The following is a 254,822-nucleotide window of genomic DNA, read 5'->3' as shown; positions in this document are numbered from 1 at the left end:
TGGCTTTATGGAGTAAAGACACTGATACAGGAGTCACAGCACATTTGCAAGTGCATAATTTGAGAAGGGAAGGATGCAGTTAAATCTGGTACTGATACCAGCAAGGCATCACACACTTCAACTAATTGCTTAATCAGATGTTTTCTATCTCCAGTGTCTTGTTTTCTTTTTTGTGAAATGAAACAAGAACATGTCCAGAAGATATCAGAGTCCTTGGAAGAAGCCTTCAAGGACATCATTGGTCATTTCTGTCACTGTCAGGATGTGAGAGCTGGCTATGGGCAAGAGGCCTCTTGTTTGTCACAGCTGAGAAAAAGCACCCAGACTCTGTTGCTCCCCTCATGAAGTACGGTTTTACCCAGGCAAACCAGTACTGGTGGCAGTCCTGGAAACACTTCTGAGCATAACAATTTCTGCAGAGGTTCACAAAAAACAAATAAGAGAAAGACAATGAGAAGATTAAGCTCAACTTCGATTTCTTGATCAAGTAATTTTTCATATTCCTAGGATGTGAGTATGAATGGGACTTGGATCATGATCTCAGTTTTGCTTTCTCTGTAATGATGTGTTTCTTGGACAAGTGGCACTTCGTGAGGGCCACTTCTGGCTGCCACCCTGCCTTGGGGCAGGTGACAATGTCAAAGCAGCAGCAAAGCTACTATCTTCCTTCCTGACCTGACTGTTGAAAGCTTCCCAGAATTGTTCCACAAGTTTAAATCTTTATTGTACTGATTTTACCTGGCTTGACCCAAAATGGTGAGAGTTTGAAAAATGCGTGTTCCTCGGTGGCTGATGCTTACAGCTGTGCAGGAGGTGAGAGCTTTGGAAAGCAAGGCCTGCTGGTGCCAAGCAGGGGAGGCAGCGGTTTGGGCTTCAGATGTCTAGAAAAAACAAAATCCAGCATTAAGCCACCTACTTCTTAGAGCTGTGGCTGTTTCCTGAGGGAGAGTTCTTACACTTTAACATAAATACTTTGATGGCTGGTTCTTCCAAACACAACCAGGCTGTTGGTTTCTCTTAGAACTCAAGGATGAGTGTCCTCCCCAGTACAAGGGGAGTTGGGTTTAGTAGCATCTGCTTCCTTTATCTATTGATTTATTTACTTAAATAATTGTTCCTAGTTCACAGTCATGGTGTAGGGAAGTGTTCAAAGCATTAGTGGGTTGTATCATGCACAATGTGCTTACATACTTTTAAGTCTTCTATTTTTTCACTAAAATTCTGGTTCATAAAACACGAAACCTCTGTGTCCTTTCTGGGAAATGAGCAGGAACATCCTTGTCATTGTGTAAATTAAACTGCTGACATTTCATTTGTGTCAAACCACTAAAAGTGCTTTACTGGTTTAAAATATGAAATATTATTTCCTAGTATGTTTGCTGAATATGCAGTATGCTTTCTCCGGTCATGAAGATGATGTTTGCTTTCATGCATTATGCAAGGCAATGTAAGTCTAGTATTTGCACTTCTAGCCTTTAATATTTTTTTTTTTAGATTCCCTACTTGAAAGTGAAAAGGAAGTGTTCCAGCTCAGGAAAAAGCTGTGCCGCTAAGGCAAAGGAAGGAGCCCACCCCCAAAATCATCAGCTCAGTACCTCTGGGAAAATAAAATAATCCCAGAAGTCTCCCCCTTTATTACATAAAAAAAAAAAAAACTTTTTTTTTTTTTTCCCTCTAGCCCCAGGTATGGCATCCACACTGGTACGCAACGACCCTGTGGTGGTAATCAAATAAGTAGATAGCAAAATACTTAAAAGTCTGATTTCCATTAACTTAAGAAATAAAACTTTATTTCAGTTTTTCTCTGCTGGGTTCTGGCTGTATCAGTGACCTTATCAGGATTACAGGTGAAAGTTTAAAAAAAATGATTAAAAAAGGCAAGTTTTGAAACAGAACAGGAAGAAGAACAGCCCCTTCAGATGGGCTTAATGTCAGCTGAGGGAACTGGGAAGAAGTAATTTAGATTCTCTACCAGTGTGTCCGTTCAGTTCAGGCTGGTTGGAGAACAGCAGCCCAGGTGTCTTCAGTGAACAGGTTTGTTCGTGTTCTTGTATTTTGGACAGCTCCTGCAGCCAGCATACTAGAAGTCATATACTTCAAGGAATTACCTGTAGATTGCACCATATGTTTATATATGTAATGCTGTTCATCCAGAGATTTGACCACATGACTGAAGCAGTTATCGCTGCTGTATTCTTACAATAAAATCCCACCTCAACCCCAGAGGCGATGTCCAGCGTGTATTTTTACGTTTTAAAAGTGTGCTCACCGTTGAGGAAGGACATTTTTGTCTGCAGTGTTGGTGTCTTAACATGAAATCATGTGATTTCTCCTCCATCTTCAACCGGAGAATCCCACAAAGGAGGAGAGGAGATTCAGAGCAGCAAGTAACTCCTCACAACAACTGAATCCCCAGAACCACAGGCAATAGCTTACGTGTGTTAAGTTTCAGTATGTTGCCAGAATAAGAGAGAATCCCATAGAATTCCTTGGTAGCTCTGCAGTCAGTTTAACAAGGGATCAGCTTTTCTGCTGCAATTACTGAACTTCCTAGGGATCAGAGCCTAGCAAAGATGTGAAAAGGAGTTTCTGGAAGAAGGACTGAATGATTCGGGCTGTTAAAGCTCAGTAGGGAGGAAGTGAATAACAAGGGATGTTACTACAAACTGTCAAGTGAAGGAATTCAAAATTAACAAGAAAAGAGCAATGGTCCCTTCCTCACTGTGTGTTGTGCTCTGCAGAAAACCTGCATACTTCTAAATATCCCAGGCCCTCCTACTCCTCCAGCAGCATCCTGGGACGGAGTCCTGCAGTGTGGGGAGAAACAGGTGAGCAAAAGGGCCTCAGAGAAAGTCGTTCTGTGCTCTGCCTTCCCAGTGCACAGCCATTCCAGGCGCAGCAAAGGAGGTTCCTGAGTCAACGGGGGAGCTGTCTTATGCTGCTGTCTTCTGAGACGAGGGTTACCAGGAGGAAAAAGATGTCTTCACGCCATTGGCACCCTCACTGCCCCCGGGGCCTAGAGGTGCACCCAGTGGGGCTGCATTTAGTCTCGGGGGGGGGCTGAGGCACTGTGCTGCTGGCAGTGTTGGAGGTGCCTGGCCTGGGCCATGCCTCTCCTGCCCGGTCCTGTGTTTGGCTGCTCCTGTCCACTAGTGGCTTCTCACTGAGTAATTCCCATGTCCTACCGGAAAAGGTTCCTGCTTGCAAGGAATGAAGCAGTGGCAGCTACACCCTGGTGCTGCAGGGTGACCACTGTATCCTCCCTGCAGCATTCCTGTGGTGGAAGCAGTCACCAGGAGACCCACCTCATCACAGGTCGCGCAGGGCTTGTGCTGGGATCACATGAGCCTGCAGGGCTGGAATGGTGAATGGTGCGAGACCTTCCAAAATCCCACTGGACTGTCAGTAGTCCAGATTCATGTCAAGGTGCCCCAGATGTTAATGGGATCACTCAGGTTGGGAGCTGAAGACAGCGAGCTATAGCATTGCTCTCCCGTATGTACTGCGGCAGAAGGTGATGTGCCTTAACTTTGCAGTGCTGGGACATGCTGGCCCTGGCAGACAGTTTATGACCTCATTTTGCCGAGGTGAGCAGCTCCAGAGGGGACGCCTTCAACACCGGAGCGAGGGGAAACGCCGCGTCCTGCAGCCCCAGATCTCAGGGCGGGAGTCACCGGGAGTGCCCGAAGCCCTCGCAAGGCCCTGCCCAGGAGCCGGCAGCTCCGCTGGGGCGCGCAGGGACCCGCAGGGGGCGGAGCCAGGAGGGGCGGCCCCGCCCTGGGCGGGGAAAAATCCGCCCCAGGGAGCGCGAGGGACCGGGATCGCGGCGAACAGGGCGGGCAGTGGGGGCGTGGCGGGGCAGTTGGCGCCGGCAGCGCGAGCGAGGCGGTGAGCGCTCGCCTCATGGGCAGGGCCCGCTCTGGGAGCTCTGCGCTGGCTGCCCCGGCGGTGGCAGCGTCGGCACCAGGCAGAGCCGATGAGAGGGGAGGCTGCAGCGCGGAGCTCGGGGGCAGAGAGTGCCTGCGCTGGGCTCGTGAGGGGAGGGTGCGCAACGGGCAGGGCTGCGCCCGGTGCTCCCTGGTGGAGGCCCTCCTGCAGCAGGGGCTGAGCTGCGGGACGCTGTCAATGGGCTGCAAGGAGTCAGGGAAGCGGAGAGGAAGCAGCGCTGCCTGCTCCAGGCCCGAACTGTGCAGGGGCCTCAAGCGTCCATCGTAGCTCATGCAGGAAAGCGGGGCATTAACACAGGAAGCTGGGAGCTAGTAACAGAAAAAAAAAGTTACGGTTGCAAAGGACCTTAAGATCATCTGCCATGGGCAGGGACACCTCACACTAAACCATGTCACCCAAGGCTCTGTCCAACCTGGCCTCGAACACCACCAGCGATGGAGAATTCACAACTTCCTTGGGCAACCCATTCCAGTGCCTCACCACCCTCACAGTAAAGAACTTCTTCCTTATATCCAATCTAAACTTCCCCTGTTTAAGTTTTAACCCGTTACCCCTTGTCCTGTCACTACAGTCCCTGACAAAGAGTCCCTCCCCAGCATCCCTATAGGCCCCCTTCAGATACTGGAAGGCTGCTATGAGGTCTCCATGCAGCCTTCTCTTCTCCAGGCTGAACAGCCCCAACTTCCTCAGCCTGTCTTCATACGGGAGGTGCTCCAGTCCCCTGATCATCCTCGTGGCCCTCCTCTGGACTTGTTCCAGCAGTTCCGTGTCCTTTTTATGTTGAGGACACCAGAACTGCACACAATACTCCAGGTGAGGTCTCACAAGAGCAGAGTAGAGGGGCAGGATCACCTCCTTCGACCTGCTGATCACGCTCCTTTTGATGCAGCCCAGGATACGGTTGGCTTTCTGGGCTGCGAGCGCACACTGAAGCCGGCTCATGTTCACTTTCTCATCGACCAACACCCCCAAGTCCTTCTCCACAGGGCTGCTCTGAATCTCTTCTCTGCCCAACCTGTAGCTGTGCCTGGGATTGTTCTGACCCAGGTGTAGGACCTTGCACTTGTCATGGTTGAACTTCATAAGGTTGGCATCAGCCCACCTTACAAGCGTGTCAAGGTCCCTCTGGATGGCATCCCTTCCCTCCAGCGTATCAACCGGACCACACAGCTTGGTGTCATCGGCAAACTTGCTGAGGGCGCACTCAATCCCACTGTCCATGTCACTGACAAAGATGTTGAACAAGACCGGTCCCAACACCGATCCCTGAGGGACACCACTCGTTACTGGTGTCCAGCTGGACATTGAGCCATTGACCGCAAATCTTTGTGTGTGGCCATCCAGCCAGTTCTTTATCCACTGAGTGGGCCATCCCTCTAAGGCTATATCCCATGGAACCTTACTAAGCAGGTTCCTGAAGAGGCCAAAGTCTGCTCTCTTGAAGTCCAGGGCAGGGGGGCCCAAGGCTGTTGGTTGATATTCAAGGATCACCTGCTACAAGCTCAGGAGTGTTGCATCCTGACTAGAAGGAAGGGCAGCAGGAGGGCCAGGAAACCTCTATGGATGGATAAGGAGCTGCTGAGGGAAAAAGAGGCTTATAAAAGGTGGAAGCAAGGACAGGCGGCCTGCGAAAAGTACAGAGATATTGTCTGGGAAGCTAGGGACCAGGTCAATAAAGATAAGGCCCAGTTAGAATTAAACATGGCTAGGGATGTGAAAGATAATAGGAAGGGATTCTATGGTTAAGTTGTGAATAAAAGACAGACTAGGGGCAACGTGGGCCCTTTCCAGAAGCTCTCAGGAGAACTGGCTACCCTGGACTTGGAGAAGGCTGAGGTTCTCAATGACTTCTTTGCCTCAGTCTTCACTGGCAAATGCTCTGACCACATCACCCAAGTCTTGGAAGGCAGATGCAGGACTGTGAGAATGAAGACCTTGGGCCCACTGTAGGAGAGGATTTGGTTCGAGACCATCTTAAGAACCTGAATGTACACAAGTCCGTGGGACCCTATGAAATCCATCTGCAGGTCCCGAAGGAGCTGGCGAATGAAGTTGCTAAGCCACTGGCCATCATATTTGAAAAATCATGGCAACCAGTTGAAGTTCCCGACGACTGGGAAAAGGGAAATATAACCCCCATTTTCAAGAAGGGGAAAATGGAAGACCCAGGGAACTACAGACCAGGCAGTCTCACCTCTGTGCCTGGCAAAATCTTGGAGCAGATTCTCCTGGAAGGCATGCTAAGGCACATGGAAAACAATGAAGCGGCTGGTGACAGCCAACATGGCTTCACTAAGGGGAAATCCTGCCTGACCAATTTGGTGGCCTTCTATGATGGGGCTGCGGAAATGATGGACAGGGGTAGAACAGTTGATGTCATCTACCTGGACTTGTGCAAAGTGTTTGACACTGTCCCACATGACATCCTTGTCTCTAAATTGAAGAGACATCAATTTGAGGGATGGACCACTCGGTGGATAAAGAACTGGCTGGATGGCTGCATGCAAAGAGTTGCGGTCAATGGCTCAATGTCCAGCTGGATGGCAGTAACAAGTGGTGTCCCTCAGGGATTGGTGTTGGGACCGGTCTTGTTCAACATCTTTGTTGGTGACATGGACAGTGGGATTGAGTGCGCCCTCAGCAAGTTTGCTGATGACACCAAGCTGTGTGGTTTGATTGATACGCTGGAGGGAAGGGATGCCATCCAGAGGGACCTTGACACGCTTGTGAGGTGGGCTGATGCCAGCCTCATGAAGTTCAGCCAAGCCAAGTGCAAGGTCCTACATCTTGGTCAGGGCAATCCCAGGCACTGCTACAGGTGGGGCAGAGAAGAGATTCAGAGCAGCCCTGCAAAGAAGGACTTTGGGGTGCCTGTTGATGAGAAAGTGAACATGAGCCGGCTTCAGTGTGCGCTCGCAGCCCAGAAAGCCAACCGTATCCTGGGCTGCATCAAAAGGAGCATGACCAGCAGGTCGAAGGGGGCGATCCTGCTTCTACTCTGCTCTTGTGAGACCTCACCTGGAGTATTGTGTGCAGTTCTGGTGTCCTCAACATAAAAAGGACATGGAACTGTTGGAACTTGGAATTGTTGGAACAAGTCCAGAGGAGGGCCATCAGGGCGCTGGAGCTCTTCCTGTCTGAAACCAGGCTAAGAAAGTTCGGGCTGTTCAGCCTGGGGAAGAGGAGCCTTCCTGGAGACCTCATAGCAAACTTTCAGTTTCTGTGGGGTGCCTACAAGGATGCTAGGGAGGGATTCTTCACTGGGGGCTACTGTTAGGACTAGTGATAGGACAAGGGGTAATGGGTTAAAACTTAAACAGGGGAAGTTTGGTTAAATATAGGAAGAAGTTCTTTACTGTGAGGGTGGTGAGGCACTGGAATGGGTTGCCCAAGGAAGTTGTGAATGCTCCATCCCTGGCAGTGTTCGAGGCCAGGTTGGACAGAATCTTGGGTGACCTGGTTTAGTGTGAGGTGTCCCTGCCCATGGCAGGGGGCTGGAACTAGATGATCTTAAGGTCCTTTCCAACCATAACTGTTCTATGTTTCTGTGATTCTATAAAATCAGTTCCTTAAGTAATACCTGATGCTGTTGGCACCAAAATACTGTATTAATTGCATTAAAAGGCATATGATTCATCAGAGCTACCTACTAAAATAGATGCTCTTGCAACATAAGACAATTGTTTGAAATCTTTTTTGTTCTTTTTTCAACAAATTTGGTGTTGCTGACGAGAGCCTTTTTATGCCATTGTGTGAGGTGTCTGAGATGGTCACGTGGACGCACATGCAGCCAGTGCCTAACAAAGCCCACAGCGCACAACTTGCACCACATACAATGGAAGCTTGATGTAGCCACATTTTTGCTAACTCTGTGAAAACTCAGGAACACAAACAATGCAAATCTCGGAGAGTTTCATCTTAAAGAGAAATGAGATACATGCATTACGTAGTACTGCCAAAAAGCAAGGGGTTTTAAAAATAATAAATTTTGTTTAAGAATGAAGGGGAAGCAGTAATCTAATTTCCACTCCCTTCTTTTCCTGGACTTCTCTTTCAGTGCCGCTAATTTCCTGACAGTGTTACAATAAAGGAAGACAAGACAGAGCCAATGTTAGCCAGGCAAAGTCAAAGTTACATGATTTTTACGTGAATTTTGCACTACACATTTTTCTTTCCTATTTGACAGAACAGAGAGAAGTGAAGCGAGGCAGCACAGTACTGCAGGAGACCTGCAGCCACCCCTAGCCGTGGGGTGATGATTTGGCATCTGACTCCCTCAGCGTGGAAGGAAAGGTGTTGGGATATAACACCGAGTCCTGGTGGCCTGGGGGTGGCGGCTGGGTCTGACACAGGAAAGGTTGTGACCTAACAGTAGTGCTTTGCCACCTCATGTGAAAGTTACTGCAAACTTTAAGACTGGTTAGGAGTTAAATGAGTAATGATGAATAATGATAACTCAGTGTAAGTAATAGAGAAATGCCCAGGGTAAACCTCAGGCTGGGCTCTTTTTTGAGCCTGGGCTTCCTCACTGCATTTCCACCTGGAAGCTGTTCCGGCAAAACACAAAACATACTGTGGCACAAGCATGTGGATTGCTGGAGCCCTGTGGGCTGGAGGCGAAGCCCTCCTTCCCTTGCCCACAGCAGGGCTGTCAGCTCTCCTCCCGTCCCACAAAATCCCAACACCAGCAGCAGCATCCATGTCCCTCCACTGGCTTAAGAGTCCGTGGCACAGTCCTGCAAGTGGTTCAGCTCTAGCAAAACTTGTTTCACTCAGCTTCAGACAGCACCTCACTACCTTTTGTTTTCACATTGTTTGATACACAGATCTGTTAAAAGAAAGAGAGGAAAAAAGAAAGAACTAAACCAAGAAAGATCTGGTTTGTTGTTTGTGTTACTCAATAGAGACATGAAAACTGTTTTAGTGATTTTATCGGGATACTGTTTGTAACAAAGTTGAAACTTGGAGGTGAGCTTTTGCTTTATTATAGCTTCATTTCTTTCCTAATCAATATGTCAGTGCTGCATTACCTGTTACAAGCCTACACAGAAAGATCTGATCAGTAGCCTTCAACCTTTTGACATTTATCCTCATCATATATTACCAGAAAGGAAAAGGAAATTACAAGAAAGAAATCATATATTACAAGAAAGGAAAATAAATGCCACTGAACAGTGATAGTGCCTGAAGTACGAAGCTGATACTCTATTAAATCAGGTTGTCTTGAGTGGTGTCCTGTGTTTCTGTGAAAGAAGATACTTGCTCACTGGTTTAGTTGTTCAGTTTGTTTTAAACACATCAGGACATTTTTGTTGGAAGATGGAGATTTCTATGGAGTGGTGTTGGCCAGACTCCAGATTTCTTCTATTCATCTAGAGCTGTAACGGTACTAAACACATAGCTGTGAGTGTGAAAGCAATGGTCACCCCTGCATTTTTGCTTCTGTTCAGTCCTCTTGTCCTTTTAGACAGCATAATAGAAGTGCTGCCGTAAGCAGGGTCAAGTAGGATATGCCAGTGAGAAATGAGACTATAGGCTGCGATTATGGGCTCTAATGTGCGATTAATCCTTTTTAATCACATGCTATGAACTAATGTCACCATTTATTATAAAACAACAAAGTGTTCAGCTACAGGAGGAATAGAATGGATGACAACTGCATTTTTAAATGTTTAAGCAAGTACTGTGTGATCTCTTAGGTAACTAGGAAAAACTGAAGTTAAAATAAGTGCAAGTATTTCCAGCTGGTTTTGATTAGAACAAGTGTCTTTTCAGGGCATGAGGATGCATCAGTCAGTATCCACCTCCATGTCTAAGTTCAAGAGAAAATTAAACCTGGTTATTATGCTAAAAAAATTGCAGCATTTTAAACAGTGAATTCACAATGTATTATTAAAAATGTAAATATATAAAGTTCATCTCCAGTTCTGCTCTAAAATTATTCCCAGTGGTCATTTAGTTATAATTTTCTTAAGTTATAGACTTTGTTTTATGCCCAAATATAGAAGGAAAAGTCTGAAAATACTACTCTCAATTTTGACACATCTTCAACTCTCTGTCCAATCTTCTAGTTACATATATCACAAAATTCTTCTAGTGTTCAAGAAAGCCAAAAAGTATTGTACCTGAAGGGAAGGCATGCGGTGAGACATTCCAGTGCCTTATCATTCAGAAGTCTTGGTTAGAACACTGTCACCATTCTGAGGCCAGTCTGCCTACCATTTGTTTTCCAGTTCCTTTAGCTGACCTATTGAGTATATTCTGCCTTACATGACTAATTTAGTTCATTTCTTATCTAGTTTAATTCACGGAACTAGGAAAGGGCCGTAACTTCTGGCAGGGGGAAATCAGAATATCAGTGTGGAGCACTCACTTAACTCAAATTGCCAGCAGACAGGTAAACTTGTTCAATGATAAAACTGTGGACACAGTCTCTCTGGGTGGCCTGCCATGTCTGGGTGATACTAGCCAACCTGTCAAGACAAAACAGGACAAAAAGCTTTAATTCTACGTGTTTCCAAACAACAAGCAATGAAAGAGAGCAAATGACTCAGACCAGATCAGACAGGAATTCTGCAGCAAAGCTGGAGCCTAAACCTGTGTCTTAGTCTTACTCTAGTTCTTCAACCATATAATCATTCTTGCACTCTTTATTTATGGAAAATCTCCCCAAAGTTCTTGATGCAGGGTATCTATCTCCTATGCTGACTACAATCAAATTCTTTTAAGTAAATATTTACAAAGTTTGCATCTCATTAACATTCACATGCATGCCAAAATTCATAGAGGAAATCATCACACTGAGTTAGCATATGAAGTCTCTGAAGTCCAAGGCACTGTCTTCTCTGTAGACAGGGAAATGCTGATATCCGTGGTGAAACAGGAGTTACTGGAGAAGATGGACACAGACCTGACTACACAGCAGAAAATCATTTTCTGTAGTCCTGACAGCCAGGCAACTGCAGCCAGGAAATATGATTCACATGTCAGCTATGTATCACTTGGCTTTTTTATACAGGCTTTTTCTTGATGTGAACCCCTTTCTACCATTATTTCAGTCTCTGAATAGCTGGCAAGAGCATGACACAATGTTCAAATTCAAATGGAGGAACAAGACTGCAGAATGTAGGTGAAATGAAGAATGCAGCTCCTGGTTGCTGTGCCCACAATACTTTCTCTGCTTGATCGATTTTTGTCTCCCTTATAGTGACGGCAGCAACAGGAGTTCAAAATGTGTCCTTTGGATCAGAAACATCTTCACACAGCTTTACTAAAAGGAAAGGGAAATTAAGGTCAACAAAAGAGGAATACTACTGTGTGTTACCAGAAACCATGTCCATGGTTTCTGATATCTTGGAGCTGCATGATTTACTGCTGAACTAAAGACAGTACTGCAAGGACATTGCAATACAGTATCCCATCCAAATTATCAACACGGAAATCTATTATGTTTAAAAGGATGAAGTTGAAAAGGACTAAAGAAACTAAAGGGAAGATCAGTGAAAGAAAAGCATGCTGGAAAGACTGAGACTGCAGCACAGTATTAGAAGGACCAATCATCAGCAACAGAAAAAAATTCCCAAGCAACTCACATTCATTCAGAGTACAACAACAGTTTGTTCTTCATTGGGCAATTAGCATATGACAGCATCTTCCTTCAAAACTCCCAGGAGAATTACTGTTCAAGGCAAGGTGTTGCCCTTGAAGCTGGAGGAAGAGAAATGTCAGAGGACACCTGGTTATTTAGCCTTGTTACCTCTGCAAGAGCAAGAATTATGTTTTTCATGGGAGTAGAAGTTTATGAACCCAGATACTCCCTAGGAAACCAGAAAGGCCTTGTTCATTCAGCATTGGAATCTTCTTTGAATCAGCCGTCTTCTCAGAGAAAAACCTCTCATTGCTCTGTAGGTAACTTCACAAGTATGTCTATACAGCATTCATGGCCTCCCCATCCAGCTGGTCTGCCCTTGGCAGCTCTACTCAGCTGATGCTGGGTGTGGACAATATGTGATATCAGTGTCTTTTCAACCTCTGACCTTCATGAAATGGCACTTAACAAAAGCCGTATGAACAGCTTAAATGGCAGGAAGTATGCCTGTGAAGCTGCATCTAAAGCAAAGCACTAGAACTGTGGTCATTGTATGACAATAAGCAAACAAGTACATCAGAAAAGTGAATTATTTGTTATATAAATATACCCTTAGGAAAGGACTGCTCAGAAAAGTGTTTTATTGCTCCTAATGGATACTGAGGTCCCATTCCTTTGTGTGGGAGCGGGATGGGTTTCCTGCCCATGGCTCACCAGTCCTGACACCTTGGCCCTGGGTTAGGAAAGCACTTGGCAGAGGAAACTTGGGAGAAATGGTTTGTCATGCACTGGGAAATCAGAGGACTGAGGAGTAAAATGGCTGCCTGGAAATACCACTGTCCCCCATTGCCTGCTGGATGACCCTGCTTGAATGGGATGGACCAGCTGAGCAGCACTTGGGCAACCAGTGCTAGATGAGATGTGTTCTGCCCTTCACATGGGAAAATGGGGGGTGGGAGCAAGAAATGTGACATGAGGACTAAACTTTCATATGTTTTTGCTCTAAGATAGGTTGTCTATCTGTAGCTAAGCCTTTAGAATGCTAATTGCCATTCCACCATCCAGGCATCCTCTGCTTGATGAACTGCTCTGGGCTTTACCATCAACTGCCCTTGTGCTTCTGAGTGAGCCTTTTAAAAGTAATAGCAAAGATTATCAGCTCTGTAGGGAGGGAGGAGTAGAGCACAGAGAACTTCCAGGAAAAGGGCTGTTGTTCTTCCTTGTTCTTCCTTTTTCCGAGAAAAGTAGGAGCCTTGGTAGCCTATATTTCTGAGGTGTGAAAAGATGAACACAGACTTCTGCTTTGTGCACATGGAAAATCCAGGTAGAATCAAAACTAGACAGAATTAACTCTCCCAGCAGAAGAAACCTTGTTCAGGTCTCCAGCAGGTATGGCCCTTTTGAAATTCAGAATCATTCTTTATTTTACTGGCAATATGAATAAATGTAAAAAGCATCAGAAAAGATATAATGGAAGTAGAAATCAGAGTGTGGAAAATGCATCTTTTGACTGTACTTTAAAAGCAGTTTAATTCTTTTGGATACAAGTTTTCAGTTTGTTTCCAGGGGCTCAGAAATGTAGAAACATGAGGAAGCCTTCAAGTCTTCTGGATCAAACCCATATACTAGAAAGTTATTTTCCATCTTAAAGATAATTCACCAATGGCTGCCAACCCAGCTGTTCAACATGCACTACTGGGACAGTGTTCACCACATATTCCTTCCTCATGGTTATATCCCATTTCGAAACTTCCTATAAGGGAGCATCCTATGTGGGGGTACCATCTTAGCAAGACCACGCAGACACCTGGATTTTCAAACACATGGTTCTTACTCAGACAATCTATGAAAGGAGAAGCAGGAGCAGGAACTTTGCATCACACCAATTTTTGCAATGTTGAATCATTTCACACTGAATGAATGCTTCCTGAAGTTACCTGGCCCTGTTGGTTCTGTAAAATATTGACAGATTTATGCAAATTAAAAATCTAACAAATTTAATACAAGCCCAAATACTAGCAAATGATTTTTTTCTCTAGTTTTTCTATTCCTGGCAAAGCAGATCAGTGGTAGCAGCAGTATAATCTCTTTTAGGATTGATCAGTAAGATTGCAAAATCTACAGAGATGATTAAATTGAAAAAAGCTAGCAATAACTTGTTCCATCTTAGAGTATGTTCCTGGAAGCAAGTATCTTGTGTAAGGTCTTTGGACAAAAAAAAGATAGTGGTGTTGATATTTAAGTAAATCAGTTTAAAGTGCCCGGGCAGCCTGAGCTCATTGCCCTGATGACGTTGTCTGCTTTGCCTCTACCATATTTAGACATTTATTTTACGGCCCACATGAGGCTAATGCCAGTAAACACAGTAATGCTAAATGAGATTCAGTCATGTAAATTATAAAATGCTACAACATCATACTTTTTATGTCACTCAATTTTTCACTTTCTCTCAAAACAGAGCTGAAACCAACAGGTTTTTTTCTGGACAGTAGCCACAAAATAATCTCCAGATCTCATGTGCTGGCATCCAACTTGTCATTGGTTCTGTCTTTACATCTCACATCACTGCATCTCTCAGTATCTTTGTATCTCTCAGTCTTTGCATCATTCAGCCTTGCACCCCTCAGCACCTCCTGGTACTCTAGTATCTTATCTTTAACACTGGGCTCTATCTGCAGTACACCAATGTCATATCTGTGCAGCATCTACTGCTAGTTTATTCTAGAAGAAACAATCTCTGATCCTCTCTGTGTGGCACAACATCAAAGGAAATATGATATTTTACCAATGCCAAATTAATTTCCTAAAAAGATGCTAAAAGCATTTAATCTCTCTGTTTGTGTTAACCATTTTCCCTCAAGTTTTCTGTTCAAAGCTGAAAGTTACTGTCTATGGGAAACAGCAATTTGATGATGCTGAAGTCCTCTTCAACAGATCAGATGAAGCACCTTCTTTCCATTCACACTAGTGCAGAATACTCCCAGCTGGAATCTCAAGTGCTGTCATAACAGAAGAGTAAGAGCGAAGAACTGGGTGAGTGTTGGAGCACTTTCAGTGCTTGACCTCATTTCTATCACTGTCAGCAAGTTGTCTCCTGTGACAGTTGCTTTCAGTGTGCCAACGTCTGCATGGGAGCAGGGAGACAAACAGCTAGGCACCATTCCTGTTGCTGCAGGCTGGATGGAGTCACATTCACTGCTGAATCTCCTCCCAGTCCCAGTGAAGGTCTGGTTCATGTTCAAGCCTACTCTAAAGCATTTTGTCTCCACTTCCTGAGATCCTCCAAAGAACAAACTGCCATCTATAATTGCTAATTGCCTTCTGAAACTAACCATAGGTAATTATTTTCCATTGAAAGGTTCTGGGGCAGAGTTAGTAGGATGTAAGTGACAACCCAGGAATGCGGTGGCTGAAAGTATCTCTGTACAACACAAGGCTTCTCATCTGGAGATGTGAAAGCACTTCTTAAAGCAGATGAAAAGTCATGGCCACCTTTTGCAAATGGGGAAAAGAAGGCATTGAGCAGTGGCAGGACTTTCTCAAGGTTAATGCAAAGGCATTGCTAACAGAAGTGAGATTTAATAGCTGTGGGATTAACACTGACCATAAAGAGAATGTACTAAAATCCTGGGGGATCATTTTGGAGAAGAGTCAGTATTAAGGTAAGCTACTACATTTAGTTCATAAGAAGGGCAGTGAGTGCCAAAGGTTACCCACGGTGTCAATCCAGTCTTGTCAGGCAGTCATTTTTAGAAAAAGATATTCCAGCCAGCTAGACCTCCTCAGAAATGCCAGGCTGACATACGCAGTTTCAATCCCTCCCCTTTCTGACATGAACTCAAAGACACTGAAAAATATTCAGTTAAGTCAACAGGTCAGTTGGATTTTTGACACTCAGAATGTGTTTTTCTGGCTTGGTGTCCAGTACTTTGCAGTTACTCTTCTAAACAGACCAGCTGAGCTTGCAGGACTAAAGCATATGAAGCTGATTATGCTTCCCAGGCCCACTTCACTGTGTCATTCACGCCTATCTCTGCACAGCCTTGTATACAGAAGGGAAAATACTTGCTTGGTGACTACTCTACATTTTAGATTTAACCCTTTAGCTCTGTTCCTCAGGGTTATCCATGTTCGGTGCATATGTAAGGACAACAAATTGTGGCTTTGAGACTGATTGATAGACAGAATTTTATCTTAGTTTCTTACATGTGAAAATTAGGCATCATAGACTGAAAAACAGGGTTTGAAAAATTCAATTGACCACTGCTTGCCAAAAGACCAGCCAGCTAACCAAGTGCTGATGATGATGCACAACAAAGGGCTCTGTCTGCAACACAGAGGAACACTGCACATGAGGACTCTGGCTGGGACTTCTTTCAGACAGAAGTATTGGCCAGTAGCTGGAAACGGTTAAACACAAGCAGGTTCCCTTTGCATATCACAGATATTCATTTGTTATTTATCTAGTACAAAATGTTTATAATTCAAGCGTGGATGTATTCTGTGAGCATGTCCTTTCTGGTTCAGGGAGGCAGTGAGATACCCACTCACCTGCTCCACAGTCAGCTGCTCTGGGGGAAAATGCAGAAAGACCCATCATACATTTAGCAGAAAATCTGGCCAGAGAAACTGCTGCACAGGGTCTCAGTGTGACTGGGCTCATGCCAAAGGCAGATAAACATCCTGAAGTGAGCAGATTCCAGTGTGTGGGGCTGTGTCAACATTATCACTGCAGCAGAGTGCAGAGATGCCTGACAGCATGAAATGAAATAATTTGGTGACCGGTGCCAGAGCAAGAGTCAAATCAAGGACTCAGTGCTGGATGAAACATTTAATTCAAGGAAAAAAATATTCCTGAGCCATGAAGGAGGCAAAGCATACTTTCAGCCTGCCATGTCCATGTCTGGCGACACTGGCCACCCTATCAAAAAATAATTTTTACAGGCAGAGATCTCTGTTCTTAGAAGCTGTCCCAGAACCAAGCAGGTTTCTATGTCTGGATCTCTTTATGATGTGTGCTTATCTGTATATGTATATGTACATGTGTATGTATACAAATGTATATGTATACATATACATGTATATGTATATAAATATGTATTGGACTGCTTCATTTTTCATGACTGACTTTAGAGTGTAACCTGAGCACTTTTCAAGTTTGCATCTTTTAAGACTATTATCTTTTAGGCTATGTTTTAAGTTTGTCTCAAGAAATCACCTATGAAATTCTGCTTAAAATTAGTCTAAAGGAATGTTCACAGCAGAGTTAAGCTAAAACAATTTATAGGCATATTTACATGAGGGTTAGGTTTAGAAAAAAGATAAGTAGCACTAAGTGAAACTGAACTCTCAATTTTGCATGTAACTCATATTTAGGTGTTGATGAGCAGATTTAAAAACAGGGATTTTGAGAAGCTGGAGATGATTTGGAAGTAGCTACAATGAATGTGGTTCTTTTGGAGATCATTGTGTGCTCACACTCCACCAGAGGAACACCTGGGCTGCGTGTTTTAGGCAACCACCGTCTGTCAGAGTTGCATAAATGCCTTTTGCTTCTTCGTGGTTTTGTGTAATGAGAGGAGATAAAACATACCATGGAGTCAGAGAAATTCTGGTTGAAGGGGACCTCTGGAGATCTCTAATTCAGCCTCCCACTTAAAGTGGGACCATCCCAAACACTAGATCTAGACTAGATCAGCCAAGTTTCTGTCTAGCCAAGTCTTCAATAGTTCCAAGGATTCCAAGAGCACTATCCCATCCCACCCACTATCTGAATGTCCATTCTGAATGTCCCAAGCCAAGCCTCTGGCTGTTGCTTTTTCTTACACTATCATCTGCCATGACAAAGAAGAGTTTGTTTTTATTGTGTTTGTAACTCCCTCGTAAGTAGTTTTAGACTCCTGTTACATCCTCCCTTAGCCTTCACTACACCTGACTAAGCCCATCTCCTACAACCTCTTTTTGGGGCTTCAGTCCCCTGACCATCTTGACTGACCATTGCTGGGCCCTAACTCCTGTCTAAACTCCAGGCTGTCACAGCAGCCATAAAGGAGAAAGTCTGCTAAGCCGCAGCCATGGCAGAAGCTGGCTGCAGGTCAGTTCAAATGTGTCAGTTCAGTAAGGCCATTAACCTTACTGCAGGCATGGTTAAAAATTGCCAAGACAATATTGCCTGACATTGCAAAGAGGAGATTAGGCAAGATTGTCTTGGGGGGGGTTAAAAGGACCTGAAAGTTAATTGTATTTAAAAAAAAAGGGGTGTGAGCAAGTTGCCCAGGCAGCTCTGCTGAGCCACAGACACTGGCTGGAGCTCTAATCAAAGGAAAAGCATCACAAGCATCAGCTTTTTAAACTCTGAGAAAGGTTAGACTTCCTTTTTCTCTGCTATTAAAAGCTGCCCCAAGATCCCTACTTATTTGCAAACCATGTTGCTGTAGGAAACCCTATAAATATTCAAAGTGATAAGTGTGACCTTACTTTTCATAGAGTGGCCAACTAAGAAAAATGGAAATTGCCCTTGGCCTGCTGAAACCTCTTCAGTTACCTCCTCTGTCCCCACCCCATCAAGCCAAAAGCAGAATTGCCAGATCTGGACTTCACCTTACATCATTATAGCCAGTTTTTCAGACTGACTTGAATCTCTGTGTTTGATGAGGTGACAACACACACAGTCAATAAACCCAAGCAGAAGACGAAAGGCATTTGCTAGACAATGCAGGAAAATAGACAATGCACAACACAGAAGATTATATTCTTCTTAGTGCAAGGATTCTTACTAGGAACAGCCCTAACATGTTTAAATCTGGCTTAATTTTACTCAGCATCAGTGAGGCCACACCTGGAGTACCATGTCTAGTTTCAAGGCCCTCAGTTCAAGAGGGATGTGAAGAAACTGGAGAGGATCCAGCAATGGTCAGTCAAGATGGTCAGGGAACTGAAGCCCCAAAGAATTCCGGGTGTTCCTCTGGTGGAGTCTGAACAGACATTCATCTCCAGAAGAACCACATTCGCTGTAGGCTGAGGGGCTCAACGGGTGTAGCAATGGCTGGTGTCACTTGTAACATTTATAACTGAAAACTGTACAGAAATCAAGCCTGAAAACAGAGAAAAACTAATGTTACATTAACTTATCTAAAGCTGAGTTAATTCTTTCTGGGTCAGATTTGATTTAATCTTCACACCCTTGGACTCCTGTTACTCACGGGGTTTCCTCTGTAAGAGCATTTCAATCCCTTTTTAATTAAAGGGGTAACTCAAAGAGTTAAGCTCAAATATTTCAGAATTGGTGAAACAAACCTGTGAAACTATTTCTCTCTATTTGGTTATCATTTTCTTTCCAACTACACAAGAGTTAAGGCATACACATCCTAGAATAAAAATCCTGTCTGGCAGCTACAAAATCACTTTGTAGCTAAAGAGAACATTTCTGCTGTCACTAAAATACCGCGGATGTAGCCAATTGAACAAAAATGGTACTGTCTAAACAAACTCGGCACACAATGGCTAGTTCCTAGCTTCAGAGGTTCAGCGGACCAACTGTGCTGCAGACAATGCTGAGTTTGTTTAAAGCGTAATACATTTAGTTGTGCATGCTTATATATGAGTTATTTTAAAGTTGCTTCAGGCTAAATTCATTCCTGTTGCAACACCACTGAAATGAGTGTATAGTGGAGATTAATTTGGCTTATTATGTACTGAACTTGCAGATCTTTCTTGAAAAAAGAACTGTTCGTAATTGATCTTGTTCACTGCAGTCATTTAAACACAAAGAAAGTCTTATCTGTGTTACACCAGTGTGGTGGAGTTATACTGGATTTACATTGTTGCAACTGAGAGAATTCTTTCAGCTGAAAATAAAAGACCACTGCCCACATTACATGCAGATCACTGCACTTCTCCTATACACCAAAAAACTTGTAGTGCACATTTCAATGTCATGCATGACTTGATATAGCAACTGTAGGGAAAAGGAATTCAGAGTGATACACAAAACTGTTAGAAAGTTAGGTCATGGCTTTAGCTGTAACAGATTTCAACATCTAAGCAAATACATTTAAGCTTTTCCATTATGCATGGAAAGCAGTCCATGCTCTCCTCAGCTTACAAGTCAGCAATAGGATTATTTTCATATTTGAATTATCAAAGAGGTGGCATTTCAGCATTCCAGGTATGAAAGCTTTCAACCCAAGGATGAAGGAATAAGATTCAAATTAACAACTAGGTGTCTAAAACAACTATACATACAATTTAGGTGCCTAAAAGGAAGAGCTCAGAAATCACCTCATCATCACCATCTCCACTTTGTTTGGCTTGGTGCCTCATGAGGTGCAGCTGCCCCATGCACATCATTTATATTATTTTTAAATAACATAAAGTAGAAAAAGAACTGAATTCCAGAATTACACATTGCTTCCAAAATTTTCTTGAAGTTTTTCTAATACAAAATGTTTGAGAGAAAATTTCTCAGGCTTGGTTTCATGAAGAATCCGTGAATGTATATTGCATTCTGATTTGAAATCTCAGGATCCCTTGGGAAATGGAAATTCTGAATGTCAGCTGAACTATCATTTTGTGGTGATGAGCTCTTATTTCACAGACCAGGCCAACAGGAGCAGGGACAATCCTCTTCCTGAAAGCATTTTTCTAGGGCCTATGATCTTTCCGTAAGAGAAAGAAACTTTTAAAAAGTAATGGGTGGCAGAACAAAGCCAGGTGATGGAAACTGGTCATTAGCAAGGAGGCTACAGGTTCCTCACTAACAGTTCACTCCCTGTGGAGGATAGTGGTGAAAATTCAATGATTAGTGATCTTTTTACATCCAAGATTTTTATTCTAAAGGCAAAAAAAAAAGAAGAACATAAAAAATAGCCATTTACTGTGTTCATCTCTAGTTCTGTAGCCCTAGTTTGCACACTGCACACAACTCCATGAGTTCTCTTTCATCTGGGGATGAAGGTTCTGGATTAAGTGAAAGGAGGCAAGCTCATGACAAAACTGGTTGCAAGAAGGCAGCTGGAGTCAAAGGCTCTTCCAGGTTCAAAATGCAGTTGTCCAAGCAAACTATTTCTACAGGAATTGACATATTGGTACATAATTTTTTACAGGCTTGGAAAGATTTGCTTGCTATTTCAGTTTTTCTATAAACACATGAATGGGGATATGAAAGCCGCCTCTGTTTTAGAGACCTGTTACAGTTCTGTATTAAACATTTGTTTCCAGTTCTCATTGGAACTGAAAAGGAATGTAACTACTCTTAACTCGATGTCTCTGCCTTTTCTCATCTTCCACTGCTCGTAACGAAGATACTTTCCCCTCAGAGTATCCATAATCCAAACATGAATTAGTTGGCTTAAGCAAACCATCTTCAGCTGCTTACTTCTGCATTTTGTGCAGAATTTACATAGCAAACCCCACTACATGAGCCAGCAAAGCAAACATTAGGTTCCTCTGTGTGGCTGGATAGTTTAACCATGATTATCCCTTAGTCTCTGCTCAGAAGACCACAACATTCCTTAAAGCCAAAATCTTTAGAAAGTTTAATCTTCTCCAACTGGGCAGTGAGACATATGATAGCTGATAACTTTGTGCCCTTTCGGTTCAGTTTTCATTTAATCGAGAGGTATAGAAATACAAGCTCACATGGAAAGTAAGGTTTTATTTCACTTTAGTCCATCTGTTGACTGACTTTGGTGAATCTGGTGCGAACACAGGAAAAATGTATTCCACAGAAAAGTGTATTCTCCTTTTGAGAGTTTGAACTTCTTAAGCCCTTGATATTTCCAAACATATACTCTAGGTAGCACAGGCACTCTTTAAAAAGCCATGTCTCACACTACTTAGAAACTGAAAGACTTAGACATTTTAATACATTTTATCATACTTTCATGGGACAAATAAATAATGAGGATGAAGAACTGCAGGTATTCATTTGATTGTTTTTTTTTCTCCAGAGACAATCTCAAAAATTACAGAGATCTGGCTGAGAAAAGGCACCCACCACACACAGGTTAGAGTTGGCTATGTCAGTGATGCAGACAAACTTAGTAAGTCCACACTGATCTCTGTGACCTTGGTGTTAGCCTGCTTACTCCTGCTTGCAATGGCACCTGGCGCTTTAGCCACATCTGTAGCCACTGTCACAAGTGCAGAGGGTCACCCTTAAAAACAAGGTACAGTGAAAGCCCACATATTGAAGATTCTCCTCTAGATACTAAAAATAGTTCTGATAGACCCTGTACTACTGCTAGTGACACAAAAATACACAGATCACCTATCACAAGAAAAAGAAAAGGAGGTAACTACCCATGAAGGACAACATTTTGTTGCTATATGCCACTAATTTATTTCTAAAAATTAAAAAACCCAAACAATTTACACAATGAAGAACAGCTGGTGCAATCCAACTGTTCTACTAATGCAGTAACAGTACTTAAAGTTACCTGTAATCTGGCATAATATCTAATGTCACATACCTGTAAGTGCTAAAATGTGTATTTCCTCAAACACCCTGTTTTCTTGGACTATGACACTCCAGGAATAACACATTCTTCCTAGGCCGTCTTTATGGGAAGACTCTCTCTTCAATTTTATGATATTGGATAAGCATCTGTTTACTCTATTGTCAGCTGAAAATAGACACAAAGATGGTTAGACCTGATGCACATCCAGTTGCCAAAAATGATGAAAATGTCATCCCTACTAAGACCTGACTATCTGACATCTGTTTCCTTGGGAGACAATATATATTCCTATTCCTGCTGGGATAAGGAGTGGGAAAGCACTGATGAGCTTAGTTAAATCCCATTCTTAGCGCAGTCACAGTGAAAATGCTTGCTAAAGCCCAGCTGATTGTTCATGTGCCAGTGCCCTGGGGACAATAGCAGCAGTACAAGGGTGTGGGGGATGCTCTCATTTGGCTATCAGCACAACTGTCCTGACATTTACTGGAGGAGGTTAGAGAGCTCCCCCAGTACACCTCTTCTCACTACCATTAGGCTCTGTGCTGTACCCTGACACAGCTGTGGATGACACCTGAAAGGGGCACACCTTTTACCTCTCCTCCATCAAGCTGCTTTGCTCAATGTGGCAGCAAAGTACCCACACCACCACAAAAACCTGCAGAGATAAAGAGTAGAACATCCATATTTCATACTCCAGTCAGAAATTGTTTAGGAGACAGTGGCTGTGAGGTGATGACGGTGTGGCTGTGTCCCGAGGGAGGGAGAGCCCAGCGCACAGCTGCATCTGCACCAGCTGATGCTGTCAGCTGTCTTTGGAGTACTTTGGCTGTTCAGGTGACAAAACTGTGGCACTTTGCAATAAATCTTTCATCAAAACAGAAAATATGCAACATATTCTGGCCACACACATTGTAGTAAAAACTGCTCTTGGTCAGAAGCAAGTGAGTTCTCTTTAGCAATACAGCTGCACTACTTAAAAAAGCCCAGTGACAGAAATGCATTACCATTTTAAAAAACCATCTATACAACCATGAAAATTTAATCTAAAAGAGACAATGCCATGGTACAAAAAGTTTATTTAGTCACAATTTTGTAAACATATGAGGTAAATTAACATTTACATCAACTTGTTTCTTACAGAATTTAATACACACGGCACTTCTTTGAAGACAGTACTTCTGTTTGCTGTTGCTTTTGTTACAAGTTCCTGACAGCCCAGAAAACTTGTGTTTGTTCTCAGATTCTGTCATGTAAAAGACAAACACCTGATAAGCACAAGAAAGCTCTCAGTAAGCTTTCTTATGCTTTACAACCCTTTAACTGTGAGAAACGGTGTCAATGGGAATTAGGAATATATTCTCCATGTTAAAATATGTTCACATATCTTGCATAACTCTTCAAGGACTGAAACTTCTAGAATTTGATCAGCATCTTACAACAAACTTAAAATGCAAATCTACAATTTCTTTTTCCCATCAGTGTGTTTTTTGCTTATGCAAATAGTCCCATTACCTTTCGTGGTCTTATTTGCAAAAGAAAAATTAACTTGCATAAAATTGTATTTGCAGGCTCAGAACCATGGTTTTGGCTAGAAAGCAAAACACTGGTCTTTTGAAAAGTCTTCTACAGTGTAACAGTGCAATGTTTCTCCACAACTTATTTTGTTTGGAATTTTAAACCAGGCTGTAAATTTAGCGCTCGAAGGATATATGTCACAGCTACTCTTTGTCGTTGAACCTCTAAACACACAAGAAAGCACGTCAATAATAATGAACCTTAGTTTATTTGGTGATAATTGAGTTCATGATGAAAAGTTATCTTTTTCTATCATGTGCTCCCTATATATCCTGCTCCCATATTTTAAATACACAGAGAAAACTGATCAATGATCAGGTTAAACCATCTTTAATGGGACTGCCTTATGTCTGAAGAGTTCCTGTGTTACAGTAAGACAAGTCTCTCTTAGGTTTAATATATTGGCAGAGTCATTCTTTCACTTCTTATACAACTGTAAGCTTAGAAAAATGTTTATTTTATCCAAATGTGCAATCTGAAATCAAAAACTGAATGTAAACTTCAGAAAATCAAAATTACAAGAGCACACATTTCACAAGTAAAACATTTGGAATAAAATAATAATAAAAAACCCCAGCCTGTTCAAAACCATGGTGTTAGTGTCTGTATTAAACAAAAAGACCTGGGGGCTCAACGCTCTGCTGCAGACTGTTGACACCCACGTGAGCTCAGTGGAGCACAACAGTTTGTAGCAGCTGAGGAGATGGTCCCATGACTATCCAAAACAGGGCCTAAGTACTGATGTGATTTTTAAAGCTTGCCTTATTTTACTGATCCTATACTTACATATTCACACCAGAAAATAATCTCGAGAGCTGCAAAATGTCAGACATTTAATTCGCTCTAAGTGCCTTGATAGACAAATATACTCAGGAAAAGCATTCCCTGGTACCACTTTGCACACAACTTACACCAGAAAAATGCACAGTCCACCATCTTTTTCAGTGCACACTACCTATTTTCAAGAAGTTATGATTTTTCAATGCCAGCATGGACCAACAAATTCAAGGAGCACTTTTTTATCTATGAAAACCCAAGAAATTGATTTTCATGTTCCACTTTAGTAAAGGGAAGGTTCTAGCAGGCTGTCTTCATTTAATCAAAATACAAAGGGAATAAATGTTGGGGTTTAAACTGTTAAACTGTTTTCTTTTGTGTTATCTGACAGCTGCACTAATTAATAAAGCCCAGTGACAGAAAACTAGATCAACTACATCCATGGCCAAGAACTTCTGTATTTGTGTATTTTTTTACTGTAATCTTGTAGCTTTGTAAATTTACTGTATCTTTGTGAAACTATAATGAAAAATGTACTAATGAAATCAGTGATTTGGAAAATATGTTTCATATAATCATGGTGGTTGGAAGGGACCTCTGGAAGTCATGTAGTCCAACTCCCCATGCTCCAACCAGGGTCAACTAGTGCCAGTAAGCTGACTTACTCCCAAAGGAGTAGCACATCATATGCATGGTAACTTGTTCAAAGAGTATCTTTTTTCAGTTTTCTCCTTTTCTTTTCCACAGCTTACCTTAGCCTTTTTTTTTTAACTTCCAGTAAGAGGAGAGTAAAATATGAGTATTTGGGGTTTTTTTCATTTTGCTTAATACCTGGAATAATTCTGTTCTCACTTCCACTTTTGCAGTAACTTACCTATTGGTCTCATGTACATGTATAGGATCTTTCAGGATTGTGGCTTGAACAGCCATATGCCTAGGCTAAATCACATATAATTTCCCTCTTTGGAATTAATTCATGCGAAAGAGTAAACAGCTTGGAAATTAGCAGATTATATTTGCCAATAGATTCTGTTCAGCAAGTTATTTGGTGTTTGTAGGTATTTTCTAGAACTATGGAAGTCTTCATAGTTATGGTTTACTCATAGCATGTAGAATTCAGTAATGATTCATATATAAAGTACTCAAAATCAGCCACACCAATAGGATTTTTTTTCCCATCAAACCTGATTCCAGATGTGATGCAGCAGCTAAAAGTGATAAGTAAGCACTAGGGGTCAGTTCTGCCAAGAGTTACCTGGGCTTAAGTGAAAAAACAATTATTGGACTCCAAATGAAATTGTAGGTAATGAAAAGGCTTGACACTGTATAGTTACATGATGGAACTTAAGCTGATTTAAAAAGCACAACCTGTGAGTTGTAGCTTTGCTTTTTTAGACCAGTACTGCTTGGATGCAGAGGCTGCTCTGTCAGATCTCTCTTAGGGGTTTTAAGTAGAGTTACATTTCTCCCCCCAAGCTGCACCTAACAGGAAAAATTAACAGCTTTCCAGTAGTTACTCTGCCTGAAAATACCATATATACCACAAAAGCACCTGAACTTGCTGCAGGTCTAACCACACATAAATTTGAAAAGGGTAGACTAGGTATCAGTTGATCCTAAGTTAAACCTATCTTTGTTATTATTTTATATATATCATACAGATGCAATCCTACAGGAGACACTCTGCAAGGACTGTTCTAAAGTTAAGGACTGCAATATTCAGAGCTCCATCAAACAAGAAGTCAGTTTTGCTCTCAGGCGTTGATACAAAAAACCCACATATTCCAGGTGGTCTGGTTTCTATAAATACACTCCGGAGAGACTTTGACTTTATTCTTTAGAAGCATAAAAGAAAGGAAAATATAGCCCATGAATTTTGATATACTAAAATACAGAGATGCATACTGCCTTATCTCAGCAATACTAAGTTCTTGGCATTTAGCAAAACTTACACAACTGCTAGCATAGATGCTAGTAAATTTTTGAGTGTTAAAATGCCTTTGTTTACATCTAAGCAATTTTATCAACTTTAGTCTAAGTTCAGCATAGTTGCATGGATACAATATAAAGTAGAATTTAGCTTGTATCTTTCTTGCAGAAAGGGTTTTTATGGCTTATAACATAGAAAATTCATGAGAGCATGCCTGAAGCTGAACACCTAATAGAAAATACCTTTATTGTACTACTGTACATTGATTTTTAATGCAGTGTCTGCCCCCAAGGTCAGTGGCAGCAGAAAGACTTCTCCTCACCTGGTTCATCACAGGCAAGTCAAGGAAGTAATGAGACATCATGGCCAAGAGTTGCAGAACAGTGCTTCTGATCATGAGAAACTACACAGTGTTTACTTGTGTCTACTCAGAAAGCAGTAAAAATACAGGTTTAATCTTGAGTGCTGGGAATATATTTTAACACTTGAATAAATTGAACACATTCAGGAAAACATTTAACAGCAGAGGTAACTGGCAATTGTAACTACTTGCCAGAGGGTGACCATGACTTGCTTGAGTAAGGACTCCTCTGCCAGGCCAAACACTTTGAAGATGCAAAGGGTTAGCCCAGTGTGTTTCACTGCGCTTCTCCAATTACAGTACTTTTGATTTACAGCAGCAATAGGACTGACTCCGAGCTTCAGTTCTTTTGGATTTTAATTAGAACGGAAGTTGGGCCTAATCCTGCATTCCTTTTGTACGCAAACTCTCCTGAGCCAGGCATTCAAAATTCTGACTAATGTCTGTGAGAGTACTTGTTACAAAGGAATACAGAACAGAGCCAGCTGTAAGGAAAGCTGCACTTTAGAAAAAAATACCAGCAGTTTCCTCCACCCATTTTTCAAGGGAAACATAATTTTCAAAAGCAGGATTTTAATGTCTTTATCTAAGGCCCCAAATCTACATTCTTTCTGGCTCCCAAGACTCCATGTGAATGTTAGTTTTGCTTGAAAAAGGCCTGCAAGATCCATCCCCAAATCTTGCTCCTTGTTAAATTGAATGGAAATTCTGCAAGTGACTTCAGTTTGATCAGAACAGACCCATCAGCCACTAGCATGTGGTACAGATATTTTAGCCACCTTTTCTGCAATACAGTATTGTCTAAATCTTTTTTCACTGACCTGTAAGACACAACAGATTGTAGTTAAAGGAAAGGGTAGAACACAACAGGAAATAACGTTGCTTTGGGAATTTTGCCATTAATAAGTGTCTTTCCCCTTACATTTTCTTGTGAGATCAAACTAAAATGATTAATTACACAGTCTAGTAATTTTAAACCTACAGATCAAAATTAATTCTCAAAATATTCAAATACTTAAAAATATGCACTCAAGTTTACTTCTAAAAAGCATTTTCCCAACAAACTTAAGCCAATACCTAATACTCTAAAATGCAGAGCTGTACTTTATCTTATTGTCTGTCCATGGGCAATGTGTAGGGCCACAACGTATTGAAATCATAATCCTTGCTTTCTGAAGAGAAATTGTTCTGTGTAATAATTTCTGAGGCGTGGTTTAAATTCCTGTCCTCCTCTAAGCAATTTCAGAAGTCATCTAAAATTATAATCAAACATGCTCAAACATATTTGTAGGCTTAAAAACATGGCGTGATCATGGTCGGCAAACACTGACTAGAAGGTCAAACTGAACACTTCCTAACAGGTCAAGAGTAAAAAAAAATATAGAAAGATGAACCTCAAAAATCTATTACAGGGGTTACCTAAACTCTGCCTGGCCAAGGACCACACTGGCGATTTGCCATGAGCACAAAGGCTTCGTTAAGTCATGTTATATGGGAGAGACTGAGTCACCTTTAATATGGCAAGTTGGTCCTTTAAGGTGACAGGTGCCAATAGGCAATATGCCACCCTGATGTTTGCCACAGGGCTATGCAAGATTTAAGGGGAAGAAAGTAAGTCATTGCATCTGCTCGTGTAGAGCTTACCTGAAGAAGGGTGGAAATGAAGTCAAGGGCAAGAGGGAGATGACAGGCAGCCACGTGGGCACTGGGGATATTAACATTTTTCTCAGATGAAATTCAGCCTCTGGACACATGACCAGCAACCATCACCAGCTCTTATCTGCGCAGGCCTCCCCTGCAGTTGCCTTTGGGAGATCTGCCATCGACATGTGAAGGGAAGCGGGATCGGTCCCTGGCCCATGGGGCTGTGCTTCGGTCACCCCTGACCTATTAGAAAATGTTGATATTTTTTCCCACTACAACTCACAGAGTGCAAAAACAGCAAGCATCAAAATTTGAAGCCCAGGCCATCCCACCACGCGAGGCCTGGCTGCCCCAAGCAGCTCCCCTGCCCTCTCTGCCTTCCACCACCCGCTCCTCGGAGCAGAGGCGACCACACTACACGGCCAGGTCGTCTGACCTGGCTCTGCAGCTGCTCGACTTACTGGCCCTGCTCAAGCGCCGCGTGTCTACGAGCAGCGGTGGCTCATGCATCTCCACAGTGGTGCAGGCAGGCGAGACAGGCTGTTCTTCTGACAGCTCCTCCTCACCTTCCACATCCCACTTGCTGCCACTTGCCCCGCTCAGGCTGGTGCTGCTGCCACTGTTGGCTGCAGCAATGGGCGGCCCCATTGGGGGTGGGAGTAGCTGCTCCAGTGGCTCCTCCTGCTCGGGAAGAGGATGCCGGACACTGCTGGGGGTAGAGGATCCTGCAGAGCTGGAGGGTGCCTTCCCCTGCTGCTCAGCTGCCATGTTGATCCAATTCTGCTCAGCCACCAGGGCATGGCTGTTGCTGTTGAAGTAGTTGATGACGGCTGGTGTCGGTGTGGGGATGGGAGTCGGGATGGTGACGGGAGTGGAGATGGGTGTGGGGGTCACAGCACGGTGCCTCTCCTCAGGAACTGGTGGAGCAACAGGGTAGCTGGCCACAGAGGCCATATTGGAAGGGGGCCGTGGTCTTGGAGCAGCTGCAGCGTAGTATGGTGCCATGGTCACTGGGGCCAGCAACGGTGTAACAGCGCGGGTGTCAGGCAGAACAGGCGTGGGCACGACAGTCGTTACCACCACTGGTGGTGCTGGGGGTGGCAGGGCAACAGGTTTGGACTCCCCTGTTACCATGACTGGTGTCATTGTTGCAACAGGCATCTCAAGGCTGTACCGGCTTGTCATGCCCTGCTTAAGCTTCTTCCACCCCAAGTGATATATCTCAAGCATGTTCAGCAGCAGGGAGACAGAGGCCACCACTAACATGAAGATGATGAAGATGGTCTTCTCAGTGGGTCTTGAGATGAAGCAGTCCACAGTGTGTGGGCAAGGTGAGCGGCTGCACTGATAAACTGGCTTTAGCTCAAAGCCATATAGGAAGTACTGACCCACAATGAATCCCACCTCAAACAGTGTCTTGAAAACAATGTTGAAGACATAGGTACGGAGCAGGGCGCCCCCCATACGGATTCTACCACGTTCATCACGGATCGGGAGCTTCTCTTTTCCCCGTTTACCAAGAGGATCCTTGAAGCTATTGCTGCCTCCTCCACCACCACTGCCAGACACTGCTGCTCCTGGGTAGCTGCTGTCTTTGACGCTTCCCTTCTTTTTCAGCTCTTCTTTCTCTTTCCTCTTCTCCTCCATTCGTACAATGTGCAGCACATGGCCCAGGTAGATGAGGGTTGGAGTGGACACAAAAATGATCTGCAGCACCCAGAAGCGGATGTGAGAAATGGGGAAGGCTTTGTCATAGCAAACGTTTTCACAACCAGGTTGCTGAGTGTTGCATGTAAAGTCCGACTGCTCGTCTCCCCAGACCTCCTCAGCAGCAGCCCCCAGCACCAGTATCCTGAAGATAAACAGTACCGTCAGCCAAACCTTGCCAATAACTGTGGAGTGCTCCTGGGCATTCTCTAACAGCCTCCCCAGAAAGCTCCAGTCACCCATTGTTTCAGATTTATAACCTACAATAAGAACATTAGAGCAATTAGAGCAATGTTCAAAAAAATCTTACAATTGCACAATGCTGGGGCACATCAGATTGATTCTTGACAAATGACAATTCTTAAGCGCACTTCCTTGTAGACTATGGCACACTTATGGTAAGAACAACAAAGCCCTGTGACCATGCAGCCATGGGTTTTGGTGAGCACAGAAGTGGGATGTTTAGTGCTTACACCTGGCTCATACATGTGGTATATATACATACATACATATATATATATAAAAAAATAATATACACCAAGCAAGAAAGATGTGTAACTAAAATTTCTACAAGATTTAAATATTTTTAAACATTGTTTCTGTTTTCTTCACCTGACATGCCTTTAATTTGCCTGTTTTTAGAATAGAACAGGTGGAAATCAATTCACTTTAACTGAATATTCCAATCATTAATCTTCAATTAGTATAACTGCACTTGTGTCAGAGTGTGATACAAAGTTTGCCTAACTCTAAACATGCCATTGTTATCAGGACTTACTTACTCCAGCATTCAGGAAGTTAGTAATGTCCAAGTCTCTGCTATTTTCACACTGTACAAACACAGAAAAATAATTACTCAAAGCCTATGGAATTTACAGTTTAATTCTGAAATGTGTACACCATCACCAAGCATATTCTCAAAGCCTAGTCAAGTTTGAGTTTGTTGATTTCTAAAAAGAATGAATTATTTGAGTAACCTGAAGTATTGGGAAGAATCAGAACTTCTGAGAGGAATGGTGGGAAGGTTTCTATGGCATTTTTCTTACTGTCCTGCCAGCTGGTGTTACTGAACCACCTGTATTGCAACATTATTTAAAAAATAAAAAAAAAAAAAAAAAAAGACACTTTACAAAGTGTGCACAGAGATTTTCTTAGAAATACAAAATTACACCCTATAGCCTTCATTCTGTGGCAAACAATTGGTGTATAGCTTCTCAGTAGTTTCCTACAATTCATGTGTGATGGGCTTCCTATGTCCAGTTCTAGGCAGTGACAGAACTTCTGATTTGGAAAGTCTTAAAGTACAAGATCAGATTTCTCAGAAGTTGTCTTCAATTGAGAAACAAGCTGTTACCTGCTGGTGTCACTTCTGTTATCCTTGGCCTGTTCCTAATTGGAATGCATGTAAGAATATTGGAATATATGTAAGAAGTACATTTTGTTCTTCTAATGAACACACCTATATTTTATATGTCAACCTTCAACTGAAAACAAAATGCAAAACTTTCAGCTAATTTCAATACCTTCAGAAATACTTACATAATAATTATCATTCAAATATAACAATTTGCATGGAGGAAAAAAAAAAATCAAACACCACTACTGGAAAAGTCTAATTATCTTCTTGTTTAAAAATCTCCAAATATTTCATAACTATAACTGAATTACACTTTAATCTTTTTATTTTTATACTTATACTCTTGTCAAAATACCCCATGCCTCTTACAATTCCCAAGAAGAAAAGACATTCATCATTACAGGTAGGATATTACCACTGAGAAAAAGTACTATTCTTGGTGTTACATTTACTGTGATTTCCAGCAATGATGTCACTGGTTTTCCAGATGAAGCATTTCCAAAGTCTGTACTGAACTTCTGTCAGTCTTTTAGTTGAGGTTATTCAAGTTACCTTTTTAATAATTTGATTTTGAAATAATGAAATATGAAATACCAAGAACTGCAGAATAGCATACTGTCACACAAAAGGACGCAACACACCCATTCGTATTTTGTGGTTTTGTAAATCCTGGAATACTAATTCACTTTTTATCCCCACAAAGTTGATTCAACAAAAACTACCCCTAAAAAATAGATATTTTATATTCTACAAAACCACATTTCCTTTAATATAACTAAATTCCTTTTCCAGCAGAGCACAATAAACTGTAGATGATAACAATGAAAATGTCAATTTTGTGTAATAGTGTCTCAGGTCCTAAAATGATTTTAAATCTTTCTTCTTTTTTTTAAATCTCAAAATAGTAGCCCAAAACTGAATAAATTGTTAAAATACTTTATTTTTATAATCCTAATTTAATATATTTATATTAGTTTAAAATTTAATCCTCAATCCTAATTTTATGAAGTTTACAATATTTTGGAAGGTGAAGTAATTTTAGTCTTGAGCAGTATTAACTTTTAATGGAATAATTAATTAATTTTGTATCTTTTTTACTATATCATTTAAAGATACACTCGATTTAGTTTCATCTTCGGTCAGAACTAATCTGCCATTTGGGAATGTTCTCATTTTGAGTAGGAAAATGTAGGAACAGTGAAATGAATAATCTTACATTTGATGGATTCAAGTAGTTTAGCATAACCCTAAGTTCAGTATTTCATTTCTCTTCTGTCCTTTGCATTATTCTGTGCCTCCGTTCTGTTCCCTCTGCCTCGCTTTTTGTTTTCTATCCAGACCAAGCAGAATAGGCAGCTCAGATAATGAGTAGTCAAAGTTGTGGCTTGTTCTTTTGTTACTAATACTTGTAATAAAAAGTTTATTAATCAGCAAAAGTTAGCACATTAAATCTTCTTTAATTCATAAATTATGGTCCATTTTCAGAATGGTTGCCATTACCTTTGCATCCAATGGCACAGAGGCGGCACACTGTTCTTTATAAAGACAGATGGTACCTTCTATTGTTCAAAAAAATTAAGTTAATCTGTGCTCATGAAAAATGATAAACCCTGCACTGTAAGGTGAACAAAGGTAGCAATCTTTTTTTTTTCTAGAGGTACACTTTAGTGTATCTCTTACTAAGATCACAAAGTGATGACTACAACAAAAGCAGGGTTTTTTTGTTCTTTTCTGAAGAATTATCTAGTGATCAGTGAAAGAAAAATAACTCATAAAAAGTAAAGATGACAAATAATACCATCTAACTTATTCTCAATCATCCTTCATTCATTAATACTACTTAAGATTTTTTTTTCTCTTTTTACTACAGGTCAATATTGCCCAGGCTTGAGATTATTCAGGACGCTAAAAATGTGACACAATGCATTTCTTAAAGTATGCACTTATAAAAAGCTATTCTAATACTTAAATGAATTCAAAAATTTATTTCTGTAGATCAGAGTGTGCAAATTGACCCTGTACACAAAGAGAAGTGCTTAAACAGTGAGCAGATACTTCACAGCATCTTAACAACACAGAGGTGAACTGCAGCAATCATTGCCTTCACTACCAATGTGTATTATCCGTGGTACACAAATACAGGAAGGACATAATTACCAAGGGCAATGCAAAGATACGTATCTCCACGGGCTGGAGGGTTCTAAGAAATCCAGGTCCTGTATTTTTCTTCAGTGACAGTAAGTTTTCCAAGCAAATGTTCTTTAAGCCAACGTAACTCAGCCAAAAATCACATCAAGAATTTTAAAGGGTTGCCTTGATACAAATAATGATTAAATGACATAAAACAAAACCAGGGAGCTTACAGAGCTCACAGAATATTTGAGTTGTCACCAGTAAGTTCAACAATAAAATACCCAATCTAAGTTTAAACAACTACAACTCAGTATTTTAGCTGAGAACAACTTCAGGCTTTTGTAGTATGACATAAACTTCAATTGTACAGTATTACTCTCAGTGCTGCTGAAATACAGAGCAAGGCAACTGTTAAATTGCAAGCTTACATAAGGATTGTGAAGGGAAAGATTTTCTTCTGCTGTGCTTGGAAAAAATGCAGGTAAGAATTGAAACACCTTTATCTGTATTTCATGACATTCATGAAAAAATATCCATTAGGTAAGACAAAGAATCTGTCTCAGAAAGCAATATAACTCACTGGTATAAAAAGCAAGGATTTCACGAGCCCTCAGATCATTTAATAAGAACTGGGAGTCATACCGTGTTTGTGTCACTTAGAAAACCATTCCTCTCAGACAAATGTTGAAAAATGGGCAGTTCATAAAAACTGGAATGGCTTTCTGTTTAAGAATCAATGCTGTGCTATTAATCACTAAGTTTAGCACATGCAAAATACACTTTCTGGATGGTGTGTTTATGTGTGATGCCATATATATCCCTCTACAGGAGAGAAATAATTATCATGTGGCATCTATGAACTTGCCAGTTATTATTTCTATTTCTCATTACATCACTAAAGAGGTTCATCATGATGTACCAAGTATGTGAAATATGATATTTTAAGTATTTATAATTTTACTTGTACGTGTACATGTTTATGTATTTATAGACACATATGTACACACATAAATAACTATACTAGTACAGCTAAAAAATATCCCTTAGCAATTACCAAGAAATGTAATAGATGTCCTTATCTAAATAAGATTTCTTAAATTCAGTCCACATTTTCTTTCGTTTGTTGTAACAGTCTAAAATACTGGGATTGAAGTTTTTATCTTCAAAATTAGCTAGATTTTATAAACCAGTATGAGAAAAAAATGCTGTTAAAAGAGAAACCAAGTTGCCATATTTCCTTTGCTTTTACACTGAACAATCAGGAGTCTCTATTACTACCATGTTTTTAACCGCTAACTTAAATCTGATAAAAGCAGTCACCCTGCACAGTCTGTAGCACGACCGTGTCATTCCAGACAAACTGGCAGATATGCAGGGACAGAATAAACTACTATAATTTCCAGCGGAAGCTAATGGTGTTTGGTCATGTACATATATATGAAACACAATGGTGGGTGTTCTATAAGGCACAAATGAGCTTTCATAATAAGCTTTATAAACTGTTTAAATAAGGACTTGAAAAACACCCTTCCTCTTGCTTATAGTGTCATACTTTCCAACACATCTATTATCACTTTCATTGTATTTTAAACATTTGTTAAAAATTAATTCCTCAGCTGACCTTGTTATTACCTTAACCTTACTTTACTGCTGTGGATCCTCCTCCTTAAACCCCAGACGAAACTTCACTTCTTCTTGGCTTCACTTACCTCTGAGTGAAAGTTTGGCCTGAGTAAATGAAAAGTGCAAGGAGTGCAGGGCTGAGCCCAGGAGAGCTACACCCCACCTGTAATCTCCTCTGTTCCCTGGCATAACAAAGCCTTGCTCTGATTCACAACTCGAAGGAGAAAAATAGGCACAAAAAGTAACCCCTCTTCTCCCCCAGAATACTCAAATGCCATCTTAGAGCTCTACATTGGAATCAAAAGACAGTAACTTACCAATAAAACTCTGAAAGGTGTGAAGGGTGTGGAACTACCAGGGGACTATGGAATAGCCATCAAACATGAGGGAACAGTCCCTACATCCCGAGTGAGTGAAGCATGAATGAGATAGATCTGTCAGGTGCCCACATACGATGAGCCACACGGATCTAAAAACTGCACAGTTCGGACTGTCCCGCCCCCTGCCCCTGATATACAAAGGAGAGAAGAGACTTTCTGCCATTCAAAGACACAAGACCCCTTTTCACTGCAGAGAAGCAGGTACCCAAACAGACAAGTATCAGTCTTGAGGGGGTCTTCAGGCAAGTTACAGTAACTGCAAGGGACACAGTGCTATATACACTGTTCAAACTTCTTGAAGAACATTTTTGTCTTATAGAAACCATTTGAATTTTAGAGTTTAATTCTAACATATTCCAGTAGGATTTTCCCTTTTAATTTCCCTTAAAGGGAAACTCAAGTAGTTCTGGCTACTCAGTTCAATTCCTTCTGCATTATCTATGCCAGTGTCTTAAAGACACGTAAATAAAACCCCAACCCCCCCCCCAAAAAAAAAAAACCACCCTAAACCATGAACAAAACAACTTTTCTTGGTTATAACATTGGCAAACTTTCACTTAAACAAGCTGCAAGTATCTTCCAAAGAATACTTACTAATCTCAAATTCTTTGCAACCCTTGTGAGTCCTAAGTGAACAAGTGTGTGACTGGCAGTTTGGTAACTCTCAGACCACAATGTGACTGGAAAGGTAAAAGCCTGGTCAGTGCAGGGAGGCCACCCCACTATCAGGAGAAAGTGTAAGGGCCAGGTAACTCAGCACTCACCCTAAGAAACCCCAGAGCCATTTCGGGTTACACTCCGGAACTCCATCGTTCTCTGTGAATGATGGCCCACGTACAGGGCAGACAGCAATTCTGGCTCTGCTTCTTATTTAGGATTTAACTTTACCCTGAGTGTAAAACTGTCTTGAAGTGCACATCCGTGTTCGAATGCTAGTGGAAACCCTTAAGGAAGAAGTTAACATGCCCCTACACATGCACACTTCTGTGGGCCATGCCCACAGCAATCACAGACACAAATGGTATCTGATGCTCCTCCCTCCGCTGCATTTTCTGTGAGGTTTGGACACTTTTCGCTGCCACACCAGGCCGTTATCAGTCCCCTCTGCGAGCACCGCTGCCTGCATACGGTTCCCTCGGTGGGGCAGGAACAGAGAACACTTACAGCAGGAGATATTTAAAGCAGTAGGGCCCTTTCCACTACTCCTCCTCAGCACAGTCCGCAGAGCTCGGGCTCGCCCTGCCCTCCTGCAGCCCAGCTCAGGGTCGGGGGGCACGGTAAGCGGCCACAGGCCCCAGGCCGGCTCCCGCCGCCCGTCCCCAGCGCAGGCTGCAGGTCTGCCCGCGGCCACGTCCCCTCCAGCAGAGTCTCCGGGGCTGCTGGCCCGCCAGCCGAGCGGCACAGCCCAGGCTTGCTCTACTTACGCTTTGCGGGAGCAAGGCTATTTTAAGTAGCAAAACATTAACTCGTTCAGAAGAGTCCGGACAGTGTTGGCTCACAACTCGTTTAATTAGGAGGGGAAAAAAGCCCCAGAGTTCCCTCGGGCTTCGGCAACTACCGGCGGCGGCGGTGCAGGGGCGGGACGCGCCGGGAGCCCAGCGCCCGGCTCCCTACCTGCTGCCTCCGCTGGCGACGCGCCCTGGGCAGGGCGGGCAGCTGCCCACAGCCCGCCTGCGGCAGTGGACCTCTGACGGCCCCGGCAGGCTCCCGACACTCGTCCTCCGTCCCTCCCTCTCTCCCCTCCCCTTGCCCGCCTCCCACAGCTGGCGGAGCTGCGGGCATCACACTCAGCCCCTTTCCAGAGGCCGGGACGTTTGCCGGTCTCTCACGGGCTTTTAAAAGGTGCTGATAATCCGTCCTCCTTCGCGGGCCAGGGTGGGATTTCCTGAGACATAAACAGGCTCTTCCTCCGAGAGGACAAAAGCGTAAGAGCCCCCTCCCCGACAGGGCCCGCCCCACTGGGCTGCGCTCGAAGGCGGCGCGGCGGCAGCCGCTCGCTACCTGCGCGCCCAGCGCCGCCCGCCGTCCCGCCAGGGCCCCTGAGGCAGCCGCCAGCACCGGGTCACGGCCCGCCCGTGCGCTCCGTCACAGCGCCGCCCACCGGCGGGCTCCTGTGCGGTGGGCGCCAGTCCGGACGGAGACCGTGCGGCTTGCCCCCGCGCGGCGTTAGGTGTCTGTTAACGCGCGTCTACAAACCCCCAGACTGGAGGAAGCTCGTCACAGGAAGGTTTTAACTTTGCTGCCGCTGCTGCTCGTCCTGCAGGAAGGACCCCACGGGGCCTTCACCCCCAGGGTGCTTCAGGGCAGTGGCTACTGTCCTTCGACTTGCTGACTAAAGGCAGCATTGCATCAAGTCCTTGAAGCATTCTAAGAAAAAACTTGACAAGTTTTATACATGTAAAGCCTGAGACTTCAAAGTTTGAGAGCCTATACCTGGGACTGAGCACTACAGTGAGTTAGGCACTACAGATAAGTCTTTTAAAAGTTTATTTTCCTCAGACTCTCCTCAGTCAAGATTAGCTGTCAAGCTGTTGTGCACAGGCCCTTCGAAAAGAAGAACAGATTGGTTGCAACTGTTTTCAAAATGGTGATTTAAAGGTGGGTCTTGATATTTCCAGCATCGGTACTCAAAAATATTACTGCCACCTGTAGTTTGTTTAGGCTTTTGTGTGTTCTTTACTGTTGTCCCGAGAAAGGAAAACATTAGACAGAATGACTTGAGCTAGCATGGCAACTCAACAGTTCTCCAGCGATAACATGATTTTCTGTTGATAGCTACCCTACAGAGCTAAAAACTTAACCAAACCGGGTCATTCCCAAGCTCTCTGTTGCTCTATTTTATAGTAAAAAGCTTTTAGTAATGGTAGTATAGTAAATAGTTTTTAATAGTTTAGTAGTACAGTAAATAGTTTTTAGTTAAAAAACTATCCAAGAAAAATTTTGAAATGCTTTGAGGAGCTGTGTGCAGCAGATGACTGGTGACAAAACTGAAACAGACTATCTGCATGTTCTTGAATCCTTGCAATGCTTGTTTGCTCCCTACAAATCTTTCAGCTGAAAATATGATGGAGGAAGATCTCTGTTAATCTAGGCACTACTGGTGGCACAAGGACAAATTGCTTTGGTCAGAGACGAGTGGTTTATCTGGAACACAGTGCTGCCATGATTCTAAGTGTAGTAGTATCGTGGTGTGGATCCTGAAACAGTGAGGCATGAGATGCCGTGTTAGGGTACAGGAGATAATCCCAGCAGCCCCAGTAGCTCCTGCCTTATAACTTTCTTCATGCAGTGAAGTACCTTGGCTCATCAGATCAGCTGAAGCACAGGAAGTTTGATTTAGGGAGTGGTAGAGAGAGCTTTCTCATCAGTCTGTCCAAAAGGTTTAATAGCATGAAGCATTGGGTGTTTCCACAATGGCTTTTTCATTCTCTGGAAGGTTTTTAAGTCCTATTTCTCACCACCTGTACAAACCAGCCTTGACAGCTTTTTGTAACAAAAATATTCTTGCTCAGGACAGCAGTGAGGTTCTAGAGCAGCCTTTCAGTCCTGCCACAGAAGGTTGCCAAGACAGAATTCAGTACATTTAAAACAGGGATAATCTGATACAGTGCTTGCCTACCATTGGACTACACCCATCAGCTAACAATTGCCTTTCCAATAATTCCCTTATGGGTTCTTACAAGAAGAGGTTTGGGCTGTTGCCAAAACCCTCGAGACAGGCAAGGATTCAAAATCCCTGGGGGAAGCTTGGAGGCAGCAGCTTTAAAAATAAAGATCCAATTATGTACTGGTGAAAGCCCAAACATGAAAGCATATTAAGGAGGTATGGAGGGCTGTTAGTCACATACTAGAATGTGAGGATCTGAACCCATATTAAGGGGGAAATAGGAAAAGTAGGACTTGTCTCCCTGAGGAATTTATTCAGAAGGAAAATATCCTGAGATTTAAACAATGATGCTAAAAAGTGTCTCTTTATGTGGACATTCTGACAGAGGGGTTCCCATAAAAGAGCCATCCTGCTAGCTTCCTCATTGCCACTTATCTTTAAAGGTGCACAGCACTGCCAGTGGCCAGATGCCCCTTCAATGTGCTCCAAATTCCTAGGTCCTTGTTGTGTTTAAAGGGTTCCCTCCATTGTCATTAATGCTAGATAACAAAATAAAACTGAATGTGTCATTTATTTTTCTTACATTAAAATGCACATTTAAATAATTTTCAAACTTCCTTTAATTACCTTGTTTAGTACCACTTTTCATTTTCCATGCAAGCCTCCACACCGGTGACAACCCCTGTTCCACACGCGGACAGGCCTTTAGCAATGTATGATTTGGCTGTGACAGAAACAAAGTTGAATTCAAGATATGTGGAAACAGAACAGTAAGGCAGGTACTTTTAAGACCAGAAGAACCAGGTTTGCATGAAAAGGTACAAAGAAGATCAAAAATAGATACCAAGCTTTATGAAATGCTAAAAGATCTAATAAGGAGATATATCTTGATCTTAGTCTGAACCTGAGTCACTCCTACAGTATTGATCCAAATCAGTGTTTTACCACACGCTATTTCTGATTTAAGCATCTATTTTGAAGTACAGAAGAGGATTATTCTGACCATAGCTGTTCATCCAAACACAACGTAGTGGAAAGACCCCTAAACCGCTGTTATGTGTTAGTTGTAAACAGGCCACGCCGGTGATGAATGGCTCAGCAGTGCTGACAATAGTTCTGTTTACGCAGTCAGCCTAAAAACGGGCTACAAATGCCTTCACTTCAGCATATTGCCGCACCGCTTCGGATGTCAATTAAAGAAATCGCACTTGACATACCGATACGCTACAGAAGATGGCACTAAAGATATTTAACTGCTGAGAAAGGGCACTGGGACCTCAGGAGGCCCAGCTTGAAGCAAGGAGGATTAAAATCTTCTCTAGCTGTTCTCTACATGGGTGAATAGAAAGACTTTAGAACTAATTAACTAATAATAAAAATACTGAAGTAGTAGTTTCATCTCATATAGGAATTATTATTATTGTACCTATTAGTGATTAGTGTTTTGTTAGACACTACTGACAAGCACATCAGCTAACATGGCATATTAACAAATAGGACTGGTGACAGGAATAATTATTCTTATTTCTATTTTGTAGGAAGAGTTATTGTGATTTGTAGTTTGTAGGAATGGAGGCACAGGAAGATTTACTGACTCATCCTAGGTTACACAAGAATGGCACTGAGACCCTAGGCTGGCGTTTTACCCACCATAACAGGCTTTCTCTCAAAAGTCCATTTGAAACTGTGGGAAGATTCCTGGAGCAGAAAAAAAGAAATAGGACCGTTCTGGGATATGTTTTCAGTGAGATGCCTTCAGATCATCTTCATGGAAGCAAAATCTCCATGTAAGATATAGCAGAGGAAGAACTGTAACTCTGCAAGCCAGGCATCTGTTAGGAGGAAGAATCAAAACAGAGAGACACAGAACATGCAGCATCTGAAGAAGCATGACACCTTTTATAATTCCGTCATTGTGTGATGCTTTTTATCCACACTACTGCCAGAAATACAAAGAAATAAATATACTGATACTTGAAATATATTCATTCCTGCCACAAGCCTGGCAGAAAGCTAACCAAGCTGAAAACAAATCAAAATGCAGAGTTCAAATAGTTTTCTGCAGAGTTAGTGACTTAAATCAGCTCACGCAAAAGTTGAGAGGAGATTGTGGCAGAACAAGGGAGAAGATGGTCAGTAAGTGAGAAGCAGGGCCAGTAGAGAGGAAAGCAGGGAAGGGTATAGGAGCAAAAAAGGGAAAAGACAGTAAGACTTTTGCCTCTCTAGTATCAATCACTTATGAAAATACAGCCAGAGGTGGTGGTTTGAATTTCCAGTGTGTGTAGCTGCAAATAAACTTGATGCCATTCCCTCTGCCCCTTCCACTCACTGCCTGCACCTCCTCTTACCCAACACCATGGTCTACAGCGCCACAGCCATGTCAGCATAGAAGTTCATGTGGCCTCCCTGTAAACCAGATCAAGGAGCTGATCCAGGTAAAAAACAATCCAGCAAAGCTAAAACAGTCACCCGATCCAGTCTTGAGCACAGCTGTGCAAACAAATGTGCTGGCATAGTAAAAGGTTCTGGAGAGGAGGCACTCTGTTGAATGGGGTGGGAGAGACACAGACAGGTTAAGAATGAGCAGGAAGGGATGACATCACTGTTAATGCTCTAAACTAATACTACCAATGAACAATTCACAGTGCCAAACCACAACCAAAGCTCCTAAACAAGGATATTCTTCATTGTATTCCGGTTTAGAGCAAATATGGTATGTTTTACCAGGAATTTACTTTGCTGACATGCACAATGAATTTCTAAAGACCTCAAATACTGGCTACCTTCAACAGAAAGGAGCAGCAATAGATATCTTGCTTTGAAATAGAGAAACAAGCTCATGTAGAGGAAGTTTTCTCTACAAAATTCAAACTGCAGCACAATGTGATGGTCTGCCTTTGAAATGAAGAAAACCATGAACATAGAACGGCATGCTATTGCTGTGAAACTTTTCCTGGACACAGATCAGGCTTCAGTGGCTTCCATTAATGTCTGCATGTGAAAGTCAACTGGGCAGCAAAACTGAAAAGTGATCTGGGTTTTGATCTTGCTGTTAGAAACAATGCCTCTTTTGTGAGACACAAAACTGAAGCAGAAGGAGGCTTTGACCCACTGTGCTGAGGAGCGGAAAAACCCTCATTCCATCACCAACAAAATTTATGTGAATTACCATTTTGTTTACTCACAATGCCACCTCACATGCTTCGTCTGGTGGGATTTGTTATAGCACAGGAAGGTATTACAATGGCTAAGAGCACAGAGGAACCACGACAAAGGTCATGCTGGATGGACCTTGCACTGACAAGGACACTTGAATTTATATGAAATGACTTTTATTCAGAAAAAGGAACCTGTACAATTGACTCCTCACAGATTTTAGAAGTTTCTTCTGCCCTAGATCAGATTCCTATACCTAGACCATCCACCACAGATGTTGGACTGAGTTGCCATTTAACAGTCTTCAGTAATGGAAAGTCTGTCATCCAACTCAATGCTTAGCCCTCTTCACAGAAAGGTTTTGCAATGACTAGCCTACATCTCATTCCAACGTAAGCCTATTATTTCTTGTCCTGTTGCCAGTGGATGTAAACAACAACAGCTTCATCTTCTTTGCCACAGTCTTTTACATATTTGAAGAGTGCTCCTAGGTCTTCCCTTAGACTTTCCCAGGCCAACTCATTTCTTTCAGGTTTCCTCACAGTTCCTGTGTTTTAGCTATTTGGTTGTATATTATTCCCAACTCCTTGGATTTTTCAGCTGATAAATTGGCTTTTTGGGGGGTAGATGGTTACCAAAAATATGATCTAGATAAGGACTTTTATGTGGAAACATCCTATTTGTGACAAATCTTCAATACATACCACTATGATACTTTTCTAAGTCAACAATATTATTGACTTGAATGATCTACTACAAACTATCTATTATTCTACTGACGATCTATTAAAATTTCCTGCTTTTCTCTACAAAACTGTTCTTTGCTTCAGAACAGGTCTCCATCGTACAATTCTGCAAGTACTTAGTGTTACACAACACTAGCACTTAGTCCTTCCTAACTTCACAATCTGCTTTTGTTAAGCCATTTCTCCTGGTGATAAAGATCCTATTGAATTCTAAGCCTATCTTCCCGTGTACCTGCAACCCCTCCCAGCTGCACACAGTTTATCGCATTTGGTGGATCCTTACATTTTGACAATGAGTCATTAATAATTATTTTACTGCTATACACAAAAGCTTTTATCATGACATAGGCAGAAATTATTCCTGACAAATCCATGTTGCAATCTCTCAGTCTTCCATCAGATAGCACTAAGAGAATGATTTACTCAGTTTGTGCCTGTGTTTGTGTGCACGTGTGTGCATAAGTGTATACACTAGTTTTATTTATGTGTGCTGGAGATTCTGTTTAAACTGTGTATTGAACACTCAGTCCTTGGAAAAGATGCAACACCTAAGGCAGGAACATAACTAACTGTAAGCAGACATTACATTAGTGATGCAACATGCAATAGGTTTGAAATCTTTATCACAAGATTACAACAATATTTTTTTCCTGGCACCTGTTGCAATGATCTTAGCAAACAACACTTGATTAAACTGTTCTGCTTCCTTTGAACGTGACACAGTTGTCACCTTTAACTTTCAGTTGCAGAAACTTGGAAACAATGAGACTCAGAGTTGACTCTGTGTACCAGGACTGCTATAATACTTTTAAATCAAGTGAAAGAAGTCTTGTGACAAAAGAAATATTATATAGTTACATGTAATAGATACCAAAAAGATAGCAAGTTTTCCAGTCACTCTGTTAAAAGAAAGAGCAGCATTCCTGCTAATGTGTGGAACACACAGAGGTATGGAAGGGGTTTCTATGTGTTCTCTTAAAGAGGGAACCTCAGTAAAAAATTATCTGCAAAACACTGTTAAACTAAATTTCAAGATTCCAACTTAAGAGTTGAAGACTGCTATTGTCTTTCCCAGCTGATAAGCCTATATTACCATAATTGCTTAGACAACAGAAAAGACACAGCTTGCCTAAGCCTGCCTAGCACAAATTGTCCACCAAAAAATGCCCCCTGCTTTAGACCAGTATGACTGCATTCACACACTACAGTATTTATTGTGCTGGGTACTGTGCCTGTCTGTGAGTGAGATTTTGGTTCTTAGCAGCATACAGAATATACACTACTGTTCAAAATATTCGTCTACAAACTGCAGTGATCCATAGATCAACTGTGAAAGTTCTCTATCAGTTCACTCAAAACATACTTCACTAAACTTTATGTCCTATTGATACCATATCACTCCTTTACCAGAAAGGATTATGCAAGCATCTGGCTATCTGGTGGTATTCTTGGAGACGATTCTTTTTAGTAGATGGCTTAATCAAATACAATGTATTGAGCATAGAGCTGGCAGATGTAAAATAACCATGATCATGATACAGAAGATGAGTTAGTGGCAGTGATTTCAGGTGCAGAAAAAGAGAGAAGGTATGTGCAATTCTGATCCTAAAATCTATGGTAGTACTGGGGGACCAACCATAGCAGGGGCAAGCTATGTTCTCAAATGTGGAAACTCAGAGATGTGTCTTGTTTCCTCAGTTGGCCCTGCCAATTGAAGCTTAATACATTTCCAAACCTAGGTTATAAAGACTTTTTCTTTGGAGGCTAGGACAGCTTATAGGGAAATCACACAGGTCAGAGATGGGCCAGCTTTACAGAAGAGGTATATATTGTGTAAAAGAAAATGACAATGACAACCTGGGTTGGTCAGATGAGAAAAAAGTATCTATATCTCCTGAACTATCTTGAAGATCATTACCATTCTTAGCTCATTAAGCCTCATGTAGTTACCATTACTCTTGCCACTGTCTACAAACAAGTTCAAATGACTGTATAGATAAGACAGAAAATCCAAAGAAACCTGTAATTAACACCCAAGGTAGTGGCTGTCCTGTCAGAACAGATGACCACAAAATACAGTGCAATGCTTTGAGTGTGATTTTGCCTGTAAAACACATTAGCCTAAGTTGCAGACGAGGGAAGTGTGATTAGGAAAAAAAAGAGATATTAATTTTCCAGTTTGTAGTAAAGTGCTCTTAGCTGTTGATTATTTGCTTCTGTACACTTTTTACAAAATAAAGCAACTTTTAAATGTTGCTACTTCAAATTGAACCTCCATGGTACAGGAACATTCTTCTTTGCATGGACAATATAATTTGTCATTTAAATTCTTGCTGATAGGAAATTACAAAATACATTGGCTCATGATAACTGCAAAACATCTGAAGGATTTTATTTTTTAATTTTGTCTAAAAAACCCACTTCTAATAAAGGTACTTCTATATCCAGAAGTCATAAATACAGATTTATACTTCTGATTTCCTTTTAAATCAGTCTTTCTTCCATGGGAGTTATTTTTTTTTCTCTAGTTGGGTCTATGAGTTGAAAGTGAAGTTTGCTTTCCCACCCTCTGCCCCCCTTTCTAACAAATATGTTTGTAGTTACCATTTCAAGGTTTTGGGTAAAATTCTAGCTTGACAAAGTCAGTGATGATTTCTGCTGGTGAATCAAGGTATTGTTTAGCCAGTCCCCCTCCTACACTCCCCAGTTGTGATACCACATTATTTGACACTTTATGTCCTGGCTACACTGGACAGTAAGGAATCAGCCTCTTTTACAGACATGACTTCAGATTTTCTGCTCCAGTTTTCAACACTCTTGCAATGTTCATTCTGAGAAGAGCCTAGGAACCAAGTGCCAAAACCATAAAAACATAGACACTTCTGGTGCATTTCAGGAAAGAACACACACAATTCCATATAGCATTGTATTTTAATCTGTATAAAAGCCATTTTTAGGAGGTCAACCATGCAATGTAGTACATGTAGAAAAAGGTGCAATTCCTATCTTCCTATGAAATATCTGAAGTACTTTCCCCTACACAGCAGTAATTTAGTCAAATTAAATATACACAGAAAATAAATCTGAGAGACAGTAAATATGTTCTGGTAGAGCTATTACTGCCCAGTGTTGCAGTTCTGGATCAAAGTTCTCTTGGCTGCTTTCAGACACTTTCCCTGTTTCTTTTTTACCCTGTGTGATAATCTGGTTGACAAACTTTTAGTTGAAGACAATCTTGGTGTAACTGTTAGCAGTTTTGGTGTGTCTCATTCAAAGTCCCAGTTAAACTCCAAAACAGGCTGCGAAAACAAACGCTTGTCACCTAAGAAGCTGGTTAAATTATTCATCACCAGCCCTTTCTAGTTGCAGTTCCGCTAGTACAAGGCTGACTTAGCACATCTGACTTCTAGTAGGGGGTCACATATGTGACTCTCCACCAGCTCATAAACTCTGCAGGATAACAGGCAATGTAACCAAATGTAAACAACCTGCAGCAGAAGGCTAAAATCCTTAGAATACCCCTTGGATATTAAATGTAGTATTGGTGCCTATATTTTCCATTATGGTGAACAAGATTTTCATTAGACGTTAGGTAATGCACGGCACATACAAGTAATACAGAAAACAGACACTGCAAGAGTGCTTTAATTATAATTTCAGGGGGGAAAACATCCTCTTGTTACAAAAGAAATGTAATGCTAGAGTACTGGGAGTATAGATAGTTCTTTTCATGCTTGTATGTGAAACAATGTAGGAGCTTTACCAAGCACAAACCTGGTGTGCCAAGCTCTGTTCTTTAGAGTTGAATTGAGGATGTTTTCACAGTCCATATTTCCAGTTCAGCTCATTATTAATGGCTTTCCATCTTTTTGTTTGTGTTTCTGAGACTGGTGTTTTTATGGTTTTCTTGCTCCTGTTTGAGATGACAGATTTCCATCTGCAGTCAAGCTGTAACACTGGATGTAGCCCTCAAGCAGTAAAAGCCTGCTTATGCTCACTTTCAATGCACAGCGAGGGGTCACAGGTCTTAACTCATGCAGCTTGGTTTAATCCAACAGTGATAAACTTAAGTGTACAATAAGAGATGGATGCAAACAGAGAAGCTGAAATAGCATGCATTCATTCTAGGGACAAGCCAGTTATTAAAGCCAAAGAGGAGAAATACCCAGCTTTCTAGAAGTGGGTTCAATGGGCAGGCACTTGGGAGATAAAACTGCTGCTGTATCTGCTGGTGTAGCTGCCTATAACAGTGACAGATAAAACCTGTCTTTGAGACTACTTTGAAGAGAGAAGACCAGACTCACATAGCCCTTCAAGTTGGTAATGTACAATTCACATCTCAGCAATGTGAACTTCAAGAAAAATACCAAGTCCCTCCTTATTTCTGATTGGGTCCCTTTGCTTTTTTAGCTCTGCAAGCAGTCTGTAATTCCCATTAGACCTAATGTAAGAAAAGGAAGGGAGATTCAGTATCACAATGTGAAATGTCAGAGAGATTGAAAGTGGTTTGATGCACTCACTTGAAACAGAGAGAAGGTAGGGAGAAAAATTTATGAAGAAAAGCTGTGCAGGTTTTATAGGAAAAAGGGACTGATGGAAGGAGCACTGGTAGGTGCGATCTACTGTGTCTCATGCTGCAAGTTGAAGCACTTGTTTTGGGTAACAGAATGAAATGATATGATTTTTCTTAGCTTTTACTGAAAAAAAAAAGTAACAGCTGAGGGGGCACAATCAGGTGGTAAGATGTTTCTTCACTGAATAAAATCTACTGTACTGAGATTCTTCGCAATGTGTTGAGGGGGACCAAAATGAGGAAGACAGTTATACTGCCCCCACCTGCTGCTCAAAAGTGACAACCCTTTTTTGCAGGAGAGTGAAAGAACAAACTTCATTCCTCCCACTGCTGCAGCCCCTGCAACTGGAGGGAGGCAGCAATGGCTTAAATGACATTCAGAAGTAGTTGAGACTGGCCACCCCCAACTCCTTAGGAGATGCTACTCAGTGTAGGTAAGGAGATAAAAACTAAAAAAACCCCATCACAGATGCTCAGCAGAGCTGGTAGCACATATTGCCATAGAGTACCTGTGTTCCTAAGCCCTTCCCTTGCCCTCCAGAGAGGACAGGACGTGCTATAAACACAGTCACTTCCCTGTCTTCTTCCTTTTCACAAGCTGTAGATTACCCCTTCCCCCACCCCCAAATCCTTCACCCCACTTTTGACCAAAACCCTTTGTTATTAGCTTGCCTCTGAAGTTGACACTGTGTTTGTGATTCCTGGCTCTCTCTTTGGGCACTAAAGCCCTCTTTTTGAAAAGTGACTCTGTCCCAACAACAGGATCCCAGCAGCAGGCATGCTTGGAAGAGCTGCTGCCAGAAGGCTGCTCTAATTTGTGGATGCAGGAATACTGAATGATCTTTAAAACTTTCCTCAGTGGCAGCTTCCCAGGGAGACTATTTTTAAAACATGAATTATTGTTTATTTTTGTCTTTTTCCTTGAGTGTAAAAACATTGCTTATTGCTTTCTGACACCTAAGAATGTTTGAGGGAAATGGGGAGCTAGGAAATCCTGAAACTGTGGAATTATTTTAAAACTGATGTTTTCCTGGGTTCTTTCATGCAGATTTTTATCACTAGGTAACACAACTCAGCCAGATTCAACATCATGCAGATCCCAGACACAGCAAGCATGAAAATGGTAAATGTGGTTTTCTCAGTGGGCCGAGAAACAAAACAATCCACTGTGTTGGGGCAGGGCCAGGCATTGCACTTCACTAGGCGAGGCATCTGGTACCCATCATACATGTAATAGAACACATACATGAAGACTGCTTCAAAGACGATCCTGAAGAAGATGCTGCTGGTGTATGTCCACCACAGGGGCCCCCGAATGTGAATCTTTTCATTTTTGAGCTCTTCAATATCTATTTTCTCACCATTCCTGAATCGTCTTTTCTTCTCATGTCTCGTGTAAGCTACATGCATGGCCACCAGCAGTGCAGGTGTGGAAACAAAGATCAGCTGCAGGGCCCAGAGTCTGATGTGAGAGATGGGGAAAAAGTGATCATAGCAAACATTTCTGCACCCAGGCTGAAGTGTGTTGCAGACAAAATCTTGTTGTTCATCTCCCCAGACTCTCTCTGCAGCCACAACCAGGATCATGATACGGAAGATGAACAGGACTGTGAGCCAGATCTTCCCAATGCTGGTGGAGTGTTTATTTACACCTCCTAAAATGGCCTGCAGAGTTCCCCAGTCCATCTTCTCTTCTGTGTCCTTTTACCTGCAGGACGACATAATACACCAAATGATCACTTATCAAAGGGTGCAAAAATCAGCTCTAGACTTCCTATGAACGAGAGGACTTCCTAACACTCACTCAGGAGTCATATGCAAATGCAGGTTATTTTCATTAATGTCATCCATAAGTTTATGGATTTAAACAGCTTATTAAACCCTCTCCTTTCATGTATTTACAACAGAACAAGCATACCTTGATATATTTCTCAAGAAGGCTTAAACAGGAAATAAGTTACATTTTCAAATGCATTTCCTCCATACATCCTCTATGCTCTCCTTACCTTTAAGATATTTCCCTTTCTGTGGTTTACTTTCATCAGGGTTTTGCCTCTATTTCCCAAAGCAATCGATATCACCATCATGGCATGAGTTAAGGCCTATCTAGACAAAGTAGAGACTTCGACTAGTTTCCACAGGATTTCTTTGCCAACACCACAGCCCTAGGAAGGCCAGGCTGGTGCTTTTCTTGCTTCTGAGGAAAGTACTATTTGGCCTTCTTAAGCAGAAGCCACACAGACACCTCCAGCAGGTCTTCAAGGCTTTCTGCTGCAGCTCAGACATGGACCTTCGTCTCATAAGTAAAGCATGTGATTTTGTTAACACTGTTGAGAAGCCGCAAGCCAGCTCTGTCAAGTCTGCACGCATATATAGCACAAACCAACAGGCAAAGGAGGAAGATACTGCAGAGCCTGCCCTTCCACATTCATTGCTATCTCATCCAAAAGGGAGACAAGCAGAGCCATAGAGTTGAGAGAAAAAAATCCCTCAGCAAAAGAGTTTATGTTGATTTTCTAGATACTATCACACCTCAGCAGAATAAACAGGAGGTCAAGCTTTCAACTCCCCTCCTTCTCTTGAGAAGGAAAATCCACATTCTCTGCCTTTTGAAAGTTAAATGTAAGCTTTGCTGAAGTCAGAATTCAGTCTCAGGGCTCAGCTTTCACTGATTGCAGCCATTGGAAACGACCACTGAATTGGACAAAACACTTTGAAATCAGAGCTGGGAACTTGCATAGCTGGTCCGTCATCTTTCAAGGATAGGGCTCAATTTTGCTGTGTGGGGGAAGCTACACTGGCCATGGATAAAAGCTTTGTGTCCTCTTACTGCAGGCTGTGTGCTGCAGGCAGAGCATGGTACCTTGCACCACCACATTGGGCCAAGTTGTCAAAATCTCTCATTCTCACATAAGTGAAGAAAAAAAAAAAAACCCCACAAAAAAAAAAAAACCAACCAAAAAACTTTTCTGAAACCCTGGTGTAGTTACAACACAAGCAAAGGGGTAGCCTGCCCCAACACACCCTTGGTACAAGGGCCTAGCTTGTCTGTACAAGCCCTGAGGCAGAAGGGAGAGGTCAGATTTACTGTGATGAGGAAAGATAAAATTGGGTAAGACAAAAAAAAAAAAACCAACATATTTTGAGAAAGTGGCTGGAATTCCTTGGACTTCTCATACTTTGCTGAAACTGGCAGCGTTTTATGCAGCTTTTTACATTGACCCAAACTCCAGGCCATGATCAGATACCCGCATCTTTTCCTTAAAACCTTCCTCATTGTCTAGTGCATGGACATTTTAAAGTCAATGAAACTTTCACAAGGGGCTACCCAGGACTGAATGAAAGCATTTGATGTGTGTATCCCAGTGGGATGAGCAAGTACAGTCTCACACTGTAGTTCTGAACCAGTGTTGCAGTTTATGCTGAAAAAACAACATTTCTCCCTGCTCCTTTACCGCTGCAGAAACGCTGAAGCTGGCTGTGGGCACTGAGTGAAGCCCCCGGGGTACGTACCCTGCCAACGAAGACAACACCGGTCGGACAGCGCTCGAAATCCCCACTTGGTGGTTCCCGCCTGGACGCCCCGCGGCGGCCCCCAGCCGGTGCCCCCCCTCCGCTCCCGCTGGGTGCCGAGCGCCGGGGCGGACAGTGAGCGCCCAGCGAGCCTTTGTCGACAGGAACGCCACTGCCGACGGCACTCGGCTCGAGCCACCACACGCCAGTTTCCAAACCGTCCCGGGCCGCAACCCCAGCCCAGCCGCACAGCGCTGCCTGAAGCCTCCCCGGTCCCGGAGCACTTCATAGGTCCCGGTCCGCTCCGGGACCGCACAGTCTAATCCCCATACCCCACCGCAGCACACAAGAGCTGCTCCAAACCCTCACCTGCTCGGCTCAGAGCACCCGAAACGCGAGCGGCGCCCTGCGCTGCGCTGCTCTGCTCCGCTCCCGGGTCCGTCAGTGCCAGAGGAGCGGCCGGTCCCAGCCTCGCCGCCCCTGAGCTTTAAGGTCCCTCCCCGTTCACCTGCCTCCTCTTTTAAACAGCCCGTCCCCCTTCCCCCACCTCTCCACCGCGTCCGGCTCCTCCGGCCGCCCGTGGAGGCGGCGGGGATGCGAGCCTGGGGCGGGACGGGGCTGGGTGTGAGGCGTCCAGCACTGCCCATCACCGCCCATCACCGCCCATCACCGCCCAGCCATGCTCAGGGGCAGGACCGAGGGGTCGAGCCGCAGCCGCCGGCATCGGGCTGTGCCGCGCCCGCGGGGCGGGAGCTGCTGGGAGCGGAGCGGGGCTGCCGCTGCTACAGCGGCTCCCGGACGCCTGCGGGGAGCGCGCTAGGGTCCTCGCAGGACGTCCTTGCCCAGAGCCCCGCTAAGGGGTGAACGTCGGGTAGAGCGCGCTCGGTACCTTGCGAGTGCGGGATCGATTCCCGAGTGTTAGCAGAAAACGCGTTCTATCGGAAAATCAAGTCTCGTGGGACTCTCCGACACTGCCCAAGTGCCGTGGCAGCCCGAGGAAATCGCCACTGTGGGCTAGCTCCAAAAGCACTCAGATACAATGAATTTCCCAGCAGCTTTCTGTAGGGTTAGGGAGGGCTGGAGAAAGAAACCTCAGAGACCTTCTTAGACGGCTTGAGTTGGGAAGATGAGGAACATTAACTAATTAGCTAATTTTACACTAATAAGTGGAATGATCTTGATAGCCAAATGTAGGGGTAACAAGGGCTGCAGGCATATAAGGGCAGGATAGAAAACTTAAGGTTGCTTTTCCTTTGAAATCCTGTGGGCTTTTGTATAGCTGTAAGAAATCTTGCTGGTATCCTCCTCACTAGTGTGCACAACCTTGGTTTCACTGCTAGTGTGCAAAGGTGGGGGGGAGTTGTTTTTGTGATAGGATCTAGCAGAAAGTATAAGAAATGAATTAAAAGTTACTTACCATGTGAAAAGTCACTTATTTTTCTGGAAGGGGCATTTGACAAGGGTATGTAGGGAAAGGACAAGAGAGAATGGATTTAAACTGAAAGAGGGAAGATTTAGACTAGGTATTGGGACAAAACCCTTCACAAAACCCTGAGGGTGCTGAGACTGTGGAACAGGTTGCACAGAGAAGTTGTGGCTGCACCATCCCTGGCAGTGTTCAGGGCCAGGCTGGATGCGGCTTTGAGCGATCTGGTCTAATGGAAGGTGTGCCTGCCAATGGCAGGGGATTGAAACTGCATGATCTTTAAGGTCCCTTCCAACCCAAACCATTCTGTTTCTATTAAAAGAATAATAAAGGCCTCTTCTAGTTACAGTATACATTAAGATCCATATTTAAGGAAAGGTGCTGAGGATGGAGGACATGGCCAGCCAGACATCATGAATTAGATCAGCTCTGCAGCCCAAACCTCAGGCTTTGATTGTGAAATATACCCAATACTACTGCCAGGCACAGGTCCATCTCACACTGTGCTTCACCCAAAGCATCCAACCAAGAATGACTTCTACTAAATGACGCTTGATTACGACACAGTAGAGCCTTTACTTTTCAAAACACTGTGATCAAAAATCCTACCAGAAAAGAATGCTGTGCTAAAGAGGATTTGCAGCTAGAACGTGGTGAAATGCTATGTGTATGACTCCTGAAATAATAAGAACTTGTCTAAGTATGTAAAGTACTGCTGAAAATGATGTGTTTCTTTCTGTATATTGAAGTAAACTTCTGTCCTGTAAATTACCCTTAGTACCAAGCTTGGTTTTATAAGGCGTGTCTGGAAGTAGAAACGCTTTCATCAGCAGAGATTTGAATAAAATGCAAGCTTGATCTAGTAATTCATATAGATAACAGCTACAAGAAACTAGAACTTGTTTGTATCTGCAAAATGGCAAAGTGAATTTGGTTTTGCTCTCAGAGGTTTTGAAAATGAAGTCAGATATATAAGATCTTTAAATAAGAAGAAATGTCTGGAAGAATCAACTATGTTTTATAAAGTAATACCCAAATTTGATAGTTGCAAATATATATGCTTGAATGAAACCCACAACTCATGTTGCTCAGTATGGTCACAGTGATTTTCATTTACAACCAACCAAAATCTACAGTAAAGCTGAGAGTTATCTTTACTTTCTTGCATTATTGTTTGTTTGCTTGTATGTGTAAGGAAGTATGTAATGCTTTATTTGAGAGGGAGAGGGGAGTCCTGGCAAGGAATTCCGACAGAGTACAAACCTAGACGTGCAGGCTTTTTGCCCTCACTTTGCTTAACACCTGGCTAGTTGGCAGGAGGTGTGAGAGCCAAGTAGTACCAGCTCTAGCATCTGTAAATGTTCAGCTGTAAAGAAGCAGAAGAATTCTGCATAAGAATTCTGGCAGCATTGAACACGATAAATGTTACAAAGTGTGTGCGCATACTTACAAAACATTGATTCTTGTGGATTGCAAAGTAATATGAAAACGAAAGCTTCATAAAAATAAGAAAATAAATACTGTTGTAACTTTATTAGCACAGAAACAGGTTTTAGTTTATTTCAAAAAAGCAGAAATCTCGGCATCATCTTCCAGTAATCTCTTACAGCTTTCCAAAGGCTCTGTCTGCATTAGTTCATTCAACAGCCCTCAGGCACCTCCAGATGCTCTGTCTGGATCTATATTTTTAATAGCCCTTGCTTCATTCTCTGCTTTGCCTAACCATGCTTTGATGTCAATTGTATCAGGATTATATACGTATTAATAATTATCCACCTATATATATCAAAATCTGTAAGATCCTACAATAATTAATTTAATAGCTTAATTATTTGTGGTGAAAAAAAATAATTTACTGAAAATCTGCTCTTACATAATTTCATGGGACATTCCTGAGTCCTCACTATTAGGTGTAATAGCTAATTGCCTTTCCCTGTTCATCTCCTCCACAGTTGCATAAACTTTGGACATACCGTCTCTCCATCCTTTTTATTCTGTGCTGAAAGGCCTAATTTGTCAAACCTCTGGCATGCAGGAGCTCTTACATATCTTTATTATCATCATCACAACTTTTTGTGCCTCTTTTACAAGAGCAGACAATGTACCTGCACAGAGCAATACTTTCTGTTGCATTCTCCATTGTTTTCCAGTAATTTCTGTGTACTTGTTTTCATTTTCCAGACAACTCAAAGAAATGAGTTGACTTTTGGATATTCATTCCAAGATTCTTTTGTAAGTGTTTCTAGAAACTGGAACAGTACCTCCTGGGGTCAATATATGCTGATATACTCAAAGAGGTGTACTTTGGGCTAATTTCTCACAATATATTAGTTCAGACACTGAACAGACACTGAAGTTCATTTGCCATTCTGTTATCCAGTTACACTGGGTAAGTTCTTCTGCTATTCCTCATGGTCAGGTTTAGTTTTGACTATCATGAAGCATCACTTTTATATTGTGTTTCGCAAGCATTTTGATTTTTGCTAATTCATATGTGTAGCAACTTCCTTATTCATAATTTCTGCTTAAAATGAAGCTCTTTCAACACCTAGCAGTTTACTTGCTACTTGTCATGCACAATTGTTGTTAATCAACTGAAAATACATCTATAGACTAAGATCACACTTCGAAAATAGTTTTAATTTCTTTGAGGCGGAGTTAAACATGTGTTACACCTGACATTTTTGCACTAGCATCAGCAATAAAAACACCTTCCCAGTTCAACTCAGCACATGTAACCAGTTTGTCTCTGCATTTACTTTCCAAACTGTGGTTTTAGTCATACTGAGACCAAATATACCATACTTGCTTAGCCTTTGAGCAAACAATTTTGTTTCCTTTGATATCTTTACATGCATATTAGTGTCTGAAATACGTATCCAGCCATTATTTTCATGAACAGCTGTTTGATGATGAGCCATAGGGCCAGGCACCAACAAACAGAGGAGAAATCATGCTCTTTTATAAAGGAGCATGATTTTATTTGCTTCTGGGAAGGTGTTTTGCACTGTTCCTCAGAAATATTCTCCCCCCAGAGGAGAGTACCCTTGTAGTTTTGACTAATTCACACCCTTTGTCATGCAAATTATATGTCTGTAAATGCACTGTTAGAGTTCAGGCAAAGTTTTCTCACGTTTTCCAAGAACACTTTAATCTTTGATGCTTATCTGAGGAGGTTTTGTTCTTCTGTATCTCTCGGAGCACACAAGGCTTAGAAGAAACCCACACCAGTTTACTTACTCACAGATAAGAATGGGAAGAAGCTAATGAGATAAATCTGTGGCAAATGCTGGAGACTGGGGAGGGAAATTGCTAAAGGCAGTATTGATAGAGCAGCCATAAGGGCTGCAAAGTACAAAGGGTAGCGCCAGTGAAGCTTGAGGAGAGGTTAGATGCCAACTGGGGGAAGGTCTGATCCTGTACACCCCATAGAGAGAAGGGGAAGACATGGGAGGGGAGCGTTGGAATTAAAACTTCTGCTGTGAGGCATTGAACTCAGTGACAGGAGCTCAAGGGGAATGGAGAGGAGAGCAGGCAGCAACAGAGAATGATGTACGATTCCTCCATGGAAAGTAGGCTGGATTCACACGCTTTGCATTGGTTTAATACAACCCAAACAAAATACATTTTCCTGTTCCTTTTGTCAACTTTCAAATTGCTGACTGTATGACTTATCCAGCAGTTTGCTGAGGTCTCAAGTGCAAGTCCTGAATCAGATTAAAAACAAGAATAGGATGATTCAGTAATGACCTGGTTGCACCTAGGTAGGCATCATATTAAGTCATTTCTTGAATGCAAATACATGATGGGAAACATTTCCTCTTGCTAAGGTAGTCAGAGACAAGGGAGTTGAACTGGGTTTGGTAAGAAAGAGTCATGAGGAACTAAGTTAAAATCTCATGCTGTTAAAAAAAAGTTAAAAAAAAAAAAAAAAGGAAAATAAGTGGCTGTTACAGAGAGCTTTCCAGGCAGAAAAGAGGCTGTTACAGAGGCTTTACAGTCAAGCCCACCCCAACATGTTCCACCAGCAGATCTGTACCAGATCACAGCTGTGACCTGGAGATCTTGTGTCTGTGTGGCGCTCTCGGCTGCAATCCCAGGGCCCTTTGGGTGGCATGCCCATGTCCAGTGACACTTCCTGGAGCAATGCACCTGGAAACATGCTTGTGAAGCTGTATGGGATGCATCCAGGTAGTGTCCCAGAAAATAAGGACAAGTCAAGTCCTCAAATGAGCACTGTGTTTTTCATTCCCTAATTTTTCTGCATTCCCCATTTTTAGGCTTTTTCCCCTGGTAATTCAACTACTTGTCAAACAGCACCTATCACTCATCCCATCAGATGGCTCCTTTCACATGTCAAAGCCAAATGGTTCTTTCTTTAGTTATGGGCATTCAACAAAAAGGGCTCTGTCACCACTAAGGCGTGAAGATAATGTAGCACTCTGCAAGGGGGTTATACACATACTTTGGAGAATGCTCAAAATCTGCTGACTTCTGGCAGCCATCTACTGAGTGGAGCAGAAAAAAAAGAGCATAGCGTGACAGAATAAGATACTGATGCTGATTGGGGAAAATCTACCGCGTCAGGCGCTGAAGCACACAAAGCTACGTGCAAAGCTGGCACTAGTGCCCCTGTGCAGAAACAACATGAGGAGAGTTCCTGTCATGACAGAAAACCAAGAGGGCAGCTGCATGCTCCAGCTTGACTGCTGTTAGTCAGTGGGCAACAATTTGGAGCTGGGAAGTCAACAGAAATTATGCAAGACTGTGAGGCTCTGCATTGTACATGAAATAATAAAAGAAGCTGAAGGAGGCTTTAGGAAGACCTATTTGGTGAAGGGCTACTGGGGGTATAATGAGAAAGGGCATATGCCCAGGTTATGCATGTACTGGGACGGTCAATGGAAGCCTGCACATAAAGTGACAGGGATTGCACTGGGAAAATACAAGCTACATGCACTACAAAGAACACAAACTAGGTGAGGTAGTAGTATCTACCCAGAAGATCCACTCCTCCTCTTTATGAGTAGCGCTTTTTGAGCTATGATTCGTCAGTGTCTATGCTAAACACCAAACAGGATTAAGGAAGGATTCAGATACTGTCTACCCATTGATGTTCCACAAACTTGAAAAGATACCAGTGATGATCTATTCACTACCTGATACCTAGGAGGGAAATGCTAACAGCAGAGTGGGGAGTGAAGTCAGCTTGCTGGAATGATTTTGCTGACCTGAAACAAGCAGACACAAAACCAAATAGCAAAGTACACAAAAATGCTATTGAGCTGAGGGCAGCTTCCTTTGTCAAAGGAAGGCAGATCCTGCTTCACTGGTGTTAGATGGAGCTGAACCATAGCACAATATTACTGCTTGGAAGGACTCTTCTGAGTCCTGTGGCACATGCAAACCCCAGGCTAGCAGCACAAGTCCCAGACAGTGATGTATACATAAGCACATGAGTAAATAAACACATGAGTAAAACCAGGGGAAATATTAGATACTATGCTAACATATGTAAAACAAACCCAAAACATCTTTTTTACTAAAATAATTTTTCTGCAGTTGAGTAAAAGGTTTATAAGCCAGTAAGTGTGACTCTTCTCATGCCCAAATTTTTCTGGTTTTGCTATATTCCTTTGCTGCATTTCTACAGGTGATAAAGGTTCAATATAAATGGATGAATTTCTAATACTTAAGGTCTAAATAATGATCAATACTTAGGATTTATGACCCTCACTGATAAATTTGGTCTGCAATTGAAGATAACAGCTAGGGACTGAACTGTGAAAAGGGTCACTAATTTATGACTCTAAATATCAACAGCCACAGGAAGGATGAAGCAGTTGTTTTGTATTCATTAAAGTTTCATAGCCCTTGTCTGTAACAGGTTGGAAAGGGATAAGGATGTTGGCTCTTCCTGGCTTTGTGCAATAAAAGGTGGAGAACACTTTGAACATGGAAGTAACCTTGGGGTACAAAGGCTGCTCATGAAGAAATCACTGGAACTCTTCCCACAGTAGTCTGAATTGTCTGTCTGCTATTTTAGGCTCTCCCTGGCATCTTTACGAGCTTTACATCTGTGTTTCCCAGTCCTGACTTTCCTACTGTCCTCTTATCCTTGCCTGAGAGTCAGTGTCTTTTCAGCCCTGTCACTCTCCCCAGTCTCTGACAGGCTAGAAAAACTGGTAACCTGCCTCACTCCCTCATTTCTCTTTTTTTTGAGGACCAAGAAGTCCCTGATGTCAGAATACTCCCAGAGAGAAGAAAGGCTTTTTCCTGGGCCCTGACGCAGACAGTGGAAGGTAACTTCCAACCTTTTTGGGGAGGCAGCTGTATTGTCTGATTAGAAAGGAAAAGCTAAGCTGCAAACCACCAGGGTGTTCCTTGACAGATCTCCCCAGGATTTCTGTGTAGCTCCAGATGTGTATGAGCTGCGCAAAACTAGGGGAAGGAACTCAAGAGGTTATCAAGTCTACACTTAGACTGAATCAGCTAGACGTGATTTCTGGTTCCAAAGTGTGTTTGAGCACCAGGGACAGTAATGTTCAAAGTACCAATGTCTCTCCACTTTGCTTGTCATCATGCTGCTAATTACAGAAGTCCCAGCAGAGCCCATGCAAAGATCTGTGGGAAAGGATCTTGTAAACATGGAAGAAACAGAGCCATCATGCCAAGAAATGACAAAGAACCACACCATGTCTCCTCAGAAACGCCACTGAGATTGTTCCTTAGCAATGTATGCATTCAGGATTACAAAACCTTCAGGCAGAGGCAAGAAATATCCCTTTCAACCAGCACCCCAAGAGAAGATACAGTGAACCTTCTTAAGTCTGCAATATTTCTGCTTCTGATCTCTGCTTTATTCAAGCACAGCACAAAGGGATTTACTTCAGACAGGGAAAGGTGGACATCCAAGAAAACCACTGTCTTTTGCAATGTTTGCATTACCTGTGTACTGTCAATACCTACAGCCAAAAGTGAATTGCTCCAGCTAAACAAGTACTTGGTGACTTGCTGGTGTATTTTAATGGGTCAATAGATCATTTCTTAAGAAATAAATTTCTGACGGTTGCTAATCTCTCTTGTTCGAGCTTCTTTCTCACCACTAAATTGTGCCTGCAGCTAAGTGGCTGCTGTCTGAACTGACTTTTTAATGAGTAAATGGTGGGTGGCAGAATATGGGAAAAAAATATCTAGTCTTTTGTTATCCGACCATGTAAAAGGGTAACATTTTGAAAGAGAGGTTGGAGGGATCTGAGGCACCCTCAAGGGGAAATGTGTGTAGATGTGGTTGGTGCTTAGGGGCATAGTTTAGTGATGAACTTGGCAGTGCTGGGTTAATGTTGGACTTGATGGTCTTAAAGGTCTTTTCCATCCTAAACGGCTCTATGATTCTATGATTGAGTGCATGCAGTCTTGTGTCAGCTAGGACTTCCTTCCCAGACCCCACAGCCACACCTGCCCGAAGCTCTGTCCTGCACCCTCCTGTGTCCCTGCTCTCCAGTATGGTCACATACACTGGTGTGTCACACAGACTGTCCACAGCTGCCAACAGAGGCAGGTCATGGCTGTGCAGGATGCCCTCCAGGAGATAGCCAGAGTAACTTCCAGCATTTTGGCAGACTTAGTCCTGTCCCATGCTGCTCTGACTGATCCCAGTGGCAGCCATTGGCTCACAGTCCCTTTGCCGCACACACCTCAGTTTCTCTCTTCTCCACACCTGTGTGTGCAGCCCCTTCCCAGTATGGCACCACGAAGAACTGGGATGACTTTCCTGGTCAAGGCATGACAAGAGAACTGGGTGTTGGGCTGTCTTGGCACATAGCTGTGCCTGCTCTTCTGCAAAAGTAAAAAGCGTGAAAAGGCCATTCCCCGAATATCCTGGGCTTTCAGAGAAAATGGAGAGGAGGCAAAGAGAGGCAAATTTCAGGTCATGGTGACCCACAGGCTGCGGAGTTCAAAATCAAAATGAGACCAGGCACTGCCAGGAGGCGTTCACAGTGGAACTCACCTCTTAGGACTGGCAATGGAGTACACAGTGGCCCTGCGGCATTTGCTCCACACAGGGTGGCTGATGGACAGTTTTACATGGAGTGTTGTTTGGACAAGAAAAGAACGGGGTTAAAACAACCTAACAGCAACTCTGTACTTGTCTAGCTTGTGGAAAAAATGTAAAATAAGTCAGGCATAAACCACGCAAGATGTTTTACTGCTAGAAGTTTTGTTGTTGGAGTAGAGTGTCAGGCAAGGGTGCTCATAAACCAGTTGCAGTAGTTTCTATTATTTCAAAACAGATAGAATCTACTGGAAATTATTCTGATCAACAGCATTTATGTGAAGCTACAAGGATATTCCAGGCAAGATCAGAATGTGCAGAGTTTCCAGTTCCCATCAGGGATTGCAAATGTTCTCAAAACACCTTATTTCAAAACTTCAACCCACAATCTCAGGTGAGGTCATTCTTCCTTGTGCCAAGACATGTTGCGTTGTCATGTAGCCTATTGTACATCCTGGGAACAGGTATTTTGCTTGTAAATCAGCAAAATACACATGAATGTCTATAACTTCAGAGACAAGAAATGTTGGCATAAACCCCAAGATTGTTCATGCCCTTTTAGCTATTCACAGCTTCAGTTGGCGTGCTTAACTGGATTTGCATCTCTCTTTTCTGTGGCACTCAGTACACTCCCAGCACTACCCACTAGTGTAATGGTGCTGCCCGCTGATGTGAAAATCACAGCAAAATCACTAAAACTAGCTAAATCAATTTTTCTTTTTCTGTTTGCCCATTTGATATATGCTATGACAGTTGTGGCCACAGTCTGGCTTCAGTAATAAAACAACTTGCACTCCCTTTTTTTCACCAGGGAGTGAAGGAAGATATGGGGAAAGTTGCCTACTTTCCAATACGCCCTAGAAGCTATTGACTAAATTCGTGAAATCCATCACTTATGGTAAGCATTACATTTCTATACCATGCCCCAGGACAACCAGTGAGGGCTTGTGAGCTGTGCCTATGGGGGTGGTGGCGTTAGTGTGTTTACTCTCACCTCTCTCTCCTGACGTTAGACCATCCCTTTGGATGTGGAGCCCAGAAGCCGCTCCTTTGGCATGGAAGACATTCCTACACCTTTTCCTACCAAAACCTGGTCAGCTTCCTTTCTTCTAAGAGCAGCTGTGGGTATTAATTGTTTAATGTAAAATGCAGAATTTCACATCAAGGATCCTCTCTTTTTTCTCACCTGCTTCGCAGAATAACTTTTGGCCATGCTTACAGTGTACTACATTATAGTACATTACACTGTATGACAGCACACAACATTGCAATCTGACATTTACATAGGTTATGGCTGTGGCAGCCCAGCAAGAGCAATCTGTAGAAACAGACAGTGCTGAGGATCCAGTGGTCACACCACATACATGTCTAGAGGGTTTTCTTCAGGCCAGTGGACCCCATGGACCAACTGCCAGGGAACACACGGTCTGTGCTCAAGAAGAGTGTTTTCCAGTTTTGCTCAAGCCAAGAGACCCAGGCTGATTCCTTGGTGTAAACTAAAACACCAGAGTGGAGGTAATCAGGGAATTCACTTCAGGAACATCTTCCTGTCTCCAATTAAAATGGTAATGTAGAAACATCCTAAGGTATCCCAGACTCACCCAAGGTTTGGACATTTTTGCTTTGCTTGACCTGAGAGGACTCAAACCTCTATCTCATACTCCCCACACAATGCCATAACCACCAGGCTGTAGCTTAGCCAGGCTGATGGTGGTCTCTACATCTTCTGCTGGGCAGAGGGTAACAAAAGTCAGCAGGACAAAAGGACATGCGGAGGGAATGAGATAATTTGTGGGAGAATTTTCCCTAAGGACTAGAGGACTCAGCTGGGAATGGGGAGGAGGTTCTGGAGTCTCTTCTTCCAGGACTGTTTATGCATTTTACATTAAACACTGAATAAAAGGCTGCAAATATGACTCAGAAGTAGTGTGTGTCATGCTTCCCCAGCTACCAATCTTAACCAGATGAGGCAGAACCTGTCTTGCATGCTCTCTGTCCTTCTGTGCAGTGTCCCACAGGAGTAGAGGTGTCCCTTCTTCCTTCCCTGCCTCCACACCTGGCTACCAGACTTGGGAAGGACTGTGTGGATTGACGAAGATGTGGGACTGAACCCTGCAGTCTAAAGGAAATGCAGGTCTGGGTCGCATCCTTATTGGGAAATAGATGTACCCAGAGGGATACACAACTACCCAGCCAGCTCCATAAGGAAATCAGGCATTTTGTGCCCAAGCACACACAGACTTGTCTGCAGTATGTTGACAAAATCCTTCAGGGGCATCAGTGGCTCCTTCTCCATGACTGGGTTTGTGGTGCAGGAAGGAGGAAACCTCTCAGAGATGCTTTACCGAAGTGTGTCCCAAGAAACCATGTTCCATGTGTCCACACAAGTGGAAAAGTGACCTCCTGAGCATGGTTTGTTTACAGGAGTTCAGAATTCAAGAATTCCCCCCCAAAAGTTACAGGTAATCCCCAAAATAACACATATTCATGCTTTTGCTGAGTGTTGCTGCACTTGGCTAGTGCTGAGAGTTTATCCAATGTTCAAATTGGTTTAGCAGCCCTCATGGCTTACCAAATACAGCTAAAACAATGTAGACAAGCTTTAGACTAATTACAGCATACCTACCACAGGTATTTTCCAAGAACTTAATAAATACAGAATTAATGTAGTTAATCAAATCAGCCTTTCTGCTATAGAAAAGGCCCAAGAAAAACCAGATAGCCCTGGCATCTTTTGCCATGTCAGACAAATACACCTCAGGTATGACCCAGGTTAATTTTATTTTGCTTCAGATTTGCAGCTTGGGCTGTGTGACCTTTCCTATCAAATATTTACTTTTTTTTTTTTCTTTGCTTGATTTGTGTGTGTGTGTGTGTGTGTGTGTTCAAAAAAGTAACATTTCTTCCTAACAGCTCCACCAGGATAAAATGCATTTGCTGCTGGTTTTGAATCATGTTTAATAGGTGGTTATTCTTCAGTGATTATTTTTGCAGTGGTCAATTGTATAACACCTCACAGCTCTTTGGTGAAGGGGACTGTATAATACCAGAACTGTTAAAAAACAAGAGTGAGCATTAGCTTGCTGAGCAGTAAATTGAGCTTGTGAATCATGTGTGAAAAAGGTGATGTTACAAGACCATTAGGGCAGGGGATGTGCAGCTGTATTGTCCTTTGGGTCGTTCTCCAGGGGTATGTCTGAAGAGCTCCCCCGGGTTCCTGAGTAGCTGGTGTGATCTCTTTGGCTGCCAAAACCTTTGATTGCCAATCAAGGGTTTCCCAAACAGTGATAAAGGGGTTAGATAGATTTTGGGATGAGTTCCAAGAGACTATTTAGGTACTTGGTAGGATTTAAATGCATGTCAGACACCTACGTTCAGAACTGCAATAAGGAAAACCCCCACCCAGCGCCACCCAGCCCTCCAGGCACTTAAATTCACAGGGTGCCTTCCAGTAGGACCTGCAAGTTCACCCACAGCTCCTCTTTTTGGTGTCGCTGGAGGGGCCATGGGTGGAGAAGGGGCCTCCTCCCACATCAACACCACCTTTGTGTGGGGAAGAAATGGGGAAATGCTGGAGGGAGGAAGCGTGGTGGCAGTTGGGCAGGTCTGGCTCTCCCTCTGGAGGAAGCTCCAGCATGACTTCATGTTTTGCAACAAGCAGTGGACAAACAAAAATAATCTGGAGGAGGGAAACCCGAGTTATTCAGTATTCCCCACTCATCCGTGATTCCTGTAAAATACCACAGTCAGCACAGTTCCACTTTGTTTTATATGTCTGTGACAAGTGGAAAAGTTACTCTTATCAATGTCCCTTTTTTCCTTAGTGACCAAGAGTCGGGAAGGTGCCTGCCCATTACCCCTCACCTCTGCTGGGTGTGGGGACACCTTCCAGCTTCCTGCCAGAAGGCTTGCATGTCTTCAAGAGCAAACCCCTTGTGCTCTGACCCTTTGTGCATAGCTGAACCTGGCTCCCACCTGCCAGCACAACTGGGTGACATAATTATCAATCTCGTTACTAATTTCATTCTTTATACATCTAAATAATTTGGAGGTTTTTTCCTCCATCAGAAAAACTGAAGAGCTCAGGCCCTTGGGAACCAGGGAGTTAGATGAGGAGCTCAGATTTTTCCTTGAAGTGCATTTTATTTTCCACCTACCACAGTGTGACTGCTAAAATTATCTTTTCCCAAAGCGCCTTAATTTCTTTCTGATCCCAACTAATTCTCTCTCATCATCTGATGATTTTGTCTTCTATTAGCCTTTTCTGGTGAAAACATCCCTTTAAACATAAGTAATTATCAGGGATACCAAAATAAAATTGAATTTTTAACCCAGATTTTAAGGCCTTTGCTGGGAATTCTAATTATTGCTGCATTTCTTCCATGTTAATACAAATCTATTATTATTATTATTATTATTATTATTTTATTATTATTATTATTATTCCTCCCTTTGGCCAAAGAACCACGGAGTCGGAGCCAGGTTCAGCACAATCTGGGTGGCTGAGATGTGCAAGAGGTCCTGCTCGCTGCTCAAGCCTCATCTGCGCTGGGAAACTTTGCAGGGACTGGTAAATTGGTTAAATTTTAACCAGATAAATAACCAGAAACTGGGTAACTGTGAGGGTGCATTTTTTTTCAGACAGCCTATTAAAGCCCTGTTGGATGCTTTTAAACTGGTTTTTGTTATCCCCAACTGAACACACACTTTGTGTCTATCTGGGAGATGTTCTGATTAAACCCAAACCATCAGCCCTAATAACAGGATTCAGTTCTACCTCTTATGTCACTCAGGTCCTGCTAAAAGCTGCATCTGTGCTTCACTGTTGTGAACTTCAGCCCCAGGGACGTTCAGGAAATTTTACCTGGGCCACAGTAATCACCACTTGCTTTTCTTTCCAGCTTTTTGATATATCCTAAGTGGCATCAAAGAACACAGTCCAATTCTTTTGAGGTCATCGTCAAGCTCTATACCACATTGTCATCATTGTTGTCCTTTCTATTTAAGAATTGCCTAAATTTCCTGGATGTCTCCAAGACATCACTGAGGCATGCCCCTGGCCTGAGAAGTGTATCATGTGAAAAAAAAGCCAGGAGGTGGTAGCTAAGATATCAGGAGAAATTACATTAGCCAGGATTCCACTATGGCTTTGATAATACAGAAGGGCTGTACCAGGCCATTCTGGAGGGCTAAGAGCATAACCAGCTCTGCCCATGGGTCTGAAGGAAGTAAAATAATTCCCATGGATTGGGAGTCCTGGTGGGTTGGGAGCCAGCAGGGTGTAAAACCTTCCTGCCCTACTGATCTTGTCAGCCCAAGCTCCGATTCATGGGCTTGTACACAAGTAAACAGCTACCCTGCATTCAAACCAGCACAGAATAAAGGCCCTCACATTAGTTAACAATAGAATCATAGAATGGTTTGGGTTGGGAGAGACCAATCTTTAGATCAACCAGTTCCAACCTCCCTGCCATGGGCAGGGGCACCTTCCACTAGACCAGCTTGCTCCAAGCCCCGTCCAACCTGGCCTTGAAGACTGCCAAGGATGGGGTAGCCACAGCTTCTCTGGGAAACCTGTGCCAGTGCCTCAGCACGCTCATAGGGAAGAACTTTTTCCTAATATCTAATTTAAATCTACCCTCTTTCAGTTTAAAGCCATTCCTCCTTGTCCTGCCCTTGTATAAAGTCCCTCTCCAGATTTCTTGTAGATTTCTTGTACCCCTTTAGGTACTGAAGGCTGTTCTAAGATCTCTCTGGATCAACAGAAAGATCTCCAGACTCAAAAAGAACCAACACATTTTAGGGAGCTCTCCCCTTCCTTCTCCAAGTAATGAACTCTTTTCTGCAGTCACCAGCAAGTCACTAGAAACAGCTGAAATGGTTGTGAGAGCGTGACCTCGTGTCAGCATGGGTGCTTTGGTCCACATGGCACTGGAGCTGCACTGCTGCCTGCATGACCCAAATGGGCAATTACTTACTTGGATGTGCTGCAAGGAGGTAATAGCTGCTGTGTGAAATGGGACCTGATGTTGCAAAAGGGCTGTGTAGAAAGTGGCTGAGTAGCGTTGCAGTGGTTTTTAAGGAGTTACACCCTTACCTGGCCCCAGCCTGCTGGAATCATCGGGGATTTGCTGAGTGACAATGAGGAGCATTGGATCTGGCCCTGAAACATCTGGAAGCTTGCCAACGTGATTCTCACAGCCCGGATAGGTGAGGGGAGGCTGCAGTAGAAGCTGTGGCATAGACGGATGACGCAGTGGCACAGGCAGGAAGTAGCCGGGTGGTGGCAAGGTGCAGGGAGAGGCACTCCTGTCCGTATGCCTCTTGGCAGGGATGTAGTGGGGTGCTGACACGGCCCTTGCTAGGACTTGATGGTTGAGTCAGGGCTCTGCAAGAACCTCTCCCTGTCTCCTCCTCCCATGGACCTACCTGCCCATTGCTCTGTGCGTCAGGTGAAGCATCGGGTGCTTCTGTGCAGAGAAACCCATGGAGCCACCCAGCTGTGTGTGCACGCTGAAGAAGCAGTCATGCTCCCCCACTAGCATCAAGGATATAGGTGGGAAATTGCAGAAGTGTTATTTGCATCCCACCCCCATCTTTATTTGGTAAAGACAAATAATCTTTGGCTTCTGTGAAAGACGAAAAGGAGACTGTTCACCTTTACATGCCTAACCTGAGAAATACAAGCCTGACAATACAGGGCTGTGCAGGGAGATGGGTACACACTGCCTGTGGCAAGGGAAAGGCTGCTACGAGGGTAGTGCTCTTGCCGCAGTCAGTGTTGTGAAGTCCCTACAAAGAAGTTTGCTGAGGTGATGGTGCCTGCCCCTGGGCACTTGGAGGGGCAGCAGTGGCCAGTATGGTGTAGGACTTCAGATCCAACAGTCCCTCTGGCTTCAGAGGCCATGCTCTCTGAGAGCCCGGCACAAATCTGTCCATGATAATCATACACCAACAACTAAAAGTGTTCATGGAGAACTCTTAAATGCCTGCCCCTCTGCCTTCCCATCACAAGCTGCTCAGTGAGCATTAGCTGATAAAGACAAGAAGCAGCATGATGGCTTTTAACACAGATCTCCAGCTACTCCATTTGCTGCAAATCAATAAACACATTCTATGAGCTAGATGATGACCTGTGAGTAATCATTACTCAGATACACACAACAGGGACCTTGCTCAACTCCCCATCCCTGGAAGTGTTCAAGGCCAAGCTGGGCAGGGCTTTGAGCAACCTGGTGTAGTAGAACCCCCATGGCAGGGTGTTGGAAATAGATGGTCTTTAAGGTCCCTTCCAATCCAAACCATTCTATGATTCTATAATTCTCCCAGGCTGGCTGCTGGGCACCTCCTTACCTTGCCATTGCTCAGTCACTGCAGCAGCAGTGGGAAGCACAGCAAGGCAGCCTGTGCCACTTTATGAAGAACACAAATCATACCATTTCTAAAAAGGGTAGAAAAGAGGACCCTGGGAGCTACCAGCCTGTCAGCTTCACCTCTGTGCCTGGCAAGATCATGGAACAGGTCCTCCTAAAAGCTCTGCTAAGGCACATGGAGGACAGGGAAGTAATTCAAGATAGCTAGCCTAGCTTCAAAAAGGGCAAGTCCTGCCTGACCAGCCTAGTAGCCTACAATGGAGTGACTACATTGGTGGGCAAGGGAAGAGCTATGGATGCTGTCTGTCTGGACTTCTATAAGGTCTTTGACATGGTTCCCCACAACATCCTTCTCTCTGAATTGGAGAGATATTAATTTGATGGATGGACTGTTTGGTAGATGAGGTATTGGTCGAATCATAAAATCATCACAGAATCTTAGAATAGTTTGGTTTGGAAGGTGCCTTAAAGATCATCTAGTTCCAACCCCCTGCCATGGGCAGGGACATCTTCCACTAGACCAGGTTGCTCTGGGTGGTTGCATCCATAGGGTACTGGTCAGAGGCTAAATGTCTAGATGGAGACTGGTGACAAGTGGTGCTCCTCAGGGGTCCCTACTGAGATGGGAACTGTCTAATGTTTTAATTAACAACATCGTGGGATTGCATGCACCGCCAGCAAGTTTGCAAAAGACACCAAGCTGAGTGGTGTGGCCGACACACCTGAAGGACAGGATGCCATCCAGAGGACATGGGCAAGCTCCAGAAGTGGGCCCACGTGAACTCATGAGGTTCAACAAGGCCAAGTACAAGGTTCTGCACCTAGGCTGGGGCAACCCCTGGTATTAATACAGGGTGGGGGATGAAGGGATTGAGAGCAGCCCTGAAGAGAAGGAATTGGGCTTATCAGCGATGAAAAGCTGGACATGAGCTGGCAGTGTGTCCTCACAGCCCTGAAACCAACTGTATCCTGGGCTGATCTAAAGGAATATGGCTTCAGACCGCACCTGGAGTACTGTGTCCTGCTCTGAAGTCCTCAGTACAGGAAAGACATGGATCTGCTGGAACGGGCCCATAGGAAGGAAGCAAAAAATTATCAGAGACGGAATACGCCTCTTAACAGGATAGGCTGAGAGAGTTGGGGTTGTTCAGCATGGAGAAGAGAAGGTTCCAATAAGATCTTATTGCAGACTGTCCGTACTTACAGGCGGCTTATGAGGAAGATGGGTACAGACTGTTTAGCAGGGCATGTTGTGATAAGACAAGGAGTAATGATTTAAACTAAAACACAGTAGATTTAGGCTAGATATAAGGAAGAAGTTCTTTATGATGAGGGTGGTGAAACACTGGAACAGGTTGCCCAGAGAGGTGGTAGATGCCCCATACCTGAAACATTGAAGGTCCAGTTGAATGGGCTTTGAGCAACCTGATTTCGTTGCAGATATCCCTGCTCATTGCAGGAGGGTTGGACTAGATGACCTTTAAACCTAAACTGTTCTATGATTCTACAAAATAGATTTATTTCAGGAGCATTGTAATAAAAGCCTTGGTTCAGTAAAGGAAATAGAGGTACCAGTGCTAATAAAAAAACATACCAAGAAACTGGGAGCTGAGGCAGTGCTTTCCAGTACGCCATTGTGAAGCAAGGATGGGTGAGGCACTGGGCCAGCACAGCATGCAGAGTCTTCTGGGGAGTCAAATTCACTCCAACCTGGCAGCAAAGAGCTCGCGGCTGCAGTACGTGAGGTAGGGTAGGCAGCTTAACTATGTAAAAAGAGGAGAGTGGGTTCGGACCCTTCCACAACTGATCTCATTTGCCTTTAGCACTTTGGTATGTAGGGTTGCTAGAAAGGGCTTAGGTCAATGGAAGAACAACTCCAAGGCTGCAGGGGAACCGAGTGAGAAGACAGGGAAAGGGATGGAGGAAGGCGTGCGGCAAGGCTGGAGTCAAGGGCTGGTGTGTGTATTAGGGGCAGAGTCTGGCAGATGCTGCTGCCTGCACCTGCATGTGGTCAGGGTTCCTGCCTGTTTGATAGGAGAGCAGGACAGGAAGGTGGAAGGGGGTGGTGGGAACTTGCAAGAGAGCTTTTCCAGAGGCTCTGATTAATCATTTGGTACCACAGCCAATTTAAGCAATCTCTGCCCTAGGCATAACAAAGGGGAAATCACAGGGTGGGGAGGCAAAGTAGGGATGGGCAGGGACAATTAAGCCAGCAGCCAGCAGAGAAACTGGCTGAACTATCACAGCTGATGGCAGTGCCAGTATAGCACAAAATGTCAGTCACCAAGGATTTGGAGGGAATATCCTCCTCCCAGGGGACAACTATTGGGCAGGAGCAAGTGCAGGCACAGAGATGGGCTGGGAGCTGGTGTGCTCTGCAGTTCAGAGCAGCCCCAGCTAGCTTGTGAAGATGCAGGAGGAGGCCCCTGCAGAGTTTAACTACCACCCCTCCAAATACATTGGTCTTCCTGCTCAGGCCACAGGATAAAGGATGTGGCAGTGGGCAGGTGACTTGGAGAAACCAGACCCTGGAATCACTTCCTCATGATACCATCTACTTCAGCCTAACCCAACAGGAGATGATGAATTAATTTAAAGAGTACACTGAAACCATCAGGAACATTTCTTGGCAGTAACAAAAGTCAGGGGATATTTCAGGTAAAGGTGAGTGTCCACAATCAGGGCTGCACATAGTGTGAGGAGAAACATCCCATTCACAATTGGTCTTCTCTGTGAAGTCAATGACTTAGCACTAGTGAAGCCTTGGATAAGCCCCGGCTCTTTGATTTATAACCAGCCTCGGCATAGGTTGGACAAGGACCAGCACATTTGTTTCCTGACCTGTCTGGCTGCCAGGATACCCCAGCACCAGGGCAGTATTCCTTGACTGCATGTTACCAGGTCCTGCTACCACACAGGAAATGCCCAAGCAACCCAAACCCATTTGCAGCACAGCCACACACACAACTGTGCTGGCGCACAAAGGACCACATGTGCCCAATTTCTTCATTTAAGCTTTGCCCACTTATCCAGGCTTAAAATAGTAACTGCCACAGAACTGATGTAGAAAAATCCAACTGCTTTCAAATCTACTGTTTGAAAACTTGTAAGCAGGAAATGAGAATACCACATAAAGAGCTATTGTCAAATCCCCATGTGGGGCTTAGTAGGCCTATGCTTTTACCATAGACCAATGAAAGCCACCTTCTTCTATTTGAGGAAAACCTATCTGCCTTAGGGTGGTTTCCAAGTCTAACATTCAGCATAAGGCTACTTCAATTTGATCACTAATAGTGGTGAGGCATGATCAGACAATCATTAACTGATCTCTATTCATATTCCCTATACAGTACATGATTTGCAGTATGTCCTGGATGAAAGTACATAGCTCAACCTGCTCCATGAAGCACAGTTCTGGAAAACAGCCATAGCTGTGTCTCCATACCCCAAGACCAGCACGAGGCCTCAGCCCTCACTGGCTGCCTGTGGGGGGTGATCCAATGAGGTACAGCCTGAGCACCAGCTGCCTTTCTGACCCTAAGGGAGCAGCTCCATTACATACAGGTTTAAACCATCGCCATAGCAGGACATGGAGCCTGGAAAGGAAGCCATCATGAGGCCACCAGGATCAATACCTACAAAGGCAAATTTGTAGCACTTCTCCTTGTGTTTTCAGGCTACAGAGAGAACAAAAGCACACTAATATAGTTCTATGTATTTTTTTTTCCTCCTGCTTGCTGGTAGACACATTCAGAAGATCAGCAGCAATTTCTTTTCACAACAGCAATTCAAAATGTGCTGCGAAGGCAGGAAAGATCAGGAGCTTGCCAGCAGAAGAGAACAGTAAAAAATGGCACAGCTGAGCTCAAGCAGGGGCAGGACCGATTCTAGGCATTTTCTCTCACCTGCTGCTTGTGCACCCTGCAATCTGCCAACCAACTCAAACATACTTACAGCACACACACAAAGCTGTGCTGGCTCCCGTAGGATGAAATGCAATGCAACAGCAGGAGGAAAACCACAGAGTGCAATCCCTGCTCCTAGGGATACCTGCTCTTGAAAGAATAGCTCCACAATACAAAAGCAATGAGACAAAGCCACTGAACTTGTGAAAAGAGAGTGGGAAAATAAAATAAAATAAATTAAAAAAAAAAGTCAACTCTGTTGAGGTCAGCATGCCCATGAGATTTGTACTACCACAGCTTTGGAAGCGGGAGCTCCTGACCACCAACAGCACAAGCACCTTCTCCCATGCATTCAAGGGTTACAGGTACCTCCACTAGAGTATGGACAACAGAATCAGGGCATCAGCACTCTGGCTGGGAATGAGGGATGTGTCTGGGGTACATGCACTTTGGATGTAGAGTGCCTGCTTGGAAACAGTTATTCATAAGCACTTGTCCTGCCTATGATCTCACTAGCATTCACATACAGACTCTCACTTCATTGAGAAAGATTAAAGTGTTTGCCTTTTATTCAGAAGCCTTGTTCCATTTCCAGTGATACTTTTCCATGTCCTTCAAAACAAAAAGGCCCTAGTTTCTTAACAGCACCATCAGTCTATCACACAAAAAAAAAAAAAAAGAAAGCAAAGCCAGTTACATGAGATATAGCATAAAGAAACAAATACAGCTGATACATTAGAGAAATAAACATTTACATAAAATTAGGTATGTTGCTATAAAACCAGTGGTATGCAATTAAAAGATCAGCAAGATTACCAGTGTGCTAGATGTTTAAAGCAAGTATACTTAGGCTGTATCTACATTGTCATGCTGGCTTTAGGCATGAGCTTGCACCCAGAACCTAGCTACCTCAGTTACCCACACTAAATGTGGTGAGCTTTCAAGACAGCTTCCCCTACAGCCAGCAAGCAGTGTGCATGCAAGCATCTAAAGCTCCATTTCCAGGCTCAAGCAGTGCTTGCAAAGCTGTAAAGATGTACCCTGCCGCTGCCTCCTCCCTACAAATATGGCATTAGAGGATTCATCAGCATATGCCTGGTTAAGAAACAAAACACTCAGTTGTGTACTAAAACACCTTAAGCAACATGGAATCTTAGATTTTAGAAAAATATTTTAATTATCAGTTCACAAGTAAAAACTATCACTATTACAAAACAACTTGTAATACTAGAATATCTAGCTTAGAATTTTGTTTTTATTGCTGTTGCATTTAGTTTTAGGAACTGTGTTAGCATGAAGGTATTGGTGGGTTTCCTACTTGTCATAGTCAGTTTGTAAGGATACTCACAGGAAGATACACTTTCCTATTTAATCCTCATGTAATTTTCACATGTGCAGACTGTACTGACTCTTTTCAGATGTGCATACTTGACACCTGACACTATATATATCACTTGGTATCAACCAACTTAAATGGTTTTATTAAATTTCATTTGCAGCCTTTAAAGATTCACTCCAAAAAGAATGAACATCAGTACTGACACCACCTTAGCTACTTGTAAATCCTATAACTGTGTTCTGACAGCTATCAGATATTAGCTCATTCATTTCATTTTGTTTGGTTTCTTCCTTATTCTCATGGTTGGAGTGATGCTTGTTATTTCCAGCTTTTTTAGACTTTCTGAGGAAAAATTTTGTCAGTAAGTAACATAATTCAGCCACATTTAAAAGAATGCAAATGCTGGACACAGCAATCATGAAAATAGTAAACACCGTCTTTTCAGTAGGTCGAGAAACAAAGCAGTCCACTGTGTTAGGGCAGGGCCACGCATTACACTTCATTAAGCGAGGCATGCGGAACCCATCGTACATGAAATAAAACGCATACATGAAGACTGCTTCAAAGACCAGCCTGAAGAAGATGCTGCTGGTGTATGTCCACCACAAGGAGCCCTCAATACGAAACCTCTGTCTTCTGATCTCTTCGATGTCCTTGTATTCACATTTCTGGTCTCCCTTTCTGAACTGCCTCTTCTTCTCATGCCTCCTATAAGCCACATGCATGGCCACCAGCAGCGCAGGTGTGGAAACAAAGATCAGCTGCAGGGCCCAGAGTCTGATGTGAGAGATGGGGAAAAAGTGATCATAGCAAACATTTTTGCAACCAGGTTGCAGAGTGTTGCAGACAAAGTCATCTTGCTCATCTCCCCAGACTCTCTCTGCAGCCACAACCAGGATCATGATACGGAAGATGAACAGGACTGTGAGCCAGATCTTCCCAATGCTGGTGGAGTGTTTATTTACACCTCCTAAAATGGTATGCAGCGCTCCCCAATCCATTGTCTTGTGTTAATCGTCTGACCTAAGACAAATAAACAAAACTACGGTTAATCAGGACAGGAAACAAGTACCATCAAGCATTGCAAAAAAAAAAAAATTAAAGGCAGTATCATATAACTGCAGCATATCCACTGGCTGTGGTAACATTTTGTTGACACAGCAGGCTTACCTATAAGCAGTTATAAATAACCTAATCACATCAGCAGGTAATAATTCATTACTTGATTACACTCATGGTATCACATTTATTCGGCTTCTAGGTGCATTTGCCAACTGAAAACACCTATTAGACACATCAAGTAAAAAAAGCAGACAGGAAATTGACAAAACCAGCCATAAATTAAAAGATACAACTTCTAACAGTTTGAAAACAGTAACAAAAGAATAGATGACATCATCCAGAAGTAATGTAGGTGTTATGCTAAAAAAAAAAAATAAAATAAAGGTGCTAGACAGCTAGAATTCCGATATGAATTAAGCCAAGCTGATCCATCCTTAGCTTTGAAGCGTAAATAGCATTTTCATGAGTACATTCCAGCAGTAAAGACAGACCTTCAGGAACTGCTGCTGATGCTCTACATCCTCCATGAGCAGGTCTGGATAACCTCATTCACAAATTTTAAAAGCATGACTGTAGGGCTCTCTGTTGTTGCTCTCTATTGCTGAAGCACATTCCACAATAGCTTGAAGCAGTGAAGTATTGGTTATTATCTATCTCCAATTGGATGTTTAAAATCAGTGCTTAAAGACTCACCCCCAAATTGCATGTCTCCAACTATAACAAGAGCCTAGGGTAACTAGACAAAGGCTCCTTCATTGTCACTGCCTGTCAGGCGATTTCCCCCACCCTTCTTCTCCCCTCCTTGTCACACAACTGCATTACTCCTAGAACAGGGGAGACATTTCAGAAGCTGGGAAGAGTGCTAAAGTTGACATTTGAAGAGTTCATACAGGCCAGCAGTAGCTCAGAGACTTTCCCAACGTAAGCATATGGTTTCCAGTACGCAAGTTTCAAAGTACTATGACCATTATCAATTAAATCAGCTAAAGGATTTCACCTTTGTCTCCCACATACCTCCTGGGAAGGAGCTGTCTGTGTTTGTTCAGCTTCCACAAACAGCAGCCTTTCAGAGAGAGCAGTCAGAGGCACTTCAGCCCACCTCTCCAGTTCAGCTGGGTTTACAGAAAGCTAGTATGCAAGCTACTGTGGATTCAGGAAACCAGCATTTCTCATGCCTATCAGCCAGTGCTTGCAGATCTTTTTGCTCCAAAATTCCTCATGAAGGTTTTTATTTCTCAACTTTGTTAAAGACCTTTTCAACCTAGTTGATCCAAGTCCAACCATTAGCCGAGACCATCTTTCTTTGGCATTTACAGCACAGGACATCAATAAAGCAAAATCACATTTTCAAAGTCTCCACAAAAAAAAAAAAAAGCCACTGGAAAAGGCCATTGTATCCATCACATGAGAGAATGTTCAAGATTTCCTAACTCGGGGCTGGGCCGCACTGCATGAAGAATTAAGACTTTTTCTAAGGTTGTCTTCCACATCACACACTCATTCTGAATAATGTCAAAATATTTTCCGGTTTACAGCAGTTATATGTAATCAGTAAGTCACATACCATCATACAGAGCATCAGTCAAAGTACACAACAGTGCAGGGAAAAATGAGGACATTTAATTGTTATATGAACGCAAAGGGTTGTGGTTTTTTATTAAGTTACTGAAATGTAAGTGTGATCTCCCCTCACTGGTTCTGTAAGCTACACTTCCCTCAGGTTATGCTGGTTGACTGTATATGAAGTATATGGGGATATACTTCAGGAGGTGAATACCAACAAGGGACAGACCCAGGATTCTCTTCAGATTGGAGAAATCTTTCCTGAGCCTCCTTCAGGATGCAGAATCTATGTGGACTATTACCTCTGTATATCTATCTCAGAAGAGTCCTGGAAGCAGTTACCTTCCAATCCTGCTATGTTGTTTTTCTAAGAAGAAAGTTTATTTTTCATTAGCATACAGACACAATCTTTGTGGGTTAAGAACCCTATGAGGCCACAGGAAAGACCCATAATACCAGTGACTTACAAAACATCCTAGCTAGATTTTCAAATGTTTGTACCCCTTTTTTGGCTGATTTGATTTTCCGTCCAGATCAGCCTTGCTTTCAAGATCTTTGTATGTTAAACCAATGAACAGTTACAACTTTATCAGTGTTTTTACTAGTGATCTGTGTTATTATTACACACACACTGAAATAATACTTTTAAAATGATACTACAAGTAAGTATTATGAATAGAAATACTTCTGCACATCTGAAAATAAAACCTGTAGAAGATTGGCACCATGTAAACTGTGGTACTACATACACAGCATTCACCAATCCTTTAATTTCACAGACTCCTTGTATTTCTTCTCTCATTGTTCCTTTTCCCTACATCTCCTTACAGTGCGAAAGGCTGAGAAGTGGAAACTGCATACCCCCTCCTCATAAGCCCCATTTTTTAGCGTCACCTCTTACTGTACACTGATACTGATGCCTTTCTGCTACCACAGCTTCACAAGGATTTGTTACCACATGCAATCACTCCTTCCTGTCTACCCATGCAGAAATGGATTCAAAATATAGGTGCCTCAGGGTGTAGTTAAAGGGAACCTTGTCTTCAGTGGCAAAATTAACTCAAGATGCCTCCCCCATCCCCATTTGCTCCTGAGGTCGCACTGCAGTTCTCCATGTCCTGCAACTTTTTTTTGGGGGGGATGGTGGGATGTGTGTGCATTATTAATCAGGTGGCCTATTTAAAAGTTATTCCTGCTACTAGTATGTTTGGGGTTTTTTTTTTTTGGTTGGTTGGTGGTGGTTGTTGGGTTTTTTTATTTTTTATTTTTTTTTAAACCCAATCTGAAAAAGTAAAATTTCATTTAAAAAACAGACGGCAAATTGCAAAGCATGGGTAAAGAATTAGCAGTCAATGGGTAAGAGGGGTTGGCAAAACATGGTGCTTCAATTCTAGCAAAAGCAGGCTTGTACCTGGATCAATGCAGAAAAAGCCACCACACTTGAAAGAGGCAGATTTTTGCCCCAAGTCTCCTAGTGAGATTTCCTCTCCTTTCCAAAAAGTCTTTCTCCCATATCTGCCCAACCCTTCCCACATGCACCATTCTCACTTACCTTTCCAAATCCTCCAGTTATCTCTTCAGCTCCTCCTGCCACCATATCCTATTCTTCCTGTTGCTTGCCAAGCTCATTACCAACCTTTGCCCTTTCCAGCTGTACCCTCATGGCCTCTCAGGCTTGTTTTTATGCTGGTGAAAGGTCATATGACTTCTGGGATACTCCAGAGCGATACACGATCTGATCGAATACCAGTAAAGTCTCACTATCTTCTCTGTGAAGGGTGGCACAGTTAAGATTGTAGGGTCATATTCAGGCAGCCTGAACTCCATCCAAATACTTTGTCCCCAGTGTTTCCTACTAGCTGGGTTTAAACAGCACTCACCAACACAATTTAGAGCATCTGATGAAGATTATTCCAAGTCTCCTGAAGTGCCCACCTCTCTCCCATGAGCAGACACAGTGACTCAAGCAGAATTTAAGTGAACCAAGTATGGGCCATCACACTATTCAAGTTATCATTGCAGATCACTCCAGCTAACATCAAGTTTGGGCTATCTGTACTGATGTGATAGCTCATTTACTCCTAACTTACTCAAAAGCTAGAATGTTGACTCCTGATTGTAGGTTAACTGTCTTCTAGACACTTGCTTTTAAGACCTTTTTACTAGCAAGTAAAAGATTAACTGTCTTGCTGACCAAAGGAAAAGGCGGCAAGAAAGCTATTTCTCATTAATGGGTGGCAACTCTTAGTTTCATAGAGCCAGCCCAGATAGTTTTACATGAGCAAATCCAGCTAAATGCCTATAGAAACAAGAGTACGTAGACAGTCAATTTACCCGCTTTGCTGGTCTCAGAAGTACAGCAAAGTACAAGAATAAGTTAAATACATGAAAAATTAGGTGAATTTGGGAGGGGGGAAAAAAAAAAGTAAAGTAGGAGTGAGGTTAAGGACTGGTTATAAAGCAATAAGCAGGGAAGAACAGAAGACAGCTGGTCAGTGAGTCTGAATATCAGCATTTAGAAACCCATTCTAACATGGGAGTGTATGAAGTGTTAAATTTTCCTTTTAAAAAGGAAAGTGCAACTGGCATGACCAAAAGCCTTTCCAAGCCTCAGCACAGATCTTTGTTTCTGCTACCAACTGAACCTTCTGCTCCATTTCAGCAATCAGAGAATCACAATAGTGATCCAGGGCTGTCACAGTAGGACTTAAAAACAATCATAAATGATCACTATCACTGAAAAGTTAGTTATGAGAGAAATGATTCTATATGATCACACAACACAAAGGCACATAAGCAACTGTTTTGTTGTGGGTTTGTTTCCTGGGTTTTGTGGTGGTGGTTTTTTTTTTTTTGGGGGGGGAGGTTTGCTTTTTTTTTTGTGGTGGTGGTGGCATTCTCAGGGGTGTTTTCACTAATGGGATAGACAGCAGCAAGAGAACAGCTTAACTATTTCCATAGTTCTCCTGCTTCTGGGCAGTGTTTCAAGCTCTGTGCTATCATGGCTAGACTGCCTTCTACTTTCAAGCTAGCTACTGCAAGCCTACATTAGACCACAATAACAGTGCAGTGCCTACTCCCAGTAAAAATCCCTGCAATTCACAATACTAAAGACAATTATCATGGAGCTCCTGTGTTCATGAGCATAGCTTGTAAACTGTCACTTTTTTCACTCTTAAAAAGACTGTTGCATTGATAAATAATCTTGTCAATGGCTAAACCCACAGCTTCAAACCACAACTAGAGTACAGTGAAAGTAAAACCAACAGAAGACACATTCTGTTCACATACACAGCATGGTGCTTGCTGCTATAGATTATCAAGAAAAAAAACCCCACAACACAAAGAGTCATTAGCAAGTACTACAATATTTGTTTGTGCTATAGGAACATCTGGGAGTTCCACTCAAGAAGGGGTCCATAGTATTATAACTTTGGCATAAATTCAGAGTGAGATTATACCTATCTCTCCACAACTACAAACTGGATACCAATTTAAATATTCTACTGGAATTACACAGAAACATAGAAGGTATTCACAATGCCTCCACTCCCATCAGAATTTCAGTGCAGGATGTACTTAGAGTTACCAGTTTGGTGTGACACTCCACTTTCAGCAGTGCCTCCTGAATACTGATACAAGATCAGCAGTCTGCCAAGGTAGAAGTCACTTTATCCAAAGTGGGAATACATTAACCAAGATAATGTTTGAGCAAAAGAGCACTGGTGCCAAGTGTCCCTTTCTACCCCTGAAGCTGGTGACAAAGGTAACTCAGATGCCTGAGAGCAGCAGTCCTAATGCAGATTGCTTGCTATCAAAACACCTTTAGGACATCTAATCTGTATAACACCCAAAATCTTTTATCAAAATTATTTAATGACCCAGCTTCACACAATAAGTATTTCTGTATGTAGAGGTCCAGCATACAAAGGCATTGCTGATACAACTTTCCATTCAGGTCTTGATCTAAACAGTTATGCTGGGAGCACTAGGTCATATAGGGGCTGAAAGCCAGCATCAAGGTGTCTTAGAGATATATATGCTGTTTCATAGCCAGATTTGAAGAACACAAATCTGTATTTCAGCAGTTTTTTATTGACATACTTTCACACTGCCAAACTGGGGTCTAGTTTATTGCTAAGCAGAATAGCAAGCACTTAATTGCTAGTGTGTAATTTTGTTATTCCTATTGCTGAATTAGTTTTGGTGCTGTACCACAAGAACAGCAGCACTGCCATAACTGAACCGAGGAAGCTTCTAATAAATACAGATTAATATTTTCCAAAGACAGTATCCTTTTATTTCACCAAGAAAGGCTTGCATACAGGTTACAGCAATTACTTGCTAATTTTCTCAAACTTCCCACCTAATTTGTTAGTCTCCCCCATGCCTCAATTTCCCAGACATTAAACTGAAGATAACAAAATCTCACCATCTCACAGTGCTGCTCTGAAATGCTCCACTACAATTATAGGCTCCAGACTCCTACTTTTTTAATCAGTAGACCAAGACAGATAAGTACCAGTTCAAAGTTGGAAGTACAGAGCTTCAGTTCAATCATCCAGGATATTTGTACTACCTGAAAAAGAATACAGCTCTCTACATTGCTAAGGCTTTAATGCAGAATTCAAACTGCAAGAAGATGCAGCTTTGAACTCAGGCTTTGACAACCAAAATTCTTTGATTTCATTATTACAGGCAGCTTCCAGCTATTTTAATTTTACAGGTGTACACAAAAAATTTTAAGGAGCATGCAGCTGTAGCACTGGAATATCAACAACTCTACTTCTTTCCTAAAAAGCTGAGTAAAGTTCAAAAGAGCAATCTAACAATCACAGCTCCATCTAGTAGGTCTTAAACTTGTTCTGAACACTTATCTCCAGATCAGAGTGGAAACTGGAGAACAGGAGAGCCATGACAGAAGAATTACAGTATATCTGATTTGACACAAGAACAGGCAAAGACTAATCAGGAACAGGAAACCTCTGACAGTTGCAGGTCTGAACACCGAGAGCATTGTACTTTTCTTCTACTCAAGTTTATGAAAACAGGAGGCATTCTTTGCCTTAATTAAACCCAGCATGAAACCCAAAGTTAGCCTTTAACACAACAGACTAGGACCCAATACTATGTAGTTAAATCCTATAGTTATTTCACTAGCCTACAACTGTAAATGGAAGATTACTATCCTCCAGAACATCTCTGCATAAAATTTACTCTCAGCCTGTGGAAAGAGATACCAGAAGTGCCAGTCACACTTGAAGGCATAACAAGACAGTACAAGTCCTATTAGAATCTGGCACCTCTCTGCTATTTTCCACTGTAAACTTTTCCTCCAAAATGAGCTTTAAACTTCCCGCCCTGAAAGAAAGCCAAATTCCCAAGGACTGTCTCCTCTGATGCAAATCTCCTATTTCCCACACTTTTAAAGAAAGTTTTATACACACTATGCCCTGCTCCCAGTCATGAAAATAGCAAATTTTAGTTATGGCTCTTTTTTTAACCTGTTATTTAATTCCCATTTCTTTCCTCCTAGACCTGGGCAAATGTCTGCATCCCCTGCACAAATGCGTCCACTCCCACTTCAACAAAACATCTCCTAAAAAATTGGCAAGTCACTGTCTATTTCACACACAGACAGAACTTGCACCCTTTTGGAAATGCTAGTTAAATTTATAAACACTAAGATTTATACTCCAGTGCAGCTTTTTCTTGCTTTTTATATAATGTCTCTCATCAGAAGTAAGGACAAAAGCAACTCCTTTAAAAAAAAAAAAAATTACAGGAAGAGACACTGGTATGAAGTAAGGCACAGAATGAGTTTTCAACTTTTATCACCAACACATAGACGTGTTTTTCTTTTCCACATTCCTTCTGTTTTGATAGCACTTAATCTCTCTCCGTGTATCATCACTTCCAGGTTTTCCTTACACAAACTGGTGTTTAGCCAGGCAAGAGTCACAGTTCTCCTCATTTCAGATAACTCATCAGCCATCATTAAGTAACAATTAAAAGCAGAGAGGAAAAGAACAAGGAAACATGTCAAAAGAAAAAGATTTGACCCATGCTCTTGTTTCATGCAGTTTTGGGGACCACTGATCTTACTGAAACTGTTCACATGAACCACACAAAGAATCAACTTACAAAGCATCTTCTTTACTCACGAGTACCAACTGAGCTTATGCAAGGCCTGTTATTAAGAAACTTGTAAGTACACCTCAAAGTGTGCTTTTTTCCAGCTACGGAGATGTACGCTCTATCTTCTTCATTGCACAATTACTTTTTACACAAAATAGACAAGATTACCCAAGTAATCCACCTATGTTATGCTTCAAGGGATACAAAACAGCAGAGGCCCAAACCTCAGAAAGTTTGAGAGAACAAGCCCTGTGATATGTAGTCCTGCCAATCATAAGACTGTCATTTCTGAGGATTTAAGTTTCTCAGAAACCCCTGACACACAGAGTAACCTCACAGCTCTACAGAAGTGTCAGAAATTCCACCTTGAAAAAAATCACACTGAAATGCCCAGTTGAAACACAGATGCCAACACAGGATGGGGGTTGGCCCACCACTGCCTTGTCCTCTGAGCTAAACCTGACACAATCACATGCAAATGCTTCTACCTGCTACCTTTCCTCAGGGGCTCTTCAAGATAAGCAGCTGGCAAGTTGGGTTTCCAGGCTGAACAGTGCAAGGGTAAGAAGCCACATAACTTCATTAACAAAATAAAAGATGAAAACATTATTTTATATGCTGTCACCTCGGCGCACACATGTACCATAAGATCATGGCAACCCCAAACAGAATCTGGGTTCAAACCCCCATACAGTTTCATGCAGGCCACAGCTAACAGAATCTCATTAGTGGTCAAAGTCACAAAAACTAAATTTAAAAGAGCGCTCTTAAGAATGGCCACTTCCTTCTTTTAACCCAATATCTGCTCTCTTACAGGTGAAAACTAATACAGCAAAAGGCAAAGAAATTAATTCTTCTATTGGGAAAAAAAAAGATAATAAAAAACATACAAGATTAGAAAAGAAACACCCAAACTAGGAAATGCCAGTGGTGAAAGAGCCATGCCCATCATGCCACAGGTACACAGTCAGCTACCGGCTACCACTATGAACCAAGCAAGCACACCTACCCTTACTTCAACATGTTCCTCACACTTTATTTAAGGGCTAGAGTACTCCTTTGGTATACAACCTTATCCAGCCCCGATACTCAGAAATACATTTATTTCTGACTCACACACCTAATTTCCTACTCCCCCTGTAATTCTGGGGAATGTTTCCAGTGTGTGATCAGACACTCACAGGACCTGTCAGTTTTACTGATGCAAGCTGTTTACCTTCATGCAGCTCTCTTTAACATCTGCAGGCGTGTCGCAAATTACCTGTAATTGCGGAAGGCTTGATTTTCCTTGGGTGCTTTAGCTGGTCGGGTACTTCACATAACGCGCTTACAAAGCGCTGCTGAGAGAAGGTGGAGTAAAAAGAGGTTGTTAGTTAAATGCATAATTAACAGAGCCAAAAGGACTCCCAATTAAACGCGGTCGCAGGATTCAAGCACTTCCTCTCATGCTTAAGCACGGCAAGCGAAGCCGAGGCCTCCCGGGCCGAGCGGGGGTGAATCCTGCCCGGCACTGCAGGCAGCCCGCGCGGCGCCCCGCCACCGGCCCCATTCCCGGCCCGCTCCGAGGCAAGCGGCGTCTGCCGAGCCCCCGGCTCCACTGCCGTGGGCCGCGGCCCCACGCTGGAGCGCAACAAGTGTGCGGGCGGCGGCGTCAGCAGCTACACATGCCAGCGGCTGCCGGGCCTGCCCCGCCGCGCCCCCCCGCCACCCGGCCCGCTCCTCACGGAAGGCGCGGGCTCGGCCTCCCCCCGGTGGCGCTGCCAGCTCGCCCCCTCCCGCCGCGCCGCATCACCTGCCTCAGCCGTACCCACAGAGCAGAAGGGGATCAGCCCCGCCGGGAGCTCCCGAAGCGGTCACCGCGGGCGGGCGGGAGGGCTCAGTGCGGGTCTGTCAGAGCCCCAGCAACAGCCGGTCCCGGCCTCGCCACCCCTGAGCTTTAAGGTCCCTCCCCGTTCACCTGCCGCCGCTTTTAACCCGCCCCTCGCCCGCCTCCACCCGCGCCCGGCTCCTCAGGCTGCCCGTGGAGGCGGTAAGAGCCCGGGGCGGGGCTGGCGCCCATCCCCGCCGCTGTACCCTGAGGAGGGGGTAGAATGGAGGTGTGTGCCTTGGACACGAGAGGAAGACAGTCACAGCAGGGGACGGGACGGGACGGCTGAGCCGAGTCCTGAAGAGCGGGCAGGAGGACTTGTGTCCCGCCTGGGGCGGCGGGGCGCTTGTGCCCCGGGGCCGCTTCCTGCCTCCCAAGGGCTGGCTTGAGGTTGCAGGGGGAGAACATGAGGGGAAGGAAATCAGGATAGCAGCACATGTGTGCGGGGTTTGGTTTTTTGCGTTGGGTTTGTTTTCCTTTTTTTCAGAGGAAATGCGTGTATGTTTAGGATAACGTGGTCGTGTTCCCATCTCTTTAAATCCAGGTATTCAAAAGGGCCTTGGGACAGCAAAAGCCCTGGTCTTTTTTCTTGGAATTTATTAAGGAATTACTGGCCAAACACAGAAGGAAGAGCCAGTAGTTTCTGGCTTTCTGAGGTTTGTTTTCAAGTGCGATTGAAATGCTGCAGCAGTGCCCTGTAAACTTGCAGCCTTTCACGAAGCTGTGGATATTTGTCAGTAGAAAAGCCCTATTTTAGAAAGTTTTCTGTTTCTAAGGAATACAGTTGCTGAGGAAACAATTTACTTTGGGTTCAAAAATCCTTGCCCAAAACTGCGTTCTCCATGTTGCACGCACACACGTCAAACTAAATAAATGGTTTCTAATCCTTTTAACTAAATTCTCAAAGAAAATGTACGGCACAACTGCAACAACAGTGTATTTGCTCTGGCTTTGGGTGAAAAATGTGTGTGTTTGTGCTTGTTAAGGGTAAAGGCTTGAATGATAAATGATTTTCAGCAGAGTTCTGCCATTTATATCCACTTCTAGAATAAAAACACCAGGGGAAATCTTTTGTGAAAGTCAATGGCTTAACTGTTCTTATGCTCAGGAAGAAGAGGTAGAAATTTCTAGCACAAGCGACTCAATCTTATAACTGAAAGATAAGAAATTGCCATCAGCTGTGGTTTAAACATTAGCCTGTGTCTCTGTGGTGCTCATCTTTCCTTCAACACCCCTTCTTAATACATTGAACCTGCATGTTCAGACCATAGGAAGATTGACAATTGAAGGGATCTCAGGAGACCTTTAGTCCAACCTACTGGACAAAGCGGTGTCAGCTCTTAACTTGGACCATTCAACAGTTGTACTCTGGCCATGGGGGACCCAGCACTGGAGTCAGTTCACTGCAGCCGCTATAGGACCTATAGGCTGAGCTAGACAAGCAGTAAATACCTGAGGCCTGAGTCTTCCTGTGTTCACTCACTTCTGCGGGAGTTGTGTGTTCGGGTGACGTTCAAGGTTCATGTGTATGGTGTGTGTGAAGATGGGAAGGGGCTTTAGACCTGGCCACGCATCTGCACTTTGCAAAAGGGGAAGCCCATATCCTAATGTAAGAAAAGCATAGAAGAAACATCTGGAACTTGTGTGTTCCCTTTCTGTTCACCTTCTAGCTTGATTCAGTGACCTTGAAAAAGTAAAACAAGTCCCATCTCTGTCATTCCAAGGTTGATTTACTTCAAACATTGGGTATGTTTAGCTGCAGCAGAGGATTTTAGTTTTGTGCTGTTTTTCAAGGCTGTGTTTGCTGTTGAAGAGTTTTTTTCTTCTTTAAGAAAAGTATTATGAAAAGCTCGTGGAAACAAGACCCTAAGGATGTCACTGTGAAATTGCCTAAAGCAGATGAGCTGGAGAAGAGGGAGCAGGGGTACAACATGGACCTCTCTGAGATGTCTTACATCAGGTCTTCACTGTGCTGCCATTGGGAGGATGTTATGGTTGGAGGCCAACACCTGGTGTTTATCCCAAGGCAAAACCACCCAGTTCTGGAAGGAAAGAAGAAGTCTTTAGTGATGTTCTGTATTTTAAAAATGAGACGATATCACACTAACCATTCTTTAACTGGAACCACAAGGGGAGCACAGGGTGAATGGGTGGTAGACCGTGAGGTAGTCTTCTGCTGGGTAACTTTTTAATCTCTCATCTCAAATGCTACTTCTCCAACCTGGTAACATCAGCGTGCTCTTTGATTATAAGTGACAATGCAAAGGACACAAGGTAGAAAGAATGGCACATGTGAGTGCTGGAAACTTAAAGGAATAGAAAAAGGGTTTCCTAGATTTAATAATGTGATTTTCTAATTATGGGGGGAAAATTAAATATATTTAGTAATTTGACTACTTAGTAATCAGAGCTAAATTGTAATTGCTCTTTTACAGATGAGAAATGTTGTATATTTAGTATTTAGCCAGCCTAGGAGAAGTACTGTTTGATAAACCTGTGAAATAAGGACATGTAAATTGATTACTCTTGAATGACGACTAGCTCTCCTCCTGTAATAGCTGCAGCTGTGCACTACAGTGTGCATAAGTAATTTTATTGACACAATTCTTAAGTAAAAAGGGAGAAGAGAGGGATGGATTAACATAGAAACTATTACTGACATATAAACAAAGAGGAAAATTAAAGTTACAGGGTTCAGAAATTCTCTGTCAATAGATGCCTCATGTGATGATGCAGATACAAAAGAAACATCTCCGTAAATTTTTTTTATTTTTTTAAAGAAAATAAATAGAGATGTCACAACATTACACTGAGGACCAAGAGTAGCATTAGGTGTAAAACTTAACTTTAGGACAAGGCAAATCTCCTTGGTAGTGCATAACATCATCTACAAGGTCATAACACAGGCAAGGCTGACTATCCTGTAAAAGCATTTAAATCACAAGCATTTTTTAAAATACTGGCATAAATCAAGTTTTCCTCCTGCCCATTCTAATCAAGTGTGAAAAGCCTAGACATTTGGCTGAAATTTTAACCTAATTTTCATGTATTTCATTAGACAGAAGATTTGTAAAAAAAAAAAAAAAAAAAACCCTGTCCAAATTCTCAGTCGTCTTTATTATTCAGAAGGGATAAAAAAGGAGAAAAAAACCCAACCAAACCACCAGGAAGTTTCTTTTCCATTTTCTCTTGGCAGACCACTGCTCAAATATTGTGCTAAGGACTGGGAAGTTGAAAAACTTGAAAATGCCTGGTTTCTTTCCAAACCTTCACAACTCTAATTAGACTCTTTTTGTCCTCGGACTATTCAGAGGAGGAAAAAGAAAGTTAAGTCCAGTCTCTCAGTGTGAAACTGTTGTGCAGGTGTGTCTCAAAGGGCACGCTCCCTTATGGCACATTTGTTGGGGGACAACAACAGGCATATATGCAGTACTGCTACTGTGTACTAATTCTCAGATGAAGTGCCATCTTTGCTATATGCTGCTCAGGAGGCTGCTTTTCTTCAGACATGACTTTAATTTCCTGTCCAGCATTCATACAGGGGTTGTGTTAGTCCTGATTCACACACTCTTGACAAATCCCAGGACCTCATCTAGCCAGAAATGACACCCAAAGAGTCACTTCCTTTTCAGTATAATTGCTTTAATGGCAACGTGCAGTATCATAAAGGTTGTCCATGCAATATCACTGTTTATTAACCATTACAGCTCCTCAAACATCTGTACTGCTATGACAAGCAATACTTTTTCCCACCTGCAAGAGCCTTACAGGTCCTTGCAGAACAATCAGGGTTGTGCGTCTTTTAAATAAGAGGACAGATGACTGTCTCCTTTATCTTTTTGACCTCAGGTTGTCATTATCGATGAGACTTTCCCTTTTTAATTTTCAGTTAACTGACATTCCTCAAATAGCCCAAGGGAAACATACTTTAGTGATGTTCCCTGCTTCTGGAGATAGAAGAAGGAACAGGAAGAGAACCAAAAAACCACCAAAATTATGTGGGGGACGTGGTTCCTATGGAAGTGGTTCCTAGCTCTGCCACTACAGGACCAGCCTGACTCACATCTATCAAATAATCAAATCAATCAAATAATTTGCACTTTTAACCTCAAAATGGACATAGGCAACTATTTTAGTACATTTTCATGCTCTTCCAGAGCAACACTGGAAAGCGTACCTCTCCTGCAGACTAGGTAGGGTAGACTAAATTATTGTCAGGCACCCGTCAAAGCCTCTCAGTTGATTTCTTAAGACGACAGCTCTGGATGTCCAGCATCAGCTTGATTTTAAAGGCAGAGCTTTCTCCATCCTGAGGCAGCCCAGTAATTTCTGGAAGATTGTTGCTAATTTGGAAGCTGACAGTTTCCATCTTCCCACCCCTCTGTTTTATTTGAAGTATTTAGTCAGACCAGCTGTAGTCTGCGGTGTCCTTTGTCGCTCTGGGCGAAGGGGAACAAGAAGGGCTGTCAGCAGCGATGCACAGTTGCTGTTATGATGTTTCTCCTGGAGCAGAAAGCTCCAGTGAGAGTTCCCTGCCCCAGTGGCATCAAGCCCAGACCCTGGATGGACCCATGGCAGCTCCCAGCTGATTTAATCAGTTTGGTGTTCCCTGGTTTGATGTAATAAGTTCATTGTTCCCCGGTTCAGCTTAATTGAGTCATTGTTACCCGATTTAACTGACTGATTGCTGCCTAACTTGATTTAATTAATTACCGCCTGGCTTGCTGAATAAGCAAGCTCCTGCTGCTAGCTGCCAGCATGGCTCATGGTTCCTCAACCATGCTGTTTACTTGTGCCCTTTCTCCCTACCGATCTGCACTTCTGGGACCTCATCTCATCTAGCCACATCTTCTGCTCTCTTCCTGCTTCTCATTCTTTTCCTGTAGCAATTCCTGAATCCAGGTAGCTTCTCTCACTCACCTTTCCCTTCCCTGTTTTTCTGCAGCTTTAGCCCTGGGCCTGGTCTCCAGCTTTCTTCCCAGAGTTCTTACCACTCTATCCTACAGTAACTCTCCCTACTGTGGTTCCTCTAAAGCTGCTCCTGAACTCCCCAAAGGCTTTGCATTTCACTTGCTTTGTATGTCCCAGATCGCCCCTGGCAATCCTACATAGGGAGCAGCACTTGTCTGGTGCTCTCCTTTTTCCTTCATTTCCACTACTTGCCTGTAACCAGTTTTCATTTAAGGTATCATCCAGAGGCCTCTACCCTTGTTGCATGTTACCTAGCATCATCTAGGCTCTTGGCTTGTCTTTCTTCCTTCCCTGCCAGATCCATTCACTTCTTGTGAGATTTCTGTGTCCACTGTAAGGATATCTTCTCTGGTTGCTTCTTATCTCATAAACTAGCCTGTTGTTTTCACATAAAATGGCTTAGGCTTCTCACTGACCCTCTGTTCTCTGGCTGTTACTTCATTCCCCAGTCTCCCCAGATCTCTTTCACTTATCCTTCTGCATTTCCCTGTCTCCATACAGCAGAAACATGAAAAATAGGTATATCTTGTCCTCTTTTTTTTCTGTTCTGTTCCACTGTCCATCTGATGTCAGCACTAGGTGTAGACAAGCACTTCTGCAAGCAGAGAATTACTGATTTTCAAAGTAGATGTGTCAAGTTGTAAGTCTGCATTTATATTAATGATCAGCATGAACCCAGGCCTCCTCTTGGCCAGGTGAAGTCAGCTCTACCTGTGCTGTTAGCCCAGTATGCACAACATCTTGTGTGAGCATATATACCTGCCTTTGCTCTGACCAGACCTTGTTGGCCGTGCCATGCTTTCTGGCCCACCTCTGTATTTACACATTTTCTCTTTTTGTTGTGTTGTCAAGTGCCTTGGAAGAAAGTCCAGAAAGGATTGCTTGTCTGTCCAATGTAATCCTCATCAGTCAGTGGCCAGCTGACAGCTGGCTTCTGTATTCCTGGGAACAGATTCAGGGTGTGTTGTCCCTCCTTCCTGTTTCTCTCTTTTTTCACTAATGTCAATGTTTCCCTGAAGAGAGGATCTCATTATCTACAAAGACACCTCTCACTTCAGTCTCCAAGGGACCTTTACTCCTGTACTGCATGGCTGATGGTTTTCAATTTCACTTGCAGTGAGCTAATCTATCTCTGCATTGCTTTTCATGCATGTAAAAGCCATTGTATTCCTAGGGCATTTTTGTTTCAGACCCTTCCATTTTTCATATGCCAGAATGTATTGTTTTCAAATACCCCAGAACCTTGGAATATGTTTTGTCAGTGCTGGATCTTTGGGGGGTTTTGATTGTTGGGGTGTGTGTGTGTGTTGGTTTTTTTGTTTGTTTGGGGTTCTTTGTTTTAATTATCACCCACTTGTCTGGCTGATAGTTAACACCAAAACCCTGTGTTTTCATCAGCTGTAGATTGATTTCAGTTTGTTTCTTTTTCTTACAGGTTCCTGGACCTGAGCACAGTTCTCTGAGGGAGACCCAGCATGGTAGGCAGGGCCGGATACACAGCTTCTATATACCCTAGTTACTGCAACACTGTCATATTCCCACTGTTCTGACATCTGTTCTCTGCCCTATATAAGTGACCCCCTTGCAGGTCCTCCTCTTGTTGGCTTCAGCACATTTGCTTGCTTTGCAAAGACCATTTGACTTTACAGATGATACAGATACTGGCAATCTCATTACTAGTATATGAAGGTATGACACCCAGCCCTGTTCTCATGAAAGCTGATGCCAAACCTCTCATAAAATGCTATGAGAACAGAACTGAGCCACAGATTCTTCATTCCATTCTTCATTATGGTAATTAAATAACATTAAAATTAGCTCTAGAATTAGTGGGTGTCAGACTTCTCTTGACATCTTCCATCTGCATTTGGTAAGGCATCTTTCTGATAGTGGTTCCATTCATTGAGCTAATACATGCAAAATACGGATGCTTGGGGCTTTTCACAGTATAGGGCACATGTTAAGAAAGAGAGAAATGGAAACTGCCCTTCAATGTCCAATCTGCAAAGCACCCCTGTGGCAAGAACAGTAGCTGCATTGATAATGAACATAAGTATTTATGGTCTTTTACCTTTATTTGGTGTGAAGTATTTTGTCCTCTTCTAAAATGCTAATGGCAGCCTAAAGTTGTTCCCTTTTTTCAGCCCCACCCTGCACTTCAGAGAGTCCTGCCATTTGGGAAAATGTTGGTGTCAAGTACTTCGCACTTCCTTCAGAAGCTGCAGATGAAGCTAAATCTGTGCAAGTCACTTCACTGCAGGGGTATCAGGGGAGTTCACTGGTATCATTGCACTGATGTAATTATCATTAATATTAGTACAACTATCTGAAAAGGCCAAATCCTGTACACATTACCTTAGATATAGGTATTATTAACAAAAAGCCTGTTTCCTCCCATTCATGCTAACAGTACCATCTGCAAATGTCACCACAGTATGTTCAAGAGTTGAAAATTTTCCAGTTAAATCATGCTGATAATTGTCTCTGATATTGGGCAGGTGTGGTTGAATACTCCTCATTTGGAAGGTATTGTTAGACTTTCCTGAAAGAAGGCCAACTTCCAACAAGCAAGAGGGGCCTTGCTGGGGACATCTTGTAGAAGCAGCATTTCAGGGGTTAGATCCGCGGGGTTCTGTGTAGGTCATAGAGAATTAAATTAGCTTGATCATACATTCGTTATACGCACACACGCTGTGATAGCAAAAGCCAAGAAGCCACATGTAGTCTACATCTGGAGGAGCTGACTAAATGCAGCTGGACAAGGATAGGATAACAGCAGAATTTGGACACAGGAGTTTAAACACTTGCATCTGCTCCTATTTGACAGCCAGTAATAGACATGAATTTGGGAAAGAATATATAAATATGGAGCTATATAAATACACAAATTGTCAATTTTCCTCACTAGCTCATTCAGGAAAAAGTAAGTATGTATAACCCTCTAATTCAGCTACTTCATTGTTACAGCATCCAGGTATACCACAAAAAAAGGTCTTCCTCTGAAGATTTGCCCTTTTTTTCCTAATCCACTGTTATTTACTATTAAATGTTTACAATATTTTATGCAGCTGTGCAAAGAACAGTGTATGTATTCTGCAGGACAGAGGCTCTATAAATTAACCCTTAATGTGAGCAGATAAGTGCCTGCAGAATTTCGCCTTACAGACGAAGGTGAGGTTATGAAATGCAAAGAAAGATGCAATGAATTAGCCACAAAGTTCTCAAATGACTTAGCTCCTTCAAATGCTTTCCTCTCTTCTTCCATGGCTTTGTATAGAAACTGCATAATCACATGGTGACACTCCTTTAATATATGTTTTATAATTTTCAGTGTGTTTTAGCTGTGAAAGGCCATCACATTACATTCCTCCCTTACCTCCCTTGCACCTAACAATGAAATGAGAGAGCAGGTAAAAGCCTTTCAGGAAAGTGTTAGGTTTAACCCTGACACAAGCCATGTGACTGAGGCACCAGGGAGTCTTGAGGCTCTTAACCTCCCAAGTCTTCTTTCTCTCCTCCCATACATCTTGCTGCTTCTCACTTGGGGTGTGTTACTGCTCTTCACACCTTTTAGGCCAAGAGCAAGGGTTTTTCCTGTTCTCACAAGCATTTTGGCTGTCTAAGCAGCAAAGCAAGCAGTGGCAAAATAATAATGTGTTTCCATGAGTTACTCCAAATGGATTGTGACTTTGAATTAATAATTTGCAACAAATGAGTGCAAGATTTTGCTATGTCAGCTACCGGATTTGAACAGGAGCCATTGCCAGCATGTGCTCACAGAAGCATCTCAAAAGCAAAATGCTTTAAGAAAACACTCCTTACGCAAGCTGAGTAAACTGTACTCTGCAACATAGGTATGGGTTGAGCAGAAAGCTAGCAGCATTTTCCAGTTCAAGCACTTCTGTCCCCAACCCCAATGCTTGCCTAACTTTAGAAAGACTTAAGATATGCAGATGGGGTGACTAATGAAGGTCTTGAGAGACCTCCCCTCTTCCTGTAGGGAGAGAATGACTAATGTGAGCTGCCAGGCCCTGCAGGAAGTGAAAGGAAGAAGGGATCTTCCCAGCTGTCATCCCTCTGCGATGATTCTCAGTACCCATCAATCAAAGCCACTGAGATAATCTCTCCTCTAGTGTCAGGATCCCCACATGGATGGGCCAGGGTAGCTGAGCCAGTCTTGTCAGAATGGTCCTAGTTAAAATTGTAGCCTCACTTTAACTTGATCAGGTGTAACTCATTCTTCATGGCCTGTATGAGATCCTACCTGAAGAGGCAAGAAGTATATCCCTAGCCCTGAAGGAGGTCATTACAGAACTCCCATGGGGTGGAGGACATCCTGGGGGGTGCTGTCAGAGAGAGGGTGCTGAGATCGACCAGTGACTATTAGCATCTTTCTGGCCTGCTTGCTGATCCCATTAGTGTTGTCTAAGAGTTTTCATTGAGCCAGGACTATTGATTGTCAGTGGCCATCTAATGCCTGCTCAGTAAAACGGGATGGTTATGCTTAGCCTGTGTGTCACATCAGACAGTCAAATCAGGTGTAATACACCTAGGGACAGCCCACCATATCAGAAATCACCCAAGGCCACAGCTGCTTCTAAGTAACCATGGGATAACATGCCAACATGCTCCAACTGTCCCGGTGCCCATCGTCTCATCTCGTCTCCTTTCCCCTCCTCTCCTTTTTCCATAATGGCCAAGCAGATGTCAGCTGAGTGGGCAGAGGTTGGGCAATGCAGGACAGACACACCCTCTGCTTTTCCTGGTTTGGCATGATGATATTATTTTATGGAGTAGCAGGAAGGCCTGTGGGATCCTGAGGGATGCAATCTCCATTTTTTTCTGCTGCTTTGAGTGCATCTCTGTGTGGTAATGTACAGTGTGGGGATTACAGAGCTGACTCAAGTTGTGGGAAGCCTTGTCTCATGACGTTTAAAGGTCCCCATTGAGTCTGTGCTAGACAAATTCAGGTTACAGGAGAACCTCTTTCTTCATCATCCAGCAAACTGGTTTGCCTCTCAAGGAAGGACTCTTCCTATTTATCCCAGGCTTCAGCCCAGCTGAAGAGGCTCCTGCTTACTTAGTCCTGTCAGTCATCCCCTTTGTAGTATGCACTAGCTAACATCTCTGCAATTCTGGCACTCAGCAGCTTGTAAAGTTGGAGATAACAGAGACTGGCCACGATCTCCTGTGGTTGTGAACCTATAGCCTCCCAGTTGTTACCTCAGCACAGGGTCTTCCTGTCTTGCTGTGTAGAACCAGTTAACAAAGGTTGCCCTTTGAAAGCCGCCTCATGGTCTTTTTTCCCTCAGCCTGTGAAGCAAAACTCTTTCCTTCTACCACGTTCAGTATCTCCCATGGCTGCAGGAGAGGAAAGATTGGCCTCTTAGCCATGAAACCAGATTTGCTTTGGTTGTAAGTTTTTCTCCACCAAGTAAAAAAGCTAGGAGACCTGTTTTGGCCTTCTGAGCTCAGGTACTCCATGCAAGATTCTCAGCCACTGATCTCAGCCAGGATTTGGAGAGATGCAGAAATGAGAACGGGAGGGTTGCTCAGTGTGTAAAGGATGACTCACATTGAACTTCGTCTCATTTTTGTGTGAGTTGCCTTAAATTTAACAAAATAAATCCCATAACAGTAGTTATTTTCAACTAGGGCAGGCAAAGGCATCAGGTCTTGAGAAACCAGCAGTCTCCTGCACAGAAAGAACATGTAAATAATCCCCATGAGGAATATTAGAGGGCAGGATCTGTCCGCACTTACCCACCTCCCTGTTCTGGTGTTTCCTGTCCTTGGTCTTCTTGAAGAAGATGGAGCTGCAGAAGGCAAGCTCTTTGATGGGCTGTTTTCATGTGCCACAGGGCTAATGCATTGCCCTGAGGTGTCCAGGATATGAGAGGGAAGCCATGGTGTCTAGGAGGCCTTTTAACTACTCATAACCATAAACAGTTCTGTTTAACTTCCAGAATCCCCCTTCCCTCAGGGGAACTGCTGCTTGTTTCGCTTTTACCACTGGATGTGTGTGCAGGCCTGTTATTACTGGCACTCCCTTCCCATGGGTGCATTTTTCTTGGTTTAAGAGACGCTAGCAAATTCTAAATTTTCAAAAGGGAAGCCTGAAACTTGTTTTGTAACAGCCTTCTGTGTTTATGTGAGCAGAGTTCTCTCTTCTAATATGTTCTCCATTTGCAGGGCCTTGAGCATCAGGACTTCTTCTTTACCTGTATGCTTTATATACAACTATCCTTTCTTCAGCCTTGAAATAACTGCACCAGTAAGAAAATAAAAGCCTATGCCTACCTGTAAAACAAAATTGTATAGTAAATTAACAAAAGCAGAGGACAAGGCAGAGGCAAATAACTGCTCTTTCCCTGCTTTTACAAGAGATGAGTCATGCATAAAACCCATATCCCAAATGCAAGCAGGAGTGAGAGCTGCACAGATGTCCAGAGGGTTTCAGTTTGTCCAGGTGCTTCTGTGATGTTTCCCAACACGGTCCATACCCTCCCAGCACCGGCCTTACCCAGCTGCTCTGGAACATGTCACAAGCTGAGTAGAAAGTATTTTCTTGCTGGTTTGCTACCTGGAGTCTTGCTCTGTCAGTGTCCAAGACCTGCCCTTCCACTTCCGCTGTTTCCTCAAGCAGCCTATTCTATTTTCTGTTTCTTCTATTTTTTAATAACTACTTGTTCTAAAAACAGCCTTTCTGAAGTGTATATGATCCAAATAAAGCTCAAACTCTGAACTGTTAGAATTTCCTCTATGTCTAAGGGCTCTCAGAACCATTCTGTGCTAACCACGGTGCCTCCAAATCCATCTCATCAGCATATAGTAAAGCTCATGGAGGAGGAATCAGATCAGCTCATGTTTTGCATGCCTCCATGGCTTTGTCGCGACACATATCACCTCCCGCCCATCAACCCTGTTGTCAGTGTCTAGATCTTCCAAACCCTTTTGGGAAACCACATATACGGCTGGCTTTCCTGCTCACCACCAGTCTAACCCCAGAGTACTAGCATTACCCAGGGCTTTTCCCTGGGGGACCCTCTAGCATGAGGATTCTGAAGAAAGAAAACTTTACATGGGCTGCTTAAGTCTCACCTTGATTTGACTTCTTCCCCCTACGCAAAATCAGGGTAACGTTTTCACCTTGGCACTGGCTGGCTGGGGGCTGGTGGTGCTACTGAGCATGTACCTACATGCTTTCAGACTGCTCTGGAGTTCACAGCTCTCATTGACGGCTCTTGTCCTACAGATCGCAATGTCCCAGGGTAGGAAACTTAGTACAGAGGACCCTGATCCCTGAGGGCCTGGTAGAAAGTGTCCAGTAATTGGAAGAATAAAAATACATGTCTGATGTACGCACACTGAGGAGGTAGCAAAGGAACTTAATGAAAAAGGATATCCTAATAAGCATGGGATACTAATTTTAAGAAGTAATTCACATACTGCTTAAGGGCAAAATTTGTGCTGCCTGACATACTTTCCCAAGTTCGCAATACATGGCCTTTGCAACACAATAAGTTGGTATTTTTTAACACTTTCTGTATCCACAAAGATGTCCCTATAACCCATGGGCCCATCAGATATTCCCAAGGTAACAGCATGATTCTGGGAATATATCTTAGTGTTGTAAAGGAGATCCCTAATGAGATGCATTCCTGCTCTCCTTCCTTGCAGGGTCCAGGGTACCGTTGCAACCACACTGAGCAAGGAGGAGGAGGAGAAGAGGTCCATTAACCCCTTAATTAGGTACTGAGGTGGCAGTCACAAGTCAGGGTGTGTCCAGAACAACTTCTGCAGGGAGCAGAAATCCCATTTGAATCCCACAGGGCTGTGGACAGTGCCAGCAGTAACAACACTGAGTTTGATGCAGCTTTCCATTTCTGGAGCTTGGAGAAGCCCACAGTGATTAACCAGCCAAATCTGCTTTCAGAGAAGCAAAAATTTCCATTTTAGAGCATGGAAGAGGTGACTTGAGTGCCCTGATGTCAAGCAGCCATCAGCACAAGGCAAGGAGACAGGCCTGTGAAACACAAATGTGTCTCTTAAGGTCACATCCACAGGACCATTCAGGTTTTGTCACTCTTTCTTTGTTCCCTGGTTACAAGAAAAATGTGATTATAAATCTGCCACTGTCTGTCCTGCTCTGAGCTGTGTGGCTGCAGGAGATTGCAGTGGGGTTTATCCCACCTGACAGGTACAGCAATGCTCACGCAGAGATGGTGATGGTCTACTGAGCTGTTGTTTTTAGCAGCTTCTTCACCAGGACACCAGGTGGAGGGATGATGTTGTCAGCCATCCCCAAAGAGTGTGGTAGAAGAACACAAGGTCAATGAGCCCAAAGTCATGGCCACAGGAGTAGCCAAGGTCTTGTTTTCTCATACAGTGAATGAAAGGTCCAGAGGAAGGGGTGTTCCTCGGCATAATGAGCTTCTTTGGCAGGTGATTTGGCAGGTGATTGGTGTTTGTTATTTGCACACAGGGGTACCAATCTGTGGTAAAACCTCCACTCAGTAATCTGTACCCAGATATCAGCCATCCCTTGCAGATTATAGCCAAGACAACAACCTGTAAGAGGAAACTCTGGGAAAGAATTAATGGATGTTTACTGAGGAACAGTAAAAATGTAGGAACATTACCCAGACCTTCCAACAGTCCCAGCTTGTCACAATACAAGTTTTCTGGAGGTCCTCACCAACAAGCTTTCTCAGCATTAGCAGGAGGTAAACGTGTGGGAGAGGAAAGAAATCTCTTAAAAATCAAATTACCATGCAAAACAGAAGACAAGGAATATACTGCATGAGAGAAATCTTCAGGTGTAGAGCTGCCAGTATGCAAAAGTGAAATTAATTCTCTATCAAACATCAGTACATATTTCAAATAATGTTGAGTTTGCATTTTCAGTTATTTTCTCTTCCCTTCTTTCTTTCTTCCCCAGTTTTGCCTCTAAATTTCTTCTTGGTAAATATTTCTCCCTGTTGCTTAGATAACCGTATCTGATTGCAGAGGCTTGAAGCATAACCTGTGATGAAAGACTACCTGAGGGATACAGGAGCGCGTACACCACAGGGGTGTGGACATAAACCCCTGAAATATGCTGGCAGTATGACCAGAGTTGTTCTACCTGTAGGTTAAGTCAAGTTAAGAACTTGCTTTCTGGCTGCACAGAGGATTAGACCATTTCAAGAACCTCATGGTTCCTGAAAAACTAACAGAACTCTTGGCTTGAGATGGGGCTGAGCCTGCATGTTGAAGGGCTGGGGGGAGGCTGACCCCTCCCCACCTCCTCTGAAAAGTGATGGTGACCCTCTAGCCTGATAGTGCAGCCGCAGCCAGGACAGTGGGAGAAGGTCAGCCCTATCAGCCAGGATGGGGGCTTTTGCTCCAGGTGGGCTTTTCAGCTTAGGGCCGGCACCATTGCAGCAGATGCAGTTCCTGCATCTCTGCCTTGCAGACATCAAAGCCATCAAAGCACAAGGTCCCTGATGGGCGCAGGGTGATGGGCTGCAGTGGTCAGTTGGTGCACTGACTGCCCTCTGGCACCAGCCGGCCTTTCAGGGCGGGTTTACATCGAGGCAGTAGAACATGTCTGCCCAGGGCGCAGGCGATGAGGCCTGTGATGAGTGGATGACTAATGGCTCCAGACTGGACTAGTTTGTGCCAGGGTGGCCTCACTACATGCTGCCAAGACAGGTCCCTGCCACACCGGTGAGCAGGAGAGAAGGAGCGGAGGGCAGGGTGAGAAAAGTCTCCACTTCCTCAGAGATGCTGAGCAGGGGTCTCACCTCCTCTTCACATGTGGGGAGGGCTTAGGTTTTGTGTAGGAAAGAAATAACAAGAATGTACAGCTGCAGCAGGAGAACTGGCACTTCTTCCTGCACAGCAGCTTCATACAGAACCATATCAAAGTTATTTACAAATGCCAAGCAAAGCCCAAGGCATGGCCGTGCAATGCTGTTCATGCGTTTGCAGGATTTTACAAGTGCTGGCTGTTGATAGATGTCCCCTTTGAAAAACCAGGGCTGTTTGGGTCACCTGGATTATGTGTAAATCTCTGCAAACAACACAAAAATTCAGAGAAAGTCAAATCAAAACCAGCTCCTACAGTACATTTATAATCCTGTACATTGTGGATAGAACAAGCAAAAGGTCATCTTAAAGTAGCCAAGTGCTTCAATAAAAATAAGTGATTAAAAAAACTTCAGCTAATAAGAACTAATGAAAAGTGTTTTGACAATAAAAACTGGCATGATTTCTGTGCCAGGCTCCTGATTGTTTGATGCCCCTCAGCTGGCAATGCTGGAGTGGTGCCTGGGTCTGTGCATCCGCTTTCTGATCGCACAGCTCTTCCAGAGCAGCCCAGGCAGGGTCCATCCTGCTCCATGCGCAGCTGGAATGTGGACTGGCACGGTTGGAGAGCATCTCTCAGTGGATAACTTGAGGATTTGAGAGGTGCAGGCATTAAAGGGAACTCCTGGTGGAATGCTGTGGCCATAGACATGGTGGTTTTAACACTTAGAAGCTACCTAATGCTTAATGCCTCTACCTTTGGCTGCGTACCTCTGACATTAATGCAGGTGTCAGTAAAATGACATAGTGTGTTTAAGCTTTCCTTGCTGTTAATCAGGACAGGAGCAGTAGCTTTCTGCAGGTTAGTAAAAACCCTCACTGCAAACTCATACTAACTCGGCTCTCCATCAGGTATTAGAAGATCATGAGATGGTATCTGTGTTTTTTCAGGCTTTGGGACCCAATGTTAATGCTGAAATTCCTTGTGGTGAGGCAATTGCTTGGGCTGTGCAGCGAAGTGGCTGCCAGCAGTGGCACAGAGTGCAGGGCTCCAAATGGCTCTGTGTTTGTGCAACAGCAGTGGGTATGCACAGCAAGGAAGGACTCTTTCCTCATAAGCATGGGGCTGAGGCCTTGGCTGTAGGTTGCTGCTGGCAGGGAATGCACAGCTCCCAGCCCTGGGAGGGAGTGGGAGCGGGATGTGACTCACAGCCCAGCCCAGGCTTCCCTCCATGCTGGCCACAAGTGCCGGGCAGCAGATTTCAGGGAGGAGCAGGAGGACAAAGCCATTTGTCCACTCCCTGCCCTCCACCCATTCACTCTCTGCTCATCTAGACAGGGCTGAAAATAACAGCATGCAAGAGCAAGGGCAATAGGTGCAGGCAGCCTGGGTGGGAGGTCCACACACGCCAGAGATTGCTTTGGTCACCACCAAGCTTGATGTGGGTCACCCTGGCGCAGCAGCAAATTGATCGGAGAAAGACTGTGAGAAGACAAGCGGGCTCTTCACTCCTGTAACAGAAGTGAGCATCGATTTGGTGTGGTTTCATACAGGCTAAGATATCTGAATTCATTAACTAGGGTGCCTGGTCCTGGTCTGGACACAGCGCTTGCAGAACTGGACAAAGTGAGGAGTGTTCAAGGTACACAGAAGTTAACAGAAATATAGACTAAGGGACTGAAGAGGCAAAACTGGGAAACTTGGCTCATTTAGTCCAAGAAAAGGGTATTAGAAACAAAGGTGACAATAATCCTCTAACACATAAAACCTTCTTGAGGAGATGATGATTTTATATTAGCTCTGGAGACAAAGACATGAAGAAATCAGTTTTCCTTCTGCAACAAAGAGTGTTTTGACTGGCTACTAGGGAATATTTCCAAGATGTACAAGGCGTGGAGCATGGGGAGAGGCTGGAGAATTCTTTTCCAGAGAGACTTTTCAGAGTCCTTAGACAAAACTCCCCATGATGTTTCCTGTGCTGAGGGCGCCTGCAGGTGGAGGTCCCTGGCAGGCAGGGGGTGCCTCAAAGCAGAGGGGACACACAGCATTTCTGCTGGGTGCCTTCCTGGTTTACACTTCATTGCCTGAAACGTGGCATTTAGTATTCCCAGCAGGAGTCATAACTTGGCTTGAACAAGCACTTGATAAGATCCATAAAGCTGAACACAGATTACTGCTCTATAAGAAAGTGTTGAACACCAAGTATGCCCCACTTTCTATGATCTAAATTGTCTAAGTGCAATTCATAACACATCTGGAGCCAACTGTTTCCATCTACTTACAGGCAATGTTAAATGAGATACTGTTTTAATTTTGCTGAGCCAGACAGAGATAATACCCCCAGGAAACAATTTAAGTCTGTAAAAAACAGAAAGGAAGGTGTAGGTTGCTAAGTGATAATGATTCGCAAAACATAAATACTTACACAAAGGAAGTGATTAATTGAGGACATTCTTTTCATATGGTCTATATTATCTTTTCAGCTGCAGCCCATTATGCACCCTCATCTCCCAGCATACTCTGTATTTGTGTTACAACCAATCCTTTTATTCTGCAGGGCTTTTTCAAACTTACTTCTCTAATTTACTCAGCCTTCTGCCTGCTGCCACCACCCTCGCTCTGCAGAATAACACCCATAGACCCTGTCCCACACCAGATTTGCACTGCAACGCCAAAGAATTGTTCCATGTACCAGTGTCTGTTCAACATGGGTGGCTGAGCCACATCCTCATTTGCGATCATCCATGGACGAGCTGGTGGTGCATAGCCCAGCTCCTGTGAACATGGCATCTACCTGTTCTTTACGAACTCCTGCTGCTGCATGGCAACGTTTCGACCTTTCTCTTAGATGAAGACACTGGAGATGAGAGGCTGTAAATCCCCTCCAGTCTGGCAAAACCAGTGTTTGCAGGGAGATGGGGAGTGTTGTCACTAGTTTAAATATGGGTGTTATTTATACTGTGTGACCAAGAGACAGCATTCAGATCTTCCAAAGGAATACCTCTCCCAGCCCCAAAATCATAGAATCATAGGATCATAGAATGGTTAGGACTGGAAAAGACCTTGTAATCATATAGTTCCAATCCCCCTCACATGGGCAGGGGCACCTTCTACTAGACCGGGTTGCTCGAGGCCTTGTCCAGCCTGGCCACATCTTTGCCACATAATGCAACATCTTTGTTCACAAAAATGACAAGCACAGGAGCTCCACAACTCATTTGCTGCCATCAGTGCTTGACCTCAAACAGTGGCCTAAAAGTTTGCCAACTCTTGGAAAATTGCAGTCACTTTTTTTTTTTCTTCGTTATGACACTGTGGTCATTTGGATGTCTGCATGATTCACTGCTTTCCCTGGAAGGTTCCTGCAAGGAACGAGCATGACCAGCCCCTGGCATCCCCATCTCCCTGCCTGGCTGTTGGGGGTGACCAGCTCTTCCTTGTTCACTGCTGCCTTTAAACTGATGTGACTCCACTGACAGCTACTTTTGAATTCTTTCCATACTGACCTCATCATATCCCTAAGGAAGCATTGAGGTGACCCTCCACAAATCAGGGAAGTGCAGTAAAACCTGCCCAAGTGACTCTCTGTACTCTGTCTGGTTTTGGGGAACTTTTCTGGTGCTCCAGTAGCCTTTTCCCATCAGCTGTACAGCCCTGTCCTGCTCTGGAGCTGTTTTCCCATTCTGTTTCCTCATGTGTCACAGCCTCAGTGTTGACACTAATCCCTCCTGATAAGCTCCCTGGTTATTTCAACATGGTAGTCCTTATGTTGGGATGGACTGTACAGTTTTGTCCTTCATCCAAGTGCTTATTCCACACTCCCTGCACCTTCACAGTGTTTGTTCCCTTAGGACTGGTGTTATTGGCCTACATTCCAGTGTCTTGACTTTATTTCCCATTTTCTTCATGACTTCCGCTTTCTAAAAGCTATGAGTATCCACAGTGATTTCTTCATTACTTTGTGCAATAGTGATCTCAGCAGCTCTGGCTTATTCCCACCTTTCCAGGAATGGTACTATTTTATTGCTTGCATAGCAAGCTTACACCTATCTGCGATCATAGAATCATAGAATCATAGAATAGTCTGGGTTGGAAGGGACCTTCAAAGCTCATTTAGTCCAACCTCCCTGCGATGAGCAGGGACATCTTCATCTAGACCTGGTTGCCCAGAACCACATCCAGCCTGGTCTTGAATGTGTCCAGGGATGGCGCATCCACCACCTCTCTGGGCAACCTGTGGCAGTGTTTCACCACTTTCATTGTATAGAATTCTTTCCTCACATCCAGCCTGAATCTCCCGTCTTTTAGTTTAAAACCATTAAACCATTAGTGTAACCCATTTAGTTTAAACCCTCGTGCTATCACAACAGGCCCTGCGATGCCACCACAACTCTGTCTATCTGGGGTCACTTCCTTGAATATTTGTCTTGCTGCTTTTCTTACAATGACCTGAAATGCTCCCAAGATACCACTTTGGAAACAACCTTCTCAGAGCTAGCCTTTACTTACTGGGATCAAGTGTCACCCCACTTTTTTCTTGGTCTTCCTCTTGGTCTCTTCTGTTAGATAAACTAATGTTGGCTGCATGAGCATTGGGTGTATGCTTATATTAAGCATTAGGCAATGTTGTGTATTTTAGTTGGGTTTGATTTTCATGTTTATAGGGATGAAGGATTTCTGATTTGTACTAACTATATCTGCATCATCTCCAAGAGATGCGTATCTAACCATCCCTAAAAGAGCTCAAAGACCTTTGCAGTTGCTCATAAATAGCTTGTTCAGTTGCTTAACTTACACTTAGAAAGACTTCTTTTAAAAAGCTGAGCAGCAGATCAAGCTCTCTTGATGCTTGTCTTTTCACCTAGGATGAACTTTGTATAATCTTGTAAAAGCTTGAAAAATACTTCTTAATCTCTTTCCTAAGCAGTGAGCCCAAGAGTGTAGGTATGTATGTGAGGATGGTCTCCATGCCCACCAAAAGGAATAAAGCTCATAACCAAGTGGACAGTTAAAATAACTGTCAGCTAAAGTCGTGGGCATTAAAAGGAGGAGATGTGGAAGCATGAGCAGCAGGTGATACATCTGCTTGGCCTCTCACTGTCTTAGGGTGTCAGGGGTTTGGTCTCCAGTCAAGCTTTTCTGACTTGCCACGCTCAGGGCTTAGACCGCCGCTTGAGTAAACAACCTCTGCCAACATGTCACCCTCAGATCAGGCTCCTGTGCAGCCCTTGCAGCTGTTCCCTGCCACTTCTAACCTGTTTCCCTTGGGAGGGTGGATCACCTGATAGCCGCTGGCCTGCACCAGAGGGAAAAACGGGAATGCAGAGATACAGTTCAGCAGTGAGTGGGCAGCTGAAAAATCAGGGTGACTGTCAGGGCCTCCAGACAGGCAGGGATTAAAGTGTAAAAAGATGGGGTAGAAAGGCAGGAACTGTGTAAGGCCACAGATGCAAAAACAGGGCTGCTAGGAGAAAGCACACCGCGTAAGAAGAAACAGCAGAAAGATGCAGTGGGAGTGGGCCAGGACCATTGCGCATCTTCCAGGTTAGTGAAGAGAGACACTGACATGGACCTGAGGATGACCCACTGCATCCTCCCTCCATCCCAGGCTGCGCTCGGCGTGTTTTTCAGCCCGAGCTATCTGCTGTGCTGCCTATTAGGTATTGCCAAAGGTGAAAATGTACTGTCATAAAATTCTCCCTAATAAATCCACCTTAATGAAGTCAGCTTTCAATTTAGTTGTGGAGACTGTACTTTCTCCACCCAGCTACTGTGGTTTTTCCAGGTATGTGAGCTGGAGATTTTAACCAAGGATGGAGTTTGTGCAGCTGTAGCTAGTTCCATATCCAGCCTGAGAAAAAGACTTACAAAAGCAGAAGCATGTATTAAGCATTTCATAATTTCCCTCAAAGGGAATAAAAACGAAGAACAGGTGTCACAGATTTGCTAAAATTTGTTTTCTCCAGGGGAAATTGTGGGATATACCACAAAAACCATGTGAAAATAATAGCTCAAGTAACAAAAAGTAAGGACTCCCTGAGAGAACTATGTTTGGAAGGACGGTATTTGCCAAACAGGCCTCAAACCATCAAAAATATAACTCACTGCTACAGAATATAAAGAAAGAATATGAAGGGCGAGCTGGAGGGAACAGGGGCACCAGTAGGAGTGATAATGGTGAGGGCATTGTGCAGCAGCCTGGTACATCCACCCTATGTATCGCCTGCAGTGGGGTCCCCAGTGCTTAGGAAAGACGTAAGCAGTTGAAAAAGCAGCTAACTGGAACCAGGGGGTGAAAGAGCTGCCCTGGGAACCTAGAAAGGGGACATAATGTCCTCCATTACAGGGACCACACTCACCACCAGGTTCTACCACATTGTGCCTTCTGGGTCCAGATATAAAATCCCTGCAGTATAAAAACACCTTCTGCCAGTTACTTTGTTTTAAGGCTCATGGAGCGGTTGATCAGCAATGATCTCAACAGGCACTGAGTCAACAGATAAATACTGAGTCAGCCATAAAACTGGGAGCAGTTTCATCTTGGAACACATCATGAGATTAAATTGGACAAGCTAAACATCACTGTCAACAGCGAGGATTAGGAAAAAGGCTATGCTTGGCTCTCCATCACCAGCAGCACACAGCACTCTCCTGGGAGGCATGTGAGTCAGAGGAGATGCTGCCAATGGGCAGGTGTGCTGTGCCTGGGGACCTGCGATGTGCTGCCGGGGAATGACCAAAACAGGCCCTTGAGACATCAACCATGATCAAGCATGGTCCAGATGGCCAGAGGTTGTTCAGATCTTATCTGTTGAGTGAGAAATACCAGTATTCACCACAAATTCAGTTTGCCTGTAGAGGCTGGAGTGGGAGGCTGGTACAACATCTGGGTATCAATTAATCCCCATGTGCATCTTTGAAATTAAAGATGATCCTTGGAGCAGCTGAGAGACATCAATGATAAAGGGTCATCAGAAGAGACTAATGTGGAAACAATAGGTGAATGGACAACACAAAGAAAGGTTTAAAAAAAAAAAAGGAAAAAAAGAAATACAGCAAAGTACAATATAGGGAGTGTAGTGATAGGACAAGGGGGAATGAATTCAAACTTAAACAGGAGATTCAGGTTAGATATAAAGAAATTCTTTATTGTGAGGGTGGTGAGACACTGGAACAGGCTTTTCAAGGAAGCTGTGACTCCCCCATCCCTGGCAGTGTTCAAGGCCAGGCTGGATGGAACTTTGAGCAACCTCATCTAGTGGAAGGTGTCCCTGCCCATGGCAGGGAAGTTGGAACTTGACGAGCTTTAAGGTCCTTTCCAGCCCAAACAGTTCTATGATTCTATTATGTAACCATACGTCTGCATGAGCTTGGAAATTATGCAAAGGGTCATATATCACAAAACGGATGGAAAATACAAGGTCCTGATTCCCTCAGAGAAACTTCATGAGGAAATGTACACAAAAAGGAGGAGTTATAAGAAGCAAGCAGAGTAATGCAGTTCCAGTGCCTCCACTGAAAATAAACTTACCAAAAGACAGGTATGGACTTACTGCTAAACAAACCAATCTTCCCTTGGTGGCCAAGCTTCATACAGTTCTGGTCTTTGTGCTTTCCTACTATAAACCAGGTGATCGTGTGTTCTAGAAATCTCTCAACACCGCCTTAATTAGGCAGCTTCCAAATGATCTCTGTTGTTACACTGTATTACTCATAAATCATGACCATGGTTATATTCAAGCCCTTCTTATAGTCTCTAACATCCAGTTGTGATCAGCTCAGTCTTTTAATATAGGTTTCTGAGCCTTTGGTATGACCATCTGGAGAAGGTCCTACAACTACAGACATGGCAGAAGAGAAATATGCTGCTGCTAAGACATATATTGGTCTCATGGGAAGTACTCAAGCTTTGCTCACACTGAACTAATGTGATCTCAGATGGGTGGCAGCCAGCAGTAACCGGCATTAGGGAAAATCAAACAAGCTGCAGCAGGGATTATGGAGCAGAGAGCCTGGACCTAGGACAGATGGACCTCATTTACCTTTTGCAGGTAATTATCTTGGAAGGAAAAATTGATTTTACAGGTGAATAGTCCAAGCCTTTAGCCTGGAAGGCAGATGAATGAGGATGAACTATTAACATTTGTTTTTAGCTATGCAGCAGGCTGTGGCTGGGCTTCCTATGAGCTGGGCAGATTGTCCATTTAAATGTCACAGCCAAAACTCCTTTGCTACAGAAGTAGGGCAGGAAGCCAGCAAAGACAGATGTGGGCCTAGAAAATGGAACAAACCCCAGGATTTCGGGCAATGCAAAGTCCTTTTGTTGACATTCAAGAAACTCATTGGCAGGTTACAGGAGAGGTGGCTACTGGAAATCACTTTCTTTTGCTCTGCATATGCATGGGGAAAGGATTGTCAAAAGGGTGGACAGTGCAGTGATTACCTGAGGCAACATGCAGCAACTGCTGCCTGGAGAGCTGTCATGGCAAGTGTTTTGGCAGGGGGTGCAATGAGCTGGTAGGGCACTGCTCTTCCAAGGTAGCACCCTGCAGAGGAGTCAGGACGGTAATTTGTATAAGAGCCTTGAAAGCAAAGCTATGTACAGACACAGTGAGCGCTGTTCACGCAGTGTACTGCGGCAATGCTAACACGTACTTCACTTTAATCCCTATCTAACGGTTTTCCTTACAATAAACTATACAAAGATCAGATTAAAACATAAATTCCTCTTATTACTGAATGAAGCATGATTTTATTTCTAGTAATATGAATAATACCTGCATCTTGTTAGAAAATTCATATATTTTTCTCTGGTGACATATTCTTACTTCTAATAGATTTTGTTTTGTAAATGGAAGACTAAAGAAGTATGGTGGTGTCTCAGCAACTGAAGCTATATTCAGACTTTAAAAATCCATCAGACTTCTGTAATCACCCTTCACTATGCACTGACACAGATCTTGATAAGGGGGAGATGATGTTTGTAATTAATTTTTCTTCTTAGGAAAAGCAAATGCAAATGCAAAGAACATTTCTGGTTTATAGAATTGCACAATGCAACTTCACGCTACTCCATAAACTTCTGTACAATACAGATCGGGCACAGCCACTGCCCATTTGGTTAAATTGCCTGGTTATGCAATTCACTATTCCCACTACTCAGGGGTGTTTGAAATGGCACAGTTACATCTTTCCATTACTGCATGGGTTTGAAATGGCATTGCTGAGTAATATCAGAAAATCTGGTTTTGTGGTCCTCTGAAATGCGGAAAGCTGTGCACTTCTTGGTCTGTTGCCCTTGTGGTATAGTGGTAATTCCAATAATTTAAGTGCACAGAAATTCTTTATTACTACTAAGAACTCAATAGACAGATTACATCCCATTAAGTTTTTAATTAGAGCTTAAAAAGAAGATACAAGCTCCACAGCAACACAGCTGGGGGTAAAGCTGACTGGTAGCTTTGCTATAGCAGTGCAGGAGCAACGCACACGTTCTGAACTTGTCTGTGCTACATGGAGATGGCCACAGTGTTCATGGAGGCCTCTGCTGCAGTGGACCACAAGGCAATGGTAAACCATTTCCACTGGTAGTGAAGTTTTAATGCATAAAGAATTACTGGGCAAGACAAGTTAAAAAATATGCATTAAAAAAACCCTCTCTTTCAGAAGAACCAGTTGCATCAAGGCAGTTCCTGGAATCTCCTAAATGACAACCTAATTTCTTCAGTAATATCAGAGTGACAGCAAGGATTTTCCAGGCTCATCACTTTCTCCCTTGGCTGCAAAAAAAATGTCTCCGTTGTATTTGTTATGAGTATTATTATCTGCTTAAGCAGACAAAGAACAAACCACAATGGCTTCATATGGAAAGTATGTACTGTTACGATACTGAAAGAATTACTGCAACACCTGATGTTAAACACATAACAAATGCAAAGGAAGGTTCTCACAATGTTTTAAGTTACAGAAGCTTTAAAATGCTTTCTGCTGGAAAACAGCTCCGGTGTGCTGACAAGGAGGTGCTGGACCCTTATGGAGGCCTTGGGCAACCCATTACTACTGTAACAATAGACACCATCTAGGCTTAAGCTGAACAGTTCAAACAACCAATTTAGGGCAAATTTACAGCTGTATTTTATAGCATCTTTTAAAAAAGTAGGTCAAGGTTCTGTGCAAAGCTTTCCTGTATCCACATGCAGCTATGGGCTCTTGAGCCTCCCACGTTAGACTTTCGTTTTACTCATAGATAAAAAGTTTCTGGATGATTCTGCATCTTACACATCTCCACTTCTTGTGAATACAGGTATGAAATCCAGGTATCTGGAAGAAGTCTACAAAGCCATGGATTAAAATCTCCATTCCACATTCAGGTTCAAGAAAAAACCTCATGCGCACTAAGTGCCATTTTATTCCAGGTGTCCCTCCACTTCAGCAGTTGGTGAGGGCCAATCATTCCTCGCTGAAGGAACAGAAATCATCAGAGAAGGAAAAATGCTGAGGAATCTGTAACCCCATGAAGCATTTCTTTTAATATACATTAAGAAAATAAGTCATGCTGTTTTCTAGCAAACTAGAAAACAAAGTGGTTTGATGTGTTTCAAAACTCCACTGGAAACAGTGCTCTTACCAACAGCTTTCTGTGGAATTCACTCCACTCCCATAGGAGCGGTGCAGGTTTTTCCTCGCAGCCAGAAGGACGCTGTTTCTAAAGACATCTTATGTAGTACTACTACTAGAGTATCGCACTGAAACACAGAAGTTAATACTTTCATCATTAAAATATTTTATTCATAAGGAAATAGTAAAGATGGAGGCAAATATTTGATGACATGATTGAGTTTTAAAATATCTCAGGATAAACAGAAGCAATGTGAGCTAATTCGTTATGACAATGTCATATACTCAAAGGAAAACACATCTAATCACAAAAGTAATTGGAACTTTCGATGGCCTCGTCTGAAATATAGAAACATACATAAAATGAGGAAATCAGCCCCATAATCAATTTATTACTGCTTAATAAGGCATAAGGATTGAGGACTGACCTCCACAACTTCAGATGTCTGAACACAAGTTGAGCCAGTCGCTGTGGCAATAAAAAGCAATAGAAGAAACCTGACAATTTTAAGTCTGTATCAGGACAAAATAAATTGAGTTTTCAAATTTTCCTCTCTCTCCACTGATTATAAAGGAGCACAGGACAGCCTCTGCATTATGCTTCCCACCTCACACTTCACATCCAGAGATGTGTTCTCGGCCCACTACTTATGTCAAGCAATACAATTTATCTTGCATCTCTTTCATGGTAACCCAAGCAGAAGTAAGTAGTATTGGTATGTCTGCACAGATATTTCTGCTGTTTAGTTCAAAATGGTAGCAAGTTTCAGCAACTTGTGTGCTGCACCCTCTGTAAATAACTTAAGCACGTGGGTGAAGTGCACTGTTTTGAGTTATTCTTACTATCTGCATAATGCCCCAAGGTTCCAGCTAAGATCAAAGTCCAACTATATTACAGGGTACATACATTCATAATAACACTGCCTGCTGTGGACCAAACACACCACTGCAGCAACTGAGGATATTACTACTTCGATGTGTATGTATATTGTGCCCCTGTATGTGGAGATGTGTCTCCTGTAGGAAGGACAGCAGTAAAGCATGAATGCTACATCTAAGCTGCTGCATCTTTCCTTCTGTAGGGGAACAGAATAGCAGATACTTGAGATCCCTTCCGCTACAGCTGTGAACATTCACTACAGCTGAGTCCTAAAGTAGTAGTTCTTGCTTCAGACAATGTACAAAACAGGCATGGCAACAGAGAGGTGAACTTGAGTCATCCAAAGATGACTCAAGACAGTCATGGGAGTACCTTGGGATAAAGTGCACACCAATTCACTACACCATACTGTCTCCCAAACTAGCTATTAAATCAAAATATCTTATTTCTCACAGACCAGTCTTAAAAGGGGGTACATACTTATGCAGCAATGCCAGTGGTCAGCATCAAACATCTGACTTAAGCTGGAGGTAAAGTCATGGGGTACCAAGTGCATGGTCTTAAAGACCAAGTGGATCTCTGCTGAGTCTTACAGAAACAGGGGTAAGGGATGAAGGGGGAATTCTGCTTTATTTACTCACAGATTATCATACAGGTACAGAAGTGCCAAAGGGAGGGAAAGGAGGAGTAATTATTTCCCCCACATCGTGGAACAGCTACAAATACCAGCTGAAGTCACCCTTACTGCTGTTGAGCTCTCAGCTCACTGGCCAGTGAATCTACTCTTTACTCAGTACAACCTTCTATCTACAGTCAGTGCTTTACAAATTAACCTCGCTGTTGCAGTGACCAGCGGGTGAGGGCTTATTTTCTTCAGTGACAAACAGGTGATGTTTGCCTATTTCAGATCCCTGCATAAGCAAATACTGTTCAAGTGCTGAATTCCTAAGCAAGCTGAAAAATGCATTATTTAAAACATGATTGTGTTCCAGCATTGCACGATACTAATATTGCTAAAACTACTAATGCTTACACATCTAATGCATATATAGTAATCTGATAAATTTTAACTGAACTTTATAGTAGCTGTTTCCAGTTATTCATGAATTACATCATGACAAATTTGGACCAAATATTTCATTGGTCTCTACATTTTTGCATATCATTGGTTGCACATTCAGTCTCCTCTTCTGCATGACTAAGAATTTCCTATTTTTTAATGAAGATCTGCTCTTCATTTGGTCTCTCCTGTTAGACAAGGTGCACCTCAGTCAGATTTCATTTGTTTTTTCAGTTTGGAAAGACCAGCAAGACATTCATCTCTCCATTTTCTCCTGGCATCCAGGACTTTGGGAACAACTGGAATTTTCTCAGACATTGCCTGGAACAGAAAATTTGAGATGATTAAATCTCTCATTCTGAGTAAAAAGCTTCTCACCAGCATTGTCTTTGTGCTTGCCCTGTATCAGACCACGTAGCCATCCACGCAAACAGTAAGTTAGTCTATCACAAGCAATAGGCCACTAATTCTTTACATGGGTGACTGGAAATGAGCTAACCTGTATGAGAAGAGGAGTGCTGTCACATGGAGAAGGTTGGCCTGAGTGTGGCAATGAAGGTGCCTACAGAACAAAGTGTAAGCCTCTTCTCTTGGTTTGCCCCACACAGCACTGTCCAGTCTATCTGATAATAACTTATTAAGTAGGAATGAGGCAACCTGGCCATTTATGTGGCTGAAAATGTGCTCTAAACCAAATTCCTTTGTGTGTGTTTAAAGCTCTGATCTCTCTTATGGCTCCTAATAAATGTAATGAGGGATACCATGTTTATTAAAAACACTTTGCATTAGGAGTGCCACTTATAAACAAAATGACAGGGGAAGACACATAACAAACCCACAATTATAATTTTTGTTGTTTATTGGAATACAGGGGAGAAAGCACAGTACTCCTGAGGACACAAAGGTAAAGTCTGAACAAGATGTTAAAATCTGAACAAGATAGCATACAAAGATGACATTTAGAACAAAAGGGGGTGGAGGGAAAGTTTTTCTGAGTGTACAGCTGAAGTTGCCTTAGAAGAGCCAGTTAAATGTATCACTGGAAGGAGAACAAGAGGTAGTAAGCTCTGGCCAGGGTACCCTGTCACAGATTTTCTTTCAATGAAAAAAAGCTGTTTTGAGAGTGCAGGTAGAGATCACATAGTCATCTTTGCTAAAATAGTACCTAAGGTGTTAGGCTTAAAAGGCAAGTGTTGAGAAACTGGGTAAAACCTGAAACTGCTACCAATGACTGGCAAGCTGCAGTCAATCCAGAAAAAAAATCAGGGAGAGGGACAGAGGTGTAAGATAAGAAATGCTTAATGTTTTACTCTTAAGAAGGGATTCTTGCAAGCCCATCTTTGGCATTGAAGACTGCAGATAATAAGAGACACACAAACAGATGCTGAAGTGGAATCCAGTGGAACCCAAGCTGTTTCATATCAGTTAAAAGCTTCTAATCGTGAATAACTCCACATTATTGACTGTTACTATAAGCACTATATATTGCTTAAGCATAAAGATCTTTTTTAACATAGCTGATGTTAATTGCATTAACATAAATAGGAACAAAAATGCTATCTTCCAGAGAGACTGTCTTCATATATGGAATTAATCTCTGACTGCTTATCAGGAACAATTTAACACACACTTTAGTTTTTACTGAAGCATTAAAAAAGGGAACTATGAAAAGGCAGAGTTAGAATATGACAATACTTCAACTAATTCCTGTGGCCAAACAAAACAGCCTATATACAGTCAGTATGAATAAATGGTGGGCTTAGAAATGTTAATGGATAAACCAAGTCTCAATCCAGTATAGCACTTAAACATGATTATATTTAACCACGCAAGTAACCTTACTGGACTGCTCACATGCTTAAATTAAATGTGTATTTGAATGCATTACACACTGGAACTCTAGTCTGTAAAGTACAGAAAACCGAGAAAAAGAACATCCAGAAGAAAAAACCTATAGGGTTTATGCAGCAATATGGAGGTAGACACAGAAAGAGAAGTAATGTAGGAAAGGAAGCTTGGAAATGTGCATATTATGGTAGAGGACACAGGACAGAACTGGTAAGAAACAGTGTGGAGGATTTAATGTCAATAACCCATAGTTGTTAGGAGTTGACTCCTCTGTCTAGTAATAATGTTACTCAGCTGCTAGATCCATTTCCACTGATGTACATCAAAGTGCTTTCACAAGAGACTTGCATCCTGCTTGCTGGTCTTCTTGTTTAAAACACACATTCACACAAGAAATACAGACTGCAGGTACCTCGAACACTAAACTGAAATGCTACAAATGTTAAAAGCTAAAGTTCTTTGTTCTGAATGTTACTGTATTTATTAACTTTGTATTTACCTGACTGATTTTCTGTTCAGCTTCACCTGAAAATTCTGGAACTGGTCCAAAGGTGTTCAGAACAAGTCTCATACCTTCACAGTATCTTTCACAATAATTTGAAATACCTACAGATAAGAGTGAAAAATTACATTCAACAGAAATTCCTACTTAAGTTCAGTAAGCCTGCCTGTGCTTAAGCAGGATATAAAGTAGAGTCCCCCCAAAAAAATGTGTGCTTTTATGACTAAGACACCTAAATGTCATCAAGGAAAACGGTATTATATCTACCACATTTCCACTAAGGTTCATGCAAAAATTATTCAGGACATGCCTTCATTGCAAAACCAATTAATGTTACATATTAGCAGGCAACGCTATGTGAGAGGTCCAGTAGGCAACCGTGGATATACTTGTGCTCTGTCACTTGAGTCCAGAGAGCTTCCCCCCGGTGTCCATGAGAAAAGTGCTCTCACCTCTCCTCCTGTTCAGTATGTGTCATATCAGTTGAAGCATTCACAGAATCACAGACTTCCTGTTTTATTTGTATTAATTAGCCTGCAGTATATCAAGAGCAACACAGCTCAGCGGATAAGGGTCAAAGGCGTGGAGACCCAGGTGGCCTCCAGTGAGGAGAATGGCTTAAGGAGGAACAGATGGAACTTGCAGATCAACATTTTGTATCACAACTAGGGTCAGCTACAGGATTTGGCTTTTATGACCACAGGGCCCTCTCTGATGGTTAAGCACTGCTTTGCCAAAAACCTGCCTAATCTGGTAATAAAAGCTTTATACTAGGAACGCTGGAAAAGTGAGATTACGAAGTGCAGGCAAGTGAGGAAGGGGTTATACTGGGGTAGAAAGAAAGGAGTGCATGGTAAAAGCTGTAAAAGAAGCCTCAAGGAAGTATAAAAGAAGGCAGGAGTCCACTTCTAGTGTATGTGCACAAATGCACGCAGCCTGAGAAACAAGCAGGGGAAAGAAGAGCTCCATGTGTGGTGACACAGCTATGACATTGTTGGTCCAATTGAGGTGTGGTGGGATAGTTCACACAGCTGGAGTGCTGCAGTGGACAGAGACACACTTCAGGAAAGACAAGGAGGGGATGTGCTATCTCTGTAAAAGAGCAGCTCAGATGTATGGAACTATTCTATTGGATAGGTGACTGGCTGGGTGAAAGCCTGTGGGTCAGCAGCAGTGGAGGGGCCAGTAAAGGACAGCACCCTCCAAGGGCAAGAACAATCCATTCTGATACTGGGAAGACAATTAAATACATCAAAAGTTTGGCTTGGATGAGCTCCCGTGCAAAAACGCAGCATGCAGGAGGCAGAAGAAAGGACACGCTGTAGAGGAGAAATTTAAAAATACTGCCTAGACATGCAGGGATGGTGTCAGGAAAGCCAAAGCTCAGCTCCAGTTTAGACTTGCAAGGATGTCAAGGTCTACTGTTACATTAGCAACAGAAAGCTGAACAAGGGAAGTGTGGGCCTATTGCTGAATGGGTGGCTGATTTAGTGACAGGAGAAACAGGTGAAGCAGAGTTACTCATTGCTTTCTTTGCTTCAGTCTTTATTGACAAGGTCTCCTATGGCTTTGTGCTTAGAGGCAGGGTTCAATGAGAAGAGCTATCAGCAGTAAATGACGACCTAGTCAGTGACTATCTGCAAGAACTCAGCCCCACCTGAGACCATGGGACAAAACAAGCTATATCTAAAAGCATGAGAGAAATGGCCCATTGCAAGGCTGCTTTTTACTGTATTTTAAAAATCATGTCAGTCAATGCATCAATGTCATGATTTGTGATCCCCAGATGACTGAACGCAAATATTGCACACATCTTCAGAAAGGTCAAAAGAACAATACGGGGTACTATAGGCCAAGTAAACTCACTTCTATCCCAGAGAAAATAAAGGCGCAAGTCCTCTGGAAACAAATTTCTGGGCATAGGAATAAAAAGAAAATGATTGTGACAGTCAGCATGTAGTCACCAATGGGTACACCATGGTGTAAATCCTGTTTGACTGACCTCGTCTTTTGTGATAAAGTCACTGGATTTGTGGAAAATAGGAAAGTAGTGGATATCATTTACCTCAGCTTTACAAGGGCATTTGATACTGATATTCTTGTATCAAAGTTAGGACATTAAGGTCTGCATGCTTGGACAGCCAGGTGGACAAAAAATGGGTTGGATCCTGAGGCTCAGAGGGTAGTGGTTAACAGGTTGGACTCTACCTGGAGGCCAGTAAAAGTGGAGTATTGTAGGAATCTATCTTGTACTGCTTAATGGCCCTTGCTCTCAAAGTCTGTGCATGACACCAAATAGTGAGGAGTGGGAGGTGGCAGGGGATGGACCAGCTGATACACTGGAGGACAGGGCTACCCTGAGATAGGCTGGAGGAATGAGCCAATACAAAACCTTAAAAAATTTAACAAGGACTAATGCAAGACCCTGTATCTCAGAAGGAAGAGCTCCTTGCAACAACACAGGCTTGTGAGCCCTGAGAACTCCTGGTCCTGAAGCTGAATGTGAACGAACAGTGTGTCTGGCAGCAAAAAGGGACAACAACATCACAGGCTGTGTTAACAGCACAGCCAGTAGATTGAAGGAAGTGATTACCCCCTTTATTCAGCACTCATTAGACTGCATCCAGAATACTGCATCCAGTTTGGGATTCCCCAGTACAAGAAAGACATTGACAAACTGGAGCAACTTCAGCCTCCACCAAAATGGTAGAGGCTGGAGCACTTGCCCTGTGAGGAGAGGCTGCAGCAGCTGGGCTTGTTCAGCCTGGAGCAAAAATGGCTTCGGGGGAACCTTAACAGCAGCTCCCCAGTGCCTACAGGAAGGTCACTGAGCAGATAGAGCCAGGCTCTTTACAGTTGTTATATGTCAGGAGGACAGAAGACAACAGGCACAACTTGACACAAGAACTTGCAACTGGATACCCAAGCACTGGCACAGGTTGTCCACAGAGGCTGTAAAGTCTCCATCTCCTGGGGTTTCCAAGACTGGATGAAACCCTGAGCAGCTTGGTCCGGCCTCGGAGCTGACCCTGCTGTGAACACCTTAAATAACACGTGGTCAGAGAACCTTAGAGCCAGTTAACTGGCAATAATGGCTAAAATGGCAAACACGTAGACTTTGGCTGAATTAGGGAAAGGTCTGGCTTTTATCAGCTCCAGTAGGAATCTCAAAAAAAATTACTGTTGAGGCACTAGAGACAAACTGGAGCGATCAATGCACCAAAAAGATGAAACGGTCATTTAGCCAGACATATACATCTAGTAGACTTTTTAGTGCCATTAACTACCACATAATCAAGAAAGGATCAGGCAGCATCTCCCACTGTACGTCAATCAGGAAGTCATGAGCTGCACCACAATAATAAACGAGCAATGACTGTCTGGCAGCTAGCAAGCTGACACCAGGAAGAATGTTGATTATCCTGATGAACACTCTAGATCTGAGAAGGAAAGTTCTGGATATCCACTAAAAGCTTGTGATAACCTCTCTTTTCTGAGAACCACAGAGACTGAAGAATGTGTGTCTTACCTCTCTTTTTATTAGATAATTATCAAAGCAAGGAGAAGAAAGATGCAGAAGACAAAGGCAAGCAGTTAGGGTCACCAACTCTTTCATGAAGACTGAGGATATCATACAAACTGAGAAGCATGAACCTGAACTGCTCGTGGGTTTATCCAACCACAAAATGCAGGAAATATAAGTGGGGTGGCCTGGCTACCACAGGAAAGAATGCGACTCAGGTCAAGAGTCATGAAACAATCTCTTTCCTGAATAGCTTGTAGATAGTTCCCTGGAATGCAATACTGTGTGATATCAATACCACAGAAGGCACACCTGTCTAACCCCCAATGGCTGAGGTTGAAAGGTGGATGAATGATGGAAACCTCTGTCTATTGACAACCATGAATCATAAACTACAACCCTTACACTACTCAACATACCTGAAATCACTGAAGTACAGGTTTTCCAAAAGACCTCTGAATGAGAGTATGGAAAACACTCTTGTTTCTGGACCAAAACCAGAAGAACTTTCAAAGGACAAATGCTTCAGAAGTATTAATTTTCCTGTAAGAAATCAGCACTCTGAAGTCATGATGACTATCAGATGAACAGCTGAAAGGACAGGAAAACATGCCCATTGCATGACAGCAACATGGAGAGACTCGAAAGTATTCAATTCTCTTTAAAAAATTGCCTGGAAACATTATTTCTTGAGTATGAGAAGAAAGGAAGCTCTGAGAAAACCAGCAGCCTTGTTGAGTAGCTTAAACTGTATCTGGTGCCAGGAGTGTGCCAATCAGCATTTAGTCAGCCTGTTTCCTTGTGTTATCTACAATATTAGTTGCTAGAACACACCCTGGTATGTTCTGGCCTTCTCCAACACAAAAAGGGAGGTCAGCTGGTCATACAGGTATATTGCTGTTCTAATTGCATGGAAATACAGTATTTTGATCAATTTTCTTGACAACCAGAAACCTGCAATTGCCTCTCGGGCTCCAAAACATCACTGGCAGGAAGTGAGATTCAGGAAGAGAAGCATTACTGTGGGATGTGGACAAGCCATGATACAAGTCTATCTCTTCACTGAGGGAGTAAGCAGAGACCATCCACCTCCATAAACACCCTGGAAAGTACTACTGGTTATCAGGGTTTGCTAACCATACTCTATCACTAGCGTAAGTGCTTGCCTGTTAAATCTTAACAGCTGGGCTCACAGACTTTGGCGCTTAAAGCCAACCCAGATGAACCTCCAGGGGATATGCTAGCCACCTCAGCAATGTTGGGAACCCAAAGCAATTCTGGATGAGACTCATGCACCAACAACATGACAATAGTATTTACATTTCATCTTGCTTATTCAAGCTTTTTCTTCTAACAGTGAGGAGTCTGAGCAAAAAGCCTGCCCCCACATTGTGCAACATCATAGAAAAGTTCCCAGATGTAGAAGCAGAAATGACTGAGGCTGAAAAGTGCAGAACTACGTGAACTTGGGTACATGCTGCTGACTCACAGCTGCTATCAGCAGCTGTTGCCAGCTGGACAATCACTACACAAAAAATGGCAACTCAGTCATATATGGCCATTCAGGCAAATCCACATGAGCAACTGGTGATAGAAGGAATGGTAAACAGAGCAGTCCCAGTTACCAGTTATTCTGGTACTTAGCTGACACAGGTCTACATCACCTAGACCACAGACAAATAGTTTGGGTTTGGTACTTTTTCAAAAGTCCTGGTGAACCTCTCAACCATCTGGTAAGCTTGTCTAGTGAGTTTTGATTCTGGTACAGTCAGGAGAAGACAGAAGACTGTGTGCCAGATATCTTTTTCATGAGCCTCAGCCTGAAGAGATAACATCAGTATCTTGGGCTGAATGCTTGGATGTGGCTGATCCATCTATCTGGTGAATATGAACTCCTGAGCTGGAAACTACCTTCAAAGCTCACTCAGCCAGCTGGTCTTGGAGATCCAGCTCCTACTGTCAGCTCACCTACAGCTTGAATGAATCAGAACAATTTCTGGGTGGGTGTATCTGACCAATGCAACAGAGATGCCAAATGCAGGCTAGGTAATACAGTTCACTCACTGCACGCAATGTATGAATAAAAAGAAGCCTTATGCATAGTCAGCAAAATAGAAAAAGGTAACACACCCCCCAGCGTTATGCGTCTAGAGAAGAGCAGCAGCATTAGCATAGTTGATGTCCACATTGTGCCTGAAATGGCAACATGCAGGCATGTATGCTGCATGCCAAGCAGGGGGTGGACACTGCAAAATCTTTCCAGTCTCAAGTGAAAGAAATACGCCAACAGTTAGAATATACACATGGTCATACTCAAAGATTAAAAAAATAATTATTTCAAAATAGCTAACTCAAGACAGCTCTCTCAGTGTGAACTGTCAGTGGAGACCAGTGCAATCTTTAACTTGGTTTCAGTAATCAAGATTAACCCTCAGCTGCCAGCTTCAAAAAGGCACTTGAGCAACGGGCAATATTGCTGGAAAAATCACTTTGCTTTTCAACTGCAAACTCAAAAATGGCAAATATTTGACTCCAGGCCTTTAGACTTAGGAGTCCTTTAGTTCAAAGGTCAGGGCTATGGCAAAGGTGGATGAGAAGAGTGTGTGGAACACAGAGAGAAGACGGAAAACAAGTATGACAGAATCCCTTTAATCCTTGCTGATATTGCCCAGGGAGCAGCTTAAGCTGGAAGAATTAGCATCTGTAAACAGCGTGAGACACACAGGGCAGCACCTGTGAGGTGGAGAAATAGGAAGATATCAAATGGGGCTGGTAATCAAGGTCTCTCCTTGCATCCAGTTGCTGTGCCCATACTGTACCCCACTATCTCCAACTGGATAAAAAGAATGACTCAAGATGCATCTGGGACAGAGAAAGAAAGGAATCAACTCACAACACAGGAATGATGATAGCTTCCTCTTGTCTATGTGGTTTATTGGCTTTCTGTGTAAACCTCTATCTTCTCTGCACACTCACCTCATCAGCGTTTGAAGGAAGGGGCTGTGGGAGAAGGCAGATGTTGCAGCAGGCACCTGAGAACCATGAACACAGGACAGAAATACTTCCGGGCAAGGTAGGAGTTCCCTGAATCCTCCTTCTACCACATATTTGCAACTGTGGCAGACAGTGGAAGAAGAGGAATGAGTAACAAAATATTCTAGAGGAATAATGACTACAGAATTACAGAGATGAAAATGGGAATTCTCCATCTTCCCTGAAAGTCCCAAAACCACTTAGTATTTCTGACTTGTTCAATATAGTTACAGGAACATGTTAGCACAAGCTAGATGAAGGCATTATGTCAAGGCTCTTCAGCTGCCCATACGTCTAGGCTCTTTATACTCCCAACAAAGGAAGAATAAGCTGCTACTTATTTATATCTTCAATGACAGTTGAGGAAGTATTCAAAATAGCTAATGAATTGTCCCATAAAAACTATTCAGGTCCTTACCTGAAGGATTTGCACTAGTGTGGTGCAAACATGGGTATCAGTGAAATGCCTCTAGTTGCATCATCAAGATGGAACAGGGTACTGATGAAGGAAAAAGAACTAAGGACAGATATTTAGCTTAAAAGCATACATAAAATGCTTCACTGCCCTGAGAAGGCCACTTCAATAAGCGAGGTTCATAAGCATAAAGGTGATGGGAATAGTTGGAAAAAGGGAGAGAAAATATGATAGTATAAAATGTAGTATGTTCATGCAATATAGCATGTAAGCATCTTTAAGTATCTTTGCTTCCTGTATGCAAAGTCTCATTTTCTCCTCTTTGTAAGAAAGACAACAGGCAGGAGGGCTGAAGGATGCAAGCAAACAAACTTGGTAAACCTGTCTGGCAAGGGCACTACACACAGGGCAAAACAAGGAAAGCACTGAAATATTTATGAGAAAAAAAAAAAGAGCAAGGAGCAAGCATTACTGGCAAGGACAGGGAACATGCCAAAGACAGACTCACAATACTGAGTATTAAATTGATTACTTTTAACCTGATGAGTAGCATAAGACGACACTGTTAATGACTCAAAAAGAACATGCAAGATGGTCAAGCCACTGATGTAATAGCATCAACAATTTGAAAAGATTGGGGTGGGGTTGATTTTAGCAGGTAAAATCTAAAATGAGGCTGCACTTGGTAATAAGACTAAAGATGAGTATGGATGAGAACTGAAAAGAAAAGGCATATTTCATGAACATAATGGGGGAATCTGTCATCGTTAGGTTATGTTCAGAGACAAAAGATGCCCCAACCTCTTTGCTTTGCTGATTGAGGGATTACATTTCCAGACATTACAGCTCCAAGGAAAACCTTCTAAATGTAATCCTATCTTCATCAAGGGTGTGTCTGAACACAGATGCATGCTCTTAGTTGGGGTGTGAATTCACATGATGCCTGCTACTCTACATTAATGCCCATATGAATTCACTTAAGACTGTAGTTGCATGAATACTTTCAACTACCCTAACACAGTGGTAGTACCAAAAAAGTTTTATTCTTACCGTCTTTCTGCTACCATCTCAAAAGCAATGCACAAATATTTGTGCAGGACTGTTGTGAGATGGATCAAGGAATTAAACTGGGCTAATATAAACCACTTATTTTGTTACATCAGTTTAATATCTGGGATGAAATCCTCAGTCTGAGCCACTTAGTGACCATACACATTATTTCATTAGCACAAGGGAGAAGAATGCACCAAGATGTGCTCTTCAGGACACATCTATAATGACTTCAGCAATAAAGCATAAAAAAATCCTATGCAAAGTCACATGCTCCTTTCAGAAGATGGAGGTAATCACTTTACACCTACGAGTCTAGAGAAGGAAACCGGTGCATGGCAATCAGGATGCTGAAAAATTCCCACCTTTGCATATTGCACACAAAGTTTTTCATACAGAAAAGCCCTGCAGCTGCATAGAGGCAAACTGCAGTTCTAGAAACACTACGAACTGCCTTCTTTGGCCTACTGGGAGGTGAACTGAATGTGTGTAAACATATGAAATAACTGGTAGGTTCATGAGAAAAGAGGGTTTTGCATGATTATTTATGACTGTGATATTTCATCTCAGAGGTACCCTCTTACAAGTATTCCTGAATTAAGGTGAGGTTTTATTATCATTTATTACTTATTAGATGTTGTTTGGAGAGAAACAGAGGTAGTCTTCCTTTTCTTAGATTTTATTACCTTAATTTAGAGATTCTCACACCTTCTGCTTACCAGCTGGTTGTAGAAAAGCTCCTGAACTGGGTTAAAGCTTGGTCTGCTCCCTGTATGACAGCATTAAAGCAGCAGCCATAGCAATGAAAATAATCTCTGCTTTTGAACCAGCCAGCATGCCTCTTTACAGTAATGTTAAAACCATTCTTGGCTATGTTTTGCCTCTCTAGATAGGTGAGCAAGCTTTTAGGTTAGATATAAGGAAGAAATTCTTTACTGTGAGGGTGGTGAGGCAGTGGAACAGGTTGCCCAAAGAAGTGATAAAAGCTCCATCCCTGGCAGTGTTCAAGGCCAGGCTGGACAGAGCCTTGGGTGACATGGTTAAGTGTGTGGTGCTCCTGCCCATGGCAAGGGGGCTTGGAACTAGATCAGCTTAAGGTCCTTTCCAACCTTAACTATTCTATGATTCCATGATTCCCACTTTCAGTAAAAGAAACGTAATTTTGAATATGAAGATGCATTCCTAGCTTATTAGATGCTTGAACTCACAATCTCCCCCTGTTGAGCTCTTCTGGTAGTAGCAGCAGTTTAGATGGTTGTTAAGTTCCAATTATAGCTAACTAAATAACCCGCTAATAAGGTAACTGATCTAAGACAGTCAATTGTGAAATATATATGAAGAACTTTTGCTGCAAATATGTCAAACACAGTAAATGATACCCTAACCTCTGGCTTTGCAGGTTATTTTTTGCAAAAGCTTAAAAGTTGCTGACAGTTCAAGAACCAGGAGGTTCAGTAGATACAATCTTATTGAGGCTGGATCATCTTCAGTCTATTCACAGATAGCCAGGTACATATACAAGAGGGACATTGTATCTGCTAACATAACCCCATGATAAGTAAACAGGTAAAATTACTCTAGTGAAGTCTGATGATCCTTATAAAAGACTTAACAGCATTTGTTGTGATGCTGATGTGAAATGATGAGTCAAATGCAGAACTTACTGAAACCATCATTATAATATTACGCCATTTGGTCGTGCTTTTTTCCTCCTCAAAGCAGTTTCCTTCCTGTCTGTTGCAATTCAATTCTTAAACTGCTGCTGCTGCTTCTGCTGCTTTTAGTGACTTGACGTTGTCATTTTATTCCATTTTCAAGGCTCTTGGCTCACAGCCATATATTCAAAACTCCTAATATTCATGCACGGATTAACTGGTAATTTGAAGTGGCCTAGATAATATCTTTCAATAAGACCATTTATGAATATGAAGGAAAGGACATAAGAACTAACAGGAGGGAAACCTGGCATTAGCACAGGAAGTTCATGGGAGAATCCTGACTGTATACATTCCATATGGAAAGAAGTAACACTGATCTCAGAGAATCACTGGAATAACATTCTTTATTCAAAACCAAACAAAAATATCACATCACTAATTAATAAAAAACAAAAAAACCTTTCCATCTTCCAGTATCTCCCACAAATATCACTATTTTACTCTCACATGCTTCCTGCATCCCCGCCATCCTTCCTCACTAATTGTCCGAGAGAGTTTAAATTGTATAATTAATATCTTATGGCTGTTACGTCGCTGTGAAGTTGATGAAGCTGCTAGACTGGCTAACAGTGAGGGCTGTCATAGAATTGTTTCAGTTGGAAATGACCTTTAAGATCATGCAGTCCAACTGCTAACCCAGCACTGCCAAGTCCACCACTAAACCATGTCCCCAGGTGGTATCTACATGTCTTTTAAATACCACCAGGGACGGTGACTCACCCACTTCCCTGGGCAGCCTGTTCCAATGCTTGACAGCCCTTTTAGTGAAGAGATTTTTCCTAATATTCAATCTAAACCTCCCCTGGCACAATTTGAGGCCATTTCCCCTTGTCCTATCACTTGTTACTTGGGAGACCAACACCCACCTTGCTACAACCTCCTTTCACGTAGTTGTAGAGAGCAATATGGTCTCCCCTGAGCCTCCATTTCTCCAGGCTGAACAACTCCTCATAAGACTTGCATTCTAGACCCTTTACCAGCTTTGTGGCCCTTCTTTGGACAAGCTCCAGCACCTCCATGTCTTGCAGTGAAGGGCCCAGAACTGAACACAGTATTTGAGGTGCAACTTCACCAGTGCTGAGTACAGCAGGACAATCACTGTCCTAGACCTGCTGGCCATGCTCTTTTTGATACAAGCCAGGATGCTGTTGGCCTTCTTGGCCACCTAGGTACAAGCTGGCTCCTGTTCAGCCAACTGTCGATCAACACCCTGAGGTCCTTTTCTGCTGAGCAGCTTTCCAGCCACTCTTCCCTAAGTCCATAGCATTAAATGCACTAGTTGTGACCAAAGCGCAGGTCCCAGCACTGAGCCTTATTGAACCTCACGGAATTGGCCTTGGCCCATTGATTCCAGCCTGTCCAGATCCCTCTGTAGAGCCTTCTTACCCCTTAAGCAGATCAACACTCCTGCCCAACTTGGTGTCATCTGCAAACTCACTGAGGGTGCACTTGATCCCCTCACTCACATCACTGATAAAGACATTAAACAGAATCGGCCCTAATACTGAGCCCTGTGGAACACGACTTGTGACCAGCTGCCAACTGGGTTTAACTCCATTCACCACCATTCTTTGGGCACAGCCATCCAGCCACTTTTTTACCCAGAAAATAGTACACCAATCCAAGCCATAAGCAGCCATTTTCTCCAGGAGAATGCTGTAGGAAATGATGTCAAAGGCTTTACTAACGTCTAGGTAGACAAATCCACAGCCTTTCTTTCATCCACTAAGGGGACCACCTTGTCACAGAAGCAGATTAGGTTAGTCAAGCAAATCCTGGACAATCAAGAGGACATCCATAGTATTCCATATTACGTGAAGCAATACAGGGCAACCAAACAGAAGTTGGTGCTGGTATGGAACTGTGAACATAAGCCATCATGTGTCCTGACATCAGCAGTTTTGATTTAAACTGTTTCTGATGAAAGCAAAAGCCTGAGTCAGCCTGCCAGCACATAAACAGGAGCAGCTCTAGACAGAGACAATGCATCTGCAAGATTGGGAGTGAAGCAATACATCTCATGATCCAAGTTACTGAACAAGCCAACAAGGTGCTTTTGTGTAAATAGCCCAGTCCACAAATGTACTATGTTATTTTAACTGAGAATATTATATGATGTTAAAATAACTCAACAGGTGTATTTTGTTTTTTTTTACTTTGCCCCCACAAGACTACTTTTCCATTTTCAGTCTCTTGGATTATATTTCATAGTTTTTATTCCTCTGATCTTAAATACTAAAATTCCTAACATAAGGAAGCATTAAATCCAGAAGCTGGATAATCTCTGCCATGAATAAGCAATGTGTCAGTTGTATGTGTTACCTAAAACTGGTTTGAGATGGGAAATTTCACAAATGTTTTTATAACAATGACTATTTCCTGATGGGAGAAAAGAAGCTAAGATGGATCATGGTGGAACACCAAATGCCAAAGGGCACTCCAAGAAGAGTATCAAAGCCAACCCAGATGACTTAGACAATTCCATTTATCTCAGGTGAACACTATCTTAGAATTAAGGAATCTAAAACATGGATTAAAAGCGTTCACAGGTATGACTTGATCTCTAAAACTTTTGTTGTTGTTATTTTATTAAAAAGCATTTTATTTTGGTTTTATGTTTTAGTAGAGGCAGTTCAGCAAATTACTCCGACAGAAGACCCTGTGCATGGACAGTTCCTACAGAGGATGACATGGAAGTTTAGGGGAATGGTGGGGGCAGGACTGGACAACCCTGGCCCAAAAGACTCCAGGCAGATTGCTGTACTTAAGGCTATTACTACATGTATTTGTTATGTTCTATGTAAAGAATGCATATGGTTTATAGTGAGTAAATTAAAAAAAAAAAAAAAAAAAAAAAAAGTAAAAATCACTAGAGACAACTGGAAACTGCCAGATAGATCAGAAGAGGGAAACTTTTAGGAAAGTGCCTCTATTTAGAATGTGGATGTTGTTTACTTAACAATGAACAAAAGCAAACATTTTGTGACATTTAATTTACTGATATACAGCCAAACTGACAAGCTGAAACACTGCTGTGGTTTAAACCCAACTGGCAGCTAAGCACCATGGTGGAGGATCCACAATTTCACATTCATGTCAAAACTGCTTTGCCAGTCTTAAGAGGCATAAGTTTCTGCCTAGTAACTACAAACAAGTAGACAGAAAATAGCACGGATACTTTATGATTCTGGTTTCTTATTTTTATTTTACTACGGCATTAATAGGCATTGCACCAGTGCCTAAAATATCCAGTAACAGAGCAGGGGCCTACCATATCAGTGACCATACAAAACCTAAATAAAGACACAGCCCATAATATAAAGAGCTAAAAATACATTTAGTTGAGCTTCACTTCTTGAAGTCTACATGCTTTGTTAGATTAATTGTCCAGAACTCTGCAATCTTGATCTGTAATCTGTATTTAATTTTATGCAATTCCCTTTTTATTCAGCTAGGATTCATGCATACTATTCCAGAAACGTCTACAAATCTGTCTTAATTATGCAAGACAGATATTGAACTGTTACTTGACTGCTTTGTCAAGTCAACTTTGTATGCACAATACTTCATGAATAGAAGAAATTTCACTTCACTCAGGACCTAAGCCAGCTTAAAGCAAGCCAGCTCCAGTGAGATTTACAGTTAGCCTTCGCTATAAAGAGCGGGGGTGAAAGAAAACAGAAAACAGGTGGTCATCTACAGAAAGTGAGTTTCTGTTGACAATAAATTATCAGATTAACTTTTCCAATATTTTATTTTCCTGACACTCAGACAGTCCCAAAATACAGACACAGAAACGTTTGCAAAGCACCAGGACAAATCTTGGAAAATATGAAGTACACCACTAGTGTTTCAGTGATTTGTCATATCCCATCTGATCACTTATAATAGGATAGTCAATATCCATCCCACTTGACCTCAAGTTTTAGGTAAGTTTATTTTTTGTTATCATTACAGTAAAGAGAGAAACCAGTCATAGCTGCAGGAATCCTAACATGGTTTGTTTTATAACATTTCCGGAGCTCTGTGCAATGTAGACCTTCTTTTCACATTCATATAATTTTAAGCTACCTACCTTCTGCATTAAGATGCATGGTTTCCAGAGGTCCAATAAATGCGTATCGCATTCCCAATCCATCTGACATCACAAGGTCTAGATCAGCAGGAGATATTACTCCTTCCTAAGTAGCAAAAGTAGAACAGGAAGGAAGATTTGTGAATGTTTGGTTTTACTGCAAAACTGCCCACTTTTTGTATATAATTAAAAAATTAAAGAAGTCATAAAAACTAAAGCTAGAAATAGCATTTAGCTTGCAAACAGAAACACAACTGTTTGCCAGAAATGTACCTCTATTATGCAAGCCTTCCTATGGTTCAGTACACTTATTTTCATCCCCAAGATTGCTTTCATTCAAAACCCAAATATACTTTGATATATTTTGACAGTATCTTATTTTTAAATTTATAAATTCATACACATTTTCATACAATTTGTACTATTTGTACACCCTAGTTTGCCTGATACTTATTACTCACAATAATTCATGTACTAAAACTATACTGGGCTGTTTATGTTACCCAAGATACTTTTTTTTCCCAGAAACTGAGAATCAGAGAACACAGAGCAAATGTGACACTCTTAATAGCACATGACCAAAAGAGTTAACATAAAAATCCAAGTACTACACCTGCCCTTTTAAATACGGGTGTTTTGGCTAAATCTCACTCCACCCTTCATATTCTCTTAGTGTTGGATTTTTGGGCAGTCACAACTGGTGGAATGGGGGTGCAGCAGTGGATGCTACTCCTGAGGCCACCTGCAAGAGGCCAACACGTGGACCAAACATGCAAGCAATGCAGCTGCCACTCCCTTCCACAAAACTCACTGAACATTCAACCTACCCAGCCCCAACCTGCCCAGGCTCTTGGGCTCATTGCCAGCTTCACATCTCAGAGCTGGCAGGATAGGGAGCATGCAAAATGAAGCATTTCTCCTGTTAGAAGCTGAGCGCTGCTGTTCCATCACATGGTAGCACTTAGAAGAAAGCCAACACCCCCATCAGGTTAGGGCAAGCACACATAGGCTTGTGAAAAAATGGGTTAGAGTTCATTAGTTACAGTTCATTACCTTAACAAATTTACTTGAGCAGAATATTATTTCTTATACAACATTTTTTTTTACCTACTAGAAAGATATGAATTAACTAAGCCCTATTCTAATCATGCTCAGTAGATATAGCTTGGTTTCTAGAACTTCTCATTCCCAGAAACAAAAAACCTCCAAACATTCCCTTCCGATTAAATAGGTGGAAGAGATGCTGAACTGCTTCTAATTTGTCTTCTCACCCTACTCTGAAGCACTCTCCTCAATGAGTGCCTCTTTGTTCACAAGCCTCTTGGAGCTGCAGAAAACAAGTATGTCTACTCATCTGCTTCACCAGAGACATCCTTTTCTGTTGAGTTTTCCTCTCACAGGGCCCTGTCTGAATGCTCCTTCATCTCACAGTGATCAGCTAGAGTTACAGGCATGCCGAACAGCTCTCCTGACCTCTTGTAGGCATTGGCATCTAAGCTAGACATCTAGACACTCTTTATAATCACCAGGGAGAAAAAAGAAATCAGCATCCTAAAGCAGGCACCTAGAATAGGTAAGATGAGTTGTGCCCTTAGAGGGCCTAATTCTCCTCACAGACTGAAAAATGAGTGAGGAACTTGGATGTCAATGTCTACACTGTAGAAATCCCACCTTAAGTGAGCTGAATCCCACTTAGTGTCTTCTCTGTTCATCAACTACATCATCTACTGTCACTTTAAAAGAAAGTTAAGCCAAGGACCAACATAACTTCTACAGCTGGCCACAGACATCAAGTTTCATCATCTCAGGTTTAAATAGAGCCTTTTATAAGTCTCTGCCTCAAGTCCTGATCTGTTAGTAGGCATTGCTCCCATTAAAAACAAGCCTGGCTGAAACCTTTCTGCAGGTGGCTTTTGAACTCTATCTTGAAAAGGAAATAATAGTGTAATTAAGGTCTACACACCATATATGGAACAAATAGCTCTGGTTACAATTTAGACGTAAAATGGCAGGGATAAAGAATCATTTTCTTCAACTTAAAGTTAAGGTATAGGCATGGTAAAGTAACTCATCTAGAGGCAGACAGAAAGGTCTGCATGAAGATAGGACTAAACAAAAACCGCAGACAGCATTCAGATTACAGACCAGCATCAGTGTAACTAACACAGGCACCATGCATTCTGTGAAAGTTTTTTCTCCTGACATAGCAACACAACTTCTCTCAACATCAGCAAAGTCAACAAAAGTGCTCTTCTGTTGGGAGTGCTCCATCCAGACAATGAGTTGTGCTGGTAAAGCTGTGCTTGATGAGTGATTTTCCTTTTCTCTCCCTCGTTGACATGCATTTGCAGACAAAAGATTAACCACAAGTTCCAGACAAGCATTTGAACCACAGCAGCAGTTAAAAACTGTAAACATAATGTTAAAGAGTTAACAGCATCTTGAAACACTTCAGAATCATTGCAAATTGATTTTCAAATTAAAAACTGATTTATTTCTTTTGGTACAACAGTCCTCAGGTTCAGTACTGACATCTGAAGACCAGGTGCCCTCAGAATCATGAGATGAATGCTTTACTCTTGGTTGTTTGACTACAGCTGTAATTTTATGGTTACAGCTGCTAAAAGGCAAAAATTGCTGCTACCAGAAGGAAAACATGACAGATCCCTGCAGTTGAGGGATGTATTATTCTAAACACTTGGAACTCACTTTCTCCTGGTCACATAAACCCTCTTAAACAAAAGCCTTTTAATTTTTCTCTTCAGACGTTAAAAACATAAATGCAAAACAAGTTAGACCATCCTCCCCTAGGGAAAAACCCTACTCCTACTTAGGTTAAAGAGATCGTAAATTGGTGGAATGATTCAGCAGGGTGGGTGCAAGGTCAACCAAGGTGTCTTTCACAAGGATCTGTGTTTATGCTAATAAGTAAACAAGAGTTACAACCCAGTTTCATTAAACCTAGGGGTGAAAAGCTTCCCAAGGGCATTTTTCATTGTCTTTATCCTGGGTATCCCTTCTTGTAAGCCTTTCTCTCAAGCACTTGTTAGAGGGAAGAGGAAGTGTGTTACGAGTTCACCAGAAGCTTCACAGCTATGGAATGAAAGTATTTTTTTTAAATAAATTCCACCAAAATCATCAGTGACCCCAATGGTCAGTCGAACTCCAAGATCTAGGCTAGATCAGAATCTTCCACGCTCCTTATGACACTATTTATATACCACAATCTCATCTTCCTGGAGATTTTAATCTCCTGTAATGCCACAGTATTGTCCTAATACTCCTTCAGTATTTTCTAGTACTTCTCACTACGCAAGGGTCCCTTTTATCCTTTCCAAAGACCTATGGTGGTTCTGAAGTCTCCACCTTTAGGCTTTGACGCAACCTGCTTGGTTTTAATCAACAGTCTTCACATCTGTGAGTCACACCCAGATCGCAACTTCTGTCACAGACTTGATCTGCAATCATATTAAATGTGACATGGCCAAAAAACAATCGTACCTTTTGTCGTACTACCAATTCATCATCATGTTCTCCTACTCACTCCAGCCTATAGAGTTATTTTGGACTCCACTCCCTCCTGGACCACATACTTTGTCTCCAAATTTGCCACTGCATCCTTTGTATCTCCCAAATCCAGTAATATTTTTCTAATTGCCACTAATAATATGCATTCTCAGCAGCACTTGTTACACCCTTCTTTTCACTATCACGTCAATCAAGTCCCTTCCATCCACGCGTTTTTCCACTCCTGTCGTTTTGAGCATATGACTTTTCTCCTATATCCTTCTACAGGCTTCGTCTCTTTCCATTTCATCATGTTTGAGAAACCTGTTGTCCTACAGACTTTACACCTCCCTACTTTGATGGCCCCTTTATCTTACTTCTTTCATGATACCCCCAGTCCCTTCACCCTGTAAGAAACACTTGGTATCAACATTATTTTTCTCCCTGGCCCTTTAAACTTCCTTTTATAATATCCACCTTTCATGGGGCACTGTAACTAGACGTTTAACCTGTTACCTTATCTTTGATCTCTTGGAAAGGTCCTCTGGATAACACTATAATACAATTATTAGTAATAAGGAATTTGGAATTCAAAAAGTCTTGCCAGCATTTAAGGACTGCCAAGGTAGTCACCTGAGAAGGGAGAGTCCACCTTAGGGACTGAAGCCAGTGCACCTGATTGCCATGAAACAAAATAAAATGGACACACAGTGAAACCATGACTGTTTATTTTCCAAAAGATTATAAAAAAATTCAGGGCTGCCCATTCTTTTTGTCTTTTGCAATGACTAAATCTAAAAGAAAATCCACTTTTAAAGAAAAAAACCCACTAAAATAGTATCAAAACCTTACAGAGAAGAAAATAGAGACTCTTAAGACACTTATATGTATCCACCATATGATCCACCACAAAGTAGTTTTAACAGGTTCTCAAAAAGCAGTTGAAATTCCTAAATAAGATCAGGGCAGAAAAACTGTCACGTTCTCCTCACTGTTTCTGCTGCTGTATTTTATGACCTCCTTGCAAATTCCAGGTGACACTTAGAAAACCATTTCACCAAGATTCCACTCAGTAATCCACACTAAAACAACAGTGCTAAATATTCAGAATAAGGTCTGAGAATTCTGATCTAAAGCATTAGTGAAACTGGCTGTTATTTTTTGGATAAAGTTAACCAAAGTTTTACATCCAGAACAAGATAAAATCAAGATACTTAACACTCTTTTGCAACATAATCCCAACCTACTATAAAATGTATTGGGACTGTTAAAATTAAAAAAGTAATAGCATTCAGCAGTGTACAGGGTACTTCCCAGGCAAATAAAGGAAGTAAGTCTCTGCTCCAAGGTGTTATGAACAAGATCATATATAACAGTACCACTGTCAAGAAGAGGCATAAGAAGGTAAATAAATGGTAACAGAGAGTAACAGAGAAACCTGTTTGAGATATTTTTCCTATTACTGGCTACAGATCATTCTAATGGTTCCAAACTCGTAATATCAAAATTTAGAGTTGAGAAGAGAAGAGGTAAGGATCTTCAACCTCAGCATCTCACAGTACATCTTCTACTCACATCATGATCAGCTTTGCAGTACTTCTACCACAGACCTAAGAATTAAAAGCGTATGTGGTCAAAATCCCAGCCTCCCTGTGTTTGCTCCTGGGGACTCCAGCACCTTTGGCAAAAACAAATTGTATCCCAATACCCAGGGTTTCTTATTGCTACTTTCATCACTTTGCCCTGAATTACACTTCTCTCTCTGTTCCAGCATCCACACCCACATGCAATTTGAGCACCATGTGGAGTCTCAGCCTGAACCCAACCTGCTGGCAGGGCCTTAGCTCAGATTTCTGGCTCTGTTACAGCCTCTCCTACTCTTAGGTCCACATGGCAGAGGCTCCATGCATCATCCAGCAAGCAGCTGTATCTATCACATTGCTTTCTATACCACCCCATGTTCATGCTTGTTATTAAAGCCCTTCTCCCACCATATGACCCCTGTCCCATGCCTCACCCATCACACATTCCAACAGCACTGCTAAGGAGAGAGACTGGCAGGTTGTTAGTTGCCTAGAGGTAAATTTGGGAACTGAAACATATCCTGCAAGCTCAGTCCATTTGTGATAAAGTTTTCCAGGTAAATGTTGTTAGTACAGCTGTACCTGCATGTCTGTCCCACCACCAATACCTTTTGTAACAGTACATTAATACTTCTACTGGAGAAGCTTCCACTAGTTTCTCGAATGAACAGTCTGTGCAAAGATGTTTGAGCTGGGACTTTGATATGAGTACGTGAGTGTGCACATGTAAGATCACTCCCCTGCCATTACTATAAACACTTTTGATAGAAGGATGCAGATGAGAACTTTCAAGCTTGCATTTTAGCAAAGTCCTCGAAAAAAACAGTTGTTTACATAAAGGGGCTGATTTAAGATCACTTGAAGTGGCTTCAAATATTTAGAGACTGGATACGGTTAACAGAATTTATATCTGGAATATTTAAGTCCTTGCTACATGGCAAAGAACTGATGCACTGCAGTGCAAATACAACAGCCCTCCTGCAACACAACAGAATTTTCTCAAGCACTCACCATGTTAAAGAAACCTTGCAACAGAAGTAGGAGCACTGATCAGTTTATGACATCAAACTTTAGGCAAAGATACTTGTTCAGAGCTTTACAACCACTAATAAAACAACTAAACTAGAAATTACACTTTATTGTTCTGCCTCATTGCTCTTTTACAACAGTCAAAAGAAATACACAATTATTAGCATAAAAATACCCCAGTGTTCATAAGTAATTTCATAAGTGCTATGTTCTGCATTCATGCTGAGTTGGATAATACGCACAATTTACATATCTAACAACAAAAGGATTAACAGTGTGGCCATCTTGGATAAGAATACTTTATTAATATGTCTCTCCTGCTAGTATTTGCAGTTCATATCCCCTCTCCACGGCTTCTCAGGCTAAGGAAAATGTTTGTTACCAGAAGAAGCAATGTCAGTAAAACTTGATTTTTAGGAGCCTCTCAAAGACAGAGAGATGGGGAGGCTGACATTTTCAAAGACCTGAAAACTGACTTAGCAATCAGAAGTAGCATTTTTCTCCACTTTGAAAGTGGAAAACACCAAAAGCACGAGTTGCAATAAAAATTACTGAGTTGGCAGCACAACAGTAGAAACACAGAAACTGCCTCACATCTGCAGCACTTCTCCCATCAAAGGCAGTGCGCAGCCTGAAGTCACACAGCTGAAACTGTACACCTTTTATAGCTGCTGTTTGTCCAGACTTTCAGAATTGAAATACAACCATTAAAGTCGTTACAGTTTTAATGTGTATTTGCCTGAAATGCAGTAAAATTATAAAAAAACAGAACAACCTGGAAACTTTGATGAAGCACAATGAAAGCGACTTTCATTATCTGTCAGTGCTTCAAGCACTATTCTATTACTATTCATATACCACCACCCATGCAAAAACATCCACAGAGGTTCACACTAAAGCTTCACCTCAAATCGATACCTCTTTTCCAACAGTAGCCCATGAAGTGTTTTTACACTCTTTCCATAACCAAAGTATTTTTACACTCTTTCCATAACCAAAGACCAAATACAGAGCAATACTTTACTGGCATGTACTGCCTCAGCCCCAGCAGTCCAGTCTTTGAGACCTGGACAGCTAGAGGTCACTTCCGCATGGTGGTCTTCTGACATGAATGTGTCTAAATGTTCCCTGAACCTGTTCGTATTTTTAGCATCCATGGTTTCTATAACAGCAACTTCCACAATTCAGCCTATGCTCTCAGAGACATGAAAGAATCCTACCAGATTTCTGAACCATTACTTCCCTGGATACCTGTGCTGACTAAAGATGTCGTATTAACACGCCTACGTATTATCAGACCTACTGGTCCCCGGTTTCCCAATTACTGTTTGAACAATTTTAAAAGAACTAAGGTATAAATGCTAACTTCCCTTTCTGCAGTATTATACTAGCTGGTGTGTAAAAACAGTGCTTAATTCAGTCTTTCATCAACTTCATATTTCAGTTTGGGGATTTTCAGAAAAGTTCAATTTCTCCTTCACCATTATCTTTCTGCCATTATTAATTTACTCTGTCCTCCTCCAAAAACCTTGTTCTTAGCATGACTTATTCTACTTCGTCAGATCCCTTCCTTTCAAGGAAACGTTGCAGTGTGGGAACCTCCTTAATAGTGAACACTGCAGTTCAGATAGCTTCTTCCTCATGAACTTACCTTCCTCCTTCACATTATTACTACCAAAAAAATCTTTTTTTCTTTTTTTTTTTTCACCAGTGCTATTACTGTTTCAAAAGTAATTTGGAGGTTACTATCCTTTCTATCGTGTGTCTACAGCATTCTGAAGGGGTTTTTCTATTGTTTACTTGAGAATTTGTATTAACTTTTTAAATAACAAATATTTATTATTATTTAAAGAAACATGTCCAGTAGATGTTCAGTTCCTGCCTAACAACACTCGTTTACTTACTGAGGGCAGCCCTGAGGAGAAACACTTAAGGGTGTTGGCTGTTGAGAAGCTCAACATGAACCGGCAGTGTGTGCCTGCAACCCAGAAAGCCAACCTTATGCTGAGTTGCAACAGAAGAAACGTGACCCTCTATTCCACTCTGGTGAGACTCCACTTGGAGTACTGTCTTCAGCTCTGGGCCCCAAGACAAGAGCGACATGGACCTGTTGGGGTGAGTCCAAAGGAGGCCATGAAGATGACTAAAGGGCTGGAGCCCATAAAGAGACTGAGAGAGTTGGTCTTGTTCAGCCTGGAGAAGAGAAGGCTCTGGAGAGAGCTTAGAGCAGCTTTCAGTACCTAAAGGGGGTCTACAAGAAAGCTGGAGAGGGACTTTCTCCTCAATGGAATGTAGTGATAGGACAAGGGAGCTTTAAATGGCTCTAAGATGAAAGAGCAGATTTAGATTAGATATTGGGAAAAAATTCTTTACTGTGAGGGTGATGAGACACTGGATCAGGCTGCCCAGAGGAGCTGTGGCTGCCCCATCCCTGGAAGTGTTCAAGGCCAGGCTGGATGGGGATTTTAGCAACCTCATCCAGTTGAAGGTGTCTCTGCCCATGGCATGGGGTTGGAACTAGATGATGCTTTAAGTTCTTTCCAACCCAAACTATTCTATGATTCTACTGTTTTTATTATTTACCACCTCCTTTATATTGTTGCATTGTGTTGCTAGTGGAAGCTAACAGGCAAGCAAAATCAGTTCAGCAACTATGTTCAGATACTGCTTTGAAAAAAAGAGTTGCTTTTTTAATTGTATGTTAGTAGTACCTTAGTTTTAAGATCATTACCCATACTTGTGTGTATGGGTGTTCAAACAGCTTGAAAAATGAAAACATTCTCTGTGACAAAAAACCAGTAAGCCCCACTCAAGCCCAGTTGAATCTCTTCTTGTCAGAATAGCAACTGACTCATAATTCAGCTCTTCCTGATGAAAGATCAGACTCTGCAGCACAGAACAGTTAACTGTGGGAAAAGCTGAAGGGGCACACACAAATGATTCTCAGCTAGGGCAGGAGGAGGATAAATCTATCTTCACCTGCAAGTATCAAATAGCTGTTGAACTTCTAAGTGCAATTACTGAAAGGCTAAAGAAAAAAACATTTAAAATATTATTTTCATAATGACTGTAGAGCAGGCCATGAACATTCAGAAAATAACTGGAAACGATGAGACAACCTAGAAAAAAGAAAAATCAGTATTTTGATTTACGTGCTTTTAACATTGTTCTTTGATTGTTCTGAAAATGACAGTATTCTGAGAAGAAAGCTGGATAAAAGATAGTTGTTATATCACTCTGGTTTTGTTAGTCATTGCTATTTGTAATGGATATCACTTCTTCCTGGTTTTAAGTTGCATGTTAATATATATTTTGTGTTCATAAGGGACAGTTTAACAGAGATGACACAAACTTATAGGAATTATAAATACATAATCTCACTTGTCACATCTATAACACTGGCAGTGTGTGTCTGCAGAAACAGGAAAAAAAATTTATACATACACCCACAAGTCTCCAGGCTTCGCTTATCACTGCATACTGGAGCCGATTCAGGGCAAACCCTTCAATTTCTCTGTTCAGTTTGACAGGAGATTGACCAATCTTCTTCATCAGGGCATATGTTCTCTCTGTAGTAGCCAGATCTGTTTCTGGATGAGGAACAATTTCAACCAACGGCACATAATAAGGTGGATTTACCTCAAGAAAAATCACAAAAGAAGAATGTCAACTATCAACAAATTAACAGAAAGCTAATAAAAAGCACTTTTATAGCTTGCTACTAGCATGGGTATTTTCCATTGAACACAGTCAGCCTTATCTTCAGACCCTGAAAGACTTCACCAATCCAATGAAAGTTGGTGTAGTAATTCAAATTAATAATAATAATAAAAAAAATCTTGCATTAAATCTAACACTGTTTAACCCCAGCAAAATTCATGAAGTTACACTAAAGATGACACCACTCTAACAGTGTTAGAAGATTTTATATGAGTTAAGACAAACAAGTTTTTTCATGTTGTTTCAGGCTGTTTGTTGTTTTAAGACATATGGTCACCATCTATCTTTCCAAATGAAGCAAGGCATTTCCTCTCAGATGTTCAGGAACTTTATTATAAAGTTATTGCTGCTCAGCACCACATGTAAGATGTAATACTTAACAGATAAGCTGTTACTAGCCCAAGCCTGTAAATATATGCTAAACAGTAACAGATATTGCATAAACCCCCCATACTTTGAAAAACTTACAGGTTATCTTCAAACACTGTACTACTTTTTTTCCCATCAAGACCTTTGTGTAATGAATTTTTGAAGCAATAAACAAAAAATTCTAAAGAATATACCAGAAACAGCTAAGAGTTCTCAGTTCATAATGTTACAGGCAGTAACACTGCCTGCATGCTCTTTGCAAAAGCAGCAGTACTTCAGCCATATTTTTAAGGTGTTGAACTCAGCTCTTGGTCTAGTTTCCATGCAATAAAAGGAGCTAACATACCATAAATTGCTACCATAAATAACCCTGACATTTAAGGGATGGTAATTAAGTACCAGTTCTTTCACCATGCTTCCATATAGTTAACTGCTCTTAACTGTGCTCATGTAAGTAAGTAATCAAGTACAGGATTTAGTCACAGCAACGAGAAAGCAGTCTTTTCTCTCTGGTGTTCTTTCATTTCAGTACTTATATGGTTCCCTTTACTGTAGGGTCTGACCAATGCATAACCTGATGTAGGTTACATCTGCTCTAACTACTGATGTAACATACTTCATTCCCTTTAAAGTGCCTTGTGTTCCAACATAACCTTTCTCACATCAGACTCTTTGACAGTGCCACCACCATATCTGAGAATGGCATGATGGACATCGCTGCAGGTGTGGTGCCAGGCAATTTAGGAAGACCCAAAACACTGCAAGCACCAAGACATTCTCGTAAGCCTTTTCTAACCCTTAAGTATATCACAGGCTCCAATCAGGACCAGGACAAGTTAATTGTTGAGAGAGACTGAGGCTATTATAAATTTCTTCCAAGATTAGTGTTGACAGTGATCTTATTGAAATATTCTATTTCATGAACTTGGCACAGGGAATATATGGGTGTGTTCTTGAACACACTGAGGAGACTCTGGAAGACGATCTTTTAGGAGTGAGGTAACAGATGTTGGTAAAAACTAGAAGTGGTAAAATGTGGGTGAAATTGGGGATGTGGGAAGGTTTCTAAAAATGAGAAGCTTTCTTCAAGGAGCAGAAGAGGTTACCTTACTTAGAGTACAAAATGAAAGCTAAGAAAGGATATGTCAAAGTAAATACAGTGAAAGAATTAAGCCACACAAAAGCTGGTAATAAACATAAAATCATTTAATTGACCATTAGTAAGAATGGAACAAAAATTAGAAGACACAAACAACTTTGAGCAGAAGTAGTGCAGGTAAAAAGAAATAATCTAACAGATAGAGCTTAATACATTTTAAGGTGATTTGATTAAATGGTTTCCTGTACAGCAAGGGACTTCCCTCAGTGACACACAGTCTCATTCAGCTCCATATTGCTAGTTGTGTGACCTAGCAGGCACACACTGTACATGAGAAACAAACCTCTCTGCAGAAGGCCTCTATTGATACACTGCCTGAAAGTGCCTGAAGAGAACAGCTGTACCTACAAGTATTCTGTGCATTTCTATCTGACAGCTGTGCTATGGGTTTCATTTATTTTTTCTAATTTCTGAACTTACTGCTATGTTAAGGCAAAGGGATGAGTTCCTCCTGCCTTTTGATCATTTAATTTAATCTCTCCTAAACATGCTCACCTGTGCTACAGGTTTTACAACTTTAGCTTTTAATTTTTCTGGTACATAAAATTCCACACTTCTTGTTTTTAGTGTCTTCCAGAGCTGCTTGCTTCCTACGGCCACTACTCTCCTACTGTAACGTTCAAGATGTTAGTAAGGCCATGGTTAAAACAAAAAACACCAAAAGCCAACAATTACTACAAAGCAAGCATGTTTCCTGACACAACAGATGCAGAAAGGCCCCTGAAAGAGTACACTGCTCTTTGAGTGAAGCTAAGATGGCTAAAAAAATAGTCTCAGTTGGATTGCAAAGCAATTTCAGATCAATTACACATTTTAATGCACTCCAGCTATCTGCTTCAGAAAAATCCTTACAACAGCAACTTAGAAAACGTTTACATAGGAACTTGCTACCTTTCCTGATCTGATATGACCTGGTTTCAGAAGCGGCTCCTATAAAGACCGCAGCTGAAAGTAAACTGGTACAGATCAACTTGGGAAAACAGTCAGAAAGTAACAAACTCAAAGACTGACAGTCAGAGAGTAGGCGAAAGCCCAGGAACGGGTTAAAAAAAAATCATAGCTATAGTTACTTAATACAGAAGTCTAAGAGACATTATCTCTTCTCTTGCACTACAGAAAGTTACAACCCTGGAAATACGAGATAAGGAACTACTGGATTTTAGACTGGAGAAAGGCTAAACCTAAGCACAGGTACATACTTTCACGTTTGATTTTTTAATTTTATTATTATTTTTATTAAAATGGGTTGAAAGCTAATTATACAGAAAGCAACCATCCTTTTGTTCCTTTTGCTTCCCAGTCACCTAGGTGGTGGTAGAGAGGTGTCAGAAAGGGACTGACCAAATGCTTTGACACTGCAGCGTTAGGCTACAGGTAGCTGTAGAGACATTACAGTAAAGTAGCACTGTAGTTTTATATTCACACTGACACTCTTCAGCATGGCCTCAGAAGTGACATTTACTTTACACCCTGAAGGATGCCCTGGACATACAACATGTAGTTACCATACTGCAGACAGCAGATCAGTACCTTTCTTCAGACACTGCCAGCCTTCATAACAACAGTTCTCTTAAGTGATCTGTCAAACACCAGGCTAACATTAGGCTAACAAATTCATTAGCTATTGAGTAGTGGAAAACAGAAACAATAAGAATCCCAGTGACCAAGACAAAATGCTTTTCCATGTGGAGAAGACACCTGATAAAACTGCTGTCTGGCAGCCCCATGTAGACCTCTATAAAGGCTCACAAGTGCCCTTCAGCATTTTGAGGTTCTGCTGCCACCTCTAGTCATGCCAATTTTGCATCAGTGCCCTGGCCAAACTGCTCACAAAGCATGCAGATTCAACTCAAAGTACAATTTGCTCCATTTCATCCACTTGCTTTTCCTCTTCTGGTATACTGCTTTTGCATCAGAAGTCTGAAGAAACCAGAGTCAAAAGCTTCCATCTTCTGTTGACATTACCTAATAAGCACATGCAGCTCACTGTCTGGGCCCTCACTGTTCCCTAACAGCAGTTGAAAAAGGATACCAGAAAAGACTAATGATGCCACAAGAATAAAGAAATCCATAGGTTTGCTTCAAAACACAGTATTCCTAAATTTTGGGAGCTAGTTATTGGAGTAACACACAATAATATGATCACAACAGCTTACACAGAACCTATCTTGAGCCAGCAATATGAATCATGCATACACCCTCTCAATTTAGAAAATGCTGCTGCTCAATTAATGACCAAACTAAAGCTCCTCTGAAAAGTCAAGTCCCTGAACACAAATGATGGCAGACAAGCACTCCAAATATCCTTCTACATCTCTCAGTCTGCTTGGAAGAATTTGGGATGCAGTTCAGCTAAACACCTGTACTACTACTACAAAACTGAAACATGACATCATACTTACAGGATGTGACACAATACACTGCTTAACATGCTTAAGGCCAGTGAATAATTTGCTGGGTAAGAGACAAGAGGTTGAACTGCTCAAAATAGCATTGTCACCGACAATAAGATCTAACTGACTGAAAATCTTCTTTTTCAGTTCCAAGTTTTCCGGAGTACATTCCTGGAATAAAAACAAAAATAAGTATTAGAGGTTTTCTAGTTTAGTAGTATTTTTCCAAGTATTCCAGACTTCACTGGTCCCACCATGACACCTAGGAACTCAGCATAAACCATCTATTTTAATCGGCCTAGATATACCTGTGAGCCACTACACAAAAATACTTTCCCACATACAAAGAAATGGAAAGCCCAAGAGTTCACTATAGCAGAAAATGCACCATCACACACCACAGGAGATTTAACACAAAGCAAATAATTCTGCTTTGTCTAAAATACAGACTTTTACTCAAACACAGAGATAACAGAGTACAAAGGAATAAGACCTGATCTCCATTTTTTTTTTTTAGGAGAATTTCACAATAGAAGTCAGTGCTCTCTCTCAGGCAAGATGGAAGTTAATAGGTGTATCTCAAAAGAAAACAAACTTATAACCTCCAGAACTATAGCAAGAGATTCCAAAGCACAGTTCTGGAACCTGCACTGAAACAACCCTCAGTGGCCCTCATGCTTAAAAAGCTTGAATACTTCCATTCATTTGAATGCTGTGAAAGATTTCTGAAGTAGAATGCTCACTATCAGAACTTCTCCCAAAGCTACTGAGCATGTCCAGCTCCGCAGTAGTGTGAAATTCCATATGTATGAACCAAGAGCCATGATCTACAATCACCAGAATTCCAAAGTTATGCCCTATTGCTACCTGAAGGAGAACATGCAGAAATCCACCAGTCTGGGAACAAGGACATGGGAGAGTAACCACAGTGGATCCCACAATCAACAGGAAAGACTTCAGTCTATTAGATAAAAACTGGGGAATACAGCCAGCATGTTTCCTGGGTTTTTTTTTGAAGGGTTTTAAAAAATCAAAACAGTATCCCAAATTTGTAAAACCTCAGCTTTGCCCATAAAACATACAGAAAATACCTGCTCTTTTGAACTCTAACCTTCTCCCACCTGTCAGTACTTCACTTCGTCCTTCCTGTTATGCTGAACAGCATATGGGGATAGGGAGAAAGGTTATATATTTAATATAATCCAAAAAATTATGTTTAATACCTGCAGCTTCAGACTCTGTGGCAGGAATGCCCAGAGACAGAGTTTTTTAACCAGTAAATGGGTTAAAAGTAATTTGAAGTCTTAAAAAATAAGCAAGTTGCATGGAACATTACTAAAAGTTCTATGATGCAGAGATAAACAGGGTCATTCAAGAACTCCAGATGGAGCCCAAAGTTAGAGACAGCCTTATCAAAACAAAATGATACTCTGCTTATAATTCCAGGATCCCTGCTTGTTGGTTAAGTTTAAAAAGTTTCTTTCAGTAAAGCCAAAGATGAAGAGAACACTGCAGATAGTATTCAAGCTAATAAAAGAGTTGCTCTGAATAGGTTTGTGAACTTGAAACTCTAAGCCTCCTCTCACATCAGATGATAATCAAAAAGGCAAACTCAAACCTGGTGGAAACTCAAACCTGCCACGGTTACATAAGGCTTCTGAATGGGCCATTTGCTTTTACTTTCTCATATAGTGTCACAATTGTATTCAGGTTGTTGGACCAGTGCAATAAATTTTCTGTCCTCAAGCATGCAATTACTTTCCCAGAGACACCAACTCCCTGAAGAACAGGGGGGAAATTAAGCTCTAAACAATCCATAAACAGGAACCTCACTTGCTGTCAGTCATGGAGCCTGAAGCAGTCTGAAGCTATTCTGTTTACCCTGAGAAAGAAAAGATCAAACAGTGAGCAGATAAGATACAGTTTTAAAGCTACCACAGTGTCTCAAAGAATCAGTGCAAAAAGGCTAGCATACACCTCTACGCATTTTAAGTGACACACTATATTTCTGCGCCCTTTTTGTAAAGAAGATCATACTTCTCACTTGCAATGAACAGTACACTTTTGTTCCAAGGCCTAAGCACCTGAACAAGGTTGCTACTAATATGATTTCCAATTTAAACTTTATTTAGACATCTTTTTTAACAGCCTGATCAGAATATGATAGTTGCTAATTTTTAAAACCCACCTTCTGGATGAGTTGTATTGAATTAAAGGCTTAAAGGTAATAGGCATTACACTATTTAAACACGTTCGGAGAACACGTCAGCTACTTGACCAACCTATGAACTCTTAAAGAACTACACAAAGATAAACATGTACTAGACTCTCTCCCTAAAGGACAACACTGATACCCAGACAAGGTGACTGAGGTCTAGTTGCCCCTAATTAAAAAGCTGCACTCATATGACACAACCCCATGAATACCAGTACATGGAAATCTCTTGAGTTTCATCTGTTTAAATACAGTGTCCCTGTGTTTTCACACAGACCATTCCCACTATTCTATTTGCCATCTGTGCTCCCACATGTGACCACACTCACCTAAACGCACAACTTCATTTACCTATGTTTAAATGCTGGCATCTACCCAGGTTCTTCCCATCTATGCTCAGGTATGCCAAGGCAGTAACTCAACTGCACCACCTAGGTAAACAAGCCCCAAAACACCATCTTGCAAAACACCTCCTTACACTAGCAATGGGAATCACTGCCAAGGCTGCAAATTTATTAGTACTGGAAGGTGAAACAAAGCATGGCCTTAGCTGCAATTTTGGGGGCGCTTCTGTAGAACAGTTCCCAGAGTCAAGTGACAGCAATTCTCTCCTCTTGTAGAATAAGAATACAGCAGCAGCTCTCAGAGCACCAAACTATCTCACAAGATGGATCCTGACTGTCAGCTCTCCTGTAACTGGAACCACATTATGTCCTGCTTTTTGTTGGAATATAAAGATCTTCACAGGGTTAAGAGACAAAGAGTTCTGAATCTCAGAAAAACAGCTTTTCTAAAAGTTTTGGTTCCTCATCTATGTATACAAATACTTTCAATATCTTCTGTAGTTATACTCCACTAGAAGAAATTTCCCAGAAAATACTTCAGGCATAACTGTTTTATTTTCAATCTATCAGGTCATATTAGAATGTCTTATTTTTAAAACAAAGCCTTATTAACACAGTTGTTTATAAAGCAGGGACCTGTGGATTTTAAAAAACATTCAGATTATCTATATAAAGACAGACTAAAATTACCTGAAAAGAAGACTTGGAAATTTAGCTACCCAAAGCCTACATTTCAAAGCACTATTACCATAGCTAGAGACTGTACAGTCAAGTACAACTATTCTGTATAATGTTACCACATCCAAATAACAGTAAGATTCTTGCAAAAACCCAGCTGACTTAGAAAAAGTACAGATGCTAAAATGATCTCTCTACAAATTAAACCTTGCGATTTTATAACCAATTCTGTTCCTCCCAATACTGCTGGCAAAGTTGAGCTTACTGAATTTACCAAAGCAAGATTGCACCTATTTGCTCCACTTACGGATGCACAGACTGCTGTGTTTCTGTCGTTACCACCATTTTATAGCATCCATGAAGTCAAATTACAATTTAAGCAAAATACTATTAACAGTGCTCACTACTACCGTTCATATTTCACTGCTAATTATTATTTGTATTTAGGCTTTTGTATGGACATGCTAGTTTGGTCTTCTGCAAGTCTGAGGTCTGTATTTCTGTTCTTGAGGACCTAAGATGCACCTTTTATTAAGGAAACCAGAGCTTATTTCTTTTGTATTCCATGTCAGACACTGATGTGCATTTTACTCAGTAAACAGGGGTCACACACATGAACCCTGGGAACCATATCCCCTGCAATTAAAAAATGTGACATTTTGACTGAAGAGTTTGGGAGTTCAGCTAGTGAAACAAGCAAAGAAATAAAATGGCATTTTTTATATCAGAACAAAATTTTGTTAACCATTATGATTTAGCTCAACTATCTAAAACGTGTTATGCATTGTATAGGTTTCGTAATTTCACCAAAATTCAAAATTATTATGTATTTCAAACGTAAACAGTTGAGTGCATGTATTTTGGACTTTTCCATCACAGTCCCCCTCAAAATGGTGAAGGAGTTTTAGATGCTTATTCTGAGACACTTTAAAGATGGATGGTAGGTATATATACCAGTATACCATGATATACACGAAGACAAAGGGCCAAATAAAAGTGCATCATTTCAAACAGCAAAAATAGTGGTGGGAAAACACATTTACTTCAGATTCCTTTTAGAAAATTATGTTAATGTCATCTGAGTGTAAAGGCAGGGACAGCAGCAGGGCATGAGACATACACACTCTTGCAAATTGCTGTAGGGTTTTGGGATGCAGCACAGACATGTATACACAGCTGTTACTGAAGAAGTCCCCAGGCTATTGCACACCTTTCAGTGCGGTGACAGCATTTTGATCAGTTAAAATGAGGAAGATTAAAAGAAAAAAACCAACAAAAAACCCAAATACAGAAACAACCAAACAGCACAGACTCTGATAATAGACAATTATGTTACAGCATGACTAGTACTGGAGCCCCCAGCAGCTATGGTCACAGGGAAAGCAGGGGGAGCACCACAGCAGGGACATGAGGTTAAGTAAGATTTAACCCTGAAACACTTAGAGGTGATGCAGAAACACAAACCACATGGGATATACACAAGGGAACAGAAGCGCATCAGGTTGTTTGCCCCTCTACCCCCTACAGATAATCATTCCACACAGGTGAGTATACAACCTCAAAATGGTTTCATGTATATGTCCAAATACCAGGTCTTTAACAAAAATATGTTTGGCAAAAGAAAGATCCCTTGGATGTAAACCAACTGTAGTTAGCCCACTGCCAAGGCTGTGTAGCTTGTTTTGAAGACTTTACTTTGAACCTGAACAAGAACTATTCTGTAGGCCAAGGGTAAGAAAGCAGGATAAGGACAGCAGCTCCTTTAACTGAAAAGCAGAGTGGAAATTGGATGATAATGACAGGGCACCATTATCACTGTTTGACACAAAAAGGTAGAAAGGTACAGGCTTTCTAAAGAGCAGGTACGCACGGAAGTAAAATGCTTAACACAGGAAAGTAGGAATCACATCACATAAGGATTTTAGGAACAGGTTAACCTATTTCTGACAGACAATTGTTTAGGTATGACTGATCCTTCCTTGGGGCAGGGGTTGGACCAAGTAACCTCTGAAGTCCCTTCCAGCCTGATTCTGAATAACTCTAGTGCATAGGGCAGCAAAGGTAAAGAGGAACATTCTGATAAAGGTGAGGTTTTCTTACGCGCTGATCTGGGGAGGAGCAGAGGACTAGAGGCATGGGGCGTAAGGCAACAGCAGACAGACATGGGGTGCGGAGTGATGGAACAGGGACAACACCACCCATACCAGTTTAACTCCGATTCATGGGATTTGAACTTGTTTGTATTTCCATTCAAAATACAGTTATAAAAGTGTCTTGTAGCAAATCCGTAAATGCCTGGCTTTTAGAACAGTGCTAAATTCATATTCAGAAGAGCTTTAATAGAACTCAAAATCATCAACTAAAGGACAGTAGATAAATAAGTTACTTCCAACAGTACTTCCAGACTAACCTAATTAAAAAAGAGTAGGGCTTCAAATATAAGGTATTAACTTCTTGGTTGCCTTGAATTTATGAGCAAATACCAGTGTGAAATCTGATGCTTCTTAAATCCTGCCTCTTGAGTGACATGAAAGATTGTCTACCACATGATACTGTACAAGTAAGTAACACTTTGGTGAGGTGAAATACAGCATTTACATAGAAATATTTTGTACTTCCCTATAGTTCAGAAATATATCCTGTTAAGGAACTGAAGCAATAAAAATATCAAGTTACTGGCATTTTATACTGCTCAGAATAAATGACTGAATTGCAAGTGTGTGTTCAACCTTTAGTACAAAATACAAAACAGGATTTAATGAAGTACTAATTTTCAGAAGTACATCTTCTACAAATCAAACTTGCAGATTTGAGGGTCTTTGGGGGGATTGAGTAGGGTTTAGTTTCTTTTTTTTAAAACACACACAAGAAATGAAGGCAACTTTTACTTCATCTAGTATCAGTATCATGCCATGAAGAGAACCATCTTATTCCATGATGTTCATGTGCCTTACAAAACTTTCAAAAGACAGACAAGCTGGTCATGATGCTAAAGAAGGGATGAAGATCCCTTTTGTTCCCTTAGGGAAAGGCAACAATATATCAGATAGGTTGACTGACATCCACCTCCCAACATCCTTTCTCAAAGGATCAGATCTTTTGTTTTCTTCTACTGTAATTCCATCGATCCTGAAAAATAGGGTAAGTGATCTAGGAAAGGCAACGGAATAGAATACAGCCTAGAAAGGAACACTGAAAGAGAATCTGAAGTGAGATTAACTGCTGGGCAGGATGATAATTATGGCAGTGATGACCTCCTATAACAGGGACCAACACCATATTCAAGTCTATAATGGTAACACCACTAGTTGCTTTATGCGCAGGATAGATGCGGAGTGAATGTTAGAAAGTTTGGAAAGACAAAAGACCATCCAGCAGCAGCACCACAGCAGCTACAGTGGAAAGCTGTTTTCCCAAACATCATGTTTCAGTTCAACTAAAACCCTGACTTGGTAAAGTTTTTTCACAGTAGATCTTTGTGATCAGACTGTTTCAAACCCTAAAATCAGGAAGAGTTTTCTCAAAACCTCTGCAAAAAACAGCAAGTCAGGTCACATGCTTAAAACTAGCTCCTTCAGAAACCAAAACATAACTTCTGGTGCCTCAGGTCAGTTTTTAAGACAAGGAGGGTAAAACCAGGCCTAAGGTTATATTTACCCAGCTGAAAGCAAATAGATGAATGTTTGTCCAGTGCCTGGAGCTGACCAGTGACCAGTCCAGAAGAAGACATGTTACTGCAATGCTTGCACACTCTGCCTTCCAGCAGCTTTGTATTTACAGAGGTACGTTATTAATGCAAGCTTCCAAACCAGAATCTATGAACTCAGGGCAGCTGAAGACATCTTCACCCACTGCTGTCGGCAGATATTCCCTCATCCCCAGGCATAAAAAGGTTTTTGAAAGCCACAAGGAAAGTAAGACGAAAGCTAGGGGTAGAAACTCGTACTTTACACAGACAAATTTTTATGACAGGAGACACCTATTGTCAAGGCTCCCAAGTCAATGCTGGGCTCCCCTTCTGAGGCACCACCATGGGAAGATACTGTTCTAAGGCAAAATTGTAAATGCTTCAAGACCACAAGGTGTAAGTTACAAACTTATTTTCATGCCCTTGCCAGCCTGCTTTGTCCCATGCTACATCATGACTGATGGGTTCAGAGATCACCTCTCAGCCACCCTCTGCAGCCAGCTTCAACCAGCTCAGCCAAGCCTTGCACTCACCAAGGTACATGGCGGCTCAAGTGTCAAGAGTAAGATTTTACCAACAGTTAGTCGTCTTATCCTCTGAGAGATAATAAATGTTATTATTCTTTTAGTAAATTGTTCCAAAGCAAAGCATTTAAAAAGATATGTTTTAATTTTACTAGCATTGTGCCAAGATGTCATACAAGTACTGGACTGATTTCTATTCAGTTTATATTCTTCAGGAACTAGACACACAACCACTCAAATATATTTTCAATAGTGAAAGGAGTACTACTGAGTTAGTACCCAGTAGTTACATATAGACACAAGACAAAAATCATCATATATTTACAGAGGAAAGTTAAGAACACAGAATTAAGAAACATTTATCTCATCCACAATATTCCCATGCCAGGGACATTAAAATACAAATGCATCTATTAATTTGACTCCATGTGTCTTTATGGAGTTTTCAGCTAACAGAAAAGTTGTTTCAGAATTTAAGCTTTTAATGATGCAAGAAGTTTGCAGTGTGTGTTCAACTGAATGCTATAGGTTATGCACTTTTAAGTAGCATAGAAAAGCTCTGAGAAGTGAAACTGGGCAAATACTCAGTATTATAGTAAAAAAACCCACACTAATTTCCTTCTGAAGTTGATGCAAAGCACTAATCAAGACAAGTCACTTCATAAAAATGCTCAGGAGAAGCAATATGTAAAAAAATATGCACCAAGGCATAACTTTTTTTAAAGGTTCTTGACATTACTGTTACGAACTTTCCCCTTACTCGATGTTTCTACTTATTTCTTGCATCTTTTTCACTTTTATATCTTCACCAATGTAATTTCAGAAGTTTCACTTTTTATTCCTTCATCTCATTTGTTCTACATTATGTCCCATGAGAACGACATAGAAGGCAACTGTTCACAGAATTCATTCAAGGAGAGCAAATATGAAGGAAATTTTTAAAGCTTGAAATGGATTTACTCTACATAGGCTAAATTTGAAGAGAAGTTATGATTTAACAAACTGAAATCCAGGGTAATGAAGTGCAGTTCTCATAGGAGTCTTTAACAAGTTAATGAGTAGGCTGTATCATTAAGCAAGAAAACAAAGTCCTCTATATTCAACTAACAGGAATGCAACTGATGTTTCATTTTTTAAGCAATTAAACATCAGAATACTTGCCCTCATAAATTACAACTAGTCGATTTTGTCCTTCCAGGTTCAAAGCTGCATTAGGCAATGTTTCTGAAGTTTAACACACTTTAGCCATAAAGTAGTATGTTCGTTGCTTAAATAATGCCGTAAGCCTAAGAATTAAGATTCTATCTTTAATTTTCTCTTGAGAAGAGAGTGGAAAAGACTAGTTCAAGTAACTTGTCCATTTACGTTGTATATTTGGTAACACTTTGTATCAAACCAAAATTTGATGTTATGGTTTGAAATTGATGAGCTGATATGATGACCACCACCAGTGTTTCGCAAGTATTTGTTACCCCTGAGCACAACTACTGCAGCTATTGAGTTTATTTTTATTTCTATACTAAACAACTACATGTTGAGATATCAAAAGGGCTAAGGGAACATACAATAGTACCAGAAAGCTTGAGTTACCCCAGGTAGACTGTTGCTATTCAGAGGCTATCAACACAATACTGCTGCCTTCAATACCTGAAGGGAACACAAAGATTCTTCTCAGAGGTCCATGCTGATAGGACGAAAGGCAAGAGACTCAAGTTGCAAAAAGGGAAATTCCAATTAGATACTGGGTAAGAAGTCGCACAATGAGGGTAATCAAACGTTGTAACAAGTTACCCAAATAGACCAGTAGTGTTTATGCTTGAGAAATATTCAAGGCTCAACTGCACAAATAGTCCTGCAATGGGTTGGACCAAATGATTTCCACAGATTTCTTCCAAGTCAAAATTACTTTGATTTTGAAACATTTGCTCGACATCTGTTTCATTGATCAGCTGACGCAGAGAGAAAGGCAGGAGAGGATGCAGTCCCTGATTTAATCTGAAGTAGCATGCAAGGCCTTATTAAAAAAATCTTACTGTTGAAGAGGCTAATGGGAACAATAGCATACTAAAATTCAGTATGTCTCTTAGAGCAACAAGAACCACTAACTCCATCACAGCTGTGCTCAGCTTCAAAAGAAGATAGAAAAATAAAAAGTGAGGATGATAAGGAGATGCAAAGTCGGTAGTTAGAAGGATCAGATCCTTACAGGTAGCATACAGAGAAAGCAAAGACACCACACGGACATACCAGGTAGTAAGAAACACTTGAAAGAGCAAAAGAAAACTGGCAGAACTAGGAGAGTCTTCTGGAAACAAGAAGGCAGCCTTCACAAAGTCGATATGATACCCAAATGAATGCTGTGATGTAGGATTGTTAGTCTGTCACAATAGGACAAAACAAAGGTGGTGGCATACACACAGACACCCCCACCCCTTTCCGCAATTTACAGGAGGAGTAATAAAAATTAAAATTTACCCCTTCTTGGACAAGAACGCATAGGAACAAGAGAAGATCAGTGTACAGAAGGATCTGGAACTGGAAAATACCCACTGAGCAGTGATTTCTTTACAACTGTTTTGTTTTGCCTTCTAATCCTTGCAGAAAACTGAAGCCTTAGTCTTGGGGCTCCCAGGGTCTATCTCAAATTGGAAGAAGCTGAAGAATTTATAGAACAGAGGAGAGTGGGATAAGGACCAAGGTACTGAAACATGCTTTGATATGTCTGAAATATCAAACACATTAACAGTGATAAGAAACTACATACTTGAAGCAAAATTTAATGTATACTATTTTGGCACCAAAGTGCAAAGAGTGGCAACCCTAACTCAACTTCAGGAAAGATCTCAACAATGAATCTGTAAGCCTTATGTCTCTATCAAGCAAGTTAAGAAAAAAGGGTAGGACCCAATGAGTTAAATGAGGAAGAATCAAAGCAACTTTTCAGATGGAAGTCCTGACTCAGACCTAATAGAATTCTCTCAAGGAAGTGGCAAGCATAAACACAGGAGTCACATAGCTGATGCAGTTGGTGTGAATACCCAGAAATCTTGCAACAAAAAAAATAATAAAAGCTTTCATGGAAGTCAACTGGAGATAAAAGGTCCTTTCACAGACAGCAACTGGGAAAGAGATAGTAAGCACAAGGTAGGAAGAACAGTCAATTCTTAGGCAGTGGAAAATGCTGACCAGTGTGGTTTTGCAGACATGTGTGCTCTTTGTTATATCCATTCATAAGTGACCTGAAAGTTTGCTCGTAAAATTAAGCTGGTCATCATCACTACAACTGCAAACATTTGCAGAAGGATTTTACAGGATTGAGTGACTAGACAAGGAATTTGCAGATTAACCTCAGTAGAGGTAGGCGATACCTAGCTGAAAACAATTACATGAACTGACAAGCTCTGAGCTCATTACTAATGAAACAGTAAGATATAGGGTAACTGTGTATAGTGTCATGATCTGGAGAAAACAAACACAAAATAGAATACCACTGTAAAAGTCTATAGTGCATTCACGCCTTGACTCCTCTGTGAGGTTTTCCACTGTCTCTTGTTCCCTCTCACTCCACCTCACCAACTTGGGGAGGTACTGAAAATCTGGAAATCTGTCCTCTTCTAGTTCAATCTGTTATTAAGGACGCATTGCCGCTAAGCAGACTGTGGGAATTACAGCTCGAAACAGTATAAATTGTAAATTCTTGTGTGCAGCATATACAAACATATAGACAGTCAATGTACAATATGTGGGGGACAACACAGGGTAGAAGATGCCAAGCCTAATCCAAACTCATGCATACTTTATCCCAGCTATGGTCCCTGATTCACCTGTTCCCTGAACTATGCCAGTATCAGTGATCATACTAATGGTTAAGCAGCCATAGACTATCAGGTCCAGTAATTCAGCTTGTGCCCCATCCTAATTTTACTTAGCAGCACAGATTCCAGCCCTATACATCAAACCTGTTTTTAATACTCTAAAACGCAGCGATAACTGCTTTTGGCTGTACTGCTCCCTTACATTCAGAGAAGAAGTCACCCCTGAACTCAGCCATGCTCCCTGCCTTCCCAACCTGGAGATAAACACATTTTACTCTCAGCACTAGGATGTGTGGTGCTCCCTAAGAGATACTCAATCCCCAGCAATCTCCTGCTTACCTCCCCTCACATTCATCTTTCTAACAGGTACAGTCTTCATTACACATGGAGGTCAGCAATTTTCTCTCAGTTTAGCTGCCAGCCTCTTCCAACATAACACAGAAGAAACTTGCACTGACTCTTGAGTAGGAAATCCTGCAAAGTGGCATGAACTCTCATGTCAAGATACTGGGTTAGAAAGAACTTTAACAAGCACAACTATCCTTATGGGATCAGGATGTTGAACTCTCCACTGCCCACTACTGCACAACAGCACAGCTCCTTCTTGATCATCTTTCTACACTGCCAGGAGTTGTCAAACCTTTGCTTACCTGAATGAAAGTAGCACCCTCTACTGCTGCCTTCAGGTCTGTACAGACGCTAATGAGAGCCAACTGCTGCTCCACACTCAAAGATCCTTTCAGGAATCCCGACTCCTCCAGGTCTTTCATTTGTTTGCTGGCAAAAACATACATGAATTTAAGTACTTGATCGTTGTTAAACCACCGTTAATTTTTTAAAAAGCTTCTTAAAAAAACAGTAAAACAGTAGTACTATGCTATTTGGCACTGCATACATTTATATATTTAATCTCAAAAATATAAATGTCAATTTCAGTCATTTTTCTTTGCTCTCTTCAAGCACAGGCAGCTCTAAGATCTACTCCTAGGCCATGCCTGTCACCACCTCAAACTTGTTTTCACTGGTGCAAGATCAGCAAGAATTTTTCTACTCATTTAACGCCAAGAGAGGTCCCTTTAATATACCTCATCTAGTTTTACAAACAGGTTTCTTTCGTTATGAAGCCTCACTGCAGGAACACTGTCTGACTGTACAGAAATAAATACATTCCATACACCCAAAAGTCCTTCCTAACAAATCCATACCACCATATGGGTATTGACTACAGAGCAAGTATCAAAAATTTCAGGTAGTTACTAAATAGAGCGGCCAGAGTTTGAAATGAATGTTCAAGAACACACCTTTGCTGGGATAGATATGCCACCTTCTCAAAGTCTCTACAGTTTGAAATTCTCCAACATCCAGAGCAAGCAAGCAAGCTATTTTCGAAACTGTTAAAAGTCACCTAGAGGAGCAATTTCCACAGAAAATGAAGTGGGATTAAGCTGTTAGATCACAATCAACCTAAAACTATTCAATGTAGCCATTACCATGGTTAAATCTGTCAGTTACCTCAAGCCAGAATTCCTCTGAGCCTTTGGTTATTATTCAGCAAAAATTGTTCATCCTGAAGAGAGGAGGAGGAAATTGAGCTAATGATTAACAGCTGGAGAAAAATAAATAATCCTTTCTTCTCCCTAACAACCTAGTTCTGAAGTGTTCGCTTATTTCTGTATGCCTTTTTATGTGACAAATAAATTGAACCTGCCACAGCTGGCAGGTGGCCAAGCTGTAGGAAACAGAGAAGCTGTACAGTCTGGAAACTGTATTTCGTACCACAGAAATCATATCACTGAATACAGAAAACAGCCTGTGAACCATCACATATATGTTTCTTAAGTGACTGTGGCACATATGGGAGTCTTCATTAGGGGCTTTACAGAACAGTACATGTTATTTATAGAGGCCCAGATGATCTCCACTACCAGCCACATCCACCCAGGTCCCTCCACGTATCCAGACAGTAACACTGGATTAATTTTTGCACCTAGGAGGCTGGAACCCATGTCTGTCACCACCTACAGCAGCCAGACACCTTCCTCAGTCCTTCAGAAGCAGGACAAGCAGCCAGCCACAGGGTCAGGATAATGTCAGCCCCATACCGCTTCTCCAGTCCAGCTCTAACACACCCTAGGGCAGCAGTGGCGCTGTAATCACAGGTTTGGGTATTTAGAAGATGGGACTCAGTTTGGGAAGCCAGGTCTACTGGAGGCTGGTGGAGCTGGACTGACAGCTGTTTTGGTAGGAGGCTTGCCAGGCTGGTCAAAAAAGCTTTAAACTAGATGTGTTGGGGGAGGAGGACATCATTCCAGTCAGTTGCCAGCACCTATAATAAATGCTCTGAGTGATGCAGAGCTATTTCAGCTGCTCCAGCCAATGAGCCAGCTTCATTTGGAGCTTGGCTCAGATGCCTCTATACAAACGCCCATAGTATGGGGAATAAACAAGAGGAATTAAGAGATGTGTACATGTCTACAGGGATATGACAGTATCACAGAAACATGGTGGGATGGCTCCTGTGACTGCAGTGTTGGCATGGAAGGTTACAGGCTCTTTAGAAAAGACAGGCCTGGCAGATGGGGAAGGGGACTTGCTATTTGTCAGTGACAGGCAGGAGAGTATGGAACTCTGGGGACCGGTGATCAGTTAACAGAGAATTTGTGGGTCAGGGTCAAAGGGCGAACAGCAATGGGGGACATTACTGTGGGGATCTGTTACAGACTGCCTGATCAAGAGGATTCTATGTATGAAGCGCTCGACCAGATAGGAGCAGCCTCATGCTTGCAGGCCTTGTCCTCGTGGAGGACTTCAACCACCCTGATATCTGTTGGAGGGATGGTACAGCCTGGCACAAGCAATCCAGGAGGTTCCTGAGCTGTGTGGAAGCCAACTTCCTCTTGCAAATAATAAAGGAGCCGACAAGGAGAGGTGCCATGCTTGACCTTGTGCTCACCAACAGGGAGGGGCTGGTTGAAAATGTGATACTCCAGCACAGCCTTGGCTGTAGCAATCATGAGATGGTCGAGTTCGGGACCTCCTCAGGATAGTGAGAAGAGCGTGCAGCAAGCTCACTGCCCTGGACTTCAGGAGAGCAGACACTGGCCTCTTTAGGAACCTGCTTAGTAAGGTTCCATGGGATATAGCCCTGGAGGGCAGGGGGGCCCAAGGCTGTTTGTTGATATTCAAGGATAACCTGCTACAAGCTCAGGAGTGTTGCATCCCAACTAGAAGTGTAGGAGGAGGGCCAGGAGACCTCCATGGATGGATAAGGAGCTACTGAGGAAACTCAGAGGTAAAAAAAGAGGCTTATAAAAGGTGGAAGCAAGGACAGGCAGCCTGGGAAGAATATAAAGATGTTGTCCAGAAAGCTAGAGACCAGTCAGGAAAGCAAAGACCCAGTTACAATTAAATTTGGCAAGGGGTGTGAAAGAACAGGAAGGGATTCTACAGACTAGGGACAACATAGACCCCTTCCGGAAGCTATCAGGAGAACTGGCCATCCTGGATTTGGAGAAGGCTGAGGTTTTTAATGACTTCTGCGCTTCAGTCTTCACTGGCAAATGCTCTGACCACACCACCCAAGTCTTGGATGGCAGATGCAGGACTGTGAGAATGAAGACCTTAGGCCCACTGTAGGAGAGGATCTGGTTCAAGACCATCTTAAGAACCTTAAAGTACAGAAGTCCATGGGACCTGATGGAATCCATCCGCGGGTCCTGAAGGAGCTGGCAAGTGAAGTTGCTAAGCCACTGGCCATCATATTTGAAAAATCATGGCAGGCCGGTGAAGTTCCCGACGACTGGAAAAAGGGAAATATAACCCCCATTTTCAAGAAGGGGAAAATGGATGACCCAGGGAACTACAGACCAGTCAGTCTCACCTCTGTGCCTGGCAAAATCTTGGAGCACATGCTCCTAGAAGGCATGCTAATGAACATGAAAAACAACAAAGTGCTTGGTGACAGCCAGCATGGCTTCACTAAGGGGAAATCCTGCCTGACCAATTTGGTGGCCTTCTATGAAACTGATGGACAGGGGTAAAGCAGTTGATGTCATCTACCTGGACTTGTGCAAAGTGTTTGACACTGTCCCACACAACATCCTTGTCTCTAAATTGGAGAGACATCAATTTGATAGATGGCCCAGTCGGTGGATAAAGAACTGGCTGGATGCCAGCATGCAAAGAGTTGTGGTCAATGGCTCAATGTCCAGCGGGACACCAGTAATGAGTGGTGCCCCTCAGGGATTGGTGTTGGGACCGGTCTTGTTCAAAATCTTTGTTGGTGACACGGACAGTAGGATTGAGTGCGCCCTCAACAAGTCTGCTGATGACACCAAGCTGTGTGGTTCAGTTGATAGGCTGGAGGGAAGAAATGCCATCCAGAGGGACCCTGACATGCTCGTAAGGTGGACCAATGCCAACCTTATGAAGTTTAACCACGACAAGTGCAGCAAGGTCCTGCACCTGTGCTGTGGCAATCCCAGACACAGCTACAGGTTGGGCAAAGAAGAGATTCAGAGCAGCCCTGCGGAGAAGGACTTGGGGGTGTTGGCTGATGAGAAAATGAACATGAGCCAGTAGTGTGTACTCACAGCCCAAAAAGCCAACCGTATCCTGGGCATGGAGCATGACCAGCAGGTCGAAGGAAGTGATCCTGCCCCTCTACTCTGCTCCCTTGAGAAATCACGTGGAGTATTGTGTGCAGTTCTGGTGTCCTCAGCATAAGAAGGACATGGAACTGTTGGAACAAGTCCAGAGCAGGGCCACGAGGATGATCAGGGGACTGGAGCACCTTCCGTCTGAAGACAGGCTGAGAAAGTTGGGGCTGTTCAGCCTGGAGAAGAGAAGGCTGCGTGGAGACCTCATAGCAGCCTTCCAGTATCTGAAGGGGTCCTATAAGGATGCTGGGGAGGGACTCTTCATTAGGGACTGTAGTGGTAAGACAATGGGTAACGGGTTAAACAGGGGAAGTTTAGATTGGATATAAGGAAGAAGCTCTTTACTGTGAGGGTGGTGAGGCACTGGAATGGGTTGCTCAAGGAAGTTGTGAATGCTCCATCCCTGGCGGTGTTCAAGGCTGGGTTGGACAGAGCCTTGGGTGACATGGTTTAGTGTAAGGTGTCCCTGCCCATGGCAGGGGGGTTGGAATTAGATGATCTTAAGGTTGTTTCCAACCCTAACTATTCTATGATTCTAAGATTCTGTATTTTTCAAGCAGCTTTTTAAATTAAAAGGGAGAAGAATGTAGATCACGCTGCTTCATTTTCTACCAACTCCTGCTGAGCAATGTGTGAGAATGCACTCACACTTTGTCAAACCATCCTTTTATTTAGAGCTCTTCCTTGTCAACAAGTATTGAGTTCGTAGATCAAATAAAAATATTACGCTTCCTCCTCTAGAATTCCTTAAAGAAAACAAGTGGGCTTCACCGTGCATACTCTGTCAAGAGACACATCTGAGACAAACATCTTCAGCTCTCTTTTAGAGAGGAAGAACTAAGTGTTTCAGGTGTGTCTGTCTGACAATTTTTAGGCATCCAAGCATGCAGTAACATTTTATAATGGCAGTAAATGAGACACTGAGATCACAGTATTCTAAGCCAAATATGAAAATTCACAGGAATTTATTTAAAACCAATCCAATTCCTAATTAACTATATAGAAGCTAGTCACACCTCAGCATCAGATCTTAGCTTGAACAGGCTTACCAAATCTACCATTAACTTCCAGAGAATGAGAATTTTACTTCAGCATACATGTAGTTGTGCTCCTGCCCAAATTCAGCATTCTTGCTCATAAGCTGTATATTCCTTTAAAAAAATAAAAAATTTAAGTTTGAAGAGACCACAATAGAACTATTTCCTTATTTGAAAAAGAGGGTGAAAATGTTCCTCTGTAATACTACATTTGTCTCATCCTCCCTGGTCCTCTGAAATGCCAGCCTGTGATTGCTAATGGAAGGATTCAAAAATGCGAGAGCCATAGACCAAGAGATCTGGCTTTTTTCTTCCACAAGCTCTTACAGAAGTTTGCAGCACCCATCTCTTGTTTTATGCCTTTCCTTGTCTGCCAATGATGACAATTCTGTCATCTTTGCTTCTCTGTCATTAGCAATTACACACTACACTGTGTACTAAGAACACCATTTCTTAATTAACCTGCAAAATCACTGGACTGGTTTTTTCCCTCCCAAACAAAATTCTTCACATCAGCCATTTATTTAATTCAGTATGTTTGTTTAAATCATGGAATAAGGAACACATGTACTACTTCAATTTTGGCCTTCCCTCCTAGGGAATTTTCTCCTTTGTTTCTCTTTGCCAATATATTTACTGACATTTTAGTTGGTTTAGTCGACAAATGAATTTTAAGTCTTCCAAATACTAAGCCCTCTTTATATTCCCTTGGGGTATTAAGACTACCACAAAAGTGTGGCAAAGGAAGTGAGCGTCCCCTGATACTTATCATACATTTAGGCACTAGCCAGGCCCACTGGTATATACAGCAGTGCACCACTGACATCTGCTGGGTGACTTTTCATTCAAGGCAGCCTGGATTTCAGGGTGATCATCCCTGAGGATGACCACAGACAAAGGTCATTGCAGCCACAGGCACAGCACACACCACAGGACTTCACTCTGTAGTTGTATCGTGTGCACAGCTTGAAGAGTTTGACTCAGTACTTGTGAGGTCTCTGAAGAATTTCCGTAAGAAAATACTACTTCCTTTTAGAGCCCACACTTGGTCTACCTGCAGTTTTACTGTTGTACCTGGCTGCCTATGTCAACACTACTCTGGGAACTGAGCCACTATTTGCTTCAAGATAAGGCACCCAACCTCTAGTAACACTCCTGATCACATAAACTGCCTAGAGTGCTCTTGATTACTACTCCCACCCTATGTGTCTTTACAGAAGAACTTTGCAAGCGATGCTAACACTACAGCCATCTTGTTCATACCCCACTTGCTCACATTTATCCATAGTTACTACTGGGCAGTCATAGTATTCAGCACACACTGTTGCAACAAGCAAATACCTGCAAGATTAAAGACCACTTAATCATAAACTTACTATCAAAACTATTAAGGCGAAGGTGGGAAAGGGAAGGAAAGACAACACATCTAGCCAACCACCACTACCCAAAGACTAGCACCATTAACCAGTCATGGCACTACCACCTAGTGCTGTCTGATGAGAGGGTAGTTGGCACAGGAAAAAAAAACAAAGCAAAACAACCAAACAAAACATCAGTGGTCACATCTACCTAGCATGAGACACAACAGATCAAGTAGCCAACTGAGAGCCCCTGACACTGGGACAAGCTCACACATGAAACAGCCAAATAGGAAGCTGCTAATACTGAGCTGCAGTTAGCTGTCTGAAGGCCATTATCAACCACTTTCCCTCTTCCTGCCTCCCCGAGACTAAAGGTAACCACAAAATAGACCACCAGGGAAGAGTTATTACATATTATGTCTTCATAAGACTGCAGTACAAGTTGGACCACAAAAGTATGTATGTTTCTGTCCAGACAAGAGAGATCCAGAGCTGTCAAATACTTCATCCATAGGTTTGGCAGTATATTAAAGAGCGATAGTTACACATCTGCCTTTGACTCAGTTTTGAAGAGGCACAAAGCAAAGGACTACAGTGTAAGAGCATGGTGGTGCACAAAAGCAAATCAAAATTCTGAGAACTCCTGAAGTTATCATACAAACTGCTTTCCAGCCATGGCACTCTCAGGGTGTTAAGTTTAGCTTCGAGATGGAAATTCTCACCAAACCCAAAGTAGGCCTACCTAAAACAGAGACCCACAGTTCATATCTTTGCTTCTAACCATGCTAACCCAGCCTGAAACTAGGGTCTCCCAGAGTCACAGATACACTGGCTGAAAGGGGCCCTGGAAAGTCTCAAGTCCAGCTTCTTATACCTGCAGACATACTGCTAACACCAGATTCAGTTAGCCTTGGTTTTGCGTAGCCAAGCCTTGAAAGCCTTCACAGATGGATATTTATACAGCTTTCTGGACAATCTGTTACTTCCATATACCAGGCAAATGTCAACACCATAACTGTTCTCAAAACACAGCCTCTGCAATCACAAAGATCATTCATATTTAAATCATATGTCCTAGCTGCCCAGCGGACTGGCTCCCATAGAGGAATGAAGTGAAAAGACAACATTTCCCTTTGGAGGCATCTTCAACTACAGAATGGCCAGGCAGAACCTTTTGAGAGACAGAATATATCCCCTGCCAAAGCCTATCGATGCATTCTCTATTTAATTCTGCAAATGAATCAATTTCACCTAGCTAGTCACTTACACTTTTCAAGGGGAAGAATGGGGAAGGAGAACAAAGAAAAACTGAAAAGGTAGAATGAAGCCCATGATTTAGCACAAGCTTGATGCATCAGTGTCAGGCACTCAATACCAAAATACACTTTGAAAAGAATCATATAGTTAAGTGTTCCCCTCAAATGAGATATATAAAACTAACAAGGAAGACTTAAGTCAAGCTTCATTTTGCCCTTGATATGAGTATAGTATTGATACAATACAGAACAGAGACTGGAAGAGAAAGCCAGCTTGGGAAAGTATCTAGCCACGCAGCCATGGAACATGCCACAGGAGAAGAAGGCAAAGCCTGCATCACTGCACTCCTCATGCTACAAAACCAATCCAGTAAACTGTTCCCCTTTTCATACACACAAAGCATAAGAGGGCACCAGACTGCAAGAAGTAATGTACATTCTAACGTCTTTTCTGGAGATGAGTCTCCTCCTGAAAAGAGAAAGACAATGAACATGTGTTACAGGGGAAAGTCATTCAAAACTCTGGCTATAAAGAGAGTCATAGGGTTTATTTCCTTGGCCTTGTGACCTGCCATATATCAGGCACTCCATGACAAGTTCCGGATCCCCATTTACAACAGTACAGAATTCTTAAAGTACTTCACGTGGCCAGGGGTGGGACAAGGGAAAGCCACTTTTTCCAGCTCCCACATCTTGTTCAGTTTTCATAGCAACTGTGCTTCTACAACACAGAAAAGTTGACATTGCTTAGTGCAATACTGCACTATGTATCAAGTCCAATAATATTTATGGCTAAATTAATAATTAATGAAGAGAGGAAGTATGACATTCTGATCTCAAGACTGCTTGACTCCAGGTGTTTAAAGGTCCAACATCTTTGAACCATGCAGAGGACCAGTTTATAGTCAGATAAAGCTGACAAACAAGTAATTCTCACTGAACACCCTCGCTTTTACTTTAGATTCAGTACCACGCACCAAGATCTGCTATGTTGTTTTTTAATAAAATTATCTACAGCTTTATGCATACAATTGTTTGCGATTTCAGATATAAAAGTCAGTCACTTGCTCCTGTATCCTGAAGAGATAAAGTTTTGTATCTAAGTAAATACCATATCTAACCAGCATCTACTAGAACAAAAATCACAGAATATGTGTGCAAATAGCCAAGTTCTAGTGTCCTCTTCAACCAAACTTTCTCCCCTTGCAAGTTTTTCATTATATGTGCAAAAACTGTTCTATATAAAACATGAACCAGTTACATATGAGGAGAAATACACCATTTCCACTGGAATTTATGAATCTTTATCAGCAGCATAATTATATTTACAACAGTAGCACAGTAACTATTTGAAAAAAGTTTACATACTACAAGAATCATAAAAGGTTTCTTGGGGGCATGCACTAAAGTTTTTCTACATCCTATCTTTTAGAATTATTTTCAGGAACAGGGTACTACTTGCTCTTCTAATTCTTATTATTTTAAAGTTTAGCAATCTTCCACTCAAACCAGAATGACACTGACTCAAAAGACAGCATACTGGACGCAAGTTACATTTTCCAAGGCAGGTTACTACAGCATACATTCAGTAGGTCAAGTGTAGCATAAAGCTGTTCATCAGTGCTTCTTCAGAACATAAGGTTGTTCCATTAGAGCAGACACTAGTTAATAATGCCACTGGTACACCCAGTTCAGTCCAATGTGAGGTCGTTTCATGTGTCAGGGCACTGACTGGCATGTGCCTGTCAACAGGTAGATAGGTGGTAAATCCATCATACCATGTTAGGCCTTAGTAAACAGACTCTCCCTTTCTTTCTGTATCTAGTTTACTGATATTGTGGACACCCGATACATATTTCCTCTTGTTTCAGCAGATCCAAATCCCAAGCTTTAATCTCAAGTATTTTTACCCATGACAAGTGTTTTGAATAAATTTACAGATATATTTCAGATTTTCCATATAGATACATGGAGGCTCTCTTGATGATTGTAGGTCCATTCCAGACTCACTCCAGTCCTCTTGCAGGACTACACACCACTGCTACCTTCCTAGTGTTCTGAGAGAGCTGAACTCCTTAAGTTAATGAATCCTGAGGCGTTCTGAATTTATGTAAAGGGCAATGAGTTACAAGTCAATATGATAAAAGTTAATGACACAGAATATTTAATACTTAAGTACCATTTCTGTCAAAGAAGTATCACCTCCTTTTAGAAGAGAATGTTGTTTACTAGTCAAATCTCACTTTTGTTTCATAAACGGAAGATACACATAGTCATCTCCACACTTCAGTTTCTCCTTAATACGTAGAGGATCTCCATACACTGAAAGTTCATGGACTGCAGTCTGCGGTGGTACAAATACTTTTTAATACAAAACCAAAATAACCCACAAAACCCCTAAGCCTAAAAGCCTTCCTTAATGTACTAGCTATCTGAAGGGAAAAAAGAAAGCAAATCCCAGCAAGTCCAGAGAAGTAGCCACCAGCTGGCTTTGTCAGACTGCCCTAACAGGCATTCCCCTGCCACTCTCTCCTGTAAGCCCTCATAACCTACTCAAGCTCCAGCTCTTACACAAGTATCATATTAGTAACTCAAAGGGATTTACTGCAGGTTGTGTGCTATGAAATCAGTGCAAAGAAGTTCAAATTTGACTGCATTTTGATACATATAATGATTAAAATACTGGTTGATGAAACTGCATCGTATTTGCGTCACGAAACCTACATTATCCAGAAATTAGGCTTTTTAATTAGGATGGTATCACAGCCAAGACACACAAGTTAACCATAAGTTAAGAACACTTTAAGTAAAAGGCAAAACTTGCCTTGAACTCCTGAAGGATAGCAAATGCAGGCATAGGCCAGTACAGACACACTCAAATAGCACTCCTCTCTTACACATAACACTTTATGCTTCACTTTTCCAAACTGAAACACTTGGAAGGCTGAAGTCCTAATTCTTAATTTTCCTATTAAAAAAGAACAAAATGGAAGTGAGTGCTGTCTTTAGTAATGTAGACTGCAGAACTGCCCCCTCCACAGTGACCCAGAGCCTCATCCTCACTGCCACTATTACAGTAAATCTGAAAAAAACCCGAAAGTGTCTGTCATCTAGGTGGAGCAACAGAAATTGTTGGCTTGACTAACACCTATTTAGAAAGAGAGGTGTGGAGAAACACATGATTTAAAAAATGGTCTCACGGGCATAAACTAGCTCTATTTCCAGGACCATCCTCAAGAGGGTGAACAGGACCAATGAGACACTGTCCCTTCTAACATAAGGAGTACAGGCCAAACAAAGCAGCCAGGTTCAAAGCAAACAAAAGCAAATAGCTCTTCACCCAGTGAACAGTAAACCTACAGAACACAAAGTCCTTTGACAAGAAGGATGCAAAAGGATTCACACAGGTTCGAGTGAAGGTTAAGAGAAATTCTTGGAAGAAATTTAGAGTTACTGAATACATAACTTCAAGGCACTGAAGGTTGGGGAACAGGAGCAGACAGGCAAGACTTGAACTTGTAGCTCTGTCATGCAACAGAAACTTGTGGTTTTAGCCACAGTGCCAGAGGCGACAGAGAAAAGGGCTGGAGAACTGTTGATCTGAACCAATGTGACTATTCTCATGTTGTCACCCTCAGATTTGTTCCTTCTAAAGATGACTCCCAGCCTTTACTATAACTGATCATCTTTAGCAACTTGTTCTTCTAGGACCCAAAAAATACTAGTTAAGAATTAAAAATTTCTAGTTACAGAATACCCATAACTGAAGCAGGGCTTCTCAACAATCTATAGTAACCTACTTCCACTTTGAAGGAGTCCTTGTTGTCTTTCTATGTACAAACTCTTCTGTTCATGTATTTTAAGCTTAGCTTATAGATAAACTAATCATGGTAAATATTGTTTCAAGAATTTGGATTTAAACTTAAACTCCTAAATCACTAAGAATTAAAGTGCTCTTCAGAAGTGTCATTGAGAGATATGGGAACACAGTTCTGATCTTAACAGGACCTGTATTTCAAAGTTAAAGCCTTCTTCAAAGATTAAAATCTATGCTCCCTTAAATAGTAAGAGAAGACTATTTATCCATAATCACAGAAATCCCACAGTTTCATTACAATCCCAGTCATTTCAAGCCAGGTGACCTACCGAATATTTTCCAATGCACTTGCTAGCTGCTGTTGTGCAACATCATAAAGTTTCACCTTGAAGCCTCCAGCAGCAAACACCATGGCCCAGCTGCGACCGATGAGTCCACTGAAAAGACAATAAATATCAGCCAATTAATAAAGAAGCATTTATTTTGAGGAATGAGGTCTTACAAACGCTGCAAGGAGAACAGAGCTTGGACTCTTCAATATGTGATTAAAAGACTGGTTACATGCTGATAAGAAACAATTAACAGAGAAATATCCTTTGCTAGCTGTGTAGCAGCTTCTCTAAGAGCTAGAAGAAAGATAATGGTGAATAAAAAAATCCAAATAAAATAGAAAAAAGACAGCAGAATTCAAATAGTAGGAACTATTTTGGGACACTGGACTCGAGTATCAACACTTTTGGCAGCTACAAACTTAACTTGGAATTGGTGAATAAGATTACACTAAAAAAGATTTTAAAAAACTCCCAACACTAATTTGTTCAGTTCATAGTCTAAAGACAGACAGCAGCCTAGTGGTCCAAGAGTTCAGGTTCAGCTTCAGAGCTGATCAGAAAAAACTGAGGCCCAGCCACTGAAGTTGTGGGTGCTCAGCAATTCAGGAAGCATGCGAATTATCATAAGCATGTGAAAAATGGAGGGAAGAAAAAAGGCAAACAACCAAACGTGAGTTTGATACTACTTTTCCACCTACCCTCCTCTAGCACTACATATATTTTTAGATGAAGCACTCTTATAATGCTGGAAGCACACAAGAACAACCTGCTTATGATCCCACACCTTTTGACAAAATCCCATTACTGAGAAACACAGAGAAGAAACTTGAAGCAACTGACAATTTTATCATGTCTCTCAAAGCAATGCAGGTTTTAACTTATATTTATAGCAGGTGCGGTCTCTTCAAACTGATGCACAGTGTCATAAGCTTAAATAACTTGAGATCACAAAAAAAAAAATAATTCCCTAACAGAGACAAGAGCAGAACTCCATACCAACAGTGGGGGTTTAATAATTGCATGCATTTCCTGTCATTTCTGAAATCATTGTATTTGCAGTATTAAACTTAAGCAACCTCTGGCAACTGGAAAATGCAATGCCACTAGCACATTGATAAAGGATTAAAAGGGGAGCAAAAGTCAGAGATAAAGCAGTAGGGCAGATGACAGAAGAAGGAAGAGAAAACAGGAACATATTCAACCTTTGGTTTACATATTAAAAAAAGAAAGAACAAAACATGAAGTTTTAGGAAACAGCAGGAATCAGTGGAAATAACTGAAATAAAAAAAAAAAAAAAAGGAACTTTGCATTTAGCGTTGAGTGGGCAGCAAGTTCTCATTTGATACTTCTCATTTAAACGAAAAAACACAATCTCACTTTACTAAGCCCACACCTCAGCAGTTCTCAGACAAGCTACGAACAAACACGCTTATGAAAAAGGTATTGTCAAGGTCTGTGAGCTATTGTAGCCTCCTAGCTGGCAAGTATTTCTCAAATCATAGAATCATAGAATAGTTAGGATTGGAAAGGACCTTAAGATCATATAGTTCCAACCCCCCTGCCATGGGCAGGGATATCTCACACTAAACCATACCACCCAAGGCTTCGTCCAACCTGGCCTTGAACACTGTCAGGGATGGAGCACTCACAACCTCCCTGGGCAACCCATTCCAGTGCCTCACCACCCTCACAGGAAAGAATTTCTTCCTTATGTCCAATCTAATTCTAAATAAAAGTAATCAGATCACTTAAATCTTAACAAGCATATCTGAGCTACCACTGTCTTTATAAATTAGCATCCTCTCTCAAACTGCACTTTTAAATTAAGTTTCCTTAAATTGATAAAATTTGATTAAAAAAATATATCTAAAATTCTTTTTTTAATTTAATAATTTTTCTGTTGAGCTACAGAGCATAAAGTCAATGATACATGTCAGGCCTGCACTGTTACTCCAGTGTACAGCAACACTACAACCTTGTATTAGTGTATCTGACTCCAAGACAGTGCTTTTTTACACTTTAAACACTGTCATTTTGGGTCCAGTGATGAAGTACTAACAATCATATCTGCGCACACAACCTCTGCAGGTGCTACCAGAAACAGCTGCTCTGCCTTCAGTGTGATTGTGCCACAGCAGGCACAGCAAGTGAGAGCCAAGCTCTCTCGACCCTTCGCACACGGACAGCACTCCCCGGCTCCACCGTCACATGAGGGCACCGAGACACGTGTCCAGAGACCTCAACTGGTTTTGCTGATAAAGGGAGACCATGCTTCTAGCACCAAGTTACAGTGGTGTGCTGGGGGCTGTTACTGTCTGGCCCATGTTTTCTCCCCACCAGATTACTGATCAAATAAAGATCTTTGGGTTTAGCTCAAGAAGGCAAAACAATGCATTCCTACACAAGTCAGAAACACTGCTGTCAATAAAGTATAGTGGAGGAGTGACCACGAGAAGCTCAGGAGTTTTGACATAGTTGACAAACAGGATCTTAAAGCTATTCTTGGATTTCTGCACTCCCCTTGCACTTACACACACAAAACATTGCAATGAAAAAAGGCAGCAGTCTTTCAGATCTAAGGAATTACTTTAAGCAGAGATGCTGTGGACATTTGTTTGTTGGAGTTTGCTTTGTTTGGTTTTTAAGTGGCACAAAGCTGTCAGAGACTTAAGTAAAGGCACTCTTTCCAGTGAGCCAGACGGGTGCATTCCTCCCATGGTTTCTGAACGCCAGCAGGAACCCATACGTGGCCTGCCCTCCTGGCACTGCTCCCCCGCACCAGCGCTGCACACGCCGGACCCCACCGACTACCCCGAGTTAGCACCTCGCCGCCACACCCGACGCCTGCAGCGGCCGCGGCAGCACCCTACTCGCCACACTGAGGTGGCGAGCCCACCCTAGGCAGGCCGGACTTCGTCTGGACGGCGCCCCAGCTCCTTCGCACGTCCCCGGGCATCCGTTCGCAGATCCCCCAGGGTCCAAGCCGGGCTGGCTGCTCCTCCCCTGAGGACTGCACCTACCCGCGGAAGGGTAGAGGAAAGGAGGGGCTTTACCTGCCGATGATCGCAACTTGGCCGGGCTCCATGCCTGCGGCTCCGGGAGGTGCACAGCCGACACAGCACCACAGGAACTAGCGCTGCCTCACTGCGCGCGCGCCCGCCCCCACACACGGCTCCCGCCATGTCACAGCCGCCCCCATTGGCTCCTGCTACGAGTGCTCCGATTGGCTGCGCGCCGCGCCCCTCAGCGGCCGCACCTCGAGCCTTCGCTGCCCTGACGGGGAAAGGCCCGCCCCAGCAGGGCCCCGCCCAACACACACCGGCGGCTCGCACTCGGGCCCCGCTCCGTGCAGCCCGTACCAGCCGCAGGCTGGGGTTATCTCACTGCTCCAACGCAGCACGTCTCACACCTCGACGTGCCGGGAGCGCTGCTTTCGTTCCGTGTAAGGACCGGCCCTGCATGCTCACCTTCCAAGAGGCAGCAGGCGAGGGTGCTCACCTGCAAGACGAGCTGCCGAGGGTAGCTGCGCAGGGACAGAGGGCTGCCAGTTACACCCGCTCTGGAGTGGAACAGGCCACGTTTGGGTGAAGGCCAAGGGTTTACGTGCTGTTAAAATGGATAAACCTCTATCGCCACATAATCAAAGGTGTTCCACTATCCCAATTAAACTAAAACACCTGGGAAAACTTGGGCCTTCGAATTCAGTCACTTTCGGAGATGCAAAAACCCTGTCACACTTTGGCCAGAGACAGCACTAGAATACATCAAACGCTACTGCTCTCTGGTTTTTGACAAGCACACAGGAATTCCAACATAAGTTCAAATTTCAAACTAATTCCACTTTTCACATTAAGCAAAGCTATCTTATCCTTAAAAATACCTTCTTCTTGAATTCTGATTTTTTTTTCTGTTCTTGGTTTTTGTACAAAAACTTTCTAAAATTAGGCAAAAGTGTGACATTACAGTGACAATATAATTCTTTCAGCTGCTCTACATCTACTGTTCCTGCTGGCATGCTGTGTTACTCACTTTTTCTAATTTTGTGTGGTTCCTACTCATCCACATATTGTTCTGTAATCAGGCTGGATATTCCTGAAAAGAGACAAAAGTTAGTATTTTAAATGCTTGTTATCAAAAATTGTATTACTGTGCTCTTACTACAGCTGAGAAATACACGGCAAGATTTCTTGTGTTTCTGGCTTTCTGAAAATAATGGTTGAAAATTAACACACTTGTTCCCAGAATAAATGTTTCATGGTTACTGATGAAATTCAGTAAACCTTCACTTGTCTATCACCTCTCTTAGTTTCCAAGAAAACCATATAATAAAAGACCTAGCTAGTAACTTTGTACATCCATCCTCCTCGCTAGCACTTTGCTAATTTTGACAGAGATGTCAAAAATCTAAATTCCTAAAGACTCAATGGACAGCACGTGGAAAACCAAAGTAGTATCTCTGTGACTTCCCAACCTTATCACCACCCATGTAACCTGAGATGTGCCAGTAACTGGGAAATGTAGGCGGAGCAAAGTGAATGTAACTGGGCCTCAGGAAGATTTAAGGAACTGGGACAAGAGTGCCATGCCAGTACCGCTGCTTCCTTAGGCTAGTGTAGAAAGCGTTGTTTTATGATTTTATCAACTAGCAATTTTGTTCCTTTGAAGACTAATTCAAAATGGCATAACTTGGCACATGCTACAAACACAAAGAGCTTTGTTTAGCCAAAGCATGACTGAAGCAATCAATGAATCCTTACTTTGTGTACTCAAGCTTTTATTTAAAAAAATTAAAAAAAAGTTCCTAGAACATAAAACGAAAGTCTCCTGGGCTTCGAAACATGGTTTTCAGAACAAGTTCACCATCACTCCCATTTGGAAGTACATTTGGAAGAGTCAGTTATTTTAATAGTCTTTGATCTCCCTAGATGTGTACTCATACCTCAAGTAATAGACTATTAGAGAGAAAAGCTGTTACAGAAAGACAATTAGAATCAACAGAATTAAAAGCTCAGTTAAACTGTTCAGGAGGTGTTACTACAGGGCTTTGAGACCTAATCCCAGTTGTGATAATAGCAATTACAGGGCCTTTAAGTCCTGTTGGTGAACAAAACAAGAGGTCTACAACAATGAAATCTGAACTATATTATCACCCGTATATTATGTGACAAAGCCACATAGCTCTGTGGTAGTTATTTCATTAGGTAATGACAGCAGCCATATTCCCCATTGTGATGAGCGGACACAGTGATGAGTCCAAACTGAATAGATCAGAAGTTTGCAAGAAGAAAGTAAAATATAAAGAATTAAATTCTCATAAAAACTTAAGGGAATATATATAAAAAAACAAAAAGCAGCAAAGTTTCATTATTGTGTAACAGCGTAAGAGTTGTTAGGCCCAGTACTTGCAGCCTCCATGAATAAGGTAGAATGACTCTCCTTCCTCTTCCACAACTCTCATGGGAAGGCCACAAGGCACCCCAAGTTCAGAAACATCAACAACCTATAACCAACAAAATGGTGAAAGGTCCTGGACTCCATTAAGAGAATGAGAAGTAGGGCTTGTACTGGCAGCAAGAGAGAGAAGCCCTAGTGGAACAAATATGCACTCACCAGCATATATATTCTTTCTTCTAAGTCCAACAGCAGACTGTTGTAGGAGCAGACTGTTATGTTGATAGCTGCAAAGTTGGTTCCTCCATGTTTTAGTCTCTTTCTATTGAGCATGCTCCTCCACTACCCCACGTGAGGAGCTGAAATCTTCTACTGGCTGGGAAGAGGAGGTGGGCTTACTGCGGAGGAGGAGCCAGACAGTATAAAAGAGTCATGTAATAAACAAAGGGAAATGGCTAGTATTAATTGTGAGCCACAGGGAGGTGGAATATGAAGGAGACATGAATTCCCCCTTGCAGAAAGTAAAGGAATTGCATGCTTCTGAAAACCAGTGTCCCCTAGCCTGAGCTTTTGGCATGGGAAGAAAACAGAGGCATAGTTCACACTTGTTAAGCCTTACATGGTTTAATACGTTACTTGCTCACCAGAGCAACCAGAAAGTACATTCCTTTTGTAATGGACTATGGTACATTGCTACTATGATCCTAATGGTTCAGAAAACATAATGCTTTAAAATGATAGCTTTAATAACTTTGCTACTATTCTGTAAAGTTCTATCTAATGGTTTGCATACTGTAATTATAACTAGTGATATTAAAATTATGCTATAATTAAGACTATAATTTTAATCACTGCTAGTAATTCGTGCAGTTTATTTAGGTATCCTTTCACTACTGCAAATGGTCTGATGCAAATGCTACCAATATTGCTAAAATGTTGATTCTTAAAGAAGCTATCAGCAGAAATCAGAAAGTAAACAGTAGTAAAATGGATATTGCAAAATCATGATTCAGCAAAGCTAGATCCTTTAATAGTAAAAATACCTGTTAACAAGATAATTTTGCTTTTGCAAATGTCTTCTAAACCCAATACACAACATAAACATTATTCATATGTATTATTCATCATGAGGTTCTTCCATTAATTTTGTTTTCAAATTGTAAATAAATTGATTTATTTACCTGCTTTACTGAACAGACTATAGATTAAATTGATGTTTAGAGCAGAACTATACTTTTTCTGCCTTTAGCACTGTTCTGAAGTAGTTTTTTTAAAACTTTCAATATAGCTCTATAAAACATTTTGCCTAATTAATTCATCATTAAAAACCTAACCCTGAAAACATTCTGAAACTTGTACTTAAAATTTCATTAACAGTACAGTAGCTCTAGAAACTTTCTTTTCTACCTTGAATTCTTTTAATGTAATTTATATGTTTAGGCACACCAACTCAAATATTGGAAATATAAAACTGATTTTTAAATCTCCCAAAAGAGGCAAAAGGTTTCTTTAAATTACTGTTTCTATTTTAGAAAACATTATTAACTTGGACAACTTTATGTTAAAAAGTGCTATAGAGGTGTGTTTTTAAAAGCACATAAATAACAACCTAATAGATGAATATTGTAATACCCATGCTGTTCCCACACTTGGTAAAAGAGGAAAGTAATATGCAATATGGCTTTGTTGATGAGATAAATAAACCCAGAGTATCAAAGCTCTAACATAAACCAGTCAGCAAAATAATAGAGTTGAAGTTTGAATTTTCAAGTATAGGAGGAGCATGATCTGAGGCTTTAATTTTTTAAATTTGAATTGTCTTTAAAATAAACTTAGTAACCATTAAGTTCAGTTACCTCTCAATTCTTAAATTTTCAACTAAAAAAAAATATTTTGAAAGCTTAAGTATTAGGAAGGCTTTAATTTTAAATGTGTTCTGTATTGCTTTCCCTTCAGTAATTTTTAGAGGTATGCTGACAAGATCTGTTAGTTTCTCAGGGACTAGTTAAATGCAGCTTCACTGTTTGTGACAGTCAACCTAACGGAAGGGTGACAGTAGAATATGATGAACACCTGATCAGTCTGGAATTCAATGCTAGAAAAATACTTTTCAAATATTGTAATGGGAGAATTACTTTTTCAATTCTGAACATTTTCTAAAAACACCAATTCACAGCTGATCAGGTGAACAGTTCAACTGCCAGAGCAAGGGTAAGGTACACACTAACAGAGATTATAGCAGGCAGTCAGTGGCCAGTAACCCCTGAACCCAAGTTAGTAGGTCCTGGAACAGTTTGTCTGAGTCCTTATTTGCAGTGTTATTGATGGAAAAAACCCAAGATGCACCATGTATTGAAAGGCAAAGTGATTTGTACTGTTTAAGAGTATAGCTTCATGGTCTCCTTAATGTGCCATAAGTTTTCACTGCATTTACTGGATCAGATACCTGATTTATTGAAAGGTAACTGCAGAAACACTTTATCAGATCTGCAGTTTACTTCAGCTGCACAAGCATCTAGCTTGATGCCAGTCAGAGGACTGAGAAGGTGTGAAAAGAAGGGGACTGCTTCTTGTAGTGACAGTGCTAGCTTAATCCAACTGAAAATGATCAGGAATTCACAGTATACAACATTGCTTGGGCTGTGTACTATTTTGGGGGGTTTGGTGTTTTGTTTTGGGTTTTTTTGGCAGCTTTACATTCCAGGTTGCCTTCTGAATTTAGCCAAAACCAGTAAAGACATTAACATCATATGGGTTTCTCCCTGTAGCATGATCTTGTTAGAAAATGTCTTATAATCACAACCCATGAGTAAGGTCCCACATTGCCACAAAGGATCCTGAGATTATTGGGATTTGTTAAATCTTCGTGCATTAAGATCTATTTATACTTCATAGCACCAGGAAAACAGACAGACATACAAATAAAAACCACCTAGAATTTTAGATTGACACAGCCTTTGGAGACAAAAGTCTGATGAGACCCTCATGATGTTGCAAGGACATCAGAAGTAGTAGCTGGACTGAGAGGCCTAAGGAGCCAGTCCAGGGAGTCTTCCTAAGCTCCTGGCCCCTGGTACACGCTCCAGCAGCATGGGCAACATGCAGCATTGCCAGGAGCTGGACCAGGCACTGGAGTTGACTGTCTCTGGCATCAAAATAGCCCATTATAGTGTTAGCTAGTTATCATTCTCTCAAACAATTCCCAGTATATGGTCAGGGACCACTTCTAACAGCTGATTTGAATGTATACACCCATGTTTGGAGGGTAAGAAAGTCTGATGAAACGGACATGGTAAGATTCCAGTGGTGCCTCAGCACCATTTTATTTACAAGATAGATGCACTGTCTCCTTATCATATCATATCTCCATATCATAGTGCCTTCTTCCCACTGCTCTAGATAATGGGGCTGAAACATCAGAATATGCTAAGGACCAGTATGCCAATTGACAAGCTGGGTAGCAGAGCTAAGACTCTTGTCACAGAATTGTACCTGCTGCTCAGGTATATATGAATGTGACATATGATTGTCTGGGGACAATCAGAAAAATCTAAAAACCATAGGCTCAATTACATGTTAGGAGTTGCAGGCAAAAAAGGGGGCTAGAAATGTATATGTATTTCTTATGCTGGAGTTCATCAAGTAGCTCACCTGAATTTTTTTCCCACTGTAAGTCTCTTACTCTGCAAAATACTTGTAATCCAGAAATTTCAGGTATAAAGATTCTCGTGTTCAAAAGTCTCAAGTCTAAAGTTTCTGTGTGAAAGTGGTTCATGCATGGAACATTAACAAGTTAATGCAAGAAGTGATAATGTCTTAATACTTCGTGTTATCTTTGTTTCTCTGGTTGGGAGCCAGAATAGAAGGACCTTTCACTCATATCCTCTGTGCCTTATCTCTTCAGAAAGCACTTTGAGGCTAAAATGGCAGGTCCCGACATTGCATAATGCTCACAAACCCTGACCATAAAAAGGCTGTTCTAATTGACTCTGCACTGTATATTGTCTTTGCAGCTTTCTTATGCCATTAGCATAATGCAATAAGGGTAGGTTACAACTGTCTTGTAAAATATTTTCTCTCCCCAAAATGCTGCAGGCATGTTCAGAGATCCCTGCTTGAATCTGCTTTCCATGCTTAGGCATAGAAAAGCTTTCCTGGAGCATAGTGTTTTTCTGTGGGCAAATCAGCTGACACTTGTCAGGAGTTCCAAAGTATCAACTTAAAGAATGTGATAGAAATGGTTGTAGGAATCATCTTTTTCTAAGATGTTTGGGCCTTTAATTTTTTATTTAGTTTCAGAGACTATGGCATATGGGAAGCTTTACCGACTTCTATTTTTATTGAGCTTTTCATTTTCAAGAATGGATTTCTCAGCTCAGTGAAGAAAATGGTGTGGCTGAGTACCCTGAACTTGAGTGGTGGCTGTGATGAGGTCTCTGCCTGGAGGTGCTGGCTCCTGCCCAAGAGCTGTGCCTAAGGTGCAGCCCTACCACACTCCACAGGGCACATACCAGCAATAATCTGGAGCTTGAGAAACATGCTCTGAAGTACACTCAGTTATGGGCCGTGTGCTTGAACACAAGGTTTGACAACTATGCAAGAAGCCATTTACCTTATGACAGCAGATTTGCTTTACTCTCATGATAGCAAATTTATAGCCTAAAATATCAATTTTCACCATAAAACGTCAGCAGGTTGGTTTTACTCTTGGGAAGAGACACAAAGACATTTAAACTAGGATGCGAGAGATTTCCTGAGCTCCTTTTGAGCATGAATTATTCTGTGATTCTGTAATTCTAAATTTCCCTTTATGGAGAAGTCTAGAATTTCCCCTCTATTTTAACTGTTGCCTATTTAATGTTTCAGAAACTCATTTATCCTAATAATCTTCCCCTTACAGTCAGTAAATACCCACCTCGCAGACTTTTATTTGCATACAGCGAAGCAGTGTCTAGCAGACAGGAGGTATTTTTTCCATTTATGTTTTCCTTGTCCTGTGGACTAAAGGTGGGCAGTCTGAGGAGCCTCCCGTCCTTACCAGGAGTTTTGTGTTCCTTTTCCAGAAGATGAGGAAAGCATAGGGGGAAACAAAACCTGTCTGCACATCTATCACACGATACCGCTTCTATCCCGGAGTACAAGTCCTCCACTTCCCGCGAGAAGTAGGGGACACACGCAGCGAGAAAAGCTTCGGCTGTTGTTCTACGCATGCGCCAATCCCGCGGATGCTCTCGACCTCGGCTGTGGGCTGCGCTGTGCTCTGCTGTTCTGTGACCGCCTAAGCGCGGTGCATTATGGGACCGCGTCCGCCGGCGTACCCCTAGCAACGCGGCCGGGTTGGGCCTGGTGGCTTCCTTCGGCGCGGAGGGAGTGCGTCGCGGCTGACCTGCGAGCAGGCCGTGTTCGGGCGGGGATGCTGGCACCGGGGTGTTGGCACCATCGCGTTGGTACCGTCGCATTGGTTCGCTGAGCCTCTCACCGCCCCTCCGCCACCCTCGAGAAGGCGGAGCCGCTGTGAGGCGTATCGCCGCCGTCCCCCGCTTTCAGCGCCGGCTGAGGAAACCCGCGTTCAGCAGATTCGGCTGCGTTCCGCGGTCGCACCGCGTAAGCTTAGAGCAGGCCCCGTTCGAGGGGGATGCTGCAGTGGAACCGGTCCGCGGTGGGGTGCGCTGCGCTGCGCTTCGTCCTGGCTAAGGCTCACTTGCTACAGGGCATGTGTTTCATATTCTAGATGAAACCAAATGTTGTCTTCGTAAGATTTTAATGAAAATAAGTAGCCAGGCAGAGAGACCTCCTTAGTGTCCTCAGTGGTGAAGGACCACAAGGTGAATGACGCTATATTAGCCTATTTTGTAGCACACTAAAGTATTTGTGAAGAAAGATACTGGAACCTAGGCTCCTGGAATTCTAGTTCTTAAAAACCATTTGAATGGAAATGGGAAAATTATATGAAAAATGTTGTCTATAGAGAATAGTTATGTCTGTGCTGATGTAAGGACACAGGTGAAGGAAGGAAGGAAGGAATATCTGAAGCTGGAAGAGATGTCTTTCGTTAGACTGGCTACTATTGCCCAATAAAAAAGGAAAACTTTAGAATACTAGAGAATTATTTTAAGTCTGAATTATTTGAGAATGTAAAGATATAATTCTAAAAGTAATAGTTATTTGTTATGATGATTCAGTTTTAATGATAAATATCTTTAAGACAATTTTTGTGACAGTGGTATAAATACCTAACAAAATATAATTGTACAAAATGGTGCTATTTAATACTTTGTATAGGTAAATCCTAGTTGTTATGACTATTCATAACTTATTTCTAATTTCAAATACAGTAATTGAAATGCAATTTGTACTCTTTTGAACTTGCAAACTTCATTACTATTTGTATTTCACATTTTAAAAGCTTTATATAAAACCACTGAGAGAATACTTGGCATGTTAAACGTTTCACAGAAAGATGATGCAAAATGTGCATCTGGCTCCTGATGCTGATGAAGATGATCTCTATTCTGGCTACAATGATTATAATCCCACGTTTGACACAGAGGTAAAAATATTTGCTGTTTTCCACCTTTCCCATACATAGGATTTTACCTTCTAAGTGCAAGATAAGGACAAGTGGGTATAGTAATGTAGAAGTGTAGTACTTTGAAGTGAAATTTTCTTTATTTAACAAAAAATATATAAAGTTTCACAAGTCTTAAATAGTTATTTCTTTGATAGTTTTCCATTCCAACAAAGTACCTGTGTATGTCTTGTAGCAGATCTAAAATGCTGTAATGGTTAGAATTTATGAAGTATAAAATCCTAATTATTTGAAGGCCATATTCACATTCAGATGCTTTCGATGTGATGTTTCCCAGACAGTATGCAGCAGCAGGTTTTCTGACAAGAGGCTATTTAACTGATCAGTACTGGTCATCAGTCTCTTATGGTCCTGCTGCTGAAGGAGGCAGCAGTAGAGCAGAGTTCTGCAGGTCTCTGTGCAATCAGTAGAGCATCTGGGATGATTTAAGGTAACCCTGCAGACCACTTCCTAGTGACTGCTGGTGTAATGGAATTGGAACATCAGGGAAGTCATTCAGTCCAAACTCACTACCGTGCTCAAAGCAGGGCCAGTCTGGCAAGACTTCACATCTTGTGTGAAATCCCAGTGCCAAATTTGGTGTGACCTGAGACATGAGATCTCAATGTATTTGCGTGACAGGCGTTAATATTAAAATGTAGAAATAGTGCTAGTAGTAAGCTTTTGGATGGAAATAAAATAACATGTTACGTTTTATCACTTAAGCTCTGCTTCTTCAGCGTGTTTTCATTTTTCAGAGAATAATGAGGCTTTACGTTCAATGATCCAAAATACAAAAAAAGGTAGACCAAATAACATAACATGTATTGTCAGTAAAACCTGTCATTCAGTTATTTTCAGGTCAAGTATTTTTGGAAGAAGAGTTGTTTTTTTACCTGTCTGCTTTCAGTAGTCCTAAGGTTCTGGAACTGTGGCTTTGGCTGTTGGGGGTTTTAAAAAGGTGTATTTTTTTTTTCTTTTTTCTAGGATTTAGAAAATGATATAGCTTTTCAACAGGCAGCAAGAACGAGTCATGGTAGAAGACCTTCTGTAAGTACCTTTTAAAAAACATTGCAAGAGAGGAAGCCTTCTTTAGAGGGCTAGCTATAATTTTGACACTGATGCAAACTTATTTTGGGAACCTCTTAACTTTTTTTGTCTGCTACTAACATGAAGATACAGACTTTATTTATTTATAGGAAAAATAAGTAAAAAATTAGCAGAGCATGACTTCTGTTAAGTTCAGGGAGTAAGCTAGAGCAAACAAGGAACTTTGTTTAAAAATGTATTCTTGTTTGATAAAATGAGATAAAACCTTGTTAAAAAGAAAAGCAATACATTCTGAAAGGACTTAGTTTAATATTCTCAATATAGAATTAGTAGCTCTGACATACAGTTAGGAGGCTGAGATGCATACTGAAGAGTGGAATTTAGAAAACCATGTGTGATTATTCTGATTTTCTTTTCTTCATATTCATGTAATTTACATGATTTTTTTATTTTCATTTAGCTCTTATTTAATATTACATCAGTTTTCAAAACCAAATATAAAGTTGGCACCTGCACTTTAGTAGTATATGCTGTATGTCTAAAGAAGAGCTGGAACTGTCTGATTAATATTACTTCTTTGCCGGAATAATCTGTTGGTACAATGAAAATCCTTTCTATAACAGTTGAAGCATTATTTCTATGAATTCACTATAGAAACTAGATAGAAAGACTAAAAATTAACATATATGGTTGTTAATTGGTGGTGTTTCTTTGGTTGTTTTTTTTCCCCACCCAGGGGACAGCCAAAATTCCTGGTACACCAACTTCAAGACCTTTAGCCACTGGATTTGGGGTAGGTTTTTGTTCTGTTGTATTCTTAATGAAAATGAGGCATTTACCAGAAATGCCTTGCACAGATTGAGCTCTTTTTATATAAATACTTCCTTCCAGTGAACCACATGTATTCACTGATTTTAATTCATTTGCAGCTCTGCACTTGTAGAGTTATAAGTTGGTCATTACAAGGCATGGTCACTGATATTTTTTTTTTTTTTTTTTTTTCCCTCTCCCAAACCATGCTGCAAATCATCTTTTGTACTGTGTAAGGCAGTAGATTCCAAGATACTGACCGGATTTTCTTGCAGGAAAGTTGTCTGGAAGTTAAGGTGAAATTAAGTCTTAAAAAATATGGGCTTTGAAATCATCTCTAGTTTAATCAGGAGAAGTTGATTATATGCTTTGATATACTTCATCTATTGTGACTCTTAAATAACTAACTCATTAACCTGGTTCGTTATGGAAATAGAAGTTATACACTAGCGGTATATCCACTGTCCCCTTATCCCAATAGATTTTAAACCTGTTAGGCTGGCAGCATATTGCATGTGGATAACTAATGGGAACTTTCCTATGAACTTACATGACAGTTAAATCAGCTTCTAAAACTCAATATTGAGAAGACCATACATAGCCTTTACAGCCTTCGAATCCTTTGTGAATACTAGTTTCAAACAACTTACTTATTTTTATAGTCAAAGGCAACCTTAACTTCATCTATGGGAAGACCAGTGACAGGAGCTATACAGGTAAAAAGTTACAATATTTACAATTTATATTGATTTGGAACAGTGAAGATTTCTGTTAAATGTTTGGGTTTAATACAAATATTAAAAAGGTTATTGAAATAATACTGATTATTACACTGTTTAATTAGTCCTTTTTCTTACTGTCAGAAAATGTGAGGTTTGCGATAAATATTTTATTTGAGAACAGGGTTGGAAGCAATACCAGTATAGTGTTTTTAACACTTATTGACATGCGATGAATATTTTTTTCATTGAAATAGGAAAGAAATACATTCTGGCTTTCATGTTTTTCTTAGGTACTTATACTGTAATAAGAATCTGCTGCAATTTACCAATTACTTTCCCACCAACACCTTTAAGTATACTGACTTAATGTTAAATATATATACAGTCACTATATTCTTTTGTGTCAGCCCAAGAGGGAAACAGGAATTATCAGGGAGAATCAAGAGCAGAGCTGCTCCTTGAAGGAAGGCAAGTCAGGAGCCTAGGTGGAAGTTGCATAGCCAGCAGTGCAGGGGCCTCACCCAGTTCCACAACACTTGAGCTAGGCAAGTAGGGTCCACCCAGAAATGGTGTCCGTGTCCAACCAGAAGTCCAGAACGTAACGCAATAGCAGGTCCAAGGTCAAGCCAAAATGTCGGTGCATGGACTAGGGTTAGGACCAGTGATCACTGGCCAGATCCACAGTGACAAGGCAAGGCTAAGGTCAGTCCGGGAGGTCAGGTTGAAATCTGCATCAGGGGACTCTCTGGCCATGCATAGGAGTGGCTGATGTGGAAACCAGTAGTCCTCCAGCAAAACTCGGGCAGGGGCTGAGGGATCAGGGTTGAGATTAGGCAAAGTTCCTGGACCTACAGGTATGGCGTGTGGCTGGAGGACCCCTGTGAGTCTGGTCCAGGCCATTAAGGTCTTTATTAGTGCACTCAGTGTCCTGACAGGTAAGTTTAATAAACCAGTGTGGCGTGGGATCAGACACTGTTGTGTTGGAAGGCATTGTCTAGTAATAAGTTACAAATACCAAAAGCTGGTTGGCTTATGCCTCTCGGTTTAGATCAAGTAAAACGTTCTGATCCATAATCTCGTAAGATTCTCTTTATTGTCAATAAAAATGAAAAAAGCAACTGAGTTCTGAAACAGCGTGGCAGTAGGCTAGAGTACATTACAGATCTCAAGAGCAACAGTTTTTAAGAATGTTCTAAAAATTAAGGATGTTTGAAATAAAGTATTCTGAATACATATAAAATTGACACAAAGTAATAAGTTTCCCCTTGTTGCAGTTTCCTGGTAGTGTTTGCTCCTTTAAATTATAGACAGTTATGATGTATAATATTTGAGAAATAAAAACATTTTAAAAATAATCAGTTTACTGAGGTGGTAACAACTGATTATTGTTTTTAAATGTTTTGTAATATGTAACTGATGTCTCTACTGTCCACAGTCTATTTTTAGGAGGATTATTTTAATATGTCTTCCTCTTTACTTAAGGATGGGGTTGCTCGACCAATGACAGCAGTGCGTGCTGCAGGTTACACTAGGGCAGCTATGAGAGGTATGGTTTGTAGAAATCACCAGCTGCCAGAGGGAGATGTAATTTTACAGTTTTCAGTACTCTTTTTATTGTGCAGGTTCTCCATTTGATCCTCTTGGTCAGGGAAGAGGTACCGTTCCACCTCTGGAAGCAAAAAATGCAGACAGGTTTGTTCAGTCTTGCATTAAATTATTTCAGAGCATTAACAGCAACAAAAAAATCAACTATGGGTAGAATTAGGATTTCGCATCCGTGTTTTCATATCCATTCACATCCAGACAGTTACGGAACTTCAAGGAGCCATACTCTTAACTAAGTGAAACAATGGCACAAACATTTATGCATGTGGCTAGCTGCCTCAATGGCCCTGAGTTTCAGGAATGTCCAATTTCAGTGACTTCTGGATCTGACTTCAGCTCAGCAGCCTGGACATAGGACATAGTTGTTGCCCCACAGTTGGTGTGATACTTACGTAGAATTGCAGAGGATCATGGAAAAGTATGTGAACACCATAATTCTTGCAGGTCTCTAGGAAGACCTTGGGAGAATTTGTGTGCTGTTTCTCCTGTTTCACTCTAACCTTAGCACTTGAGGTAAACCTTGCAGGCTGGTGCCAATGCAAATTTTCTGAGTGCACTCAGAACAAGTCATAGAGCTTTTCAGTACAGGAGTTATACTCCTCAAATATGGCTATATAGGAACAGGGAATCCTACTGAAATGTTCAGTTACTTAACTGAGAAAAAATTCCAGATAAATAACAACTTTTTAATAAAATCTCCATTTGCAAGTTATACTTCAAAGTTATCTATGCAAATGAAAGTTCAATGAATTGCTCTTTATACAATATTTCATTTCACTAAGTGTTGGATTTGAAAGATTTACCGGCCCATCTGTTTGTTCTGTCATTACTTCAGAACAAATTGGGTCCATGGAATTTGCTTGTCTGTCTTATTCTCATAAGAGGTTTTATTTTTCTCTTGTGTCTATTTTCAGATTGAAAGAGTGTATGTGATATCTTTGGAGGATCTTCTCTGGGCATAATTTCACATTATATTTTCTTTGATGGGAGAACCAGTTAGCTGTGTTATGTGATACATCACTGCGTTATTTTGAGAATATCCTGTGTAAAAGCTTAGTGTGTGTAGTTACATAACTGGTGTTAATCCTTTTATTTTTATTTTAGTGCAGAAGAGAAGATTAGGCAGTTGGAAAAAAAAGTGAATGAACTTGTTGAAGAAAGCTGCATTGCCAACAGCTGTGGAGACTTGAAATTGGTAATTTTTCTGGATTTCAGTTTTGCTATTTTGGGAAGAACAGCTTGTATAAATAGGTGTTTCAAACTGACTTGGGTTCAAATGTTTCAGATTATTAAATCATCATAATTTTAATTTCTAATCCAGTGGTATCTTGTATTGGCAAAAAAAAAAAGGGTAAGAGCTGTATTTCTTGTGTCATTAAGATTTCAGCGCTAGAAAAGCTCTCTTCCCCATAACCCCACTGTCCTCTTCAGATGGGTCTGATCAGTTAGTCATAGTGGCACAGATTTGCGCAGTCTAATCTATGGGCTCTGTGGGAGTATGCAGAATATCAATTTTCCTTCCATCAAAGTTGCCAACTCATTATCTATGAAACACTCAAGTTGGACTTGCCTTCTATCATAAAGACTAAGAATCAAGCTATACCTTGAGAAAGTAGTTCCTTCACTGCTACCTTCCAAATAGGAGTAGTGCTAGCCATTACTTTCTTGAACATTGCATGTTTGCAGAGGCAAACAGGACTGCTATTGGCACATGGAGACCCATAGCATTACTTGTACAAAGGGTCTTGACACCAATCTGCAGAAGATTATTATTGGATAAAATAATTATTTTGGAATTACTCTAATTGTGAGCATACATGTGAAATACCACTTGTGGATAGATAAAAAAAGGGAAGCAATTTACCAATTAGTCAAAGTACATGTACAGCCTCCATTTGCATAACATGGAAGTTCACTTCCTGCCTTCACTTTCTTCTTTCCAACACCTGCATGCACTGGAATTCTGCAACTAAGAAAACATGCCAAGCCCAAGTGCTCCTTTTTTCGGCGGGGGTGTGGAGATGAGGGTGTGGGCTTGGGGTGTTGCTTGCTTAACATTTATGTGTGCTTTCTGTGATTAAAACAAGTAAAATAAACTTCTAGGGTCACCATAATCTAATTATTATGGTGTGTGTGTGTATAGTTGTGACTATACTTCTCTAATGTTAGCCAGCTAAGCAGACTTAGGCAACTGTATGTCTCCTTACTGCTAATCAACACCTTTCTCTGGGTTATTTTGCTACTTTTCAGGCATTGGGTACAGTCTATGCATCTGAAGAAAATAGGAGTATATTCTTTTCATACTTGTTTTGGGTTCATTCAAGGCATTGCTTATATTCTAGTGTTTTATTTAAGGCTCTGGAAAAAGCAAGAGAGGCCGGGAGAAAGGAAAGAGTATTGGTGAGACAACGTGAACAAACTGCTTCTCCAGAAAACTTAGACCTCACTTACTCAGTAAGTGCTTAGAAATCTTCAGTGAATGAAAGGTCTTGGTAAAAAAGCCTCCTGAAGAGATGTTTCAGTGTTTGCTGGGTGCTTGTTTGCTGTAATGCTCCTAGCAGTGTACCAGATCAGGTACAGTTTACATTTTGGGGTAGGAGAAGTTTATGAAGATAAAGTTGAATGACTTCTTGAAGTTAAAAAGTTATCATTGGATTGCAAAGATCCATTTAGATCGAGTCTATGCCCCTGCAATCTCAAGTACCAGAGAAACTATGTAGTCAACATTAAGGGAAGAAGGATACCCATGAATACCTGTTCCAGTTATCTACTCACATGCAAAACATGTATACCAAAATATAACAGATGTAAACCCTGTACTTCAAAAATAAATAGTCTAGAAAATGTAACATGACAAGAGAAGACAGGAGAGATCAGACACTGCATTTAACTTGAGCCATAAAGTGACAGAAAATAAATTATATAAAATAGGATATAGCAATATTCTTAAATCCTGAATCTTAAAGCAGGTATATAGATCTACATCCTGGTTTTCAAATGAATAGTAGGCATTTTTAAGAAAAGAATAAAACATACATAAAAATACTTGGGGAGAATTTAAAGTTGTACTGCAGGTAGTGCTCTAGAGACAGTTGTTAATAATGAATGCATAGAATTAGGCAGACACAGTAATTCATTTTACGGTGAAGGTCAGAGTAAAGCTGGGTTAAAAAATGCAGAGATATTTTACCAGACACAAGCAGAACTTCTGATTTGAAATGGCAGTTCGAAAAAATTCTCTCTTCATAAACTGAGTGACCATGGATAGTAGGACCATTTTCCACATGTTTGGAGTCATAAATTACACACAATCTCTGAGAATTACTTTGTATGAATGTTTTCTAATAAGTTTGCATTATAACATTGTGCTTACTTGGGCCTGAGGCCCACTTAGCGTGACTTTTAATGGTAGTTAAATTTAAGTACAAAATTAAAATAATTACTTAAAATAAGTGGATTTGAAACTTGTTTTCTCAATGTCAATGTACAAGAACAAAGGAGCATTTAAGATGGGAAGCTTAAAACTGGTAAAAGCAATACTTTTGCCAAGGTAAAATTAATTTAAAATGACCTATTATGAATTCATGTTTATTACTGTTGAGAGAACAACATATTTAATTGTACCTATAATTGTGTATTTCTGTAGGTTCTTTTAAATCTGGCCTGTCAGTATGCTGCTAATGGAATGTATGCTGAAGCACTGAATAGTTACCAAGTTATAGTGAAGAATAAGTTGTTCACCAGTGGAGGTAGGTTACGTTTCAAAGTGGATTGAAACTACAATTCCGACATTCAACATGAGGACTTTGTCTGTATGGTGTTGACTCACAGAGATCTTAGCTCTTGTATCTATCAGTCAGAATGGATGACAGACACTTGTGATCTCTGATTTATTATAACTTAATGTGGTTTTATTCTTCAAGTCATGAAGTCTTTCCTTTCCATAGGCTAAGATAAACCTAAAACCACATACATAATTTTCTAACACCACACACTATATTGCCTGCTCAAATACTAATTTTTTTTTTCTCTTTTGACTCAGCTTTCTTCTTCTGAAAACTTCTTTTAGTATTTTGCACATCTTTGAGACTCCCATGGTGCAGTTCTCTCAGAGATGCTTATTTGCAGCTGTCTTCCTGGAGAGCACTATAATATCTACCATATCACTTAACTCACAATCAAAATCAGAATACAGTTCTTTTCCAGGTTTCATTACTGTGTCTCCCTCTGGGTGAAAATTCACAAGAGGCTGTTGTATGCTGTGCTTCATTAGAGAGACAGTGGTACCCTATAATGAAGGCAAATTTGTTAAGAAGTTGTTCTAGTCTGTCACTTTGAAACAATGTAAGAATGTTGTAATTATGTTTTAAAAGGCTGTAACTCATTGACTTCTTTTGATAGGTAGACTGAAGGTCAATATGGGAAACATATACTTAAAACAACGGAACTACTCCAAAGCTATTAAATTCTACCGTATGGCTCTAGACCAGATTCCTAGTGTCCACAAAGAGATGAGGTGAGTTACTGCTAGTAGGCATAGTTCTGAGTACAAGTTTTGGATACAGTATGATTTGATAGCTAAAAATATAACCTAATCCTGATTTCTTTATTTAGGATTAAAATAATGGAAAATATTGGAGTTGCATTTATTAAAACTGGCCAATACATTGATGCCATTTCTTCATTTGAACTTATAATGAGCATGTCCCCAAACCTGAAGACAGGCTTCAACTTGATCCTATGTTATTTTGCTATTGGAAACTGTGAGCAAATGAAAAAAGCCTTCCAAAAACTGATTGCAGTTCCCTGTGAAGTGAATTACGATGACAAATACATTTCACCAAATGTAAGTTTGCACAAAATAAACTATATATGTTTGAGCAAAACGAACTGTATCTTTATATGGTAAATCAGCAGAAGGAGGGAGAGACATTGAGTGCTTGGACCGTACTGAATATGTAAGTAGCTGTGTATTTATGTATCTAAAATAACATTTTTTTACTAGCAGGAACTTAGTGTGGCAGTACTGCTCAGAAGTGTAAAATAATGCTGGGAACATTCAAATCCTTTTTTCCTCAAAAGATAAAAATTATACACATAAAATTCACACCACACAATTGTCTTCATAATGATTTTGTTGAAATTCATCTGGGCTGACTTACATACCTCTGTAACTGCTTTACTTCCTTTATTCGTATGAAATTTTAATAAAATATAAGCTAAAATAAAGGAAGCAAAGCAATGAGTGAGTTAACACAAGTTATCACAAAATGAATATTAATAAACTTGAAATACCACAGGGTTATCTTACAGAAGAAAGTTCCATTAAAGTTCACAGGTGCTTATTTTAGTTTATTAGACTTCGTTGGAAACTGGTGTCCCTTTGTACCATGAAACCAGCATCTCATGATGTTAAAGACGAGAAAACATAATTAATAGGTTTAGGGTCCCTCTTAGAAAGGTCTTCTATAGAAAGATGGAGTCAAGCCCATCATATTCTCTTAATAATCTTTTTTTTTTTTTCTCAGTGAAGCAAAGCTTCCATTTTCAGTCCTAAAGATCAAAGATATAATTAGCCTTCCAACTATTTGCAGCTTAAGAGTAGCTGTTGCTTCCTGTTGTCCTAGCATAAGCAAATAAAGTTTAATAGCTGTAGTATGTATATTAATATTAATAGAATTTCTTATATATTAATATATAATGTATATATATAAAATTTCTTATATCAGAAGTTATGTAACAGTAAGGGTGATTAAACACTTAAATTAATTGAAGACTACATAAGATTTATCCATTGGAAGAAATGCTTTAGACTGTAGAAGTTCTTTATAAGGACAGGCAAGCTATAGCTTTAACATTCCAAGTTACGTATTTTGTTATGAAGAGGTTAGAAAAGATCACAAAGTTTCCTTCTGGTTTTTATTTTGTATAAATCTATGATGTATCCTCAATAAATGAGGAAGGGGTGGCTACACAGAATACTTGCATTAGTTCTTTTAGAAATAACAAGAGATCTGTGATAGAAACCACAAGATGGCTGTGTGATTTATTGTGATGAGGAGGTAGCACAGGTCCTCACCTGCTGAATACCACTGCAATTCAGCAGATGCTTAAGGCTGCTCTTATATCTAAGCATGTGAGTGTTCTCGCTGTGATTTGCAGCCTTCCCAGTCTGATACACACGACATTAGCTACACCTAGAAACAACCCTAATGTGAGTTATGACCACATACATGAGCAGGAAAACAGGATTAAAGTAGTTGTAATGCCAAATTTCAGATTTGGGGGTTAGAAAACTATTTCAAACTGAAGCTAGCTTTTTAAAATGTGAGAAATAGTAAGTGACATTATAGATTATGTAATTTGTATCAATTTATGTTTAGTCGTATTTTCTATAAAATAATTAAAATGCACGTATCTTGGTGTAATTTGCTGTTGCTTTGTTTTCCTCCAGGATGATCCACATACAAATCTACTGATCGAGGCTATTAAAAATGACAGCTTAGGACAAATGGAACGCGAGAGGTAATGGTGGAGTCTGTTCTTTGTTGACTGTGAAGCCATGGATTTTAGCTCCTGCAAGTATTATCAGTCTTCTCAGGTGTCCACAACTCTTGTTATAAAAGTGTCCTTGTAATTCTTAGGAAAGAGCACGCTTGGAAGAAGTGGCTGGATCACTCAGTTTAGTGTACTGCACTAAAGTAGAAGACCTCCCCCCAATTCCTTAATGCAGCATTGTTTTGGTGTGGGTTTTTTTTCTCTTGATTGTGGGGGTTTTGGGTTTTTTTTTTTGGTTTAGGTTTTTTTGTGTGTTTTTTGTTTTTTTGGTTTTTTTTTTTTTAATACAACTACAGTGTGCAGTGAAAGGAAAACAGAAGAACAGAGAGCTTTATCAAGATACAGGACAGTAGCAGGGGACTGGTTAGATTAACTTCTAAGACTGTCCTGAGTACCGGAAGAAGCAAGAACAAGACTTGTTTTTTTCTATGCATGTATTTGAAATGGTGACGTGTTTGTGTGTTTTGGTGTTTGGTTTTTTTTCTTGAGGGTTTTTTTTTTTCCTCAGGAAATCCATGGCAGAGGAATACATCATGACGGCTGCTAAACTCATTGCACCAGTAATTGAGACATCTTTTGCAGTGGGCTATGACTGGTAAGAGTCAAGTGGGGCTTTTTTTTTTTTTTGTCTGAACTGTATGCCAGTCTCTCTATATGCTGGCTATGAAACCAGATTCACAAACAAACAGCCTGGGAAACATAGTTTGCTTCACTTCTCAAACATAGTGTCCAGCCTATTTTCAGTTTGCTTCTATAATGCTGTGGAGAAGAACAAACCAAAGCATCAGAGTCTATTCTGTGTTAAAAATTAATTTCATTTATTATTGAAACTCAACTATTAATCATACATTTTGAACTGTTCTGTATTAGCACAAAAAGAACTTCGTAAAGTTCAATTGAATTTGAAAAAATAATTTGAGTACTAAAGAACTTTTAAAAGTCTCCACAGGCAAATGCTATGAAGAAGGCAACGGTTGCTACTCTTTGCTGTAAGTTTGAAGATAGCATAATGAAGAGTTGGGGGACCTTAGAAGTTTTCGTTACTCCATAAAGCCATTATATGAAACACTGTAATCTAAATATTATTAGAAAGGGTTATTTTAATTTCATTTATAAACTTAGTGTTTATAAATATAAACTTAATGTACGGTTTTTTAAACACTTATACAAGTGAATACAGTGACAGTTTGCTGGTAGAGCTTACCCTTTTGACTTCTGAATCCACTCAATTTTTCAATTTACAGCTTAGCTTTTGCTTTCTGTTGTATTTCCTACAGCAGACTACTCTTTTCTTTGACACAAAACAAAATAGACACAATTCCTGTTAAGGACAGTATAAAACTGATTAACATAATTTTTCAGGATTTATTTTTAATTGCTATTTAGTTTTCTATTATAAGGACTTCAATATTTTTAGTATTTTTAATAATATTGGAAAATAATGTGTACACAAATGAATGTTGTATATCTGCAGCCACAGCATTACTAAAAGGTATGCCCAGTGTTTGGGAAGTGAAGGAAATTTGATGAGAAAAGAGAATTTTACTTGGTTTTTTCAGTGTTATTTGGGGTTTTTGTTTGTAATTTTTTGGTTGTTTGGTTGGTTGATTTGTTCTGTTCTTTCCCAGTTAGGATTATTTTAAAATTTTGCAGGTCCTATAATTAACTAATAAAACTGTTTATACTAACATGAAATCATCTCTGACACAGACATGTGTAGTCTTCTAGAGTCCACAAGGTGGTGTTTGATGTTTTAATAATCATAATCTTACAATTTCCCTGCTTCTGCCATTCTGATTTATGAGAACTTAAACAGTACGTCGTGTGAAAATCAGCTCACTGCTTTATAACTTGTTAGCATGAGGAAGTCCGTTTTATTTGCTCTGTATTTTGGTTTTTGTTCAAGAAAACTGGAAAAGGGTGTTAGATACTCAGTTTCCATAGTGCTATCCACAAAATATTTGGCATGAAGTAAACCACTATGATATCTGTTCTGGCTGACTAAACAACTTCTGGTGCGATGTGTGGGATAGTTTTGTGTCTATCAGGACAGATTTACTTTCTATTCTTCTAAGCTGAGATATTCAAGCCCAGTGAAGAAATACAGTTAGCAGCATGAGCTTTGTTTTCCAAATACTGCACTTTGTTATGAGTCCTTGAATATTAAACATGCTTTTAATCAGATTAATTTTATTTACAAAAATTAAGTGAGGAAAAATAATCTTTGGATTTCATAAATTCTTACTTCAAATGTGACATGGTCTTGGGACTATTCTGTCATATTCTGTAAGGAACAGTTGGATAGTTAGATGTCACTGCATTTTATGGTTAAAAGATGTTAACAGTAACAGCTGAAAACTGTTTTTGAATTTTCTTTTATTACAGATTTTATAGAAATTGCTTTTTTTGTGTATATAATTTTTCCTCCAACATCAAAAGGCATTTCTATACTTTGTGCAGAGACTATGTGCCAACCTAATTCCAGCAGCGGGCAGTTTGCTAAATTAAACTTGCTGGCAAATTTGCCAACTATTAGAAGAAAGGAAAGGTGGCTTTCCACCACTTAAAAAAAAATAAATGTGGAAGGGATTAAAGAAGCATCCCACAAAGTTGTTCTTAATTCCACAAAGTGTGCTTAATTCCAGTTTGAGAGAACAGTATATATCTACAATAAATAAAGTTCATGCTTCAAACAACTAGGCAATTTTAAATTACATCACATCAAGCCCTGGAAGATGGTGTCTGTGAATGAACATGTGAACTGTCTGCTGTGTTGTTCTGCCCTCATTTTGCATAAGACCATAAGCCAAAAGTAACTGGGGGATAACCAGGAAGAGGCTTATTATTATGACTTCTTCTTCTTCTTCTTCTTCTTATTCTTATTCTTATTATTATTATTTTATTATCATTATTATGTAGCTTAAGGACACAATCTGCAGTCTCTGGCTTTGACCACCATGTTGTTTTATGGGCTTGGAAGGATATGCAACAGGATATAAGGTCTGAAAAATCAACTCACAAAACATATTCAAAGAGCATGGTTTGAAAAATCATCTTAGTCAGTATCTGACACCAGATATCACTCAGTGGTGGAAAATAACATGATATTTAGGCAGCTGACAAAAAAAAAAAAACAACGGAGTGCAGAGATTGTATTCTAAAGGAAGGTTAGGGGAATAAAACGGGGCTTGTTTTTTGTTTTGTTGTGTTTTTTTCCACATATTTTTTACTCAAAGTGCTCTTTGCCTCGTTAAAGAAAGAATAGTTAGAAACAACTCATTTTGGAGAGCAAATTGGCTGTAAAAGTCTGTAACTTAAGGTGGTATTTGCACAGGTGCATTTTGGTAATGGGTTTCTTTCTGTTGCAGGTGTGTTGAAGCAGTAAAAACTTCCCAATATGTAGAGTTAGCCAATGACCTGGAAATAAATAAAGCCACTACTTACTTGAGGCAGCAGGATTTTAAACAGGTGTAGTAGCTTTTCACATTACAACATTTTAATACTGTATTGCTAAAGATATCTTTCTTAGCCATACCATATTTTTCAGGAAGGAGGAATGATTTATACGAACATAATAATCGGGTTAATGCTGCACAGTAAAATAACTATAAAAGCACTGGCAAAAGATGAGTTTTATCTAAATGAAATTTCTGCCACAGAAGTTACAGTGAATGCAGTTCATGTCAAAATTGAGATGCCTAAAGTTAATTATCTTCCTTGGGTGTCCAAGCTGTCATTACAGTTAATGAACTGTAGTCAGTACAGTCAATGGAGCCTAGAAGGCATGTTGCTAATCAATGTGGAAGTGTTTTTATTGGTGTGAGCTGAATCTTTCTCTCAGCTGGCTTGACTATAGTACCAAAATACATGCAGATGCACTTCATATGTATTTTTTAGGTTACGGAATTCTCACTGCTACATATGTACTACAGCATTCCTTAAAATATTATAATCTGACCTTGAACTTCAGTCAGCTCTCCTGTACTTCCATTGAAATATGAACTGGAATTAAATTCAGCATCTGCTCAGGAGCTTGGACAGTTCTGTATCTTTTGTGAAAGATTGGCCCCCTGGAAAGCAGAGAGATAAGATGAAACACTGTTACTGGAAAGATACTATAGCAGCTTAAGCCACAGCGTATATTAGCAAGTGAGGGAGGTCATAGGAAAGATACAGTATTGATACTTTCAGGTAAAAGTATAGCTCATTGGTCAAAACTGATAAACTGTTCAGACAATAGGTATACCAAAATCTTTGTGATTTTTACAGTTTTTATCATGCATACTATTACATGTTCCCTCTTAATTATTTTGTTGTATTTTAACATATACATGTGAAGTAACTTTTGGCTATGTTGAAATTATTTATGCATGTTTATGTGGGTAAGATCTCTTTCTGCAACTGGCTATCCAGTCATTAATTAGAGGCATTTCTGCAGATTAATTTTATGGTGAACTGCCTTCCCCAATCTCCTGATAATAAGTACATCAGGCTGTTAACTGTAGCTTCCCTTTTCTATGCATATAAATTGCGAATGTATGCACATAAATTAGTACCACAACGTACCATGGTATTATCTAGTTTTTGGTACTATCTAGGTGAATGTGCAGTTTTCTTTCAAGGTATTTCTTTTAAGACAAATGTATTTTTTTCGCTCTTCATCAAATTTTTATGATTTATAATGCCAGGTTTTCATCAAAACTCTCATGGTTGGTTGTTTGTTTGTTTTTTTATTGTATGTGTGTTTGTGAAAAAAATTTTGGTTTGAAATGGGAGCAGTTGAGAAAAAAACTTCATCTGAACAAAAAGCTGAGATATCTGAAGTATTTGCTCAATTTCCTGCCAACATGCACTGTTCAGTACATTCAATAATAGCAGTGATGAATAAATAAGAAGAAATATAGCAACCCCTGGGTTTGTAGGTGTGGAAGGAAGTATGAGATATCATGTACAGCAAAATTACAGCTGAAGCTGAATATCTTTCATCTTCTAAGTCCCTAACCTTTCCATAGCTTGGAGGCCTGCACACAAAGCCATTTGTTTAACTTTAGACCGTTTTTACTTCCTATTTAAGCTCTTCTGGTTTTCTGAGCAGCTCTTGCTCCTCCTGTCTGTCCTGTCCTCTTTTTCCTTCCCTGTAGATACAGCAAGAGAGTTATCCTTTATTATACTGCATGTCTGACTGATAGCTTTTCTGTGATCAGGAAGCGGTTTGAGTGTTTGGAAAATTTGGGAAAAATCTAGTAGCTTTATTGATGATAACTTTTGAAGGGTGAGAGTGTTACAACTAGGTAAACAGTTATATGGTCTCAAGAATTTACTATTCTGATGGTAATTCTTTGCAATTTCCAGTTAGTATCCAGCATAGGTTAAAAAACCAAACTAAAACCAACAATGAAAAAAATCCCTAACAATTCTCAGAGGTAAAATGTGATACAGAGATTGTTGGTGATGTTTCTGTGGAGTACTCCATTGGAGGAAGAGGGAAAGGTGTTGGAAGTTAGGAGTGAAGGAGATGCTCTTTTAATTTGATTATGTGATAGAAGACTTCTAACCTGCACTGAAATTACTTAATGTTAGAGTAGGACTGCAGAATGGCCATTGCAGTGTTTGGGGTTTTTTTGTTCTAATACAACTGCAGCTGCCACTTGTATTCATCCTGTCTGTCTATTGTTCATGTACTTACTAACTCACCACCTGCTCAACACACCTTTGGCTGAAGAACAAGAATGGAAACTTTGTGAAGTACTCAGTTTCAAGGTCGAAAGTCTTACTGTGTTTTGAAAAAAAGACCTAAAATAGATTTCTGCTGTAACTATAATGGGCTTAACTATGTGCTTATCATAATGAATATGATATTTGAAAACAGTCCTAGCAAAAAAAGTGGAAATTACCATAATATATCTAGATTCTATTTTATTAGTAAGTAGGTTTGTGTATTAGATGTTGAATGTTTTTTTAATTTCAAATAAAAACTTTGAAAATTAATTTAAAAAACAAAATTCTGCAGGTTAGCCATGCAACTCCCTACTAGCTCTTGCAGACCCTGCTTGGGTCAGGCAGGCTGCTTTGAAATTAACTTCCGTAAGCAAATGATTTAGGTACATTGGAAACATGTCACAAAGAATAATTTGGACAGTCAGTGTTTTGCTTCTTGAATCTAGTCATTATTGTTGGGATTAAAAATTTAGAAGTTATTTATAAAAATATAAATTTAGCTGATGATACAGTGAGAACATTTCTACTTTGCAAGAACAAAAGGAATATTGCTATGGATTTTCATCTGGGGGCTTGTAATTACTGAAATGGTTCAAGGGACCTGTAACATAATTTGCCATTAAGTGGATAGAGTTCAGAGACATACAAACTTTTCATTATACATGAAAAAGAGATTACCTCCACTCTAATCTTTATTGTCAAAGGTGCCATTTAGCAGTCAAAGGTTAACAAATCAGCTACAATGGGAAATAGCTTTTCAGAAAGAGCCTTTGAACTATATATATAGTTCTAAGTTTACTAAAAATTAATTCCATGACGAATTGAGTCTTTTCTTAAGAATGGAGTATCTCAGCCATAGTAGTCTTCCATCTGTAAGTATTTGGGACCATTCCTTTCTGGGAGAAAGTCACAAATATATATATAAGTTTAACATTATTACAGTGAAGTCTTAGATTTCAGAGACCACAAAATCTAGAGACTAACTTTTTAAATGCTCTTTTCATTGAAATTGATGTATTTCTCTACAGAATTTACTATTCTTAGGAGAATATTATAATCTTTAGTAGTACATAGTTCTTGGGTGGAATGTAGTTGACCAAATCAATGAACTACATCGAGCTGTATATACTGCGTCATTTTACACCTCTTTAGTACAGTCCTGTTTTTTGTGTAAAGTAGCTGTAAAAACAGTATCTGTGGCAGTCAATTGAGATTTGTTTCCTTTGTTTGTGTTGGCATTCCACATACAGTATCATGCCTTCACTTTGATATGTAAACAGCAGCTTTAGGTTTCACATAAAGGAAGAAGGAAACTTTTTGAATTGCTAATGTTGATGGCTAAACTGAAGTTGCCACATCTGTGTTGTAATAGATGATGGAATTGGGTTCACTGTGATACTCTAACAGTTTGTGTAGTTAATATAAATATTTAGTGTAAAAAGGCCTGACTTTCTTAATGTAGTCTGCAGTTACAAATGTTATCACATAATCAATGAATAAAGCTGCCTTTTATTTCAAAGCTTCTTTAGTTTATTAGCTACAAATTTGTTTACTTTTTGTCCACAAAATTCTTTATTTTGAAGTTTATTAAATTTAGTTTTCATGTAAGTGTTTTTAAAACGAATCTTCTGATCTCAGTCTTCATGTTTGAGTACTTCCTAAACTTAGACAGGTGTCATCATCTTATTAGAAGAAACAACTGCAAACTGAAATCCAATCCTACAGTCTTACATATTTTTTTATACAGTGTGTACATTTTTAGCTTTTTAATAAGAGTTTTAATGTCAATGCTTTTGTGTTCACTTAGAGAGTTATGAGAATTAGTTGACTAGATTAAATGCAAATAATATAAACTTGTGTTTTGTATGTGTAGAATTGTCAGATACTTGTGTATTTCAAGGTAGCCATATCTAATCTAAATTTCAAAGTAGTAATAAATAGCCAATACTTTTGAAATTTTGTGACCAAGATTGTGTTTACTACAGATATATTTCTGTGTATACATGCTTACAAGAGTGTGTTACAAGCTCTAGGAATTATCATGTATGTGAGTTGATAATCTGTGCTGTTATTGTCAAGTTTATGAATGTTTTCTGAAAGAACTTAGGTACAAGTTTGCTTCAGTGAGAAGTAAGTTGTTTCCAAATTACTTCTAGGCACTGGAGACTTTAAAAATGTTCGAGCAAAAGGATAGTAATGTAAAGAGTGCAGCGGCAACAAACCTTTCATTCCTTTATTATTTGGTAAGTGTTTGTGTCAGCAAAACCACTAAAGAACTGCAGTTTATGTAGCAACTTCTGTATGTTTGTAGCAATTTTTCTGTCTTTGAATCTCTGTAAACAACAAGAATCTGTATGTAGAGGAGTTAACTCTGGAACACCCGTTCTGGCTGTAGTTTAAGTTTGGAACATGCCCTTTGTATCCTGTTGCTGGGAGGAAGAGTGAGATTAAGCCCCAGGCCCCAGAAGTATGTCTGCAGTGTGATTTGTGCAGAAGCACAGCAGCTGCATTTAAAACTCAGGTCCGGAAGACCCTGGCTGAACTTCAGGAACATGTGAAATATGTAGCTATGTAGCTTAGGCAGGTGTGATTGTGTATGAAGTTTATAGAATATGGGAATTTAGTTTGATGTGGTTTTTTGTGGTGGGCTTTTTTGATTTTGGTTTTGCTGTGAGTGTGGTTTTTTTTGTTTTTTGTTTTGTTTTTGTTTTTAAATAAAAAAACTGCTTTGTTGCAAAGAAAACTGAATGGGACAAAACACGTCTTGTGTTCTCATCTTAAATTCTCTGAAACTAAAAAGAGATGTTCTGCCTTATGCAAATACATATGGAATATTTTAGGACTGAAGAATGTATTATTTTTTTTTCATCCTCAATCTTCTGAAATGCCACCAAGTGTAAGAAGACACAGCTGCAAGGAAATTGACTGTCAAATGATTAATACAATGTTTGTTTTGTTCATGTAGGAGAATGAATTGGCACAAGCAGCTAATTATGCAGATTTAGCTGTAATTTCTGATAGGTACAATCCAGCAGCTCTAACTAACAAAGGAAATACTATTTTTGCAAAAGGAGACTATGAAAAAGCAGCTGAGTTTTATAAAGAAGCCCTCGGGAATGATTCCTCATGCACTGAAGCACTCTATAATCTTGGTAAGCCAAAAGTGCTTTTGGGATTTAGATTTGTCTAGAAGTAACACTAGTGTTTCTAAGAATCTGGCTTTCAAAGTTTTCTTGTGTAGAAATATATACTAATTATTATTACTTTATTCAGTAATTTATGCTATAGCAAGGAGTTAATTTGTACTTCCTATCTCTTCTGCAAAAAAAAAAAAAGCCAGTGTTAACAACATCAACTAGTAACTGCAGCTGATTAAGTCACTTTAAAGATAAAAATTTCTACTATCAACTAAAAATACACCAGTTTTAGCATTATTAAATGATCAGTCATTCCCCTGTAAAAGCACTACCTCTGCTTCTCTCACTCATCTTGTTAAAAAAGTGTGATTGCATATGTTCTTGGTCTTTGATTACGTTTGTGTTCCTTGTGTTTATCAGTTTGGTAAGTCATACTAGCTGGTAAGAATTGTAAGCATGGCTCTCACAAATCAAAGTCCATCAATGCTAAGGCATTTACACTGCCTCTGACTACCGCGTTCCTATTGCATTTTTCTTGGTTATTCTGTCTGTTAATACGCAAAAGTCATCTTTTTTTCATTGCAATAATATCATAACCTTTTATTTTTTTAGGTTTAACATACAAGAAGTTAAACAGAATAGATGAAGCTTTGGATTGTTTTCTGAAACTCCATGCAATCCTTCGAAATAGTGCCCAAGTCCTTCACCAGATAGCAAACATGTATCTTTTTCTGGATTATGATAAGGGATAGTGGTTTTAGTAGACTCGTTTAATCTGAAATAATGTGTATCAGTTATGACATGATGACTTAGAAATTTACTGTAATGTCCATTATAATTAGGATGATCATGCATAGATTCATTCTCTGATGTTTGTAAAAATAAGAACAGAACTTAGAACCTTCTTGAACATTTCCAGTGGAGCAAGTGAAGAAATACATTAATACTGTGCACATGGCAGGGAATACATTTACACTCGGTATTGTGTCCTGGAGTATTTAAAATGCTGCTGATTTTATTACAAAAATAATGTGACAGATGTAAGCGCAATTGAGAAAATCCTTTCAGAAAAAAAATAATACAGTTAATGAAAGTGGAGTTCTGCTCTGAAAGCTGTTTCCAGATTAGCTAGTGTATGTTTAGAAAAAATGACTGTCTCCCATCACTGCAACAGGTCGACAGGTTGAAAAGCTAAGGAGGGGAGGGGTTGGCTTTGCACATCCCCAGTGATACTCTACACACTGAATTTCTTTAATAATGCTTCTGAGGATGTGTGAAATCCTCCCCAGATTCCACTTGCTATACTACACTTTTAAGAATAATGAAGGTAATAAAAATATATTTTGGTAAAATAAGTAACCTCCAAAAATACAGAGGGGCTGTGATCTCTATTCCTCATATAGCTCCTTTTCAACAACATAAATGACCCTACAGCTCCCAGGTCCCATCTGGGGAAGAGTTTCTCTGCTCCACTGCGATCTAAAACTGCTTTCCACCAATACTGGCAAGCTGTCTCCATGAAGGCGAGGGTGCAGAAACTGAAAAAACATGTTGGGCAGCTGCTCCAGCTCCCATTGCTGCAGAGGTCTGTGCTGCTAAGGGTGATGGAGGAGGGAAGATCATACTGTAGGCCTATTACAGCTAAAGCTTCCTCTGTTCTCTGAACCAGCATCGTACACTATCTGTGCTGTGCTGCTTAGACATACAGCAGAAAATTTCACTGCAGGCAAAAGTCTGTACTTGAGGATAGCAATTTTACCTGACCACTTACTTTAGGACAAAATAATGTATTATGAGAAACTAACCAAGTTGTAAAGGCTACAGATAGATCACCTGGTCCTCACACTTGATTCTTATAAATGAGGAAGTCAAAGTAAAATTGGTGACAGAGCGGAGAACCAACCCCAAGGTGTTTTAAAGGTGAAAGAGCAGCCAAAGCCTCTCAATATTTCTCTCTTCTTCGTAGGAAAAATACTTTATAATACAAATGAAATTATGAAAACAATGTGTAGAAAAGACAGTGTATCTCCACACTTCAGTGACTAGTGTAACTGTCCAACATATGGCTCGCATTACGTAAAGTAGTAGGAATTACAGCTAAATCAAAATATTATCAGTATCAGTCCTTGACTGAAGAAAACTCAGATATGAGATCATGGGAGATCCCAATCAAGCCATAGAGTGGCTTCTGCAGTTGATCAGTGTAGTACCAACTGATCCGCATGTACTTTCAAAGCTAGGGAAATTATATGATAATGAAGGGGATAAATCACAGGCTTTTCATTACTATAGTGAGGTACTTTATTGCTTTTCCAGCGCAGTTTGTCGTAATTAAGGAAAATTTTGCCATAGCTTTCTATATCAAATTAACAATTTATTAAACTTTTATTTAAACCTTTAAAAATGCAATCCAAAAAAGGGAAAAAGGGGGAAAAAAAAGAAGTAATTTTGGGGGACAGTTGACAAAATCTAACATTTCTAAGTCAGATCCTAAGGAAGCACATAGCTGGTGTTTCCACATAGTATTTGACCTCAGAATTTCGTGTTTACATTGACCCCTAACAATTTTAATGTAAAATATAGTCTAAATAAAAAATGGATATAATAAATCTCATTTTAAAGGTGTGTAATATAACTGTGTTGATTGGAAGCTGTATCTCTGTAGTGGATATAGAGATACATAGATATAATTTGTTTCAGTTCATATATATACAGGTGCCTAAAGATAGGCATCTTCTCTCAGTTCAAAGCAGCTATAGTATTGTTTATAGTTTGTAGAGATCAGTCTGTTTTAGAAACAGGAATGAGACAGGAAGTTGCTTTGCCACAGGCTGAGAGTTCTTTTCATCTGTGTAAAGCGAGGATGATCAAAAGCTGTGTCGCAGTCTCAATACTAGTGGAGAGTTGTGCTTGATGATAATTTTGTTGCCTATTTCAGTGGGAACTTCTAAGCTGAAACTGTTATTTATGCACATAATGTGTTTTGTAGAAAAGAATGCTCTTAAGTGAGTTTTCCAGCAGACTGGTTAGAGTGTGGAATTGTACACCTATTAGTTAATGTTGTTTAATGTTCTAGGTAATCTACTCAAATGTAGACATGATGTAAGTAAACATTTTTGCTGTTGCAAACTAAGTAACAGTTTTCAAATAAGGCTGGATGGAAAATGTGACAGACTCATCTCGGGTAACTTCTAAAAAGCATTCTGTAATTAGAAAAATTGGTATGCCTTTTTCCTTTTTTTTTTTTTCTTCAAGATTGCTTAGTGTAACACACTACTTCCATTCATATATTGCATGTTTTTGGCATCTGGAGAATTAAACACCTGAGTAAGATATTCCAGAAGTAACAAAGATGTTGTTTATCACTAAAATTGTGTTTCTTTCACGTTTCCTATTTTGTCAGTCATACCGGTATTTCCCTTCAAACATTGAGGTCATTGAATGGCTTGGAGCCTATTACATTGAAACCCAGTTTTGTGAAAAAGCCATTGAGTACTTTGAAAGAGCAGCACTTATCCTGTAAGTAATTGTTATTCTATGCCTACTGAAATATTTAATGATTAGACATCCATAAGTATACCTAGAGACAAATTAGTTGGATAATTTTAATACTGTAAATAAATACCAAAGTTAAAAATATTTGGGATATTATTTAATTTTCTCAACTTTCTAATAATCTACAGCATGTTTTTACTCTTACTGTGCAATTGCAATGTTAAGTAAGGTCCTCCATTGGGCCCAAGATAATAGGTGTTAGAATCTCTTTTTTCTATCCTCTGCCATTAAACACAGCTACAAACTGGGGAACAGCTCTCCTAAGCCACCAAGATCTCCTTCTCTGTTGCTTTATGTGAAATATTTCCTTTCTGTTATCATGTGGTGACAACTTGATGGTTTAGATAAATGTGTCTTTCAGCAGTTCTTGCTGTATTTCTACGTTTAACGTAACTTCTCCTTCCATGGAAAGGATATTACAAATAAGGTGTAGAAGTAAGCAAAAATGTGCAGTGCAGAATTAGCAGTGGTCAGTGAAAATAAGTTGACAGATCACATCGATCCTTGTAGAGATATCTGAAATATCTTGAGTTCAGTTCAGGAAATTAATTGTTGATATTGTCCTTTAGCAGAATATGATGCACTTAAGAAAGTATGTAGGCCATATATTTTGTTTTAGATTAGAATGGAAGCTTACCAGACAAATACTTAAATGGAAATTTGGTCAAACTTCAATCTGTAATTCAGAATTTAAGCAGAATTCTAAAAAGACATCTGTGTATTCTTTTCATATGGAAACAAGTATTTGTCTGTATGTTCATGGAGAATTTTGTGTTAATAGGCCAAACAAAATTCATGCAACTAAAGTTCACTCCATCTTTGTTTTGTGTTTTGAGAAACTGATTAAAAATCAGGCTAAGCAAACTTGATTGTTGCTTGTCTTGTGATGAAAATTTGACATTCTTTTTGTTCTTTGAATCTAAAAGACATGCATAAACAAGATGTGAACAAAAATTTGTACAGTATTATTAAGGAGAGTTTATACTGTGAATAGGTTATTAGTTCAGTAAAAAATGGTAATTCTGATTTTGAAACAGCCTGAGTTAGAGTAGACATTAATCACAGAAGAGATAATATGAGGTTTAAATAACAATTAAAATTGAAACAAAAATAAATAGGAAAATGTACACTTGTAAAGAAATAGAGCTGTAGATTAGATGAAAATACACTTGGTGACAGTTTGCAGAAATCACAGTTTGCAGAAATCACAGTTCACAGGTTTGCCAGTATTCTTTTATTCATAAATACTGGCCACCTTAAAAAATAGTATTTTAGTCAAGCTACAAGATTGCATATGCTGGCATTCGCGGCGTTCTTAGAAGTGTCGGAAAGAAACAGCTGAAACTAAAAAGGATTATTTCGTAATCTTGTTTTGGCAAAGATCTAAATATTTTATGCTTCATGTTGCACTCATTCCATGCATGAAGTATGTGGATTGTAAAGTAATTATGAATAACTGGCATATGAAATTCTTTAGTGTTACTTGTAATTGTAATCTGTCTGTAATACAGAGAAATTATTTCTGTGGGGGCCGAGATTGTTAATAGTAGATAACAGAACAGATGTTTTCCTGTTTATTTGGTATTAAAAATAGAGTCTAGATATGTTAATTGATAAGTACGAATCTTGGGTTATAATTTATAACTAATTGTAAATGAAGTTATATTTTAAAATTCTAAGTTTATTTTAACCATGACCAGCATTTTCTAGTTTAACTTTTTTAGTTTGTTTAGTATATTCAGTGTTTTAATCACAATAATTACATTTTAAATTGCAATCTAAGATATCATGTTAGACATTGAATTGAGAAACAATTTTCTATTATTCAACATTTTACCAGCCTGCACAAATCTATGATAAATAAAAGGAGTTGTGCAGCTCATTCTGGCTGCTGACAATTTATTCTCTCTAGAATGTTTGTACTGAACTGCAAAATAAACTATTAGGGTGTCTGCTTGGCTGCCTTTATTGTTTGCAAGAGACATGTTCAGCTGAAACTAAAAAAGATGAAGCAGCTGTCTTTCATAAACCTGTTTGGCAACTACCAGGCAAATAGATTATTTAGAGTTAAAAATGGCCTGTGCTGCGACTGGAGGGAAAAACTGAAGAGAGTAAGTGCAAAACTATTCTGAAAACCTTAGCATACAGTGCTTTTGGGATGTGCTACTGTTGAATTGTTATCCATGTGTGAAAAGTGCTTTGACTTACAGAGCATCCTTACAATGTTGACATGAAAATCCCCTAATTTTCACGTTATCTTGGTAAGAATGATGAGAGTCCAACGGTTTTTGGTGTACATGCTCAAACATCTCGAATATTTTCTCTGACCATATCACCATTTTGTGCTAAAAAAAGGAGGACAGGCAGCAACTAGGCCATCAAGGCAATGACAGAAGAAGCCAGAGTCTGAAGCGGTGAATGTACTTCCTGTCAGGGATCCATCCCTTGGTGTGCATGGGGCCCTACTGGTGGGACTTTCTTCTCAGATACGGTTTAGCATTTTGTTCTCCCCTATTGCATGGTTCTGTACCTCACACAAAGATTCGTATGTCAGCTCAGCTAATTGTGTCTAGTGCACAGAATCATGACCAGGAGAAGGACTGTAATATAAGACTACAAGTGAGTGACACCAAGGCCTGAACAGGAACGTGATGTAGGGCAAACTCTGTGTGAATTGAGCAGGGTAAATTCTTCCTTGGAAGGCAGTATGCTAGGTGAAAAAATTTAAAAGTAGTTTAATAGTAGATCTTTACCAATGCTTTGCAGGTGAGTTAGCTTATGCATTGTTTGGCAGAGTGCATAATTGTAATTTATCTGTATGCAGACCAGCACAAGAGAAGTGGCATCTGATGGTTGCCAGTTGCTACAGGAGAAGCGGTAAGTTCTGTAACTTTTTGTAATTGGTTGGAGGTTTGTAACATTGTTTTTCTATTTAATGGGGGTTGTTCAGCTGGGAGAAGGGAAGCCTGGAGAATATATGAAGCCGGCTTGTAAGAAAGGAGATGTTTTCTCAGTATCTGTAGTGATAGGACAAGGTGTAACAGTGTTAAACTGAAAGAGGGTATATTTAGGTATTAGGAAGAAATTCTTTGCTATGAGGGTGAGGAGACACTGGCACAGGTTGCCCAGAGAAGTTGTGGCTGCCCCATCCCTGGAAGTGTTCAAGGCTGTGTTGGACAGGGCCTTGAGCAACCTGGTCTAGTGGTAAGTGTCCCTGCCCGTGGCTATTGAATAAGTAAAATAATGAAGTTAGTACAGCATAAATTATCTGGTAGAAATATTTTCAATGTAATTATACTACTATCTGATCTAACATTAAGTAATTAGATTTTAAAATAGTGTAATTCCTATTCCTTTTCAACATCCGGTGTAATTTTTCAATATTAAAATAGTAGTTACATTACACAAAGACAGTCTTAATGTGCTGTATTTTCTTACTGCAAATATAATACACCAGTAAGCAAAATGGAAAGAGACTAATCTTTCTGGGGTTTTTGTACCACCTAAAATGCATTCAAGACACTTGATGATGTAAATGATACTCTTCTTTTCTTGCTTTCCCATTTTATCACTCTTCTTTATGCTTCTTTAAAGCTTTGCAAAGCAGGCTTCCATGATAAATACATTTTCTCACTTTGCTCAGATATTTAATACAACAATGAGGAAAGGAACATGACTTAGGGAAGCCAGTGAATTAAGAGCAGTCAGCACCACCCAAAACCAGACGTATTAACCGTTTTCCCAGCAAAGAAGCACAATGGTTTTGGCTGCTTTTTAGTTCATGTATGACTCATTGGCAAAATTCCCAGCTTACCGTGTTAACACATAACAGGTCACTTTGATTTCTACCTCACACTAGAAAAATAAAATCAGTGGTATCTCAAACTTTATTGTCAGATGTTTTACGGATATGAGGTTTTAGATTCACAGGATCTGTCAGTCCTTTCCATCATGATCAAGCCAAGCCAAAACTGAAAACAAAATCCTAAGGAATAATTACTTTACTACCAGATCTGGGCAAAGGGGAGAGACACATTTGTTATCCTGATGGAAGGATGGACAGGCAAAGCTCAGCTGGTATATGTTACTGTTTGGCCAATCCATACATATGCAGCCTCAGATGAGCCCTGATATGTTTGATACAGCTTGTCTAGCAGATGGTTCATGCAACAGTGGGGTCCTAGAAGCAGGTAAAAAAAAACAGGTCTTATAATATTAAATCATGTACTCATACTGAAAAGATGAAGTAATGCTAAAATGTACCAGTTTCTCACAAGTTACTCTTTATTGTATTTGGATATGTGGATAGGAGATGTTTGATTTGTTTGCAGGTAACTACCAGAAAGCTCTAGAGAAATACAAAGTCATTCACAGAAAATTCCCAGAGAACACTGAATGTAAGTTCGTTGAGTGGTACAGCTATCAGAGGAAACACTGTTACATTGAATATGTGTGTTAGTAATTGTATGATGGAAGTATTTTTCATACAAAAATATTTTAATGAGCTAACATTTTTATTCATGCTAATGCTGCGTGTTTTCTGTGACCACACTAAAGCATGATTTAAGAATTATTAAGGTAATGCTGAAGAGATGAAAATAAACTTTAACTGTAGTGGATTGGTTGAGTTTTTTCTCATACAAACTTCCTAAGTTTTATAACTGTGTTATTTATTTAATCTTTTTTACAATGAAATGTATGTATTTTTACTTCTAGTCCCTGCTAGTTGAAACTTGTGCTGTAAGTTTCTATATATGAGAAAATCCTATTGTTAAGTTTTACCAAAACCAGGCCTTCCAAAAGAATGTAGAAGGTGGGATTTTGTTGGGGTTTTAAGTATAGTGAGGCAGCCAGTCTCTGGAAAATCTATAGAGACTTTCAAATTGAACTGCAGGAAACATAACTTTGAAGAGTGAGATATTTGCAGAATCAGTCAAACATGTACTTTAAATGACTAAGCCCTGTAGAAAACGGTTGGTTCTGGTTGTGCAGACATCCTCTTTTGTCCTGCACTGCCTCACTAATAACAAGCCTACACTTTCAAATGCTATGTGGGAAGAATATTCACTGTATTAAAAAAAAAAAATTAAAAAAAATTGTATCATTCTGCTTTAACAAGCACACTGCTCATACATAATCATACTGCTGTCATACAGTTCTGTTGTACAAAAGAGATACAGAGTATGACTCCTCAAAGTTACAAGCAAAATGTCACATTCGTATGGTCACACATTTCAGAGGGATAGAATGTTTAGTAAACCTGTTAGAATGCTAATATTTTTCTGAATGTAGTTTCTGTAACTTACAAAATGGAGGCAAAAATTAGACAATTTAACGGATTTTAAATTTTCTGCTGCTGAAACAATGTTTCTTCATTCATTCCTCCCTGGCCATGTGCTCCCAACCATCTTCTTTATGCTTGTTCTGATGCTTTTTTGATCCCTCAGTGAACAAGTTCAACTCCCTAAACCAGCAGAAAAATAAGAGCACAAAAATAAAATAAAATACTTGTGAAAACAGTCAGGAGAGTAATGGGTCATGTCATGCTCATTACTTCTTCAGAGGGAAGTTGACAAACCCATAGGAATAGCAACCATGTCTTCAGGGGTTTGTATAATATTTCAGGAGACAGTTTTTAGAGGTTCTTTTGCTTCCATCATGCAGTTATAGTCAATCTCCATGTCTGGTTTGTTGGGGTTTTCTTAATTTTATTAATACTAATCTTTAAAAATAATCAACCACAGCAACAGAAAAATTGAACCATTCTGATTCTCTTGGCATTTGAAAAATTGTTTTCAATGAAATGCTGTTGACAGTGACTCCTTGGTAATAACTTAATATCATTATTGTGCTTTCTCGTTTCCAAAATACTTTGCGAACATCAAGAGTTCTGAAACAGATGAATTAGTATGTCTTATGCCTTTCTCATGTATAAATGGCATTTGTACTGTTCATGGATATAGATGCTGCATCATAGAAAATGTCAAGTTATTTGCAAAATATCACGTGTACAGGGATACTGGACTAGAATCACCTTGCATTGCTAGTTATTTGCATTGTTTGCCATTCTGTATGTCCAGTTCTGTTAGGGTGGGTGTACTTGTAGTTTGACCTGCTTGGAAGGCTTTTTTAAAACATGTTTTGCTTTTTCAATAGGCCTCCGATTTTTAGTTCATCTTTGTACAGATATGGGTATGAAAGAAGTCCAGGAATACACAACAAAGCTCAAGAAAGTGGAAAAATTAAAAGAAATAAGAGAGCAGGTAAGCTTGTTTCTTTCTATGATTATAGGTGGATAAAGAACTGGCTGGATTGCCGGATGCAAAGAGTTGTGGTCAATGGCTCAATGTCCAGCTGGAGACCAGTAACAAGTGGTGTCCCTCAGGGATCGGTGTTGGGACTGGTCTTGTTTAACACGGACAGTGGGATTGAGTGTGCCCTCAGCAAGCTTGCCGATGACACCAAGCTGTGTGGTTTGGTTGATAAGCTGGAGGGAAGGGATGCCATCCAGAGGGACCTTGACACACTTGTGTGGTGAGCTTATGCCAGCCTTACGAAGTTTAACCAAGCCAAGTGCAAGGTCCTACGCCTGGATCAGAGCAATCTTAGGCACAGCTACAGGTCAGGCAGAGAAGAGATTCAGAGCAACCGTATAGAGAAGGACTTGGGGGTGCTGGTTGATGAGAAAATGAACATGAGCTGGCTTCAGTGTGCGCTCGCAGCCCAGAAAGCCAACCCTATTCTGGGCTGCGTCGAAAAGAATGTGACCAGCAGGTCAAAGGAGGTGATCCTGCCCCTCTACTCTGCTCTCGTGAGACCTCACTTGGAGTGTTGTGTACAGTTTGGGTGTCCTCAGCATAAGAAGGACATGGAACTGTTCGAACAAGTCCAAAGGAGGCCACGAGGATGATCAGGGGACTGAAGCACCTCTTGTATGAAGATAGGCTGAGAAAGTTGGGGCTGTTCAGCCTGGAGAACGCTGCGTGGAGACCTCATAGCAGCCTTCCAGTATCTGAAGGGGGCTTATAAGGATGCTGGGGGGGGACTCTTCATTAGGGACTGTAGCGATAGGACAAGGGGTAATGGGTTAAAACTCAAGCAAGGGAAGTTTAGATTGGATATAAGGAGGAAATTCTTTACTGTGAGGGTGGTGAGGCACTGGAATGGGTTGGCCAGGAAAGCTATGAATGCTCCATCCCTGGCAGTGTTCAAGGCCAGGTTGGACAGAGTCTTGGGTGACATGGTTTAGTGTGAAGTGTCCCTGCGCATGGCAGGGGGGTTGGAAGTAGATGATCTTAAGGTCCTTTCCAACCCTAACTATTCTATGATTCTATGATACAGTTTCACTGCCTATATAGATGAAGTTAAAATGTATATTAAATTCCTGGTTTGGAGATGCTTCTGTTTTGTTGGTTTGGGGTTTTTAGTTTTAAACTACTGATCAGCCTTACATCTGAATGGTTTTTAAGCACCAGATTTTCTGTGATTTTAAATATTGGTGAAAGATGGATTATGTGGATGTCATGGGAATGCTGGAGCCACCTGCATAATTCAATGTCTCTGGAATGTCATCTTTCCTACTTATTTGCCAGACTGTATAAAGCGTATTTATGAGCCAAGTAATAATGCAACTACAGGGAGGGAAGAGAAGCCTGAGAACTTGGCCTTGCAGTAGAACTCCTTTTTGCTGTATGCAAAGTTCCAACATTGACAGGTTCCATAGATGGGAAGTAAATTATTAATGTCAATTTTTAAACTGCAAAAAAAAGAAAAACTTCTGTGGGAAAGCTACAGGCTGAAAGGTATGGGATTGTAACTTGTGTCCTATTCAGAGGAGTGAGCATGTGTGATGCACGCACTTGTGTGAATAGTGTTCTTGCTGTTCCTGTGATAAAGTAAGATTTTGAAATTAAAGTTAGCTTTTTGTTTGAAAGCATTATCCATGCTGTTGTGCTGCAAGGTATTCAAGCTTGCTTTTCATATCCAGTGAATTGCCTCAAAGCTACATAGTCACATTAGGACATATGAAATGTTACCTAATTTACTCTGCTCCTAGAAACACTTACTGGCTCACTTTTGATGTCAGATAATGTGTAAATGCGTCCTTAATTACTTCACTTTTACTTCAGTTCCAGAGAGCCTGAATGTGCACATGTACATTAGGACATTTTAGAAATGAAACTCACAAAGGGAAACACTGATCCAAGCATTCCAAATTCATGTTACAGCCTTACTTTGTGGGAGGTAGTTGAAGTATATTTTTTGGGTTACAGTTTGGGTTTTCTGAAAATGTAAAACTTAAAGCACTTGGGAAAATGCAGAAAAAAAAAAAAGCAACCCACAAATGTAGTCGGACTAATATTCCTCCTTATCTCTCCCATAATGGTATCCATAAGCAAAACAGATGACCACATACAATGTTCCTATTCTGCAAAACTCAGCAACTAAGAGATCTCTCTGAAGTGTGTTAAACAGGCTTTTCTTGGTTTTCAGGGAATATTAGTTCAATGTTGGTGACATACATAGTTCTTTGCAATAACTTCCAATACATTGGTGCTTTACTCAGGAAAACTGAGATGAAACCAATTAAGACTGGATTATTTTATAGCTAATAAAAGAAAGAGGTCGCTGGGGATGGAAAGGTTATCTGTTTACTTGCATATAATTCCAACATTTTTTACACTGAAGGTGTTAATTATGTACAGTAGATGTGCAGATATTGAGGGTTCTTTTTCCTTAAAGGTGGCTAATGTTTGAATATGAAAATAATAATTTGTCACATCACTTTTTCATTTCCTGTTGGAAGCAGGAGCTTTCCTGAACACATTTCTGTACTTTCTGGTGGGGAAAAAGCTACCAGTAAAATATTTAAAAGATTTTTAGTAACACAGAAGTAATGTTTAAATTGTTTAATTCTTTTTCATTCTGACTACATTGTATTAAGGGACTTTATTGAGTGGTACCTGAATGACAGAGGTATCAGTGGAATCCACTATAGATGTATAGTATCACAATTTATGGCATAGTTGTTTTAAGACTTTAATAGTGATCATAATTCAGACTTCCATAGTGATCATAATTCAGGCATGACATGGAAAGTTCACTCTGTGTATTATAATTCAGGATTCCTATTTAAGAGTCTGGTGACTTTATCCTGTCACAAGTTAACCTTGCAAAGCAGAATCGTAGAATGGTTTGAGTTTGAAGGGACATTTGAAGATCATCTAGTCCAAGTCCCCTGCCAAGGGCACAGATGCCTTCCACTAGACCATCTAAACTGGCCTTGAGCACTGCCAGAGATGGGGCAGGCACAACTGCTCTGGACAACCTGTGTCTCGCCATACTCATCATAATTGTTTTTTTAAATTATGTCCAGTGCAAGTTTACCCTCTTTCAGCTTAAAACTGCACCTTGTCCTGTCACTGCAGGCACCAATAAAAGTTCTGCACGCATCCCCCTTTATGTATTAAAAGGCCACAATAAGGCGTTCCTGGAGCCTTCTCTTCTCCAGGCTGAACAACCCCAACTCTCTCAGCCTGTCTTCATAAGAGAGGTTTAGATTTGAAATTAGGGAAGAATTTCTTCAACAAGAGGGTGGTCAGGCATCGGAACAAGCTGCCCAGAGAAGTTCCCTGGAAGTGCTCAAAAAATGTGCATGTGACATAGTTTAGTGGTGGACTTGGCAGTCCTGGGGTAACAGTTGGTCTTGATGATCTTAAATGTCCAACATAGTTGATTGTATGATGTTTATATTAACTTACTGTGATTTAGTACATTGCTGTCCTGCACTAGAAGTTGAGTATCTGTCTGGGACAGGATCTCAGTGCCAATGCTGTCTTGCATATAATAGCCCTGCAGTTCTTTTTTGCTATTGGTATTACATCTGGGTTCCCATCCTCTGGTTTGAGGGATTATTTTTTTTTTCTGTGCTTGGTTGGTTTGTGTGTGTGTGGTTTTGTAGTCTTATGTCTACCATCTGGCTTTGGAAATTACTAGGTATTTTTGTCTGAAGAACTTCCTTATGTCATCCATGAATGTATAGTCATAAACTATACTTTCAAGTTCTAAAATTACCAAATTTTAATATTCAGCCACCTAAGTTCCTAATAGGAACACTGGTTTCAGCTAGCAATACCAGATATAGTTCAGTTCCTGCTCCAAATTTCAGACTTACCCATGATTTCTTGATTGCACCCAGTAAAGAGAGAAAAGATAAATGCTAGTGTAATATAGTGACATTTCAAAGTCTGCACACAGGCTTTGTCTTCCTGTAGAAATCTATCAAAATTTGCTGTTCTGGTATTGTTTTTTCCAGAACAAGTATATCCACATGAAGTTTATACCAAAATAAATATTCTAGAAGACTTATTGCACTCGGTTCTCAAATACGGACAAATTGTTAAATACATCCAGCCAAGAATCTGGGAACATCTGTGGGGTTCATTTTGTGTAGAAGTTTTTCTCCCTGCCTCTCACAGCATTGGATTTTTCTGTAACCTTCATATGCTGGGTTTTTTTTTTTTCTTTTTTTTTTCCCCCTGCTGAGTGCATTAGTCTTCATTTTTCATGTTTCAGTTTAAAAAAGACAGGTAATAGTGTAAAAGTTCACACAACCTTCTTAGCACTGATGTATAGGCATATTGCTATTTATTTCCTTTCGGTGGGCTTAATGACTGTGAGTGAGGGCCTAATTGGTAGTGGTGTGAAGCACTGGACATAGGTGCAAACATGGTGGAGGGGGACAAGGGGGATTTACTGCCTTTACCTTCAGATATCTACATCTGGACTAATAATCCTAGATGTCTTTTGCAGTCATGGGAGAGAAGTAGGCATTTATAGCATGGGAAACATTGGACCTATTTTAAATGTCTGCTTTTAGAATGGGGTGACTTATAAACTACTCGCTTGGAACTTTACAGGATTTAGTCATATGGTTTAAGCTGCAGTGCTTCTGTAATATTTTGGGAGTAAAGTCCTAGGATATAAATACCATGAGGGCTCTGTCATACAGGGACTACTTCCCTCTGGCAGACAGAAGCTGGGCTTCCACTGTCAGACTTGTCAGTCATTCAACATTTGGAGAGTCTGAACATGCTTCCTGAAGGACCGATATGTGCTATTTCACAGGACAATGAATAGGATATTTAATACAAAACTCAGAGAACATATTTTAGACTTGAGGATTTCCCAAAATAAATAAAAAGCATGAGAAATTCTGGTCCCAGACTGGACTGCTCCAAGACCATTCCTGGTTTCATGCTAGGCTTGCTGCTTTCCTGTCTGACTCCTATGAGTTTTGATTTAAGGATTCTTCCTCTTTCTGTTGGCATGAGTCGTGAAAGTTCATTCACTTCTTCCGTGTCATTCCAACTTTTCCAGATTCCATGGTATTTTTCTGATGAAAAATGAGTGAAAAAGCTACAGTAATTGAGCTGAATACATGGTTAGGTAGTGTGCACTTGTGTTAATCAGATCCTGAATTCAAATTTCTAAATAAGATGCAGAGATTGCTTTATTAACAGCTGAATGCTGCAAACATCAAGTTTTTATACCTATCCATTGAAAAGTCCCTCACCCAGACGTACCTTCTTGTAATTGACAAGGTACATGCATGAGAAATTTGGTGTTTTGCCAGAAGACAAGTCCGCTATGTGATACAGAGGTATTTCTTTGATAAACTGTTGAAGTTTTTCAAATTACACTAAAAGCCCCACAGCTGAAAGATGTTTATGGTACCTTCCTCAGTGCAAGAAAGCTGACTTTTTAAACTCAGCTTTTAAAGTATTTACCTTCACCTTTATCTTGCATTTAACACTCAACAGCAAATTAAATTTTGCTGTGAAACACAGTGGCGTGCCAAGTATTCCAAATTTAAGATAAATGGGGTGAATAGTTCTTTTTATAGATTTCCTTACTTCCTCCCCTTGAATCTTTGCAATAATAAAACACTTGTGGGATTTACAAGATGTTAATAGGCAGAGGCTACTTTGAACTTGTGCAAGAAGGGCTATGCTGCCTGTTTTTTCAGCTGTACTTTACGAAGGTACATCTGAACTTTTTTTACACACATTCTGTGTATAAATTTTATCTGAAGAACAATAATTTTTGAAGGTACTCTGTTTGAATTTCACAGACCTCTTGTTTTATGTAAACACGGCATTTAACACTGATTTTAGGGACAATTTTGTGCATTGAAAAAACAAGGTTTATTAGTTACAGTTTAGCAAACCTAGTTTAATGTTCTCCTACTGTTTTATTAATAAGTTGAGTTTTCAATTGTCTCTAGTATATATTACTAAATAGAGGTTTTGTTTTGTTCTCTTCAAACTTTTTTGACTGTTCTCCAGCGCATTAAGTCTGGCAGAGATGGCAGTGCACGTGGCCGCAGAGAAGGGAATGCTAGTGGTGGTAAGTACTTAATGCTTCTGCTTTAATACCAGATTTGTCAGGATTCTAAAGAAATCAGTTTTTCTTAAAGTGTTTGTAAAACCCCCTTACGTTCTGAAATGCACACAAACATGCATGGAGTAATATGCAAGTACTTCACAAATTTTCACACATTTTGATTAGCTCATTGCTCTATGAAACTTCAGCTGCTATAGCAGCTTGCGTTTGGTCTAAGCTTTGTGCTTTATATACAAATCTCAGTGTATTCATAAAGCTAAATTTCTATTATTTATTTTCAGTACTGTGGATTTGAACATTTCATCCTGTTAACTCTGGAATATTTACTGAAAGGAATAATTTAGTTTAGCAAAACAGAACATATAACCCATGCAAAACAAGAATTCATAGTCTTTAACATGGATGAAAGGGAGTTTTGTGCCCACCATCTAGCCTGTTACATTAGGTGTTTGTCAAAAGTTCAAGAAGCTATTTTGTGCAACCTGCTCCGTAAAAAGGAGAATACACTTGTACTATATTTGAGCTCTTCCCTTTTTCCCAGTACAGCAAAGTTGAAGGTACTAAAGTCTTCCATAGAGGAAAGCTTGCTTTCTGACTACTGAGTCTTTCTGCTTTTATAGATTTACAATGCTGACTTTAATAAATGTAAAACTTTAGCCATGTAAGTCTGGAAACTGGCCTGCTTTGTCTTTTCTCTACTTAGTAGTCTGCATTTTATAGGGCTAATGATTTTTCCCTCCCATTATTAAATCCACAGAATGTTAGTAATGTTAAACCTAACTGTTCCCCACTGCTCTTCTAAGGAAACTAACAGACTTCAGGCTACTTCAGACAGCTGGAAAAAATATCCTTATTTTGACTCAAACAGGAAATGGTTTCTTTGTATTCTGCTTTTGGTTTATCTTAATATTGGTGGGCATCATAAAAAGATACTCTCTATAAATTCTTGCCTCTTTTCCCTTCTTCCTGCAGAGAAATAATTTACAGATTCTTTTTTTTCTTACTTGGCAATTTTATTTCATCATCTACATAGCTTTACTACATTTATCCAATTCTGTAGGGTCATGGAAATTCCTAGTGTAATCATAACCTTTGTGTGATCCTATATTTATGAAGACTGCTCTCCTGGGTTCTCTAAGGGTTAAGAGTGAGTGTTGGAGGCTTAAAAGAGATCTCATTCCTTTTTTTCAACTCAGTTTCACCATAGAAGCTTTTAAATTATTTTTTGATGTGTAGAAAGAACACCATTCACCTAGGATTGAATATTACCTGTTCTGGGCCCCAGGCCAAAGTAATTCTTGGGGTGAAATTCCTTATTTTGGTAACAGAGAAGGATGGAAACATTTCTGCACTCTCCTCTGTTACATAAGGATCAGGCAGCCAGCTGGAGGTGCCAGCAAAACAGCAGTGTGAGACCACATCAGTGCCTGCTTTCTGTCATAAAGTGGAGATGCACTATGGCATATAATAAATAGAAATTTAGAGTAGCATATATAACGGGTACGGATATTGACAGCTGTGCAAAACACTGCATGAGGCATGTAGGTAAATGGCACAAAGGATCTCTCTTCTTACAGCTATGTTGTGTAATTATCTCTACCCTTATTAGCGGAAAAGGAGAGTGTAAGTCAGTAATTTAGCAAAAGAGGATAGAAATAATGATCAAGCTGGAAAGATGCAAAGACAATATTAATCCTCCAAAGTACCAATTTGTCTTTTAAAAACAGAAGAATCTATGGAAAGTTGTCTTATTTAAAAAATTAAAAATGACAAAATATAAAAATCCCTTCACTCTGAAGTTGATCACATGAGGAACTTTGACTGCAAATTCTAGTGACTACAAGGCATTACTCTTTCTCTCCGTAACAAGAGTAATGCAAGAAGAGCAAATGCAGACATTTAGGATGCCGGCATAAAAAGGATGAGAGAGTAACCAGGGTCAGAACTGACCTACAATTTGTCCTATCAATAACTCTTAGATTGTGGCTCAAGAGGTGACGTCAAATTTATGAAAGAATGGGAAAAAGCAGTTTGGGAAAAAGTCTGTATAAGAACATATTTGAGAAGTCTCCATTATACAAATGTAGTGCCAAAGATCCAGCTTTTCTGGATATGACTTGGCAAACAAGCAGAGGTACAAAGAAGGTCCTGTATTGAGCCTGGAGTTAACTTTCTGCTGGGATTCCTTATTAAAAGTTGTGGTGAGATGTACAACTTCTGCATTTTTAGGAGGAGTCAAGCACATTACGTGTTTTTTAACCACTATGATTGACTCTGGGGAACTTCTTTTATCAGTGAAGAAACTGCAGAGTTACAGCAGCAGACATTAAGGACTGTGATGTAGTTTGTCTGCCTTTTACTGAGGATGACTGAGAGAAATCTGAAGACCCAAACATGATTTTGTCTGATGTTTGGTATTACTCACCAGATTATGAATCTGTATTTTGCAGTGAAGTCACATATGAAGTATAAACATGGGTTGTTTTATTTCAGAACCTTAGTACAATTCTGATAAATTAATGGCTTCAATTTTTTTTTTTTTTTAAAGAAACACTTGTGTATATTTTAAGATTAGCCTTTCCCAGTGTTGCTGCCAAGACCAAAAGGGATCATTTTCCCACCCTGTATGAGGGACTTGCCACTGAACCCAGTGAAGTATGGAATCCTCCTTAGTTTAGTATTTGCTAGCTAAATTGAAGTATTTACTAGCTAAATGAAGTGTGTATGCATTCCAAATATTTTAGGTATAATGCATGTTTTCTTTCTTTACTTTTACCAGCTCACTATCCCCATACCTGCTGGTATTCACAACAGATTTTATTTTTCCCCCGAAGTATTTTGTCCCTATATGGTTATCTATATTAGGAGTATTAATAAATCAGGCTTCCTTGGTTTAGGAAATATGATCTAAAATTGCTTTTAAAGAGGAAGCTAAGAGGGAAGAGAACTTTAAGTCAGCAGTGTTTGTACTTCATAGAACACCTACTCCTTTGCCAATATAAATTAAACAAAAAGGTGCCTGAGATGCACCAAAGTATAATTTGAAGTATATGATTACTGTATGCATGGATAGTAGACAGAATGGAAGAATCAAGAAAGAGAAACCTGACATCTAGATCCGTGTCAATTAAAGTCTACTTTTGTGAGAAGGATAAGCGTAAAATCTAAAAGGCCTACGCAAAATTGAACACGCTTGTTCCCTGTCATAAAAAGTGAAATTGCCTTCTTCCCACATTATCAGATTTATGACTTGTAATCTTTCTGAATCATGTTGGAAGCAGATGACATTGGTACACTCCCTTAAAATTCTTCTTAATTTAAAAAAGGAGGAAAAACAAACCCCCCCAAAAAAAACAAACCCAAAGAAACAAATGAAAAAAACACAACCAAACAAAAAAAAAACCATCCAAACAAAAAAAAACCCACAACCAAAAAAACCCCAAACAAACAAACACAAACCCCTGGAGGGAGCTAGCAGTACATCTGAGGTTAGGCAGTTCTCAAAGATTTCCTTTCCAATAATCTTTTCTTGTTTTCATGCTCATCTTTTTTGTGTTTTGCAGAAATGTAATAGTAACATCCAGAAATAGGAAGTTCAGGCACTGTGGTTTTTACTACCCTAAGAGACTTTTACTGTTCAATAGCATAAGGCCTTTCATAGATAAGGGAAAGTATGACTTTAAGGAATACATTACCATAGGAGTGTTTACTTGGTCTCTGCATTTGCCCTGCTCTGTGAATGGCGAGTTTTGTACTGGAGGAGAGGAGCCATGCAGTCTCGGACAGGAGCCCAAAGAAGCAGTGTTGAACTCAGTAGATGAAAGGCTGAACACTTTTCATTCTCCTTGTTACTTCAGCCTAGCCAGATGAATTTGGAAAGGAACCCATGCAAGAATAGTTTAGGTGTCTTTTTCCCTTTTTCATGTTCACTTGTGACAGTGTCAGTGGAGAAATGGCTTTGTCCATCTCAAACAAACATCCCATAGTCAAACACCCTTTACCAGCCGATAGGGATCTCCTCATATCATATGGAAGCACATTATAGATGTTAGGGCTGTAAGCATCTCAATCTTGACTGTAATACAGGCAAGTGGTTCTCTTGTTACCCTGTAGCCAGGACTTTGAAATCATTTACATTTTGTAGGTTTCGTGTGCCTGTTCACACCTCATTATTTACAAATCATTGTGGGATGGTTCCATTGGCTGAGAGGGGGGAGGATTTAGGTTTTTTATAAATATGGAAAATACCTGAGTGAAGAAAACATCTAAAATCTTTTTTTCTGCAACTGAAATTGCCTAAGGAGCTATCTTGAACTGACATACCAGAAACAGTGTTGATTTTTATTTAACAGAATTTCAAATCAAAATGAACTCACATGGCTGTTTCTCCATTTTCACATTCTGCCTGTTACACTGAACTTGCTGTTCTCTTTGGTCAAACCAAAGCCGTCTCTTCTCCAAAGGTGGAGTCTTCATCCCAGATATGAAAGATACACAGAGCTGCATTTAAACACATTATGGGTTTAGTGAAGCACCTGTAGTCTTTCAAAACATTAGCCCACTATGCACTTTGTAGCATAAACGTTTTCCGGAGGAGGTAGATTACCAAACAACCTTACCTTTTGGTATCTTTAATACCAGCAAAATGGTACTAAAAATTCTAATTTATGTCCTTTGTAATACTGGAGGAATTTCTAATACAGTATCCACCACTGTAATTGCAACCAGTGAGATTCCTTAAAAAAAAAAGTTTGCATTAGGTTAGTATTAAACATGCCAGTAACCTGCTCCAGCACAGCCTGCTGCCACTTGACTGCATGTGGCAGGGCAGAAAGGGCAGGTACTCCTTTCTGTGGTGACGTGAGGCTAGATTGGTAGGTTCAGAGTAAATGTAAGATGGAACTCCTTAGTTCAGTTTGTTCTGGATGCAAAAATTTCACAGGGGCTTAAGGGAAGACTGAACAAGTTCTTGAAGAATAAATCAATCAATCCATTATTAAATATGAAGAGCAACCCCCAGCCCCCAAACGTATGCTTGATTTACAGATTGTTGGGAGGCTAGGAAATTATTCTTGGAGAGCTACTGTATATGCTTGCTCTACTTGTGATGCTCTTCCCTTAAGCATCTTGGCATTCTTTTGTATGGACAATAAGCCAGTTTAGATAGATCTTTAATCTATTAAGGCATCCTTATGTTCTTATATTTTAAGTGTTCAGAGGACACTGTGCCCATAGGCGTTTACTCTTCATAGTTTTTTCCATGGCGCATTTAGTCAAGGCGGGATATACTGATCAAATAACTTGCAACTTCAGGGAAGAACAGTCCAGCCCCTCTCAGCATTTCTTTTCTTTCCCATTCCTGGGCATATATTCTTGCTGATTCCCTTGCGCTGCTTCTAGCTTTAATCTAACCCTTCAGTGAGTTGGTTAAGTGCATTAAACACAGTAAATAACGTGTTTGGGCAACTGAATAAAGTCTGAAACCTTAAAAAGCTACATTTGTGTGAAATTTGCTCACTGTAACAGCACTCACAATTCCATTTACTGTACTGACTCATAAATGGAAAGGGAAGCTTGGGCACCAAAATTACATGCTGAACATCAGGCAGGCATCTTGCTGCTCAGGATTGCTGTTTTGGGCATCTCAATCACAGCAGTAAGTGCTTAAGAAACGTCAGAGCCATGCTGGGGTGGGGGGGAGGCAGTTGGTGAGATTTAGATACTTCAAGGGTTGGACATCCAGTAGATGGAGAGAGAAAAGGGGGGGAAGTTCAGCTTCAAATTGTGGACATGATGCTTCATTCCCATCTTGAATGTAGTCCTAATAAAACTTAAGGGTCCTAGGATGCCCAAGAATGCTTCTGTTTTCAGTTGGTTTAGGGCAGTAAGATGTGCAGGTAACTTCCAGTGTTATGTTTATCGAAGTCATTTTGGTTTGACTGTTATACTTTTTTTTTCTTCTTTTAGTTAATATAAAATCTTTTGCCTTCCTCTGGTACTATCACTAAAAGCTGTGTGTATTTCTCTCTTTCACAGTTTAAAGCCTTTGGTACACCAGCTTCTTCCTCTTTTATTATTATACCCAGTTCTTCGTTTCTGGAACCAGCCAACTAAACCTATGGAGTTTATTTCACTAGTTCAGTCTTCCCCTAGTGTAGTTGCTGCTGCATTGTTCCTGTCTTTGCATTTCCTTGCTGCTTCTTCCAACTTTATTCATCAGTTTGTACATTACTTGTTTTCCATTGCACAAGAGTTTGTGCCTGCTTCTATCCTACTCTTTCTCTCCCTGTTAAAACATTCTGTATTCTCCTCTAAACTGTCCACAGAATGTTTTCACTGAAATCAAGATGCAGCCCTTTTGTCATTTCACAACCTGCTTGTTGAGCCCTCCCAATCAAACCCATTGATTTCTTTAAGTTCCTTCAAATCCTTCATCAAGCATTCACTTCTTCTATTAAACCTGTCAGTGAGAATTGATCCAAGGGAGGCTGATGTACATTAAAATAGATTTTCCATGCTTCAACGCTTCAACTGTAATTTGTGTCTTGTAAACATATTAAGTGTTTAACGTGTGACTGTATTAAATCTTCCTTGGAGCAGAGACATTGTCCTGCAATTCTGAGTAAACTGAAGTCTGCAGTGGTGTTTATAGAGAAATAAAGGTTTGTCATCTTTGTGTAAGAGGTTTTGGGTTTGGTTTGCTTTTTTTTTTTTTAATAGTAACATCATTTATAAAAAGAACATTTATAGTAAACAAGACAATGGAAGTGTGTCGCCAAGTCCAGACTTTGTAATGCATGTTTGCTGAATTAAACCCATTTTTCCTCCATACAGATGGAGGAGTTTTAGTAACAGCATTGTTCCCTATTGTAAATAAGCGTGTTTGTATTTGGCTGCGTGGCATATCCTGCCTTGTAAATATAGCAAGCCAAACATGAAAAGTTTTCTCCTAGGAGAAAAATTGCATTAAAATGTGTTGTAGCAGAAGAGGTTGAAAGCTTGCCATGAATGTGAGAAAGAGATTCAGAGGTGAACAGAATATTTAAAGTGTCTGGAATACTGCTGTGGCAAGAGAATGTTAATCTGACATTGTCTGGGCAGGAGGCAGCCCTTGGAGCTGACACATTCCTTGGGGCCCTGCTGCAAACTGAGCTGCCAGCACAGTGTTTACAGCAAGATGCAGGGCCAGGATGGTCTGTGTACATGAACTGTACCCGCCTGCCATGCAGACAGCACGTGCCAAATATACTCTTCTAATTAAAAGCAATCTTAGTGTTGCATTTAATGTTGACAGTATTCAACAGGTGGATCATACTAACATATTAGTAAGCACACAGATGTATGAAATGTCCATATACATTGTGACAGTGTTTATATTTATCATGCTTATTTTAACTCCAAAATGTGACTGTAATTTATAAGCAACTGAAATGTCAGCATTTGAAGCAGAAATATTTCGATGTGTTTACTCCAAAGTAAATAAGGCTGCATATGTATATGTATTTTAAATTAAAACACACACGCGTAGACACAGTGTCCATTGTGTTTTAATGACCACTATTACAAATAAGTACTGTATCCATCATGAAAAGATGGTTTCATCCAAATCTTATTTGACAGATAGTAGCTGAATTTATGTTGCCCTTGTATCGTGATTTCACAGAATGTAACAGCACACTATTTGTCTTCAACTTCTCCCCCCTCCCAGATAGTGGTGGCACTAAAGGGGAAAGGCTGAATGCCAGACTAAAAGCTTTTCCTGAAACAAGTGAACCCTATGAAAGTAGCGTCTGTAAAGAAATAGGTAAGTGGGCATCTTACACCTTCTTACTTTACTGGCCCTTAAAGACGGGGAGATGGAAAAAATAAGTTATTGGAAGAGCATGTAAAATTAGACAATTAGAAATACATTTTCCTTGTAAAATAAATGTGAAGAGTGGCTTTAGGCTCATTGTTTAGAGCTCACTATAAAGTAATAGTAAATATTAAGAAATGTGGCCCATGTAAATACTTACTACTTTTGATACATCTGCTGCCAGTTCTTGTGGTTCTGCAGTTAGAAGTTCTTCACTAAGATTGAATTTTCAAAAGGGTTTAAAAATCCAAATCCATGTGGAACGTGGTGTTTCCTAAAATGCCCTTCCTTAACCAGCTCATCAGTCCTGCCGCTCCATGCACTTTTCCCAAGTCTTTTTCTCACTTAATGACTGTAATAAGATAACTTTAAGAATGAAGCTTCTATCACTAGCACTCAGGTACTTTGCTCCTGGGGCATGCCTGCCTAGTTATCCTGAATGCAGTATCTTGTTCTTCTGTTTATACCCTCTTTCTGGCCCGCATATCAAAGACAAGATGTGTAATGACAAATCTTACAGATGTGTAATGCTAAACCCCACCCTTGTGTTTGATTATATATGTTTGAAACAAAGCTAAAATTACTTGTAGGTAACTGTTTCAAATGTATTTTTTTAAAACCTAGATGTTTCCTACATAGATCCACTTGGCCCACAAGCAGAAAGACCAAAAACTGCTGCAAGAAAAAGAGCTGAGGAAGACGACTTTGCTGATGAAGAACTAGGAGAGGATATGCTTCCAGAGTAGCATATGGTCCCCTCACAACTTTTTATCCTTTTAAATTTTTTAGCAAAAACACTTTGATCCATGATGACCTGGATTTTGATAAAATCTTTGTGAAACACTTTGGGTATATGGTATCTTACATTAAACACATGGATTTGAAGTTGCAATCTTTTATAATTGATTTTTATTTTTTAAATAATGCTGAGGTTATTTCACTCATGCATAAAAACTACACAGTTACTCATTGCAAGCTGTACCAAATTTGTAACTTTTGCTTTCAGAGATATGTCCAGTGATAACAGGAAACACAGCAGCCTCTAAAATTTCACCTTGGTGTGAAATACCTCAAAGCAATGTTGTAAGGCTAAAAGTCCCATATCCTTCATCCAAGGCCAGAATTTATTTAAGACTTGCGAATTGACTTTCTGAAAATGTTTGGATATGACCTCGGTCATCTTTAAGGCCCCAGTTCAGCAAAGCACTTAATACTGACACTGAAGAAAGCATCTTAGTTTTAGTCTATCTATCTTTACCTGAACTAGGGCCATTTTGCAGTCACATGGCAACCTCCTGGGTATTTTTACAGTTACAAAGATGAGGTTTCATTTTTTATTTATTTTGAGAGGTCAGAGTGGGCAGGATTTCAGTCTAGTTTGTTCAGTATTGCCAATTGGATTAGATTGTGAACCTTATGTTGGGGGTTGTGGCCCTGACTACACAGAAGTAGCTGAGGCTTTCTACAGCCTCAGTTGAGTATGTGCAAAGATGTTAGTTACAGAAATAATTATTTGGTGTATGAAGAGAATAAGTTTGATCTGCAGTCATTGAGACATGTTAAATAGTAACATGGGATACCTGATTTATATCACTTTTCAGAAATACAAATATTACTCAGGTGTTCAGAATTTCTTAATAATGATTTGCCAAACAGGTATGCTGGGTTGGCAGGGACTTGTTTTTGAAACACTGGTGGGAGTTTGGTGCAATAGGTAAGACTTTGTTTGACCACACTTGGAGTATTGTGTACAGTTCTGGTGTCCTCAACATAAAAAGGACATGGAACTGTTGGAACAAGTCCAGAGGAGGGCCACGAGGATGATCAGGGGGCTGGAGCACCTCCCGTAGGAAGATAGGCTGAGAAAGTTGGGGCTGTTCAGCCTAGAGAAGAGAAGATTGCATGGAGACCTCATAGCAGCCTTCCAGTATCTGAAGGGGGCCTATAGGGATGCTGGGGAGGGACTCTTAATCAGGGACTGTAGTGACAGGACAAGGGGTAACGGGTTAAAACTTAAACAGGGGAAGTTTAGATTGGATATAAGGAAGAAGTTCTTTACTGTAAGGGTGGTGAGGCACTGGAATGGGTTGCCCAGGGAAGTTGTGAATGCTCCATCCTTGGCGGTGTTCAAGGCTGGGTTGGACAGAGCCTTGGATGACATGGTTTAGTGTGAGGTGCCCCTGCCCATGGCAGGGGGGTTGGAACTTGATGATCTTAAGGTTCTTTCCAACCCTAACTTCTATGATTCTATGATTCTGTGCTTTAAATGTTAAGGATTCAGTCATCTGAGATATCCAATGCTCGTTCTCAGTGCTGGTGCTTAGACTGTTTCCCAGCTAGTGACACTGGAAAGTTCTCTTTGTACCTTCATGAAATATTCTTTTCAGGTTTTAAAAGCATCTGCCTGGTCTCCTAAGATGTCTCTGCAGGTAGTCAGAACTACTTCTGTAATGGCATATTGTAGGAACGTAGTTCTGTGGGGGTTTTGGTATAATTGATAACCTGCTTTATATGTAATGTGTTTCACATGATACTGGTGCAGCACTCGGTCTAGGACTGCACCAGCTTCTGCTTGGTGGTGTAAGCAGAGAATATTCAGCACGCGGCTGAAGAACTTGATACCCTGCATCACTGACGTGCCTGGCCAGAGCAGTCTCTAGCTTTATGACTCTGTTCAATTCAGCTGAGGACACCTGCTGTGTCTTTTTAGAATGGGAAATACAGAAATGCATTGCCTCTCTTGTCTCTGGTAAGTCCCCAGTTTCAGTGCACATTTTACCCTTTTACTTTTTTCCTACCCTTGACAGTAGCCCAAGCCCAGTGCACACCTCTCAACACAGACTCCAGGTACTGTTGTCAGCTGGGTATATTCTGGATCCACTGCAAAACTGACAAGAACTTGCTGTCTTTGGCACTGGGCAGCCATGAACTCTCCTCACTGAGACTACCACTGAAGCCCCACCGCTGCCAAAACCTTGGCACCAACACAGAGTACAATAGTGTGTGTTTTGAATATTTTCAGTGAAATGTCAGCCAAAAAGGCAAAGGACGGGAGATGGAAAGGCAATCACGCTGCACAACTTTTCAAGAACTCAGGCAGACAACCTTATGGTCACACTTCAGACCCAGCTTTCTCTTGCCGCTCTTCAGTGCTCCCCTGTGTGCTGCTGTGGTCATGGCATGACATGTTTCTGGATATCACGGTAGTTCTTTTCTCTCAGGCTTACAGTCTTGGAAGACCTGGACCTCCAGGATGCAATGTGCCAAGCAGGAGGGAGCACTTTCAGCTACTGACTGCAGTGGAGCCAAGGTATCTGACTAATCACAGTGGGAGGAATGGTATCTGGGACCATGGCAGGGAGCACAAATAAACCTGTGAAATGGCACAAAGGAGGACAGGCATGATACTGTCATGGTCTTCTGACACATAACCCATTGCATAGAGCATCTAATCAAACATGGCAGTCATACAGACACATCCATTCAGTGGTATGAATTACGAATTTGGGTTGGAGCGATCCCAGGCACAGCTACAGGTTGGGTGGAGAAGAGGTTCAGAGCAGCCCTGTGGAGAAGGACTTGGGGGTGTTGGCTGATGAGAAAATGAACATGAGCTGGTTTCAGTGTGCACTCACGGCCCAGAAAGCCAACCGTATCCTGGGCTGCATCAAAAGGAGCGTGACCAGCAGGTCGAAGGAGGTGATCCTGCCCCTCTACTCTGCTCTTGTGAGACCTCACTTTGGAGTATTGTGTGCTGTTCTGGTGTCCTCAACATAAAAAGGTTGGAACAAGTCCACAGGAGGGCCATGAGTATGATCAAGGGGCTGGAGCACCTCCCATGTAAATGACAAGCTGAGAAAGTTGGGGCTGTTCGGCCTGGAGAAGAGAAGGCTGTGTGGAGACCTCATAGCAGCCTTCCAGTATCTGAAGGGGGCCTATAGGGATGCTGGGGAGGGACTCTTCATCAGGGACTGTAGTGACAGGACAAGGGGTAATGGGTTAAAACTTAAACAGGGGAAGTTTAGATTGGATATAAGGAAGAAGTTCTTTACTGTGAGGGTGGTGAGGCACTGGAATGGGTCGCCCAAGAAGTTGTGAATGCTCCATTCCTGGCAGTGTTCAAGGCTAGGTTGGATGGAGTCTTGGGTGACATGGTTTAGTGTGAAGTGCCCCTGCCCATGGCAGGGGGGGTTGGAAGTAGATGGTCTTAAGGTCCTTTCCAACCCTTAACTATTTTATGATTCTATGATTCTATTTGGTTCATGACTTGCCTATAGGAGTGTTTCTACAGATTATCATGGAGATACTGATCAGCAGCAGTTTTTTGGTTGGGTTTGCCTAGAAGCCTAACTGTACATTATATAAAATTCTGTGTTTTACAAACAGAATTGCACTTTTATTCCACTCCTGCACAAACTCTTAGGAACTTCTGGAACATGCCATTTCCCATAGCATGAGGTTCTGATTATATCATGCTCTGGGTTACGATTTACTTGCACATTATTTTGTAGGCACAGTTGAGCTTTTTCTAAACTGACAGAAAGCCATGTGATCCAGCTCCAACACTGGCATGATAAGACCTGCTGACAGTCAGAATGATTTAGTCCAAGTTCATCTCCTTCAAAACCGTGTTTACTATGGCTGCATCTCTACTTGAGTTCCAAGACTGCCAGGGCAGGCCCAGAGCAGAGGAGCCAATGTGTAACCATCCATACTGTAAGACCTGTAGCACACTCCCCAGTACAATTTTGGCCTGTGACTATTAGCAATCTCCCAGACAACTCCCTTGCATGACCCAAAGATTCATCTAGGCCAGGAACCATTCTTTATAAGCAGCTTCAGTGCAGGCTCCTCCTGCTGTGAGACTTTCTGTGTGAAGGAACATGGGATGTGACATCCCACCTGTACTCAAGGCTGGAGAGAGATCTCTGATGGGGACTAATATAACTAATATAACTAATATAAACCTCTTAAGGAGAAAGAAGCTCTGTGTGTGTCCGAAGTGCGACATCAACACCTTGTTGGAGGGCTTCAAGCTTTTTTAGTAAGTGAATACTTCTGCATGATTCTGGCAGCTCAGGCCTCAGAAGAAGTGTGGCCATGCCAGTGGGGTGCTGTGTCCAAAATAATTACCTGGGTTACACATGATGATTGCGCTATGTTGATGAGATGGCTCTGCCTCCATCCTGGGGGTAGCTTGCTTGTCATTTAGCTCTGTTACATGCATTGTGTTCCCTCCTGCAGTCCTGCGATGGGTCTCAGAAACCACAGGAATGGAAGCACTGTGTGAGCTAAGTAATTCTACCTTCGTCCCAGATATTCAAGGAGAATTGTAATTAGTTAGGTTGGGTGATTCAAAACAGACTCCGTCTCCAGAAGCCACACTGCAGGTATGTGTTTCCAGCACCATTTAAGCCCTGATTTTGTGTTTATCATTCTGGAATTAATATTAAAATTCCTGAATAGTGTTGGAAAGTGCAACAGGACTGCTATTATATTAGTTTATTTATACTTTTATCTTGGATTGAAGCAGTATTAAACCTAGGAAAATGCTAATGCTCTTGAGGAACTGACTCATGAGCTATTTTAGATTGTAATATCATGAAAAATGTATCAGTCACAATATTAAGCAGTCCTCAGTTGACCTCTCAGAGCTGGGGTACTCTGTGAGTCTTCTTCAGGGTGCGCTGGATTCAGTTAGATGCAAAGGGATCTTTCTCTCCACATGTATGAAAAGTGTCTCTTTGTACAGTAATGACCCTATGAGTCACTGTCATTTTACAAAACATAGAGAAATTCACTTTCCTTGGGTAAAGGTGGAAAGTAATCGCAGCAATTCTATCCCTTGACACAGACATTTGTCTTCATTCTCTCTAGAGTTTTCTACATATATTACTGCTTCAAAAGTGGATGGGGGAAAAATTCCCTTGAGAATAACCTCTTAGAGCAGAAGTTTTGGAGGCTAGTTCGTTACCCCGGTGATGAGCAACTTGGCAGCATAAGTAGCCAAATATAACTGATTACCTGGGTAGTAGTTTGTTTATTTCTAAACAAGCCTAACTCCCTAGTATCAAAGCATTCTTATTCTTACATTGCATGTTTCACACTGGACATCCTTCACTACACACTGCATAACTCATAACTTCTGAAACAAAGCTGTTGTAGAGTAACATGGAATTGAAAGCTGTACAAAGAAAGGGTAAATAGTTCTGAGAGTCTTACGACAGACTGTTTCTTTTCTTGGTTCCTTTGAAAGTGTAGTATGAGGCCAAAAGAAATTCATCTAATTTCCTAAGCTTTGATTGGTCTTGATTTCCAAGGCTCAGATACTTAGCTTTTCAGTGGGAAGGCTGTTTTTAACCTATTTGCTCCTCAGTTTCCTCCTTTGCAAAATGAAGGTCATTAAGGACTCTCCACTTTGCAAGAATTCAATTTTGCAAAGCTAAATGGCCTAAAAGCTGTAAAATATGCTGAGGTCGTGCTGTGGAAGATGCTGTGCTGTGGAAGCTGCTATGTGCTTCCACTGCTAAAAAACATTACAATGCTCACAAATGCAGGGAGAGGGAATGGGACCAGAATCAGCAGTTTGAGTGACAGGTTATCTGCAAACAGAACACGAGGGAGAAGGACATCTTCAGGGAGTAATTTAATTCTCTGCCTGAAGATTTATACTTACTGGTGATGCCAACGGAATGTTTGTTTCATACAACAATATGAGTTGTTCAGCCTGAAGATCTATATGATGATTTTTAAATGTTTTTCACATCATCATTTCCAATAGAGGTGGGTTCTCATTAGTGTACACACTGCTGTAGCAGGATGGGGATGAACATTTGGACAATGTTTAGGGCAATAGTATCACTGCTGTGACAAGTAATGTGACAAGCACATTACTGTGGCATCATTCATAATGTTTGTCACGATAATGTGCTTTATTTATGTGTGAACCATAGTATCTGGAACTGGCTGTCATGCCAGGGCAGCTGTGGAAGACAACAACCCCAACCAAGAGAAAGTCCTGATAAGGTTGCTCGTTGGTGTCTGGGAAGGACTACATTCCTGCTGTCAGAAATGGCAACTACCTGCCATAAACTCACATCTGAAACAACATGGTGGCCCCTGTTGTGGGAGGGGCTTCCTGCTCTGAGGTCCCCGTAGGGCTGGGATGGCTGGTGTGAAGTAATGGCCGTGAGCTGGTCACAGAGCGCATGAAAATGAGTGGGTCATGTTTTACAAAACGGCACTCGGTGCCATTACAAAATAGCAAAGAGTTACACCCCTTGGTCAGCAGGACGAGGCAGGACACAGTCTGTGGGCTCCGTACGGCCCTTGCCACCAGGTCAGCTGTTACCAAGGGCACAGGAGGGATGTTCTGTGCTCTGTCACTGGGAATTTTCACATGAGGCTATCAAAGGAAAACATCTCACTGGCTTGTCTGTTTTCTCTTAGAAAGAGAAATTCCCTATAGATTCACATAAAGGTGCATATGGCTGCTATTCTGAATTTATTGATTCAAATACTACAATATATTACATCAAATTCAGGACAGGCTTTATTACGAAAGATTTTTTTCCCCAGTATTTCATTATACAGGTATTTTAAACCCCCTCTGATTCTGAGAAATTTATAAATCAAAGTCAATGACAATGATACTGGTACTTTAGTAATATCATAGTAACTTCTCAAGCCATGGAGGAACCTATGTTTTACCAAAGTGTAAAACTATTTTTTATGATTCAGCTGCCTTTGCCATGAGAGTTGGCATAGCTCTTTCCACTCCCATGTAATGGAATCTCATTTGCTGCCCTTCTGTGATTCTTACTGTTATTTGAATCCATGAGATTGATAATCAGACAATGTGATGCAACTAACGTACAAAATTAGAATGTTGTCTAGATGAGTCTCGAAGCCTTAAACTCACTGGCAATTTGATGTCTGTGCCATTGTTTCCTTCTGCTGTGATTTTTTGAGGTGGACCACTCCCAGAAATGTCCATGCATATGAAGGAAGTTCATAATAGTCATGTTTTGCAAAGCCAAGTGTGACATCCTCACCGTCCTCTGAAAGCACTGAGGAAAGATATCGTAGGAAGAGTAATATGAAAAGACCTGCCATGATAAATATTAGTCATGTTGCCACACATATCACTTTAAGGTGTTGAAGTAATACAAGGCCAGATGTAGCGCAGAGCTCAGGGGTGAGCCTGGACTGAGCTAAATGGACAGCCACCTTGCCCCAGCCTGAGGATACAACTGCAAAGGAGAGCTCCGAATTCAATTTTAAACAAAATCCTTCCTCGGAGTTGAAACCTGATTCAAATCCCATACAGTTCAAGTTTAAGATACTGCTCATGAGTGATACTGACCTGTGATGCATAAGGTACCAAAACCACTAAAAATCACAGTTAGATTCAACTTAATCACTTTTCAGAAATCATGAAATCAAGTCAGTTCATCATATGGTGAATGCCAGGTCATTCTGTTTTACTTCCAGCCTGGTCTGTGAAACTGATGTCCTCTGTTTCTGTGGTACCAAGCTGGGGTTTCACAGTCCTTGTATGACTTATGAAGCTATTTTCCCTTATTCCTGACTAGTATTTTCATATTTAACTATCCTTATACTAAATGCCTCAATGGACATGCAGGGCTTGTCTATGTCAACCACCACCCATGGCAGGTGGTTGGAACTGGATGAGCTTTAAGGTGCCTTCCAACCAAAACTATTCTGTGCTTCTGTAAAACATTTGATTCAAGTGATAAAGGCTGGTTTTAGTGCAAACAATTTCAGTGAGGCACATCTTTTATGATGCAGAGTACTACAGATGCGTATTTTTGTGGATTGTGTCATAGACCCTGAATATATTGCATTATGTGTCTGTTAAAAGTGCCAGTAAACCAGCACAGAACCGATGGAGCAGTCATCAGAATTGAGACCTCGGTCTGATTTAGATATGTGCAAGTTTCTTTCGTTCTAAAGTAGATTCATTTTTAGGCAGCAGAGTGACACTGCAGTGGGTGCCTGCTGTAGGCCACCTCAGCAGGAATAACGGGTGCATGAGGCCTTCTACAGACAGCTGGAAGCTGCCTCATGTTCACCAGCTTGTGTCTTCCTATGGGACTTCAACCACCTCTGTGTCTACTGGAGAAACAACACAGCAGGGATGTTTCTGCAGAACCAGACCAGAGGTGCTGGGTCTGTGATCCCAACCACCTACAAGGGACAGTGCCAGTTTCTCCACAGTGACCGAAAGAGCCCGGACTGCAGCAGTCCCCTCCTCAGCTGCAGTTACACAGCCACAATTACGCTGTTTTCAGCTGTAAATCACCTCATTTTTCCTCATCATCCTTGACACTTCAGCTCCGACGGGAGGCTCTGGCTCAGTCCCGTGCCCTAGCCCCGTGGCTCCCACTCGACCCGGCTCATCTGCGACCCACGGATGCCATGAAAGGGAGCGCCGCTTCCTGACAGAGCCCCGGCAGCGCCAGGCCCGCAGGGAGGCCGGGCGGGTGGCTCCGCGGGGCAGGAGAGCGCCCGGTGTGGGACCGAGCCCCCCCGTGCCCGCGGTCCGTCCTAGCGGCGGGGGGCAGGGTGGCGGGGCCGTGCGAGTGCGGGACCGGCCAGCTCCCAGCGCTGAGCTCTCTCCTGCGTGAGCGCCTAAAATGTTCCTGGCATGCGAGGCCAGGGGAGATGCAGTGAGGAGCGGGGCACTTTTCCAACAGCTCCTCCGCCGAGAGAGCCAGTGGCACGGCGCGGCTCCGCAGCCCGCCGCTCTCCTCGGCTTCCCCAGGCAACCTGACCGCCATGCAGAGAGGCAGGGTAAGGGGCTGCGTGCTGGGGCCGGGGCCGGGCAGGGCGGCCCGGGGGAAGCGCCCTTACCGCGGGCCGGGGACTGCGGGGTGCTTAGGCGTGGGGGGGGGGGGGGGTGCTGCGCCCGGTCCCTCACCCGCTGACGGCGGCGTCGTTGCAGGTGCTGGCGGCGCTGCTGTGCGCTGCTCTGCTCCCGCTCCGCGCGGAGGCTGTCAAGGCGCACAAGCGGCCAGCGCGGACCCGGACCTGCGGCGAGCGGCCCGAAGAGCTGCTGGAGCAGCTGTACGGGCGGCTGGCGGCGGGCATGCTCAGCGCCTTCCACCACACCCTGCAGCCCGAGCCCGCGGGCCGCCCGCACAACGCCAGCTGCCCCGCCGGGGGCCGGCCTGCCGCCGACAAGAGGTACCGGCTCCCCGTCAACCTGCGCAGCGCCTCGCCCTGGGCTTACAGGTGACTGCGGGGCACCAGGGGAACGAGGGAGGGAAGGGGTCCAGCCACGTCAGGTGCCGGGTCCCCTGTGCGCGACGCCCCGTGCCGCCCTTCCCCGAGCGGTGCCCGGCAGCCGCCAGTCCTGGGGGACACCGCCGCAGAGGGCAGCGGCCGGGGAGAAAGGCGTTACAGCGGGCGTCCTGACAGGCAGATCTAACGTAAATGCATGTGTAAAAGCAGCTTGTGTGGGGAATGCAGCTATGGGCAGAAAGAGAAGCGACCGAGGTGGAGCAAGGTGTGAGGCGGGGCGCGCACACAGCCGGGAGAGCAGGCCGCCCCTCAGGAAGTCACTAACGGCAAACTGTCATATGTGAAGTGCACTCAGAGGGCCCTCAGCAAAGGACAATCACCAAGAAAGCGCTCCTAGCTCCGTAGCACCCCACAGGGCTCAGGTGCTTTTCCCGAGGTGTGATTCCCGACACGGTGCTGGTTTCTAACGTACGTCCGAGTACAGTGTGTGTCTTGTTACACACCAGCAGAACCGTGTCTTCACTTACCGCCACAGACACACCTGAGGGCTTGCTGTTCGCGTTGCTGTGGGAGCACAGGCAGGAGTGAGCGCTGCTGTTCTCTGTGTCTCCGCTTTCAGCCTGCGTTTTGGAAACCCGCCTCCCCTCCCCGGGGGCTGACAGGCTGTTTTTAAGGGGGCAGAAAACCAACTAAATAAGGCAGATCTGTTACTAGGCTGGTTAATACACAACACATTATCTGTTACTAGGCTGGTTAATACACAACACAAGGGTCTGCACTTACGTAGGGAACTCTGGAAAAGCTTGGAAACCACTGGTCTAGCACACTAAATGCAGGGTGTGATCACATTCTCACTATCAAGTCTGCTGGTAGTTCTGTCTGAACACCACTGGCGGAATTGGGTTTTCTGTTTTCAGCTTTCTATAAGGACTGCAGACAACAGGAAGCTAAAAAATGTACAAACTTAAAAGGAACTGACTTCCTTGCTGCTTTATGTGTATTATCCTTTGTATATACCTTGATGCAGTTACTGTGTATTCATCAAACTGAAATATCTCCTTGTTAGTGATCTCCAGTAAACATTTATTTTGTGGTATGGGGTTTGCCCACTTTTAGCTTAAGAAGTAATCCTACTGAGAGAAAAATGGTTTATTTGCTCAATAAGCCTTTCATAAACTAAGTATTTTTAGAAATAGTATTTTTAGTAATACGTTTTTTGTAAGCAGACTGAGGGTTTCTAAGCTACCTAACTGTGCAACAAGCAAGTATGATGAATGGAACACCTACTGTTAGGCTCAGTTAGTTGTTATGCTGGTCTTGTCAAATACTAGTGCTATCAGACAGTTGTTCACCTGGTCTAAACCAGTGCCTGCCATGTTCACGTCTTGTTGTGTAGGTACTTATTTTCAGTGGGAGCTCTGTAGAGGCTTGCTTCTTAACAGAGAACCAGGTGCTATTTGGAGCCTGGCTCACAGAAAGTTCATTAAAAAACTTTGAATCACTGTTCTTTTCATCCGAATGTTTTCAAACAGAGAACAAACCATTCACATACAAGGGTCTTGGTGACATCTCCAAGCAGAAATTGTAAAAGGTAGTGCAAAAAGTTACCACATCGTTAAAGGCAAAATCTAAAATTATATTTAGGGGAAAAATTGTTTCTGTAGGATGAAGAGGCCTGAGTACACTGTCTAGTGAACAGACTTCATTTACAGCTTTTTTCTTGATTGCGTTTTTACTGTATCAGTAGTGTGCAACGGGACAGCAATAGACATGGCAAAATGTATAATGACAGTGTAAAACTTTCATAAAATTGCTCATTATGAAGGGTAATGTGCATTTGCTACTACCACTTGCTGTTTCGTAGATTTGAAGCCAGGTAAAAGAAATAAAAACATCTCATCTGACTTGTGGTGTTCACCCCTTTGCCCTGGAAGCAAGCTCTCAAACCCCGTGAGAGCTACTGCCTGTCTATAAAAAGGATACACAACTCTCCATTAAAGACTGCAAGTAGTGGCATGTTATGTCTTGCCAATGGTTAACCATTGGGTTAACATCCTCAAATTATGAGTTTGACTATGTGAAACCTGTGCCAAGATCTTGCTGCCCTGTTTCAGCATCTTACAGACATCCTGCTCTCCAACTTGTTTTCTGCCCCTAAAGAGTTACAGTGCAATTGATTTCTACTCTGTGCATAAAGGGTCTTTTTAGTTCTTGACTTGCATTTTAATGTCTGTGATACCTCATGCTGTTTCTTTGTCTTCATTGGTGTTGCAGCAGTTCCCATTGTTACCATCTGCAGATTTCATTAACATACTATTTATACTCTCTATTCCAGGTCATTAATAATAAAGATATTAAGTCTGGCTCTACTTACCTTACCCTGTATATCTCCCTAGGCACCTGCTCCCAGCTGCTTAACACTGCTTCTTGTAATTCTTCTGCTTATATGACCTTTCAGTTCAAGTTAACTGAATTTTTTCATATCAGCATTTGTGAGAAAGAATCAAATATATTACTTAGAGATCTGTGTATAACATTCACACATCACGTATATCCAAGTTTGTTCTTCTGTTTATTCATGGAAGAATGGATTGATTCAAAGCTCAGCTAGACCTTGTGTGGCTGCTTTCCTTGTCTTTGTTCTGTGCTTACTGTTTATTTTCTATTACTTGGTCTTTGATTTGGTTATACAAAAATCAAGACTTACATCATTTTTGGCTAGCTACAACCCGGAGATACAGGAGTTGCACATGTATCGCACCACAGATCCATCTGGTCCATGATCCTGCTGCTGGCAGCAACCGACAGGTGGTATTTGAGCAAAAGTTAAGGGAAAAATATTAGTTCATCTGTCTGATCCTGAAATTCCATCCTGATGGCCACAGGAGATCAGTATATAACTCAGGGCACAAAGTTCAATCGCATGAATCGCTCTTTGCTCTGCAGAGCTATAAAGAGACAGCAGAGTTCCCTGAAGTCAGTTAAGTGGAGTGGAATCTCCAGCATACTGGATTTGCTCAGCACTGCAGGAAGTTGGTCCAAGAATTACCCATTTATTTTAAAAACAGGGCCAGCAGCAGAAGCTCTGCTGTGAAATCATCGGGCTGACTGTGTGCCAGTGTCCGACATCCATCCAGGAGCTGCTTGTCCTTTCTAGCATTGTTACGTGAACAGCCAAACCCAGAAGGCGTGGAAGCCGTGTACATGTAGGTACTGGCAAGGGTACCGTGGTCCTTGGATCCTGCTGTGGTTCACAGTTGCTTCACAAGAGTTAGTGATACGGGTTGTCCTATCACATACAGATCCCTGCCAACAGCACAGAGTGGGTGCTGCGTGGTAAAACTTAGAGAAGCCATAATCATGGTGAATGCTTAACAGTGCAAGCTCAGCTCCAGGGGTGCACACACAAGCTGCTTGTGGACAGAAGCCGTGATAAAAAGGATTAATTTTAAAAGCGTGCCGAAGTGTTTGCGGGGTCTGATCATAAAGCTTAGAGTAATGCCTGAAGAATCTGATCCCACCGAAGTCAACAGCACATTTACAGGTTGTGTGATTTGGTAAGAGTTAAAGGCCAGGTTGGACAGGGCTTTGAGCAACCCTGTCTCGTGGGAGGTGTCCCTGCCCGTGGCAGGGGGGTTGGAACTGGATGAGCTTTAAGGTCCATTCCAACCCAAACCATTCTGTGATTCTGTGATTGGTGATTCCACACGTGGTGCTGCAGAACATAGGTGCCATTCATTAATCAGCTGTATATATTAGCTTTATTTTTATTCTCTGCTGTTTTAAGGTTATAATAACATTTGTAGCTAGTTTGTAGGAATATTCAGACTTCTGCAAACACACTTTGCACATATTTAGCAAAAAATCTTCATGTGTATTCAAGAAGTCATTCTTGTTTTGAATTTCCAAATCTCATGACTTCTGTGTTTGTCTCTGGGGCCTAATCCTGCATTTACTAAGGCTTAATGTAAAGAGATTTTAGTGTCAGCGTTGATCTGATAATGAAATCCCATGTTAGCCAGTCCTTCTCTCAAACACTGCCCAGCTTGTTTTTTCTACTTTTCAAAATCCAGTTTCAGTTTATAAGCATCTTTGGTTTAGTGCTCATCTACATAAAATCTTAGTAACAGTAATACAGGCAAGTCTTTTATTACTGACAAAAGCCAAGCTTGCCTGCAGTGCGTTTGAAAAAAGTTATGCAAGAGGGGGGCTTTCCTTTAAATGATACTCCAGTGATTGTCAGGAACCTTACCCAACACATTTTCCAGGATTTAACATTATCACAGTATGCATATCCCAAATAATGCAGCCAAGGGAAAGAACAAGGGGATACCGAACTGCCATCATTTGAGTACTTTTCATTTGAGTACCTATTAATACAGCTCTTCAGAAAATTACTGTTAGCACTAGGTTATTTTATGCAGGCATTGTACTTACTACCTGTATATTAAAGAAAGTAAGCAGAATGTGAACAAAAGAACACCTGCTATAAAGAAATAAATGTCTTGCCAAGAGGGAAAACAAAGTTGTTAGCTCTTAATCCTGTAAGTATTTCAGTGTGAAGTAAAGGGCTGATGATCAGCTTGTCAGACTTCTGATAACATCCAGCTGTTAGCCTAGTGCTAACAGTCATTTTCTGAAGGGTTGGCTGTATCTGCCTGCCCTAGCTCAGCATCTGACCCACAGGATTTAGAAGCTTGGAAACTATAGAGTGATAATATTATTAAAAATACCACATATGAAGGTAGCAGTACAGGGCACGACAGATTACGTCTTTCCAGGAGTTTTACTTCTGACAGAAACTTTTCTCTTGACTTTCCAGGCTTGGTAAGTAAAAGGCAGGAAGTTTGTTTTTAACTGGGAGCTCTCAAAGCACTCGTAGGGTCATAAGAAAAAGCAGCCTAGAAGTAGTCACACTTCATTAGCAGTTCCAGTTCAGTACAAACCCGCTGCTTGTTCCAGCAGCCCAGCACAGCTCACTGCTCCTGTCATTTGTAAATCAATGCCTTGCCAGTGCAAGGCAGAGTTAGCCCTCCATACTAGTGATCTGAGTTCTCAGGACAAAGGGTAACCATCATCAAAGTGGCTGAGCTGTCTAGTTTGCAGCAGTGGCCTCAGCAAATGACACCAGGCTGCAGGGAACACTTGGGTTCCAGTGGAAAGTTGCACTTCTCTGGTCCTTCACCACTCTTCCCAGCTGCTTCTGTGGAAGTATCTTTCACATAGGAAAGAGTCAGTGAAACTTGGAGCATGCATTTTATCCGGATCATTGACCTGATTGAACATGTTTGCCCTGTTCTAGGAGAAGACATAAGAACATGATATGTAGTGCTTTGGCATAATGGAGATGCACCAACCTGCAGAAGCTGAGGCTGTGGTTGTTATAAGCACAGAGTGATTATGTGCAATACATGAAAATAGGGGAAATGTGTCACACAGCTGCATTGACATGGCTGATGTTTGTTAGTGGTTCAGACCCAAATCAGTCTGGGTTGCCCAGAAAGCTAAACATGAGACTTCAGTTACATGGCCTTTTGTAACAGGTGTGAACTGAAGAACCTTGGATACAGCTCCAAATTTCAGTGACTTTTGAGTTAAGCATTTAATTTCAGGAGGCATTACTTATAGCCTTTAGCCTTAAATTCTGGTATGAATGCAAAACCATGCCTGTATTTTTGACCCATCTTTGGGTTTGGATCCTCTCCAATTCCTTCCAGTCCTCACATGATAGAGTAGAGGCATCTACATCAAACTTAGCAATATAAGGTGTTTTTCTATGGAAAGTAGAAAACCACACCACACCATCCTTCTAAACCCCCCTCATTTATACCTGACTTTTGCCATGTGGGAATTTGGAGGGGGAAGTTTGTTGTGGACCATGATTCCAGTGACAGTGTGCTCTTGTTATTAGTGAAAACTCTTATGTTTGCTTCCAGAAGCGTGTTCATGCTTTCCAGTAACATCATAAACCAGGTGCTAGAGATAATACAGTAGAGGAAATACCAGTGACTTGACATATGGTGTGTTTAACAATCCACCACTGAAATTATTCACACTTGACTTTGAAATGGGAATGTATCACAGTAGAAAAGCCTGTATTTCACATTCTTCACTTCTGCTGGCTACCAGACATTTTATTTCACATTGGTGTGAGATCCTGTAACATGAAGGTATTTCCTGGGGAAAGTAAGTGAGTATAAATGGGACAGAGAAGCTTTGCAAAAAAATACCTGCGACATCACAGAGGTCTGGCTGTAAGAGAACTGGTTGGATTTTTATGAGAGGAAAGCAGATTTCTTAGAAAGACAATACAGATTGTATGGTCACTGGGGGAAGAAGAAGTCTCTTTTCTTTGATGACAGGATGATCAAGTTTGTGTTTGGCCAAAGCTGTGATTTCCGGGTTTGTTTTAATGTGATGAACTGGTGATACTTCTAAAAAGGGCAGCTCCTTTCTTCCCCCATCTACAGCTGCTTGTTCACACTGGCTTGTTTGTCTGAGGCTCTGTGTATACGTGGCAAGACAGCTGAAGGACCAAAATGCAGCTTTCGATGAAGTTACTGTTCAGCTGAATGAATTCCCTGGTCAATCATGTGAGCAGAACATCAGCATCAACCCAGGCAGGAGGGAGAGCCAGGCTGCCTCATTTCGCAAGCGCACATGTTGTTGACTCTGACTGCAATCACAAGGCAGACTTTTGCTGTCTCTTCCTCAGCTGAAACCTCATCTCAGGGACCAGCTGGAGAGATAAAAGGCTAACTAGTACTTTGGTACCTAAGTGAGATGTACAAGCCCTGGGAAACACAATGTAGGGATCACTTTTAACCTATTGTGGTTTTCAAATACGGTTATTTTGAAACTGCTGTGGGAAGGGGGCATTGTGTACTCAGTAGTTTATATCATCCCGTAAATAATTATACTCATGACATGTATTAAATTTATTCATTTTCCTTCTGTAGTTTCCCCACTTAATCTAGTGTGTGGTGGTCCTATCCTGATCCCCAGTAGAGGATGGCTTAAAAAACAGTGCAAGAGTTTTTACTGTTTTCGCAGCACTTCACATCACAGTAAATATTACAGGCTTGAACATTCTCTGGCATTGCATTTCTGTTACTCAGGTTTTTTCCCTTAGCTGCTGTGATTTCCCATCCAAACACGGGAAGTGATTGATTTAGTGTGCAAGAAAAACAATGTTCCACTTCACTGTTAGGAAAACTTACCAAGTAAAGAGGGGGAGAAGTGATGCAGCAGAGCCTTTGGTAGGCTGGCCATCTCCTCTGGAGGTTCTGAAGAACAGGCTGGGCAAACGTGGGCAAGAACATCTGAGCTTGCCTCATGGAGGCATTTGGACTGGGTGACCTTGCAAGGTGCCTTCACGCTCTCTGCCTGCTAGTAACAGCCTGTAGGATACTTCTGCTGTGCACTGTGTGTAGTTCTGACCCTCTGCTGTGTGGAAGTAGGAGCAGGGGGAAAGGGCAGAAAACGCTTTTGTGTTACCTGACAGGTGGGTAAGTGCTTCTGATAACATATGGGAGGACGTCAGCATCCTCCCTAGGAGGGGAAGCATCAAGAGGCAGCCGGAGGTGCTTCTGGTCTGAATGCTTCTCCAGCCAGAGAGCTGTCATCCTGCTGTGAATGGACAGTGAAGTAGGGCTAGGTCTGTAACAAGTCTGAGAGCAGGTCATCTGGATGAAGCTTAGAGGTACAAAGAGGACAGCTGACATAGACTTAAAATCCTCTTTATCTGGAGGTGCAAACATCATTTCTAGAAAATTGACACACAGCTGTAATAATGTACAAGTTACAGCCATGCCCAGCAATTGCTTGCAGTATATAAGCAGGGAAAGCAGGTAAAGAACAAACCAACAGATACATCCCTGCCACAATAAGCAGTGTGGCTCTGTGCTGCAGTACATGCACTCGTTGTGTACTTACTCTTTTATTGCCAAAAAGAAAAAAAAAAGCAGACTTTATCAGCTTTTACTCTCTTTGCTGAAAACAATGACTAGGTCAGCCAGGATCTGTATGACTTGAGACCATGTATCACATCTTCATTCTGCATCCAACAACATCCAGAGAGGAATGATGGAACTTGGACTTTGTTGGTCCAAGCTGTACTTACGTAACAAGACAGGCCATTAGTGAGTAAAGAGAAAGGGTAAAGCAAAGTGCAAGACAAAAAAGAGAGGCAATACTGCTGAAGCTTTGGGGCAATGCTTTACTTCAAAATGTAGCAGGGGAAGGCAGAACATTTACCTCGGTGTGGGCATGGAAATGTTACTATTCTCTGGTTAGAGAGAGAGACAATGCAGATGAATTAGAGAAGGAAATACTGGTTCTGCTTTCAGGAGGAAGGCACCTTTATAACCCCAAGAATACTGGGGAGCAAAAGCTATTGCAGAAATAACAGTACAATGTAATTTTAAAAACATGATGTCAGAGCTTCAACAATAATAATGTTAACAAGGATTTGTACCAGTTTTTTAAGAAGGCAGATCAAAAGTTTGGAAACGCCCAAGTGTCCTTCTTGATGCCCTGTTTACCCATTCAGTCCAAAATGCAATACTTACTCTGCTGCAGCCCCTGAATCTCAGTGCTAGAAAGCCAGTCACTTCGTATTTCAGCGTGCACTGCGGGACCTGATCAGTTCTACAAGTTTTCTGGGTTTTTTATTTTTATTTACGAATAAGAAGGCAGACAGCAACAGCGACAGCTATTTTTCCTGGCACAGAAAACAAACATTATATAAATGTTTATGGTCAAGTCACATAATGTTTTCCAGATGAATATATCTATTTTTAGGGACACTAATGAATCTTTATTATTTGCTTCCCTATAGAATTTCTTATGATCCCACGAGATACCCTAAATACATTCCTGAAGCATACTGTCTGTGCAAGGGCTGCCTCATGGGGATCTTTGGTGAGGAGAATTTCCACTTCCGCAGCACCCCTGTGTACATGCCAACAGTGATCCTCCGGCGCACCTCCTCCTGCGCGGGGGGCCGCTACGTCTACACAGAGGATTATGTCACTATCCCAGTGGGCTGCACTTGTGTACCTGAGCAAGAGAAAGAGGCTGAAAGCGTAAATTCCAGCATAGACAAGCAAGAAATGAAGTTGCTGGTAAGCCAGAACAAGCCATCATCAGAATGAAGAATATATAAAGTGTCACATTGCAGTATTGGCTTTATATCATTTCACCACATCAGGAAACTGCACCACAGCAGCAAACACACTGACTTACCTTCTTTTTCTACTTACAGTTATAAGATGGAAAGTTTTGTCCAGTCACTCACATCATTAGAGATGACAATTCATGTTAAGAACTTCCTTAGTTCATGTAAGTATTTGTTGCAAATTTCAAAGTTTTTTGGTTTGTTTTTCTTAGAGCAGAACACTTTCACTTTATCCTTGCTTATTCACAGTATGTTTTAGGATATGATGCAGCAGTAAAACACATTTGCTATTACTTTAGCAGACTACTGGTTGTACATATTTTTAAGGAATCTCTTATACACTACTTCTGGATACTCTTATATGAAGACCATATAGCTGCCATAGACATACCAGTTCAGGCAGTGAAAGGGATCATTTCTCATGCTGGGAGAGCCTCCCTTTATGTTGCATATCTCAACTCCAAGCAGTGTTCTTGGCTGTTACATCCTTGGCTGTTTATACACTACAGCAAGGAAACCTTTGCTGATTTTGAGCCATTCATGAAACAATATTCTATCAGTTTGCTATTTTTAAACTTGCCAAATTGATAAGGGTACTAAAGCATTGAGAAAAAGCAAGCTAGAATCTTGTAAAACTGCACTGGACTTTTTGGATGTGGACTAAGTCTCATTACACAGAACACATTAATTGGAAAAAACACAGTTTGGGTCCCAAAGACTCCATATTAGATTTTATTCATCATTAACTGCTTGTTTCTTGTGACAGAACTGTATTCTGAACCCAGGACAACAGTTGAAAAGCCAAAACCTGTTTCATGTTAGGAGATTCCATATTAAAAAAACAAGTTAGAAGGATTAGGCTTCATCGCAGGTCCACTGCAGATGAGTGAACAGCCTAGGTCTTGACTTTGAATGCTACAGAAGTCATTGAGGTGACTCCCAGCTAATCCAAACTCATATCCATGTGATTGATACAATGAGTGCTGCTCAGTTTTCTTTATGCTACACATAATAGACAATCACCTGCAAACGATGCTAGTCCTGCAGAAGAGCAGTCTTCTATCCTTGCAGCTTGTAGGAACTTGATGGCAAGTCCTAAACAGAACCCCTAAATACAAAAAAACTTGCATTTCCAGATCAAGAGACTGAAGGTTGGCTCAGTCTAGTGCTTGAGGATCAGGAGTAACCAGGCATACCTTGCACGAACAGAACTCCTCAGAGGGCCGTATTTGTCAAAGTTGATAAATCTCAGAATACACAGCAGAGAATGTCTTTTACAGCTGAAGGATCATGACTGCAATACCATTACAAAAAACAACAAACACCATATGCAGCAATGTATCTGCTACATCAAGAATCTCAAAATTGGGCTTAATGCATAGCAGCTAAAGTCCCTACACAAACACAAGCTCCTTTGGAATGTCATTGGATGAAGAACGGAAAGACTAAGAGCTAACCAGAATTAACAAGTTGTATAGAGAATGAAAATCATATGATAATTCCTTGTCTCAATGCCTTATTATTGACTCTGCTTTTTACAACTCAGTCTAGTACAACAGTATTTTTATAGTGCAATCTGTATAGCTTCTTACAAAGCCTAAAACAACTTTAAGAACTCCAGAATCCAATAAAAGATTCCCATCACAATGTCAGATTGAAGTTTATAACTGCGTTTCTTCTGCAAATGCTTTTCCACAATTCTCCTTGTCTTTAGATCTGTGTTTCCTCAAATTGTGATGCTTCTATCTCAAGGGTCTCCTCAAAGGAGAGTTCAAAGGTCATAAAGTGTTTATACTGCTCAGAGAACAGCTAATTGCCTAGCTGCTGCCAGCAGTGGTAGGTAGTTACCTGGTCTCTGGAGACCATGAATACTTGCAGTAATTACATCCACTTTACCTTCCTCCTAATGTGGAAGAGCTTCTCACCCTCTGAAGAGAGGAAAATGGTAATCAAAGACAGAGGGGCTGAGAAGGGAAACAGACCCACAAACCTGGAGAAACACTGCAAGAGATGATGCTTGCTTAGGCAGTCTGACTTTAGGGGTTCACTATTGTGGGTTTTTTCTACACACACACACTTCAGACAGGGTAAAGTTGGACTTTCAGACTCCACAGCATAGAGAGCAAAGTCTTCACAGTAAAAAAACCCAAACAACAACAACAAAAGTCAGGGCACACAGCCCTTAACATGTAGTAAATACGCAGAAGGGCTACCAGCTACAGCTCTGGATAAACACTGTCCTCCAGCAAAACACATCTCTCTGCCCACACACTTCCCTTATACAAACTTGCCTGCAATATACGAGTTACCAGAGCGCATGGACTCATTTGCATGATGTGGAGAAAAAGGATCTCACTTTCTGTGGCAACTCCTGTCCTTCAGGCGTAAATTATGGAGTCATTTTGAGATTTTCCAAGTAACTAGAGCATGTTCTGGGAATTCCTGGGAGTTGCAGGCTAAGATCAGGTAAATGGAACATAACTGGTCTTGCCAATCCAGAAAAACAGACGCTTTAGTTTACATATAACTTCAGGAATTGGATGACTGAAAGTACTAGAGTACTATGAAACCTCAGTGGATCAATAGATTATGTTGGCGACCTCCTTCTCATCATACTGCAACAGGTGCAGAAAGCTTCCTGTGGTTACAAGCAACCTCATGTCATCTTACTCAGAAGCCCATTTTCCTTTTTTAATCCTCGCCCTTGTCTGTGGCAGACTCTTTAGCTGAGCTAATGTGCTTCCAGCTTTCCAGTTAGGTCTCTGTTGAAGCCTGTGTTTGTGTTCTAGCCTGAGCAACTGTTTGATAATAATTTGTTGGTGAACAACTGTTTGTTAATACTTAACATCAAGAACTATTAGCTACACAAACATTTGTTAACCTTCAAAATACCCCTCCATATATAAACCCTCTCCACATTGCTCATGTGGAAAAGGCGGACTATCAAATGTAGTTTGCTTTTGTTTGGATTGTTTTTTTTTTTAAAGGGATCATCACACCATGGCTTTACATCAGTTTCACTTCAACTGTGGTGTGACATTTCCCAGCTTCTAGTGCTCTGGTCACAGCTGCTGCAGCCTCGCCTTTAATTTGCATGGGGGCGAGGGAGGGTTCACTGGTCTTCAAGGCTTCACTGGTCTTCAAGGCTTCACAAACTGTTGACAGAAGGCAGACATGAAATGCCTCATTGAACCAACTCCAGGCCCAATAAATGCAAACAATTCAAAGCTGAAACTATCTGGCAGCTGCAGCTGATTTCAGAAATGTTTTGTTGTGCCAGGAAAATCTTTTCCTTCAATGAGGTTGTCGCTGGAATACATTAGGAGACACAAAATACAGAACAATATGCTTGCTAAAGAGATTATTTTCTTCTCTGTAGTATCACTTAAGATAGGTTGGAAAATTCCTGTTATTTAGGAAGGCTGAGAAAAGACTGTTAGTTTTGGTTTACCAGACAGTCATTATGTGAAGGTGTTTGTCTGAACAGGGAGAGGTCTACAGCTGCAAGTAAACATGAAATCATGTGGAGGAAGACTGAAACAGAAAGGGGAGAAGGGAACACAGCTGTGGTGTGCTCAGAAAGTATGAACACCCATTAATCTCACTGGGATTATGGAACAGCCACAACTACCTGGACTAGGGCACAAGAGGGAGATCTAGTCAATCCTATGTGTTTTGCTGAGTTGTGGCATGAGATACCACTTAGTTTTGCTGTGCTTCTGTCTGAGGGGGCTGCAGGCCATGAGCAGACCCAGAGCAGCAGCAGAACTCTGACACTGCTGAGGAGAGGCTTCTGCAACCTAAACCCCAAACCCACCGGACCTGTTTCCCACCTGCCTGCATGGCACTGGGTATGCACCATGCAAGGAACCAGTGTGGAGTGACAAGATCGACCCGCCCATCATAGATAGCTCCCACTGGTACAGAGGGGTATGGACAGAGCGGTGAGGACAGTTGAGTGGTACAGAGATGGGCTAACTGTGCACTATGGAGCGGAGAACAACACTATTTCTGTCAGGAAGCACAGATCAGACATCAATGTAAGCAGTACCTTGGACTTCATGCAACAGCAGCTCTAGAAATGTTTCAGTTGTCATCTGGGGTGGGGTGCAGGCAGCTGCAGTACATTCTCTTCCAGCTACAGACATCATTGTGTGCGCAGACCCCAGGTTTTGTCTGCCAAATGCCACGATCATAGCAACAGCAGGGCATCAAGATGTCCTGCTGCTGTGTGACGCCCATTACTGCAGCCAGGAGGCTGTAGCACATGCAGCTCTGCAGTCATAAATGCCAGTGGAAAAGCAGCACGGTGGTAACACTTCCCCACAGCCTGTTCCAATAGAAGGCACATCCATAAGACACCCACAATAAAGCAAGCCAAGCATTACTTGACACTAAAGGTTTGTTTTCATACTTCTATTACAGAAGAGAAGATTTTGCTGTCACATATTTCTTAAGTTACTGCAATGGCATGAAGTACAAACTCACTATGCATTTGTGTGACTTGCAGCCTTCTCAGAAACACAGCCACTTCCTTGGAAACACGCATGGCAAAACCACTTTACCTCCTATCACTGATGAACGCTGTGCTTGGGCAGCTGGTGGCACTCACAAGGCTGTTTAAGCAGGAGGCCAGTGGACAACGGGCTGCTCTGTTGAGCGCATTTACAGATTTACATGTACCCTCATTTTCATAACTGTGCATCTTCACAGTGCCTCTTTCCAAAGCCGTCTAACCTACATGTGAGAAGCAGTTACTTGCTTGGTGAACTGAAATTCTTGGTCTAACTGAATGGCGTACTTCCATTTGTTTAAGAAGGGTCTCTGATGCAGTTAGCAAAGCTGTCATGTAATTCTGATACAGGGCCCAATGCACATTTACCAAAATGAAGCAATTGAAGCAATTAAAGCAGCAACATAGGTGAAGCTTGTATTTGAACAGCACATTCTAATTTAGGTGTGTGGCAGTGGAAGAATATCATCCCTTCTGACAGTCATACCTGTCCCACTTGAAGTCCCTACATAAAGTTAAAAATATAGTTTCAGGAGTTCCTTCACTGTCTCCATCTGCTTGGTGTGCAAGACATTGAGGTAATAAACATAAAACAGTTTATGACTGTGAAGGATAGATTTGTGCCAATAGCTATGCATTTAACGTTCTGGTTTGCTTTATTTTGAAGCTGCCTAAGTAAAAGTAATGGTGTAGCCTCCGGGTGTTTTCCCCTAAACCCAGCTGTACATCACCTGTGGACAGTCGTTTGAGGGAGTGTTCTGGCTTTATCTGGCTCAGCAGCAAGGATGGCTGCTGGTTTGAAAAGCAAAACTCTATCAGATACGGGCTCTCAGAGACTGTCAGGAGAGCCTGGTCTCCATTCTCCCTGAGAGCTCTTCCTCTACAGTACCTTTCCTGTTTTAACAATACCTATCACTAGGTCTGATAGAAACGAAGGCACATGAAAGAGAAAGAAAACTGGTATCATGAAACTGAGGAACATTGTAGGGGGGGAAAGAGGGCAGGAAAAATCAGGTATAAAATGTGAGGAGGGGAAAAGCCTTAGGAAGTAAACATCTCATAGAAAATGGGGAAGAGCAGTGGTGGGCTGGATGGGTATTTATGAAACAGTGTTGTCTCCAGCTCAGAAAGTGTAATTCTCTGAGCACTGACAGAGGATTATATCCCATCTATGTTATTCCTGCTCATTTATTTACTCCATCAGACAGGAAGATCTGCATTCAAACAGCAGAAAAGCACAGAAACTTAAGTATATAGTTCTGCCTTCTTAAAAGTCTTGTCTCACAAGCTTAATTAGGTTTTTCCCCACCACAAAGTAAATTTTTTAATACTTCATTTTAGGTGATTTATTTTGTAGATACAGCATTTCTGTAGTCTTTTACATAATCCCAATAGATACCTATGATATACAGGTACTTATGCTTTATATAGTATATTTATAGCTGATAAAACTGTTGAGAGCCTTGGAATTTATGAACCAGCTTTCACCCAAAAATATATTAGAAGCGTAGTCAATAGGACAGCCAAAACTGGCTTTAAAAAATCCCAGTTACCAAAAATCTCTACTATCCCAAAGCAGGGTTTTCCCAAAGTATCATGTATTTTGACTGAAATTGGCTGAAATACAGCCCAAACCTTGGGCAATATAAAATGTAACATTTCTTTATTAGAAAGAGGGTGAGTTTATCAATACACTGTTATACCTCAGTGCCCCTGTACGATTCAGCAATTCCCAAGATGCTCCTATTCTACTGCTCTGCAGCTGTCTGTGGAACAGGAGGCAAAGATAAAACTGAGCAATTGGAAAAAAAGGCCTGTTCTTGTAACTACAAACTTGGCATACTTGTAAATCACCTTAGCTGGATATTGAAATCCACTAAAAAGCAGGCACTGTATTTAATCAGATTATGATTCAGGATTCAAGGGACTAGTGTATATGGGTCACATTACTACAGAAGTATCTCATAACCAACAGTAACTCAAAGGAAGAACCGAGGAACACAGCCTGAAGCACTAATGCAAGGACTGGCTCATGTGTTGCATTTTTATTTAGCAGTTAGTTCACACTCCAGTTGATTTGGCCTGACTAATGTATAGGATTCTTAATGCCAGTAAAGCTCTCTCTAATGGGGAAATCCTTACTGTGCTTTTTTTAAGGACACATTTGGTTTATACCACCTCAGGAGATAAGCTTAACTAGTCAATAGAACAGCCCAGTTGTGTGTGAGTTTTTAAAGTTTAAAAGACTTTCTGTTGCACTAACACATAAACACCACAAAATAAATGCACTGTACTTCTGCAAGGAGATGTGTAACGACTTAGTACAGCATACATCCATACATGAGTTTGATGACAAAATAGATCTTTTCACAAAAAGAAAGTTTGGGTTTGTGACAAAGCAAGGTTAAATAATAACCACAAGATTTTAAAAAGCCAGTCTGGCAATGATAGTGAGAGAGTAATTCTTATCTTACTTGGCAACTGCTAGGTAGTTCTGATGATTATTAAAAGCAACTGGAGAGGCCTCTCCAGAAGGAGACCTATTTTCTCTTCCAGTTATCCTTTATAAAAACATCAGCCTGCTTGGTAATGAATCTGAAAACACATGACACATTCAGAACAAACATCTCTCAAGCCTTTTACTCAGGGAGCATCCCTCATGACTGAAAGGACTGGTCATGCTCTTTCAACCATCCACTAGCTAGGAAGTCATCAGTTCTAATGAACTGATGACTCTGGTGTTTGTGAGGCAAGCACCTGTGTGTTGTTACACACCAACCAGCTAAAATCACTTTGCAGGGGTCACTGAAGAGTCCTTTGGTAAAACCTGATAGTTTGAATGAATCTCTAACAGAGAAGCTTCCATTGTCTAGCACCTGCACTGTTTGGTCCCCATTTACCAAAAAGGTAAGATACAAAACACATTTAAAAGAGAGAGGCTATCATGATTAAAGCTGGCCCAGAAAACAGTACTTGGAGTTGAGTATTTCAGCATTGAGAAATACGGAGTCACTGCTAAATAACAGAAAGGAGCATGACTGAAAAATCTGTAGATCTTCTCAGGAGGCTCAATCCAGCCCAGAAGCATAGTTCACGTAACACCGAAATTCATTGGCTAAATTTCGTGCATGTTTTGGAATAAACTTGCAAACCTTCACACCAAGATTCTTTGCTGCCTGTTCCTCCATGATTGCACCTGCAGCAAAAATAATTAGCATTTGATGAGAAAAACAGGAACAGAATGTCTGGGGTTTTTTAATAGCTCCTCCCAAATGCATATAAAGCAAGCCCGCTTTTTTTAAGGAAGCAAGGCTTAAAGCAGCTCTACTGTCAGCCCTCTTTAACAACTGAATCTATTTGGAAATGAGAATAAATCTGAAAGAATGGAAGATGCCCCAAGGAAATGAATGTAAATGAAGTTTCATGAAAGTAGGTAGAGGGCAAGCTCTGTATAGAAAACAGAAACAAACTCCATCTTCTTGCTACATGCTAAATAAATTACATGGTAGGGAGCCATGGGAAAGGCAAACAGATTACATATACTCTTCCACTTAAATAAACGCAATGCGGTATTTACAGCTACACACTGAGAAATCACTTCCTTGAGCAGCATTTCTCAAACTCTGTAAACTTAAGGACCACCTACCCATTTTAGGGAAGAAATTGTGAGAACCATCCTTGTGCGTGACTGCCATGTGCAATTAAGCAAAGAAGGTTTTCCATGACCACATTCTTCTTCATTTCAGCTGCTGGGTTGACTTCCCTCACATTACATTTATAGAGGGCTTTTGTCCTTTTTTTTTTTTTGCAAAAGTTTCCTGGATGTCTTCAGCTGTCTTATAGTAAGATTACAGTTTAAGCTTAAACACCATGAGTAAAACAGATACAGCAAATACACCTCCATAAAGAAGGCCCTGCAAGTACAGCTGGTAAATTACCTAGTTTCACTGCTCTTATCACTGGTTTTTAATTCCTCCTGCTGTATTTCAGTGCCCAGAATCTCCCTCACACATTTATTCACATTACAACTCCTGTGTTTACCAGTACGGACAGGTAATGTGGAGTGGGGGCAAGTTTACTTTGCTTTTCAAGACTTTGCTAAAATCATCCCACTTTACGCAGCAAAGGCCATTCCAACCTATTTGTCATTCTTTCTACTTAGCTCACCTTAGATGCTAAGTACTACATGGCAGCTGAAGTCCTGTAGCTACTGACATGTTTAAAAACTCCCAAATTCTTATTCAGTAAGACATTAACAGTAAGTTGCACCTATCTTTGTCATACCCAGATTATAGAGAGTGGCCTTTTACAAGAAAAAAAATACTTCTGGACATCTAGAGGATGATCTTACAATTCTTCAAAGATTTAGTAAAACTCAAAATGCTGTATGAAGGAAGCACTGATTTCGACTCTTAAAAAACACATACCTGCAGTTCAAAATAAAGGTTGAACTAAAGTATTCCAATGAAAAGCTTAGGATACATATTCCTCTTTGAGGTAATGATAAATTAGTATTACTGAGTTACTATTTTTCTCACTTAAGAAAGTTTCATCTTTTGAGAGAGAGGAAAAGGTGCTTAATGGTGACTTAATATTCTTATTAACTATACCTGTGCAAAGCAGAATCTTTCCTTTTGTTAAATATTTGATGGTCTCTGCAGTTTTTTGAAGACATTCTTCAGACAGATAGGGGGGATCTGCTATAACAATGTCAAAACTGTGTGGCAGGAGACTTTCGGGTAAGTTCAAAGGGTAGTTGTAATCATAGAAGATAAATTCTTCTCCATATACAGAAAACCTTCTGTCGTACTCCAGTATACAGACTGAAAAATCTTTACCATCCTGTTCTTTCAGTTTCTGGTATACACTGGGTGCACTAACACATGCTATCCTGAAAACGAGACAACTGAGAATATTCATTTAGAAGGCAAACAACAGCAAAAAAAAAAAACAAAACACCCTACAGCAGTCCTCAGGGCTGCTTTGGGAAAACATTTTAAATATTAGTCCCAGAACTTAAGCTATTCATCCTCCATTCTAACAAATAATTACTTTAATAGTAGAGTTTTAAGCATTAAAGCCATTTATTCAGCCTCCCTGCTGCATCACTTAAGCTTAACTACAGAGAAAATCTTGTTTCAGAACAGCAAGGAAATATACTTGAAAACTTAAACCCAGCTCCTTACAGGAATAGGAAGAAAACCAAGTTTCTCCATCTGTTCTGCAGAAACATTGTATGCAAACAGAAAAAAGAATTACTAATCATTGATATGCTCTGGAGCTCTCTCAAAAAAGAAAAGATTCACAGTAAACTTGTACAAGGCAGAGCCTACAACATTCGATGAAATGCTAAAAGGTAAGATCAGGATGAACTATTATTTACACAAATAATAGCAAAGAATTTGTGCAATATCTCAACTGAACAAAGATAAAGTACAATGAGTAATGAATTACACTGCATGCTCTGCCTACAGAGTGGAAACAAAGTATTTACAGAAAAGACATGTTGAATCTCTGATGTAATTATTGAAACCTACCTGCCACCCTTCCCAGCTGCCACAACTGCTTCATCAGCCAGGCGTGATGCGGTTTCATCACTGTACCAAAATTGGCTCAGTTGCTGAGAAAGAGAACACGAATTATAAATAACATCAAGTCTTTGGACTGTGCTATGTACTGTTAGGTGTGGTGAGTTGTATTTGAAGAAAACCAAAATCCACAGCAACTTCTCAGTTCACCAGTTGTTAAGCTGGAAAAGTGAGTATTTTCCTGACAGTCTTTTTACCTCTGTAATCCAGGGACATGCATCAGGTAGCTTACACAGTGCGTTTCCAAAGCGTTTACTGTGGTATCAGGAAAACCAAGTAATGCAAGATCACTGATCACTGGGTTAGTTCAAACTCACTTTGCAGATGTACAGTATTTATGTGTTCTTAAATTTTTAGTGGAAGAGGAAAAAGGAACTTGAAAAGTGACAGTATAGAAGGAAATAAAGGGTAAAAGTGCTGAATCAGAGGAGATCAAAAAAGGAAGAGTAAAAAAAAAAAAACCCCAAAGAAAACAGAGGCAAACCAAAAATCAGTCTGTCAGAAGAAAAAATAAAAGCAGCAAAGCAACCATCCACAAAAGCAAAGACATAAACCACAGAATGCAATACAATGTGAAGGGAAAGATCACTTGATCTTGTAACTCGGTGCTTGTCTCCGACTCCGAGAAGAATCTTTTCTACCTTCACATACCAGGCTGGAGTTAAAATTTCCAGAAGGGATAGATGTTTCTGTTAGCGGCTTTATTCCCTCTCCATGTTGTACCCCTTTCCCCGCCCCCACCCCATGTAGGACAGACAAATATATCCAGCTTTAACATTAAAGCAAATATCCCTAGTGTTGCTGTCCATAAACAGTTTGATTTTGCTACTCTAAGAACATCTTTGAGTGTTCCCCTTTTAAATTTCATTTCATTATCCAGCCACAAAAAAGCTCAGTAAAGGCTACTCCTTCATGCACTGAGGTTTATAGTTTCTTACCCAGTCTTCTTCTATTGAGCCAACGGAATATTGATTAAACCCTTGGGAGGTCTTCATGCCCTCTCTCTGCTGCTGTTCCAAATAGAACTCCTGGAGGGCGGCCAATGTATGGGATGAAAGCTGGGGAATGTCATCACCATCATCATCCATTTTTCTAGACATCAACTAGAGAAAAAAATTTAATTAAATTAACCCTTTTCAGTGGTGAGCGCTTTTAATGGCACAGTCCCCTGAGGTACAACCACCTTCACTGACAATACAGACTCAGCCTAACAGTTACCTAGGAAAACCTCCGGACAAGAGAATCTTAATGAGATCTTAAGCAAGTGGGAGGATGATTAGAAATAACCATCTCCAGAGAGAATTCAGGAACAGCAGCAATTTCGTTCCCCTTCTATACAACACAGATTTGGCTTGTATTCTTGGAGGGAAGTTGTCATTACAGTTCTTAATTTCCTGAATCTGGACACCTTTTCTGTATCAGGGAAAAAAAAAAAAAAAAGGGTGAGGGGCAAAAAGCTTCAGTGGATTTGGCAAATCCTATAGAAACTCTTCCCTTCCCTCCAATAAATAATGATAGATGCTGGTCATTCCTTTCCACCTTCATAAGTCACACAATTCTGACTCAAAATGAAGAAACCTGGCTTTAACTTCCACGCCATAAAAAGATTTGTCTGAATGCCAGAAACCTTCTTACAAGCAAAAGCAGGCAAGAAACTCAAGATGTTTTCCTCAGACAACGCTATTTGACCAAACTTGTGTATTTTGTGTCTGAGAACATGGGGATAACTCGTATTAAAAAGACACGGTATTTACTACCATGAAAGTACAGCCCCAGTGCACACACAGAAGTACAGCACAGAGACCTCTTGTGCTGGGTTACACCACGTAGGGTCACTTCACCCTGCTCACCCGGACTGCTAAGAGCATCCAGGGGGAAAACTGTGGGTCCTTCACAGAAGAGACAGTGCCACCTCGTGGAGCGAAGGTGATGAAAACAGGAAACCTGCATGGGAAAACTACTGGAGAAAACTGGAAAAGATGCTTCTTTCAAGAAACCCATTCTCTCTGCTTCTGACCTAAGAACTAGTGAGTCCACAAGCAATGACTTTAACAGAGGCTGGAAGCAGGAAGACGCCTGCCTTTGTGCAGAAGTCACAGGGAGAACCACATGCCATCTGAACTGTGTGCAACTTCAGAAGCCAACTATGATTTCAAGTACAGCTGCTCGCAGTTTTTCTTTTCCCATTCCCTGTATAACAAGAACTCCAGAATCCACAACCTCCTCCCTTCCCACCCTTCCCTCTGTGCTGCTCACCCTAACAGAGCTTTCAAGACTTTTCCTGAAACACAGGTGCTCCCTACCTGTTGGAAAAATGGTACCATCAGCCTGTGAGATAACCCACCAGAACTCACTGATTACTGTGCTGTTCCACTGACACAGTACACACCTACATGTGCTAAGAGTAAAGCTCTTGGCTCTTCCAGAGTATCATTTATCTTCCATGAAGACAGGCTTAGGGAGTTGAGCTTGTTCAGCCTGGAGAAGAGAAGGCTCCAGGGAAACCTTAGTACCTAAAGGGGCCCACAAGAAAGCTGCAGAAGGACTTCTGCCAGGACATGCACAAACAGGACAAAGGTAATGGCTTTAAACTGAAAGAGGGTAGATTCAGATTAGACATAAGGAAGAAATTCTTCACTCTGAGGGTGGTGAGGCCCTGGCACAGGTTGCCCAGACAAGCTGTGGCTGCCCCATCCCTGGCAGTGTTCAAGGCCAAGTTGGATACAGCTTCAAGCAACCTGGTCAAGTGGAAAGTGTCCCTGCCTGTGGCATTGGAGTTGGAAGTGGATGAGCTTTAAGGTCTCTTCCAACCCAAACCATTCTATGATTCTATGACTTGCTGGTCAACCTTAAAACAAGGGAGCTACTGCGCTCTGCTCAAGCTTCAGCTCCTGAATGCTTACATGGATCCAAATCCCTCATCTCCAGACGACTGGAGGGGTGACCAAACTAACCCACATGGAGGTGCGGGAGGAGTCTGTCCCAACCATAGTAAAAGCATAGACAGAGAAAGGATCTTTCCTCCTGGAAATAATTTTTCAGATCTTTAAATCCTAAGAGTTGATTGACAAGATACTGGGAGTATCGCCAAATGCACTTTCACGGGAATGACTGACAGTACAAAGTATATGAAATATATTAGTCTAAAGTAATTCAGACACCTACATCTGTTTTGTGGAGTATTCCAATGCAAATCAAAACTTCTCAAACATCCAAGAGGTCATCCTCAAGTACAGGCAGCATCAGCAGCTTGTTCCCCGGCAGTCAACTGGGAAAACCTAAACAAATTCAAGTTTTGAGGCCCAGGTGCCATAAACCAGAATGGCCTCTGCTGAGAAAAGCAGAAGTGACAAACCTGCACACTAACCTGAAGCTGTTTTCTTATGTACTCATGGTTTTGTGGAGTAGGGAACGAGGGACAAGGCAGGATTTGTGGACCACGACCAGCTTACCTATCACAGATCTGAGAACAGCTCCAGTTCAGGATTAAGTCTGGAGAACTTTCTGTTAACATCCATGGCAAATGGTTCAAGAAGAAAGCTGTACTAGTTCAGAGGAAGGGTCGATGCTGGTCATTCTTCTAGCCTGAAGCGTTGATACTGCTTCCTACCCTGAATTATTTTAATATCGTACCCTGAAGGCAGCCAAAAGCCGCTGTCCCGGAAGGAATAAGATAAGGCGAGTATATGTGATACCTCCCACCTCTATCCTCTACCGGACTTCAACCATTTTCTACTATAGGAGTTGTTTCCGCACCTGAAGTGATTCTGTGAATGCAGTTCTCTTCGAGACACCTGCCCAGTATCCCTTACATTCACATGAAGTTTTTCAACCTAGAATGTCAGCTGGTAAGAAGTTTGGGTTTATGAATAATTACCTTTTGTTGCTGCAAAAATGGCTACTAACTTCATGCAAATACTTTGTGTATCAGAAAACAAAAGGCTGAGCTCTTAGACGCTCTCTCCACACCACTCTGTGTCATTTCACAGACACCTGAAGGTCAAGGTGTTGCTGAGCTACAAGGATCCCTGTCAGTGACGACATTTCATAATGCTTCAAAGTGACACAGAAGCGTTTACAGAGGAGTTTCAGAGGATTAACGAATGCACAGAGCTGCACCGGAATAAAACAAGTACGGTCTGGAGGCCAGTGGTTACTTGAAGGAGAAGAGGAGCATGATGTGTTCTAGCCCAACCCTCCTTTTTAATAACCACGGTCAGAGCAGAGGAAGCTGGACTCGACCGCTGTTACCCTCTGCCATAGGAACGAGGGAACGCTGTCAGCTGACGAAAAAGGCCCCTTCTTCCTGCTCCCTCCTGCCTTTAACGGCTTCGAACGCCCACTGCCGGCACCGCCAGCCCGCGCTCTCCTGCTGTGCACGCTCCGCTTCGCTCCGGGCCGCCCCCACCCCAGCGCAGCCGGTCGGCACGAGGCCCGGCGCTGCTGCGGGGCTCGCTCCCGCTCCCCGCCTCAGCACCCCCGCCGCAGCCGGCAGCCGCCCCCCGCCCCGACAGGGAGGGCACGGCGCGGACTGACACGCGGCCCTCAGGGAGGACACGGCGCGGAGTGACACGCGGCCCCGACAGGGAGGACACGGCGCGGACTGATACGCGGCCCCCACAGGGAGGACACGGAGCGGACTGACACGAGGCCCCCACAGGGAGGACACGGCGCGGAGTGACACGCGGCCCTGCGACGCCGCAGCACTGCGGACTCCGCTCCCGCCCCTCTCCGCACTCACCGGCCGCAGCCACCTCCGCGCACGCGGGCCCCTCCCAGCCCGCGCCGGCGCCGCGCGCCTCCTGCTGGTGACACGGGGCGGGGCGGGGATTCCGGCGGAGGCTCCGCCCTTGCCGCAGGCGGGGCGGGGCAGGCGCGCTCCCGGCGCGCGTGCCGCTGGTCGCCGGTAATGGGGACCTTGGGCAGTGACGCCGGGTGCGCGCCGCCCCCACCGCGGCAGCCTCACCGGCGCCTTGCGGCCTGCGGCGGGTGTCCGCCTGCCCGGGCTTAGCCGCCGGGAGCCCGTCGTTTCGCTGTGCCCTTCGCCACTGCCGTGGTTCGGGTGGCGCAAAGCGACCCGCAGAAGGGTTTCCAGCGTAAATACGAGCTTCGTAAAAGCGGGCCG

At 41.4% G+C, this 254,822-nt stretch overlaps 7 protein-coding genes and 2 long non-coding RNA genes across 30 annotated transcripts; 3 read left to right on the top strand and 6 right to left on the bottom strand.

Annotated features, from left to right (window-relative positions):
* Positions 1-23,055: 23,055 nt before the first annotated feature.
* Positions 23,056-37,201, bottom strand: GJA3 (gap junction protein alpha 3). Of its 4 annotated transcripts, XR_010612460.1 has the most exons (4): positions 36,908-37,201; positions 30,968-31,065; positions 30,773-30,820; positions 30,231-30,250 (listed from the first exon to the last, which is right to left on the bottom strand). XR_010612460.1 is itself a non-coding variant. In XM_065678583.1 (3 exons), the coding sequence occupies exon 3, from the start codon at positions 30,231-30,233 to the stop codon at positions 28,698-28,700; it is 1,536 nt and encodes a 511-aa protein (XP_065534655.1). In that variant the 5' UTR covers positions 30,234-30,250; positions 30,968-31,065; positions 36,908-37,201; the 3' UTR covers positions 23,056-28,697. The 4 variants fall into 4 exon arrangements, 3 of the variants coding, with proteins under 3 accessions (XP_065534655.1, XP_065534656.1, XP_065534657.1); XM_065678583.1 differs by lacking the exon at positions 30,773-30,820 and having other exon boundaries at positions 23,056-30,250; XM_065678584.1 differs by lacking the exon at positions 30,773-30,820 and having other exon boundaries at positions 23,056-30,250; positions 37,098-37,201.
* A 10,799-nt stretch (positions 37,202-48,000) lies between these two features.
* On the bottom strand, positions 48,001-51,582 carry LOC136013956 (gap junction beta-2 protein-like). The gene is made up of 2 exons (XM_065678582.1): positions 51,448-51,582; positions 48,001-49,273 (listed from the first exon to the last, which is right to left on the bottom strand). The coding sequence occupies exon 2, from the start codon at positions 49,249-49,251 to the stop codon at positions 48,574-48,576; it is 678 nt and encodes a 225-aa protein (XP_065534654.1). The 5' UTR covers positions 49,252-49,273; positions 51,448-51,582; the 3' UTR covers positions 48,001-48,573.
* Positions 51,583-72,384: 20,802 nt separating this feature from the next.
* Positions 72,385-83,894, bottom strand: LOC136013955 (gap junction beta-6 protein). Of its 9 annotated transcripts, none has more exons than XM_065678576.1 (3): positions 83,733-83,894; positions 83,202-83,280; positions 72,385-74,200 (listed from the first exon to the last, which is right to left on the bottom strand). In XM_065678576.1, the coding sequence occupies exon 3, from the start codon at positions 74,176-74,178 to the stop codon at positions 73,387-73,389; it is 792 nt and encodes a 263-aa protein (XP_065534648.1). In that variant the 5' UTR covers positions 74,179-74,200; positions 83,202-83,280; positions 83,733-83,894; the 3' UTR covers positions 72,385-73,386. The 9 variants fall into 9 exon arrangements, with proteins under 9 accessions (XP_065534648.1, XP_065534651.1, XP_065534650.1 ...); XM_065678579.1 differs by having other exon boundaries at positions 83,202-83,277; XM_065678578.1 differs by having other exon boundaries at positions 83,737-83,894.
* A 5,512-nt stretch (positions 83,895-89,406) lies between these two features.
* On the top strand, positions 89,407-91,488 carry LOC136013954 (uncharacterized). The gene is made up of 4 exons (XR_010612459.1): positions 89,407-89,523; positions 89,631-89,737; positions 90,214-90,256; positions 90,923-91,488. It is a non-coding gene; the product is annotated as an uncharacterized LOC136013954 (long non-coding RNA).
* Positions 91,489-109,330: 17,842 nt separating this feature from the next.
* On the bottom strand, positions 109,331-170,495 carry CRYL1 (crystallin lambda 1). 2 transcript variants are annotated; one of them, XM_065678571.1, is made up of 9 exons: positions 170,389-170,495; positions 168,808-168,870; positions 164,775-164,882; positions 152,967-153,093; positions 141,062-141,223; positions 136,856-137,050; positions 127,293-127,398; positions 113,476-113,582; positions 109,331-111,449 (listed from the first exon to the last, which is right to left on the bottom strand). In XM_065678571.1, the coding sequence occupies exons 3-9, from the start codon at positions 164,855-164,857 to the stop codon at positions 111,336-111,338; spliced, it is 894 nt and encodes a 297-aa protein (XP_065534643.1). In that variant the 5' UTR covers positions 164,858-164,882; positions 168,808-168,870; positions 170,389-170,495; the 3' UTR covers positions 109,331-111,335. The 2 variants fall into 2 exon arrangements, with proteins under 2 accessions (XP_065534643.1, XP_065534642.1); XM_065678570.1 differs by lacking the exons at positions 168,808-168,870; positions 170,389-170,495 and adding an exon at positions 167,832-167,960.
* A 4,933-nt stretch (positions 170,496-175,428) lies between these two features.
* On the top strand, positions 175,429-221,044 carry IFT88 (intraflagellar transport 88). Of its 4 annotated transcripts, XM_065678562.1 has the most exons (27): positions 175,435-175,773; positions 175,901-175,994; positions 176,626-176,719; positions 177,725-177,787; positions 178,524-178,580; positions 179,260-179,313; positions 180,802-180,865; positions 180,942-181,011; positions 182,029-182,119; positions 183,280-183,378; positions 184,571-184,677; positions 185,330-185,440; positions 185,539-185,770; positions 187,379-187,449; positions 187,991-188,077; positions 190,851-190,950; positions 195,357-195,443; positions 196,166-196,352; positions 196,950-197,058; positions 198,483-198,633; positions 199,741-199,856; positions 202,717-202,769; positions 204,224-204,289; positions 206,049-206,155; positions 212,240-212,300; positions 220,006-220,101; positions 220,777-221,044. In XM_065678562.1, the coding sequence occupies exons 3-27, from the start codon at positions 176,630-176,632 to the stop codon at positions 220,896-220,898; spliced, it is 2,451 nt and encodes an 816-aa protein (XP_065534634.1). In that variant the 5' UTR covers positions 175,435-175,773; positions 175,901-175,994; positions 176,626-176,629; the 3' UTR covers positions 220,899-221,044. The 4 variants fall into 4 exon arrangements, with proteins under 4 accessions (XP_065534635.1, XP_065534633.1, XP_065534634.1 ...); XM_065678563.1 differs by having other exon boundaries at positions 175,429-175,994; positions 220,792-221,044; XM_065678561.1 differs by lacking the exon at positions 175,901-175,994 and having other exon boundaries at positions 175,434-175,880.
* A 6,595-nt stretch (positions 221,045-227,639) lies between these two features.
* On the bottom strand, positions 227,640-231,090 carry LOC136013952 (uncharacterized). The gene is made up of 2 exons (XR_010612458.1): positions 230,946-231,090; positions 227,640-228,221 (listed from the first exon to the last, which is right to left on the bottom strand). It is a non-coding gene; the product is annotated as an uncharacterized LOC136013952 (long non-coding RNA).
* On the top strand, positions 229,624-241,243 carry IL17D (interleukin 17D). Of its 5 annotated transcripts, XR_010612457.1 has the most exons (5): positions 229,625-229,968; positions 230,120-230,409; positions 239,258-239,543; positions 239,684-239,760; positions 240,733-241,243. XR_010612457.1 is itself a non-coding variant. In XM_065678569.1 (4 exons), the coding sequence occupies exons 1-4, from the start codon at positions 229,954-229,956 to the stop codon at positions 239,687-239,689; spliced, it is 597 nt and encodes a 198-aa protein (XP_065534641.1). In that variant the 5' UTR covers positions 229,624-229,953; the 3' UTR covers positions 239,690-241,243. The 5 variants fall into 5 exon arrangements, 2 of the variants coding, with proteins under 2 accessions (XP_065534641.1, XP_065534639.1); XM_065678569.1 differs by having other exon boundaries at positions 229,624-229,968; positions 239,684-241,243; XR_010612456.1 differs by having other exon boundaries at positions 239,258-239,760.
* EEF1AKMT1 (EEF1A lysine methyltransferase 1) lies at positions 241,096-254,564 on the bottom strand. 3 transcript variants are annotated; one of them, XM_065678564.1, is made up of 7 exons: positions 254,439-254,490; positions 252,863-252,975; positions 250,636-250,800; positions 249,647-249,729; positions 248,720-249,015; positions 243,648-247,305; positions 241,096-242,751 (listed from the first exon to the last, which is right to left on the bottom strand). In XM_065678564.1, the coding sequence occupies exons 3-6, from the start codon at positions 250,795-250,797 to the stop codon at positions 247,178-247,180; spliced, it is 669 nt and encodes a 222-aa protein (XP_065534636.1). In that variant the 5' UTR covers positions 250,798-250,800; positions 252,863-252,975; positions 254,439-254,490; the 3' UTR covers positions 241,096-242,751; positions 243,648-247,177. The 3 variants fall into 3 exon arrangements, with proteins under 3 accessions (XP_065534636.1, XP_065534638.1, XP_065534637.1); XM_065678566.1 differs by lacking the exon at positions 252,863-252,975 and having other exon boundaries at positions 248,720-249,000; positions 254,439-254,537; XM_065678565.1 differs by lacking the exons at positions 241,096-242,751; positions 243,648-247,305; positions 252,863-252,975 and having other exon boundaries at positions 247,955-249,000; positions 254,439-254,564.
* Between the last annotated feature and the right edge of the window lie 258 nt (positions 254,565-254,822).

Source organism: Lathamus discolor, chromosome 4, assembly GCF_037157495.1.
Source record: "Lathamus discolor isolate bLatDis1 chromosome 4, bLatDis1.hap1, whole genome shotgun sequence".
NCBI classification, from domain to species: Eukaryota; Metazoa; Chordata; class Aves; order Psittaciformes; family Psittacidae; genus Lathamus; species Lathamus discolor.
Note: the sequence above shows the minus strand (reverse complement) of the source record. Positions and strands in the feature narration are given on the sequence as shown.

Excerpts from the sequence above, each read along its gene's own strand:
- GJA3 (XM_065678583.1), bottom strand. The coding sequence starts at position 30,233 with ATGGGTGACTGGAGCTTTCTGGGGAGGCTGTTAGAGAATGCCCAGGAG.
- LOC136013956 (XM_065678582.1), bottom strand. The coding sequence starts at position 49,251 with ATGGACTGGGGAACTCTGCAGGCCATTTTAGGAGGTGTAAATAAACAC.
- LOC136013955 (XM_065678576.1), bottom strand. The coding sequence starts at position 74,178 with ATGGATTGGGGAGCGCTGCATACCATTTTAGGAGGTGTAAATAAACAC.
- CRYL1 (XM_065678570.1), bottom strand. The coding sequence starts at position 167,863 with ATGGAGCCCGGCCAAGTTGCGATCATCGGCAG. Across the intron at positions 137,051-141,061 it reads AGTGTATTGTGTCACATCCT|GTAAATCCACCTTATTATGT; the intron begins GTAAGTATGATG and ends ATTTTTCTTGAG. Across the intron at positions 111,450-113,475 it reads CTGAACAGAAAATCAGTCAG|GCAATGTCTGAGAAAATTCC; the intron begins GTAAATACAAAG and ends TTTCTGTTCCAG.
- IFT88 (XM_065678561.1), top strand. The coding sequence starts at position 176,630 with ATGATGCAAAATGTGCATCTGGCTCCTGATGCTGATGAAGATGATCTC. Across the intron at positions 198,634-199,740 it reads CTTTTCATTACTATAGTGAG|TCATACCGGTATTTCCCTTC; the intron begins GTACTTTATTGC and ends CTATTTTGTCAG. Across the intron at positions 202,770-204,223 it reads CAGTTGCTACAGGAGAAGCG|GTAACTACCAGAAAGCTCTA; the intron begins GTAAGTTCTGTA and ends ATTTGTTTGCAG.
- IL17D (XM_065678567.1), top strand. Across the intron at positions 230,410-239,257 it reads GCCTCGCCCTGGGCTTACAG|AATTTCTTATGATCCCACGA; the intron begins GTGACTGCGGGG and ends GCTTCCCTATAG.
- EEF1AKMT1 (XM_065678564.1), bottom strand. The coding sequence starts at position 250,797 with ATGTCTAGAAAAATGGATGATGATGGTGATGACATTCCCCAGCTTTCA. Across the intron at positions 249,730-250,635 it reads GCTCAATAGAAGAAGACTGG|CAACTGAGCCAATTTTGGTA; the intron begins GTAAGAAACTAT and ends TCTCTTTCTCAG. Across the intron at positions 247,306-248,719 it reads AAAGATTCTGCTTTGCACAG|GTGCAATCATGGAGGAACAG; the intron begins GTATAGTTAATA and ends TTTTTGCTGCAG.